At 46.4% G+C, this 288,358-nt stretch overlaps 4 protein-coding genes and 1 non-coding gene across 10 annotated transcripts; 4 read left to right on the plus strand and 1 right to left on the minus strand.

The window, feature by feature from the left end:
* The first annotated feature begins 5,407 nt into the window (after positions 1–5,407).
* LOC119953810 lies at positions 5,408–5,743 on the plus strand. The gene has a single exon (XR_005458122.1).
* An 11,084-nt stretch (positions 5,744–16,827) lies between these two features.
* Positions 16,828–77,496, minus strand: tmem260 (transmembrane protein 260). Of its 3 annotated transcripts, XM_038777378.1 has the most exons (16): positions 77,334–77,496; positions 75,656–75,687; positions 74,331–74,482; positions 66,815–66,992; positions 64,725–64,838; positions 63,542–63,721; positions 62,677–62,717; positions 62,054–62,140; positions 60,031–60,145; positions 38,222–38,394; positions 35,072–35,243; positions 33,986–34,134; positions 27,541–27,717; positions 19,432–19,485; positions 18,282–18,372; positions 16,828–18,130 (listed from the first exon to the last, which is right to left on the minus strand). In XM_038777378.1, exons 1-16 carry the CDS (start codon positions 77,458–77,460, stop codon positions 17,885–17,887), a joined length of 2,088 nt encoding a protein of 695 aa, XP_038633306.1. In that variant the 5' UTR covers positions 77,461–77,496; the 3' UTR covers positions 16,828–17,884. The 3 variants fall into 3 exon arrangements, with proteins under 3 accessions (XP_038633306.1, XP_038633308.1, XP_038633309.1); XM_038777380.1 differs by lacking the exon at positions 27,541–27,717; XM_038777381.1 differs by lacking the exons at positions 75,656–75,687; positions 77,334–77,496 and adding an exon at positions 75,561–75,643.
* Positions 77,497–81,559: 4,063 nt separating this feature from the next.
* llgl2 (LLGL scribble cell polarity complex component 2) lies at positions 81,560–201,723 on the plus strand. Of its 4 annotated transcripts, XM_038776947.1 has the most exons (27): positions 81,560–81,709; positions 91,623–91,681; positions 130,875–130,993; positions 139,198–139,295; positions 159,067–159,148; positions 169,767–169,885; positions 170,899–171,057; positions 173,278–173,440; positions 173,524–173,656; positions 174,078–174,132; positions 175,534–175,688; positions 177,757–177,974; positions 179,005–179,072; positions 180,565–180,718; positions 184,559–184,663; positions 185,278–185,570; positions 187,577–187,730; positions 190,745–190,895; positions 192,031–192,147; positions 192,665–192,831; positions 194,915–195,179; positions 197,629–197,788; positions 198,696–198,745; positions 199,925–199,972; positions 200,126–200,183; positions 200,528–200,604; positions 201,102–201,723. In XM_038776947.1, the coding sequence occupies exons 3-27, from the start codon at positions 130,919–130,921 to the stop codon at positions 201,104–201,106; spliced, it is 3,129 nt and encodes a 1,042-aa protein (XP_038632875.1). In that variant the 5' UTR covers positions 81,560–81,709; positions 91,623–91,681; positions 130,875–130,918; the 3' UTR covers positions 201,107–201,723. The 4 variants fall into 4 exon arrangements, with proteins under 4 accessions (XP_038632875.1, XP_038632878.1, XP_038632876.1 ...); XM_038776948.1 differs by lacking the exon at positions 91,623–91,681 and having other exon boundaries at positions 81,577–81,709; XM_038776949.1 differs by lacking the exons at positions 81,560–81,709; positions 91,623–91,681; positions 130,875–130,993 and adding an exon at positions 131,991–132,105.
* A 5,094-nt stretch (positions 201,724–206,817) lies between these two features.
* Positions 206,818–210,362, plus strand: LOC119953630 (avidin-related protein 1-like). The gene is made up of 4 exons (XM_038778091.1): positions 206,818–207,193; positions 207,614–207,827; positions 209,679–209,799; positions 210,207–210,362. The coding sequence occupies exons 1-4, from the start codon at positions 207,131–207,133 to the stop codon at positions 210,265–210,267; spliced, it is 459 nt and encodes a 152-aa protein (XP_038634019.1). The 5' UTR covers positions 206,818–207,130; the 3' UTR covers positions 210,268–210,362.
* Positions 210,363–231,712: 21,350 nt separating this feature from the next.
* On the plus strand, positions 231,713–263,661 carry LOC119952910 (tripartite motif-containing protein 16-like). Its single transcript, XM_038776539.1, has 6 exons — positions 231,713–232,297; positions 238,561–238,656; positions 238,747–238,980; positions 241,094–241,262; positions 245,199–245,282; positions 263,099–263,661. Exons 1-6 carry the CDS (start codon positions 231,713–231,715, stop codon positions 263,659–263,661), a joined length of 1,731 nt encoding a protein of 576 aa, XP_038632467.1.
* The last annotated feature ends 24,697 nt before the right edge of the window (positions 263,662–288,358 follow it).

Genomic DNA, 288,358 nt, shown 5'->3' on the forward strand with positions numbered 1-288,358 from the left:
TCCGCGCAGATGTGGCAGTCCCTAGTGACTGTCCTGACCTCCTCGATGGGGTAGGGCAGTTGTGAGTCTTGACAAAGTGAAAAAAGCGGGTGACCCCCGGGTGGCAGAGGTCCGTGTGGAGGGTTCGAAGGCGCTCCACTTGTACGTTGGCACAGGTGCCGCGGGACAGGGCTTCGGGAGGCTCGTTCAGCTTCCCAGGACGATACAAGATGTTGTAGTTGTAGGTGGACAACTCGATCCTCCACCGCAAGATCTTGTCGTTCTTTATCTTGCTCCTCTGTGCGTTGTCAAACATGAAAGCCACTGACCGTTGGTCTGTGAGGAGGGTGAACCTCCTGCCGGCCAGATAGTGCCTCCAGTGTTGCACAGCTTCTACTAAGGCCTGTGCTTCCTTCTCGACCGAGGAGTGGCAGATTTCGGAAGCATGGAGGGTGCGGGAGAAGAAGGCCACGGGTCTGCCCGCTTGGTTGAGTGTGGCTGCCAGAGCTACGTCAGACGCGTCGCTCTCGACCTGGAATGGGAGGGACTCGTCGATAGCTCACATTGTGGCCTTTGCGATATCCGCTTTGATGCGGCTGAATGCCTGGCGGGCTTCCATCGACAGAGGGAACGTGGCGGATTGGATGAGGGGACGGGCTTTGTCGGCGTAATTGGGGACACACTGGGCGTAATATGAGAAAAAACCAAGACAGTGCTTGAGGGCTTTGGGGCAGTGGGGTAGGGGAAGCTCCATCAGGGAGCTCATGCGTTCCGGGTCGGGGCCTATTACTCCAATACGCACTACGTAGCCGAGGATGGCTAGACAGTCAGTGCAAAAAACGCATTTGTCCTTGTTGTAGGTCAGGTTCAAGAGCATCGCGGTTTGGAGGACTTTGCGGAGATTGGTGTCGTGGTCCTGCTGATCGTGGCCGCAGATGGTGACATTATCGAGATACGGGAAGGTTGCCCGTAAACCGTATTGGTCGACCATTCGGTCCATCTCCCTTTGGAAGACCGAGACCCCGTTTGTGACACCGAAGGGAACCCTTAAAAAGTGGTAGAGCCGCCCGTCCGCTTCGAACGCAGTGTACTTGTGATCACTTGTGCGGATGGGGAGCTGGTGGTAGGCGGACTTGAGGTCCACCGTGGAGAAGACCTTGTACTGCGCGATCCTGTTGACCAGGTCGGATATACGGGGGAGAGGGTACGCGTCCAGCTGCGTAAACCTGTTGATGGTCTTGACTGTAGTCTATGACCATCCTATTCTTCTCTCCAATCTTTACCACCAGAACTTGTGCTCGCCAGGGGCTGTTGCTAGCCTCGATGACCACTTCCTTCAAAAGCCGTTGGACTTCGGACCTGATGAATGTCTGGTCCTGGGCACTGTACCATCTGCTCCTGGTGGCGACAGGCTTGCAATCTGGGGTGAGGTTTGCAAACAAGGACGGGGGATCGACCTTGAGGGTCGCGAGGCTGCAGACAGTGAGGGGGGGCATGGGGCCGCCGAATTTAAATGTTAGGCTCTGGAGGTTACACTGGACGTCAAACCCCAGGAGTGCTGCCACGCAGAGATGAGGGAGGACGTATAGCCTATCATTTTTAAACTCCCTCCCCTGGACCGTGAGGTCCGCTATGCAACACCCCATAATCTGTACTGAATGAGAGCCGGAGGCCAGGGCGATATTTTGCTTAACCGGGTAGACAGGGAGAGCGCAGTGTCTTACCGTGGTGGGGTGGATGAAACGCTCCGTGCTCCCAGAGTCCAGCAGGCAGTTTGTCTCGTGGCCGTTAAGCAAAATCTTTGCTGTTGCTGCAGAGAGGGTGCGGGGTCGAGACTGGTCCAGAGTGACTGAAGCATGTTGTGGCAGATAGTCGGAGTCTTCATCAGGCAGGCAGTAGTCACCCGCGGGGTCCTCGGTGCCGATCCAAGATGGCGGCGCTCGTCGGCCGTACATGGTGGGGGGTGGACTAAATGGCGGCACCTGTTCCCCGCACGTGGAGTCGGGGGTCCAAAATGACGGCGCCCGGGGGTCGCACGTGGCATCGGGGGTGTAAAATGGTGACGCCCGGAGATCGTACGTGGCATTGGGGGATGGGGGCAGCAAGGGCCACGGGTCGCACGGGGCCCCTGAAGAGAGAGAAGGGGGAGTCCCGCGGTCACTGCCCGGGACTGCAGCGACCGCCTTTGCCTGGCAGACGGCCACAAAGTGGCCTTTCTTCCCGCAGCCCTTGCAGGTTGCGGAACGGGCTGGGCAACGTTGTCGGGGGTGCTTCGCCTGGCCGCAAAAATAGCAGCCGGGCCCCGCAGGTTTTTCGGGGCGCCCTGCGGCGCAGGTCTGGAGGGAGCCTGAGTCCGTGGGGGAGAGAGACCCTGAGTTCCACGCTGCCCAGGGGGCCACCCCACGGTCGGGGGCATACAAGCGTGCATTTCGGTTTGCGACATCTAGGGAGGTAGCGAGGGCCCGTGCCTCCATGAGGCTTAAGGTTTCTCTTTCTAACAGTCTCTGGCGGATCTGCGAGGACTGCATGCCTGCAACGACGGCGTCTCGGATTAGGAGTTCAATGTGCTCAGCAGCTAGTTAGTGCCGAGCGTAGACTTGATTAACCGGCCGTATGAAGTGTCCTTTGAGTAGGTCCATAGCCGCGTCGTGGTCTGTCGTGTCCTCGATGAGCGTGTATGTGGCGGTGTCGACGCACGAGTGGAGGATGTGCAGTTTCTGCTCCTTTGTCGGGACGTTTTCCGCCGTGCTAAGGTAACTGTTGAAGCAAGCTAGCCAGTGCTTAAATGTGGCTGTTGCATTCGCTGCGTGGGGGCTGAGTCGCAGACACTCCAGCTGGATGTGGAGCTCCAGCCTTTAAAAATCTGGCTGATTAAATTGATGCACAATCAATGGACACGAAACGAAGGAATAGTCTGAAACGAATGCTTTAATCAGCAAGAAGTGAGCCCAGCAGCAGGAGTACAGAAATGACTTGGCTGCTGGGGAACACGGGTTCTTATACCCCGCCTCATAGGCGGACCAACTTCCTCTCGACCAATGAGAATACAGAGGACACGATATTTGGGCCAATGGGCAGCGAGCCCTCTGCACCAATGGCAGCTCACACTCCCAGGTACTGTAATACCCCTAGTTATACTACCACACCCCCACAGATTGAACACACCATGTCTGTTTGCCAACCATATTAAAAATCTAGATAAAATATAGTCAACACTCAAAGATCATTTACAAGTGAAGCTCAACTTCTGAGTGCACCATCTGGAGTTCATGCCCTTTAGGCAACAAATGACAGAGACCATTGACCAATTCACAAGTAGTTGCAGGGGCAAGAGGTGCGATTGCAACTTCATGGTGGCAGAGCTCACTTACAGAATAATAAAGCTCATCATAACATCTACCACAACAAAAGTATTCTGAAAAGACTTCTTGCACGAACCTAAAGGTTACACTGTCATAGCGCTACTTCAAAGCAGATGCAAGTACAAAGCAATACCACTAGGATCTTCCGGTCCCACCAAAAGTCATCACATCTCCCGTGCCGAGAAATCCCAGCCAAGGTAGATAGATACTACAGGCTCTGCGTAATTCATCCACCATTGGAATGGTGTACAACCAAGTCTAATAAGCAATACAGGCAGGGTGGTCTCATATATGTACCAAGACATTGCCCAGCTTTTAACACCGTGTGCAAGGGCAACAGAGGACATTGGAATTGCCAATGCAAAATGCAAAGGCCAAAACAAGAGGATCAACATAATGAGAAGCCACAGGTACAGCATCCAACCAACCAAAAGTGTGTACAAAGACAAGATCCATGAAATCTCTAGCCAAGATGCACGGATTATGAGGATGATCAGATTATTGATACACAAAGTGAGGGAACAATCAGCACGGTGAACATCAAAGATTTTATTGGTACAGTGTAAAGGCACAACAAGCCTTTGCCACCATCCAGATTTTATGCCTACAGGGTCAGTATAATCCAGTGTTCTTCAAAGTCGGGAGCGCGACCTGCGTGTCGTTCGCGTGCAGGTGTCAGGAGGGTCGCGGAGCCATTGTCCGTGGCGCTCCTGTTTGCGCAAATCCCCACGCAGCAGCCGGCTTTTCGTTACGCCGGCTGCAAGCGGCCGATAATCGGGCACGCATGCGCAGTGCGGCTGCTATTTTTTAAAATGGTTGCAGCTTTTTGTTTAATAAGTTTTGTAGTGGTTTTTATTCATTTATTTTATTCATTTAATTTTATAATTTTCATTTATTTTATTCAATTTATTTTTCTTACAAGTTCGGGGGGTGGGGTTTATTCATTTTGTTCATTTATTTTACTCAATTTTATTTTTATTTTTTTACAAGTTCGGGGGGGGGGGGGGTTTATTTGATAAAATTTTACAGGAAAAAAATTCAGAACTTTGGACAGATGGAGACTCCATACTTTCCGACATCAGAAGGCTTCACCTTCATCCAACAGGTTCCGTTGGAGGAGCGTGTACGAGGGCCAAAGGGACCCAAAACCATTTCCTCCATTTTTGTCAGCAACAAACAAGGCAAGAGAAATGGTGTGTCGCGCAGGCAGTCGGCGTGGGTCGCGAAGGTCGGCCAGCGTGGGTCGCGAAGGTCGGCCGGCGTGGGTCGCGAAGGTCGGCCAGGGTGGGTCACAAAGGTCGGCCGGCGTGGGTCGCAAAGGTCAGGTGGGTTGGGTCCCAAAGGTTGGCCGGTTGGTAAAAATGGGTCCCCGGAAAAAAAGTTTGGAATACTGGTAATCTATATACAAAATTGGATACTCGTGCAGGTGCAAACATCCTTCCATTTTGTACCCAAAATGTGGCAAGTAATGGTTCAACCATCCACTGCCAAACTCACCACACACAATGGTCTGGTGATCCCTATTCCTGCATTTTCAGTCAGTTGAAGTAAGGTTACTGACACCTTCATGAGCTATAATTTATATGTTCTCTTGTGTGAGTTGTAGGTACTGGACTTTCCACAATAACTAAAGTTTAATATTAATCAGTTCCCTGATTCATTTAGATTACAAAGGAGATACAGAAAAAGGCCATTCAGCCCAACCAGCTATGCTGGTGATGCTCCACTCCAGCCTCCTCCCAGATTCAAACATCTAAATCTACCCTTGCCACCATCTAGTCCCTTCCCGCGTATCCAGCTTCCCCTTAAATCCCTGCCGAGTATTTCTAGCAATTTTGTTTTAAAAAAAACTTTTATTTCAATTTCCCGCTTCCGCATATTGAGTTTTTTTGCAATCAAAATGTTAAGGGCTGGGTCCTCCGAGACTCACTCCGCAGGAGGGGCACATAGTGGGAGGTCTGGTCGAGCAGATCAAAGGGGCATCTCTTTCCGCTCCTGGCGGCTCGTTGTTCGTAGGAGCCTATAAAAGGGGGCTGGAGGGAGCGGCGCGGTCATTGGGAGCGGCGGCAGGAGAGAAAGAGCGCGAATGAGCGAGAGCATGTGTGTGTGAGAGAGAAAGGAAGGAAGAATGCGTGTGTGAGAGAAAGAGTTTGTATGACTGAGGCTGCGAGTGAAGCGGGTGTGCGCCAGGCCGCTCCCTCCTACACACTGATCTTATTTGATCGGCCGGGAGGCCCGGGCCCCGGCTCGAGGTGATGAGAAACCCGCTCGCGAGCTGCTGGCGATGTGCGGAGGCGGCGGGAAAGTCCCCGGGCGGACGGAGCGGAAATGATGAACTGATCAGATAGACGAGGCGACGGCTTAAAGCCCCGCCACTGAGTATCGAGGCGATTCTGATCCGCATCCAAGACCCGGGGATGGGATTGGGGGAGGGGGGGGTTTCCGCTGTTTCGCGCGGTAATCTGCATCCCGCCTCCAGAGGCTGGTCAGTTCACTGCAAGTGGCAAGAACGCCATTTCCCACCGCGCTCGAGTCATTTGTACTCGAAACGTTAACTCTTGTGTGTTTTCTATCTCCACAGATGCTGCCAGACCATAGAATTCCTGCAGTGCAGGAGGAGGCAATTTGACCCATCGCGTCTGCAGAGACCTGAGTTTTCCCAAAATTTTTCTGTTTTTTTCCCCACTGTCTATTTTGCATAATGCGACATTTCTGTGCCATGTTAGTATCTAGTCATAGAATCCCTCCAGTGCCAAAGGAGGCCGTTCGGCCTGTCACGTCTGCACCAACCCACTGTTAGAGCACCCTACCTAGGCCAACTCCACTTCCCTATCCCTGTAACCCCACCTAACCTTTCGGCACTAAGGTTCATTTTAAACGGTCAATCCACGTGCAACTTGGACTGAGGAAACAGGAGGACCTGAATGAAATCCATGTAGACACAGTGAGAAGGTGCAAGTTCCACACAATCGCCAGGGTCTGAATCAAACCCAAGTCCCCAGCATTGAGGCAGCAGTGCTAACCATTGTGCCACCCCCTGTAGCATATTTGCTCATTTTGGACAGTTTGGTGTGATTGCTAAATATCTTTTTTGCTGCTAGCTATTTGTGTAACAGTTAAGAGACTGGTGAAAGTGCAGTCAATTTGGACTTGGGATATCTATTCACTACTATCCCATTTCTCTGGGAGCCAAACTGGTCACTGACTTTATTTGAAATTTGTAGCAAAGTATCATTATTTTTAAAGAAGTAGTGATACTTTGATTGAAGTGAGGAACACTGGAAATAAGGGAACGTCGGGGCCAGTACAATACATACAATCTTCCATGAAATAAAATTGACACTTTTTTTCAATTTAATGTACCCAATTCTATTTTTATCCAATTAAGGGGCAATTTAGTGTGGCCAATCTACCCACCCTGCACATCTTTGGGTTGTGGGGGTGAGACCCACGCAGACATGGGGAGTATGTGCAAGCTCCATACGGACAGTGACCTGGGGCTGGGAATGATCCAGGGTCCTTGATGTTGAGGCAATAGTTTTAGCCACTGTGCTGCCTTAAAATGAGAAGTTAAGATATGATAGGGCAGCTCGGTTGAGTGCAATGTATGCTCTCTAATATGTGAGCACAGTAAGAAGTCTTACAACACCAGGTTAAAGTCCCAACAGGTTTGTTTCAAACAGCTCCTTCCTCAGGTGAATGGCGAGGTATGTTCCAGAAACATTTATATAGACAAAGTCAGAGATGCTGGACAATGCTTGGAATGCGAGCATTTGCAGGTAATCAAATCATTACAGATCCAGGGAGAGGGATAATCACAGGTTAAAGAGGTGTGAATTGTCTCAAGCCAGAACAGTTGGGATTTTGCAAGTCCAGGCCAGATGGCGGGGGGTGGATGTAATGCGACATGAATCCAAGATCCATGTTGAGGCCGCACTCATGCGTGCGGAACTTAGCTACAAGTTTTAGAGCAAAAACTTGTAGCTAAGTTCCGCATGCATGAGTGCGGCCTCAACAGGGATCTTGGATTCATGTCGCATTACATCCACCCCCCACCATCTGGACTTGCAAAATCCCACCAACTGTTCTGGCTGACAATTCACACCTCTTTAACCTGAGATTATCCCTCTCCCTGGATCTGTAATGATTTGATTACCTGCAAATGCTCGCATTCCAAGCATTGTCCAGCATCTCTGACTTTGTCTATATAAATGTTTCTGGAACATACCTCGCCATTCACCTGAGGAAGGAGCTGCGCTCCGAAAGCTCGTGTTTGAAACAAACCTGTTGGACTTTAACTTTAACACAGTAAGACTTCTTACTGTGCTTACCCCAGTACAACGCCGGCATCTCCACATCATGGCTCTAATATGTGGGCAGTCATGGACACTACTGGTGTCCTAGATCAGTGCTTCTCAAAGTGTGGCATGCGTACCGGTGCCGGTACGCGAGCCATCGTCTGTCGGTACTTGGAGTGTTTCCAGAAAAGAAAGAGACAGTAATCCTGGATTGGCTTGTTTCGCTCACCGGTCCCTGGCACATTGAAAGAAAAAACTGCCGGTACGCCACATCAGATAGTTTGAGATGCACTGTCCTAGATGACCATATGTGCAGGAGTGCTGTCAGCAACAGAAGCTTGAACTCTGAATTTCATAGCTCAAGCGGCAGCTGAGGTCACTGCATCTGAAGCTGAAGAGTTCCATAATAATAATCGCTTGTCACAAATAGGCTTCAATAAAGTTACTGTGAAAAGCCCCTGGTTGCCACATTCCAGTGCCTGTTCGGGGTGGCCAGTATGGTAATTGATCCCGTGCTGCTGCCATTGTTCTGCATTACAAGCCAGCTGTTTAGCCCGCTGTGCTAAAGCAGCACCTAGATTGTATGTTCAAAGAGAAGGTCACCCCACAGCTTAGACTCAGGGAATGGCAAGGTAGTCCAAGAGAACTACGCAAGGAGTGCAGGAGTCCCCTGGACTACGTTTTGGTGAAGGCGTTGGCTCCTCCCAGGAGTGCAGTCCGTCACATTTTGTCACACAAATGGTTTGACAGTACAGGAGGGAATGAAGAAAGGAAGAGCAATACAGTAGAAGTACAGATTGTCATGTGAAAACGTGCCAACGAGAGACCTGGCTCGATGAAGGATAGGACTGGATATTAAATATTGCAGGATATAGCTGTTCAGAAAATGTGGGAAAGGATGACGGCTGGCGATATTGGTTAAGGCGAACATTGCAGTGCTGGAGAAAGGGTGTTCCAGAGCACTCGAGGACATAATCAGAGTACCCAATTAATTTTTTTCAATTAAGGGACAATTTAGCATGGCCAATCCACCTACCCTGCACATCTTTGGGTTGTGGGGGCTAAATCCATGCAAACATGGGGAGAATGTGCAAACTACACACTGACAGTGAACCAGAGCTGGAATTGAACCTGGGATCTCAGCGACATGAGGCAGCAGTGCTAACCATTGGGTCACTGCTGCCCTAAAGGACCTCGTTCTCAAGATGGGTCCAGTAGATGGTATCGGCGGGCGAACACTTAGGAGAGTGTGACCACTATTGTAAGGTTTAGGATGATGGAAAAGGTAATGGGCAATCCAGAGTAAGATTAACAGTAGCACTAACAAAAGACATAAACAAGCTGGTGGAGTGGGCAGATAAAGTTTAATATGGAGAAGTGAGGTGATTAGTTTTGGTAGGAAGAACGGAGAGAATTTGAAATACGTACAATTCTTCAGGGGGTGCAGGAGCAGAGGGACCTGTGCATAAATTGTTGAAGGTGACAGGACACGCGGGGAACCGTTATAGTATCCTGGGCTTTATTAAAAAGGGCATAGAGTACAAGAGCAAACAGGTTATGTTGAACTTATATACAAAACACTAGTTAGACCTCAGCGGGAGTGTTGTGTAGTTACTGTGCCATACTGGGAAGGATGTGAACACATTGAGTGTGTGCATAAGAATAGTTCCAGGGATGAGCAGTTACGAGAGGTTGGGAGGCGATTTGAGCTGCTCAAAGTCATGAGGCTAGATAATGGAGGAGGGAGAAACTTGTAAAATGACTTGAGATTGCGAGCACAGATTGCGATTTTCAAAATAAGGAAATGTGATGAGGAAAAATGTTTTTCTGCCTGTAATGTACAAGTGAGGAACCAGTCCGTTATGTAAACAAATTAATAAATATTCTCAGTTTAATAAAATGACAATATACAGTATGACACTAAAGTATATGAATAACTAAACAGTTTTATCTTGTTCCCAAAATATACCCAGGTTCCCCAAACTCAGTTGAGAGATACTTTTCCCAAGCAACATTCAATTCCAGTTAACGCGGGATTGTGTTGCACAACAGCAATGGTCTTCCAATATATTTAATTCTGTTCGGTTATAGTGCATGCAGTGGTTTACGTTGGTTATGGTGATTGAGGTGTCGAGAATGTTTGAATTTATTTTTCCATGGCATGCAAGCATTACTGGCAAGGTCAGCATTTGTTACCTAGTGCAATCTTGATCCAAACATGAACAAAAATGGAAAGCTGCAAGATTGGGTAAATCAACTCAGCTGCAGGATGTCACAGGATAGTGTCATGGCCCAAGCTGCTTCGTCAATGACTTATCTCCTCTTCCTCCCCCAACTACATGTAGCATCAGCTGAGTATTTATGAATAGGACAACACCAAATGCCTGCAATCCACTCAGCATCTCTGGCAGTTTTTGATAAAAGTATTCATAGAATTCCTACACTGCAGGAGGTAATTTTGGCCATTTAGTCTGCACCAGCCCTCCAAGCATCCCACGGAGACCCACACCCCACCCTGTTCTATCCCCACAACTCCATCTAACCAGGGCAGCACGGTGGCCTAGTGGTTAGCACAACCGCCTCACGGCGCTGAGGTCCCAGGTTCGATCCCGGCTCTGGGTCACTGTCCGTGTGGAGTTTGCACATTCTCCCCGTGTCTGCGTGGGTTTCGCCCCCACAACCCAAAAATGTGCAGAGTAGGTGGATTGGCCATGCTAAATTGCCCCTTAATTGGAAAAAATAATTGGCTAATCTAAATTTAAAAAAAAAACTCCATCTAACCTGCATGGCTTTGGATTGTCGCCAAAATTTAGAGTACCCAATTATTTGTTTTCCAATTTTGCATAGCCAATCCACCTAACCGGTACACACACACAATTTACAGTGCACAAGGAGGCAGTTCGGCCCATCGAGTCTGCACCGGCTCTTGGAAAGAGCACCCTACCCAAGGTCAACACCTCTACCTTATCCCCATAACCCAGTAACCCCACCCAACACTAAGGGCAATTTATCATGGCCAATCCACCTAACCTGCACATCTTTGGACTGTGGGAGGAAACCGGAGCACCCGGAGGAAACCCACGCACACACGGGGAGGATGTGCAGACTCTGCACAGACAGTGACCCAAGCTGGAATCGAACCTGGGACCCTGGAGCTGTGAAGCATTTGTGCTATCCACAATGCTATCGTGCTGCCCCTTTGGTACATCTTTGGGTTGTGGGGTGAAAGCCACTGTGTGGAGTCTGCACGTCCTCCCCGTGTGTGCGTGGGTTTCCTCCGGGTGCTCCGGTTTCCTCCCACAGTCCAAAGATGTGCGGGTTAGGTGGATTGGCCATGCTAAATTGCCCGTAGTGTAAGGTTAATGGGGGGATTGTTGGGTTACGTGGGTTTAAGTAGGGTGATCATTGCTCGGCACAACATCAAGGGCCTGTTCTGTGCTGTACTGTTCTATGTTCTATGACACGGGGAGGTGTAAACTCCACAGGGACAGTGACCCGGAGCCAGGATTCGAACCTGGGTCCTCAGCGCGTAGGCAGCAGTGCTAACCACTGTGCCACATGCCACCCTGGGTATGGAAAATTATGACCAGAATGTCTGAATAATCATCCACCTTGCATTCGGGTATTGGTACAAACCAGATCATTATCTACTTGTTAAAAACCTTGCAAGTGTCCAAAAAACAGGAAGGACTTCTCATTGTGCTTACCTCAGTCCAACGCCGGTATCTCCACATCATAGCTACCATCAACTACATATGTGGCAACTCTTTCCCCCCCCCCCCCCCCCCCCGACACATTGACAGCTTAATTTTTTTTTGAGTGAGAAACCCTGCCATGTCTCCAACCCACACACCTGACTTCAGGGGCTCATCTACCACGATAAAATCTATTCGGGAGTACACCTTGTGTACGTGGGAGTAAAACAAAAATTAATTTGTCCTCCCAAATCTACATAGGTCTACCCCCCCCCCCCCCCCTCCCCTCCACGTGCTCCATGAACCCCCAGAGCTCCTTGGCTGCAGCCAACGCCCACTTCGAGCTTGACTGGTCCAGTCTCAGATCCAGAAATGTACTAAAAGTCCCCACCTCCCATAATCAGCTGATGAGAGTCGGTCCAGATTCTGCCCCAGCACCTACCTCATAAATTCCATGTCGTCCCAGTTTGAGGCATAGATGATGACCAACACCACTGGCATCCCCTCCAGTTTCCCACTTGCCGTAACACCTCCCGGAGTCCGCTACTATACTTCCCACCTCGAGCGCCACCCCTCGTTTTAGAACCAACCCTGAATGAAACACATGTCCCATCCATCTGTTCCTCAGCCTAATCTGGTCCTCACCTTCAGGTGCGTCTCTTGCAGCATGACCACATCCGCCTTTAATCGCTTTAAGTGTGCAAACACACGGGCCCTCTTGACCAGCCCTTTCAATTCTTGCACGTTCCATGTGACCAGTCTGGTCGAGGTGCACCCTGCCCCCTCAGCCGCCGATCAACCATAGCCCCTCTTGGGCCGGCCTCCAGCCCATGCCCTGTACCTCCCCAGGCCTGCCCTCAGGTGCCCACTGCCATCAATCCTCCCCTTACATTTTACAAGCCTGATCCCTGTGAGCAGCACCGAGCTCACCCCACCGAGCCCCAGCAACAACTTCTGCCCCATCCTCCCACTAACCTTTCCCTCACTCTCCCCATTGCGCTTCCATGAACTAGCTAGCCTGGCAGCTTCCGCCGATGGCTCCTAACATCTTACCCCCGCTCGGAACATTAGTGCAAACTAACTAAATACATCCCCTCCACAAACTCAAAAAGACCAACTCCCAGTCCCCCAACAAAGAACAAAAAAAGAAAGAAATGGCCTCAAACATAAGTTTTTAAAAAAAAAATTTTTTATTGAAACATTTTGTATTTATACAACATCGAACCGTAATAAAATGCCAACAATAATAATAGCAATGATAAACATTCACCCCTCCTCAATGAATAACACACTATATTAACAACTTAAATTAACACAATGTTAAGTTACATAATCATAGGGGAAAAAAATAGAAACTACAATAAGGAACACCCCCCTTCCCCCTCCTGTCCCCTCCCTCCTCTGTCTCTCTCCCCCCCCCCCCTCCTGTCCCCTCCCTCCTCTGTCTCTCTCCCCCCCCCCCCCCCCCCCCCGGGTTGCTGCTGCTCTTGACCAAGATACCTATCTTTGAGCCAGGAAGTCCAGAAAAGGCTGCCACAGTTTATAGAACCCTTGTATTGATCCTCTCAGGGCAAATTTGACCCCCTCCAATTTTATAAATCCCGCCATGTCACTGATCCAGGTCTCCACACTTGGGGGGGCCTCGCATCCTTCCACTGCAGCAAGATCCTCCGCCGGATACTAGGGACGCAAAGGCCAGGACACCGGCCTCTTTCGCCTCCTGCACTCGCGGCTCCACCGCAACTCCAAAAAATCACGAGTCCCCACCCTGGTTTGACCCTGGATCCAACCACCCTCGACACCGTCCCCGCCACCCCCTTCCAGAATCCTTCCAGTGCCGGGCATGCCCAGAACATATGGGCATGATTCGCTGGACTCCCCGAACATCTGGTGCACCTGTCCTCACCCCCAAAGAACCTACTCATCCTAGTCCCGGACATGTGGGCCCGCTGCAGCACCTTGAATTGGATGAGACTAAGCCTCACACATGAGGAAGAGTTGACTCTCTCCAAGGCATCTGCCCAAGTCCCGTCCTCTATCTGCTCCCCAAGTTCCCCCTCCCATTTAGCCTTCAGCTCCTCCACTGACGACTCCTCCACCTCCTGTATTACCTTATAAATGTCAGACACCTTCCCCTCTCCGACCCATACCCCCGAAAGCACTCTGTCCATCGCCCCCCGCGAGGGCAGAAAAGGGAACTCCTCTACCTGTCGCCTAGAAAATGCCTTTACCTGCAAGTACCTGAACATGTTCCCTTGGGGGAGCCCAAATTTATCTTCCAGTTCCCCCAGGCCCGCAAACCTCCCGCCAATAAACAGGTCCCTCAATTTACTGATGCCCACCCTTTGCCACCCCCTAAATCCCCCATCAGTGTTCCCCGGGTTGAACCGATGATTTCCACCTAATGGAGCCTGCATCGAGCCCCCTGTTTCCTCCCTATGCCGTCTCCACTGTCCCCAGATTCTTAGGGTCGCCGCCACCACCGGGCTCGTGGTATACCTCTTAGGAGAGAGCGGCGCTGTTGCCAAGGCACCCAGGCTCGTACCTCTACATGACGCCATCTCCATGCTTTTCCACGCCCCCCCCCCCCCCCCCCCCCCCTCCCAATATCACCCATTTACGCACCATTGACACATTGGCCGGCCAATAGTACCCTAAAAGGTTGGGCAGCGCCAGCCTGCCTCAATCCCTCCCTCGCTCCAGGAAAATCCTCTTCACTCTCGGAGTCCCATGTGCCCACACAAAGCTCAAAATACTGCTAGTCACCCCCCTAAAGAAGGCCCTGGGGATGAAGATGGGGAGGCACTGAAAGAGGAACAAAAACCTCAGAAGCACCGTCATTTTTACGGACTGCACCCTACCCTCCAACGACAGCATGTCCCACCTCTTGAACTCCTCCTCCATCTGATCCACAAGCCTGGTGAAATTATGCTTGTGAAGAGTCCCCCAGTCCCTGGCCACCTGCACCCCCAGGTACCTAAAACTCACCCCTGCCCTCCTAAGCGGGAGCCTACCAATTACTTCCTCCTGGTCTACAGGGTGCACCACAAACACCTCACTCCCAAACTCAGCTAGCAGCTCCATCACCTCCGGCATCCCTCCCACCGGGTCCGCCACATACAGTACCAGGTCATCGGCATACAACGACACCCTATGTTCCCCCCCACCTCGCACCAAACCTCTCCACCTCCCTGAATCACTCATCGCCAACAGCTCGATTGCCAATGCAAACAATAAGGGGGACAAGGGGCAACCCTGCCTGGTCCCTCAGTAAAGCCGGAAGTACTCCAACCTCCTCCCATTCGTGGCCACACACGCCATCGGGGCCTCATATAGCAGCCTCACCCATCTAATAAACCCTTCACCAAATCCAAACCTCCCCAACACTTCCCATAAGTACCCCCACTCCACTCTATCAAAGGCCTTCTCCGCATCCAGTGCCACCACTATCTCAGCCCCCCCCTCAATCGCCGGCATCATGATGACATTCAACCATCTCCGCACATTCATATTCAGCTGCCTTCCCTTCACAAAACCTGTCTGGTGTTCGTGTACAACCCCTGGCACACAGTCCTCTATCCTGGTGGCCAGGATTTTTGCCAGCACCTTGGCATCCACATTGAGGAGAGATATGGGCCTATATGAACCAAACTGCTGGAGGTCCTTGTCCTTCTTTAAGATTAACAAAATCAGCACCCGCGACATTGTCGGGGGCAAAGTCCCCCCTTCCCACGCTTCATTAAGTGTCCGCACCAGCAAGGGGCCCACTAGGTCCATAAACTTTTTATAAAATTCCACCGGGCACCCATCCGGCCCCAGCGCCTTCCCTGACTGCATCTGCCCGATCCCCTGAATTAGCTCCTCCAGCTCAATCGGCGCACCCAACCCCTCCACCTGCTCCTCCTGCACCTTCAAGAAAGATAGCCCGTCGAGAAACCTCTCTATTCCCCTCCTCTTCACCGTTGGCTCCGACCGGTACAGTTCCCCATAAAATTCCTTAAAGACCTCATTCACCTCTACCCCCTTCCGCACCACATTCCCACTCTTGTCTCACTCCAGCAATTTCCTTAGTCGCTTGCGGAGCTCGCCTCGAACATAAGTTAACAGCAACATCATAATATGTCAACAAAAAGTTCAAGGTCCACCTTCACCTGCCAGTCCATTGTCTCTGACAAATTCTACCTCTGCCGATTCAAAGTACAATTCCTGGCCTTCGCAGGTCACCAACAGAATTGCTGGGTACAACAGTCCAAAATTCACCCCCTTCTTGTGGAGGACTGCCTTGACCTTGTTGAAACTCTCCCTCCTTTTGGCCAACTCTGCACCCAGGTCCTGGTGTATTCGAATTTTACTGCTTTACCCCCCCCCCCCCCCCGGTGCAGCGCCTCAGCTGCCTGGCCCACCTCATAATCTGCTCCTTGTCCAGGAACTGGTGTAGCTGCACTACCATAACCCTCAGCAGCTCTCTCCCATGGCGATTCCTCATTAGCGCCCTGATGCGACCATCAATTCACTCGAGACATGAGTAGAAGTAAACCGTGGCCTTAATCAACTTAGAACAGTGCCTGCTTGCGACTGAACCAATACTAAGAACAGCCTACAGGTCGACTGCTCTTTATATCTCCCTTCAAGGGGAGGAGCCATGGGCAGAGCCCATACATGCCCCAACATGTTCCCCTATGGATAATGCCATACAATGGCCCATAGGAGAAATCCACAAGAGCAACAGCATCACACAGATACAAATAAACTGGTGGATTATTGGTATAATACATTCCCCACATGCCCTGTGTGCTCGATCCACCTCCAACAGCCGTGCAAATGCACCCTCTTTAAGCAGCTTCTCCAGCATCCTCCCCAAATACGCATCAGCTCCTTCACTCCCTTCCAGCAGGCCAACGATGCTTATATTCTGCCTGTGTGACCGGTTCTCTAGGTCCTTCTCCTGAAGCTGATTGTGCATCAGCCCCATCTCCGCTGCCATCGAGGCAAACTGCTCCTCATGTTCCCCTGCCACCTCCTCCATCTTCTGGATTGCCTGACACCGGGCCACCAGCCTCATCTCAACGCGATCGACCACCGCAATCGAATGCACCGCTCGGGCCAGGTCCTCCAGACGGTCCTTCTGTTGCTGGGTGAACCTCTCCAGCTGCTCCGTCGCCCACTGAGCCGGCAGGGTCCCTCCGCCATCTCCATGTGCGTTACATGCACCGCACCAGCTCCAAATGACTGAGTCCCTCTTTTTCAACTGATTCTGGCCCTCAGTTCCATACACCAGCGGGTAAATCTTTTCCTCTCTCCTGCACCTTTATTCTGCCTCACATCCACTTGTTAGCCAGGGAAAAGGTCCAAGATAACCGCCACGACCGGGAGCCACCAAATGTGTGACCACTCACTCCAAGGTCGCCACCGGAAGCTGAAACACTGGTTCTTTATGGTGTATATTTGTTTGGAATAATGTACAACCCAGTGAGGAACCAGTCCAGTCGTTATGTAAACAAATTAATAAATATGCTTTAAGTTTTAAAAAAATGACAATATTCATGTTAACACTGAAGTACATGAATAACTAAACAGTTTCATGTTTTATCTTGTTCCCAAAATATACCCATGTTCCCTGAACTCACTTGAGATGCACCTTTTCCCAAGCAACATTCAATTTTGTCAAATCCAATTAATAGTTACCACACAATACCATTCAGGTGACCACGTCTGAGGAAAACATTTCTTCCTGGTTCAGCGAAGGCACAAAACTGAGTTAGTGAAGAATCTCTGCAACATGCTGTGGCTTTAAATGTTGGATGGAACGGGCCTCCGTGGCTCAGATCACTGATGGAACAGGCCTGTCCAGCTGTTGGATGGAAAGCTACCCTGCCTCTTCAATGAAGATTCCAACAGTTATACTGTTCAATCCCTTTGATATTTGCCACTGAATCCTGCTGTCCACTTCATTCAAATGCATTGCATTTATAAGTTGTCATTTGTATAGCTCCACTGATCTCTGGTAAACAATATTTCCTGATATGACTGTTGGCACCTCATGTCTAGATTCCTAATCTTGACTTGTTATTTTATTATCTCAAGCTCATATCTGAAGCTATTAATCTCATTAATTTACCACATTCCTGACATAGTTCTAATCATTGACCCTAAACAATCATTTACCTCCCATCAGAAAAATGTCAGATTTTCATTCTCCAGAATTAAACTCTATCCAAGAGACCCATGATATATGGGCTCGAAATGATTTCTACATTTACAGAAATAATCAACAAAAAACATTACACTGCCTTCAGACTTTATAAGACTGATCAGTACTGCATGGGAGATCCTTCCTTGCTTCCAAGGATCTAAAACCATTAAATGACAACTAAATCAGATCAGTCATCCACTCCATATGCCACAAGTCCAGATGCTGCAGCACTAGAACCTTTAACCAGGCTGGACTGATTAACCAAGTGACCCCTGTCGAACTAGTTGATTCTTTGGTTAGATCTTAGTCACTTATGACCATGGTTCCATTAGTCCAATATCTGAATCCTTTGCTTGTCTACTGAGCTCTTGCTCGCTCCTCTTTCAGATGTCTGATGAACTGGATAATGGCACTTTTCTGAGGGTCGTCTGGTGCTTTGGCCACATAGAGCGAGAAATGTTTAATGGCTTCTGACAGGAGAGACTCTGGGCTCACATCAACCGCAGTGTGTGCAGCGAACCACAGCATCCTCTCGCACACTATGGCATAGTTTTTGTGCCAATTAACTGGATGCTTCTCTGCAGTGACCAGCTCCCGATATAACTAAAAAAGCAAAGCATGAAGAATAGGATTAGTCTAAACACAGCAAATGGATTTGTATGCGTAAGTTGGAAGGATTGATTTCTTCCGGCAACACATGACAGGCTAATCACATGGGCTGTTGGAAGTGTTTAATGGGTAAAATGGAACTCACTTGGTAGGCGAATGTATAGAGCTGCACTTTTACTGGCTCCGCTTGGCCTGGATTTTCCGCTAATTCAAATAAGAAGAAAGGAGTCTTCATCCTGCAAAACCCCAAAGTAAATCAGACAAACCCCAACTAAAAGAAGCTTGCAGTTTCATCACCATCTTGATTTTCAACAGAATGTGATAAATTATATAAATTAGCTATTAACTGAGCTATCATTTAGAGCTTTTTGTGGGAGTTTCAAAATTCTAAATGCTGCTCAATAACCTGACTCTGATTTTAAGATTTTGTCCTCTTGTCCAAGCAGGAATTCTTCTAAATCTATTCATCGGCTTCTTTCAAAACCACGGTAGCACAGTAGTTAGCACTGTTGCTTCACAGCGCCAGAGTCCCAGGTTCGATTCCCTGCTGGGTCACTGTCTGTGCGGAGTCTGCACATTCTCCGTGTCTGCGTGGGTTTCCTCCGGGTGCTCCAGTTTCTTCCCACAGCTCCCAAAATGTGCTGTTAGGTAATTTGGACATTGCGAATTCCCCCTCTGTGTATCTGAACAGGCGCCAGATTAGGTAGGAGATTACCTCTCCTAGAGAAAATATCGGCCCATTACTCTCCACCTCTTACTTAAAAAAATACCTGTTCCCAAGAATCAATCTGGTAAAATGTTGTCACACGCCCTCTGAGGCAAATATATCCTTAGATAAGTATACCAAATGGTATGCAAAGTCTCCTTGGGTGGCCTCACCAAAGCTCATAATTGCTGCAAGATTTTCTTACTCATACTCCAATTAGGCTGTACCATTTGTCTTCCTAATGAAAGGGAAAGAGGGGATCAAGCGGGGTGCAAATGAAAAGGAAGGCACAGAGCTACGAGGGACATGGAAAGGATGGAAACAGTGAGGTGAAGCGGGGGGAGGGGGGCGACTGAGGTAAGGAGGTCACAGAGCCAGCTAGAGGGAAAGCCAGAGTGTGCAAGCAGATAACACAGGAAGGTGGGAGGGATGCAAGTAGTACATGGAGAGGCAAGGGGATGAAAGAGGGAAGGAGATGAGAGGCAGAGAGAAAGTGAGGACAACATGATAAGAATAATCTATTGACATTCTTTGTGGAACTGAAGACCATGCTGACAATAGTTCTGGTGTCTGGGAGGTGCTGGGTTACCTTGCTTGCCACATTTCTTCATTTGCTATCGCTTCCCAAGAAGCTGGATCAAACCTGTAAGAAAGAATGATCTGTTCAAACTCCAACCTCTCACCTCAATACCAGCAGTGCCTGATGGAGAAACATTTTTTTTAATAAACTTTTTATTGAGGTATTTTTGGTACTGTAACAACAATATAAACAATGTACATGAAACTATAAACATAGTGCAAAAGCAGTCTCCCTTCCTTACAGGTCCCACCTTTATTAACCCCCTACTCTAAGCTAAACTAACCTCCCCGCCTTCTGCTGACGATTATTTTTCCGCAAAGAAGTCGACGAACGGTTGCCACCTCCGGGCGAACCCTAACAGTGACCCTCTCAAAGCGTACTTGATTTTCTCCAAACACAGAAAGCTAGCCATGTCCGATAGCCAGGTCTCTGATTTTGGGGGCTTCGAGTCCCTCCAAGCTAATAGTATCCGTCTCCGGGCTACCAGGGAAGCAAAGGCCAGAACGTCTGCCTCTTCCTCCTCCTGGATTCCCAGGTCTTCCGACACCCCGAAAATCGCCACCTCTGGACTCAGTGCCACCCTTGTTTTTAACACCGTGGACATGACATCTGCAAACCCCTGCCAAAATTCCCTAAGCTTTGGACATGTCCAGAACATGTGGACATGGTTCGCTGGTCTTCCTGCACATTGTGCACACCTGTCTTCCACCCCAAAGAATCTGCTCATCCTGGCCACTGTCATGTGAGCCCAATGTACGATCTTGTATCAGGCTGAGCCTGGCACATGTTGCGGACGCGTTGACTCTACTCAACGCATCCGGCCATAGACCATCCTCTATCTCTCCTCCCACTTGCGCTTCAGCGCCTCGGTCTGCGTCTCCTCCAACCCCATAAGTTCCTGGTAAATGTCAGAGACACTCCCTTCTCCTACCCATCCTCTGGAAACTACCCAGTCCTGAATCCCACTTTGTGGTAGGAGCAGGAAGGTTGCCACCTGTTTATGTAGGAAGTCCCGCACATACAGATACCTGCATTTGTTTCCCCATGCCAACCCAAAACCTCTCCTCCAGCGCCCTCATACTCGGGAAGCTCCCCTCTATAAACATATCCCCCATCCTCTCAATCCCTGCTCTCCACCATATCCGGAACCCCCCATCCATACACCCCGGGGCAAACCGGTGATTATCACAGATTGGGTCCCAGACCGATGCTCCCACTGCTCCCACATGCCGCCTCCACTGGCTCCAAACTCTCAGGGCCGCCACCACCACGGGGCTGGTGGAGTACCGTGCCGGCGGGAACGGCAGAGGCGCAGTTACCAACGCCCCCAAACTGGTGCCTTTACATGAAGCCGCCTCCATACGCACCCATGCCGACCCCTCCCCCACCACCCACTTCCTGATCATGGCTATATTAGCCGCCCAGTAATAGTTACTAAAATTTGGCAGCGCCAGTCCGCCCTCTCCCCGACTCCGCTCAAGCATTGCCTTCCTTACCCGCGGGGTCTTGCCCGCTCAAACAAAGCCCGTGATCACTCTGTTGACCTGCTTGAAAAAGGACCGCGGAATAAAGATGAGGAGACACTGAAATACAAATAGGAATCTCGGGACGACCGTCATCTTCACCATTTGCACCCTCTCAGCCAGAGACAACGGAAGCGCATCCCATCTCCGAAAATCGTCCTTCATTTGGTCCACCAGCCGGGCCAGATTGAATTTATGCAGCCTGTCCCATTCCCGGGCCACTTAGATGCTTAGGTACCTAAAGCTTCCCTTTACTAATCTAAATGGCAGCTCTCCCAGTCGCCTCTCCTGTCCCCTCGCCTGGACCACAAACATCTGACTCTTTCCCACAATAAGCTTATACCCCGAAAACCGGCCAAATTCCCTGGAGTCCTCATGATTTTTTCCATCCCCTCTATTGCGTCCGAAGCGTACAGAAGAAGGTCATCCGCATAGAGCAAAACCCTGTGCTCCACCCCCCCGGACCAGTCCTCTCAAGCCCCTTGAGGCTCTCAGAGCAATTGCCAATGGCTCTATAGCCAGTGCAAAGAACAGTGGGGAGAGGGGGCATCCCTGTCTCATCCCCAGAGCAGTCTAAAATAGTCCAATGTTGGAGAAACATCATTTTTGTGAGGATCTTTCACTGTTGTTATGGGCCAGGGTTTTGGAACTCCAAAGTGTATCATGGAGTTCACCCGACCCACAACTTTTAATAGATTCTGGTATGAGGAGCACGCGGCCCACTCTACAGGTATGGTACAGCAGACATGGGAAAGTATTTTTTATGAACTCAAGTTAACCTTTTTAAAACATACAGTGACCATCTTAGCAACCATCAATTCAAATACAACCCCCAAAGAATACAACACTAAGTAATCCTTAATAACTTCCCAAACAACATCCAGAAGACAAAAGAAACACCTTTTAACAGAAACACATTAGGTTTACATTCACTACGGAGAACATTTATAATTCTGAATTCATCAAATTATCAAGAAATAGTCTTTTCATGGCAGAGATCAACAGTACACCTGCTTTGACTGGCTTCAGCTCCAACACTGAAAACAAAACTAAAACACACCCTGCAGCAAACAGCCTAAAATGAAAATAAAAAGCTGACAGACAGCCCAGCTCCACCCACACTCTGACATCACTGCAGTAATATGAGCAGCTAAACATTTCTTAAAGCGACATTCTCATGACACTGTCCGTGTGGAGTTTGCATACAATAATAATAATCTTTATTGTCACAAGTAGGCTCACATTAACACTGAAACGAAGTTACCTTGGAAAGCCCCTAGTCGCCACAATCCGGCACCTGTTTAGGTATACGGAAGGAGCATTCAGAATGTCCAAATTACCTAACAGCACGTCTTTTGGAACTTGTGGGAGGAAACCGGAGAAAACCCACACAGACACGGGGTGAACGTGCAGACTCCGTACAGTGACCCAAGCCGGGAATCGAACCTGGGTCCTTGACGCTGTGAAGTAACAGTGCCAAACACTGCTGCCACGCCCACATTCTCCCCATGTGTGTGGGTCTCACCCCCACAATCCAAAGATATGCAGGGTAGGTGGACTGGCCATGCTAAATCGTCCCTTAATTGGGGAAAAAAATTGGCTACCTTAAAAATGTATCAAAAAAATATTCTTGTGAGGATCTCCAGAGTCAGCTCAGACGTATAGCTCAAATGGGAGACTTCAATGTGAAAGTTATCTCATTGGAACATGCAGGATGGAGTGACAGGAACATTTATAGTTGGTGTGGATAATGGTTATATTCTTCTCGCTTAAGCAATAATCTGATGGCGATGAAGATGTTCTTCTACCAAAGAAAGCGAAAAAGTGAACTTGTCGTCTGATGGGAAGACAAGAAAAATGATCACATTCTGGATATTATGTGTGATTTTTAAAATGATAGTGTGAGCGTTGCTGGCCAGGCTAGCATTTATTGTCCATCCCTAATTTCCCTTGTTTAACTGGATAAATATTTGAAGGAGAAAAGAATTGCAGGGAATGGGACTAATTGGTTTGCTTTTGAAAGAGTTGACAGGCTTGGTCAGCTGAGTGGCCTTTCTTCTGAGCGGTATATAAAAGATGCAGATATGGTGTTCAGATATGGAGCAGCCAGTGTTGGCTTTGACCATAAGCTCACTGACCCCAGTGAAGTCGGAAATGAGCACTACTGGAAAAACATTTCAAAACAAAAATCTGTTTTTGTTTTCGACATAGTGAAAGAATCTGGGTGACCTTTTCTTCAGAATTAATGTCTGACAAAAGGTCATTGATCTGTAATTTAACTTTCCTATTCTCTCCAGCAATACTTACAAACCGGTTGAGTATTTCTGGCATTCTGTATTTATTTCAGATTTTCAGAAACTTCAGTATTATGCTTTCGTACAAAGATATTTATTAGTTTTTGAAGGTGACAGTATCTCCTAGTATGAATAATATCACTGCCGAATGTTGAGGGATGTTCTTTGGTGCAAAGGTTGTTTAACAACATTCATGAAGAGCACACTTCTAAAGATTGGGGAAACATGATAAAGCAAAGAATGGATGCAGTAACTTGAATCATAGAATCCCGACAGTGCAGAAAGACGCCATTCAGCCTGCACCGACCATCTGAAAGGGCACTCTACCTATGCCCACTCCTCCGCCCTATCCTGGTAACCCCACCTAACCTTTGGGGCAATTTATCATGGCCAATCCACCTAACCTGCACATCTTTGCACCGGGGGAGGAAATCGGAGCACCCGGAGGAAACCCACGCAGACATGTAGAGAATGTATCTTCACACAGTCACCCAAGGTCAGAATCAAACCCACGTCGCTGATGCTGTGTGGCAGCGATGTTAATCACCGTGCGCCCTTCTATAGAGAATACAGTTCACTTGAGCGCACACAAAATAATTTGATCAAACACAGGAAAATGGAAAAATGTGGTCCAAGTGCTATTGCATCAAGAACAAGCTGGTTTTAGAACAGGGTGGAAATCTATAGAACATAACATTAATTGTTGCAGCAACTTCCTGGGTTTAATTCAGGCCTTTGACAGTCTATAGTGAGACAGGATATGGGATACTCCTGAGAAGCTTGCAGTGCTGATAGAAAACTACAATAAATCCATGAGTTGTTCAATATAAATGTGATGGTTCTCCAGGCCCTGGGTCACTGTCTACACCAGGGGTGGGCAAACTACGGCCCGCGGGCCGCATGCGGCCCGCCAAAGGTATTTCTGCGGCCCACCAAGTCATTAAAAAAAAAAAAAAAAAAAATTTTTTTTAAAAAAATTTTTTTTTTTTTTTTTAAATTTTTTTTTTAAAGGTTAATGGGTGGGGGGGCTGTTGGGTTACTTACTGGTATAGGGTGGATACGTTGACTTGAGTAGGGTGATCATTGCTTGGCACAACGTCGAGGGCCGAAAGGCCTGTTCTGTGCTGTACTGTTCTATGTTCTATATGAGGCGCCCAGAATCATAACCGGGTGAAGTAATTATTTTACTTAATATACTATGCGGCCCTTTGTGAATTGTGAATTTCTGAATGCGGCCCTTGCACGCAAAAGTTTGCCCACCCCTGGTCTACACACTCTCCCCCTGTCAGCGGAGGTTTCACCCCCACAAGCCAAAGATGTGGAGTTTAGATAGATTTTGGAAAAAAAATAATTGGATACTCTAAATTTATATTAAAAAATAATAAATGTGATAGTCGAAATCAACAGTTCGGGTGTGACAATGAGGTACACTGTCACCTGATTAAGTTGATTAATTTAATAATGGAAACACTGATCAGTTTTGCAACAAGAGATGATATATAATTTCAGTTTCACTGGTGCTATATTTTACTTCAAAATATCCTCCAAAATAAAGTTCTTTGTTATATATCTCTAATCGCCAGTTGTTTTACTAGAAGATACAAGCTTCAATTTTCATAGTCCCATTCATTGACTCCATCTACACCTCCCGCTGCCTGGGGAAAGCAGGCAGCATAATCAAAGACCCCCTCCCAGCTGGCTTACTCACTCTTCCAACTTCTTCCATCGGGCAGGAGATACAGAAGTCTGAAAACACGCACAAATAGACTCAAAAATAGCTTCTTCCCCGCTGTTACCAGACTCCTAAATGACCCTCTTATGGATTGACCTCATGAACACTACACCCCTCTATGCTTCATCCGATGCTGGTGCTTGTGTAGTTACATTGTATACCTTGTGTTGCCCTATTATGTATTTTCTTTTATTCCCTTTTCTTTCCATGTACTTAATGATCTGTTGAGCTGCTCGCAGAAAAATACTTTTCACTGTACCTCGGTACATGTGACAATAAACAAATCCAATCCAATCATAGAAACAAAGCTAGTGGAATGATTATTCTAGGATAATAATTGGTACCTAGGCTGAGAAGGGCCCATGGATAGACAAGGCCTAGGGTGAGAGCAACTGTTCGATACTCAAAACAATGAACCATAATATAAAGCTGTTTCAGGCTTTTAATTTAACCTTGTGCAAATAATATTCTTGTTGAAGTAGTGAACAACCCCATGGTTCAATAGCCTGGTATGGGCTAACAGCTTAACTGAACTGCCATTCTGAACAGCTTTTTTAACATGACTTAAGCATAGTTTTGGGCATAAATAACTGGACTCAATACAAGTAATGAAACATTTGGAAGTCAGTTTGAGATGGAATGTTACTGGGAGAATTAAAGTGGTCAAGGGGAACAGCTTGAGATGCGATTAAAAAAAAGATGAGGTAAGAGTAATTGGTCAAAATCAGAAGGTACTGGGCGACATTGTGGTGCAGTGGTTAACACTGCTGCCCCACGGCACCAAGGATCTGGGTTCAATCCCGACCTTGGATCACTGTCTGTGTGGAGTTTACACATTCTGCCCGTGTCTTACCCACAACCCAAAAGATGTGCAGGGTAGGTGGATTTGCCAGGATAAATTACTCTTTAATTGGAAAAAAAAATTGGTACTCTAACATTAAAACAAAAACCAGAAGGTACATTCAAAATGCAGGTGAATGGCATTGCAGGATTTTTAATCCAAGGCTTAGACAAAGAACTTTGTTTAATTGGATATGTTTAAATAAAGTAAAACATTGTCGTGTGAAAAGACCTGGTGAATAATCCATCCAGGTTTCCAACTCTGAAAAAGTGTTAAGAGATTTTGGGAGAGCTCCGTGCAGGGGGAAAAAAAGTCTCAAGACAGATCCTGGTTAAGCACACCCAAGTGGTTTAAGAAGTCAAGACAACTTGGGGTTTAGAGAAGTGGAAGAAGAAAGAAGGAGCTGTTAGCTACTTGTCACAGTCATATACTGGAGTGTACCAGTGTTATATTCCATGTTTAACCCTGATTAATCAAATGGTGATAACGCAACTATCTTTCAAAAATTTAAATTAGTCCAATGGAGAGTACAGTATTAGAATTACACACTAACAAGGTAAACAAAGGTCATGTCATTTGTGAAGCATGAGGAAGGTGTCCAGAATAGTTGGAAGGAATGCAGTTGAATAGGTGGAAACATTTTGGGTTAGTGTCAGAGGAAGGGAGTTGTGAAGAGGGCTACTTAAGGATTGGAATTGAGTTTGCTGCTTTTGGAGAATTAAGCAAGATATGCAAAGAGCACCAAAAAGTATTTATATAGCACCTTTTAAAGTCGTGAAACATCCCAAGCACTCTGTAGTATCAAATAATGTTGAAAGCTAAAGATATTTTTATATAAACAAAGGCAAGAGTTTATGAAGCAATGATTATCCCCACATTGTACAAACCCGAGTTATGGGACATGAGAAAGGTTCCAAAAGGCACGGACCGCAGAGATGTGTTAGAATGAAAAATCAAAAAGAACAAGGCTTGGACAAGAAATAAATGTTATGCAAAAAAATCTGAGGCACCTGACTAAGAGTTTGGGCACATTTCAAGAAATGAAGAGAACTGGATTGCCTTTCATGGCTTTGCACACAGAACGGCATGTAACAAAACAACCAAGGAAGCAATGGATACAAGAACAAAGAACAAGACAGTACAGGAACAGGCCCTTCAGCCCTCCATGCCTGCACCGACCACAGTCCCCGCCTAAACTAAAACCGTATGAACTTACGGAGTCCGTATCCTTCCATTCCCACTCTATTCATATATTTGTCTGGATATGCCTTAAATGCCGCTGTCGTACCTGCTCCCACCACATGCCCAGGCAACGCGTTCCATATATTAACCACCCTCTGTGTAAAAAAAACTTGCTTTGCATATCTGTTCTAAACTTTTCCCCATGCACTTTAAAACTATGTCCCCTAGTACTCGACTCTCCTACCCTAGGAAAGAGCATCTGACTATCCACTCTGTCAATGCCACTCATAATCTTCAATGTGTAATGTCAAACGTGATTTGTCATAGAAATAGGTACAGATAACAGAGCAGGCAGATTAGTTCAGGATAAAAAAAAGAGTCCCAGTCATGTGAAGTCCATCTATCCACCCACCGAAGATGTCCTGGTCCCATGCACCATGACACCCAACTCTCTTCCCAGTCTCCTGACACCATGATGCCCAACTTCTGTCCCAGTCCCCAGCATCATCACTACCATCCTCCCAGCCCCCGCAATTTGACACCCACCTGCCATACTCCTCTGTCCAGTTGTACATGTCCTTGGTGTGTTGGATCCAGCTTTCTGGGCTGAATTGACTGGTGGAATGGACCAGCTTCTCACACGCACCCCATGGCCTGAGGGAGTAACTGTACATCCAGCTTGGGTCTCCTTCGTGCAATCCTATACACACAAAGATCTCCCTTCTGTAAAACACACGTGTATACTTCAGTGAGTTGCGGAACTCAGACAATTCCAGTCCTTCAAAAGAGTCACATCTTCACTTCAGCACACAAATTCAGTTCTAACTATTTCAATCTGGAGTAAAGGCAATTATATGGGGCTCTGTTTCTGCATGTTCCTCCAATCATTGGTGTCACTACTTCTGGGATCAGAGCACACTCACCCATGAAATTTCAGAGGAAGCATCCATTAAAAAAAAATTCAGAGTACCCAATTATTTTTTTTCCAATTAAGGAGCAGTTTAGCGTGGCCAATCCACCTAACCTGTACATCTTTGCGTTGTGGGGGTGAAACCCACGCAGACACGGGATGAATGTGCAGACTTGACATGGACAATGACCCAGGGCCGGGATGCTAACCACTGCGCCACGTGCTGCCCTAGAGGAAACATCCATGACCATGATAGTGCAGAGAGCTATAACACAGAAAAATCAATAATCTTGTTGACATTGGATTCTAGTTGGTGAGCATGTCTGAAAGATACAAATTTGCAGGCAACAGGGTTGTTAAAAGAATGTAAACAGAAAATGGCAGTCACTGCATACAGTTGTCAAAGAGCAGGAGGTTGCTAAGTGTCAGTTGCGATCCAGGTGATCCAGACCACAAAGATGCACATTGGAAATTCACAGGGCATCGCAGTCCAAGTAGCATTGCATGGAACATGGCGGCCAACACGGATGAGTTAGCATGATTCCTGATTCGAGACTGTACAATAAATGAAAACCAATGCCAATAAAAAGATTTTTTTAAAAAATCATTCCTGAATCGCCCTACTGTGAAAAGTTGAGTCAACATCAGCTGGAGAAATCATGAATAGAATTCTGAAGTTATGTAGGAGAGAAAACTCCCAAATTGGAAGTGCATCAATTCTGGTCACACTCGAGAAGTAATCTATAAAATGTTCCATCATTGGGTTCCATCCTCGGCAGCATGGTAGCACAGTGGCTAGCTCAATTGCTTCACAGCTCCAGGGTCCCAGGTTCGATTCCTGGCTTGGGTCACTATCTGTGCGGAGTCTGCACATTCTCCCCGTGTGTGGGTGGCTTTCCTTCGGGTGTTCCGGTTTCCTCCCACAGTCCAAAGATGTGCAGGTTAGGTGGATGGCCACGCTAAATAGCCCTTAGTGTCCAAAAGTGCCCTTAGTATTGGTTGGGGTTACTGGGTTATGGGGATAGGGTGGAGGTGTGGGCTTGGGTAGGGTGCTCTTTCCAAGAGCCGGTGCAGACTCGATAGGCCAAATGGCCTCCTTCTGGACTGTAAATTCTATGATTGTGGTGAAGGATGAAAAAACAGCGTTTTTAGAAACTGGTCAGCAGCACTTAAATCAAAATGAGCTTTCTCGTGTCTAAGCAAAATTCACAATGCAAAATAACGTGATTGCCAAGTACCCTCAATAAATATATTTATTAGAATTTTACATTTTAGAAATTAATACAAGGTTCCAAAGTAACACCACACATAAAAAAGCGAGAAACAGAACGGGCAATTAATATCCAACCCACACCCCCAACTTTTCAGGCTGCCTCCCGAGACACACTCAACTAGAACGAGAGCCAGCCACCAGTCAATAGGGGGGAAAATCATATAAAACTATAAAGGCTATAAATCATATAAAGGCTATAAAACAGAATATCTACTCAATACAATGCTCAGCCCATCCCCAAATCTCCCGGAGGACCAAACCCAGCCTCACCGGGCCCTCTCCCACAAGCGAGCTCAAAAGTGGGTATCTCCAATCCTCGGGGGCAACAGGATACCAGCCATGGTGCCAAGCCTGGCCTAGCCCAGTACCATCCAAAACAGAAATGCAGGAAATTATGTCCCCAGGGCCTCCCACAGAATGGCAAAAGCCACACCCCACCAGGCCTGCACCAACCCAACCCCATCCAGGGCAATGCACCACTCCCACAAGGAGCAGAAGGATGGTCACTAACACTAGCCAGGTGAGGTCCCAGTCCAGGAGAATAACAGTCAAGGCACCAGTTAATACGGCATCCTGGGAGAAAGGTCTGGCCCTCTTCCACCACCCACCCACTGCACCAGACCAGAACAATGCTCAGCCAAATTAAAAAAGCAAACAAGAAACCCCCAGGAAGAGGACACCCAACCGACTCACGGTAACAACCGTCATATAAATGATCCCAGGGCCACTCTGATTCCTCAGCCGCGAACACTAATCCCATCTCGACCTATTCTAATAACAGACGAGCTTAAATTCAAATCTAAAAGAAAAACCCAAATTGGATTAGTGGTATTGTCAATAGACTAGTAAACCAGAGACCCAGAGTAATACTCTCGGAATCCAGGTTCAAATCTCACCCCTGCCTTTGGTGAAATTTGAATTCAATAAAAATCTAGAATTAAAAGTCTAATGATGACCATGAAACCATTATCGACCGTCGAAAAAAACCATCTGGTTCACTAATGTCCTTTAGGGAAGGAAATCTGCCGTTCCTACCCGGTCTGGCCTATATGTGACTCCAGATCCACAAGAGTGTGGTTGACTCTTAACTGCCCCTCAAGGGCAATTAGGGATGGGCAATAAATGCCGGCCCAGCCTGCAACGCCAACATCCCATGAACAAATTTTTTTAAATGCAGAGTTACAATTAAGAGTGAACCTTTGCACAAATCCCACTTTGCATTTGTTAAATCAGGATAACCAACGGTACAGGTCATCACGCCCATATCTCACACTCCCTTGTAGGAAAAAAAGATAGCGTCATGAAAACAACAGGAAGTAATGTTCAGGATAACAGACGAGCTGCAGGGCAGTCCTCAGCATAAAGACATCTTCCTGATCGCATGAAGGAAGGAAAAGCCAAGGACCAAGCAAGACCAACGAACACTCTTTAGGTTCTCTCAAGAAGTCAGACAATCAAAGCACAAAACATTACTTCCGCCATGCGTCTCATCAACACCAGGCGGTCTGCAGCCTAGGCCCCAGCCAAGGAGGGTTGACTCGGTTCGGCCGCCTCAACTCCTCACGACGAGCATCAGGAACAGGACAATTCAGAACCGGTGATTGGTGGGTCAGACCGACCCTTGGCCTCGAAGACAGGGTACGTTGCGCTCCATTGAATCTGGTACTCCCAGCCTCCCAGTCAAGATTACCGAAACATACAGCCAATTTTCAAACTCACTCGGGAACTCCCAACACCTCACTCCAGGGGTATACCTTGCTCGGTCTCCTTCTCTTGAACCTTTCAGGATGAATGACAAGCCATGTAAGCGATCTCGATAACATGGGGTGAAGCCTCCACTAGGGGAATATGCTCTCTTAAATACAAGAACCTCCTCATGCACCTTCTTAAAAGTACCTCGCAACTCTTGGAAGTGAGCCCTGATGACCTGCACTGGAGAGCCAAGAGTTTCAGTAAAAAAAACATCTCCGTTGGCAGCTATCATCCAATGCACACAGCACTACCAAGGGAAAAGCCCACTCAACAGCAACTACGCCACTGCAAGCAGGGCCCCACCCCAGCCGCCACAAAACAAACAAGGATTTTTGCATTTTATCTTGGCTCTTCCACACAAAGACACCTACCAAATACTTTCTGGGACATAGCAAAAGCCAGGTAACCCAAGAAAATACAATTACGAAATGTAGACTCTGATGCAAAGATGGATTAAGATGAGCTGAGCCAGAGCTCGCAAAAAGACAGCCGCTCCCCTACTCATATCATGTGACCTCACCCTCCGGTGTTTGGTGAAGCAGCAGAGTGCACAGTACAAATTTTCAAGTGTGCTCTTGTGAAACAAATGCTAGATACAAACTGGGAGAAAGATCAGCAGTCATTGGCTCAAAAACTGGCAAATTGTTTATTTGTTACACATCTCACACTACCACTGGCAAAACATGAGCTGAATTCTTTCTTAGAAGGCTTAGAACAAGGTTTTCATTGCTGAAGTCACATTTAGCACAGAAGAGCAACAATCAAGACAGCAAATCACTGGTGGAATGAGCAGACAGGTGCAGATGAAATTCAGTGTGGAGAAATGTGAATTGATTCATTCTGGTAGGAAGAACATGGAGAGACAATAGAAAATAAAGCGTACAATATAATGGGGTTGGAGGTGCAGAAGGACCTGGGTGTATATGTACACAAGTAATCTAAGGTGTCAGGACAGGTTGAGATCAGGTTAAAAAACATACAGTATGGGAGACTTGTTTATAGATGGGACTTTCCCTAGCTTGAAGGCGCTGGAGGAGAAGTTCAGCCTGTCCCCGGGAAATGCCTTCAGAAACCTCCAAGTCCGTGACTTTCTCAAAAAACAGGTCGGGATATTTCCGTTGCTCCCCCCTCGAAGGATGCAGGACAGGGTATTGTCTGGCATCTGGGTAGGAGAGGGGAAGGTGTTGGACATCTACCAAGAGCTGCAGGAGGTGGAGAAAGCCTCAGTGGAAGAACTAAAGGGCAAGTGGGAGGAGGAGCTAGGTGAGGAGCTAGATGAGGGCCTGTGGGCTGATGCCCTGGGCAGGGTGAATTCTTCCTCATGATGTGCCAGACTCAGCTTAATTCAGTTTAAGGTAGTACACCGGGCTCACATGACGACAACGAGAATGAGCAAGTTCTTTGGGGTGGAGGACAGCTGTGCGAGGTGTTCAGGGAGTCCGACGAACCATGTCCATATGTTCTGGGCATGCCCGGTGCTTAAAGAATTCTGGCAGGGCTTTGCGAGGGCTATGTCCAAGAGTTTGGACACGCAGGTGAAGCCGTGTACAACAATAGCGATCTTTGGGGTGTCAGAGGATCCGGGAGTACAGGAAGCGAAAGAGTCTGAGGTGTTGGCCTTTGCCTCCCTGGTAGCCCGGAGACAGATCTTGTTGATGTGGAGAGACTCGAAACCCCCGAGTGTGGAGACCTGGGTTAGTGACATGGCTGGGTTCCTCAGCATGGAGCGAATAAAGTTTGCCTTGAGAGGGTCCTTGCTGGGGTTCTCCCGGCGGTGGCAACCTTTCCTTGACTTTCTCGGGGAGCGGTAAAATGTCAGCAGCAGCAGCAATGGGAGGAGGGGGGCTTAGGTGGGGGAACTGTCTATTTAATGTATATTTTCTTTTTTTATAATGACAACAGCCACCTAGTTTTGTTAAATATTTTCTGTTTATTTTTATGTTATTAGTTATGTAAAAATTCTGTTTGAAAAAGCTTTAATAAAAACACTAAAAAAAACATACAGGAGCCTGGGTGTTATTAATATGGGTATGGAGTATAAAAACAAAGAAGTTATGTTACAGAGATGAGGAGGAATTTCTTCAGCCAGAGGGTGGTGAATCTGTGGAACTCTCTGCTGCAGAAGGCTGTGGAGGCCAAATCACTGAGTGTCTTTAAGACTGAGATAGACAGGTTCTTGATTAATAAGGAGATCAGGGGTTATGGAGAGAAGGCAGGAGAATGGGGATGAGAAAACATCAGCCATGATTGTATGTCGGAGCAGACTCGATGGCCGAGTGGCCTAATTCTGCTCCTATGTCTTATGGTCTTATGTTATGTTGAGTTTGTATCAGACACAGGTTTGATCTCAGCTGGAGTATCATGTCCAGTTGTAGACACCATGCTTTAGGAAGGATGTGAAGACATTGGAGAATACAGGAAAAATTCACAAGAATAACTCAAGGAATGAAGAACTTTAGGTATGAAGATAGATTAGAGAAGTAATAGTATGTTCTTGGAGAAGTGATGGCCGAGGGGAGATCTCATAGAGGTATTCAAAATCACGAGGGGCCTGGACAGAGTTGACAGGGAGAAACTGTTCCCACTTGTGAAAGATTCAATAATGAGTGGGAATAGATTTAAAGTATTTGCAAAAGAAGCAAAAACATGATATGAAAATAACCACTCGTTGGGTAAAAAAGTTAAGGTCTAGAATGCACTGGCTGAGAATGTGGTGGAGGCAGATTCAATTTAGGAATTCGAAAGGGAATTAGGCTGTTATCCGAAAAAAAGAAGTTGGAAAGAATCAAATGAGTCTCATGGATTGGATAGTTGGGTTAGGAGTGGAATATCAACAGTTATTCCAGCACAAGTCGTGCCTGAAACCAATTCAGGGCCAAGGCAGAGTCAGACAGACACATCTGAGGAAGTGGAAAATTCAATTAAAAGTCAAGGTTGACCTCTTGACCTCTTCTGGAGCAGTCCTCAGTCTGTTTACATAGAGTAACTGGAATTATTATATAAAAGCTCACATTCTGTTCCAACTCAGTAACTGGGGTTATCAAATAGAAACTCACTCTTTGTTTGCATTGAGTAAATGATGCAGGTTGAATGTCACAGTCCCAGCAGGATCCACTTGGTTGACGAGATTCCAGCGATGTCCTGGGAAGTGGACATGTGGTAGGTGCTTGGCCAGTTTCAGCAAATACCAATCATATGTCATCATCTGCAGAGGAATGGCAGTGGGTTACATCCTTTACAGCAGGTCCCTCCAGTTGTGAAGCAGCTTTTAATTACACAAAACCAGAAAAGACAATTCATTGCCTCCGGTCTCCTTGTTCCAATGAAGACACACACTGCTGCCCCCCCCCCCACATATATCTGATATGATGCTCCACCCAACAAAAGCAAAATCAATTTCAGGGTACTGCATTCAGAGACATGTCTGCTCATCCACCCCTCTCCCATGGCTACAGCTGTCTCCATCCAATGTCCCCCATGGCTGACTCGAGTTCCAAATCATTCCACCCAAATATTCAGAGGAGAAGGGCAGAGGGATTCAAGAGATCGAGGGGACAGGCAGAGGGATATGCAGACAATTTTGCTGAAACATCTCTTTCCCCCGATATCCGGTTGTTAAATCCAGGCATTTGAATAATTTAAACTTCTTGTTACGATGAGTTGTAATTGTAAGAGTTTGTGTCAAAAATTGAAACACAATTTTTAACTCAGAATAATTCTTCCCTCACTGATCCCAGATGAATAACCAACTTGTACGTTACAGTACAACTGGTGTGTCACTGCTGACTCACGAGTAATTCAGATGTTAAAAATTGAATCTGGGGGCAGCACGGTGGCCCAGTGGTTAGCATTGCCGCCCAGTTCCCCCACTGGTTTGGGAGGATTGATCTAGATCATGTTACTCACCCCCTCAGTCCCTCCAATCCCTCTGCTCAGCCGCTTTGATCCTGTTCCACAATAGGCTGTGGCTCTATTACAGCACATGGTATAGATTGGATGAATTAAGGGGAAGCTAGAAAACATCCTTTGATGATAGATTTAGATTGGAAAAGGTGGGCAGAGACTTGAGCGGAGGAGCATCAACACTACTATGGACTGGTTAGTCTGAATGGTTTGTTTCTGTGCCATATCTCCTACGTTACCTCCTGATCCACGAGACTGAGGTCAGGTCTTTGTCCCTCACAGTAATGGAGGTATCGCAAGGAGTTTCCTGGGAGGTCTCCTCGAACCAGGATTGTTGCGTTAGGTGGCATGCTGCCCAAGAGATTTCTAGCAAACTTGTCCACAACGTAATTATTACTTTGGTCACAGATCCTGAACAAATAGTTAGAAATAATTAGTTAATGTTGAAGAACAAAGCACCAGTGCCTATTTTCTATACATTGCATCTTAAGTCTCGCATTCAACTTGCAATGTCCAACATTGAAGTATAAAGCAACAAAGAACTTTCCAAAAGACACAAAACATGAGAAACAGATGCATACAGTTGATAAACTGAACTTGTTAACTCAGCTCGTGTTTACTTACCAGCAATAGGATTAAACACAATCTACTTTAGTCACAAGGTAATATATTTTAATTTGTATCAAGTTCATCTCGTTATAAAACAGCACAAAGAATATCTACAGTTTCTGGAGTCAAACCCAGCCTTGTTTCATATCAATCTTCAGTGAGCACATGTGGACGGTAAAGGGATGCTCATGATGCAGCAGAAAGCAAAGAGAGTGTAACAATGCATAACCCGTTATAAATTTAGGTTCAACAGATCTTGCATTTAGTGCGCTGAAAACGACTTTTATTGTGTGGTAGATAATCAAATGTTAATTTTATCAGAGATTCATGACAACACATTACTGGGCTCTCACACACACAGCTATGCATGATCTCTGATATTCAGAAAGTTAAATAAATTAATTGAGTAAGGCAAAGATCACCAACTTAATTATATCAAATATACAAATGAACAGAATATTGCTTTTTACAATCAGATTTACCCATTTCTTATTCATTGTATGAAGATTTCCCCCCTTGTTATAGATTAAATCCACTTTACATGTCAAGGAGTAAAGGGGGAGCAAGAGTCACCAGTCACTAAAGCAGCCAAGGTGGGGCAGCACGGTGGCGCAGTGGGTTAACCCTGCTACCTCACGGCGCGAGGTCTCAGGTTTGATCCCGGCTCTGGGTCACTGTCCGTGTGGAGTTTGCACATTCTCCCCTTGTTTGCGTGGGTTTCGCCCCCACAACCCAAAGATATGCAGGGTAGGTGGATTGGCCACTCTAAATTGTCCCTTAATTGGAAAAAATGAATTGGGTACACTAAATTTATTTTTTTAAAGTAAAGTAGCCAGGATGACTGAATGTTCAGCACTAACTCCGGTTCCCAAATTGAGGATTAAGCCCCATCAGTGTTATATACCTAAGTTCTAATAGATTTCCCAAGTCACCATGACTATGCCTCTGGCAGAACATGATCAAGCCAGCTCTTTAGATGGGTGTGTTTTTAAAATGCAATCTGTCTCTGACAAAAAAAAACCTGTTTATTTTGTATGAAATAAAAGCATTGCTAAAGGTCCAGGGGTTGGATGAAATTTCCAGTCACTCCTTGAACTTCACACAAATTCTTCCCATGGTGCAAGTGCTTGCCCATTTCAAGTAGTAAGGTGCAACCTGGGGCAGCGCAGTGGTTAGCACTGCTGCCTTGCAGCACCAAGGGCCCAGAGTTGCTTCACAGCTCCAGGGTCCTAGGATTGATTCCCGGCTTGGGTCACTGTCTGTGCGGAGTCTGCACGCTCTCCCAGTGTCTGTGTGGATTTCCTCCGGGTGCTCCGGTTTCCTCCCACAGTCTAAAGATGTGAGGGTTAGGTGGATTGGCTATGCTAAAGTGCCCAAAAAAGGGTAGGTGGGGTTACGGGGATAGGGTGGAGGTACGGGGATAGGGTGGAGGTGTGGGATAGGGTGGAGGTGTGGGGATTGGGTGGAGGTACGGGGATTGGGTGGAGGTACGGGGATTGGGTGGAGGTACGGGGATTGGGTGGAGGTACGGGGATTGGGTGGAGGTATGGGGATTGGGTGGAGGTATGGGGATTGGGTGGAGGTATGGGGATTGGGTGGAGGTATGTGCTTGGGTATGGTGCTCTTTCTAAGGGCCGGCGCAGACTTGATGGGCCGAATGGCCTCCTTCTGCACTGTAGATTCTATGATAATTCTATGATGACCCGGGTTTGATCCCAGCCCTGGGTCACTGACCATGTGGAGTTTACATATTCTCCCCGTGTCTGCGTTGGTCTCACCCCCACAACCCAAAGATGTGCAGGGTAGGTGAATTGGCCATGCTAAATTGGAAACAAATCTATATTTTTTTAAAAAGTAAGACATAACCTACTATCCTTCCATCTCTGTAACTCTCTCCAGGCTTTTCACAACATCTCCTAACTAATTCTTTCTTTGGGTGGACCTCCCCATCACATTCAGCCTGTCCCTTCTCCAACAATCTACAGGCTGAAAGTAAACCAGCACCTCATAACTGCACCTTGATTTGTCCATCTTCTCTTTCACCTATCTCCATTCAGTGTTTTACTATGAGCTTTGGCTCTTCTAGTTCTTCAATAAATCATTAATGAAGCAAGAACTTGCATTCATATTGCACTTTTTGAGTCTTTCAGATGCTCCAATGGTTCAAACCCAATTAAGATGTGTAGTCACTTGTTTCATAGCCTGATACGAAAAACAATAATAAGATAATGGCCACATAATCAACTCTGATGGCTTTAGTTTTTTAAAATAAATTTTTAATAAACCCAATTCATTTTTTCCAATTAAGGGGCAATTTAGCGTGGCCAATCCACCTACCCTGAACATCTTAGGGCTGTGGGGGTGAAACCCATGCAAACACGGGGAGAATGTGCAAACTCCACACGGACAGGGACCCAGAGCTGGGATCAAAACTGGGACCTCAGCGCCTTGAGGCAGTAGTGTTAACCACTGCGCCAACTTGCTGCCCCTTCTGTTGGCTTAGGTTGAGGGATAAATGTTGGACCAGCAACCAGAAGAATTTCTTCAGATGGTGGCTCTGGCATTTTGTTCTGAGAGAGTGTGAAAGGGCAGATGGAGCCTCAGTTTAATATCTCGACTGAAAGATGGCACCCCCAACAGTGCAGCACTTAACAGCATTTTGTACTCTGGTTCCTGGAGTTGACATGTACCCACAACCTCTGACCTAGAGGTGAGAATGCTACAATAGAGCCAAGCTGATACTGGTATGATATTAAGATGATCTGAAAATTATTCCTTACCTGTAGTTGCGATGGATTTGGAAGGCAATGAGGATGATGGCAAAGAGCCACTCTGCCCAATCCCACAGTGCATTATTACCCATTGTCCTCTGTAATATAGAGCAGACCGAAGCTAGACCGCAGCCTGCCAGAACACAAACTACCAAGTTACTCTGCAGCCAGAACCTTTCAACCTGCAGAAATAAAATTAATATAAACAAAAGTTAATTATGTCTCAATCTTTGTTACCAATCGACACTTTGTGCAATGCTGAAATCAGGTTTAATTTGGTGCAGGAGCCAGATGAAAGCAAGAGATTATTTGTAAATATTCAGAGAAGTTGAGCTCAGGGACACCGTTGTGATGAATCTAGGGGTGGAGGGGAATGTTGCCAAGACACAGAAGTTTCTAAGAGAGTGAGGAGTGATAGGTTCTGTTAAATTACAACCCTAACTTCAACTTCCCTTTACTCTCCAAATTCTTTTAACAGTCCAAAGATGTGCGGGTTAGGTGGATTGGCCATGCTAAATTGCCCATAGTGTCCTAATAAATGTAAGGTTAAGGGGGGGGGTTGTTGGGTTACGGGTATAGGGTGGATACGTGGGTTTGAGTAGGGTGATCATGGCTCGGCACAACATTGAGGGCCGAAGGGCCTGTTCTGTGCTGTACTGTTCTATGTTCTTCTATGTTCTATTGTCGGCTCTCAAATTCATGCTCTACTTTCATGCAAACCAACATATGAATTGTTCCAATCGGGTTTCTACCCCAATCATGGCACTGAACCAGTCCTCAAACAGGCTTCCCAAGTGACTATGATAATGGTTCCTACCTCTTCCTCTCATCTTCTCCAGACCCATCCTGACCTCTCTCTGTCTAATTCTGACCTTGGGCGGGATTCTCCGACCCCCCACCGGGTTGGTGAATCGCCCGGGGCTAGTGTCAATCCCGCCCCCGCCGTGTACCGAATTCTCCGCCATCCGAGAATCGGCGGGCCCCCCGTGGCGATTCTCTGGCCCGCGATGGGCTGAAGTCCCGCCGCTGACATTCCTCTCCCGCCGGCGTGGATTGAACCACCTCTGGTACTGGCGGGATTGGCGGCGCAGGCGAGCATGGGGTCCTGGGAGGCGCGGGGCGATCTGACCCCGGGGGGGGGTGCCTCCACGGTGGCCTGGCCCGCGATCGGGGCCCACCAATTGGCAGGCGGGCCTGTGCCGTGGGGGCACTCTTTTTCTTCCGCCTTCGCCATGGTCTTCACCGGGATGACATCAGCAGCCGCTGACGCTCCGGCGCATGCGCGGACTTGCGCCGGCTGGCGAAGTCCTTTCGGCCCTGGCTGGCGTGGCGCCAAAGGCCGTTCACGCCAGCCGGCAGAGCAGAAACCACTCCGGCGTGGGCCTAGCCCCTCAATGTGAGGGCTTGGCCCCTAAAGGTGCGGAGAATTCTGCACCTTTGGGGAGGCCCGACGCCGGAGTGATTGACGCCACTCCAATACGCCGGGACCCCCCCGCCCCGCCGGGTAGGGGAGAATCCTGCCCCTTATATCCAGCCCTGCCCTCCCTCTAACCCACCCACTGGTGGACATGTTTTATCTAGGCCCCATGCTCCAGAACTGCTTCTCTATGATAAGCTCTTAATCATCCCACCAAACATCATCTTTGGCTGAGCACCAACCTTTTCTCCGGACATTTTTCTTCATTGAAGGGTACTATATAAATGCAAGTTGCGGGCAGCACAGTGGTTGCTGCATCATGGCGCCGAGGACCCGGGTATTGTAGCCATGCTGGCCACGCAAAATGGACACTGAGCCAAACTAAAATGGAAGACAGCAGGGAAAGCCTGTTTAGTGAGAACAGACAGCCTGCTCTCAACTAATTAGCATTTTGCAAGCAGCAAACCAGTTTTCTGGCCAGGTGCAGATCTCCAAGCCAAAGGTGTTAATGGCAAAGCGCTTAACATTCTGATGAGGCGGCCCAGATCCAGGCACACACACAATGGCAACATTTCCATCTCAATGTAGCACTTAATTGGTGGAGCAGACAGGATGGCACCAGAGTAACGAATATCGAAACCACCCCCCCCAACATCGAGGGAAGCCCCGCATTGGAGGATTTCGAAGGTAGCCGTTTGGAAACGTTCCAATCGGTACCGAAAGGTAGAGCCCGCCTAGAAGGGGGCAAGGACATTAGAGAGGGGTATAAAAGCAAATTCCCCACAGAGCCCGGTCTGTTAAACTCGTGCTCCGGCTCTGACTGACATCTTGCATCCTGACTCCAGCCGTTGAGCACCAGCCGCCGAAACCGTAGTTCAACGCTCGCTACGCGATCCAAGCCCACTAGACTCCCAAGTACCAGAACGCTTGCTGAAGGCTGCAGTACAAGACCAGGACGAAGGCCTCGTTCTCTGACCTTGCCTGTTCCTGTTAGATAAGTATTCTGTTCACTTAAGTTTAGTTATAGCTTAGTCTCTTAGTGTGTGCATGAGTATTTATTATAACTGTATATAATATTGATCGTTTGAACTTTACTAATCGGGTATCGTCTTTATTACTTTGAACTTGACCTTGGAATACTTGTGACGTTGTCTATACGGCAACTGGCGACTCCAGAGCTAAATAATTACATAGAACAGAGCCTAGTAGTGTTAAGCACACGTCGAACTCGGAGGCGTGTTAATACACTCCAATAAACGCGTTTTACAACCACAGTATAACGTGCAACATTTAGTGGCGACATCCGCCGGGACCCTGTTGTAAGTGGAAACACCACAGTGTCCAGGACCCTGAAATTTGAATTAGAACTCCAAATTGCAGAGAAAGAAAGAGATCACAAGTATTCAAGGTGTTCAAAATAATAAGCGAAATTCGGAAGTGTGTTTAGTGCATGCGTACTAACAGGGCTGTAAGGTAAAACTGAAAGCTTTTTGTTGCGACAAACTTTCGGTAGTTTTGTGATCGGAAAATAGCGTAAGCCGTACCCTTTTCTCGAAACACCACCCCAGCAACCCCCTGTTCCAAATTATACAAAGAGAGTCAGAGGAAATGGCCATGCAGGCAATGGAACGTCTGATGGATCCAGCAAAGTTTGTGGTCGCAGCGACCAGCAGCAGTAGCAGAGTAGGCCAGTGTCCCACGTGGGAGCTGGAACTCCGCAAATATTTGCAGGGAAAGGGATGGCCCCTTTGGAAAGAGTTTTGTGCAAATGAGGAGACAGGTCCCGGGAGTATAGGTCATACTTGGTGGGAGAACCTCTCTCAAATACACAAAAGGAATCTAGGCAAAGCACGCAAGCCGATGGCGATTGTGTCCTGTTTGGCACAGTTGCGAGGCGCAGAGGAGGTCATCAGGACGCTCCGGACAGATTAGAAGAGAGGATAGGATGAGTAAGGTCGATGTCAGGGACGTCGAGAAAGAAACCTGGAATTAAAAGGGAAGTTGGCAGAGAAGGATAGAGAGGTGGATGATGCCAAGAGGGCTCACCAGTCTTGTCTAGCTCATCTGAACAGTTCCCAGACCCAGTATGAGAAAGCCTATCAGGACGTGCAACGTGCCGTTCTGATAAGACAGGAATCGGAAAAGCAGGTGGAGGCATTGCAGAGGCAATGTTCTGATCTCAAAGCAGCTTTGAGAGCACTCCATGCTGCAACGACCGAACAAAGACAAAGCACAGTTGACCACGCGAAATGCAGGAAACAGATTGCGGAATTGCAATCTCTGCTTTCGGTGCAGAATGGCTTCCAAAGCACCTTTGGAGCACAGTTAGATGGGGAAAATGCCCCAGATTGGCAGGAATTAAGCGAGACAGCGCAGCGTTATGTTCAGGGAACATGTGCGCCCGCAGCTCAGCAGAAATGACAGGCACCCCAACCCCCCACAGCTCAGACCATAACCGCACCCATGAATCCCGTAACCACGCAGAGAAAAGCCGAATCCGAAGGCGCCCCAGACATAACTTACACCACCCCTTTAACAGTAACCCAGCTAAGGGACGCTTGTGAAAAGTTCACTCCGTTCCTCCCCACCGCAGACCCCCACCAGTTTTTCGCTAAAGTAAAACAGCAGGCTACCATGTACGGCCTGGATGAGAGAGAGCAGGTTAAGCTCACCGTGCTGAGCTTAGACCAGAGCGTAGTAGCAGCCCTCCCCGACCCACAGAACGTGGCAGGAGGCAGCCTAGTGGAGATGCACACCGCCATTTTAGATGCCATCGGGTACAATAGAGGTGACCCCGTAGAAGGATTGAATAAGTGCAGGCAGAAGAGATCCGAACACCCCACAGCATTCGCAGGAAGGCTGTGGATTCATTTCAGCGCAGTTTTCGGACAGCTAGATAGAGCGCATTTAACCCGCGAAAACATGGTTAAGTGGACGCGCACAATTATCTCACACGCAACAGAAGCAGGACAGAGCGCTTGCAATAGCTATGACCCCTCAGAAGAGGCCCATAACGAAAAATGGGTCCTGAAAAGATTGTCCCGCGCTTGGGAGCAATCGCTTCAGGGAAAAGGAAAAGTGAGATCCCAGAAGAGCTCAGGCTGCTGCAGATATCCAAGCAGTCAGAGAGCACCAGAAGCCCGCATGGGTAAATGAAGGCAAGAGCAGCCCTCAACAGAAAGGACAGGAATGCTATAACTGTGGACAGTTAGGGCATTGGGCAAAAGAGTGTAATGCACCCCAGCGATCTCAGAGAGGCCAGCAGACAGGCACTCTGAACCGCAGTAAGGCAAAACCCATCCACAATGTAGCAGTACAGTCAGGACCCACCAATGTGGACGAGACGAACTGACGGTGTTCGGGCTCCCCCACTTGGGTCTGTGACACACTATGGGACTCATCAGGGAGGCCCGTAGTCACAGCAAAAGTCAAAGGGAAGCCCATAGAGTTACTGTGGGACACAGGAGGATCCCGCACCACCATTAACTCCACGACCACGGCACACTCAGACACGTGGCCGACCACCTCCACCATCACACTTAGCGGGTTCACCGGACACTCGCAGCAGGGACATATCACAGCACCCGTAGCGATCCAGCTAGGGAACATTTCCACAAGACACCCCGTAGTTCTAGTAAATCTTCCCCGGACAGCAGAGCACATCCTGGGGATAGATTTTATGAACGCTCACAGCTTGTCGTTCGACCCAGTGAACCAGTGTGTCTGGCGAATGGCGAGATCAGACAGAGCACCAGCCACCCTCACAGTAGGAGACTACGCTAATCGGATTAGCGCAGTGGGAGAGTACTCATTCGACCTGACTACACTCCACACCGACCGACAAATTAAGGCCCTACTAAACAAACACAGGACAGCATTTGCAAGTCACCGTCATGACTGTGGCAGAATGACTGGACAAGTTCATGTTACCGGACAGGACCCCCGACGGCAAAAGCAATATAGATTTCCCCTTGAAGCAGAGGTGGAAATAGAAAAGGTTATAGGTAGCTTGTTGGACCAAGGTGTACTGAGAACGGTAGCCTCCACCAACAATGCCCCTATTTGGCCAGTGAGGAAGCCCGATGGATCATGGCGTCTGACCATCGATTATCGGGAACTCAACAAAGTAACCCCCGCAGTAGCCCCAACGGTAGCTACTAGTCCCGAGACCATGCTCAAGCAGGGTCTCAACGCCAAGTACTTCACGGTATTGGATATCAGTAACGGATTCTGGTCCATACCATTGGCAAAAGCGTGCCAATACAAATTCGCATTCACTTTTAAAGCTCAGCAGTACACGTGGACATGCCTCCCACAAGGATTCCACAATTCACCCTCCATTTCCACCGACAGCTGGCAAGTGGATTAGAGAAATTTTCCCGACCCGAATGTCTGGTACAGTATGTAGACGACCTACTACTGCAGACAGACACAAAGGCAGAGCACATTTCGCTTCTGGCCGAACTCCTGGAACTCTTGACTGAAATTGGCTGTAAAGTTAACCCGAAAAAGGCCCAAATATTGGAAAGTAAAGTGATGTATTTGGGAACAGTCATCACGCACGGCAAACGCGAGATCGAATTCAAAAGAATTGATTCGATTGTCAAATTGCCCCTTCCCCAGAATGTTTCAGCCCTCCGGTCGTTTTTAGGACTGGTTGGCTATTGTCGGAACCACATAGACGGATTCGCGACAAAAGCCGCCCCACTTTCAGACCTCCTTAAGAAAGGAGCCCCCTGGGAATGGCTTCCGCAGCATACCGGCGCTGTGGAAGAGTTGAAACGAGCCCTTAGTGCAGCACCCGCGCTGCTAGTCCCCGACCAACTTTCCCCGTACGCAATCGAGGTAGCTAGCACAGATCTAACCCTCTCGGCCGTGTTGCTTCAGGAACGGCACGAGCAGCTAAGACCAGTGGCTTATGCCTCCCGACTGCTAGACCCAGTAGAACAAGGATTTTCAGCCTGTGAGAGGCACCTCCTTGCTGTCTTCTGGGCAGTACAGTATTTTTCATACATAACCGGACTAAACCCCATCACCATTCTAACCGAACACACACCCACACAGCTACTACTAGACGGTCGACTGAAGGACGGTTCAGTTAGCCAGATTAGGGCAGCTAGGTGGACCCTACTTTTACAAGGACGGGACATTACAGTAAAACGGACACGCACACACACATGCTTAGCAGACAACCTCCAATACCCCGGACAGCCCCATGACTGTGAAATTGTAGCTCCCCTGCATAACACAGGACCCTTTTTAGCAAAAACACCCCCAGGAAGATAGGGAACCCGAAACAAAGCCCCCAGCCCACAGACACGTGTGGACCCTTGAGGATTTATGTAGACGGTTCCTTCACAGTTTTAAATGGTGAGCGTATCACAGGATGCGGCATCTATGTAGAGGACGCGCAGGGGCGCGCTCTCGAAGAGATAGCTCTGAAGTTACCTGGTCACTTAGGCGCGCAGGCAGCAGAGCTAGCAGCCATAGCGTACATAGTGGACCACCCCGATTCTTTCCCCAGCCCAGCAGACATATATTCAGACAGCTTATATGTATGCAATAGCCTAACAGATTTTCTGCCCCTGTGGAGGACACGAGGTTTTGTCTCCGCAGACGGAAAACCCCTTCCATCAGCCCCCTTACTCCAGCATATCCTAGAGAAAGCGAAGGACAGGACCTTCGGCATAATAAAAGTTCGCAGCCACCATAGGTCATCACCCCCTGGGAATGTAAAAGCCGACGCATTGGCTAAGGCAGGTTCCAGGAGAGGACACTTATGGACCCCCCCAGCTAGCGCACCAGCTAGCGCCCCTGTGAGCGCAGTACAAGTCTCACAAACAGAGGTTAAAGATCTCGTGGCAGCACAGAAACAGGACGGAGACCTCAGGGAGGTTTTCAAGGGAAACTTTGTACGAGCACTTTAAACACACACTGACCACACATGAGGGTGTGATCATTAAGGACCAACTTTATGTGGTCCCGAAGCAGGACAGGAATCAGATGATTGCCTTGTTCCATGACGGACACGGGCATCAGGGAATTGATGCAACAACGAGGCACCTCAGGCAACTCTGTTGGTGGCCTAATCTCAGGACTGATGTCACACATTACATTGAGAATTGCCTGATTTGTGCTCAGAATAACCCGGAGCGGTATTCTAGGAAAGCACAACTTCGGCATACCCGCCCAGTTAACGGCCCTTGGACAAACCTCCAGATCGATTTTATAGGTCCATTGCCCCCTTGTCGGAATGGCTATAAATACGTTCTGGTGGTGATAGATACCTTTACCAAATGGGTAGAGGCATTTCCCTCACGAACAAACACAGCTAAGACAGCTGCAAAGATCCTGACCCACCACATCTTCACGAGATGGGGTTTACCCCGAAGTATCGATTCGGACCAGGGATCTCACTTTACAGGACGGGTCATGAGGAACGTCCTGACAATATTCGGAATCAAACAGAACTTCCATATTGCGTATCATCCACAGTCCAGCGGGATTGTGGAGCGCATGAATCGGACCCTAAAAACTACCCTTAGGAAAATGGTTCAAGAGAATAATTCCACATGGGATTCAGTGCTCCCCTTTGCACTTATGTTCATAAGGAACACTGTCTCCACATCGACAGGATACACACCACATACACTCATGACCGGACGCCCTATGAAAGGTACACAATTCCTTTTAGGACTGGACATGACAAGCCCCGAAGTGACGGCCCTCACACATGAAAAGGCAGTTAAAGATCTAGTTGAGACTGTGAGGTCTGCACAGATCGCAGCCGCAGTCCAGCTAGGGAAACGCCGACAGCAACGTACTGCCTGTTTCAATAAGACCGTCCACACCACAGAATTCCAGGTTGGGCAACAGGTAATGTTATCTGTTTATAACCCCAGCAGTTTTTTGGCTCCAAAATATTCCGGTCCCTACTCAATTTCGGACAAAATTAGCCCCTCCGTTTACAGGATAAAGTATCCTAATGGGAAGACCGCGTGGTTCCATATAAACCAGTTAAAGGCATATGGAACACAGGCCAACCATGCTCACCATGTCCTGCTGGATGCAGCAGAACACTTCACCCCGCCCACCAGAGACACTTTTCCACCATCCCCCTCACAGACCAGTTCATCCACGGACTCGCCCACGACTCCGCCCACAGACCACTACAGACCACGCCCCCGACACGCCCACAAGCTGCCACAGCAGAGACAGCAGGACTGACACTGACTCTGAAGACAGCGACAGCACACAGCCATACAGCCCACACTGCACCAACTACGACCCCGACTCCAGTGACCCCATGGAAGTCACCTACCTCAAATATCCAGAACCACCACCCGACCCCGACTACCCCAACAACACACTCGACACTACGCAATGGCACAGGGACAATTCCTACAGACTTGTCCGCAATGACGAGAGTGACCCCCGGTCACACAATTCCAAAGTTTCATGCCTGATCCACACAAGGGTGTGGGATCCGGGAGAGCAGGACGACGCAATGTCTGACTCCCGACACGGCAACCCCTTTGTGACCCTGTTCACAGAGGCAGAATCAAAGTGAGGTGTCCAGATGATGTAAAATAGGAATCGTTTGAGGGAAACGATGTCCTTTCTGATGGAACCTGCACGTATGTTTGTCTTCGTTTTATGTTTGTTTGTCTCAGGATTGTACATTGTTCAGCTGGAGGATGGACATCGTCTTTTCAGCTGAAAAGTTTGTGACCACCTCACATACACGTTAGTTTGTCTGCCGAAACTTTTGAGAACTTCGGTTTGATTGGAGATCCTTTCCAAAGTTGTAAGGCCACACGCCAAATAGCTTGTCCGCAGATATCTCTGAGAACTTCAGTGATGTCCTCAGTTGGAGCATCTTGGCTCCCTTGGTTTTTTAGGTGCCCCTCTATTCGGCGAAATAGAGGCTGCAAGTCATGGTCAACACATTCGTACCCGTTTCTTTCCAGGTTACTCAGGCAGTGGACAAACGGCACTGAGGACCCGCCCTGTCTGAGAACCAACCCTTGGTCAGCCAAGCTCGGGTATGGCACAGCACGCCCTACCCGGGGATTCCATCCAACTCGTACCCGTAGCGGCCCATACGCAACTCATTCGGATGTTTGTTTCAAAGTTTGTTTTCATTTTACGTTAGGTAGCCCTTCGGCCGCCATCCCACATGCTATTTACATCCGGGAACATTCGGATGGTAAATCAGCAAAGCCTGCGAGACGGCTCGCAGAAGGAAGGATTGTTAGGTGTATGCTGGTCTTTAAATTCGCTTTTTGAAAAAAAAAATGAGGGGAGTCACAGGTGTGACTTAGCCAGTCATTTTAAAAGGGTCAATTGGGTTTGAAAGACAGATGCACTAACAAGTAAAGGTCTTAAACTGTGTATTGACAGATACTGTGCTTGATCCCAAAGGTTTCAAAGGACGAGACAGAGGTCGAAGCCAGGATTGTCAATACCGGAGGAAGAAGGAAGAGAAAGAAGAACAAAAGATGATGGAAGCCCACTTATTACTGTTTAATGTCATATGTATATGTGTGGAAACAAGACACGTTTCCCCCACAACCCCCACCGTAAATGTTTCAATTACAGCAAACCCCCAGTGCTCAGCTCTGATCAGCGAGGTTCAGACCTGGTGTACTAAATTCATGACGTGGTACTCCATGTCCTATATAATCGAATCACTGTTGGTGATCGCGATCCTCATCATACTAGTGCAGACCCTCAGGTTGAGGAAATGGAAGAGGAGAGCCTCTCGTTCCAACACCTCACCCATCTATAGAGTTCAATCCCCCATCTTCGGATTCCACCAAACCCCTCAACCCCTCCCTGATTACAACACTCTGTAAATAAAAATTCAGCCATGTATTATATTGTTCCATACTCGACTGCCGAGTTGGGAAGTGTGATGTTGTGGTGTGAATGGTTAAGATTTTAGAGTGATGAAATGTTAAGTTAAGGTTAAGGTTAATAGTGATAGGTAGAGGTTCCCAGTTGTAGTAATGCATGTCCCTTTGACATAGGGCCAAGTAGAAATGTTAGTTAAAATTTTTTTCTCTTCTTCCCATAGTTTAAGAACAGAGTAGAACAGGAACTGGCAAGAGGTCAGAACACAAGGAAGGCAAAGTACATAGGTGATCCTTCACAATAGTATGATTGTGAGGATCACAAGGAGGGAATGTAGCCATGCTGGCCACGCAAAATGGACACTGAGCCAAACTAAAATGGAAGACAGCAGGGAAAGCCTGTTTAGTGAGAACAGACAGCCTGCTCTCAACTAATTAGCATTTTGCAAGCAGCAAACCAGTTTTCTGGCCAGGTGCAGATCTCCAAGCCAAAGGTGTTAATGGCAAAGCGCTTAACATTCTGATGAGGCGGCCCAGATCCAGGCACACACACAATGGCAACATTTCCATCTCAATGTAGCACTTAATTGGTGGAGCAGACAGGATGGCACCAGAGTAACGAATATCGAAACCACCCCCCCAACATCGAGGGAAGCCCCGCATTGGAGGATTTCGAAGGTAGCCGTTTGGAAACGTTCCAATCGGTACCGAAAGGTAGAGCCCGCCTAGAAGGGGGCAAGGACATTAGAGAGGGGTATAAAAGCAAATTCCCCACAGAGCCCGGTCTGTTAAACTCGTGCTCCGGCTCTGACTGACATCTTGCATCCTGACTCCAGCCGTTGAGCACCAGCCGCCGAAACCGTAAGTTCAACGCTCGCTACGCGATCCAAGCCCACTAGACTCCCAAGTACCAGAACGCTTGCTGAAGGCTGCAGTACAAGACCAGGATGAAGGCCTCGTTCTCTGACCTTGCCTGTTCCTGTTAGATAAGTATTCTGTTCACTTAAGTTTAGTTATAGCTTAGTCTCTTAGTGTGTGCATGAGTATTTATTATAACTGTATAATAAATATTGATCGTTTGAACTTTTACTAATCGGTGTATCGTCTTTATTACTTTGAACTTGACCTTGGAATACTTGTGACGTTGTCTATACGGCAACTGGCGACTCCAGAGCTAAATAATTACATAGAACAGAGCCTAGTAGTGTTAAGCACACGTCGAACTCGGAGGCGTGTTAATACACTCCAATAAACGCGTTTTACAACCACAGTATAACGTGCAACAGTATGATCCCGGCCCCAGGTTATTGTCCGTGTGGAGTTTGCACATTCTCCCAGTGTCTGTGCGAATCTCATCCCCACAACCCAAAGATGTGCAGGGTAGGTGGATTGGCCACGCTAAATTGCCCCTTAATTTGAAAAAAATAATTAAATAAATGCAAGTTGCCATTGTTGTTAATGAAACAAATTGCACATATCTGAGTCTGGAGGTTGTGTTGGCGTTAAAGAGCTATGTCCAGCAGCACAAAAAGGATCAGAATGGTTACAGCACAGAATAAAGGTGCAGCAGATAATAAAGAAAGCGAATGGAATGCTGCAATTTATAGCTAAAGGAATAGAGTATAAAGGTAAGGAAGTGTTGTTGCAACTATACAAGGCATTGGTGAGACCACACCTGGAGTATTGTGCACAGTTTTTGTCCCCGTATTTGAGGAAAGATATAATGGCATTGGAGGCAGTTCAGAGGAGGCTCACTAGGTTGATTCCAGAAATATAGGGTTTGTCGTATAAACAGAGATTTAAAAGTTTTGGCCCATACTCTCTAGAGTTTAGAAGAATGAGGGGAGATCGAATTGAGAAAGGTATGGATAAAGTAGACGTGGAGCTGATGCTTTCTCTTGTGGGGCATTCTAGAACAAGTGGTCGTACTCTTGGGATAAGAGGTAACAAATTTAAAATGGAGTTTAAAAAATTTTTTATTCACCACATTTTCATCATACAAATAAAAGAAAAACAAAGAAACAACAGCAAAAACAACCCCACCAATATAGGCCCGAAACATCGACTCGCAAATTTAAAATTAAGTTAAAAACAGAAAACAACAAACCAACCCCCCCCCCCCCCCCCCCCCCCCCCCCCACCGCCTTAGTGTTCAATAGCAACAAGTTCCTGAAAGTGCATGATAAACAAACCCCATGAATTGTAGAACCCCTCCTTCGCCCCCCCCCCCCCCCCCCCTAGTTCAAATTTCACTTTCTCCAGGGTCAAGAATTCCAGCAGGTCCCCCCCCACCATGCCAAGAGCAGAGAAGCTGACATCCACCCCAGGAGGACCCACCTACGAGCAATCAGCGAGGCGAGGGGGGGTGCTATTGGGAAGGTCAAGGTCAGAAACTCCTTGCCCACAAAGTCTCGGACTTGCAGATACCTGAACCCTTTCTCCTGCACCAACCTGCACTTCTCCCTCAACTCCTCCAGCCTTGCAAATTGTTCCCCCAGGAACAGATCTTTACTCCCATCTCTCCTCCCATCTCCGAAACTTCGCATCCAGCCTCCCCAGCTCGAACCGATGATTCCCCTACGAAATGGCAGCGACCCCCACTCCCGGCTGGGACACCAAAAAATGCTCACCGCTCTCTTGGTTTAATTTATACGCCGAGAATGACCCAAATCTTTAGAGTAGCCACATTATATTCCCCATTGACAGCAGTGATATCATGGTTGTGTTGTAAGTCACCGACTGACCAGTAGGAGTCTTATTAGTATATTAGTGAATGTTAGAGTCAGGTGACCTCAGATTGATGAGGGAGCTGGCAGGGAGTTTATTTGTGCATATTCATATTATTATTTATCTGTTGTTTGAATATATTTGACCCACAGTTAATGTTAACAAATTGTTTATAGCTTTAGCTACAAGTGTTCTTGTAATATAAATAAGGCCATCCGACAAGAGCATTACACTAACATACTCGGCTCTGATATACAGCCGTAAATCGTCCGCATACAAGGATACTCTATGTTCCATCCATCCCTCTCACTATCCCCTTCCACAACCCCGAACACCTTAGAGTGATGGCCAATGCAAACAGCAGAGGGGGGGGGGGAAAGAAGAGAGAGACATAGGACACCCCTGCCTAGTACCCGGTGCAGAGCAAAGTACCTCAAACTCACGTTGTTAGTGCGTGCCATATGTTCCCTGTAGAGCAACCGTACCCGTGGCGTGAACCTCGGCCCAATCCCAAATATCTCCACGACCACTATCAAGTACCCCCAGTCTATCCGGTCAAATTTCTTCTCTGAATATAGCGCCACCACCACTTCCATCTCCTTCCCATCAGTCGATGTATCGATCACATTTAGCAATCTTCTAACATTCGAGAACAGCTGCCTTCCCTTCACGATCCTCTCCTATCACCTTCGGGAGGCACCCCCCAACCTTGCTGCCAGCACCTTCGCCAATATCTCGACATCCACGTTTAAGAAGGATATGGGCCTGTACAACCCACACCGTCGGGTCCTTGTCCTTTTTTAACAGCAGGGAAATCAAAGCCTGTCCCAATGTTTGTGGTAATACCCCCTACCTATCGCCTCCTGAAACATTCCCACCATCAGCGGCACCAACGTCCTTAAACATCTTATAATACTCCACTGGGACACCATACGACCCTGCCACCCTCTATGACTGCATCCTTCCGACTGCCTCCTTTACCTCCTGTTCCCCCACCGGCCCCCTCCAGCCCAGCCTTCCTCCTAACCCATCCAGAAACTCCCTCATCTCCCGCTCCAACTGTTACAACTTCTCCAAGACGACATCCACCCAATGTGGCGCATGATCCAAGGTCGCTATCACAGAGTACTCCGATCCCTTGACTCCAGCCAATAGCGCCTTCCCTACTACAAAAAGTTTATTCTCGCATACACTTTATGTAGCGGGAAGAAAAACAAATCCAGCTCCCTCAGATCCAGAAACCTACACAGGTCCACTCCTCTCATCTCTCTCATGAGCCCAGTCAGTGCTTTTGCACCCCCCGACTGGGCCAGTGAGTGCGGCTGTGACCTATCCATCCTCGGCTCTTACACCATATTCCAGTCCCCCCTTACTATTAACTCATGCGTGTCCAAGTCCGGGATGCCACCCAGCACCCTCTTCGCAAACCCTGCATCATCCCAGTTGGGGCCATATACATTCGCCAGTGCCACCAACCTCCCCTCTAATGCCCCCATCACAATCACATAGCTACCTCCCTGGTCTGCTACCACCTTCTCCATCTGAAACCTCACCCTCTTGCTCCACAATACTGCTATCCCCCGAGCCCTACCTCTGAACCCAGAGTGGAACACCTGGCTCACCCAGCCCTTCCTGAGCCTCACCTGATCCTTCACCCTCAGGTGAGTCTTCTGCAGCATCGCCACATCAGCCTTTAAGCTCTTTTAAGTTCCCCCAAATCCCCTCACGTTACCATTCTGACTGGGGGGGTCTTCCACCCCCCTCCCCCTCCTCATATCCGCCATCGCTATAGCTCCAGGTCCTGCGCATAGGGCATGACCCGCCCGTCCCTTTGTTGCCATTGAAACCCCCCATCGACTTCCTCTTGAAAACACCTCTCCCAGTATTGATCCCCTCCCCATCTTTTACACCTGTTCAGCCAACCAATGACCGCAGGCCCTCCACCCACCACACTCCCGTTGACTAGCCAACCTATGCCTGCTAGTTTGGTGGCCCCTGCCCAGGCCCCCCTCCTCCCAATCCCCTCTTCCATGCCCAGTCCCTAAAAAACAAAAAACAAACAAACCCAGTGCAAACAAACACACCCCAGCAAACCACCATCGCCCAAAATTTGCTACCCACTTACCCCTGTGCCCCCATACTACAGGGCACATAACTCTTCCCCACCAAATCCCTTCCCCTTTCTCATTTTAACCCCAGTCCTTCAGCCTTCATAAATGACTCTGTCACCTCCACCGTCTCAAAGTAGAAGTCCTTCAAGCTTGTGTGTAGGTCATCCTCAGCTTCGCCGGGTAAACCACGCCGAGCCACACCATTGCTGTAGAGTGCTGCCTTCACCTGACCAACGGCCAGCCTTCTCGCTAGCTCCACCGTTAAGTCCTGGTACATAGGTATACTAACTCCTTCCCACTGCACCTCATGCCTATTTTCCGCCGAACTCAGAACCTTCCCCTTAACGTGATTCTTGTGAAAGCAGATTATCACCGCCCTTGACCTCATTTGTCTTCAGCTTAGGCCTGAGTGACCGACGTGCCTGATCCAGTTCATACCGGGAGGGTTCTTCCCCCTCCCCCACCAACATCTTTGCAAAGTACTCAGTCGGCCTCGGGCCCTCCACCCCCTTGGGGAAGCCTACAATTCTTCAATTCTGCTGCCTCGACCTGTTTTCCAGGTCCTCCACCTTAGCTCAGTCCTTTGTTGGCCTCCACCACCCTCTGCAGCTCCTCATCCATCGAGGTGAACTGGTCACTATGCTGCGACAGAGCCTCCTCCACCCACTTCAACTTCTCTCCTAGCTCCCATACCTCAGCCGATGTCTTCAACACCGCTGCATTCACGGGGGCAATAGCCTCCTCCACCAGCTCCTTCATCGCTGCCATAATTTATTTCCGCATCACCTCCATGTGCTTGGCAAACTGCTTTTCAAGCTCTCCAGCCCTCACCTCGGTCATCTTCTCTACTGTGAAGGGCGCAGCACCACCCATTGATCTGGCCTCCGCCATATTTCCTGCAACCGGGCTGGCCTGTTCGCTCAACAGCAAACCTTCGCTCGCCCCCATCTTCCCGATGGCTTTTTTTTTGGTTCTTCGACATCCCCCTCCTTCTTTATGTCTTCCTGCACCAGTTCACCCAAAAACTGCCCCTGGGACTGGGCATTAACTTCCAAAAAACCAAGCCTCGAGCAGGAGCAACCCAACATGTGACTTCCACCGACATGCCGCCATCGGAAGTCCAACATAAAACAGAGTTGAGGAGATACTACTTCTCTCAAAGGGTTTGGAATCTGTGGAATTTGCTACCCCAGAGTCTGGTGGATGCTGGGACAGTGAGTAAATTTAAGGAGTTAGACAGATTTTTAAATTGGCAATGGGTTGAGGGGTCATGGAGAATGGGCAGGATGGTGAAGTTGTTCGGTGAATTGGACATTCTGAATTCTCCCTCAGTGTACCCGAACAGGTGCCGGAGTGTGGCGACTAGGGGATTTTCACAGTGCAGTGTTAATGTGAGCCTACTTGTGACACTAAGAATGTTATTTTTTTTAGAAAATATTTTATTGAGGCATTTATAATTTTAACATTCTAAACAACAGAGCAGACCAGCACATGCAAAAACCCCACAATAACATACCCAACTTTCCCCGCCCTAACTCCTAACTACCCACATATTAGATTCCCTGCCCTTATTCTTCACACCCATGCCTCCCCTCCACCCCCCCACCCCCTCAAATCTCCTGCTGACGGTCAGTTTCCCATAAAGAAGTTGATGAACGGCTGCCATCTCAGAGTGTACCCCCTTAAGGTGAACTTAATCTTCTCTACCCTAAGAAACCCTGGCATGTCACTGACTCTCACCCCGACTTTGGAGGCTCAGAGCCCTTCCACCCCAGCAAAATCCGTCAGGGCCACCAGGGAGGCAATGGCCAAAACATCGGCCTCTCTTCTTCCCTGAGCTCCCGGATCTTCCGACACTCCAAATATTGCCACCTGTGAACTCGGAGTCACCCTCCCTTCCAGGACTTCTGACATGACTTCTGAGAATCCCTGCCAAAATTCCCTCAGCTTCGGATAAGCCCAAAACATATGTACATGATTCGCCGGACTTCCCCCGCACCGCCCACACCTGTTCTCCACCTCCTCAAAAAACTTACTCATCCAGGCCACAGTCATAAGAGCCTTGTGGACCACCTTGAACTGGATGAGGCTAAGCCTGGCACACGATGAGGATGCATAAGAATTTTATAATTAACATCACGACGAGATCAGCGACGATCAAATAGCGGAGCAGACTCGACAGGCCAAATGGTCTAATTCTGCTCCTATATCTTATGAGTTTATAACTTTTCTTTTGAAAAAAAAAGGTACCCAATTCTTTTATCTTTCCAATTAAGGGGCAATTTAGCATGGCCAATCCACCTATCCTGCACATCTTTGGGTTGTGGGGGTGAGAACCATGCACATATGGGGAGAATGTGCAAACTCCACATGGACAGTGACCTGGGGCCGGGATCGAACCCGGGTCCTCAGTGCCGTGAGGTGAGCTTATAATTTATGAATAGAATGGTTACAGCACAGTAGGTGACCAGTGTTGACATTTCTTCCACAAAGTTAAACGCAGAGAGTGATAATAATCCAGAGCACTATTAGAGGTTATTGACACAATGGCAGGGAGCCACAGAACATTCCAGATTTTATTGGATATTCCAAATATCCTCCTCCCTTTCCTCCAGTGCATGGAGCCATAATGCTGCTTTTTATAACCCAGTCCTTCAAGATAATTCCACAGGGCAGAGAACATAACTTAGCACTGTTCTCAGCTCAGACCTTTGAACTGCATTCTCAACTCAGAGCTGCAGTGGTTAGATGCCATGCCCTCAACTCAGTCCCAAAAACTGTGGCTTAGATTTACTCATCAGTACAGTGCCTACTGTGTTCGGAGTACAGCATTTTGCAACACTTTAAGGGATCACTGAATGCTGTGCTGTATGTCTACCTGTAGGAGTCCCTATATTTCCTGAGACAGGCACCACTGAATAATATATTCATATCTGGCTGCCACTAAAGTAAACATCAGAGTCCTGGGACTGATAGCGAAGCATCAAGAGACTGATTCTTAGTGTTAGTGCTGTTAATTTTTTATTAACTGCATTTAATTATATGCAGGTGGAGGGCATTACTTGGGGTTTCACTTGAGGACATATAAAGAGACACTTATTGAAATGGCAATGTTATGAAGTTTGAACTTGTAGGCTTGCAATATTTCACTTGAAATAAATGTAAGACTAAGTAAAGATTGAAGAATAATCTGATGAACGCGAAATGTTAGTTCACAGATGCTGCGTCTTTCCAGCATTTTCTGTTTTTAAAAAAAATTTAAGATTAAAATTTAGAGTACCCAATTCATTTTTTCCAATTAAGGGGCAATTTAGCATGGCCAATCCATCTACCCTGCACATCTTTGGGTTGTGGGGGCAAAATCCACGCAAACACGGGGAGAAAGTGCAAACTCCACACAGATAGTGACCCAGAGCAGGGATCGAACCTGGGACCTCGGCGCTGTGAGGCAGCAGTGTACAATTTAAGTAAAGATTGACTCTAGTTCAATCCTTCACTAATTAGCTTTCTAGACTATATCAAGAGGGACTGAGTTATGGTGGGGGGGGGGGGGGGGAAGAGAGAGAGAGAGAGAGAGAGAGAGAGAGAGAGAGAGAGAGAGAGAGAGAGAGAGAGAGAGAACATACATCCAGCGTGGTGCGGTTAATCCTGAGTTACTACAGTACTTCAACTGTGAGTTCAAGGCAGGGGAACCCAGTCCAAACCAGCAATGTCAGGAAATTCTTCTTCACACAAGAAAAATACTTCCAACCCGAGTAGGGGAATGCAAACAAGACTCTGCTCATTTGGGAAGCAGTTGGACGTAGTAACGGGAACGGACCATTGGGTTCTGTGGAGAGATGATGGCCTCCCTCATCTGTGCAAATATTTCCAATCACCTAAAGGCAATTTCAGCATCTATCACTGCCGCACAGAGAAACCCACATGGCAGTCACAGAGACTCACATCCCTCAGTCTGGGCTGGAACCCACATCTCTTGGATTGGCAGACCTCTTCCCACAAGCATGTCTGTCACACTCTCCAGTTCACTGGATTGTTTATCGGTTCCATGTTGCATCTGTTCAGAGGGCTAAGCTAATGGGCAACAATACAACCTTGTAACCCAGCAATTTACTGGAGATATCTGCTCATTGGATTGGAAAGTATATATATATCCATTTCAGTAGAATCAAACTGAAAGTTAAGTCTGTGACTTAAAACGTGTCAATCAAAAGGATTTGATAAGCGTATGGAGGCGGCCTCATGTAAGGGCACCAGTTTGGGGGCGTTGCTAACGGCACCTCTGCTGTTCCCGCTGGCACAGTACTCCACCAGGTGCGGGAATTCCTACGTAGACAGGTCTCAATCTTCCCGCTTGTACCACCAAGGGAGATTCAGGATATGGTAGTTTCCAGAGTGTGGGTGGGAGAAGGGAAGGTCTCCGACATCTATAAGGAGCTCATGGGGTCAGAGGAGACGCAGACTGAGGAGCTGAAGCGCAAGTGGGAAGGGGAGTTAGGAGGAGAGATCGAAGATGGTCTCTGGGCGGAGGCGTTGAGTAGTCAACGCGTCCATAACATGTGCCAGGCTCAGCCTGATACAGTTCAAGGTCGTTTACCGGGCTCACATGACAGTGGCCTGGATAAGCAGGTTCTTTGGTATAGAAGGTAGGTGTGCAAGGTGTGCGGGGGGGCCAGCGAACCATGTCCACATGTTTTGGACATGCCCAAATCTCAGGGGTCACTATTAGGGTTCGCCCGGAGGTGGCAGCGGTTTGTCGACTTCTTTGCAGAAAAATTTTTTTTGAAACAATTTTTATTCAAGTTTTCAACAACAAATTTGATCACAACAGAGAAAAACAGTAACCCCTCCCCTCCAATACAAAAACAATAAATTAACAAGAAAAAGAAATAAGCATAAAGCCATGAGAACAAACCCGCATAACGAACCCGTAGTCCTTCCCCCCCCCCCCCCCCCCCCCCCCCCAGCTACCTTCCCCCGATTCCCGTCCATTTTCCCCTGATTCTTGGCCACCTGGCTATTCTTCCTCTTGTTCGTTGGCCACAAACAGGTCCCGGAACAATTGCATGAATGGCTCCCACGTTCTGTGGAAGCCGTCGTCTGACTCTCGGATGGCGAATATGATTTTCTCCATTTGGAGAGATACCGAGAGGTCGGACAGCCACCCTGCAGCTCTGGGTGGTGCTGCTGACCGCCAGCCAAACAGGATTCTACGGCGGGCGATCAGGGAGGCAAAGGCAAGGGCGTCCGCCCTCCTCCCCAGGAATAGATCTGGCTGGTCTGAAACCCCGAAGACCGCCACTATCGGGCATGGCCTTTGGACATAGCCTCGAAGAAGGCTGTCCAGTACTCCACAAGTCTGGGGCAAGTCCAGAACATGTGGGCGTGGTTGGCCGGGCCTCTTTGGCACCGTTCACATCTGTCCTCCACCTCCGGGAAGAACCTACTCATACGGTTTCTTGTTAAGTGGGCTCTATGTACCACTTTTAGTTGCGTCAGGCTGAGCCTTGCGCACGTGGCGGTGGAGTTGACCCTATGCAGTGCTTCGCTCCAGAGTCCCCACCCTATCTCAATCCCCAGGTCATCCTCCCATTTCTTTCTTGTTGCGTCCAGTAAGGTGTCGGCCCTTTCTACCAGTCGGTCATACATGTCGCTACAGTTCCCTTTATCTAGGATACTTGCGTCCAGTAGGTCTTCTAGTAGTGTCTGTCGTGGCGGTTGTGAGTACGTCCTTGTCTCCTTTCGTAAGAAGTTTTTGAGCTGCAGATACCGTAGCTCGTTCCCCCTGGCTAGCCGAAATTTCTCTGTCAGTTCGTCCAGTGTTGCGATCCTGCGTCCGTGTATAGGTCCCTGACTGTCGGTGTCCCTCCGTCCTGCCTCCACCGTTTGAAGGTGGCGTCAGTCAGTGCTGGTGTGAACCTATGGTTGTTGCAGATGGGAGCCTTGTCCGACATTTTGGTCAGGCCAAATTGCTGCCGCAGTTGGTTCCAGGATTAGAGGGTGGCTGTCACCACTGGGCTGCTGGAGTGTTTTTTGGGTGGGGATGGAAGTGCTGCCGTGGCGAGGGCCCGGAGGGAGGTCCCCATGCAGGAGGCCTCCTCCACACGCACCCACTCGGCCTCTGGCTCCTGGATCCATCCTCTTACTCGCTCGGCTGTTGCCGCCCAGTGGTAGAATTGTAGGTTTGGGAGGGCTAGCTCCCCCCTGGATTTTGTTTTTTGTAGGACCTTCTTTGGGATCCTAGCATTTTTACCCCCCCATACGAATGCCATGATTAGTTTGTCATTCTTTGCAGAAAATTAATCGTCAGCAGGAGGAGGAGGGGGGGGGGGGTTAGTTTAGTTTAGAGTAGGCCGTTAATAAAGGTGGGACCTGTAAGGGAGGAAGCAGGCTTTTTGCGCTATGTTTATTGACTTCCGTATATTGTTTATTTTGTGGTTGTTGTAAAACCAAAAAAACCTCAATAAAATATTTATTAAAAAAAAGGATTTGATGAACTCATCACACATTAAACCTGCACACTATACACACACCAGACAAACTACAGAAGTTCAAGAAGGCAGCTCACCATCACCTTGTCAAGGGACATTAGGGATGGGCAATAAATGCTGGCCTAGCCAGTGATGTCTACATCCTGTGAAAGAATTAAAACAAAAACACTCATAATCACATTGTCAAATCAGCACAATTAATTTGTGGGACACTCACCACTCCAACATAGAGGGGTTTGCTGAGATCTAGGTTTGCTCTCCAGGAGAAGAAAATGGAGTAGGAGCAGAGCATCACAGTGAAGAGCCACAAGACCGAACGCTGGGAGGAGTTGCTGCAAATGTACATTAAGCAGAACCATCAACAAATCATTAGGCCAAGTCAAAATTTCTCAGACTCGGGAGGAAAAAGTGGCAAGGGCACTGCGGATTGCAGAGACCTTATGGGGCAAGGGAATCAAAACCAGTCTTGCCATTTCCCACGTCTACAATACCGCTGTTCTTCAGTTGCCACCACCAAACACATCTTCCCCATCCCTTTCAGCATAGAGGCCATTCCCTCGGACAGTTTGTTCACTTTCCAGGCCTCCTCATCTTCCCATGAACACAGTAAGAAGTCTTACAACACCGGGTTAAAGTCCAACAGGTTTGTTTTGAATCACTAGCTTTCAGTGCACAGCTCCTTCCTCAGGTGAATAATGCAGTGCTCCGAAAGCTAGTGTTTGAAACAAACCTGTTGGACTTTAACCTGGCGTTGTAAGACTTCTTACTGTGCTCACCCCAGTCCAACGCCGGCATCTCCACATCATGTCTTCCCATGAAAGCACAGGAGATGCAACACCTGCCCTTTGACCTACTATATTCCCACTGTCCGAGACCCAAAATACTCCTTCCAGGTAAAACAATTTATTTGTGTTTCATTCAATTTGAAATGGGATTTCCTATACATTGGAAAGACCAAATATGGATTGGAACACCATTGTTCAGTTTGCAAAGAAGACCCTAAGCTTACAGTCGCCGGTCATTTTAATTCTCTGCTCCACTCCTGCTTTCACCTTGACCTCCTTCAGTTCTTTAACAAAACTTAATGGAAGCTTGAGAAACAGTACCCAATCTTTCAACTCAGCACTTTGCAGCTTTCTGGACAACAGTGAGGTCTTTCATAACCTTGGCCATCATTTGTTCAGATCGCAACATTTGTCCCAAAGGGTGGTGACAGTCTGGACTGCATTGCCTGGGAAGGTGGCAGAGTCGGGTTGCCTCACATCCTTTAAGAAGTACCTGGATAAGTACTTGGCAGCAATAACATTCAAGGCTATGGGCCAAGTGCTGGCAAATGGAATTAGGCAGGGTGAGGTGCTTTTCATGCGTTGGTGCACTTGAGGCTGAAGGGCCTCTTCTGCACTGTATTATTCTGCTTTACTATTTACACTTCCCCAGTCCCATCTTCTCTTTTTTATTCATCACATTACTATCTCTTTTTCCCTACACCACCATTACTTTTGTAAATTAACCACTCCAGCATTCCACATATTAGACTTCCCCTCCCCTCCTTTATTTGTTTAAAACCAATTATAATCGCTAATATTTCCCAACTCTGACAAAAGATTATCAACCCGAAAGCATGAACCTGTTTCTGGTTGTGTGACTTGGGGAGTATTTCCAGCATTTTGTTTGTATTTCAGATTTCCAGCATCCTGCAGTATTTTGCTTTTGACCTTTAGCTTATTGCTAGTTGTTCAGTGTGGCTCCGTAGACGACATGCACAGTTACAGGAGCTTATGGCTAGGCCAAGTATGAAGGGCTCTGGGATCTAGAGGCACCTTTGTGGTTGCCCCTTACAGCAAAGTAAACTTGCACCATGTTGCATTCATCACTGGTGTTCTGTGAAAATTCAAGGCCTGCGGTACAGTTGTTTGTAGAGGGTGGACAACTGACAATACTCAGCTCCTCATCAGCCATGTCCCTGGAATCTGCATCAAAAGGTCAGTAAACCAGGTGGAGATTGGGAATGAGTGGGAGGGTCAGAAAATACAAAAAGCGGAAATATCAATTGATCACCCACACCAACAGATTTCCATCCTATCCCACCCCTAAATGGTGGAGATAGGAAATTAAACTGCAATTACATCTGTTGGGAGTGTAGCACAGTTGTTGCAAGGGAACTTGGAGGGAGAGAGAATGCATGGGGCTTGTGAAGACAGACTGCATTAACTGTATGTGCTGAGCGCTCTAATTTATACCTTTTAAAGACCTGCAGTGGGATGGCTGCGAGTGCCAGGGTTGCCCCGATTGTTGACAGTTCAGTCTTTATTTGTGCTAGCTGAAAACTGTGGAGAACAGAAAGATCCAGAAGTTAGCTCTGCAAACGATTAACTCACTGAGATTCCTTCCCCTTCTTCCCGGTTAATATGTTCAACAAATCAATTCACAGACAACCTGCTCTCAATCAGTTGCCTGAATTCATACAGCTCCTTTAATGTAAATATATTCCCTGCACACCATATGGCTTCATTCATAACACAAGCCACTCGCTATCAGTATGGAACATAATCTAAAGGTCAACACACCATGGGTGGTGTTACGCTATCTAATCCCTCTCCCAGTGTTTAAACAGGGGGAGGGAAGGGTTTGACTTTGTAGTGTTTGGAATTATTTTAAATGCATTTAGACCTATTAGAGTCCAGCATAATTTTGGTTACTCTTGCTGCAGTTATTTTTCTTCCGTTATTATTACAAAGAAAGTAAATAAGTTAAACTATTTTTAACCTGAACAACTAGGCCTCTGCATGGAGACTGGGAACACAAACTGAGCAAATCACAAAACAGCTCGTTAGGGTACTAGGCAGTCTCAGCTGTCACTCACCTCCATACCTGCAGCAGTCCTGAACCAGACTCGGATTTGGCCTAGAGGCAAACAAAGTCCCATCAGGAAACATTTTCAACTTGTCTGAACATAAGTGTTAAACATTATACTGTGTCCAGAGGTTTCCCGAGAATAGAGTCCACTGATGAGTTACTTGAGGCACCAAGTTACCCTGCCCAATCCCCTACTCCCAATGGGTGGCATTACCCTGGCAATGGGCAATGGCACAAGATATCAGCAAGGTGAAAATAAAAAAAAGGTTCTGGAAAAACACAGATCTGACAGCATCAATGGAGAGAAAGAGAGTAAATGTTTCGCATCCAATGTGACTTATCCTCAAGAACTTTTCCAGCAAAATGTTTATTTCAGATCTCCAGCATCCACGGTATTTTGCATTTATAACAGCAAGGCTGAGATGGGGTGGAGAAAACGTAAATGCGGTAGTCGCGCGCGTGCTTGTGTGTGTGGGGGTGTGTGGGGGGAGGGGGGGGAGAGAGAGAGAGGGGAAGAGTGAGTGAGTGAACAAGCGAGGGAGCAGAGGGCGGTTATCAGGAGAACACTGTTGTTATTTTGAGGAAAAATGAATCACAGCTGAGTGTAGGTGTGGGAAGTCTGTCGGATGCAGGGATGAGGAAGAATGTGTGGAATTGGATCTCGGAAGATTAGGAGAATGAAGAAGAAAATCAATAGCAGTTCTGAACACTTTCAAATACTGAGGAGGAAGGTTTATCCATACAGGGGTTTAACCTTTTTTTAACCTCTTAAAAATATCTGACACTTAACAAACCTCTGCGACACTAAGTTTCAATACTCAACACCTCAATCCCTATATCAGTGTGAAAAGTGACAAGGTGTCAGGCTTTACCAGATCAAATGTGCCATATTCCTCCCGTAGCAGGTGGGTGATGAAGCCTCTCAAGGTGGTCTGGTCTCCCCAGCTCCACCGTGCTCGATTGAGGTAGGACGAGATAGGCAGATAGAGGTAAGGCAACAAACCAGCTCCGAAACACAGGCCTAACCTCAGCACCACCCTCACAGACAATTCCTGGTCATTTAGGGTACAACAAAGCAGAATGGTAAACAAGTCAATCTGTAGCAGTTAGCACAGAGATACAAACACAGGTCATACATGGTTGAGAGATACCTACACAGTCTAGAGAGGGAGACAGAAATAAAAGCATAAGGGAAAGAGGAGAAAGTGATAGAGAAAGTGGGAGAAAGGTTAGAGAGGAAGAAATACAGTGAAGTAGTGTGGGAGAGATAGCTGGGGAGAGATTAGAAAGAGGAGTGTGGAGGCAGCACAGTGGTTAGCACTGCTGCCTCACGGCGCTGAGGACCGGGGTTTGATCCTGACGCCAGGTCGCTGTCTTTGTGGAATTGCACATTCTCCCAGTGTCTGTGTGGGTCTCACCCCCACAACCCAAAGATGTGCCGGGTAGGTGGATTGGCCACGCTAAATTGCCCCTTAATTGGAAAAATTAAAAAAAAGAAACAGGAGTGTATAGGAGAAGGTTAGACAGCAAGAGAGGGAAGAGAGGATAGGAGAAAGAGAAGTAGAAAAAGAGAGATATGTAAGTTAAGGGAGAGAGGGGAAGAGCATGGATCAGAGTGCTGCTTCACAGCGCCAGGGACCTGGGTTTGATTCTGACCGTGGGTGACTGTCACACATTCTCCCCGTGTCGGTGTGGGTTTCCTCCCACAGTCCAAAGATGTGCAGGTTAGGTGGACTGGCTACGCTAAATTGCACCTTTGTGTCCAAAGGTTAGTTGAGGTTATGGAGAAAAGGGGTGGGCTTGGGCCTAGGTAGGGCGTTCTTTTGAGGGTTGGTGCAAACTCTATGGCCGAATGGCCTCCTCCTGCACTGTAGGGATTCTATGAAAGAAATAGAAGAGAAATTGTGTGTAGGGAACAAAAGAGGAAAAAGTGAGATGAAAACAAGGGAGGAAGAGGCAGAAGAGAAATAAGACACCAAGTAGCAGTCAGATAGACAGTCAGTCAGAATGAGCGATAGATGGTGATCAGAAATTAAAACATGGGTGATATTTTACCTTCTCTCTGTGTAGTCTAAACAACACCCAGGGCACGATATACATCATGTAGAGAACAATGGTGTGCTGATTACACAGACTCAGGCCACAACAGAATGCACCCAGTAGAGAAAGCTACAAATAGAAACAGTGCTTTATCAGAGAGAGCTCAGAGGTTTTAACATGAGCTGGAGCAGATCTATCCAAAGTGCAGCCCATGAAACCCCTCTATATGAGGTGTAGGTACATCTTCAGTGCTGTTAGGGAAGGAGTTCCATGATTTTGACCCAGCGACAGTGAAAGAACAGTGATATAGTTCCAAGTCAGGATGGCGAGTGGCTTGGAGGGAAACCTTCAGGTGGTGGTGTTCTCAGGTATTTGAGTATAGGGAACTGCTGCCTGGTGAGTTCCTGGGATGCATCTTGTCGACGGCTACACACTGCTGCCATAGTGTACCAGTGGCGGAGGGAACAAATGTTTGTGGATGGGGTGCCAATCAAGCAGACTTTGTCCTGGCTGGTGTCAAGCTTCTTGAGCTTTGTTGAACTCATCCAGGTAAGGGGGAAATATTCCCTCACACTTTGGACTTGTGCCTTGTAGATGATGGGATTCTGAGCCGCTGGCCTGCTCTCATAGCCACAGTATTTATATGGCTAGTCAGTTCAGTTTCTGGTCAATGGTAACCAATAGGATGTTGATAGTGGGGGATTCAGCAATGGTGATGCCACTGACTGTCATGAAATGGAGTGATTAGTATTCACCAGATGGTAGTTTCTTTGACGGTAAAGAATCACACAGTACCTGCATGGGCAGAGGTCTCAAGTTTCCTCAAGTTTCTCTTATCCGTTCTTTTAATCCTTACCTCCAAACTGAGGAACATATTTCAGGCTCAGCTTATGCCGGAGGGCAATTGCTGATGCCTGACAGATCAATCCAGAGTACAGGATTCTGGAGTTTTGCACCCAACAGGACAGAGATGAGCAGCTTGCAGTCAGCCAGTCAATGAAGAGGTTCACTGCTGTGGACCAACAAACAGCCTTTGGAAACTGTGAATCAATGCAAGACTGGTGTTCAATAGGTATGCAGTCTGACTTCTATTGATCAATGGGTCTCCAATCCATCTCCCTCTAGTCAAAGAACAAAGAAAAGTCCAGCACAGGAACAGGCCCTTCGGCCCTCCAAGCCTAAGCCGTCCATGCTGCCCGTCTAAACTAAAATCTTCCACACTTCCAGGGTTCATATCCCTCTGTTCCCATCCTATTCATGTATTTGTCAAGATGCCCCTTAAACGTCACTATCGTCCCTGCTTCCGCCACTTCCTCTGGCAGCGAGTTCGAGGCACCCACTACCCTCGGTGTAAAAAAACTTGCCTCATACATCTCCTCGCACCGTAAACCTATGCGCCCTAGTAATTGATCCCTCTACCCTGGGAAAAAGTTTCTGACTATCCACCCTGTCTATGCCCCTCATAATTTTGTAGACTTAAATCATCAATCACACAGTCATCAATAGGTTTTCAATCTATCACTTGTTTATAATGTTGAGATTTGTCTTGTTTGATTAATATCATTAAGATTATCAATTATTGAACAATGATATATGGAATGAGGACCAGAGGATTTATTTGACAAAAATTAAATAAATGAATACAAGTATTGCCTCATTCAGCCCATTGCTGGACTGCAGCCAATCCCTCACAAACTGAGGGGCTTCACAGTAAATTATATTTTAGTGTCTGAGATGTGAAGCCAGGCCTAGAATAATTAGTGTAGTAAGAGGTTATTCAGCACATTGTGTCTGCACCCTCTCTTCAAATGAACAATTCACTATGTGCCATTGCTCTGCCTTCTCCCCATAACCCTGCACATTCGGCCTCTTCAAATAACAGTCTAAATATCCTTTTGAATGCCTTGATTGAACCTGCCTCCACTAGTCTCAGGTAGTGAATTCAAGACCTCAACCACTCGTGTTAAAAAGCTTTCCTGCAATTTGCATTAGCTTCTTTTGATTGTCTTTTCCCTTGCTTGTTTTAGAAGTGGGAATAGTTTGTCTCTGCCCATCCCTATTCGATTGTCTACTGCTGCTAGAGGAAGGATTCACTCGGATTTTACCTTGGACCTTTCCTGGGCTGTTGGTGCTGTGCTGAATCGAACAGTCAGAACCATGAGAAGACTCACAAAGAAGTTGTTCAAGGTGAAAACCTCTGCTGCAACTGACCACTGCCATGCCAGCCGGGAGAAGGCAAAGAGCCCAGCAGCGAGAATCCCTCCAGAGTACGAGTCCGACAACCTGAAACATAGGAATGGGACCTCAGACATAGAAACATGAGTAGGCCATTCAGCCCAGGTAGACTGTCCCACCACTAATATATAATGGCCGATTGGTCGCCTAACTCTACTTATCCTTCTGTTGCTACATTTTCTACAACGCCCTTAACAAAACTCAATCACAGCAAAAGATAATTGGCTGGGTATTGCTAGCACGCATCGATCACCCAGTGGTGAGAGTTGAAGTGACCCAATTTCACAAATCCAACACAACCACCCTGCCCCCTCCCGCACACTATGAATAATGGTCCAGTTTTACCAACACCAACCATCCATCCACCCATGCCCCCAACACAATGAATAATGGTCCGATTGATTAATTGCATTTGATCACTAAAAAGTGATCCTTGCTGGTTGGCTGGTGTATGGGGTAGGAGAAGGGTGTTAAACGAGTGGGGTTGGTGAATCACGTGGCCTTAGCAAGGGAGTGGTTGCATTTTCACAAGCTCTGGCTCTGCTCATATTTAAATCTGTTTTTCTTGTGCACATTTTATTTTGTCTTTTCTTGGTTTACATAGCATAAACTATGCCCTGAGAATTGTTGGTAGGTGTTTCTGCATGATAGAGCAGAGTTAGAATGTTTTAATCCTCGTTTGTTTGTGGCGGCTGGAAGGAGTGGGGACAACACGGGACTTGCCCTTCATGGCGCAGTTGCTTTTGAGCAGGCTCCCACTCTGATAGCGCGGTGTACATCGACAAATGATGGCTGCCAAAAAGTATGCTGTTCTGGCTCGGAGGTCCCTGCTGGGAGCCCACCTCCATACGGTTGAGGTCCTGCTGCATGGTGGAAACAGGAGAGGATTGCTGCTGAGCCCAGTCCCCGAGGCAGTGGAGAGGTAACCAGCTCAGTTCGAGAATTGGCTGCCATGTTTCAGGAACCTTGATCTGGTAGCTGGGCAAATTAAATTTGATGGAGAACATGTAATTATGCCTTCAAAGTCTGGGGTTAGTGTGGCCGTCTGACCACTGAGTCCCGTGTTGTCCAAATCCAGATGTCAGTCTCGAGGGGCTGGGGATGAGTGAACTGATTGATTCCCCCACCCCTCCACTTCCCGGCCAGAGCCGAGGTTAGTGACCGTCTGTGGTCTGGTGAGATGGCATGGTGCAAGTGTCTCATGCCTAGATTATTGGAATCCTTGAGAGATCTTGAAGAGTGCCATTGATCCTGCCTCATCTTGATTTTAGCTTTCATTTTGCGCCAGTGAAGGCCCAGACAGACTCCATGTTATATGATGGTTATTTGTTCTATCCTGGGCCTGGGATTTGGATTGCATAGTGGGTATCCGTATAATTTCAGTTCCCCCTCCCCTTTAGCTCTTGGGTTCTGAGATTTTCTTTGTTACGTTTCTTTGAAGTATGATGCGTAACTGTGTAGTGGACTGTATCCTGCTTTTGTGCACATTAATGATGTGAATAACACATTATTCATTGTGTTGGGGGGAATGGGTGGATGGAGGATGGGTGGTTGGTGTTGGAAAAGCTGAGGACTGCCTTGCATTCTGCAGCTCTGTTATTATCCAAGACTTTTCTCCCCCTTGATCATGCTGTTATCTGCTTGATGTTGTCAATTTTTTCTGTTCACAGGGAAGTGAATAATGTGGGTGCGGTGGCCTGTACCATTGATTATGCTGATTTAACAAGTTCATATCATGTTATGTCAATATTGAATGAATAACTTGTGCACAGTCTCTGCGTTAATGTATTTGGGCCTTTTTTGTCCGACTATCTGAGAGATGCTTTCTGTCGTCTCTCCCCGGTCTCACTTGGAAAGATGAGCAGAGCAGGGTGAGGGATGTGTAGACATCTGGGATGGCCACTTCCAGAACACAAAATGGACGCTCACAGAGAATGTAGGGAAATGTGGACAATGCTAGACAGCAAGCAGGCACAGTGCCTGAATGTATATTTGGGAAGCAGTTACCAGACGGAATCGAAACTCTGGGTTGATTAACATATTGATGGCCCATCTCCAGGGAACAAAGGACTAATACTCAGGTCGTTGATACTGTCGCAGACATCCGGGCGCAAGAAAGACACAAACAAAGCAAGGCCAACGGCCACGTAAGACACGCCTAGCCATCAGGACACCCACCCCTTTATTGGTTAAAATCGATAACAATGATCGAGAAGTGGCCCAATTAATTGAGACCAAGTTTAAGGCCCGCCTAAAAGCGTGCAAAGCCCCTCCAAGTATAAGAAGGAACCCCCATGAGAGATCCGCACTCTTGGATTTGGCTCTCAGGCGGAGAGACCCATCCACCAGCATCACCAGAAGCAAGTAAGTTCAAGGTCAACGCTCGCTACCAGATGGACGACCTTAGCTGTTCTCCTGTATCTCTTCGAACCCAACAGCCTCAGATCCGAACAACGGCCATTGTTCCTCTGACCAAGTGGGCACCCAAAGTTAAGTATAGGCTTTTGTGTTAGAGATAGTTTAGTTTGTAGTACTGTTGTGCATGAGTAGATCTTACTGTGTGTGTAAATAAATAGTATTGACTTTGAACTAACTGGTGTATTGGCTCTTTGATCGGTATTCGGTTTGAACCTTGTGGCGGTATCGAGAGATACCTGGCGACTCTGAAAGTAAACATAATTAGGATTAAGGAAGGCGACCATATTGACTGCTATATTTATAGCAAGTAAATAGAGCAACAGATGGAGCTGTTAGGATTAGTTTGCCTTCACTGTGATAGTGTTAGAGCTAACCAGTTTTTTTCCCCCCCTTACTTTTTCTTTTAATGTGAATTGAGAGCTTCTGTGCTTTTCATTTTAGGCCCAGACTGGATGTCATATGATGGTTATTTGTTCTACCCGGGACCTGGAAGGGAGTTGAATTGCATAATGGGTATCCGTATAATCCGCCCCCCCACCTCGTCCTTTAGCTCTTGGGTTCTGAGGTTTTCTACGTTACGTTTCTTTGAAGTATGATGGGTACCTGTGCAGTGGACTGTATCCAGCTTTTGTGCAGACAGATCTTGTATCAATGGAGGGAACAGGTTGGGGGCATTGTCCCACACTTATCTGGTCCTATTTGTTCCTGTGTTTGCCTTCTATTATGTACTTCTACCTGTTTAACACAGACACCTATGGCTTTTTAAAATCTTTCATTTGTTTTGATACGATAATTGAAAGAACTTGAAAATTTAAGTGGGGCCTGAAAAGCTTGGTGACTGACACTTGTTAGAGCTTCATGCATATTTCTTGGAAAGACATAGAAAATTGTGTCCTGTCCAATTCAGACACTTCAAATACCTCCTCTTGTGTAACTCACGAGACGCGGAGCCTGATTTTCCACCTTCCCTTGAAGGGATACCTTTGCAGCATATAATCCCAAATTGATGGGCGACATGGTAGCACACAGTTGCTGGACAGTGCCAGGGACCAAGGTTCAATTGTCAGCTTGGGTCACTGTCTGTGCGGAGTCTGCACATTCTCTCCGTGTCTGCGCGGGTTTCCTCCAGGTGCTCCGGTTTCCTCCCACAAGTCCCGAAATCTGCGCCGGTTAGGTGAATTGGACATTCTGAATTTTCCCTCAGTGTACCCAAACAGGTGCCGGAGTGTGGCGACTAGGAGATTTTCACAGTAACTTCATTGCAGTGTTAATGTAAGCCTACTTATGACATTAATAAAGATTATTATTATTATTGAGACACCCTCTGAGCTCCCGTCCAAATAGTCACTGGATAATAAATCCAGAACAGAAACTTTGGCTGAATGTCTAACTAAATTCAGAAGGGGAACAAAGGCTGATGTTTACTCAGTCCACACAAGAGTATAGGCCATTGTAGACTAGTGATGAGTAGTGATTCCGAATGAGTGAATAATCTAATAGAAAGGGGGTAATAAGTAGCATAATACAATAGAATGCAATGTTCAGTTTGAAGTGGTAATGACTTAAAAAATCAAAATTTTAAATTTATCTATGAGGGTGAGGGATGAGGAAAAACAGACCACAATAGACCAGAATGAACTAGATAGAACCATCAAGTAGTTGCAGCAGAGGAGGCCACCATTCCCGTACCAGCCTCCCCGGACAGGCGCCGGAATGTGGCGACTGGGGGCTTTTCACAGTAACTTCATTGAAGCCTACTCGTGACAATAAGCGATTTTCATTTTCATTTCATTTGGATTTTCAAGCCCATATTAGCTATCTGCAAGAGCAATTTAGTAAGTCCTACTCCCTGTCACCCTACACAAAATTCTTCCCTTCCCGATTGCCTAATCCACACTCAAGACAGTCTATTTCAGATTGTGAACACTCGCCACTGTATTCAAAACATTTCCCTCAAGTCGCCATTGGTTCTTCTGCCAATTACTACATTTTCACTGATGCTTGATCCTTCCCCAATGGGACCACTCCCCCCACCCCCCACACAGTCTAATATGGACCCCTCATGATTTTGAGCATCTCTATCAAAACTCCCCTCAATCTGCTGAATAACTCCCTGAATCTGCTGAATAACCCCAGTATTTTATATTAAATCTTTTAAGTGAAGTTCTTCATCCCTGGTCCAATCTGGTAAATCTTTTCTGAACCCTCTCTAATGCCTAGTGCAGTGCTCAAAATTGGACACAATATTCAGTGTTTTATAAAAGGTGGATGGAAAATAGGAAGGTTTAAATCAAAAGAGTTGATGGTGCAAGGCCAAAGGGAATGGAACAAGTGAAGCAACAAAGTGCCTTCTTGAACGTGGTGTTAATTGCACAGTCATGAAACTTAAACCTCATTTAATTTCGAACTTTTCCCAGTTCTGTTGAAAGTTCACACACCTGAGACATGAACAGTTTCTCCCCTGCTGAGTATTTTCAGCATTTTCCGTTTTTAATTCAGATTTCCAGCAATGACAAAACTTTGCTTTCAGGCTAGTAAATAGTGTGGATGGGAGCAGAATAATAATAATAATTGCTTATTGTCACAAGTAGGCTTCAATGAAGTTACTATGAAAAGCCCCTAGTCGCCACATTCCGGCACCTGTTCGGGGAGGCCGGTATGGGAATTGAACCCACGCTGCTGGCATTGTTCTGCATTGCAAGCCAGTTATTTAGCCCACTGTGCTAAACCAGCCCCGAGGTTGCAAAGAAACAACAATGGATTTAATAAGTGGGTAACTGGCTGATGCAGTTCAATGAGGGAAAGTGTGAGGTCATCTACTCCGGAACCAAGAAAAAGAACAGAACATTTACTAATGACAAGAGACTAGGGTCTGTGGAAAAACAGATCTAGGGATCCAAGCAGACAAATCACTGAAAGCTATGAACAGGAACAAAAAATAATGCAAAGACATATGGAATGTTGGCTTTTATCTCAAGAGGTCTGGAAGTAATGTTACAGCTGTACAGAGTTCCGGCTAGCCCCCTCTGGATGCAGGGTGACCAACTATCGGGAGATTAAGAGACACTTTGACGTGAGTGGAGTGGGGGTCGGGGAACCCGAAAGATCAGAACGCCTGCAGGTACATGCTATTCACGTGCAAAAAAGAAATCGAAACAAAAGATTTCAAGACAGAATTCCTGCAGGAGACAGTGCAAGTAATCTTCAAATTAGAGCTGGGCCACTAAGGGGTGTTCTTGAAAATACAGAAAAATGTGTCATTTGAAACATGGAAGTCTGGCAATATCTGGTTTGAGAGGGTACAGGGAAAGATCCCACAAAAGTTTCATAGCAGCTGCAAAGAGCAGGGTTATAAAATGCAGATTCTTGCTCACAAGCAGGCTAATCAAACACATAGGTCTCATGTGGTAAGCTAAAACAATGGCTCACACCTTCATGGAATGTAACCATCTCAGGAAGCATCTGAAAAAGCATGGATGAGAGTTTCAATTGCATTAAGTGATGAATGTTTAAAACAGGCAAGTCTTTCAAGTCATAACCAAGTTAAATTTTAGCATACAGCTAAAAGCAAAGTTTCACACCTTAATTGAAATAAACTCTCTTAGTAAACAGCTGGAAAGGATGGATGATACTCAGTCAAATTTGGTGTCAAATTCAAAGTGTAAAATTCTATGAACATCAAACAATTAAAAGAAAATTGGAGACGACCTGGCTACGAGAAACATCATTTAAGTCAAAATCAAAGGCAAAGTTATGAGCTGGGGACAATTGGAAAATTAAACGATTTGAAATCACAGAATTAAAAGTAACACCTATTGAAACCAAAGCATTGTTTCATCAGATCTGAGAGGAGACGATATGCCCAAAATGAATAATTAGTTGTAGTAAGATGTTTACATCAAAGATACTTTTAAACTATCAAAGTGAAACAAGTCCATTTACAAAAGTCGTTAAAACTTAATAACTCTCAGAAAGAGAATATAAACCCAGGGAGCAGCAGCAACAAGCACAGAGGAGAGGACAGAGGAAACCAGCAACAGGAGAGAAGGGGAGGAGAACTCAGAGAGAGAGAGAGAGAGAGAGAGCTCGGTCATGGGAAAGACAAGGCAAGCAGCCGAGTTTAAACAGTTATACATCTAAGGAAGACTAGAATTTAAACAGAAGTCAGAGTCAGCTTAGAGATAGCTAGCAGAGCCAGCTCTCACAGCTCGGTGCATGGGAAGAACAGGACACAGCAACCGAGTTCACCAGCGAATACAACTCAAGAAGACCAGATTTTAAGAAGATCGATTGCCAAGGTGGGCCTGAAGCAGCCAGAAGCAAGATCTTTTTTCCTTTCTGTAAAGAAAGTGTTTGCAGCTTTTAAAAGAAAAAATATAATAATAAAAATAACTTAACCTGAAAAAGTGGTTATTAGCTTACTTCACTTCCTTAATAACGCAGGACCCAGGACATCGATGCTATTAAGGGGTAAGTAGGTAAAATTCTTCGGTGAAGGTATGGGTTATACCGGGGGATAACTTGAAAAGATAGTTTGACCTGAATAGCACCCACAGAAGCCTGCACTGGAGTCAGGGAGTGAGAATCCCTGTTCACCATTTAGAATATCAACCTTTTTTTTTATAGGGGGAATTCTAAGAATAGTGGTGAGTTTTAACTTCAGGGGTGATATCAGTAAACACTCCTTCATACAAATGAACTCTTTCCCCAAATTGCTGCTCAAGCTGGAGTCAAATAAAAGTTTAAAATTAAGATTGGCAGATTTTTGGTAGATAAGGACATTAAAAGGTATTATTGGAACCAGGGCAGGAACGAGTAATTAAGATACAAATCAGCTACAATTTAACAAATCAGCTACAATTTAATGGAATAATGGAACAGGTTAGAGGGGCTGAATGATCTACAGTTGTCAGTTATTGTGCCTCTGCTAGAACTGGCTGGAGTGTGGTGCCCTGCTCTTGGACTCACCTGCCAACTGCCTCAAAGAGCAGTGAGGCTGTGGCTATCCCAAGTATCGCATTCAATACATTTACTCTGAAAACTGGAGAGCCCAATGGAAGAATGGTCATTGCCAGCCTCGCCAGGAGAGTGAACAATGGGTACCCCGGAGGATGTGCCACCTGGAAAATAGGGAAACAATGGGTCAGGGAACTGCCCACATCACCTATAATGTAATTAACTACATTGCCCCAACTACCCATCATTCACAGATGCAAGCATCCCAGACAGTACTTACTCTTTTTTTTAAAAAGGACTTATCTAGTGAATTACTGGATGTACTGGCAGGGGAGTTGTACCTGCTGCACCCTCCCTCCTGGGCTCAGTCCCCTCACCCCCACCCCCTTGGTCTCTCCCAAGTCTCCCATCTACCAACTCCTGTCACTGCAGTTTCTTTCCTTGAACCACATCTTTTCCATGAGCTTTACCCAATGTTCCCTTGACTTGCCACACCGAACTCATCCACTTCACACAACAGCTACCTCTCTATATGGCTCCTTTGGTCAGGCACCAACTCTGTCCTTGGCTCACTCCACCCATTCTCTACAATATCCTTCAATCTCAAGACACCTTCCCCAAACATCACCTCAACTCCTCCCAACTCTGTACCCACCTCTTCCAAAACCATCAGTTGAAAACTCGTGAGAAAATGCTGGAACATCTCAGCAGGTCTGGCAGCATCTGTAGGGAGAGAAAAGAGCCAATGCTTCAAGTCCAGATGACCCTTTGTCACAGCTTTGACAAAGGGTCAGCTGGACTCAAAATGTTAGCTCTTTTCTCTCCCTACAGATGCTGCCAGACCTGCTGAGATGTTCCAGCATTTCCTCTTTGGTTTCAGATTCCAGCATCCGCAGTAATTTGCTTTTATCCTGTTGAAAACTCTTCTTAGTCTTTTGGTGTTCCTTTTATTCCTCAACCCCTTAATAGATTACCCAACCCCAGGCACCCCCCACACCTGGGCTGCAGCTTAATCCATTCCATTCCTGGTCATCACATCCTTTTTCCAGTACCACCAGGCTGCCGCAGTGGCTTTTTTTTTTCTTATTCAAAGACAGAAAGTACAGATGCTCTTGGATTCTAGGAATCTGCCAAATTCCACATCTGTACTCTTTCCATTGATTCAATTACTCTCCCTGGCCATAACATACTGGTCTACTAAAACAGTGATCCTATCCCTCTCCAATGCCAATGAGTCAGTACCCAGAGTCCCACTGGGGCATGTCAGGAAAAGTCCCCAGCTCTTCACCCTGTAGCAGAACCCGTCATCAACATAGAAGCTGCAGCCTCTCACTCACCCCCAGCTCGCAGGCAGCAGTCACAAGCTCTCCTGTGGAAACAATAACATTGCAGTGACTGGCAGAACAAGAGATCAGAAAAACAGCATTGCACACCTCATTCTGTCTCTTCCCTCCCCCCCCCCCCCCCCTCCCCAACCACACACACTTCCCATCTCCACCTCACTCACTCACTACCTCACTCACTCACTCTCCTCTCCATACTGGGGCCCGCAAAGCTGTGTTACTAGCCCCCTACTCTACCCCCTACACACACACATGGCTGCGTGGCAAAATTTGGTTCCAACTCCATCTACAAGTTGGCTGACGATACGACCATAGTGAGCCAGATCTCAAATAACGATGAGTCAGAAAACAGGAGGGAGATAGAGAACCTAGTGGAGTGGTGCAGTGACAACAATCTCTCTCTCAATGCCAGCAAAACTAAAGAGCTGTTCATTGATTTCAGGAAGCAAAGTACTGTACACACCCCTGTCAGCATCAACGGGGCCGAGGTGGAGATGGTTAGCAGTTTCAAATTCCTAGGGGTGCACATCTCCAAACATTTGTCCTGGTCCACCCACGTTGACGCTACCACCAAGAAAGCACAACAGTGCCTATACTTCCTCAGGAAACTAAGGAAATTCGGCATGTCCACATTAACCATTACCAACTTTTACAGATGCACCATAGAAAGCATCCTATCTGGCTGCATCACAGCCTCGCATGGCAACTGCAGCCCAGGACCGCAAGAAACTTTAGCGAGTCATATACATAGCCCAGTCCATCACACGAACCAGCCTCCCATCCATCGACTCCATCTACGCCTCCCACTGCCTGGGGAAAGCGGGCAGCATAATCAAAGACCCCCTCCCACCCGGCTTACTCACTCTTCCAACTTCTTTCATCAGGCAGGAGATACAGAAGTCTGAGAACACGTACAAAGACTCAAAAACAGCTTCTTTCCCCACTGATACCAGACTCCTAAACGACCCTCTTATGGACTGACCTCATTAACACTGTATACTTCATCCGATGCCGGTGCTTATGTAGTTACATTGTGTACATTATGTTGCCCTATTATGTATTTTCTTTTATTCCCTTTTCTTCCCATGTACTTAATGATCTGTTGAGCTGCTCGCAGAAAAATACTTTTCACTGTACCTCAGTACACGTGACAATAAACAAATCCAATCCAATCCACCTCCTCCTCCCTCACTCTCCACCTCCCTCACTCCCTCTCTACCTCCCTCTCTCCACCTCCCTCACTCCCTCTCTCCACCTCCCTCACTCCCTCTCTCCACCTCCCTCACTCCACCTCCCTCACTCCACCTCTCCACCTCCCTCCTTCCCTCACTCTCCACCTCCCTCCTTCCCTCACTCTCCACCTCCCTCCTTCCCTCACTCTCCACCTCCCTCCTTCCCTCACTCTCCACCTCCCTCCTTCCCTCACTCTCCACCTCCCTCCTTCCCTCACTCTCCACCTCCCTCCTTCCCTCACTCTCCACCTCCCTCCTTCCCTCCCTCTCCACCTCCCTCACTCACTCTCCACCTCCCTCGCTCACTCACTCTCCACCTCCCTCACTCATTCACTCTCCACCTCCCACACTCACTCCACCTCCCTCCCTCACTCACTCCCTCCCTCACTTTCCACCTCCCTCACTCACTCACATTTCCACACCATACGACCGACACTAACCCGAATCCCCCCCGGGCACCGAGCGATACAGAGTCCGCAGGTAGATGGCAGACAGGCCGCTGAGGAACAGGAACGACCCCAGCCCCGGGGCCAGGCCGCCGCCGCCGCCGTTTCCAGGGTAACCCATCGGAAACCTAGAACCCGTTGAACTTCCTGAAACACAGCATTGTGGGGACTGCTAGGCCGACACATTAAAGTTAAAGGGGAGGGAAGGGACAACGTTTTGGGACAAGGGGAGGATTTTAAAGGGGCCTCGTCAGACCATCCGCCCCGCCTGTTGACAACGCAAAATGGCGGGGTTCCATGGAAGGCAGAAGCCAAAGTGGCAGTGGCAGTGGCCGAAGCTAAAGAACAGCGTAAAAAGAAAAGCAACCCCAACAAATTTGCAAACACCGAACCCATCTTCTCAGACTCTTCTCAGGAAAGAGCTGATCCCCTGTCCCGATGCTGGGAGCAGACCTCATGAGGAGTATGTCTGTGAGATTCAGGATTATAACATGTACAGACAGACTGCTTGGTTTTCTTACACAAACCACAGGGCTTGCAGACTGAAATAAAAACACAAAAATGCTGGAAAAGCTTGGCAGCATCTGTGGGGGGCTGCTGAGTTCCACCATCATTTTCTGTTTTTATTTCCCAGCATCTACAGTGTTTTGCTCCTGTTTTAGCATAAGTAAGTAAAGTCGCCATCGTCCCAGATGACCATAGGCTGCTTTCACCATAGATGGGTGAGATCTGACTGCTGGTGATTTTTTTTTTAATAATAAATTTAGAGTACCCAATTAATTTTTTCCAATTAAGGGGCAATTTAATGTGGCCAATCCACCTACCCTGCACATCTTTGGGTTGTGGGGGTGAAACCCACACTAACACGGGGAGAATGTGCAAACTCCACACGGACAGTGACCCAGAGCCAGGATCGAACCTGGGACCTCGGCGCCATGAGGCTGCAGGGCTAACCCACTGCGCCACCGTGCCGTCCTGACTGCTGGTGATTTAACCTGAGGATCACCACGAGGCAGTGTTCTTCAATCTTTTTTTCGGGGACCCATTTTTACCAACCAGCCAACCTTCGGGACCCAACCCGGCTGACCTTCGCAGCCCACGCCGGCTGATCTGTGCGACCCACGCCAGCCGACCTTCGTGACCCACCATTTTCTCTTACCTTGTTTACTGCTGACAAAAATGGAGGAAATTGTTTTGGATCCCTTTGGCCCTCGTACACGCTCCTCCAATGGAACCTGTTGGATGAAGGTGAAGCCTTCTGGTGTCAGAAAGTATGGAGTCTCCATCTGTCCAAAGTTCTGAATTTTGTTCCTGTAAAATTTTATCAAATAAACCCCCCCCCCCCCCCCCCCCGAACTTGTAAAAAAAAAATGAGTAAAATAAATGAAAAAATGAATAAAACCCCCCGAACTTGTAAAAAAGTAAAAAAATGAATAACCCCCCCCACCCGATCTTGTAAAAAAATTAAAATAAATGAAAAAAATTAAAATTAAATGAATAAAAACCACTACAGAACTTGTAAAACAAAAAGCTGCAACCGTTAAAAAAAATAGCGACCGCACTGCGCATGCGTGCCCGATTATTGGCGCTTCATCATGCGCGCATGCACAATGCGGCCACATTTTGTTAAAAAACATGTTCACGGCTGCTTGCAGCCAGCGTTATGAAAAGCCGGCTGCTACGCGGGGATTTGCGCAATCGGGAGCGCCGCGGACAATGGCTCCGCAACCCTCCCGACACCCACCCGCAGGTCGCACCCTCAACTTTTTTTTTAAATTTAGCGTACCCAATTATTTTTTTCCAATTAAGGGGCAATTTAGCGTAGCCAATCCACCTATCCTGCACATCTTTGGGTTGTGGGAGTGAAACCCACGCAGACACGGGGATAATATGCAAACTCCTCACGGACAGTGACCCAGGGCCGGGATTCGAACCCAGGTCCTCAGCGCCGTAGGCAGCAATGCTAACCACTGTGCCACCGTGCCGCCCGCACCCTCAACTTTGAAGAACACTGCCACAAGGGGTAAGGTTGAGAAGGCAGGGCCTTCATGAATACCCTCAGCCAGTACAGGAATTGAACCTGCTGGCCTTGCTGTGCATCACAAACCAGCTATCCAGCCAACTGAGCTAACCACAGTCTGGATGTCTTCTCCAACGTACGTAGGGTAAAATTGGCAGCAGAAGGAGGCATCCTATTCGTTTTGTTGGAGGCCACTACCATAAATATTCTATCTCAGCCATCAGAGTCATAGAATCATAGAATTTACAGTGCAGAAAGAGGCCATTTGGCCCATTGAGCCTGCACAGGCCCTTGGAAAGAGCATTCCACTTAAGCCCACACCTCCACCCTATCCCTGTAACCCAGTGACCCCACCTAACCTTTTTGGACACGAAGAGCAATTGAGCATGGCCTATCCACCTAACCTGCAGATCTTTGGACTGTGGGAGGCCATGTCCAGTAAGAATCTAACTACTCCCAGTGACATTCAACACAATTACCATCACTGAATCCCCCTTCGACAACATCCTGCGGATTACCATTGACCAGAAACGACTGGACCAGCCATATAAATACTGTGCTACAAGAGCAGGTCTGAGGCTGGGAATTCTGCAATGAGTAACTCACCTCCTGACTCCCCAAAACCTATCCATCAATGCAAGGCACAAATCAGGAGTGTGCTGGAATATTTTCCACTTGCCTGGATGAGTGCAGCTCCAACAACATTCAAACAACTCAACACCAGCAAGACAAAGAAGCCTACATGATTGGCATCCCATTCACCTCCTTAAACATTAATTCCTTCTACCACCAATATAGTGGCAGCAGTGTGTACCATCTACGAGATTCAGCAACTCACCAAGCTTCCTTTGATGGCACTTTCCTAACCTGGGACCTTTATTATCTAAAAAGACTTAAGGGAACCAGACACACAGGAGCACAATTCACATGTTCCCCTCACAGACACACACCATCCTAATTTAGAAATATATTGCTGTTTCCTAACCATTGCTGAATCAAAACCCTGGAACTATCTCTCTAACAACACTATGAGAGTTTCTGCACCTAATTGACTACATCAGTTCAAGAAGGCAATTAGGGATGACTTACGCAGCATCTTTTCCATTGGTAAATATAGATGCAAAGTATTCAGTTAATACTTCAGCTGTGCCCCCTACCTTTATACATAAATCCTCTTTCTCGTCCTGAATTGGCTCTAATCCTCCATTACCATCCTTTTACTATTTATATTACTACAAAAGACTTTTGGATTCTCGTTTATGTTAGCTGCCAGTCTCTTTTCATACTTTCTCTATTCTTTTCATTTGATTTTTCAATTCCCCTCTGAACCATCAATATTCAGCCTGGCTATCAGTTGCATTATCCACCGAAGCACACTTTTTCTTCTTTCTCTCTCTTGTCATCCAGGGAGCTCTAGGTTTATTTGCCCTACTTCTTCTTCAAGGGATCTGAACTGTCTTTTCTTTAAACACACCCCATCTTTGCAGCATAGTAGCACAGCGGCTAACACTGTGACTTCACAGCACCAGGGTCCCAGGTTTGATTTCCCCACTGGGTCACTGTTTGTGTGGAGTCAGCACGTTCTATCCGTGTCTGCGTGGGTTTCCTCCAGGTGCTCTGGTTTCCTCCCACAGTCCAAAGACGTGCAGGTTAGGTGGATTGTACATGCTAAATTGCCCTTAGTGTCCAAAAAGTTATGAGGGGTTATTTATTGGGCTACGGGGATAGGGTGGAAGGGAGGGCTTAAGTGGGTTGGTGCATACTCGATGGGCCAAATGGCCTCCTCTTGCACTGTATGTTCTATTTTAATAATAATAGCTTAGTGTCACAAGTAGGCTTCAATGAAGTTACTGTGAAAAGCCACATTCCGGCACCTGTTTAGGGACGCTGGTACGGGAATTGAACCCACTGCTGGTCTTGTTCTGCATAATAAGCCAGCTGTTTAGCCCACTGTGCTTAACCAGCCCCTGCAGTGAGAAACTTTGTCGCTAATTGATCTGGGCCAGTTCCTATTGAAGTTGATCTCCCCCAGTTAATTATTCATACTCTGGATTGTGTATTTTCTGTTTCCAATCGCCAGCTCAAACTCTATTTTTTATGTGAACCTTGGCAGAGCCCAGTCTTGATGCTTGCCCCAGTGAATAATACTGACACTATCCCTTTAAGAGCTGGATTAAAGGGGAGGTACGCTGGGGGCGCTGTTTGCTGAAGCCCGCGGCTGCGCGCTGCAAAGGTGTCCCGGCTCCTTTAAGAGGTTTACCTGGCGGCCACACCTGGCGCTGGGATCGGGCGGGGATTCACGTAGAGGTGACACTGGAGGCAGACAGGCAGGACCGCGCCTGGAGCTCAGGTAAGACTGGCAGAGCTCGGGGAGTCAGGACAACCAGACCCTCCCAGGGCCGGGACATCCTGAGGCTGGCGGCCCAGCCCAGGAGTGGGGAGCCCGGCCCGGGAGTAGGGCCCTGGCCCGGGAAGAGAGGCCTGGCCTGGGGCTCAGTTATACAGCAAGGAGCGGAGAAGGAGTCAAACTTACTGCAGCCACCCGGAGATGGCCGCCAGCTTGCTCACCAGACGGGTTACTGTTAACCAGGCCGGTAACCAGGCTACTTGTTGCTCATCAATCTGTTAACCAGGCCGGTAACCAGGTTACTTGTTGCTCATCAATCTGTTTACAGATAATCCTACTGGGTAATGGTGCTGACCAGATTAGCAGTTGCTGACAGTGAGCTTGATAAAAGATAACTTCTTGGGCAATTGAGCACAAACCAGGTTAGGAACCAGCTGGAATGCATGATAACCATCTTGGTAGTGTACTAGTTACCAAATAGTTGGCGTTTGCAATTTGACTAATCCCAAATCTGTGCCCATCTTTCCCAGAACGTCATGCTTAAATAGCTCCAAATAAGTTTCAGGCCCTGCCACCATTCTGGAATGGGAAATGAGTGTCACAACCTGTGTGATAAATTGCCCTGTTTTGACCTGTCTGATCCTGTTTGATAAAGTTGACCAGTTAATTCTGCTCCAGTGCTGCTCTGCTGTCACCCATATTGGTGATTCAATTCTCATCTATCCATTCTCAACCAGTGATGCGTTGGCTTCTCTACCCACACCTGCATTGTTACCTCAGTGTCCCCAAGGATCTATCCTTGGGCCACCCTCCTATTTCTCATCTTCATGTTGCTCTTTGCTGGCATCGTCCAAAATCACAGCATCAGTTTCCTTGTGTGCGATGGTGATGCTTGGCTCTACCTCACCACCACCCCTTGATCACTCCACTGTCTCTTTAAATTATTAGAATGCCCAGTGAGCAAAAGTTTTATCCAATTAATTATTGGGAAGGCAAACCAGGGAGGTTATTGGGAAGGAAAACCAGGGAGGGTAATGTATCAAATTTTGCTTACAGGTGGGAATGTAAATCTGAGGAGGACACCAGAGAGGCTGCAAAAAGATATAGACAGGCTAAGTGAGTGGGTAACAAGGAGACAGATGGACTATAATATGGGGAAGTGTGAGGTTATCCACATTGGTTGTAAGAATAGAGAACCGTGTCAATTGTTAACGTTCAAAGGGACTTGGGTGTGCTCATGCAGGCAACACTGAGAATTAGCATGCAACTACAACAAACATTAGGAAAACAAATGGTATGTTAGTTTTATTGCAAGGGAAGTGCAGTACAAGAATGGAAAAGTCTTGCTACAATTGTACTGTAGCATGGGTGGCACAGTGGTTAGCATTGCTACCTCACTGTGTCGAGGACCCGGATTTGATCCCAGCCCCAGGTCGCAGTTCATGTGGAGTTTGCATCTTCTCCCTGTGTCTGTGTGGATCTCACCCCCACAACCCAAATAGATGCAGGGTAGGTGGATTGGCCATGCTAAATTGCCCCTTAATTGGGTACTCTCACTTAGAAAAAAACAATAAAAATAATCTTTATTGTCACCAGTAGGCTTACATTAACACTGCAATGAAGTTTACTGTGAAAAGCCCCTAGTCGCCACATTCCGGTGCCTGTTTGGGTACACTGCGGGAGAATTCAGAATGTCCAGTTCACCTAACGGCATGCCTTTCGGGACTGGGAGGAAACCAGAGAACCTGGAGGAAACCCACGCAGACACAGGGAGAATGTGCAGATTCCGCACAAACAGTGACCCAAGCCGAGAATCGAACCTGGGTCCCTGGTGCTATAACACAGTGCTAACCACTGTGCTACCGTGCCGCAATTGACAGTTGCTTTGGTGAGACCACATCTGGAAGACTGTGTCCAATATTGGTCTCCATATTTAAGGAAGGATGTATTTTTATTGGAGGTTATACGGTAAATGTTCAATAAATTAGCCCCTGGGCTGAGAAGGATGTGCAAAATGAAAGCTGAATGAATTGGATTTATATTATCTGGTGTTTAGAAGAATGAGAGATAATCTCATTGAAACGTACTAGATTCTGAAGAGGTTTGGCAGGATAAACACAGATCGTGGAATGTAGTGTGATGCGGTGATGTGCTTGATCGATTTATTTAATGGTTTGTAGCTGCGTAAGTTTGAAAGCGGTGAAATCCGTTACCTCTGCCAGATGGATGTAAGGCTGTGTGAAATGTCGGTGAAATGGTTTTTGCCTGAAGGAGATGTGTGACCCAAGAATAAGAGTTGCCCATGGTAGTAGTGCTTACATTTGTTGCCACTGTAACTAGTTTGGGTTTGTCTTGTCACCACCAGTGCCCCAGCCCCCCGGAGGGAGTCAATTGATCCTTTCCTCCATAATTCTGATGCTAAAGTTGGGTTTGATGTGCGCACTGTATCGTCTACAGATTTGTAAAACTATTCATTACCAAATGACAACACCCAGCCACGTGTGATTGAGATATATATTTATATATGCGCATGTCCAGGCTTGTACAAAGAGTGAAGAGTCTGAGTGAGAAAGTATGGGTAAGCATCCTGAGCTCATGGCAGCAAAGCAGCAATAACATTAAAAAAAAACAACATATTTCAAATACCCAATTCTTTTTTACAAATTTAAGGGGCAATTTAGTGTGGCCAATTGACCTACCCTGCACATCTTTGGGTTGTGGGGGTGAGACCCACGCAGACATGGACAGTGACCCATGACCGGGATCAAACCCAGTTCCTTGGTGCTAACCACCGTGCTGCCTTACAGGAAATGTTGGGAATACTTAGCAGGTCAGGCAACATCTGTGGAGCGCGAGAGAGAGAAAAAAACAGTTGATGTTTCAGTTTATGACTTTTTTCATCAGATTTGCATTTATACCTACGTATGGTGTCTGACGAGGGTTTCCAAAATGGCAGCTTTCTCAACATTTACATAATTTCTTAGAAATTGAGGACCCTATATCAATTCCGATCAATCAGATTGGGTTATTTGAGGGAAAGAATGGTTTTATTAATCAAGATCTGCAGAGAAAGAATAGTAGACACTCATTGTTCTTGTAAAGTGTTCCATGTTTCTTGCAGCCAAAATGTAAAACCAAAGAGTATCCGCAAAGGGTTCAGGACAATATTTGGAAGTTTTGGTGGAGTGAGATAGAATCATAGGACTTGGGAGTAGGCCATTCGGTCCTTTGTGCCTCTTCTACCACTCACTAAGATCATGGCTGATTTGGTTGTGGCCTCAACTTTCACTTTCCTTTCGAATCCCGGCCCTGGGTCACTGTCCATGTGGAGTTTGCACATTCTCCTCATGTCTGCATGGGTTTCATCCCCACAACCCAAAGATGTGCAGGTTAGGTGGATTGGCCACGCTAAATTGCCCCTTTAATTAGAAAACAAAAAAATAATTGGGTACTCTAAATTTTTTATTTTTAAAAAACTCTCACTTTCCTGTCTGCCCCCCATAACGTTTTGAGTTCCTTGTCTCTCAAAAATTTATCTGACTCAACCTTCAATAAATTCAATGGCCCAGCCTCCACTGCTTTCTCAGGAAGAGAATTCCACATCCTCATGACCCTCTTGAGAGGAAAATAGATTCTCCTAATCTCTGTCTTAAAAGGGAGACCTCTTATTTTAAAACTGTGTTCCCTAGTACTAGTCTCCCCCCCCCCCCCCCCCTGGAAAAATCCCTCCAGGATCCATCCTGTCAAGTCCCCTCATGATCTTGTATGGTTTAATAAGATCACCTCTCAATCTTCTAATTAAGCCCCTCATCCCAAGAATGAGATCTTGGCTTTCTCTGAGCCGCTAACGCAATGAAATTTTTTCCCAAATTTCGAGATCAGCTGTGGACAAAGTACTCCAGATTCAGAAGGGCATTTGGAGGTTTTGGTGAAATGGGGAACAGGAGGATATTTGGCAGTTTCAGTGAGGGATGCAGTAGGGTATTTGAGGTTTCAGCGAAAGGTGGAGGTGGGGCAGGTTTTGTTTTTGATGCAATGCATGAGAAGAAAATATTGCAGCCGATTGCTGACTTGTCTGGTATTTTTCGAGCGAGTGTGGATCTGATCTCACTGGCTAGACGTTGACAATAACTTCACTGTTAAAACTGCGCTACAGTGCATCTAGACTGGGTCCGGCAGGCTCAGGATGAGGCCCAGATGTCACTGGATGATGATCCGGAGCTAGCAGCTTGGTTATTTATTTATTTATTTATTTATTTATTTTTTCTCAACACCCCATAACCTAGGGCTAACTGTAATGATTGCACTGCTATCCTGATGCAAGATCAGCTCCCGGCCCAGATTGAGGATCATACTTGATCCATATTCTGTCACAGCTTCAGAAGATTAAGATTGGGCACCTGGGTAACAGGAGATGATATTGTCGAACTAACCTAGGCAACAGATTGAATGAATGGTAGCGCTGTCACCTACCGAGTCAGGAGGTTGTAGGTTCATGTCCCATGCCAGGATCTGAGCACAGAATCTAGCTTGACACTTGAGTGGGGTGCACTACTGAGGTAAGTCATTCAGGTGCTGCAGAGAGATGTGTAAGATCTCCCACCACCCCCCATAGCACCATTCAAAGAAAGTATGATATCACTGTGCCCTTCTAATATTCACCCATCTAGTAATGCCATCAGCTGCACAGATTAACTGGCAATTCTTCTCGATTGCTGTTTCTGGGATCTTGCTGTGCAAAACTGAGTATCGCATTTGTCTGCGCAAGTGACTGCACTTAAGTAATTTGTTGGGTGTGAATGGTTTTGGGCTTTGTTGTCAGCATGATCAGATATTAAGTTCTTCAATCTTCAAGTTGCACCAAATGCTTAAAACTGCATTATCAATTTGCTGTTAATAAATTGCTGGCTATAAATTTGGAGCGATGTCAATGATCCCAGTATCCTTCGTATTGTCAGTTAGCAGTTCATGCAGCAACCTGCATTTATTTAACATCTTCCTGAGGAGTTGCAGCTCAACAAAGTTGCAAAGGAAACTAAGTGCGTGGGTTTGAGAAAGATGAAGGGGCTTCAGCAAGTCCTCAAAAGTGAGGCCTGGCAGCTGAAGGCACAATTGCCAATGGTGATGTGAAGATTGCACAAGAAGCTGTGATGTGAAGATTGCACAAGAAGCTGAAGTCGAGGAATGGATAGATGGGAGGGGATGGAAAAGGTCATAGGGCTATAAACACTGGCATCCACCTGGCAATGTGGAAAAACTGCCTTGATATGCCCTGTGCAAATAAAAAGCTGGATAAATCCAACCTGGCAAACTCTGCCCTGTCGGCCCCACAAACTCCTCCTTACTAACATTTGGGGTCTTGTCAAGGAGTAGCCTGTCACTGTCATAATCACAGAGATCTCCCTTATAGATAATGTCCTAGACACTAACATCCCCATTCCTGTATGTGTCCTGTCCCACCAGTGGAACCAACCCAGCAAAGGCAGTGGTGGCACAGTGGTATACAGATGGTCTGAAGTTTCCCTGGGGGTCTTAAACATCAACTCTAGCCCCTATGAATTCTCATGGCATCAGGTCAGACATGGGCAAGAAAACCTCATGTTGATTACCATGTACCGACCCCAATAGCTGATGAATTGGTACTTTTTTATGTTGGAAACCACATGGAGGAAGCACCAAGTATTGCAAAGGTGCAGAATGGACTCTGGATGAGATCTTTGTGTCCATCACCAAGAGTGGCTCGGTGACACCAACTACAGACTGAGCTGGCTGAGTCCTCCAGGACATTTCTGCTGGACTGGGCCTGCAGCAGGTGGTGAGGAAACTAACACTTAACCTCGTCCTCACCAATCTATCTGTCACGGATGCATCTGCCCATGATGGTATCGGTAGGAGTGACCAACGCACAGTCGTTGTGGAGACAAGGATCCGTCTTCACATTTGAGAATACCCTCCAACGGGGGAAGTATGATGGCGTAGTGTTAGCACTGCTACCTCATGGCACTGAGGACCTGGGTTTGATCCCCACATCCGGTCACTGTCTGTGGAATTTGCACATTCTCCCTGTGTCTGCATGGGTCTCACCCCCACAACCCAAAAAGATGTACAGGGTAGGTGAATTGGCCACGCTAAATTGCCCCTTAATTGGAAAAAAGAATTGGGTACTCTAAATTTGTTTTTGTTTTTTACAAAGAGGGTACCCTCTATTGTGTTCTGTGGCATTGCCACTATGCAAAATGGAATAGATTTCAAACGGATCTAGCAACAGAGAATGGACATCCATGAGGCACTGTGGGCCATCGACAGCAGCAGAATTGTATTTTGCCACAATCTGTGGCTGAGGATATCCCTCACTCTACCATTACCACCAAGCCAGGGGGTCAACCTTCATTCAATGAAGAAATCAGGAGAGCATGCCAGGAGCAATACCAGGCATACCTAAAAATGAGGTGTCAACTTAGTGAAGCCACAGCACAGAACTACCTGCATGCCAAACTATATAATCATCAAGTAATAGACAGAGTTCAGTGATCCCACAACCAACTGATCAAATCTAAGCTCTGCAGTCCTGCCACATCCAGTTGTGAATGGTGCTGGATGATGGTTAAGTAACTCACTCGAGGCTGCCCACATATCCCCATCCTCAATGATGGAAAATAATCTCTCTATAGTGATTGGAGTCATACCTAGCACAAAGGAAGACAATGAAGGTCAACCAATTCCAGGACATTAGGGAAGCACGGTAGCATTGTGGATAGCACAAACGCTTCACAGCTCCAGGGTCCCAGGTTCGATTCTAGCTTGGGTCACTGTCTGTGCCGAGTCTGCACATCCTCCCCGTGTGTGCGTGGGTTTCCTCCGGGTGCTCCAGTTTCCTCCCACAGTCCAAAGATGTGCAGATTAGGTGGATTGGCCATGATAAATTGCCCTTAGTGTTCAAAATTGCCCTTTGTGTTGGGTGGGGTTACTGGGTTATGGGGATAGGGTGGAGGTGTTGACCTTGGGTAGGGTGCTCTTTCCAAGAGCCCATGCAGACTCGATGGGCTGAATGGCCTCCTTCTGCACTGTAAATTCTATGATAATCACTACAGGAGTTCCTCAGGTAGTGTCCTAGGCCCAATCATCTTCAGCTGTTTCATTATTGACCTTCCATCATAAAGTCAGAAGTGGGATGTTTGTTCAGCATCATATACAACTCTTGCGACACCGAAGCAGTCAGTGTCCAAATGCAAAAAGGCCTGGACAATATCCAGGCTTAGGCTGACAAGTGTCAAGTAATAAGGGACAGCACGGTGGCGCAGTGGTTCGCACTGCTGCCTCACGGCACTAAAGTCCCAGGTTCGAGCCGGGCCCTGGGACACTGTGTCTGTGTGAAGTTTGCACATTCTCCCCATGTTTGCGTGGGTTTCGCCCCCACAGTCCAAAGATGTGCAGGTAGGTGGATTGGCCACGCTAAATTGCCCCTTCATCGAAAAAATGAATTGGGTGCTCTCAATTTTATTTTAAACATAATTTTAAAAAAGTGTCAAGTAATATTCGTGCCACACAAGTGCCAGCGAATGACCATTTCCAACTGGAGAAAATCTAACCATCGCACCATGACATTCAATAGCATTACTATCGCTAAATTCCCTACTATCAACACCCTGGGTATTGCCATTGACCAGAAACTGAACTGGACTGGCCATAAAAATACTGTGGCTGCAAGACCAGGTCAGAGACTAGGGAGGCTGTGGCAAGAACGCACCACCTGACTGCCCAAAGCATGTCCACCAGCTATAAGGCACACCTCTCTGACAATAAATGTGGCCTAGCCAGTGAAACCCACAGCCATGAAAACAGATGTGGCGAGGGGCTGAATTAAGCAGTGGAGATTTAGATGAGCTGCAATGTGTTAGGTGCAAGGTGGAGAAGTTAGCCTGAAGATTATTGGAGAAGTCTGGAATTGTGATCATGAGGACACTGGGACAGAAGCTCATTTAAAAAATAATATTTGTATTTGTAGACTGCCTTTCACAGCTTCAGGATGGCACGGAGTACTTTTGGATTGTATGTAATGTAGCAGCCAATTTGTTCCCAGAAACCTCACTCCAACACTAATGTGATATGACCAGGTAATCTGTTTTATGGGAAATTAATTGATTGAAAGATGACACTGGCGATAATTCCGTTTTTTTCCCGAAGTAGTGCCATGGGATCTTTGTCAACCTGAGTCTCTGAACATCTCCTCTAAAAGACAGCACCTCCCACAGTGCAGCACCCCCTCGGTATTGGTCTGGAGTGGCAACCTTTTATTTATCCAGCCTTTTGACACGGGCAAATGTCCTGCCAACTGACACATCTGCTGCATTTGTGTTCAGATATGCACACCCCCCCCCCCCCCCCCCCCCCCCCCACCCCCACACACACACGCACACCGTCATGCAGCTCAAAGAGCTCCTGTCAGGCAAATCACTTGATGGGTTGCGGTTTTTAAGCATTCAAACAGGGGCAATATAGACATTTCACCTGCCCACCACACACATTCCTTGAGGTTCAGTTGATATGGGTGTAAATTTCATGTGATGAGAACATCTCTGTACAGGGTTTTGATATGTGCCGGTCAATGAGCCGCTCGCTGTTACTATCTGTAAGCACTGCTTAACTATCTGTAAGCACTGCTTAACTATCTGTAAGCACTGCTTAACAATCCATGTGAAATGCTGGTAACTTGTCATTTTAAGGCATGTTTGGACCTGTGCAATATGGTTGGTGAGATATTTGTGACTGACGTACTGGTATCGGGTGCTTTGGAAAGTACCTGCTTTAACTCTGGGAATTGATCAACAAGTTATTCTTGAACTGTGCAGCTTGGAGTTTTCAAACAAAAACTTATATTTTCCCGTAGTTTCACTCAAAAGCCCTATGGAATTGTTTTAAATATATGGTGAGTCCATTACAAGCTGGAAGGGGATTATTTTTTTTTGAATGAAGGTACCCCAGAGACCCTGTGTGAGCACCTGTGTGAGCAATGTGCAGTTGTTGCAGAGTTCAGTTTCTGAGAAGTATACCTGCAGTTAACTGCTATATCCTTCCATTTGGGATATGAAAAAGTCACCACCTAGACAAACGAGACGTCCCAAAGGTATTTTATTTGAAGTTCCCAGGAAGAGTTGTGACGAATTGTCGTGAGGATGTTCGTTCATTCGGAGGATAGTCTGTGTGAAGGTTGGTTGGATGAGTTTGGTATAAGATTGTTTCTGGTGGTTAGCAGCTACAATTGGCCTCTGCACCCTTGGACTTGAGGCATAAATTGGCACAGGCTTCTGGACTCTGCTGTGTTTGTCAATGTTTGATGAGGAGAGAATTGCTTGTAGTCCTGTAATGGATACTGGTTCATGGTGTGGGCTGGCGTCCTGTAAAGGGCATTGGCTCACGGTGTGGGATGCTGTCCTCTCATGTTGCCAGATGCTGTTTGACTTGATGTAGTTTCAGTTTTTGTTCTTTTTGTGCTGCCATGATCTGGAATTCATTGCTCTGTTCGGGAGACAGTCCCATAATGTCAACAATATGCGTGTGATTTAATTGTTATTGTACCAATCAATAATGTTGCTGTGTGCTCCATAGTTCATGACCAGCCTAGGCGGTATTGCCATTTTCTGCACAGGAAATGCATTTCCTGAAGTCTGAATGCCTATCCGAGCTCGTGAACGACTCATTAAGAAATCAGATGAATCATTAATTTTTTTTTTCATCCATGGTGCAGACTGACTTGATTTAACTCTGCAAACGGTTGGCTCTAGCATGACCACCCTAGGCATTATTGCCATTTTCTACACAGGAAATTCATTTCTTAAAGTCTGGACGCCCCTCTAAGCTTGTGAACGGCTCATTGAGAAATCAGGTGAATCATTAACCTTTGTTTTTCCGTCCACAGTGACCATGGTGCAGACTGACTTGATTTAACTCTACAAACTGATCAATGGTTGGCTCGAAGTGAGTATTTCCCTGTAACTCAATTCTAATCCCAGCTGGTTATTCATTTCATTGCACTGCATTCTTCCACCTGAGTACCTTATGTTACTATGTTAGGAATTTTCCACTATGCAATCCACAGCTGTTTTCCTGTGCCCAGTTATATTCACTTGGCAGGATTCTAACAGCAGTGGTGCTCTTCGGTGTGAGAGGGCGGGAAATTGATGGTTGAGGTAGTAATGTATAAGGGGTGAATTTGATGGACCATTTGTCCATTCCTTATTCCAAACTTTTTTTCTAGCAGAGGAGTTTAGATTGTGATGGCTGAGAGGGAGATAATGCTGGTGTGCTCCCTATTTACTTTGAAGTCAATAACTGTTGTGAGAGAAGGGTAAACTGGTTTTAGTGCCCACCCAATTTTTGGATGAGACATTCAAGAAAGATCCAAACTTCATGCTGAGCAGACGATACAGGATGCTATGGCACGGTTGGAAGAAAAGCAAGTAGCTTCCCTGGTTTGATCTCCACCAGTACCCCCAAAGATGGATTAGAACAAGAGAAGGCCATTCAATTTGCCATCATTCATTGAGTAAGGTATTCTACAGGCACTAAAAGGAAAATTGTGATGGATCACAGCCCTGAAAGAATGGTCAGGAGTACTGTACCTTTTGCCCATTTTTTTTTTTTTATCCCACCGATTGTCTTGGAAATGCAACAGTTATTGTAATAAAGGTCTTGTATGACTGAAATGGCCCAAAAAAATCCGGGACAAGAAGGCTGGGAGCAGAAACTTGTCGACGGAGTCTGAGCTTTCTCCGAACTCATCGGCAAGTAAACTGGTGGATCAGTTTTTGGTGCTCTGTCCACTCCACTAACAAGGTGCTTACTCGTACCTTGGCGAAATAATTCAAAAAATACCAACTAATAGTGTCGGAAGGCTTCAGGAAATGAACTCAAGAGGCCTTGCCGCCCATTCGAGTGGCTCTGAGGAAATCTAATCAGACTGTTGAAGCCCAGGAAACCATGGGCAAAGATATAGAGGTGGCCTTGTCGGACAGCGATCGGATTTCCTCGCTGGAGTTTAAATTTGCTTCTGTGATCAAAACAAATTGGATCGTTGAGAGCCAAGATTAATGACCTAGAAAATAGGTCCAACAGGCAAAATATTCAGCTTTTTAAAGATATCTTTATTGTCACAAGTAGGCTTTCATTATCACTGCAATGAAGTTACTGTGAAAAGCCCCTAGTCGCCACATTCCGGCGCCTGTTCAGGTACACGGGGAGAAATTAGAATGTCCAAATTACCTAACAGCACGTCTTTAGGGATTTGTGGGAGGAAACGGCGCACCCGGAGGAAACCCACGGAGAACATGCAGACTCCACGCAGACAGTGAACCAAGCTGAGAATTGAACCTGGGACCCTGGAGCTGTGAAGCAACAATGCTAACCACTGTGCTACCATGCCGCCTGATTTATGGGGTTGCTAGAGGGGATGGAGGGCTCAACCCTCACTGCGTATTTCTCTGGCACGTTCGATGAGATGGTGAGTAAGGGTGGATTCATATCCCCACCTGAATTGGATCAAGCCCATTTGTACTCTTTGGCAGAAGCCTCATTCTGAAGATCCACCACCGTGAGGTGATGGTGAGGTTCCACCGATTCAAGGAAAAGGAGAGAAGTTACTGTGAAAATCCCATAGTCGCCACACTCCGGCACCTTTTTGGGTACACAGAGGGAGAATTTGAATGTCCAATTGCCCTAACCACACGTCTTTCGTGAGTTGTCGGAGGAAACCAGAGCGCCTGGAGGGAACCCATGCAGACACTGGGAGAACGTTGTTATATTGTTGGTGTTTCATATTTGTTCTTGTTTTTTCTTAGTTTTTGTTTAGATTTGGGGTTTTACACTGTGGAATTCTGTTTGTTATGATAGTTTCCTTTTGGTGCGCAAGGTATATGGGGTTTTGGAATTTTGTTGATTTATTAATTTTTTTTCTTTGCCAGTCGGGCGCCCCCCTGCTAACTGAAGAGCTAGTCGGGGGCAGTTTTGAAGGGATCCCTGCAGCTCAATATAGTAGTTTTTTAGATAATGAGCTTCAAGTTCTTGTCTTGCTTGGCTTGTTAGATGTAAGCTTTAGTAGTTTGTTTGCCTCACTTGTATTTGTACTTGGGGTGTGGTTGTATTCAAGGGAGGGGGAGGGTGGACCACCAGTACTTGCTAGTCATATCCTGGAGTTGCTAGCAGGTAGGGAAAAAAGTGCGAACACCGTTCGAACTATTGTCGACTGGCAGGGCGGTAAGCCAGTTGCGATGCTCAAGTGGCGCATTTTATAAATACGGAGAGATAGGCATATGTTCTAGTCCTGTCCCAAGTTGTTGGGCTTCTGGGCTTCTTTCTTTAACACTATGTTGGAGATACTCTGTGATTTGGATCCGTGTCCACTAGTGGCCATTTTCAGGGTGTCAGATTCACCAGTGATACAATCTGGGGTGAAGGCGAATGGCCTCGTTTGTAGCTCAGAGGTGAATTTTGCTTAGTTGGAGGTCTCCCACTCCGCTATGTGCCTCGGCTTGGGTGGGTGACCTAATGTCATTTCTGCATTTGGAGAAGGTCAAGTTCGCCATCAGGAAGTCTATGCAGAGTTCTACCTAAGATGGCAACCATTTATTTCCTTTTTTTTAAAAAGAGTTGGTCACCATCAGCTGTTGGGGGGGGTTTAAGTTAATTGGGTGGTTTTGTTTTCACTGTAGTGTTAATGCAAGTCTACTTGTGACACTAATAAAGATGATTATTGTATATTTTTGCCTTTTTTGCTCTTCTATTGTATTTTTCTGTTTTGTTTCATGTTCTGATTTCTTAAACATACTTTTAAAAAAAGGAATCATGTTTGATGAGCCCCCTGGATATTTTTTTTTTTATTGGAGGAGGCATCTAGCAGAATAGATAAGGTAACATCAGTGAGTGTGGTGTATTTGGATTTTCAGAAATCTTTTGATAAAGTTCGAGGTTAGTGTCCAAAATTATTCGACATGGATTGAAAATTGGTTAACATACAGGAAACAAGAAAGTAGGAATAAATGGGTGTTTTTTGGAATGGTAGACGGTAACTCATGGGGTAAGGCAGGGATCTGTGCTTGGGCCCCAGCTATTCACAACATACATTACTGTTTTGGATGAGGGGACCAAATGTAACATTTCCAAATTTTCTGGAGACACAAACTTGGTGGAATGTGAATGGTGAGGAGAATATTAGAGCTTTGAGATAATTAGGGCCAGTTGAGTGAGTGGGCAAATTCATGGCACGTGCAGTATAACGTGGTAGTGTGCTGTTATCCACTTGGGTAGGAAATGCAGAATGGCAGAGTATTATGGAAATGTTGATGTCGAAAGGGACCTGGGTATCTTTGTACATCAGTCACTGAAAGCAAGCATGGTGGTGCAGCCAGCCATTCGAAAGGCAAATTGTATGTTGGGCTTCATTGCAAAGAGGGCTTGTACAGAGCAAAGATATCTTAGTACAGCTCTACAGGGCTCAGGTGAGATCATATCTGGAGTATTGTGTGCATTTTGGATCTCCTTGCCTCTGAAAGCATATACGTGCCATAGAGGGAGTACAGCAAAGGTTCACCAGACTGATTTCTGGGATGGCAGGATTGTCGCATGAGGACATATTAGGCCTGTATTCACTGGAGTAGAATAATGAGAGGGGATATAACATATAACATATAACATTCTGACCGGGCTGCTCAGATTGGATGCAGGGATGATATTCCTCTGGCTGGGGGTCCAGAACCAGGAATCACAGCATCAGACCATGGGGTTGGCCATTTAGGTCTGAGATGAGGAGAGATGTCTTCACCTGAGAGGGTGGTGAACCTGTGGAATTCTCTCCCAATTCTCTTGGCTGTGGAGACCAAGTCACTGAATATATTTAAGAAGGAAATATAGAGTTCTCAATACTAAAGGTGTCAGCGGGTTTGTGGAGAGAGCACGAGTATGGCATTTGGAAGATCAGCCATGATTGTATTGAATGGCGGAGCAGGCTCGAAGGGCTGAACGGCCTACTCTTATTTTCTATATCTCTGTGAATCTGACAATGACTGGGTGTGTGCTAGATCTGACAATCTAGTCTGAGAAGAGCAGTAAAATGAAGTAAGACTCTGTAAGCTGATGCAAGTCCCTCGTGTCCCAGAGTGTAGGAAAGTTTGTGGTTGGATAGCATCTGCTACAGATGCACTTTCCTCTCCTGGGGAACTGACTGGTTGCTGGGACCCTGATCCACAGGTAACAGTCATAGATTCACAACTTTCTCCAATGTTGAGTATCCTTGCGATTCGTGACTGTTCCCATGACCCTGGATATAATGAGGTGACTGTTAATCAATGCAGCTGTATCAATTCAATATGCTCTGGCAAATTTCTAAAAGCCCTGGACAGGGGAATTTGCAACCTGGGTGGCAAAGTTTAGAGTCCTATATTTTTTTTAAAATTATAAATTTAGTGTACCCAATTAATTTTTTTCCAATTGAGGGGCAATTTAGCGTGGCCAATCCACCTACCCTGCACATCTTTGGGTTGTGGGGGTGAAACCCACGCAAACACGGGGAGAATGTGCAAACTCCACACGGACAGTGACCCAGAACCGGGATCGAACCTGGGACCTCGGCGCCGTGAGGCTACAGGGCTAACCCACTGTGCCACTGTGCTGCCCTAGAGTCCTATATTAGTGTGGCCTGTTGTATTTCTGTTTTATGATTAATGTGATCTATGTGTGTAAATTTGACAGGCTTGCCCAGGCATGATGAGATTTGGTTCTATTTCACAATTCTCGGTCAGCACATCATCTAATTACCTTTCTGCACTATCCCAGTGATGTCTTTCTATGGTGTCACAGCATAACTATGTCTTGATGATCCACATAGTGCAGTACTACAGACGTTCTGTGATTGCTGTTAGTGCATGTTTATGTACGAGAATGGGAACGGACTCTCGGGCTGTTTGCAGTGAGCTGGGTTCCATTTTTACTGTGATTGGATAGTAAGATTTGAACAATAAAATGTATGCAGCAAAAATCACGGCGGCACAGTGGTTCGCACTGATTCCTCACAGCACCAGGGACCTGGGTTCAATTCCGGCCTTGGGTCACTGTATGTGTGGAGTTTGTTTGTATGTTCTCCCTGTGTCTGCATGGGTTTCCTTCGGCTGCTCAAGTTTCCTCCCACAAGATTACGTGCTTTGGTCGTGCTAAATTATCCCTTGGTGTCTAGGATGTGCAGTTAGATTGTGGTGCTACGGAGATTTGGAGGGGGTGGGGGAGAGAAAGAGGAGGAGACTGGGTATGGGTAGAGTGCTCATTCCATGGGTCGGTGCAGATTCCATGGGCCGAATGGCCTCCTGCACTCTAAGGATTCTACGATTTCTCTAGTTGCAGGAAAGATTCTTGCATTAACCCTGAAAGTCTCCACTGGAATTGCTGGTTTTGGGGCTAGCTGTGGGACAGCTGATTGTTGTGTTTGCAAAATGAAAACCAGACCAACAGGGCAACATGGGGACCTATATCTGTTGTTCATGCACAAAACTACAGCTTTTGACCGTGAAAGTTGATCTGATCCAAGGCACTTGAATGATCAAATGATGGAGTAGACTTGATAGGCCAAATGGCCTAATTCTGCTCCTATATCTTGTGAACTTGCTCTCCAAGCTAGGATGTCTGAAAATGTTCAGCTCTTCAGTCTCCTCTTGGCTGCATTGCTTCAGGACGCCACCAGAAACATGCCTGCAGGCATCAACATTGGATTCCATTCAGCAAAGCTCTTCAATCTTTCCTGAATGTGTGCCTCCATCATAGTAATATAGGCACTAATCAGAGTTTCAGTATGCAGATGACTGTATTCCCTGGCTATGCACAACAAGGAAGACATCCAGATCATAGCAAACAGTGCTGCCAAAAACATTTTGCCTCCAATAATTGCTGGCCTAACCAGCGACGCCCACATCCCATGGAGAATAACTTTTTTTTTAAAACCCTTATGAAACGTTCAAATTTCTGCCTTGCAGACTGCCTCTCTTGGGAAAACACTGAAGCCAACTGGTCTGTGTGAAGGCAAGTGCTGAAATTAGGTTTGACCTGTTTCAAGGGCCATCTCTGCCAAACTCCCAAAATTTGATGTGCCTTGAGGAGCCAGAGGTGGTATAGCTGCAGGGGTTCCCAAGCACCAACATGAATTACCAATTGCGTGGACATCCATACCGATCCTGCAATGTACTCTTCGAGAGAACCTGCCGAAGACGATTGTTTGCAGCTTGGATGTAACTCCCAACACTACTTGTCATAGAATCACATAAGAGGCCATTTGGCCCATTATGCCTGTGTTGACTCGTATATGGAATTATCCAATTCTACTCCCCTGCTCTTTTGACATATCGCTCAGTTTTTATTTATTCATGTTACTAGTGAACCTGCTTCCATTACCTTTTTTCCGATAGTGCATTCCAGATCACAACAAACTTGCTGTGCTTTTTGTTTTAAAAAAGGTGTCACCTGATTCTTTTGCTAATCGCCTTTAAATCTGTGTCCTCTGATTACTAAATTTCTCCTGTTAACCTTCGCTGCTCTAAGGAAAACAAACTCTCTTTCTTCAGTCAATCTTTGAAACTGGGTTCCAGAATGTGACCACCCTTTCCAACATGGTTATTTCATCCTATTCTGTCTCTATTAATAAAGCCAAAGATCCCATTTGATTTTGTGACCTGCTTCTCCACTTTTGCAATCTTCAAAGATTTGTGTGCATACACCCACAGGTCCCTCCTGTTCCTTCAGTTCCTTGAAAATTGCACCATTAGGTTATTTTGTCCCTCCTCCTTTCTACCAAAACACATCACTTCAGAACTTTCTGTTAAAATTAATCTGCCATGTGTCTGCCCATTTTGCCAGTCTGTCATTATCTTCATTATTTACTGCAATTCCGAGATTTTATCATTTGCAACTTTGAGATTAGCCCTCTATACCAAATTTAAAAAAAAATTCATTAATGGGATGTGGGCCTCATTGGTGACGCCAAGATTTATTACCAATCCCAAATTGCGCTGGAAGGGTGAGCTGCCGGCTTGATTTGCTGCAGTCCAGGTTGTGTAGGTACAGAATTTTGACCCAGCGAATAAACGGTGATGTAGTTCCAACCCAGGATGATGAGTGACTTGAGGGGAAATTCCAGGTGATGGTGTTCCCATGTGTATGCTGCCCTTGTCTTTCTCTGGCTGTGGGTTCAGCAGGTGCTGTCTAAACGGGCCTCGTTGAGTTCCTCCATTGATGCACCATGGCAGTAGTGTGTGTAGTGATATGCATGGACACTTTGTTTTATCAGTGCACATAGTTATAGGTATGACCTCCAACTAGCTGGTGGCGCCAGACATTCTTCATGTGACCTGAGATACCTGCCAGTTGGTAACAGGATGTACTAGAGGATAGTTGCAGTTTAGAGTAGTTTCAGTAGAATTCAGAGTTCATATAATAGTTATTGTAGTTATCTCGGTTATCTTTCCGCGTGTGTGTAAATAAATCATCTTTATAGTTAAGCGACTGGATATTCTGTGTATCTCATTGCAATGGCCATCTTGCAGAACACACCAGTGTGTACCATCTAAAAGCTGCACTGTAGCAACTTGCCAAGTGTCCTACAACAGTACCTTCCAAACTCATGACCTCTGGGCAAGGGCGTAGGAACACCACGACCTGCAAGTCTGACCCGCAGCCATCAGACAACATCCTGACTTGGAAATATATCGCTGGAAGTTCCAGGTTTTGCCTCAAAACCAGAACGCTGGGTGTACCAAGCCACATGGGCTGCAGTGGGTCAAGGTGGCTCACCACCATTTGAGGATGGGCAGTAAATGCTGCGCTCGCTAACGATGCCCACATTCCATGAAGTAAATTTTGAAAAAATCCCCCAAAACACATGCTCATCTAGAAAGTTCTTTTTTTTAAAAAAAATATATAATTCTTCCCTCTTTTTCCCTGTACACGGTCAATCCAATTCTGCATTAGAATGATTGAAATCCCCCACTAACTCTATCTCATTCTTTCATTTTTCTATAATTTACATACAGACTTTCTATCTCTTCCCAGACTTTTTGCTGGCCCATATATACTTGGTAATCTAATTGCTCCAGTTTCATACATTGATTCTAACCATAGACTGTTTTTGGCTCCTCAACTGCATCACCTTCCTCCAGTACTATAATTGTTTATTTAAAAAAAAAAAAAAAATTTAGAGTACCCAATTATTTTTTTCAATTAAGGGGCAATTTAGCATGGCCAATCCACCTAGCCTGCACATCTTTAGGTTGTGGGGGTGAAACCCACGCAGACACTGGGAGAATGTGCAAACTCCACATGGACAGTGACCCAGAGCCGGGATTCGCACCTGGGACCTCGGCGTCGTGAGGCAGCAGGGCTAACCCACTGTGCCACCATGCTGCCACCTATAATTGTTTCTTTGATTGATATTGCTAGCCCTGATTTTGTTTTACTTCCACATGTTTCTTGAATGTCTTTGTAAACAAAGGGATGTTAGTTCCTGATCCTACCAGTCTTTGAGCCGGGCTTCTGTTATTGTCATTATATCATCGTCCCATGTGGCATCTTGTGCCTGCAGCTCCCCTCCCTTTTATTTCCCACAAGTTCATCGCGGACTGTTTCACATTTGCTGCCTGACTGATGCCTCCTCTATCTGAATTCTTTTTGTTTTGAGGTTATGTATTGGCTTTATTCTGGGTGCAGTTTTGTTCTAAATTTTAAGCAAAGAAATTGAAGGAATCCTCTTCAATAATCTCTAAAACTGCCACCTTTTCTTCATTTCACTGAATTGCCTCATCTCAATCCTCCCATTCATCATCATCAGCTCCTTCTACTTGAGTGTTAGTTTTGGCATCTTGCTTCTTTTTTTTAGACTTTACAGCAAATACATTGTCAGTCCAAGAAGCTCCCGTCTTTTCATCTCCTGCAAAGTTGGCAGCCCTGTACCCACCAGTACTGATCTCTGTATTGTATAGCGATTGACCTGTCCCCAGCAGTATTCCATCCTAGTGTTGTACAGGGCTGGTCTATTTGGGTTAACCTTTTGCTGCTGAATATTTGTCAGTTGAGGATGGTGGGCGGGGAAGTGAAGCATTCACTTTTTCTGTAACATGACCCTTTGTGTACTTTGGCAACAGTTTACTTCTCAGAACTGGTTTAGTGAGCTGTACTTGGCCTGTACTGCTGGGGTGGTAGAGTTTCACTTCTTGAAGGCTTGCCAGATTATTTTGCAGAAGTTTAGTGATTCACCCAGGATTTTGACGGCGATATCCTGCCCCATATCTTTTCCTCCTTTGCCCCACCCCATCCACAGCTGATCACAGCCACTAACTATCCTTGCTGCCCTCTATTATTTTCATTCGTCATTCTTGATCCACTTGGGCGCATCTGACGTCTCTGGCATTGCTGTCCCACCTGCTTATTCCATTCTCCCTTGAGGCTTTCTGTCTCCTGCCTGAGCCGCTGAGGACCTGGATTCAATCCCGGTCCCAGGTCACTGTCTGTGTGGAGTTTTCACATTCTCCCAGCGTCTGCGTGGGTCTCACCCCCACAACCCAAAGATGTGCAGGTTAGGTGGACTAGCTGCACCAAATTGCCTCTCAGTTTGGAGAGATAAAAAAAATAGGGTACTCTAAATGTAAAATAGAAATAAAGCTGTTCCACAAATGCACAATTATTTATGCATGCATCAGGATCAATGCTCTTCAGGGTTGGAAAAATGCTCCAGTGTTATATCTACTGAATAAAATAAAGATTGATGTGCTGTCAGTTTATAGTAGGAATGAACACCTACAGACAGAGAGGCAGGCTGTTTGGAGGTGAGGGGAGGGGAGGGGAGGGGGGGGGGGGGGGATGTCTGACCATAGAACGCAACAAGGAGGGTAGTTTATCTTTGTCACATAGCATTTGATGGGAGCTGGTTTAGCACCGAGGCAATAAGACATAACTGTAAGAGGTGTCTGTCTTTGTAACACTTATTGAACAACACAGCTGCTGCTGATGTAGCCAGACCAACAGTGCTAATAGATACTCTATTGCCCAGTCAGTGTGTTCGCTTCTGTGCTTGAAATTGTAACATCTCCATATTTTGGAATCTGTTCAGCCCTGCTGTTAGGTTTGTGACTTTTGTGGGGCCTGATGTGGTGGCGTATTGACCTGATTTTGTAGCTCGGGGCACAGTCACGCCACTATCTGCAGACGGCAACAGAGTTCCCAATTCAATTCCGCATTAAACAGATTGCAATACTTTAAGGTTTTAGTGCAATTGTTCTTTTTGGGGGAAAAAAAAGAACAGTTGAAAATTAATGGATCACATCTTCTTCAGTTTGAGCCAGTTTTATTAATCCTGTGATAGCACTTATTGGGCATGTTATTTTATGCTTTTTTGGGGGGGGCGACTGACCCTGACCCAACTGCCCTATGGAAATATGTTGGTTCAGGTGTAAAAGAAGCAGAATGACCTTCCTCTGTTACAAAATGCTCAAAACTCAGCAAGTTGGCAGCATCGAAGTAGAAAGAAACAGTTAACATTTTGAGTCTGCGTGACTCTTCAGAACTAAGCGGGAGGGGGGGGGAAATGATGGATTTTATATTGTTTTGAGGGGGTGGAGCAGAGTAGAAGATCAGGGATAGGCAGGAACTAAGAGATTTGACAAATATGTTATGGGCACAAAGCAAAAGGAGTGTTCATGGTGTTAAAAGACTAAAGAAGGTGCTAATAGTTGCATAAAGGTAAACTAGCCAAACGAAGGTTAGCAGTCCATAAAAACAAAATTTATGACCAAGTGACAGATGGCCTTGGCGGTAGGGCACAAAGAAAAGGCAGTTGAGATGGAGGAGAGAGTTCATAGTCCATCGTCTGTTGATTGATTTTTTTTTAAAGCACAGTGGATGATAAATACGGATACAGAAATTGTTAATGTAAACTTTTTACCATCCTGGTTAGTCATGTGTTGAAACAATGATGGAGTTGCTGCCTATTTCTCCTCGAGCTAGCATACATGATGGGCTGAGTGACCTCCTATGCTTTCTAATTTGTCTATTGTAGACCAAAACATGAGAAAAGGAATACCCCAATGGTGGAGAGTTTGGGATAAAAATCACTTCCTCCCAAGCCTTTTTAAATTCATTTACAGGATGTGGGCATCACTGGCTAGGCCATCATTTATTGCCTCTACCTGGTTGTCTTTGAGAAGGTGATTGTAGTGAGCTGCTTGAACCACTGCAAACCCTGAGATATAGGAACGCCCACGGTGCTGTTCGGGGGAGGGGGGGGGGTTCCAGGATTTTGACCCAGCAACAGCGAAAGAATGATGATATATTTCCAAGTCGGGTGCTGAGTGTCTCTGAGGGGAACCTCCAGGTGGTGGTGTTCCCAGATATCTGCTGCTCTTGGCCTTCTAGATGGTTGTGATTGTGGGTTCGGAAGGTGCTGTCTAAAGAATCGCGGCGAGTTCCTGCAGTGCATCTTATAGATGGTACAAACGGCTGCCACTGTTTGGTGGTGGAGAGATTGAATGGTTGCGGAATGGGTAGCAATCTCACTGGCTGCTTTGTCCTGGATGGTGTTGAGCTTCTTGAGTATTGTTGGAGCTACACGCATCTAGACAAGTGAAGAGTATTCCATCACATTCCTGACATGTGCCTTGTCGATGGTGAACAGGCTTTTTTTTGGGGGGGGGGCGAGGTGGTCACGAGGTTTCTTAGCTTTAGAATGTCATGTGGCAATGGTTAGATCCTCTCATTGGGAATGGCCATTGCCTGGCACTTCTGCGACATGAATGTTACTTGCCATCCAGCCTGCTTCACTTAGCACATGTCCTGTTTCATGTGGACCAAATGGCTTTTGCTGCAACTCTGTCTGGCTGTTGGGGTTCCTTTAAACTCAAGCCATGTATGTTTTGCATTGTGAACAGTGCAGTGATTTTGACACTAACAAGAGGTGTAAGCTTGTTGAAGAGACAGTTTAGCAATCCATAGAGATAGCGGATCTCAGTCTGGTTTCTAATTCTACAGTTGTAATTGTAGCACAATTAGAGCCAGTGCCGGGGCTTGGAAAGGGGACCATCAATTTTGGTTTCCACCCCTGATTCTTATTAAATTGCTTTTTTTTCTCCCCCTACCCCACACTTAACTAGCAAGTGTGTGCAATATATACAACACCAGATGAGGTTTGTTCAGGGCTCAATTGATATCCACTGCTGCCTAACACATGGTGCCTTTGTTCCAGGGAACTGTATGCCAACAAAAATGAACACTTTCAGGAGGGAAGAACAAAGGCAGAAATATATTGATTATGAATACTGAATATGCTGTTGATTCAGACCTGCCTGATTAGAGTTGCTTGTTCTATTTGCACAATTCAATTGTTTTCATTGCTGGCAAATTAAACTCAAAAGCTGGGAATGAAGCTTGAACATTTGATTGTCTAACTCAGGTAAGCGAGCAGCTGCCACTGAACCAAAACTCGGACTAAAGATGATTCAACCAGTCTTTTGAACAGCAGTGGCAGCAAATGGTGGGGAGTGAAGTGTGTAAAAGGCTAAAGTGGATATTGGGATGGGACAGGTCAATAGCTGGGTGTTTTGCTGCATTGTTAGGCTACTGCCCTTTTGAGCCCTACTTTTAACTCTGACCAGTGACACTATGGTTTCAGTGAGCATCATTTGTGGTGCTGGAGTCTGGAGCATTGGAGGCTGCTTGAGCTTGAGTCACAGGGTAGGCTGAGCATTTGTCAGCTCGTGGGGCCTGTTCACACTGAACAGGGAGATCAGACCTGATATCCCAGCAATGTGTGTGATTTTCGGAGAACAAATTGTCCTGTTGATGGCCTGGGATTTGTTTGATTTTTTTAAAAAGTAGTTCAGAAGAGGTTAACCTGTGCTCTGAAAACCCTGATCTGATCCCTGACCTCTCCAGCCAGGTGACTCATTCTAGTTGCAAAGCAAATACTGCAAATCAGCTCGGGATTACAGCTGAAATGTGACCCATGCACAGTCCAGGTCATGCAAACTGGGTCCAGCACTGATTTATCTGTATTTCCTCTCTTGTGAGGACTCATTGGTGTCTTGCCAGAAAAAGTTCCAGCTCTGAACGTATGTGTCTGATAATTATTGGTTTCAGCATTATTGTGCCAGTGTTCAATCATTTTCCACAAGCACTTCCGACCAGCATTTCACAACTTCCTTTTAAAATGGTTTCTTGGAAATCATCTTAAATCTGAGATTTCCAAAAGGTTTAAAATACAGGAGGCAGCAGCCTCCCACCCCCCTCTGAGGCCACCTCTCTCTCTCATTTCCTGCTGACAGACTCCTTTTAATGATTTAGTATCCAAGAAAATATTTTCACTCCTGTCTAGAAGGGAAACCAGTGAAGGAAGCTCTGTATCTTAACTAGCTTTTGCCAAGTGGTTCAATATAGTATTGCAGTCAAACTATTAGGCCAGCAGCAGGGGCAGCAGGGTAGCATGGTGGTTAGCATAAATGCTTCACAGCTCCAGGGTCCCAGGTTCGATTCCCGCCTGGGTCACTGTCTGTGTGGAGTCTGCACGTCCTCCCCCTGTGTGCGTGGGTTTCCTCCGGGTGCTCCGGTTTCCTCCCACAGTCCAAAGATGTGCGGGTTAGGTGGATTGGCCATGCTAAAATTGCCCGTAGTGTCCTAATAAAAGTAAGGTTAAGGGGGGGGGGTTGTTGGGTTGCGGGTATGGGGTGGATGCGTGGGTTTGAGTAGGGTGATCATGGCTCGGCGCAACATTGAGGGCCGAAGGGCCTGTTCTGTGCTGTACTGTTCTATTCTATAGATATATAAACTATGAGATGCTCTGAAGGAGGAATCCTAGACTCTCAGTGCAGAAAGGAGACTATTTAGCACCTCATTTCTGCATTAGCTCTCTGAAAGAGCTACCTAGTTACTCGCCCTTCTTTGCTCTTTCCCCATTGCCCTGCAAGTTCCTTTTTTCAAATATAAATTCAATTCCCTTTTGAAAGTAATTGAATCTGATCATTTCAAATGGCGCATTCCAGATCATCATAACTGGCAGGCAAAAAAAAACCTTCTCATCTCCACCGCTCTGCTCCAGTTCTCTGAAATCGGTGTCCCCTAGTTAGTGATTTTCCTGTCTTTTGGAAAGTTTAAGCCTGTTCGTTCATATCAACACCCCTTAAGTTTATACACCAAAGGAAATTGCTTTTCATATTCTCTGACTGATTTGGACATTTCTCAACCTGGATGTTTTTTTGAGCTGAGGTTAATCTGACTATTCAGATATGTTTCCGTTTGATTGCCGCATGAATCTGCCAGAGCAGCAACCTCCCTTCTGGGCGTAACTCTCTGAACTATTGACCCCTGTTTTTAGTGTTTCTGGTAGTCCAGTCACTTTTCAGGTTTAGCACCAGAATCAAGTGGAAACCACTTTACATGGGTGACACACTTGGAATGAATTGTGTGTACAGACCAGAGTGCAATTAAAAGTGGATTGAGACCCTCCTCTTGGTTTGATCCAGTGTCCAGTCCAACTCTGATGCCATTTGAGGCTTTTATCTGCTAATGCTCCTGTGAAGTGCCTTGGGATGTTTTTAAATATAAATGCAAGTTATTGCATGTTAAGAAAGAGCTCCATTTTCTATATGGTCCTTTTACGGTAACACAGTGGTTATCACTGTTGCTTCACAGCGGCAGGGACCTGGGTTTGATTCCTGGCTTGGGTCACTGTCTGTGTGGAGTCTGCACGTTCTCCCCATGGCTTTCCTCCGGGTGCTCCGGTTTCCTCCCAAAAAGGACGTGCTTGTTAGTTGAATTGGACATTCTGAATTCTCCCTCAGTGTACCCAAACAGGCGCCGGAGTGTGGCGGCTAGGGGATTTCCACAGTAACTCCCTTGCAGTGTTAATGTAAGCCTACTTGTGGCAATAAAGATTATATTTTATTTTTAAAAAATGCAGCAGCCAATATCAACACAGCAGCAAATGACCAGTTACCCTAAGTAAGGATGTGATATGGAGTGGGTTCCTCAGCTCCTCCTTTGAATTATGTGGGATTTTTAACAGCAAACTGAGTGAGCAGACTTTTTTTTTAAATTTAGAGTACCCAGTTAAATTTTTTCCAATGAAGGGGAAATTTAGCGTGTTCAATCCACCTACCTTGCACATCTTTGGGTTGTGGGGATGAAACCCGTGCAAACGTATGAAGAATGTACAAACTCCACACGGACAGTGACCCAGAGCCGCAATCGAACCTGGGACCTCAGCGCCGTGAGGCAGCAGGGCTAACCCACTGCGCCACCGTGCTGCCCACTGAGTGGGAAGACTTGGTTTCAATGCCTTATCTGAATGACCGCATCTCTGATAGTGGAGCAGACCCTCGGTACTGCACTGCAGGTGTCCGTCTAGATTATGTACTGAGGTCTCTGAAGCGAGCCTTGAACCTACAACTTTCTGAGACTGGCAGGGGTGCTATCCACTAAGCCCAGAGTTCTGTGTACACCTGTGAAAGACGAGAGTATTTCATGTCACATGGCATTTGCAGAGTAAGTGGAGTGCAAGTTCTTAAATGGTGACTCTATTTAAGAGATCCTGCTGGAATGGGCATCCTGTGATGAATGGCTAAATGAATGATCTGTCATAAATATTCAAGTCTGCCTCCTTGGACTGGAGAGAGTGGAGAAAAGGGCTATATTGGTGAAAGTCTTCTTGTCTGATGATCTGGAATGCACTGTTTGAAATGGTCAGATTTAATAACTTTCAAAAAGGGAATTGGCTTTATATATTTTTGAAAAGGAAAAACTGATAAAGTAATGGTCTTCATGGGGACTGAAGCATTAAAGGCGAAGGCATGATTGAGCAGGTTGATAGCTGCAGAAATATTGTGGTGAATGGAAGGGGGGAGTATAGACAGTGAGGATTTTGAAAGTCCAGCTGTAACTTTTTCCAGGGGCAGACGAGGCTGTGATTTGATAGTCTAGGACTTGGGATATGAGATGGCAAGGTGAAGGGGGTGACTGTGGATATGGTGTGGTGAGTTTATTTGGAAGGAGACTTTTGAGAGGACAACGAATTATGATGAAGCATAATGAGATTGAGATGGAGGTTGAAATCTCACCTCCTGGCAGAGATCTGGAGAGGAAAGCAGTGAAGAATGAGAAATTGTCACTACTTTGGGTGGTAGGAAATGAGAATGAAAATTTTTTGTTGATAGGAGTTCGGCTAAGTAAGGCAAGTTGGAGGGTAGAACCCAGCTGCTTCTGATCCAAACCCTATCATTGCAATCAAATTCAACCAAGAACATGCTGCCCCTCAGGCAAAATAATGATACCTGATCCAAATGGAATCAAAGACTTAAAAGAATGAGTGTCAATTCTACTCTGTTGGAGGCTACTTTCCCTTGCTACATAAATAATGCATCACCTTAAGGGGACACAAAACCCTTTTCTTCAGCTCCTCATTAGTAGCCAGGTTTCCACAAGTCACTACTTATTCATCTTAACTGTCCACAATACTAACAACTGTACCATGATACGGTAAACAGAGAAGCAATCATTCACATCTGACACATTTTTAAGTCCAAGTCAGAAAATGCTGTTAAAACCACAAGTACAGCTGATTCGTTATGCAGAGTGATGCTGACAGTTTGGGTTTAATCCCTGTGCTGGCTGAAGTGATTCATGAAGGCCCCGCCTTCTCGAGCTTGCCCCTCGCCTGAGGTGTGGTGACCCTTGGGTTAAATCCCCTACAGTCATCTCTCTTTCTTCTCTCTCTCTCTCTCTTCTCTCTCTCTTCTCTCTCTTCTCTCTCTCTTCTCTCCTCTCTCTTTCTCTCTCTCTTTCTCTCTCTCTCTTTCTCTCTCTCTCTTTCTCTCTCTCTCTTTCTCTCTCTCTTTCTCTCTCTCTTCTTTCTTTCTCTCTCTCTCTCTCTCTCTCTCTCTCCCCAAAAAGGGGGAATAGCATATGCTTCTCTGGGACTTTGATGACTTTCACATCCACATCATTAATTACAAGCAATACTTTCGGAAAAGGAAAGACCAGCGACAAACAACGCAGCTGACTGCAGCTCGGGTCCAAATCCTGCGCACAGGCTTCCATAAAATCAAGGTCAAGTACATTTGCCTGCGTAAAATCAGACAGTACTGAGCTTGTGTATGTAATATAAAGTTATTGTGACTCTGAAAAGAGACCTGTATTAATCCGTCCAAACTATAGATTGAAACCATCCATTCAACTGGCTGTGTTGGTTGGCTCTACCCCCTACCTCACCGTGCCAAATTTTCTCCCATAAGTCCTGTCCTTTACTATTCTTAAACTCTTTCTCTTGTCTGTCTCCTATCTCACCTCTTGCTCTCTCTAAGCACATCTTGTCCATAAGACGCATTTCCGCCACCCTATTCCTACAAAACAAAATTGGCTGAGTAAGAGGAAATGGAGGTCAAGGATATTTTTCTGGCTGAAAGAAGGTTTTTCTTTGTGTAGTTCCTCGGGGGTCTGTATTGGGACCCTTGGTTTTCCTGATCTAAACTAATGATCTAGATCTTGGTGTGCAGGGGGCATTTTCAAAATTTGCAGATGATATGAAACTTGAAACCATTGTAAAGTGTGAGGAGGACAGTGTAGAACTTTGAAAGGGCATAGGCTAGTTGGTGCATTGGGCAGATAGGTGGCAGATGAAATTCAGTGCAGAGAAGTGTGATGCATCTTGGTAGAAAGAACCTAGAGTGGTAGAAAGAACCTGGAATATAAAGTAAGGGATCCAGTCCTTCAGGGGTGCAGGAGCAGAGGAATCTAGGTATGTGTGCATAGATCATTGAGTGTGGCAGGGCAGGTGGGGGGAGAGCATTCTGGCCTTTTAGGGGCATAGAGTACAAGAACAAGGAGGTTATGCTGAACTTATACAAGACTCTAGTTAGACCGTGGCTGGATTATTGTGTACAGTTCAGGGCCCAACCCAAAGGAAGGATTTGAAATATTCGAGAGTGTGCAGAAGAGGTAAATGAAGTGGTTCAGTTATGGGGATAGATTAGAGAGGTTTGGAACTATTTTCCTTTGAAAGAAGATGGTAGAGATTTTAAGAGGTGTTCAAAATCATGAAGGGACAGAACAGAGTAGATAGGGAGAAACTGTTCCCACTTGTAAAAAGATAGAGAACGACAGGAAACAGTGAGTGATTTGCAAAAGGAACAAGTGTGATGTGAGAAAAAACTTTTTCATACTGAGTGGTTTGGGTCTGGAGTGCATTTCCAGTATGTGTGGTGCAATCGAAGCATTCAAGAGGGCACGCATTCAAGAGAGCACATGAAGAAACAGTGTGCAAGGGTACGGGGAAAAGGGCACTAAGTTAGAGAGCTACTGCAGAGACAGTGGGCTGAAGGCTCCTTCTGCACCATACCAATTTTGTGATTTTTGTAAACTGCCGATCACCCAACTTCTCTTCCCGGCTCCCATTTTAGTTGAGGTCTAACTGGTGTCTTGCTGTAAGTTCAGCATTACCTCCTTACTCTATGCCTTTTTATGAATAAAGCTCAGGGTACTGTATGCTTTATGATTTTTCATTCCTTAACTTGGCCATCCTTCCAAACTACTGCCTCATCTCCAACCTCCCTTTCCTCTCAAGTCCTTGAATATGCCATTGCCTCCCAAATCTGTGCCATTCTTCTTTCCAGAATGCTGTTGCAAAACCCCCAATCAGGATTCCGCCCCTGCCATTGTACCAAAATAGTCCTTATCCAAGTCACCAAAAGAAGTGCTTTGTGACTGACCATGGTAAACTATCTCTCCTCTTACTTAACCTGTCTACAACCTTTGGCACGGTTGACCACATCACCCTCCTTCAACACTCCCTCTCCATTGTTCAGTTCAGTTGGGAGTGCATTCACCTGGTTCCATTCTTATCTATCCAGTTGTAGCGAGAATATCATCTAATTCTCTTGCCCTTTTCCGCACTGTTATCTGGCCCCTCTATTTCTCACGGTTGGCAGAACTTGCCTCTGAATCAGTGTTCTGGGTTCAATTCCATTCATGGCTTGAGCACAAAAATCAAAGTTGACGCTCTGGTACAGTATTGAGGGAGCGCTGCACTGTATTGAGGTATGGTCTTTCAGGTGAGACATTAAACCCCTTCTGCCTGCTCAGATGGATGTATAAGTGCTCATGGAAGGAGAGCAGGAAAGTTGTCCTTGGCGTCCTGATCAATATTTATCCTTCAATCAGCATCACAACATATAGTGGTTACCACCGCTGCCTCACTGCACCAAGGACCCAGGTTTGATCGCAGCCCTGGGTCACTGCCCCCCCCCCCCCCCCCCCCCCCCCCCCCCCCCCCCCCCCCCCCCCAAACCCACAGATGTGCAGGGTTGGTGGATTGGCCCTTAAGTGGAAAAATAATGAATTGGGTACTTTAAATTTTTTTAAAATCTCAATAGATTACCTGGTTATAATCACATTGCTGTTTGTGGTAATTGCTGGGCGCATATTTGCTGCCACATGTCCTACAACAGTGACTTCGCTCTTTTCTAAAACAAGTACTTATTGGTCGTAAAGTGCTTTGCGCTGGCCTATAGTTATGAAATGCACGATATAAATGCTGCCTTTTGGCATCGTTATCCAAAAACAGTGCTTGTTTTCATGTCCCAACTGATCCTCTGTTTCATTTCACCATCACCTCTCTTAACCCCTTTAGAAATGATCAGACTGCTTTTCAAATCAAATGCTGCTCTAGCAGGGATTTTCTGCAGCTAAATATTTGGGAAAACCAAAGTCATTTTCTCCAACCCCTGCCACAAACACAGTTCCTAAGTTACTGACTCTGCACCTCTCCCTGAAATCTTAATGCCTGAATCAGATTGATGGCAGCCTTGGTTTCATATTTGATCCCAAGATGAACTTCTGACCACACCATTGCTAAGACTGCCTATTTCCACCTCTTGTATTGCCCTAGCTGCATCCCGACCTCCACTCTTCTACTGAAACCTGCATCCCGTGCCTTTTGTTACCTCCCTAGGCCTAACTATTTGAATGCACTCCTGACTGATCCTGCCCCTCAATTTTCCACCCTCTATAAATGTAGCCATCCAAAATCTTGCTGCCCATGCCCTAAGTCACATCAAGTCCCATTTCGTCCATCAACCCTGTGCTCACTGACTGACAATAGTTCCAGTCAAGAAACACCTTGATTTTAAAATACTAGTTTTCACATTTCCCCCTCCCCCTCCCACCGCCATTGCATTGCCTCTTCCTATCTCTATAACATCTACAAGCCTCCAACCTGTCAAGCTATCTGTGCTCCTTCAAATTCCGATTCCTTACATTTTTTTTATTCATTTATGGGATGTGGGTGTCGCTGGTTAGGCCAGCATTTAGTGCCACCATAGTTGCCCTTCAGAAGGTGGTACTGTAGTGAGTTGTGGCCTTGAACCACTAGTCCTTCAGGCATGTTTACCCCCACTGTGCTGTTGGGGAGGGGTTTCATGATTTTGTCCCAGCGACAGCGAAGGAATGGCGCTATATTTCCAAGTCAGGTTGGTGAGTGACTTTGAGGGGAACTTCCAGGTGGTCGGGGTCCCAGGTATCTGTCATTGTACTTCTGATGGTAGTGGTTGTGGGTTTGGAAGGTGCTGTCAAAGGATCCTTGATGAGTTACTGCAGTGCATCTTGTAGATGGTACACATGGCTGCTACAGTTTGACAGTGGTGAGGGTTTGAATGTTTGTGGAAGAAGGAGCAATCAAGTGGGCTACTTTGTCCTGGATGGTTTAAAGAGTGCCCAATTCATTTTTTCCCAATTTAAGGGGCAATTTAGCGTGACCAATCTGGTAGCCGCAGTATTAATGTGGCTAGTCCAGTTCAGTTTCTGATCAATGGTAGCTCCCATAATGTTAATTGTGGGGGTTTCAGCAATGGTAATGCCATTGACTGTCAAGGCGCAGTGGTTAGATTATTTCTTGTAGGAGATGGTCATTGCCTGAAACTTGTGTGGTGCAAATATAACTTGCCACTTGTCAGCCCAAGCCTGGATATTGTTTTGGTCTTGCTGCATTTGGACACAGACTGGTTCATTATCTGAAGGAGTCACAAATGGTGCTGAACATTATGCAGTCATCTGCAAACATCCCCACTTCTAACCTTATGATCGAAGGCAGGTCATTGATGAAACAGCTGAAGATGATTGGGTCTTGGACACTAACCTGAGGAACTCCTGCAGTGATGTCCTGGAGCTGTGATGGTTGACCTCCAACCAGCACAAGCATCTTCCTTTGTGCCAGGTATGACTCCAACCAGTGGAGAGTTTTCGTCCTGATTCACATTGACTCCAGTTTAGCGAGCCACCAATTTAGCTAAGATCTCCAGTTTACATAGCCACGTTGTGACTGCAGCTGCCTGGGCCCAGTGCCCTGGGAATCCCTCCCTAAATATCTCTTTATCTTTATCTTTAGTTACCTTTCCTGACAGGAATGCCAAATATTTGGCTGTATTGTTAAAGCAATTGGGATGGTTTGGAGCTACCAGTCCCTGCCTCGAAATAGCATTCCATGCATTTGTTGTATAGGGTACATCTTTCAAACTGGGTCACTCAAATCTCATGGTTTTGAGGACTTCTAATTCCAATTTTGTACGTATGGAAACATTTTGTTTGATGGGAGCACTGTTTCACCCATAGGTTACTTCGCAGGACTGTCCATATTTGCAGTGGTAAACCATACAACATTTTGAAAAACTGGAATGAAATACAAAAATATGTGGAACATTGGTTTGTGCCTCTTGTTTTGTGGGAAATGTGCTTCTGACGAACAGTAAATTTACCAAAAATCGAGAGTTGGTGAAGCTCAGTTTCCGACAAGGACAGTAGTCTCTGGGAGCAAGGCGTGAGTCACTGTGGAACTGTATGATTTTTGTTAGGTGGATGGCTGGAGGGGCTGCTGGTTTCAATAATCATTTATCTCCACTGTTGAGGGCATTAATGTCGGTCAGATTTCTGGGATATAGTACTATTGTCAAAAACTCAGGATCCCAACAGTTAGTGCCACAAGAAAGTTGAAGATCACCTTCAAAAAGCTGACTCTAGCAAAGCTCCTTTTGCTCAAAATGGGCAATAGTCCTGCCCAATTTATTAACTTACACTTGGTTCATCTGCTATCAGATTGTGTCCAGTCTGACTTGAAAGCAACAAATGTACTGCTCACCTAGGGGACCAGCTATCGTTTAGAGTCACAGTTTACAGCACAGAAGGAGGCCATTTTGGCCCATCGGGTCCATGCTGGCCCCCTGAGGAGCAATCCAGTCAGTTGCCCTTCCCTGCTGTATCTCCATAGTCCTGTTGGTATTTCCTTAATGCCCACCCAATTCTCTTTGAAATTGTTTATTATTCAGTGCAAATGTGCCTTCCACAGCCAACCAGGTCAAACCTTACGGTACTATACTGAACCTGGGGTACGTATTGGCTACAGTGAGGCACTGAATTCCTAGGATGAGTCTGCATGGATATTAGGAATTTATTTTTTTTCACCAAGAGAGCAGTTAGAATGTCAAACTGAATTAGTTAAGGTGATCAACACGAATGTGTATCTAAGGAAAAACTAGATATGTACAGAATAGGCTGGAGAGGAGGAGTAAAAGGATTTGCTGATCGGGTGGGCAGAGGCTTTGTGTCTGTAACCACTAAAATAAAGTGGTTAGGCTGTGTGACTGGTTTCTGCGCTGTATGTTCTGTGTTATTAAAGAATATTAATTTTAATTCAGTCTTTTGGTGTATAATTGCGTCACTAGTTTTAGTCTGAATCACCTGCAAGACTAGGATAGAGGCAAATTTGGCTGTGGACTGAAGGTGGCCATGAAGAAAATTCTCTGCAGAAATGAAAATGAAAATCGCTTATTGTCACGAGTAGGCTTCAATGAAGTTACTGTGAAAAGCCCCTAGTCGCCACATTCCGGCGCCTGTCCGGGGAGGCTGGTACGGGAATCGAACCGTGCTGCTGGCCTGCTTGGTCTGAAGACTGAGTTCATTACAAATTTATTTGAAAAATATTGACTAATACTGCTGGCTGGGTGAAAATGGCCATTCAACTTGAAGTCCGAGAGAAGTGAAATTGCTGCATTTGCCTCCTGCAGTCAACCCAAAGGCTGTTGCTAATCACTTAAAGTTTGTTTTACATTACATAGAATTTACAGTGCAGAAGGAGGCCATTCGGCCCATCGAGTCTGCACCGGCTCTTGGAAAGAGCACCCTACCCCCTACCCAAGGTCAACACCTCCACCCTATCCCCATAACTCAGTAACCCCACCCAACACTAAGGGCAATTTTTGGACACTAAGGGCAATTTATCATGGCCAATCCACCTAACCCGCGCATCTTTGGACTGGGAAGGAAACCGGAGGAAACCCACGCGCACACGGGGAGGATGTGCAGACTCCGCACAGACAGTGACCCAAGCTGGAATCGAACCTGGGACCCTGGAGCTGTGAAGCGATTGTGCTATCCACAATGCTACCGTGCTGCTGGATGGAGAACTGGGTGAACCAAATATTCCTCCGATATTGGGAAAACCGAAGCTGCATCATGGATTCCTTCTCTATACTTGCTCTGTTGATAAATTTGCTTTCTTCCATCTCTGCAGTATTTTCAGTCTCTGCTGATTTTTTTCCCCTTCTGCTGTTTAAAGTTTAGTTGGTGCTTTCATGTCATGTTCATGTTGCTTTCACACACGGCGGGCGGGGGGGGGGGGGGGGGGATATGCAAACTCCACACGGACAGTGACCTGGGGCTGGGATTGAACCTGGGCCCTCGACTCTGAGGCAGCAGTGCTAGCCACTGCACCCCATGCTTGTAGCCACTCTTACCAGGAGATCTGCTGTCATGTTGTGTCACCCTAGCTGTGTGCTTACTTCAAAAGTCCCTTTTTAAAAAAAAATAATAATGTGTCCATGGTCTTCTCCCACCCATCCCTGGTGACCATTTCCTTCCTCCCACTCTTCTCTGTTCCTCAGTGCTGTCTTTCACAACTTCTTCCACTCCACCCTGTTCTCTGGAATTCTCAGCGCTGTGGCTCAGATGGTTAAAGCGCCGCTCTTGTAAACAGCAGATGCTGAGTTCGAATCTCAGCACCGACCACCTTTCACTCAAAGCAACTCGCTGGAGAAGTTTATTCTTTGCGGGCAGCACGGTAGCATAGTGGTTAGCACTGTTGCTTCACAACGCCAAGGTTCGATTCCCGGCTTGAGTCACTCTGTGCGGAGTCTACACATTCTCCCCCATGTCTGCGTGGGTTTCCTTGGGCGCTCCAGTTTCCTCCCACAAGTCCTGAAAGACGTGCTATTAGGTAATTTGGACAATCTGAATTCTCCCTGTGTACCCGAATGTGGCGACTAGGGGATTTTTGCAATAACTTCATTGCAGTGTTAATGTGAGCCTACTTGTGACAATAATAAAGATTATTATTATATGTGGAAAGCACTGTATGAATGTTATGCTATTATCACATCTCAATTACGTTTAATGTGTGAAGTGCTGGGGATCTGAAACGCTGCCTGAAAGGAGGATAAAGGCAGAAACATTTAAAAAAGTACTTGTATATGCACTTGAAATGTGTAACCTCCAAGGCAGAGGACCAAAAGCCAGAAAGTGGAATGAGGCAGGATAGCTCATTTTTGGCTGTCAAAGTCCATGCCATCTATTTCAGTGATTCAGTTTCCAACTCGGCCACAGGTAATGTTTTTGCAAACACTTAAACAGCTAATTGCCTGTCATGTACCCTGCAGACTGCTGCCACGTACCTAGTTGCAACTGCTCCTGTGTAATACTTAGAGATGGGAAAGGGATTTGCCTATCAAGTCATAATCCATGCTAATATATTTTTGACAATCCTGTAAACCTTTAATCTTGTATAACAACCTTTTTCGTCAAATCCCTTCTGAAAATCCCTATTAGTGATGATCACGTTTGAATGTTGGAACAGATTTTTGATCGACAAGGGTTGTGGGGCGCAAGCAGGAGTTGAGGTAACAATCAGATCAGCCATAACAGTGGAGTAGGCTCAAGTGGCCGAATGGCCTCCTCCTATTATCTTATGGTCTTTGACATAAAGGACTGTATGGCCTCCTCCTTTCTGTTCTGTGGAATTGCAAAATAAAAATTCTGAACATTAGTATAACATGCTGTACTGTGGGGAAGGACCTAGTTAGGAGTGGCAGGCTAATGCAAAAATTACCCTCTCTCCTTCTTGCCATCCCAGAATTGCTGAGTAAGGAAACCAGGCCAGCCACTGCTTCTATCTGAATACATGACTGTTTACCATAGGGCATATTCAAAAGGAGGAGGCGGAACTTGGCATAATATCTGAACAACCAATTGACAGTCTCAAAGACCTGAAATGTTCGATATAAATGTATTAATGCGCATACTGTTCCTTGTGCTTTACAATTGTGTTTTGGTTCCTATTTTGTAAGAACCACTCTAGCTGGCTGATTTTAACTAACTGGTTAGTAATTAGTAACTCTATAAATACTGTCTTGCTTTTTAAAAAAAAAAGTAAAACCTCAAAGCCTGAAACAGAGAAAACTCGAAGCACACTGTGTCAGTGAGTGTGTGGAGTTCCACTGAACATTGTTGTCAGTCTGTCCCCAAGAGCTGACTGACCAGTGTATCCAGTCATTTCTACTGTGCCATTGGACTTTACTTAACATCAGCTTTGATCTCCAATAATTGTATCTCTCCACAAAGGGAATGAGGGATCAGCTCTCCAGGTAACCCAAGCTGTGCAGAAACCTTTTAATATCTGGTTCTTACTGTTACGCTGTGATTACATTGTTAGTTGACAAATATATTGTCATAAGGTTGAAGCTTCCTCAACTGGCATATTCTCCTGGTGTGAGTCGCTGTGCGAAAAGCAGTAGCACGGCTCCTGGGTGACCTTCTTTCTTTGCACAGCCTCACTACTTTATTTGATGGTCAATGGAGCTCTTGATTCCAGAACCATTGTCTTGAGACCCACATATGGTGATGATTTTTTTAATTCATTATTTTTGTATACGTCTTTCTATTTGAAAAACACTGAAGAATTGTGGGGAATAAAGGTCATTGTCTCGGGTGCAAGAACTCAGGACGTCTCTGGAGACCACAGCTACTATTTTCTACAAGCGAACATTATTTAGATAATGTGAAATGGACTAAGCCCATACATTTGAATCTTCTCAACTCTTGTTTGTGAGCATCTGCAAAAAAATCCTATAAAGCAATGCCATGAGGTATTTCTTTTTTGTCTTATTAGAGTACCCAATTTATTTTTGCAATTTTAGTGTGACCAATCCACCTAAGTTGCACATCTTTTGGGTTGTGGGGGCGAAACCCACACAAACACTGGGAGCATGTGCAACCTCCACACTGACAGTGACCCAGAGCCGGGATTGAACCTGGGACCTCGGCACCATGAAGCTGCAGTGCTACCACTGAGCCACCGTGCTGCCCTCTCATGAGGTATTTCTACAAATTCTAATAATGAACAATTTGGGGAACAGAAGATCTAACGTGATTCTGCTTTTTTTTTTAAAAAAAAAGTATATTTATTGATATTTTACATTTGGGAGAATAATGCAACAAAAGTCCCAAGATTATACATTGTCATAACCAAGAAGAAGAAAATGACTTAACATAACAGGAGAACAACAACAACAAACTCATTGGACAAAACTAGATACTCGTATGGCCCCACCAGAGTCCGAGGGAGGTGCCGGATGAAGATATGGCAAAATGGTGCACGTGCCACAAAAGCCCACAGTCATCATTAAAAAATCATGATAAATTTCTCATGTCTTGATCAGGAATGCACCAATGTACAACTCCCTCACCCCAGCACTGCCAAAGACATCACAGCCTCCTCTCCTCTGGTATCAAACCCATGTAGGAGCCAAGGATGGATTCATCATGCCCATCATAGAATCTCGACAGTGCAGAAGGGGCCCATCGAATCTGCACCCACCCTCTGAAAGAGCACCCAACCTGCACATCTTTAGACACCTGGGGTGAAATTTTAGCATAGCCAATCCACCTAACCGGCACATCTTTGGACTGTGGGAGGAAACTGGAAGACCCAAAGGAAACCCACGCAAGCACTGGGTGAACGTGCAAACTCTCCTCCAAGGCCAGAATTGAACCCGGGTCCTTGGTGCTGAGGCAGCAGTGCTAACCACTGTTTTTCATAAGGATGGGCGGTACAGTGGCACAAAGAAAATATAGAGAAACCCCAGTTCTAAGGGGAGTTACATACATGACGCACAGTGCAACTTAACTCCGATCCTGGCTTGGAGCTGAGCCTAAGCTACTCCATACATCTATGGAGAGACGACCAGAAAAACATATTCTCATTGCAATCAAACCTTCAGGGCCTTTTCATGGAGGAAAAATACTAGAAGGCCCTAAATCAAGCCCTGAGCCATCCTGGCACCTGTGAAGCACCCACCAACAAGAGGGGAATAAGCTGATCAATCAACAAGAGGGCATCCCGCCCTTTAGGGAATCCATAGGAAAATGATCAAGGCACAGAACTAGGATAAACATTTCAGCCCCACCTGAGAGTGAACCCTGTCCTGAGAAGAAGGATCGTCAAGGTACCTAGCAGCTGGGTGCCCTGGGAGGGAGGGCTGACTTCCTCCTTGCTGGGACCACCAGGACTCTTTTCCAGCTGTGCTCATCAAATCTGATCCACTCCGCCTGCAAATCAAGATTCCCGCAACATGGCAGCCAATTTTCAAACTCCAGTCGGCAACTTGCTTTCCACCTCTCACCAGGGACCAGGCTTGGGGATCCATCCCACCTGGCCCCCATCTCCTAAATCTGTCAGAATAGACGACATACCATGCAGCAGGATCTCGACGACATGGATGATGGCCTTCATCAAAGAAAGTTCTCTCTCCAGTACAAGAACCACTTGTGCACCTCCGCCACTCTTAAAATACCCCATAATTCCTGAAAGTGAACTCTAATGACCTGCACCGCAGAATGAGCCCTTCAGCCAAGCTAGCATTTCCAACAATGTTTTGATGGGGGCCACCATCAATGTACATGGCACAACCAAGCCCACTGAGCAGCAACTGCGCCACTGCAAGCTGGGTGCCAACCCGACCCGCTCTGACCACCACGAACAACCGAGGAATATTAACGTTTTATCTCTGCTCTTCCACACAAAAACACCAGTCGGGAACTTCCAGGATCGTAGCACAAGCCATGTAGCCCAAGAAAAGACTAATATGAAATATGCGCCAGGATGAAACAATGGTTCAAAAGATGAGCAGAGCTTGAGAAAATGTGACCGTTCATGGACCCCCCACCCCCACTGCATGTTTCTGTTTTCATTTACTCCATAGTCCTAACTGGTTTGTTTGCATCTACTTTTTATCTGTTTGTTTGTAAATGATGAGTTCTACTTCACCAGATGCACTGAAAGTATCTCTCTGCAATTGACAGCACCTCATGAGAAGGAAGTGCTCCCCTAGTGTTGCGGCATAAATAAGTGCAGCCTTTAATTTTCCAAATGTTTTCAGAATTAATTTTTTTTTCTCTGGCTTGGCATTCATGGGCTATCCTTGAAGGCAGTATGATTCTGAGAATTTTTGATACAGGCTGAGATGATGGGGAAATAATGTCTTCCTATAAACCAGCCTGGACTGGGTGCCGAGGGTGAAGATCTCCTTGAAATATCACCTGAGAAGTTGTAACAGAAGAAGAGAACCTTTTAGACCCTTGCACCCTTCCTGATGGTTAGCGCTCTTATTTCCTTAGCCTTTCCTCATGTCCTTTTATAAACACTTATTGTGTAATGTCTCTGCCTCAGTAGCCATTTGTGATAAAGCATTTAATCTTCTAATAACCCTCTGCATATGAACATTCCTACCCCCAATATTAATAATAACCCACCCCGCTTCTAACAAATAACGCCGACTAATTATTTAAGGTATGAGATGAATGGTAGCCGCCTCGGGTAGAACCCCTACACCAATTCCCTAACAATAAACTTGGCCTTTTCCAAATATAGAAATTCCATGAGGTCGCCCATCCAGGCCGAGGCACTGGGCGGAATGGACTCTTTCCATCCCAGCCGAACTCTCCTCTGGGTTATCAGCCAGACAAAGGCAAGAACATCCACCTTCAGTCTCTGGCCCCGGTGAGTCCCGCCACCCTGAAAATCGCCACCAATGGACAAAGTCCAGATAAATGTTAAGAATCACTGACGTGCTGCTAAAGATGAAGACGCATAAGCTTAGCATCCTGAGACACGACCAGAACATATGGGAGTGATTAACGGGCCCATAAGAGCACGGCTCACCCCTCTCCTCCACTTCATCAAAGTGCCCACTCATCCTAGCCTCAGTTAAGTGAGCCTTGAATACAACCTTAAGCTGAATCAGGCTGAGCCGTGCACCAGAGGTGGAATTCACCTGGCAAAGGGCTTCATTCCACACATCCTCATCCAGAAAGGGTCCCAGCTCCTTCTCCCACTTCACCCTCACCAGCTCCAGCTCCAGTGCAGCAGCTTCCTTTGAAATTATCTGTCCATAAATATTTAAAGTGCCCCCCCCCCCCAACCACACACACACACCCTGGGCCATACCAACAATAGGATTCTCCCCCAACAGGGAAGATTGTGGCGCTACGGGAAATGTAGGACTAGCGTTACAGAGAAAAACACGTAACTTGATAATATTGTTACAATTGTGCCCCTGACAGTTGAAATTTTGCTGAGACTCCTCCTACCTGGCAAACCATCCCTCCATGAACAGATTCCTAAAGTTTTCCAGGCCTTTTGCTTCCCATGACCTAAACGTTGTATCCGACCCCGACAGCATAAACAAATGGTTACCGCATATGGGGCCAGCAATGACACGGCACTCAGCTGGTAACTCTGAAACTGCCTCCATTTCCTAAAAGTCGAGATCACCGCCAGGTTCAAGGAATACCTCGCTGGGGAGAATGAGAACGAAGCCGTCGCCAAAGCCTGTAATTCCAAACCCTTGTGCGAACCCACCTCCATTTCCCCCTCGTATGGAGTTTGACTCCCCCAGCCAACCAGCACCGTCTCAACATCGGCTGCCCAATAAAAAGGAGAAAATCGGGTAACGTCAGACTGCCGGTCCCTTTGAAGGCACACCCTACGAATTCTTGGTGACTTACTCGCCCAAATTTAAAACCAATTCCAATCAAGGGGCAATTTGGCATGGCCAATCCACCTACCCTACACATCTTTGGGTTGTGGGGGTTAGACCCACGCAGACACGGTGAGAACGTGCAAACTCCACACGGAGAGTGACCTAGAGCCGGGATCGAACCTGGGTCCTTGATGCCGTGAGGCAGCAGTGTTAACCATTGCACCACCGTGCTGCCTTTACCTGCCCAAATAAAAAGTCCACATCCATAGATATAATAACTTCAGGTTGGGGAGAAGTTGTTTTGAATTAGTTTGCTTTAACAAATAGTAGCATATTTTTTCCCTAAGTGTTCCAATTTTGCTAATCCACAATGAAAACTCCAAGTTAATTTATTTCTTACATTCAGAAATGTCCACAATATTCACATTCGCATTGTAAAAGGGGATCAGAGAAAAGGAGATTTACAGTACATTGACCACAGAAAGCTGAATATTGGTTCACATGAGTCCCAAAGTCAAGTGTCTGATGAGGAATTCCTTCATGTAGGCATTTTGAGATTGGTTGGCTCGAGACTGCGGTTATAAGATTCGATTTTCGGGTAGTATTAAAAAAAATAAAAATTAAAAAAAATTTAGAGTACCCAATTCAGTTTTTCCAATTAAGGGGCAATTTAACGTGGCCAAGGGCAGCACGGTGGCCTAGTGGTTAGCACAACCGCCTCACGGCGCTGAGGTCCCAGGTTCGATCCCGGCTCTGGGTCACTGTCCGTGTGGAGTTTGCACATTCTCCCCGTGTCTGCGTGGGTTTCGCCCCCACAACCCAAAAATGTGCAGAGTAGGTGTATTGGCCACGCTAAATTGCCCCTTAATTGGAAAAAATAATTGGGTAATCTAAATTTAAAAAAAAAAAAAAAAAAAAATTTAACGTGGCCAATCCACCTACCCTGCACATCTTTGGGTTGTGGGTGTGAAACCCACGCAGACAGTGGGAGAATGCGCAAACTCCTCACAGACCCAGGGCTGGGATTCGAACCCAGGTCCTCGGCGCCGTAGGCAGCAATGCTAACCACTGTGCCACCGTGCTGCCCCCTTCGGGTAGTTTTTTAATATTACGTTTATTGAAATTTTATAAAATAACGTAACAAAGTTTAAAAAAAAAAAAATAATAATAATTCATCGCCATTAGGACGGTGGTTTTGGGGGGGGAAGAAACAAACTGCTTAACTAACATGAGAACAGAATGGAATAGGAGAACGACATCACAACCAGCATAATACAAAAATTAGACTGAACTAGATAACTGCCCACCAGTGACCGAGGAAGAAATGGGATAGGATCATGAAAATATGGCAAAATGGCGCACACCCTCCCATGCAACACAACCCCGCAATCATCACCCGAAATCAGGATAAACTTGGTGTGCCATGATCGGGTGCGCACCAACGTACGTCCCCCTCAACTCCAGCACCAATGACCTATCACAGCCTTCTCTTTCCGATATCAAACCATCTGCATCCATGTAAGAGGCAAGATTAGATTCATCATGCCTATCTTCGCAAAAACAAAAGAAAGTACCGTAAATGGAAACGCCAAATCTAAGGGGAGTTACACACACACACTGAAACCCCAAAAGTACGCCCAGGGCAGAACCAAAATAATTCCACACTATTATAAAGAGAGAAAGTGTGGGTCGGCAACAATCCTAACGTGTTCAGACTATGGCCAAGCCTTCAGGGCCACCCAGCCTAGCTCAAAGGGACCAGTGTTGCAGAAAGGATATCCAGGGCAACCTCTCTTCTCAACAACCTAACCACCACAGTAGACCAGGGGAGGAACACTAAGAGAGACCCAAACAGAGGAAAGAGAAAAAAACCAACCTCGAAGAGGAGATTGAAGGAATACAGTCCTCCTCGGGTTGCATACTCTGCCTAGGCCGAAGAAAGATAAAGACATTGATTCTTTAGAACTTGGAGGGAAAAAAATATATAAATCCAAAAGTAAAGCCTGAAACTTTATGATGGTGACCAAACATGGTCGTGCTCTCTCTGGGTTACAGGGATAGGGTAGACACGTGGACTTCAGTAGGGTGCTCTTTGTGAGGGCCGGTGCAGACTCGACGGGCCGAATGGCCACCTTCTGCACTGTAAATTCGATGAAATAAGGCAGGATCAACGTGCACTCTTCAGGATCTCTTGAGGATTTGGGTGGCACAGTGGTTAGCACTGCTACCTCAGTGCCAAGGACCCGGGTTCAATTCCAAACCTTGGGTGACTGTGGAGTTTGCAAGTTCTCCCCATGTCTGCATGGGTTTCCATCAGGTGCTCTGATTTCCTCCCACAGTCCAAAGATGTGCAGATTAGGTGGATTGGCTGTACTACAGTGCCCCTTAATGCCCAAAAGGTTAAGTGGGGCAAAGGGGTAGGGTGGGGGAAGGGGGGACATGGCAGGGTGCTCTTTCAGAGGGTCGGTGTAGACTTTTTAAATTTAGAGTAGCCAATTATTTTTCTTTTCCAATTAAGGGGCAATTTAGCGTGGCCAGTCCACCTAATCAACACATTTTGGGTTGTGGGGGTGAAACCCAAGCAGACACTGAGAGAATGTGCAAACTCTACACGGGTTAGTGTAGACTTGATGGGTCAAATTAATTCCTTCTGCACCTATAAGGATTCTGTGAATCCAGCGATCGAAGCACAAACTGCCTCTCCGCGTAGGTGATCCACAGCCTATACATCGGCCCGGGGGAAAGTGTCACCCATCCAGCCACCTCCAATCCTTTATGGTGAGCGTCAAGAATATGGCGACACAGGACCAATGGGCCCTGCCAATCCTTGGTCTCGTAGACAGGATACGTTGTGCTCCATCAAATCTCATGCACCCAATTCTCAAACTTTTTTTTTTTAATTTAGAGTACCCAATTAATTTTTTTCCAATTAAGGGGCAATTTAGCGTGTTCAATCCACCTACCTTGCACATCTTTGGGTTGTGGGGGCGAAACCCACGCAAACACGGGGAGAATGTGCAAACTCCACACGGACAGTGACCCAGAGCCAGGATCGAACCTGGGACCTCAGCGCCGTGAGACTGCAGTGCTAACCCAATGAGCCACCGTGCTGCCCCAATTCTCAAACTTAATCAGGAATTCCTCTCCCAACTCTCACCAGAGATCAGGCTCAAGTGTACACCCTGCCCGGCCCTCATCCCAAACCCGTTGGGATAAACTTGCTATATTTATTTGGTTATAAATATGGCGGTCAGTATGGTCGCCTTCCTTAATCCTAATTATGTTTGCTTTAGAGTCGCCAGGTATCTCTCGATGCCGCCACAAGGTTCAAACCCGAATACTGATCAAAGAGCCAATACACCAGTTAGTTAGTTCAAAGTCAATACTATTTATTTACACACACAGTAGGATCTACACATGCACAAAGTACTGCAAACTAAACTATCTCTAACGCTAACGCCATGACTTAACTTTGGGTTCCCACTCAGTCAGAGGAACAATGGCCGTTGTTCGGATCTGAGGTTGTTGGGTTCGAAGAGGTACAGGAGAACAACTAAGGTCGTCCATCTGGTAGCGAGCGTTGACCTTGAACTTACTTGCTTCTGATGATGCTGGTGGACGGATCTCTCCGCTTCTAGAGCTAAGTCCAAGAGAGCGACTCTCTCGTGGGGGTTCCTTCTTATACCTGGAGGAGCTTCACACGCTTTTAGGCGGGCCTTAAACTTGATCCCAATTAATTGGGCCGCCTCTCGATCACTGGTATTGATCTTGACCAATAAAGGGGTGGGTGCCCTGATGGCTGGGCATGTCTTAGGTGGCCGTTGGCCTGGCTTTGTTTGTGCTTTCGGTTTGGGGAGCTGGCGCCAGGATGTCTGAAACAGTATCTGTTGCTTGAGTGTCTTTCCTTTGTTCCCGGAGATGGGCCATCAATATGCTAATCAACCCATAGTTTCAATTCCGTCTGGGAGCTGTCTCTCCAATATGCATGCAGGTTCTGTGCCTGCTTGTTTTCCTGACATTGTCCACAGTTCCCTACATTCTTTGCGAGCGTCCATTTTGTATTCTGGAAGTGGCCATCCCAGATGGCTACAAAACAACACACCATGTAGCAGGATTTTGAAAACGGAAGTCCATCCCTAGCCAGTGTCAGTGCTGTTTTGAGTGAAAGAACCCACCACGCGCCTCCACCACGCGCCTCCACCACCCTTCTGAAGGTGCCCCACTGTCCTTCGGATAGTGCTGACATTACAAGATGAAGTAGATTTGAGTTGGTTCTATAGGCAATGGTACTTCAAGAAGGGATGTTTATTCAACATTTGGAAATAGCTTTGTTTTCAGGACTGATAATTCTCGGTCATATGGGCAGCACGGTAGCATGGTGGTTAGCATAAATGCTTCACAGCTCCAGGGTCCCAGGTTCGATTCCCGGCTGGGTCACTCTCTGTGCGGAGTCTGCACTTCCTCCCCGTGTGTGCGTGGGTTTCCTCCGGGTGCTCCGGTTTCCTCCCACAGTCCAAAGATGTGCGGGTTAGGTGGATTGGCCATGCTAAATTGCCCGTAGTGTCCTAAAAAGTAAGGTTAAGGGGGGGGTTGTAGGGTTACGGGTATAGGGTGGATATGTGGGTTTGAGTAGGGTGATCATGGCTCGGCACAACATCGAGGGCCGAAGGGCCTGTTCTGTGCTGTACTGTTCTATGTTCTATGAAAGGGTGCCAATTTATGTTGAGGCTCTGACAATTGGGAAGCCATTGTCTCAGTGAACCCACTGACTCTGCGATCAAAATTGGCCAATGAAATGCTAATGGCCATCCTGTAGTTGCCCTCTTTGAAATTGGTCTGATCAGTCCCATGTTGCCTGTTGGTTGCTCCTTGGGCATGTGTGTGACATTCCCGAAACTGAGAGGATAATTTTTGTTCTGGAGTCTGCTGGGGCTAACTCCTGGACAGAGGGTTACCATCTTGGTTGTCTTTGTTCAGCAGAACAGTCCACTTTAAAAACAAGAAATAACAATGAGGATAAAGTTTTGAAATGTATGCAGTGTAGGGTTTCTGTTCCGTGTTGGCGGAACCCAACACTTGGCTAATGCCTCACTGTTAAAGATTTATAACCAGTAGAAATAGACTCCCTTTGAATATCTAACTTCTTTTGCCAGCACCAGTACTCTTGAAGATCATCAGTTCAGATCTCGTATCTATCTTTTTTTTATTCGTTCATGGGATGTGGGTGTCGCTGGCTGGGCCAGCATTTATTGCCCATCCTTAAGGCATTTAAGAGTCAACCACATATATTGCTGTGGATCTGGAACCACATGTCGGCCAGACCAGGTAACGATGACCGTTTTCCTTCCCTAAAGGATATTAGTGAACCAGATCGGTTTTTACGACAATCGACATGGCCTTCTTTACACTTTTTAAAATTCCAGATTTTTTTTATTGAATTCAAATTTCGTCATCTGCCACGGTGGTATTAAAATCCGGGTCCCCAGAGAATCCAGAGTCTCTGGATCACTAGTCTGGCGACAATACCACTAAGCCACTGCCTCCCCTAAACATAGTAGGTTCAGATAATGCGATACTGAGCAGTGCTGTGGCAGATGTAAAAGATCTCATAGAAGGAGTTTTTATTGTCCTAACATCCTTTTCTCCAACCATCCACAGCAGAACCGCTCAACAGGCCATTATTCATTAATTTATTCTTTGCAGGACTTTGTTTGGTGCAAAGTTCAGCCAAGGCTAGGTTTTTCCTTTCATTCCCCATACCACCTTCTCCTTTACCACCCGTTATCTCCTTTTGCTTTTCTTTAAGTCCCCCTATTTCTATTTTCTTTGTTATAAAATGCTTTTTATAAATCTAATTTCTGCCCTAACCTTTACCATGGATACCTTCCTCCCAGCACGTTGAACCCAACCAAAATGTAAAACCTGCATCAGAATGATCATGTCCTTGTGCATTTTTTTCATCCAATAATTCTGGTCTACTTTTTATCCCACTGATTTTGGTTGCTAATCCAGCCCAACGCCTTCACTGGTTTCCTCTCTATCATCAATGTAACGACTACTGTTGGGTTCTGGTTCACCAGGTTTCAGACTGCTTGTCCTGTGCCATTGTCCAGACTAGATCTACCACCGAAGTCTCTCTTGTTCAGCTTGCAATTAATGTACTTATTAAAGAAACAGGCTCTTTTTTAAAAATGTTGTGTAAAATGTTAGTAAGATCACAATTTGAGTACGCAGTATTGATCTCCATGCTGGCTAAAGATGTTGAGACTGTACAGAGAGTACTGCACTGATTTAATGGGATGCTGCCTAGTTTGAGGGAATACAGAAACAAAGGACACATTACAAATTAATCTGATAATTGTGTTCAACTATAAAGAATGGGACAGTTGATAGAAACAGTCTGTTTTCGTGGTTGAATGTGGAACACGGAAACAAAGATATAAAATTAATTGCTAGTGATTTAGACCAGAGGGCTAGAGAAATATATTTGCACAGAGGTATGCGCGATGGAATGCACTACCCGAGTTGGTGGTTTCAGCAGACACTGGCAATATTTACAAACAGATTAGGTAGCTGGTTGAAGAAAAATGACGAAAGGAATATTGAAGCAGGCTGGGCTCCTGAGGTGGAATGTTATTTCTGTGGGAAGGCTGAACAGCCTGTTTTCTATGTTGTAATTCCTCCTATTTCTAACACCGTACCATATGCTTGTCCTATCAAATATATCTATTCCCATAATTAGAGCTCTTTTACCACTGCACATTGATCCCTGTTTTGTGTGTGTGTGGGGGGGCGGGGGGGCTGGTTTACTGAGGCCCTTTTTGGAGTGCTTGGTGCAAAGATCAGCTCACTACTGGAGAGCCACATTCATGTCTTGGCTTCTAAAAGTCTGTCACATGTCCATGGGAAACCTTGGTGCCTTTGGTCTAAAGCAGAAAGAGTTGTGCTAGTGCTATAGCACATTTAGCCATTGACGTATGAGGCCACCTGCTGTCCAGTTTTGAAAACTCGTGATCCGAGGCATACGTAGATGTGCTGATCTAGTCCGAGCCCTGATCTGCAAGTATCTGTCTCCTCTTCCTCCGAGAATTTGATTGGTCCCTGTTCTTGTACTTGAATGGGAGCCTCTGCTTTTCACCGGCTTCCAAACAGTTGGTCAGGTTGTTGCATTTATGTTGAGTGTGTCAGAAGGTGAGGCAGTTGCTCCCGGCTTATTAACAAGATAAAACCATTCTGGGTCAAAAGTGCAGTGCTCTGAAAGCTAGTGATTTGAAACAAAACCTGTTGGACTTTAACCAACTTTAACCTGGTAGAACATAGAAGAACATAGGTGTCGTAAGACTTCTTACTGTACCTTTATCATTGCAGAGCTTTAATAATCCATCAATTGCCAATCACAGCACCAACACCCGTTCAAAGATTTATTTTTTAAAATAAATTTAGAGTACTCCATTCATTTTTTCCAATTAAGGAGCAATTTAGTTTGTTCAATCCACCTATTCTGCACATCTTTGGGTTGTGGGGGCGAAACCCACGCAAACACAGGGAAATGTGCAAACTCCACATGGACAGTGACCCAGAGCCGGGATGGAACCTGGGACCTTAGCGCCGTGAGACTGCAGTGCTCTCACTGCGCCACCGTGCTGCCCAACTCCCGTTCAAAGATGATGTAAATGGGCAGCTTTACAAAATCAGATTTCGCATGGTATTCAGATATAGAAAAATTTGACCCTCCCACCAGCATCATGAACAGTTGCGCATGCACTGATGGGGACAGTGTCGGTCGAGTGCACATTTGTTACTGTTTCTGCAGCATTTTTGGTTAGCAGCAAGAGTTGGTGATTTTTTTTACCCATCAGCACTTTGTAGACTTTTCCTATGGTGCATTTTGGGTAGCGAGACCTCATCCCTGGCTGACTGCTCACATCCACAGCAACACTGCATGAGTTGAGGATGACTCCAGCTCGTCTTCTGTTCCCTGTGTGCATCTCTAAATTCTGCTGTACTCTGCTCCCTTGCTAAATGCTCTATTTTGGATTGCATTGTGACAATCAAATGTGCTAGGTGTTTGGGGTTTGAAAGGTCTGAGGTGAGTCGACTACGATTTGAATAACACGGGACAGCAGAATGTCCAAGTTTACCTCCTGGATTGAGTGAGCTGTTGTCAGTTGGGATAGGGAATGAATCCTACAAAGCCTTGCTGCTGGAGGATGTAGGGAGGAAATCTGGATTTGTATTCCTCATCCTGTTACTGACACTGCTGGAAAGTGAGCATGTGGAGTTATTGAGTGCAAGTGGATGGTGCTGAACTTCGTTGCCGCAGATTGCCAGGGTCCTGCTCCTGCTCTCCTTTAGGCTACATCTATGTGAAGAAAGATTTGTCTGGATGATCTGCTGGAAGGTAACTGTTATATACGGTGCTAAACCCCAGCAAGGAGAGCGGCAATTTGGTAGAGTTACGGGAATTCACCTAACTTTGTACATACATACAATCCTGAGTATTGCTGAAATTCTGCTGATTATGGCTAAACCACATAGGCTAGGGCCCATTCCTCACTGTGGCTGAGGTTAACATTTAAAAAATGGTCTTTGGGTCAACGTCAGTGCCTGTGTACCAAAATCCCCATCCAGACTCAGCACGTTCAGTGGAGGAGGGGTCAGAAGAGCGGGAAACAGCACATCCGGAAAAACAATTTAGTAAATAAGGAGATGTTGGTAATTATCTATATTACAAATCAGATGTTACAGCACTCCTACTACTCTCAGCTCATGTGTATCAGGAGTGCTATGTTTGAAATGTGCTTCTATAAACATTGAGCTGGGTTAATTATTGCTGACTCTGAGTGCCAGCCAGCTGGGAATGATGTCACCTCAATAGCCTGAGCTTTACAAAGAGCGTTTTGTTGAATGATCTGCGTCTGGGCAGAGCTTGGTGCAGATGAGAGTACCTGTCACTAGGGGCACTGGGAAATAGAAGGAGAGGTATCCCTGACTGTGAACTCATCATCCATATCATTTTTAAAAAATAGGAACTGAACAATTGACGGTGCTGAAGCTTCACTAAACTGGAACAATGAAGAGATTCCGAAGACACGGACATGAACAACACCGAGAACGCATCAAGCAGGATCTGTTCCAGTTTAACAAGGTCAGTCAACTTCCCCACCTCCCCTGAATTAATTGATCTTGCTGGGCCCAGTTTTGTTGATTCTGGTATTTTACTAGTATCCTGCCTAACTAACTGTTCTTCATTTCAGCCTAGTCTGTTAGCAGGCTGTAATTCTCTGAAATATCAGAGCTACACCCAGTTCTGTTGTCCTGTATACACATTTTAGTGGGTGTCAATAGGTAGGGAAATGAAACAGCCTGTGGCGAGCAAAGTCCCACAAACAGTGAGATGAGTGGCCCGATTATCTGTTTTGATGCTGGTTGAGAGGCACGTGTTGATCAAGATACCAGACGCACTTACTGTTCTTCAAGTAATGCCATGAATCCTTTCGGGTCCACCTAAATGGGTTCAACATTGCATTCAAAAAATGTATCTCTCTATGATGCACTCCCTCGCTCAGTATAGCACTGAAGAGACATCTGAGATAGTGTTCAAACCCTGGGCTGGAACATGAATCTATGGCAAGAGTCCAAGTAATTGCCACAAACAAAACCCAGAGAGGATTAAAAATGGGAAGTTAGGTCAGAGCTTTTTGATCTGCTATGTTGTACTCCGTTAGAATCCTGTGCACAAATTGACTGCTAGCACAAACTGAAGTGATCGTTGTCTTTTTTCCCCAACCCAAGGAACAGTTTCCTACTACAAACTGTAGCCATGATTTCTCTTGTTGACCGTGTGGCATAGATTCCTATCCCCTTTTTACATCTGGGTGAAGGGTTGGATGCAAACTGACCTTTTAGTTGAGTGGGTTAGTGCATCATATTGGCTCAAATCCACAATCGCTGAATGATCCATGGATCCTTTCTGTCAGACTTGATATGCTATTCACTCCCGTCATTCTTTACTGTGACAGACGATGTTAAAACTATTTCACTTCAATCATTTTCCCACTTTTAATTATTGGTAATGCCTGACACCAAGTCAGAGGTTAAGACTTTTTTTTTCTTTTATTCTTTCATGGGATGTGAACGTCACTGTCAAAGCCTACAATTGTTGCCTTCCCTAATTGTCCTTGAGCTGAACATTTCAGAGGATGATTAAAAATCAACTAGATATGCTGAGGGCCTGGAGTCGCACGTAGGCCAGATTGGGTAAGGATGGTAGATTTCCTTCCCTAAGGGATATTAGTGAACCAGATGGATTTTTACGGCAATCAATGAACATTTTGTGGTCACTGTTACTGGAATTAACTTTATATTCCAGAATTATTAATTAAAATTAAATCTGATCAGCTGCCATGGTGAGATTTCGACCCATGTCCCTACACTAACCTACCCCTCTGTATTACTAGTTCAGTGACATTACCCCTAAGCCACCAGCTCTCTGACAAAGATGCTTGATTTCAAATACAGACACCTTTTATGGAATGCATTCAATCATAGTTATCTGGAATTTGAGTGGTTAGTGCTGCTGCCTCACTGAGGTCCCAGGTTCGATCCCGGCTCTGGGTCACTGTCCGTGTGGAGTTTGCACATTCTCCCCGTGTTTGCGTGGGTTTCGCCCCCACAACCCAAAGATGTGCAGGGTAGGTGGATTGGTCATGCTAAATTGCCCCTTAATTGGGGAAAAACAAAAAAATTGGGTACTCTAAATTTTAAAAAAAATCTGTTTGGTCTCAAGTCACTTTTATTGAGGTAAAGTATTTGCAAACTGACTAGTTTATTTCACTGAATGTCTGCCATCGTTTGAAGAAAGGTGATCAGGAAGATAATTTTTTAAAAAAAATAATTTTTATTCACATTTTCACAAAAAAGAAAACAATAACAGAAAATTCTAAGAACAAAAAAAACAGACCCCCCCCCCCCCCCCCCCCCCCCCCCCCCCCCCCCCCCCCCCGCCGTAAATACAAAAGAGAAACAATAAATTAACCCCCGTCATTGGCAAAAAACAGATATTCAACCCAAATCGGAGACAAAGAGACCCCCCCCCCCCCCGGCCGGGTTGCTGCTGCTGCTGACCTTTTGTTTTTACCTTTCTGCCAGGAGATCTAGGAATGGTTGCCATCTCCTGAAAAACCACTGCACTGACCCCCTTAGGGCAAATTTCACCCTCTCCAATTTAATAAACCCCGCCATATCGTTGACCCAGGCCTCCACGCTTGGGGGCCTCGCATCCTTCCACTGAGGAAAAATCCTCCGCCGGGCTACTAGGGACGCAAAGGCCAGAACACCGGCCTCTTTCGCCTCCTACACTCCCGGCTCCACTGCAACCCCAAATATTGCGAGTCCCCAGCCTGGATTGACCCTGGATCCTACCACCCTCGATACCATCCCTGCTACACCCTTCCAAAATTCCCCCAGCGCTGGGCATGCCCAGAACATGTGGACATGGTTTGCTGGGCTCCCTGAGCACCTAATACACCTGTCCTCGGTCCCAAAAAACCGGTTCATCCTTGTCCCGGTCATATGAGCCCTATGCAGCACCTTAAACTGTATGAGGCTAAGCCTCTCACACGAAGAGGAGGAGTTCACCCTTTCTAGGGCATCCGCCCACGTCCCCTCCTCAATCTCCTCACCCAGCTCCTCCTCCCATTTATCTTTCAGCTCCTCCACCGAGGCCTCCTCTACCTCCTGCATCACCTGGTACACTTCCAAGATCCTCCCCTCTCCAACCCATACCCCCGAGTCAGGTGTCCTGGTGTCCACGCAGGTGTCCACGCAGCGGCAGCAGGGGGAACCCTGCCGCTTGACAAACACCCTTGCATGTACCTAAAGGTGTTCCCCGGGGGGAGCCTGAACTTCCCTTCCTGCTCACCCAGGCTCGCAAACTTCCCGTCTATGAACAGGTCCCCCAGCCTCCTGATACCTGCCCTGTGCCAACTCAGGAATTCTCCGCGGAACAAACCGGTGGTACCCCGTATCGGGGACCCCATCGAGGCCCCCACCTCCCCCCTGTGCCGCCTCCATTGCCCCCAAATCTTGAGGGTAGCTGCCACCACCGGGCTCGTGGTATACCTCGTCGGAGGGAGCGGCATCGGCGCCGTTGCAAGCGCTTCCAGGCTCGTACCCACACAGGATGCCATCTCCAGCCACTTGCATGCCACCCCCTCCCCGTCCATTACCCACTTACGCACCATCGCTGCGTTGGCAGCCTAATAATACCCACAGAGGTTAGGCAATGCCAGCCCCCCCCATCCCTGCCCCGCTCCAAGAACACCCGTCTCACCCTTGGAGTCCCGTGTGCCCACACAAACCCCGTAATGCTCCTGTTAACCCGCCTGAAAAAGGCCTTCGGGATAAGGATGGGAAGGCACTGGAACAGGAACAGGAACCTCGGGAGCACCGTCATCTTGACTGACTGCACCCTACCCGCCAAAGACAGCGGCAGCATGTCCCACCTCTTAAACTCCTGCTCCACCAGCCTTGTGAGGTTTAGCTTATGCAAGGCCCCGCCAGCTCCTGGCCACCTGAACCCCCAAGTACCTGAAGCTCCTCTCCGCCCTTTTCAGTGGGAGCCTCCCAATCTCCCCCTCCTGGTCCCCCGGGTGTACCACAAACAGCTCGCTTTTCCCAAAGTTAAGCTTGTACCCTGAGAAATCCCCAAATTCCCGGAGAATCCCCATCACCAAGGAAGATAATTTATAGCACATGAGAAAAGACAAATGGGTATGTTTAAGAGGTTGCTTGTATACTACAGCAGTGTTTTTCAAACTTTTTTGCCCAGGTCCCATTTTTACCAATTGGCCATCCTTTGCAACCCATGCCATCCCACCTTCGCGAACTAACATTTTCACTTACCTTTAATGTGACAATTGAGCCTGCTCGATCCTCACTATCTCACTTGCTTTGTCATTCAATGTTACATTTCTGCTAAGTACTTGAGCTGATGATACAAGTGGGTGGCACGGTAGCATAGTGGTTAGCACTGTTGCTTTGCAGCTCCAGGGTCCCAGGTTCGATTCCCAGCTTGGGTCACTGTGCAGAGTCTGCACGTTCACCCTGGGTTTCCTCCGGGTGCTCCGGTTTCTTCCACAGTCCAAAGATGTGCAGGTTAGGTCGATTGACCATGCTAAATTGCCCTTTGTGTCCAAAAAGGTTAGGTGGAGTTACTGGGTTACAGGGATAGGGTGGAGGTGTGGGCTTAAGTGGGGTGCACTTTCCAAGGGCTGGTACAGGCTCGATGGGCCAAGGCCTCCTTCGGCATTGTAGATTCTATGATTCTCACCGCATCCGTTGAAAAAAAAATCAAGATAATTGTACTCTAACCCGCCATGCTTGGTCTTCAAATGTTTTGGAGTTTTGAGGGTTTTAATCTTTCATTGTCAGTACGTACCTGCATATAACACTCATGGGCTTTGCATCGCAATATGCATTGGCATAATTAATAAACCCGTACCTCAAGACAACTTCTTTATACTGCTTTGCTCCTGATTTCAGCTTCTTAACAGGTTGTTCACCAGAGACCCTGGTGCTCACACCAGCACTGCTGGCATCTACAAAATGGGGGAATGTCTCTTGCTCCCAGAGCACGTGACGTCAGTGTACGCAGTGCGTGACCTGCTCCCTGCCGCTGCTTCTGGAGAGAAGACTCCCATCGATTTTCAAAAATAATCTGCTCCTGGGTCAGCAAGCTGATGTCAGGAGGAGGCGGTCTGCCTCGCTGGGTTCTCGGCCTGCGTACTGCTGAGGGGACACGCATGCACAGGCTGGCCGGCGTTCTGAAAGCCGATTGCGGCTGGCATTTTAAAAAGCTGGCCGCGCCCATTGGACACTTCTTCCAGTGATTGAGAATGCGACGACCGATGGCCCCGTGATCCAGCTGACACCCGCCCATGACCCACACATGGGTCATTACCTTGAGTTTGAAAATTACTGTACTACAGCATGAGCTAGATCATAAGAAATAGGAGCAAGACGAGGCCGTTTACCCATCAAACCTGCTCTGTTATTTGATGGTAATAATATGGTCGATCTGATTGTGGCCATAACTCCACTTTGACTCCCATGTCAATCAAAAATCTATCTAATTAGCATATTTAAAGACCCAACCTCCATTGCTGTCTGTGGAAGAGAGCAATCTTGTATGTTTCACTAAAGTCACCTCTCCTTCTTCTTCTACTAAGCTCCAATGGATCTAGGCTCAATTGTTCCTCAAAAGACAAGCTCCTTCAACCCAGGAATTAGCCCAATGAATCTTCTCTGAACAGCATCTAATGCAAGTATATACTTTTTAAGTAAGAAGTACAAGCTTGCACACAAATACTTGAGGTGAAGTCTCACAAATGCCCACTGCAGCTGTAGAAAGAATTTCCTAATTTTAGGCCGCATCCTTCTTACAGTGAAGACCAACGTTCCATTTACTTACATGCTCACATTTTGTGATTTCATGTGCAAGATTATCATGATCCCTCTACTGCAACATTCTGCAGTCTCTAACTCTATTTAAATAATACTGTATTCTACTTTTCTGTTCTTCCTACCAATGTGTACAGCCCCACATTATCCTACAGTATACTCTCTGTCTGCCAACATTTAGTTCACTCACTTAACTGATCTATACCCGTTTGCAGATTCTTTGTATCCTCACAATTTTGTTTCCTATCTGTATTTTATTTAATCAGCATATTTAGCTACAATACACTCGGTCCCATATAGATTGTAAATAGTTGAGGCCCTAGCATTGATTCCTGCAGTACTCCACAAGATGCAGTTTGCCAAAATAACCCATTTATTCTGTCTCCTATTGGTGAGTTAATCCATGCTAAACTATCACCCACAACACCATGAGCTCTTGCCTTAGTACAGTGACTTCTTTGCTGGCATTCTCCATCAGCTGGTTCCCCTTTAGCCAACAATCTTGCTACATCCTCAAAAAACTCTGTCAAACACCAATTCCCTTTTACAAAGCCATGATTTATGAATGGCCTGCTACTACCTCCTTGTTAATGGATACTAATTCCCAATGACTGCTGCAACGTTTCCAGGATCTTGGGGCAATTTTGGAAAGTTGCAGCTAATGTCTCCACGATCTCTGCAGCCATTTTTTTTGTTTTGTTTTGTTTTTATAAATTTAGAGTACCCAAATAATTTGTTCCAATTAAGGGTCAATTTAGTGTGGCCAATCCACCTAATCTGCACATCTTTGGGTTGTGGGGGTGAAACCCACGTAGACACAGGGAGAATGTGCAAACTCCACACAGACAGTGACCCAGGGCCGGGACTAAACCCGGGTCCTCGGTGCCATAGGCAGCAGTGCTAACTACTGCACCACTGTGCCATTTATTTTAAGAAGGATAAACACAACTGGATCCAAAGGGCTTGTCAGCCTTTAGTCCCATTAGTTTTCTTAAGACTTTTCCTCTTGTGATTGTTCCAAGGTTTGATTCTCCCCTTTTTGTCTTGATTTTCTCGTATTTTTGAGATGCTTTGCGTCATTGACTGTGAAGATAGACGCAGAATACTTGTTCAAAATCTTTGCCGTTTCCTTGTTTCCCGTTATTAATTCTCTAGTCTCGCTCTTAAAGGGATCAACACTTACTTTAGCTGCTCTTCCATTTTTTGGGAAGCTTTTCTGGACTTTTATGTTTCTTGCTAATTTTAACTCTCAATCTTTTGGCCTACTGCTAATCTTTGCAGATTGGCACATATTTTCTCTCAAATACCATCCTTAATTTCCTTACTTTATAGATGGGCTTTTTCGTTGTATTTTTCACAATGTGATATCTCTTCATTGAGAGTTATGAAATATCTGCTTAAATGCTTCACTGCTTTTCCAGTGTCATTTCGCCTTCTATTTTAGCCAACTCTGTCTTCATGCCCATGTAATTACCTTATTTAAGTTTAAGACACTAGTTTCAGGCTCAAATTTCTCACCCTCAAACAGAATGTGATATTCTTACTTGTTATGATCACTCTTGTCTAAATAATACTTTACTATGAGAACACTAATTAATCCTTTGTCATTACCAGGCTATTCCCTGGTTGGTTCCAGAAAATATTGTTCTAAGAACCCATCTCCAATGCACTCTAGAAACTCCTTTTTACGACTGCTTTTGCCAATTCTTTAAAAAAAATATATATTTAGAGTACCCAATTCCTTTTTTTCCAATTAAGGGGCAATTTAGCGTGTTCAATCCACCTACCCTGCACATCTTTGGGTTGTGGGGGTGAAACCCACGTAAACACGGGGAGAATGTGCAAACTCCACACAAACAGTGACCCAGAGCCGGGATCGAACCTGGGACCTCGATGCCGTGAGACTGCAGTGCTACCACTGCGCCACCATGCTGCCCATTGCTTTTGCCAATCTAATCTATATGAAGATTAAAATTGCCCCCAATTATTACAACATCTTTCTTTTTAAGCTCGGTCCTAGTGAATTAATTGCAAACAATTAGTTTACAGGTACAGCAAGTAATTAGGAAATCTAATAGAATGTTTTTGTTTCTCGTGAGGGAAATGGAATACAAAAGTAGGGAGGTTATTCTTCAGTTATATAGGCCATTGGTGAGGCCACGTTTGGAGTACTGTGTACAGTATTGATCTCCTTATTTAAGGAAAAAAATGTATGCATTGGAAGCAGTTCAAAGAAGGTTTACGAGACTAATACCTGGGATAGGTAGGTTGCCCTCTGAAAAAAGAGTGGACAAGTTAGGCTCGTATCCGCTGGGGTTTACAAGAGTAAGACACAACAATTGAAACTTGTAAGATTCTGAGGGATCTTGATATGGTTAATGTGGAAAAGATATTTCCCCTTGTGAGAGAATCTAGAACTAGGGGTCACTTTAAAAATAAGGTGTTGCCCATTTAAGACTGAGATTAGGAGAATTTTTTTCTGTTGGTTGAAAGCCTTCCGAACTCTCTTCCTCAAAGGTCACTGGAAGCAGAGTTTTTCAATATTTGTAAGGCAAAGATAGATAGGTTATTGATAAACGAGTGGGTGACATGACCCAAGGAGCAGTGTTCAAGGAATATCAGCACGCGAGTTGGAAGTTGCTTGTTTTCGCAACTCCATAAAAGGGAAAGTATGGAAATTCCTTAAATTGGACAATATTTTTGCGTGGTACCATGCCGACTTTGTGAATGGTGACTTTTTGAATTGCATGCTGATCCTTGGCTTGTGCAGGGGCTGACATTTGCTCTGTTTGTCACTCGCCGAAGTTGTATACTCGAGATTCTCAAACATTCTGCCTATGTGTGGGCTGTGTAAGTTATCACTAAGTGGTTTTCCTTTCCCTCCAACAGACGGTGGAACATGGATTTCCTCATCAGCCCAGTGCGCTGGCTTACTCTTCGAGTCTTCAGCTCATGGCCATTGGAAGCCGATCAGGAGCCTTCAAGATGTATCTTTTCATATGCAATTTTTAAAATGTTTACTTTTGGATTTTATTGACCTACAGCTGCAGGGAACAGTTGCTTGCTGGGTGGTGATGGAGTTAGAGATTATTTCCCCACCATTCTAACATGGGACGAACTACTGAACCAACAGCTCCAAGTGCTTCAGTTAATTTCTCCAGTGATCAGGGGCTGTTACCAGACTGAGTGCTCCCTTCTGTCAATGATGCAATGTATGTAAAGGAGGTGAATCTCGTTACTGCAGGTCCTGGACTCCATAGGGTTACTTCTGATTGACCCAATAGGTTCTATTAAAAGTAACCAGGAACAACGGGGCTCAGAGACCACAGTTTCCACACTTGAGCATGGTTTTCTTGAACCCCTAACAATGTTAAAGTTCCTGATGGCCACTTTCGGTCTCCATGCTACTGTAGGAGCTGAACTATGTACAGTGAAGAACAACAGCAAAATATTTGCACAATTTCTTTTTTGTTTTAAACTGTACGTTACTCCAAATGCAGGGACATTCAAAATTTCAAGCGGGTAGATATATAAAAAATTTTTTTTATCCCTTTACTGAAATCAGCAAGAAGATGCACATGGTCTTCAAATGTGTGTTGGTGCTGTGAGAACAATGCCGCAGTGAAGCCTCACTGTTCTCTGCTTATCCCTATCTGATATGTTAAAAGTGTAAACAATTTGCGCTCTTTAGCTGTCTGCTCACATTCTAGAAGAGTTGAGCCCTGGAAAACATGAATTGGAGGGAGAGTTTCAAAGAATTTGTTCAGTGTATTGAATTCCTGAAACCGAAGCAGAAGCAAAAATCAAATTAGTTATGAAAAATAACAATTTTGATGAGTAGAATGGGGTTATGTGATGGCTCTTTCAGAGACCAACATAGAACATACAGTGCAGAAGGAGGCCATTCGGCCCATCGAGTCTGCACCAACCCACTTAAACCCTCACTTCCACCCTATCCCCGTAACCCAATAACCCCTCCTAACCTTTTTTGGTCACTAAGGGCAATTTATCATGGCCAATCCACCTAACCTGCACGTCTTTGGACTGTGGTAGGAAACCAGAGCACCCAGAGGAAACGCACACAGAGAATGTGCAGACTCTGCACAGACAGTGACCCAGCAGGGAATCGAACCTGGGACCCTGGCACTGTGAAGCCACAGTGCTAATCACTTGTGCTACCGTCTATAAGGGTAGAACTGAAAAATAAGAAGGGGAGAGATCACTTTTATAGCATTGTACTACAGGCCCCCAAATAGTCAGCGGGAAATTGAGGAGTAAATATGTAAGGAGATTACAGATAGCTGCAAGAAGAATAGGGTGGTTATAGTTGGGGACTTTAACTTTCTCAACATTGACTTGGACAGCCATAACATTAGGAGCTTGAATGGGGAGAAATTTGTTGAGTGTATTCAGGAGGAATTTCTCATTCAGTATGTGAATGGCCCGACTAGAGAAGGGGCAGAACTTGACCTCCTCTTGGGAAATAAGGAAAGGCAGATGTCAGAAGTGTTAGTGAGAGATCACTTTGTGACCAGTGACCATAATTCCATTAGTTTTAAGATAGCTATGGAGAATGATAGGTCTGGCCCAAAGGTTAAAATCCTAAATTGGGGCAAGGCCAATTTTGATGGTATTAGACAAGAACTTCCAAATGTTGACTGGGGCAGTCTGTTGGCAGGAAAAGGGACGGCTGGTAAGTGGGAGGCTTTCAAAAGTGTGTTAACCAGGGTTTAGAGTAAGCACGTTCCTTTTGGAGTGAAGGGCAAGGCATTCAGCATGCTTGGTTTCATTGGTCAGAACATTGAGTACAGAAGTTGGGATGTCTTGCTGAAGTTGTACAAGTTAGTAAGGCTACACTTGGAAGACTGTGTACAGTTCTGGTCACCCTATTATAGAAAGGATATTATTAAACTAGAAAGAGTGCAGAAAAGATTTACTAGGATGCTACCTGGACTTAGTGAGTTATAAGGAGAGACTGGATAGAAGGGGCTTTTTTTCCTGGAGCATAGAAGGCTTGGGCGTTATCTTATAGATGTGCATTAAAAAAAAGAATGGCATAGATAAGGTAGATAGTCAACATTTTTCTCAAAGGTAAGGGAGTCTAAAACTAGAGGGCATAGGTTTACGGTTAGGGGAGAGATACAAAAGAGTCTAGAGGGATAATAGTTTCACAGAGGGTGGTGAGTGTGAGGAACGAGCTGTCAGAGGCAGTAGTAGAGGTGCATACAATTTTGGCTTTTAAAAAGCATTTCGACAGTTATATGGGAAAGATGGGTATAGAGGGATATGGCCAAATGGGGGCAATTGGGATTAACTTAGTGGTAAAAACTGGGTGGCATGGACCACTTGGGTCGATAGGCCTGTAAACCTCTGACTCTAACTCTTTATTTTGAACAGGTTGGAGGAGTCCTAACCACGCACATGTTCTGGCCTTGTGCAAAATTGTCGGAATTTTTGGAGTCCTTTTTGGGGACAGTGTCGGAGATTTTGAGGGTAAAGGTGGCCCCCGAGCCCTTGGGTAGTGACATTTGGGGTATCGGATGATCCGGGAGTGCCGGAGAGGAGAGAGGCTGATGTTTTGGCCTTTGCCTCCCTGATAGCCAGGAGGAAGATTTTTGCGAGGGAGCTGCCAAGGAGGACGGCGTGGGTGGGTGACCTGTCGGAATTTCTGCATTTGGAGAAGATTAGGTTTGCCATCGGGGGTTGGCGGTGGGGTTCTATGCGAAGAGGAGGTCGTTCATCTTTTTCGAGAGTTTGTAATTGTCAAAGCGGGCGATGGGGGATTTTGTATTATAGATATAAAATGGGGCATATAGGGCGGCATGGTGGGTGGGTTGTTTATAATGAGAATTGTATAATGGGTGTTGTGTTTTGTTAATAAAATGGAAAATGTCCTGAATAAAAATATATTTTTAAAAAAGATCACCCATAATTGTATTGAATAGCGGAGCAGCTAGTGGGACCAAGTGGTTTCCTCCTCCTATTACTCATTTTGTGTTCTTGGATTTCCTGTGGGGTGAATGTGACCTGGGAATAAGGCATAAGAAATAGAAGCTGGTGTAAGCCATTCAGCTCCTCGAGCCTGCTCCACCATTCACTACGATCATGGCTAATCATTCACCACATCTACAACTTCCAACACTATTCCAGTGGCCCTTAATTCTCTTATCAATCAGTCTCTGACTTTACTATTCACAATTAGCACCTTTTGGGGTAAAGAATTCCAAAGATTCACAACTCAGTCAAGAAATTTCCCCTGATCTCGCCTTAATGGCTGACCTTTATTCTGAGACTGAGAACCCAAATGCTAGAGAGGAAAACATCCTCCCATCATCTCGTCTGTCTAAAACCATAATTCTGTTTCAATTAGATTCACTCCTAATTCTTCTAACATCCAGGGAATATCTACCTAATCTCTCCTTGGAACAATCCCCTCATCCCAGGAATCAGCCTAATGAACCTTCCTTGCACACCCTCTGTTGCAAGAATGTCCTTGTGTAAGGAAATCAAAATAATACTCCAGGTATGGCCTGACTAAGGCCCTTCAAAATTGTATTAATACTGCTTTATTCTCCTTGATTCCTTTTCTCTACGTATTCCATCTGAAATGTTCTTGCCACTCGCCTTGACCTGTCTAAATCTTTTTGTCGGCCTTTGCGTCTTTCTCGGATCTTGCTTTCCCACCTAAGCTTGTGTCTGCTGTCATGGAAGTGTCCCTTTAAGAAATGTTTTTGTCTTATCTCATGGCTTCAGTGATGTCATTGTGTGGGTGGAGCTGGGCTGTGGCTCTGGGAGTTGGTTTTACTTTTGCTTGGTTTGGGGCTTGTGTGTGGCTCTGAGTTTTTGCTTTCACTTTCCCATTTGGCTGCTGTGCTCAGAAAAATAAGTATCTTGGCCTGTCTCTCTATCTTCAGTTTAAAAGCTGTTTCCTGATTACTTGATAACTTAAAAGAAATAATTGCTTTCTGGAAGGAATTCAAACCTGCTGTTCTGGAAAGGAAATGGGAGCATCCATACCAGGTCTAGAGTGTTGTGTGCTGGGCTACACCTTTGAAAAGGGGGTACTGTTTTATGGGTTCTTGTTATTAAATTGGAACAGTTAAAGGGAGGAATTTTTTATGGGTTATATATAGATTACTGCAGCTGTGTGGGGTATTTATGTTTGTAGTTGATAATGTGTGTTTATAAAAATGTTAACTACATTCATAGACTAAAACTTGTTTTTGATTAAAAGTACTTAAGGCCTCTGTTGAATAGCACCTGAAAGGCAGGCCCTCGTACTCATCATAACAAAAATTGATAAAACCGTAGTAGGTCAGGTGAACTCCATGATATACTTTGGAGTTTTCTAAACACATGCCCATAACACTGCTGACTCTGTCCCTCAGTTAAATTATTGATACAGATTGTACGTAGCTGTGGCCAAGTTCTGATTTTTGCTAAACCCCACTTGTTGCTGCCTACAAATTTGTACAGTAAGAAGTCTTACAACACCAGGTTAAAGTCCAACAGGTCTGTTTCAAACATGAGCTTTCAGAGCACTGCTCTTTCCTCAGGTCAATTTTATGCCATAACCTCTTGAATAGCACCTTGTTTAATACTTACTGAAATTTCAAATATGCTACATCCTCTCTCATCAGTCACAGTCTATTCCTTCACACTTTGGGAAAGAGATGCAGGATTAGAATAGAATTGCTAAAGACTAATTATCGGCGAAGTAAGGAGAAACCGTGTAAGGAGAATCAACAGAAACTGAACCTTTCCAACCAGTGCAATATACTGAGGATAACAATGGGATGACTAAAGGAAGACAGTCAGAATGTTGACTGATGATGCACTTGGAGGAGGCAACTTTTAGAGGAGGGAACGCATAATTGTTGCATATAAAAAGTATTTTTTTTTAAATGTTTGCCAATGGCTGTCTACTGTCATATCTCTTGCTTCCCAATCTATTGTAACCAAATTGCCTCTTGGCTTTCTAAGGCTCCTAGTTTTGGACTTAACAAAATTATTTTTGGACTCAGTGATCACTCTTTCCCAGTGACTCGTTCATAACAAGTTTAGATATGATCTTGTCTCCATGCACAAAACTAGATCTAAAATAGTCTCGTTGATTCCTTTAGATCTAATCTAAAAGAAAAACTACTTTGAATGCTTTCATCTCCACTCTGGCTGCAAATTTTGTAGCCCCTTTTTTGTGTTCCCCCCCCCCCCCCCCCCCACCACACACACACACACACACTCCACCCTGCACATCATAGGGCTTGTTTAGTAGTTTTCATTTAACTTGATTGGAATTTTCTGTAAGTTGTATAAATCTTGAAAGAACATAACAGCAGAAGAGTTGGAGCACATGCTGCACACTACCTTAACACAGGGCAGTCCAATGTAGCGCTGAGCTCCACAGACCAACGAGGTTCCCCCAACTTCAATTCCTGGTCTGTACCATCTTGGGTTATGTGAAACTTGGAGGCAGTAATTGCTTCCTCATGTTTGAGGTAGCAGAGTGGGTGGAGAGAGAGGGGGGCTATGTGGATATCTGGTGAGCGTGACACAAGGATTTCCTCTCATTTCTTACCAGCTCTCACTTCCCCTCCTGTCTAGCCACCGGCCTACTTGGCAGCTCCTCACTCAACCTTTGCCCCAAACATCTGTCACTCCTCATCTTCTCCCTACCCTGTTTCTGTCCAACGTCAGCTCTACCATCAGAACATTCTTCTGCTTCTTTGAGCCTCTTCCCAGTGCTCCAGTACAACACTCTATAACAATGTTTATTTAACCACTGCTCCCTCTGCCACTATTTCATAACCCATCCTCTCCAGCTCTTCTTCCAGTCTCTCCATCTCTTCCTCCAGTCTCTCCATCAATCCTTCCCAGCCCCATTCCTCATCTGTGTTGACCTCCCTTTGATTTCACCTTAATAATAATAATAATAATAATAATAATAATTGCTTATTGTCACAAGTAGGCTTCAATGAAGTTACTGTGAAAAGCCCCTAGTCGCCACATTCCGGCGCCTGTTCGGGGAGGCCAGTACGGGAATTTGGCCGAAAGTTAGCCAATCTGCACTATCCATCCTAGCCCACCCTGAGCCATATGCTGGGCTCTGTACAGTACATCATGTCATCCTGCTCTGGAAATGTACGTGTGTGATGTCTGCCTGTCCCAGTGTATCCAGTGTGCCTCTGAAGTGATTTCACTCCTTCCTGCTAGGCACCATCCTTGGATTGCATGTATTTTTCATTTTGCTGCTGTTCAGTGACATCATTTCTTAAAATAGATTAAACGTCTGCATGTGCAATATCAGCTGGCATTCTTCTCCCCATCTTCCATAGTACCTCTGCTTTGAAGTCTAATCAGTTGTGGATGAGCTGGAATTTCCTTCCATTAAATTAATGCCATTGTTCTGGTTTCCAACGAAACCATGCGCTTGGCTCATTGACTCCCTGTCCTTCACTGAAACGTTGTACTTAAAACCCAATAACTTTTCCGTCGGAGTGAACAATTACTTCTAATTGCATAACCATTGTCATCTCTATCCATACCGCAAAACCCTAATCCAAACCTGCACCATCTCCTGAACCCATCACTTATCCTTCCCACACCAATCCATTCCCATTCTTGCAGACCTACAATGGCTCCCACCCCTAGTGGATCACGTTTAAAATTCCGCTCTCTCCCCTCCAACCCACCTTGGTCTCTGCAACTTTCTTGCAACTTTCTTCAACATTGTATCTCATTATGTTACTGACCCAAAGGACATTGCTTCCTCCCCCACCCAACCCTTGCTGGTGGCAGTGCCCACAGCTTGCTCAGCGCCATCCTTCAGAACTCTCTTTCACAAATCTCATGTCTCTTGAACCTATTTTGGAATCCAAATTTTCAGTCCCCTTTTGTTAATGTTCTTTCATTCCCTGGAGAGCTTGGAGATATATTCTACATTAAAGACTCTATAAATGTTTATGTCACTGTGACTGTTTACAGCCCGGTGTATTGGAGCCAAAACAGGATTCCTCTTAGCTTGTTCTCTTGTCAACAGGTGAACATTTGACTTGGGATAAACTTGAGTGAGACCTTGTGGGAGGCAGTTTGTACCCCAAGTATCAACGCCTTGAGGGAAGGGGGGGGGGGGGGATAAATTTTTTAAATCCAGGTCCAGGTGAATTGACCCCCAACAATAATGCTGTATCTAATCAGCAGTGCAAGCATTAATGTGTATTGCTGCATGAACTCCATGAAAGGAAAAGTGGGTGGATGATTCTCAGACCGGTTAATAACTGAACAGTTCTCCAAGGTTTACTGAATGCCCCGTTGACCTAAAAATGTTGTATTTAATTTGATTTGCATCTCCATACATGTACAGCACTCAACAGAAGCAAGTGGGTGGGTGACTCCATCCCGTAGTACTCAAACAGGGTAACCAAGGAGTCATCAAAATCATCTAAAAATCTAAAATGTAGCTGAGGTCAGCAGTTGTGAAGAGTATCTTACTATTTGTACTTTGTCTTGTCCCATCTGTAATAGCTTTGTGGATAAAATGTGTGAACCATTTATAGGATGTTGACCTGTGGTTGGCACCTTTCACATCAGTACTGCTGATTGTCCTCATCTGCACATAACCCTTGAAACAGAGAGTTGGGTGGCGCAGGTGACAGCGGGGAACCCAGAAGAGACAACAGAGTGGGACTGGGGTGATACAGGGAAAAATTAACTGAACAAAAGGCTACCTTTAATGATAGCGTCTGGGCACAGATCATGTAAATTCCAACAAAAGAGAAGTAGGACAAATCAGTCTGGAACTCCCTGGATGGCAAAACAGATCGAGATTAACATTTCTATGAAGCAGAAAAAGTGCTTGCGAGAAATGTCAGGTGGATAATACAACCGAAAACCAGTCCAAATATATAAGAGTCAGAGGGTAATTAAAAAAGCAAAGAGGGAGTATGAAAAGACTGACATCTCCTGATTCTCAGCTGTACCCTCTTTTTGGCAATATTATTAGGCACATGATGGATAATTATTTTTCCATGGAATTTTTACTTATCAAATATATTAATAGTGAATTATGAAACATTTCTTTAAAATTCGCCACTGTTCATACAGTAATACCTTTTAATTTAATTTTCCAGTCTATCTTGGCCAATTTGTTTATCAAACCTATTTATTGAGCTTTATTTAAGTTGTGAGATTTAAGACTTGTGCCTGTCACTGTCAAACTCTATGCGAGATTCATCATATTATGGGTCACTGTTCCGCAGAGGATCCTTTACTATGAAATTAAAATTATTAATTAACCCTGTCTCATTACAGAGGATTGTTAAATAGTCTCATCTTTAGCTGGTTCCATGTCAAATTCATTGTTCAATGTAACTGTCTCAAATGCATTCTCTGAATTTGTCCTCCAAATGATCTCTTGCCAATTTGATTTCTCCAGTCTAGATGAACATTAAATGTTGTAAAAATTTGGGCCAGAACAAAATTCAGAGATTGCCAGTATCTTTGGTCAATTTAACTTTGTATCCCAAATCCGCGATTTATATGGTATTGCTGAGCTGACCTTTTTATTTGTTATTTTACTGGGTGTGGGAGCCTTTGGCTAGGCCAACATTTACTACTCACCCCTAAAAGCCCTTGAGAAGGTGGTGGTGAGGCGTCACCTTGAACCACTGCAACCCATCTATTGCTAATCCACTCAAAGTGCTGTTAGGAAGGGAGGAAGTTCCAGGTTTGTGACAGTGAAGGAACAATGGCATAGTTCCAAATCAGGATGATGCGCGGTTTGGAGGTGAACTTGCAAGTGGTGGTATTTCCGTATATCTGCTTTCCTTGTCCTTCTGACTTGTAGTGGTACTGGGTTTGGAAGGTGCTGTCCAAGGAACCTTGGTGAGTTGTTGCAGTGCACCCTGTAGATGGTACACATTACTGCCACTGTGTGTTGATGATGGATGGAGTGAATGTTTGTGGATGAGATAACAATCAAGTAGGCTTCTTTGTCCTGGTATCGCATTTTTTGAATGTTGTTGGAGCTGCCCTCATTCAGGCAAGTGGAGACTATTCAATCACACTCTTGACTTATGCTTGTAGATGGTGGACAGGCTTTGGAGAGTCAGGCGGTGAGTTATGCACCACAGAACCCGAGCCCCTGACCTTTGCTGACCATGTGGGCACTGACTGCTTCAGTATCTCAGTTGGCTGGACGACTGATTTGTGATGCAGAGCGACGCCGACAGGGCGGGTTCAATTCCTGTACTGGTTGAGGTTATTCATGAAGGCTCCACCTTTTCAAACTTGACGCTCACCTGAGGTGTAGTGACCCTCTGGTTAAATCAGCACCAGCTCTCAAAGGATAGAGCATCCTATGGGGCTGTGGTGATATTTAGATTGCCAGACAGCACGAGGGTATCCTCAATGTGAAGACAGGACTTTGTCTCCATAGTACTATGCGATGCTCGCTCCTACCGCTACTGTCACGGGCAGATGTATTGGTGGTGGGTAGATTGGTGAAGATTAGGTCAAGTAAGTTTTTCCCTCTTGGTTGCATCACCAACTGCCAGAGAACTTGTCTAGCAGCCATGCCCTTTAGGACTCAGCTAGCTCGATCTGTAGTGATGTGGCCAAGCCACTCTTGGTGATGGACATTCAAGTCTCCCTCTCCCACCCAGAGTGCATTCTTTTCTCATGCCACTGAGTGGTCTTCAACATGGAGGAATATTGATTCATCAGCTGAGAGGGGACAGTATGCAGTAATCAGCAGGCCCCCCCCCCCTTCCCGACCTGATACCATCCGACTTCATGGGAGTCTAGAGTCATGTTGAGGTCTCCCAAGGGAACTCTCCCGACTGTAGACCACTGTGCCATCACCTCTGGTGGGCCTGTCCTGATGGTGGGACGAGACAGAGACCAGGATGGTGATAGTGGTGTCTGGGATGTTGTCTGCAAAGATTGATTCGATGAGTTATGATTGTGAGGCTGACTGTGAGACCGTTCTCTCAATTTTGGCACTTTACAGGGCCATTGTCAGTTCCCATGCCTCGGCCAATTGCTTTATCCAGTTTCATTCCTTTTAGACTAGCAGTTTGCTGGGCCATTTCAGAGGGCAGTTAAGAGTTAACCACATGGCTGTGGGTCTGGAGTCACATAGTACAGACCAGGTAAGATCAGCAGATTTTCTCCCATGAAGGATATGAGTGAGTTTTATGTCAGGTGATAATGGTTTCACCATTACTGAGACTAGATTTTAATTCCAGAATTATTGATTGAATTCAAATTCCGCCAGTCGCTATGATGGGGTTTGAACCCATATCTCCAGAGAAGGGTGGACTCCCAGTCCAATGGATTATTAGCCAAATGACATTATCACTGCCGTTGTAAGGTACAATCAAATGATGGCGACAACCAGGTGCAGTGAATCAGGAGAATTCATTAAGCAAGAATAGTAAATGGTTAACCCTCAAAGGCCATGGGCCCTCTTCTTGCTAATACCACAGTCAAAGTCTTTCTCTTCATTCTGGTTGCGGCTATGTCTTCAGGAAAGTTGTCACCATAGCAGAGATGGTGGTGATTGTGTCAACAATGTCTAGGAAATTAGTGATATTTCCCTAATTCTGAACGTCCTTGTGCCATTTTTGGACAGTTATATTAACCTTTCCACTTGGTTGAAAGTTAGATCAGTTGCTTTCTCTTCCCATCTTCATGACCGACCAGTAACTGAAAACGAATGTTAATTTCTTGTATTCATTGCTATCTCTTGATGTTACAGTTGGCCTTCATATGCGTCAAAGATAAATTAGGAGAAATAAGCAAAGAAGTTTTTTTAAATAGCTCACTCTATTGATTTGTACTTAAATGATCAATATGTTAGAAAACTCTTGTAATTTAAAAATGTATGTGTTGCTCCTTACCTTTATCACCTAAAAGGAGTGGAGTTGGGGGTGGTCATGCTGTGATTTCTTCGGAGGCCTTGAGTGTGCCTTTAAAACAAAGAGGTGCTGTCTGTGAACACTCCAGACAAGCTAACTTTTATCAGCAAGGCTGTTCTCTCAACGTACTGACAGCCTTGAGCCTCACAGCTGCAATTGCTAGCAGCCTGATCAACTTAATCATTTAATTATCCCTCTCTCAGCAAGCAAGAACTTAAGCTAACCTAGCTAATCTTAGTAAAGTGTGGTTAGTATGAGATCCCCAAATGTTAGTTCTAATTAATATAAAATCCTAAAATTGAAGTATTATCAATATCTTGTAGTACCACCCAAAATTGTTGTTTTATGTTTCTTACAAATTTCTCTAATTTATTGATTAATTATACTCTTAGATAAAATATTATTGGTAGGGGGCTCATAAAATGAACCCACCAGTGTTTTCTTTTAATTATATTTTTATTAAGAGTTCTTCCATTTTGCAAACAATATAACACACCCTCGAAACTGATACAGTACAGCAGGATCAATGTTGGGAGGAAACCAACACAGTTGGTTCAGTAAACCCGACGCTGCCACATATACAAAAAGTAGAGAAGACAAGTAATAGGGTGGTGTGATAAGAGGATAAAGCCATGAAAACATGGCAAAGTGGTACACACTCCCGCGTCTAGTATATTTGAGGCGGTACTACATAACCTGTGCAAAGTCTTATAGAAGTCAGAAGCTACAGAGCCTGTGCATTGAGATTGGGGCCCCATACTTTTTGGCATGCATTGATTTGGGTCGGAGTATACAGGTTACACATTCCATTGGGATGCAATCCATAATAATTTTGTGCCAATTCTGAGCAGAAGGAGGCTTATCACTAATCCAGGAACAAAGGATACTCTTCTGTGCTGCAAATGTTAGGATATTGTATAGCTATTTCCCATTGGCGTCAATTATCTTTGTCTGGGAGCCCCAGAACTAAGAACAAAGGAGCAAACTCTTGAGACCGTATCAAATATCTTCTCAAGCTCTTGAGTACGCCCAACCAGTAGGATTTAACTTTGACACAGGACCAGATACAATCTGTACAGTTTCCTCTCACGCTAGTTTGCTTTTTTGGCACATTGAGGGTATGACGGGGTCTATCCTGTGTCTTAAGCTTGGTGTAACATGCAGACGGTACAATATTTTCCATTGCAGTTTTCCCAAATAGTGCCCCAGGTTTCTTCATCAATATTGACTGCGAGATCTTTGCCTCAAGATCGCAGAGTCTCTAGCACGTTCGTACAGGATCGAGAACATGTGGCATGAAACTTGCTAATTAATTGCTTCGGTTCTGTAGATAACAGATTTCTTTCCACTGGGGAGACACTAGCATCATGTTGCAAAGATATCTTTGTGGATATCTGAAAAAGGAGTATCTTGGGACATCATCATATTGCCACAGTTGTTCAAAAGATACCAAGGAAGCGCACCTAAGCATTTCCCCCAGCCTAATACATCCCTTTTGCTTCCAAATATCAAAACCATGGGGCGGGATTCTCCCATTCGGCGGCAGAGGGTCCACACCGTCGGAAACGCCGTCGCATTCACGACGGCGCGAACGGGCCACTGGGAGTACCCTGGCCCCCACAGGGGACCAGTACGGCACTGGAGCAGTTCGCGCCACTCCAGCCTCCCATTCCGGCACGAACTGTGTGCTGCCGGATCCGTGCATGCGCAGTGGCGCCGGTGTCATTGAGGACATGCGCAGTGGCGCCGGCGGCAACCCCCGCATGTGCGGTGGCCTCCCTCAATGCGCCGGCCCCGACGCAATATGGTGCGGGAATTCAGGCGCGCAAGAAAATAGGCCCGGGGAGCGAGAGGCTGACCCACCGATCGGTGGGCCCCGATCGAGGGCCAGGCTCCATCGGAGGCCCCCCACGGTGTCGGAGCCCCCCAACCGTGCGCGCAGAGCTCCCGTCGACTGCGACCAGGTGTGGATGGCGCCGGTGGGACTCTGCCTTTTTAGAGCAGCCGCTCGGCCCATCCAGGCCAGAGAATCGGCAGAGCAACCGGCTCCAATGCTCCGCGGAGAATCACGTGCCAGCGCGTGGCCCGGTTGTGGGGATTCTCCGGCCTGGCGCAGAGCTGGTAGAATCTCACCCATGATCTATAAGACCTGGTGGTAAATCTGGGTTACACTGAATGGGAGGGAGAGCGCAAGTCAAGTTCAATCTACCTGCCAACTCGCATGCTCTTGAGGGTTGATTATTGAATTCCCACACTTGTTCAGCACAGTCCAAAAATCCCAATGAAACAACCAAGCTTATAAGGAGTATTCAGACTGGCCAACTTTAAATGGAGGTGTAGTTCCCTCTTACCCATTCTCGGACAAATCTAAGGCTAATTGATACATCTTAATACTCGGGGGTGGGTGCCTGATAGAGTTGCCAGAACGAAGGGGTGATAGAAATGCCCAAATTAGTAAACCCTGAAAGGGACCATCTAAAGGGGAACAAGGGAGGAAGACACCCGATCAGAACGTTGCCAAGCTGCGTACATGTTCACGGGGCTGGCTAACATCCCCTGGGTGTTCGGAGGTTGGTTGCTGGGTCTGTGGTGTTTCCTCTCGCAGTGTTCAAGCACAGTGTCCATGCATGTGATTGGGATGCTACCAATGAGCCCCACATGTGGGCACACCCACCTGCGCTGATCCAGATTCCTTATTTAGGCCTCCTACTTATTGCCTAAACAATCTGTATCCCTCCACTTGTGAGGTGTGAAATGGTCACTTAACCACGATTACCCATTCCCTATTAGCAATAGCCTTCAGCTGCACATCCAAAGTAATAACAATAATAATCGCTTATTGTCACAAGTAGGCTTCAATGAAGTTACTGTGAAAAGCCCCTAGTCGCCACATTCCGGCGCCTGTTCGGGGAGGCTGGTACGGGAATTGAGCCTGCGCTGCTGCCTTGTTCTGCATTACAAACCAGCTGTTTAGCGTAGTGTACTAAACCAAGCCCTCTGCGGCCGGTGGGGGCAGACAGGCAGGGACTAGGGCTGCCCCTGTAACGGGAACACACAATCCACAGGTTGGTGTGGGGAACGTGTGCGTGGTTGTCTGCCCGCCCCACCCCCCCCTTGAGCACAGAGGGAGTGCTAGTAAGCCCAGTGCCCCAGGGCTCATTGCCTGTGAGCAAAGATGGCTGCTCTCCTCCTAGGATCCCTGCTGCAGCACTTCCGCCAGATTCATGCTTTTCAAAAGGAGTACTAATCGGCGCCAGATTGACCACTTGCTGCGGAGGTCGCTGGATCACAGGAAGCCTTTGGATATGGGGTGGCACCCATTAATTTGATGGAAATAGGGCTTAAGTTGTGATTATTGGTTTCTCACCACGCTATGGCGGGATCCTGATTTCGCCCACGGGAGGAGCAGGCCAGTTGCATCGGCAACTGTTTGGCGCCCGGCACAGTTCTCGTTTTTGACCTCTCCTGCTATTCAATGGCCTCCTCTCGCTCAAGCGAAACGAGGCAACTGAATTGCACCCCATATATGCTGACGATCTGTTTATATAAATTGACATAGAAGTTTTAAATACCCTATCAATATCCTCCGTCTTAACATCCTATTACCCTTGGAATCTAGCATAGAGGCAGTAGCCCTGGTGTCCACCACCTTAGTAAGGAAAACCAAATACCTACTCAATTTATTTCCAAACTTGGATAGTTTTTGTTTGGCAAACTTTAAGCTCCTCTCGGTATGTTGAGTCAGCAAGGAGTCCAGTGCCATTCGGATTGCTTTAATTTCTCTCAGCACTGAATGGCTAAGATTCCTGCCATACTCCCCCGCTGTTTCGGCTAATTTTACTTCAAGCTGGCACTGATGCTTCAGCATTTTACGCTTTTGGCAACCATATTCAAACTGACCAAGCCCCTTGAAAAGGCCTTGCAGGTTTTCCATAGGATTGAACGGTTTGGGGGCGGCACACTGGTGCAGTGGTTAGCACTGCTGCCAAATGGCGCTGAGGACCTGGGTTCGTTCTGGCCACGGGTCGCATGCGATGTTTGCACATTCTCCCCATGTCTGAGTGGATCTCACCCACAAAACCCAGGATAGATGTATTGGCCACGCTAAATTGCTCCTTAATAAAACAAAAAGATTGAAGGGTTTAGTTCAGAGTGAGAATTGACTGAATAGAAGAGATCAAATTTGGTCATAGTATGAGATAAAGTTATGATCCTTAAGCAGAGTTGCGAAAATCTCCAATACATAGACATAGGATAAATCCCCCCCCCCCCCCCCCCGAGTAAAAATTCCAAGAACGGATCATGATTGGAGACCACAATACGACCAATAGAGCATGAGACCACTGAATATAATATTGTTTTGGATATGAAAAAATGATCAATTCTAGTATTACCTTGGTGGAGAGTGGAGAAAAAGGTGAACTCTATCTTTGGGATGCAATGTTCTCCAAACATTCTAGTATCCCATATCCTTTCCCCTTAGTGTACAAAGGTGTACAGGTTAAGTGGGGTTATGTTGCTAGGACGGGCCTAGGTCAGGTGCTATTTCAGATGGTTGGTGCAGACTTGATGGGCCGAATGGCCTCCCCTGCACTTTAGGATTCCTATGGTTCGTATTGGTGTTAATACAGTTCTCCAGTCTCAAAAGCACATTTTTATGAACTAAAATCGGAAACCCCCAGCTACTAGTTGAGAATGAGGCAAAAAGCACCTGCTCTCCCCAATCCAGCTTCGATCTCTGTCCTCCTTCTCATCAAAATTAGTTTCTTGCACAAAGCTATGTCAAGTTTCTCCTTTTTTAAGGAAAGACAGAATCTTTTTTTAAATTTTAATAAGATGATGCATCCCCCATACATTCCAGGAGGAGAGCTTCAATGTAGCTACTGCCATTGCTTATCAGCCAAAGAGAGTATTGGATATTGACACATGTCTTATCAGCCAAGGATTTTCCCATCCTGCTTAGGCGTGCACTGCAGTAACTCACCAAGGTTCCTTAGACAGCACCTTCCAAACCCACAACCACTACCATCTAGAAGGACAAAAGCAGCAGATACCTGGGAACCCCACCACCTGGAGGTCCCCCTCCAAGTCACTCACCACCCTGACTTGGAAATATATCACAGTTCCTTCACTGTCACTGGGATAAAATCCTGGAACTCCCTCCCTAACAGCACTGTACTTGCACCTCAAGGACTGCAACGGTTCAAGAAGGCAACTCACCACCACCTTCTGAAGGGAACTAGGGATGGGCAATAAACAGTGATGCCCACATCCCGCAAATGAATTACAAAAAAAACACACTTTTCCCCCATCTCCAGCCATATTGGAAGCACTAGTGGCACATTATGAAATCTTTGTCTAAGATATGAGACTTGTCTGGAGCCCTAAAGGAACCAATTAATTATTCCTTGACCCCAAAATATATTTTTTTAAACACCTGAAACCAATAGCTCTAAGGGAGTTATCCTTTCCAAATATGAAGCCTATGGAAGGTTATAACTAACCTTCCATAATTACACCAAGGAGTCTTTCTCCTCAAAAGAGGAGACAAAATATGCCACAGAAAGGATGAGCAGAGAACGTCCTTTCTGCAATCTAATGCTTCCTATTGAGACTTAATCCACACACCCACCTCCCAACAGGAGAAGGAGCACGCTGAAGAATAATTTTTATCAAAGACAGATGGAAGTCTCTGCCATTCTTAAGGACAGGGTAGTGGTCAACTGCTAAATCATCCTTGTCAGAATGAAAAATGCCGATACAGAATCTGGAAAGAATTATAATGAATGGATAGAGTCTTGATTATACAGTGAACTACAGTGTGTAACTCCAAATTATTGCCTTCCATGGAGTTCACAAAAGCCAAGGCTTTAGCCGCATTGTTTTTTTTTTTTATGAATGTTTTTATTCAGTTTTCGTATTTTATATTGAACAAATTACAAATTGTTAGGAGAGAGAAACAAAAAAAAAACAAACAAAAACAAACACGCAAAAATTAACATACATATTTACAGGTAAGCATCTTTGTAGTAGTAACTGCGCCCCCCCCCCCCCCCTCAACATGTTTATTTAGCTTGGTTTTGGGCCTTAGCTAGCCATCGAACCCCCGTAACGAACCTGTAGCCCCCCCCCCCCCTCCCGCTACCTTCCCCCGACTATTCTTCCTCTTGTACATTGGCCACAAATAGGTCCCGGAACAGTTGCATGAATGGCTCCCACGTTCTGTGGAAGCCGTCGTCCGACCCTCGGATGGCAAATTTGATTTTCTCCATTTGGAGAGATTCCGAGAGGTCGGACAGCCAGTCCGCAGCTCTGGGCGGTGCTGCTGACCGCCAGCCAAACAGGATTCTACGGCGGGCGATCAGGGAGGCAAAGGCAAGGGCATCCGCCCTCCTCCCCAGGAATAGATCTGGCTGTTCTGAAACCCCGAAGACCGCCACTATCGGGCATGGCTCCACCCTCACTCCCACCACTTTGGACATTACCTCGAAGAAGGCTGTCCAGTACTCCACGAGACTGGGGCAAGACCAGAACATGTGGGCGTGGTTGGCCGGGCCTCTTTGGCACCGTTCACATCTGTCTTCCACCTCCGGGAAGAACCTACTCATACGGGTTCTTGTTAAGTGGGCTCTATGTACCACTTTTAGTTGCGTCAGGCTGAGCCTTGCGCACGTGGAGGTGGAGTTGACCCTATGCAGTGCTTCGCTCCAGAGTCCCCACCCTATCTCCATCCCCAGGTCGTCCTCCCATTTCCTCCTTGTTGCGTCCAGTACGGTGTCGTCCCTATCTACCAGTCGGTCATACATGTCACTACAGTTCCCTTTCTCTAGGATACTTGCGTCCAGTAGGTCTTCCAGTAGTGTCTGTCGTGGCGGTTGTGGGTACGTCCTTGTCTCCTTTCGTAGGAAGGTTTAGCCGCATTGTTGAATGTCTTTATAGAGTTGTCGGATGTCACCCTCTGTGTAGCAGGATACAGTATGGCATATTGCCCTCCAATGGCCTTCAAGCGTCTTCTAACTTCATCAAACCCCATGAGTCTCAGATGCATCGCCATCGAGAAATCTTGGAAAAAGAGACCTTTGCTCCCTCACAGAGCAAGGTCCTATTAAGTGCCTCTGTTGTTGGAGCCTCCAATACACTGCTGATCCTTGAAGTTATGAATACAGATAATTATGTGCCGGGGATGTTGGTTGGCCCTAGACCTCCGAGACAGGATACCATGTGCGCTTTCTAATTTAATGTGCTCAGTTTTCATTTCAAAATCAGGAAGTTCTCAAGGAATTTAACTGGCAGCTTGACCTCCACTCCTTCTGACAAACCAACAATCCGGACATTCTGCCTTCCAACCTCTGTTTTTCAGGTTATCAAGGAATTCTGACATGCCACGCAACTGCTTTTCCACGGATTATAAGCGGACCTCTACCGAGGAAGTTGTGTTTTTGACAGTACCTGTTCTCTTCTTCGCTTTGTCAAGTCTTTTACCAGTACTATAGTATGAGCACTGATATTTTGTGCTAACAGACAAAGTTTCTCATCAATGACCTCAATATTCGCAGTCACCAGTTGTAATGCCAGATCTGGAGCCTGTTAGCTCACTAAGTAGCCAGGTTGAGGAGCTGGCTCTACCGCAGTCACTTCTGACTGCTCCATATGTTAACTTCGTTATCAAGGCTACACCCAACCTTTTCCATTTTGTCTGTCCTCTCGATACATGAGTACCCTAGAATATTTAGCTCCTAATCTTGGTCATCAATAATTCCCATTTATCTTATTGTGCCATTAATTTGTCTATCTTATTGTAAAAGCGTCACAAAGTCTGATGAAATGTCTTTTAATTTTGATTTTTCACTCTTGTCATTAGCCCTGCTGTTTTGTAACTTGCCCTAATTGCAGCCTTCAAAGTCTCTCAAACCTAATTTAGTTGTTCCAGTAATTCTGAAAAATTGATAGGTTGGTCCATTAGCCCCATTCTATTGAGCTAGGATTAACAGTGAATCCATGTGAATTCCTTGTATTCTAATTTGGCAGTTTTCCTGAGGAAATATTTAACTACTGTCAAATGTTTCCAAGATTGGAGAAAATATTTGGGTACTAATGTGAGATCCGATTGCACTTGGAGACCGCACTTGTGTTGCGGTCTCACTGCCCCTTTGTGGGAGTAGAAAAGCTCTCCTAGTGAGCACTGTATCTGCTGTGGTCACGACTGCTTGTTTGCCTGGGAAACTTCACAACAAAAACCCTGTGTAATGATTTGAATTGATCTTTCTTATGTTGGCCTAACATTCAGTTCACAGCACAGAAGCAGGCTATTTGTAGGTATTTATGCGCCACAAGAGCTCCGTTCTGTGCTGTACATTTTACACCGGAGCTCACGGAAATTAGAAACCTTTCGGTTTGGAATTCACTGTATAATTGTAACTTGGTGAAGGGCTCGAGGGAGTGGCAAGTTCTGTAAGCTCTTTTTTAATACTGTCAGCATAACCTAATGATGTTCATTTTGTAAAGCCTGCTTTTAAGCTAAAATTCTATTTGATCACATTCTGGAAGCATAATCTCTTTGGCTTCAGAGCAATTTATAGGCACATTTTGCCCCTGAGCCCAATCATCTCCAAAGTCCAGTGGGGCTGAGCCCAGATTCTAGAGGCTTGGCATCACCCACGAATAAACAATGAGCTGTATTTAACAGCAGTGTGCTGGGAATGTCCTTTTCCAATTGAGTCCATGATTTCAGAAATGTAGAGTCCCATCTCTTCAGATCTGGCTTATGTTATGGAATACTTAAGAACTTATGTTTAATTATTATAAAATGGGTGTTGAGATCCTTGACGTGTGGCTCTAGCTATGGAGCACCGGAGGTGGAGATCATGGGTTTGCATGAGGAGAATGCAGCTGTTACGCAGATTCACTTCCTACCAGAACAGGTAATGTGTTCTTCTCTCTTTCTCCTTGGTGTTTTGTCACTTCATGTTCACATGTTCTTATTTCTCATCTCGCTGTTCTCTGATTGCATTGATTCCAAGGTTTTGTAGAATTGAGATCATGTCCATTTCACCTCTGATCCAAGAGGAATAGCATTACTGGACATTACTGGCGAGTATAAACTGGCATACCACTCCATTCTGTGCTGACCATTTTAAACCAGAGCTCACTGGAAGTTAGAAACCTTTTGGTTTGCAGTTCACTGTATAATTGTAACTTGGTGAAGGGCTTGAGGGAGTGGCAAATGCAGTAAGCCTTTTTCTGCAAACCAGTCATGGGAACATTAATTAGCCATTCATCCCCTCTAGTGTTCTGCCATTCAATGAGAGCGTGGTTGAGCATAAGTTCATATACATCCGTTGCTCCTTATCTTTTCATAGATTTTTGTTATCCAAAAACTATCAATCTCCATTTTAAAATTAACAATTGATCTAGCATCAATTGCCATTTATGGAAGAGTTTCAAATGTCTACCAAACTTTATATGTGGAAGCATTTTTAAAAATAAATTAGAGTACCCAATTCATTTTTTCCAATTAAGGAGAAATTTTACTGTGGCCAATCCACCGACCCTGCACATCTTTGGGCTATGGGGGCGAAACCCATGCAAACACGGGGTGAATGTGCAAACTCCACACAGACAGTGACCCAGAGCCGGGATCGAACCTGGGAACTCGGCGCCGTGAGGCAGCAGTGCTAACCACTGCACCACTGTGCTGCCCCTAGAAGTGTTTACTAACTGCATTTAGCTTTAATTTGTTAGTTTTTAAAACTTTCCCAATCCTCTGGCTTACCACTAACCTTTGCCACATTATCTGCTTTTTTTTCAGTTTAATGTTTCACTTCCTTAATAATTCACTTCCTTGGTTAACCATGGTTGATTTAATCACCTTCCTAGAATCCTTCTTCCTCACTGTTATAGGTCATGAGCTAGTTTCAGAAACGCCTAGCATTGCTAATCAACTGTCTTTCTTGCTAAACACCTTTTTCCTAGTCCATTGCAGTCAACTCTGCCCTCATTCTTTCTTTCTTTTATAATTACTCCTCTTTTATAATTACTCCTCTTTAAGTTTAGCACAGTTGTTTCTGACCCAGGTTTCGCACTTTCAAATTGAATGCTAAATTCTACCTTGCTATGTTCACTGTTTCCATGGGGATCTTTTACTCAAATAGTTTCTTAAACCTGCCTCATTACACATTACCTAATCCAAAATAGCCTGATCCCTGGTTGAATCGATAACATTTTTCTAGAGAACTGTCCCAGTTACACTCTTATGAATTCTTTCTCATAGCTACCTCTGCCAATTTGATTTTCTCAATCTACGTGGAGATGAGAGTCACCCGTGATTAAAGTCCTGCCTTTTTTACCTGCTTTTATTACCTTCTGATTTCTTCTCCGTACTACAGCGTAGCTATTGTTTGGCGGGCCGATAGACTACTCCCACCAATGCCTTCTCCTCTTCCCCTTTTTATTTCTTGCCCCAGCCATATTGATTCTACACTGTCTAATCCCAGATAATTTCTTGCTATTGTATTTATTCCATCTCGTACTAAAAAAGCTACCCTAAAACCCTTTCCTTCCTGCCTGTCCTTACAAAAAGTCACATCAATCCCCTGGCTTGACGGTAATGGAGGTATAGTGAGTATGAGGTTACAGATTTGGAAATTACCCCATTCTATTCTTTTTTGGCCCCAAGTCTCTCAATTGCCTACAATGACATTTATTTGTCACAGTTGTGCTAATTCACTTAAAATTAAACAGATATTAATAGATTGCTTTTATCTACACCACTTATAATGCAGCTTATCTTTGTCATCAGAAAGTTTGGTAAAGTTGACTCGATACTTAATCACCTAAGTGGTAAATAAATGCGTTGAATCATTGAAGCCCCAACACACATGCTCACTGGACTCATCCCGCCAATTAGAGGACCTATCCGTTATTCTTACTATCTGTCTCCTATTGTTCAGCCAATTTCCTAAATAGTAATTAAGAATTTATTTTTGAATCCATGAGTTTTATCAACTGCTCTTTGCAGATCCATATAAATAACATCCAGAGGCATTCCCACGTGAACTGCTTTAGTCACCTCGAACCAAAAAATCAATCCTGTTTGTCAGGCTTGACTGTACCTTTACAAACCTATGCTGACTTTCTCGGGGCAGCACGGTGGCGCATGGTTAGCACTGCTGCCTCGTGGCGCCGAGGTCCTGGCTCTAGGTCACTGTCCATGTGGGGTTTACACATTCTCCCTGTGTTTGCGTAGGTTTCACCCCCTCAACCCAAAGATCTGCAGGCTAGGTGGATTGGCCACTCTAAATTGCCGTTAATTGGAAAAAAAATGAATTGGGTATTCTAATGCTGAATCTTGCTGATCAATTGGAATTTTTCAATGTGTTCATTCACCTTATCATAAATTGCAAATTTTCCTGACACTTGAACAAATGTGTTTTAGGCAATAGTTCTCCCAATGAGAGATATTGGGCTCATTGGTCAAATAGTTCCATGCTGTTCCTCTCTCCCTCTTAATAGCATAATTTTCCAACCCAAAGGGGCCATTCCCAAATCATAAATTTGGGAACATTATAGTTAGGACAGCTGCAATGTTTGAACCTACTTTTTTAACCCTGAGGTGGAAACCATCTGGCCCTGCCGATTTATCAATCTTTAATGCAATTACTTCCTTTATTACTCTTGTTTTCCTCACATTAGTTTTGGTGGCTCCCTGTTCCTCATTCAGTGTTGGTTTCCTTTGAATATCGGGCATGCTGACCTCTTCCTCTACTATAAATACTGACCCAAAGTTATTATTCAACATGTTCACCATTTCATTGACATTATCATCATTATCGAGTTTTCAGGGACCCAAATTGCTCCTTACCAGCTTCTTTCCTAATGATTATTAATGTTGATTTTGATGTATCTTGCAAACACTTTTCATATGACCATTTTGTAAATTTTACAATTTGCTTAGACCCCCGTTGCATCTCTTTTGCTAGTCACCAGGGTCTATGCTTTTTTTTTTTGGTAAACATTTTTTCTTGTAGTTCGATGTTATCTCTTGTCTATTCAGCTCCTAATTCTTTGATTTAGCTCCTAATTTCTGACATTCTTTAAACAGGAACTCTTACCTACTTTTCACTCTGCTATTGCTTCCAACATTGACCTCAACAATTGGATCCTGCCAACACTTTTAGGTTAACACTGGTTAGACGGACAACTTTTTGTATCCATGCTGAGATCTGTCTGCCAATTAAAGGCGCTAATTAAATTGGGAGAGCAACAAGAAGACTTTTTTTTTAATAAAGTTTAGTATCACATCAGAATAATCATTATTCATGTCACAAGTAGGCTTGCATTAACACTGCAATGAAGTTACTGTGAAAATCCATCATACAAACAAATTAGGAGCAAGACTAGGCTATTCAGCCCCTCCAACCTGTTCTGTCATTCAATAAGATCATGGCTGCTCTTATTGCAATCTCAATTCCACATTCCCGCCTACCCTCTGACCTTTCACCACCTTACTTATCAAAACTTTATCCAGCTATACCTTAAAAGTATTCAAAGATTTCCACTAGCTTTAAGTAAGAGGTCCAAAGACTCACTGCCCTCTGAGAGAAACAAATTCTGCTCACCAGTTGCAGTTGTTGCCAAATTTGATGCACTGCTCTGAAAATGTATTTTATTGATGTTTTCCAGTTTTGATAATTATCGCATCAAATCAAAAGCGTGAAAGCCGTAGTAACCCCCCCCCCCCCCCCCCCCCCCAAAAGCACCAGGAAACCCACTCTGACACCCAGTGTCACTCAGGAAAAAGGAGTAGGGCTACCTCAAAGGAAAAACACGGATGCTCTGATCCAAACTTTAAACAAAAAAGTTGACGGAAAGGGCCACAACATCCTGTACCACAAGAGCCAAGATCTTCAGCCAGAACAGCATCTTTGTTGAAAACTATAATCCGTCGATGCACACCGCGCCATCAGGGCAGGAGACTGCTCGAAAACAACTATGCCACTAAAAGCAAGGCTCTACCCCAACTGTCCAGCCAGCTCGCACAAGCGAGGAATCAAACATTTTGGCTTGGCTCCATCATGCAGAAAGACCGAGTAACAATTTTCAGGACCAAAAACGAAGAAAAGGCAAAAAATGTGCACAAGGATAAAAAGACATATTAAAAGATGAGCAAAGCAGGAGCTCATGGAAACACAATCTCCCCTCTCCTGAGTTAATAGTGAAGGTGTTGCTTTAGTTGTTTTCTTAATCTTGGTGTTGTGTTGCAAACCAGAATTGAAGGTTCAATGGATCCAAGGTGGTTGTTATGAGGGAGAGAAAGGAGAAATAAACTGAGACTGGGAAAGAGGCCAAGGGAAGTGGGGTGAAACGGAGGCCAAGGGAAGTGGGGTGAAACGGAGGTGTGGATGAGAAATTGAACCAGTGGCATCACTTCTGCTGATATCTCCTGGAAAATATTCAACCCTAATTGGCAATGCTAATCATCATAACTTTTATTTAAAAATAAATTTAAAGTACCCAATTTATTTTCCAATTTAGTGTGGCCAATCCACCTAACCACATCTTTGGGTTGTGGGGGCAAAACCCAGGCAGACAAGGGGAGAATGTGCAAACTCCACACGGGCAGTGACCCGGGGCCGGGATCGAACCCAGGTCCTCAGCGTAGGCAGCAGTGCTAACCACTATGCCCTTAATCATCACAACTTGACCAGCAAACTGACTCTCCACACTCTTGGGTTGAAGTATAGCGGAGAATGGGGCTGACCACTATTATAATTATAAGTGCTGCATTATAGGTGGCCATACCTTCAATTGCCTTGGCCCCAAGCTCTGGAGTTCCCTTCCTGCACCTCTCCGTGTTTCTGCCTCGCTTTCCTCCTTTAAGACGCTCCCTAAAACCTACCTCTTTGGCAAAACTTCTGGCCATCTGATCAAATCTCCTTCTGTGGCTCGGTATCATTTTGTTTTATAATGCTCTTGTGAAGTGCCTTGGGATGTTTCATTACATTAAAGGAGCTATATAAATATAAGTTGCTGTCGTAACCCCTGCATGTTTTCTGGGATTTTTAAAAACTTCATCCTTCCCACCAGCAGACTGATTTGTGTGCGACAATAACAGTAAATTTCGTGACAGGAGCCAAAGGTCTTTGTTCATTTCCGATTCCACAATTCGCAATGCTTATATTTCACCACCTTTTGCAACTCTTGAACTCGGAGTGTGGCCTGCGGACACTTGAAAATGAAATGAAAATCGCTTATTGTCACGAGTAGGCTTCAATGAAGTTACTGTGAAAAGCCCCTAGTCGCCACATTCCGGCACCTGTCTGGGGAGGCTGGTACGGGAATCGAACCGTGCTGCTGGCCTGCTTGGTCTGCTTTAAAAGCCAGCGATTTAGCTGAGTGAGCTAAACCAGCCCCTTGGCATCTAATGAATGAAATAATAAACAGCCATCAGTGATGCCGGAGTATGGCTGCTTTCATGAACACATCAAATCGGCATTTCTCACATGCATCGTTAGGTTTTGTCAACTTTTATTTTTAATTGTACTTTTACTGATATAAATTGCCCTAAAATTGTTCTAATTTTAGAATGGAACAATTCTGATCTAATGGAGATATAATGGTTTACTGTCAACTTTATGGATTCAAGTATTTGAATTGAAAGTACATTTTTGGCAGGAGTAAATGCAGTGGATATAATCTTGGATTTTCATGAGATCACAATGAAGGTCAGTGCATGTGGATTCATGCAACGAGTAGTAGTAGAAGTGAGAAAGTGGCAATAAAACTGAGTAGTAGATAAAGAAAGTTACTCGGGCTGCCAGATGATGGGAAGTGATGTTCCATAAGACCATGTAAAAGGGCCTTGGTTGGTCCATACTTGCAGTACCCAGAGAGTGCTTAGAATGTGAAACTCGCTACTACAAGGAGTAGATGAGGGTGTAGGAATAGGATTAGATGAAATCAAGTGGGAACACACACCTAATAAAGTCAAATAGTCAAAGTAAGTGTAGAACCCATTAGGGAGAAAAAGGAGACAATATGGAAGTAGAGGACATGGCTGAGGTGCTAACTGAGTCATCAGAAGAGAAGAGGATGCGGTCGCTGTAGCTGTAAAAAAGGAAGCAGAAAGGATAAAAATAGATTAAACAGAAATACGTAAGATGTTGACAATCGCTAAAGCAGAGAATGCATCCATTTTCTATGGAATGCATCCTTGTTTACTGAGGGAAGGGTGGAAATTTCAACGGTCCGTCTACAATTTCCAAACTTCTTTTTAGATATGAGAGTGATATTAGAGGACTGGAAATAAACAAGGCAAAACCCTGTGGATGTTGGAATCTGAAATAAAACGCACAATGCTGGAAATGCTTAACAGGTTGGGCAGCATCTGTGGAGAGAGAAACAGAGTTAATGTTTCAGATTGTGACATTTCATCAGAATTGGGAAATTGGGGAAGGGAGCCGAGGTAGTGGCCTTTGCCTTTCTGAATGACAGGTGAAGGATCCTGTTGAATTGGAGCTTGGATACGCTGCCGGGGTGGCTGGGAACTTGTACGACTTTCTCAAGCTGGAGAAGATTACGTTTGAGTTGAGGAGGTCAGAAGACGGTTTTGAGGTGTGGCGGAGGGCATTCATGACTTTATTTGAGGAGCTGTTAGTCATGGGGTGTGGGGGAAGATGCAAAGGGGGAAAACTGTAAACTATCAATGATTAATTATGCATTGATGAGCTCTGCGTTTTGTTGATGTTGTGTACATTTGGAATAAAATATCTATTTAAGTGCCTAATTGAAAGATATGGGGCACGATTCTCCGTCCTTCTGCACCCGTTTTCTGGCGGCCGGCAGCCGGTCAATGGGGTTTCCCATTGTGGGCACCCGGGGGCGTAAATGCACTGCCGATGAAGCTGAGGATCCCGCCAGGGGAGAATCCAGCCCGAGGTGTTGTTCCTCGAGCTTGTGTTGAGCTTTGTTGGAACCTTGCAGGAGATTGAAGACAGAGGGGTCAGTGTGAAAGCAAGTTGGGTAACGAAGAATTATCGGTTCACCAATTTCAGACTATATCCTTCGCACTTATTTTGTTTCCTTTCCTTTTACAGGTCTTTGTTTTATGCTAACTTTTCTCTTCTTTTTGCCTTTGGGCGGCAGCTGATCTTCATTCTGCCATTTTCACCTCCCCTGGACACATCTTTTATTTTACTCTCATTGATCTTGCACCAACAACCCTTTTGTCGTCCAGCCACTCCTGTCCTCTGCTCTATCAGAGGCCTGCCCACTTTTACTTGCTCAAAATTTATAACAGTTCTAACCTTTTCTAATTCTAATAGAGCGTCACAGACCTGAAATGTTAACTCTGTTTATCTCTCCGCATATGCTGCCAGATCTGCTGGGTATTTCCAGCATTTTCTTGGCAGTAATTGCTTTTTATAATGGAAGCGATTAAACTCAGTTATACAGGCTAACATCAGTGGTGGGGAATTTTTTTTGAGACAATAAGCTGGGATTAAAGTAATTGGCATTTGGAAAAGTATGGAAATCGGTACAGATTTGTTAACGCCAAAAGGTGTTTGACGAAGTGCCAAATAACAGACTTGTTAGCAGAATAAAAGCCCACAATTAAAGGAAGCATCAGTCTGGATACAAAATTGGGTAAGTGGGAGAGAGCAGAGAGAAGTAACAAACAATTGTTTTTTCTGACTAGACGGAAGTATACAGTGATGTTCCCCCTGTGGGACAAAAGAGACACGCGGTGCAAGACTAAATGCTTTGACAGCATGTTTCTGTTTCAGCAACACGTACGTTAGTAACCTGGACTTGAGTATTCACAGCATAATGTAAAAATTTACAAATGATATGAAACTCAAACGTAGTGAACAATGAGGGGGATAGTAACAAACCATCAGGAGGGCTGGTGAAATGGAGACGCATGGCCAATAGAAATTAACACCAAAAAGAATGAAGTGATGCATTTGGTAGGAAGAATGAGAGATAATATGAACAAAATGGTACAAATTTAAAGGTGTGCAGGATCAGAGAGACATGGGGTAAATGTACACAAGTCTTTGATGGTGGCAAGTGAGTTGAGAAGGCTCTTGAAGTTTATGGGATCATTGACCTCATTAATAGGAGTTGAGTACAAAAGCAAGGAAGTTCTGATGACTTTCAATAAATCACTGGTTAGGCCTCCGCTGGAGTATTTTATTCAGTTCTGGACACCACACAAGGAAGAATATCAAGGCCTTGGAAAAGGTGCAGAGGAGATTTACTGGAATGGTAGCAGGGATGAGGGACTTCAGTTACGTGGAGAGGGTGCTCGAGCTGGGATTGTTCCCGTTTAGAGCAGAGAAGGTTAAGAGGAGATTTAGCAGAGTTCAAAATCAAAAAGGGTTTGGACAGGGTGAATGAGTAAATCAGTGTTTCCAATGGTAGGAATGTGGGTAACCAGAGAATGCAGATTTAAGGTGATTGAGAAGGAAGCAGATATGGTGCAAGAAGGAATTTATTTACATGCAACTTATGATTTGGAATGGGGTGTTGGAAGCAGATTTAATAACACCGAGAAGTGAATTGGATCAAAGATTGGAGGACAAAATTTCACAGGGCTATGGGGAAAGAACAATGAGATGAATTGGATAACTTTACCAAATAACCAGCAGAGGAATTGGTTGACTTTTGAACTGATGGTGACTTGAGACGGAAGAGCAGATGAGAGAAATGTAAATACATAAAAAGCCTGCGTAAATTCCAGGAACTGTGTGAATTGTTGAAGCAGGTTAGCTCAGTTGGAGAGGGGAAGTGTGAAAATCTGGCAAAAAGGAACAGGCCTTGGAGACTCGGGAATAAAAACAATGCTAGAAATATTCTGATCAGGCAGAATTGTTGGAGAGAGAAACAAAGTTAATGGTGCTGGATTCTCCGCCCCGCCGTGCCACCTTTTTGCCCCGACCCACCGACGGGATTCTCCATTACGCCGGCCGGTCAATGGGGTTTCCCATTGTGGGGCAGCCCCACGCCGTCGGGAAACCCCGAGCGCTGGCAAAACGGAGAATCCCACCAGCGGCGAATCCCACCCACAATTTCTGGTCGAGGACTTTCCATCAAACTCAGAAGACTTAGCAATGTAGTGTAATGACTGGAAGACTTTAGGAATATTGGTTCTAAGTATTGGGCAATTTAAGGGTTAAAAACCTGAGGTGATTGCAGTGGTCATGTTTTTTTTTAAAGAATTCTGTTCTGCAGGGCCTGGATGGTTTTAGATTATCATAGAATTTACAGTGCAGAAGGAGGCCATTCGGCCCATCGAGTCTGCACCGGCTCCTGGAAAGAGCACCCTACCCAAGGTCAACACCTCCACTCTATCCCCATTACCCAGTAACCCCACCCAACACTAAGGGCAATTTTGGACACTACGGGCAATTTGTCATGACCAATCCACCTAACCTGCACATCTTTGGACTGTGGGAGGAAACCGGAGGAAACCCGCACACACAGGGAGGATGTGCAGACTCCGCACAGACAATGACCCAAGCCGGAATCGAACCTGGGACCCTGGAGCTGTGAAGCAATTGTGCTATCCACAATGCTACCATGCTGCCCCCAAAGTTTTAGCAGTCCAGGAGGTGAAATTGACAAAGCAATGTGTTTTTCAGCCTGGGCTAATGGACTGTGGTTTGACTGGGAAAGTCCCTGGGGAGTTAATGTGCTTGCAACGTGCAGAGAGAATTTGTTTTTCTGGTGCGATTGCCAAGGAATGCAGAGACATTGTGAAAAGCTTTAGAGAGGCAGGTTTTGGAGAAAGCTCTGGAGAGAGGAGTTGAATTCTGATCTGCCTGCGCTGAGTGCACAATTTTCCCACAGTGAGATAGATTGAGCGCAGAATGTTTTGTTTTCTTGTTGTTTCATGGGGAAAAGCTGTTCTTTCGGGTGTGAAGTTAAACAGTTTAATATTGTATTCATAATAATGTTTTGTTTTTAAAATACCCAACCCCTATTTCTTCATGCAATCACTCCTGGAGCGAATCATTCTTTCCGCGCAGTCTTACAAATAAACTAAAATATTGGGGTTTTGGTCCAGTATTCTAGCCGCTGTTGGGGTCTGGTCTGGGATTGTACTAGTAGCAAAGTTTTAAGCAGGTATAGAGGCAGTGCAGGCGTGAGGGATAGAAGGAACAAATTGGAAGGTATTTGATGATGTAGAAGGCAGGAGAGATTAAATGGCAAAAGGCATGATGGTGTAAGGCAATAGTAGAAGATAGTAACAGGGCAAGGGAAGATGTAAATAGCAAAAGCAGAATTATAGAGCCACTGCTAATCCCTTGGTTTACAAAAATAAGAGCTGAGGTTATTATCTGAATTTATTGAACTTGAGGTTGTAAGCTGTTTACCTGAAAGATGTGCTATTTCCTCATGCTTCTGCTGAGCTTCAGTGGCTCGGGAGACTGGTGGAAGGAACGTGGCAAATTTCACCAGATGCCCTGCTTGATTTCTGTTTGTGCTGTCTGAACATGTTCTACAGAACTAGAATGTGGGTTATCTCTGTTGCAGGGTCAGCTGGTGACGCTTTTGGACGACAACAGTCTGCATTTATGGAAGCTGAAGCAAAGCCCAGATGGACTGAGTATCCTCAAGGAGGAGTCTCACTTCGAACTACGTGGGCAGCCCGGGTAAGAGTTTAAACCGACTCCACCTGAGTGAGGGTGTGCACTGTGAACAGTTCGGGGATGCATGCCAGTGATTTTAGATTTATTGAGTGAGTGAGCCTTTTTATGTTTATTTCTGGAAGAAATTCCTTTTAGTGTGCCACACTTTGGTGTTTGTTTTTCTTTTGGTTTGCAGGCTGCCACATGGTCAGGGTTTATTCTTCGTCCGACTAGGACAGATTACAACTATAATTAAATAGAATAGTGGAAGATTGGACACTGTTATTCACTGTGAAAATGAAATGAAAATGAAAATCGCTTATTGTCACGAGTAGGCTTCAATGAAGTTACTGTGAAAAGCCCCTAGTCGCCACATTCCGGCGCCTGTCCGGGGAGGCTGGTACGGGAATCGAACCGTGCTGCTGGCCTGCTTTAAAAGCCAGCGATTTAGCCGCGTGAGCTAAACCAGCTACTGTATATGGTGCAGTGTAATCACAAGGGCTAACACAGAGCACCAAACACTCTAATGTTGAAATTGTTGGAGATTACTGTGACTCTAATTGGCCCTGGGAGTTTAATAGGTTTCAGAATGTTGCAATCCAGCAAAGTAAGTCATATGAATTCACATTGAGAATGAATGGATTAATATTCCACTGTTGTCTGATCTAATAAAGTTGTACAGTACAAAGTCGGATCAGTTAGAGACTTTGCTATCATGAGTGTGAAGTGATGCTACTGGTCTTGCTCTACGACACAGTACCCCTGGTTGTCAGGGTCAGGGGTCTGTGTTGATTCTGCATACCATCAGAGGATGATGAATGTGCGAGCAGGATTTCTTCCATGTCCACTCCAGTAGTACAACATTGTATGCTGCTCAAGAGGCCATGTAGAGCTACCTAAGCAGGGTGGATGTGCATTGTACAATTGTGATTTATTTAACTCTGCACCATGCAGTGAACTTACTGAGTTCTGGTTTTTCAATCTTGCTATTCTCAATCAGCTGATACCCTCTGTGACCTGCTTGTTCCTGTTTACAGTGCTCCTCCAAGTGTCACTACTATAACTGTGGTCCTCCCTCAGTCGCCTGGTGATGTATTGTTTCTGGGAACAGAAGGTGGCTGTGTGTTTGTGGTGGAACAGCCATCCTTCAGAGAACAGGAAGAGAAAGCCATCAGCCAGGAAGCTGTTCTACAGAAGTAAGGGTTCTGATCATTAGCATGCTTCACCCTGAGTGTGTCATTCCCACCTGCTTTACTATTACAATACTGTAGTATGGGACAGGAGAAGCTGTTATTCATTTCTGCACTTCCTTTTTTATTACTTCTGCTTTTTTTGAATAATTGAAGGATGCTGAGGGTAAAGTTTGATCCCAGTGTCTGAACAAAGAACAAAGAAAAATTACAGCACAGGAACAGGCCCTTCGGCCCTCCAAGCCTCTATCTAAAACTGTCGCCTATTTTCTAAGGATCTGTATCCCTCTGCTCCATTCATATATCTGTCTAGATACATCTTGCCATATCTGCCACATAATATTTTGCCACGATGTAATTCATTTTCCAATCTTTCTCTTTCCCGCTCTTCAAGTATTTATCCAATTATTTTTTGAATCTGTATCAACCTCCCTACCAGGCGGTGCTTTCCAAATCCAAACCATACTTTCCTCATATGACTTCTGGTTCTTTTGCCAATCATCTTAAATCTGTTATTGATCCTTTCAGTCACAGGAAACAGAGATTCTCTTTAGTTACTCCATATAAACCTATATAAGATTTACAATCTTAAACACCTCAATGAAATCTCTACTTGCCCCCCTTACTCTGGTAAACAAAGAAGTTGAAGCCAGTCCGTCTTTAGCATATGTTGTACTGGTTTTTGTGAATAAACCTAAATGCAGATACTTTTCCCCCATACAGATGGAAACTGGTTCTTCTATATGTGCCCTAACCTTTCCCCAATTAATATCAGTTCCTCTTGGTTACAACTAGAGCACGCACTCAATTGTAACAGCATTTTCAACACTGTTCTAAGGAGAAGAACCCCAGCTGCTCTGGTCTATCTCAACTCTCATCATTCTCTTGTTTTTCTCCTTTTCCCCCAGAAGCCCTCTGAGCTCATCTAGCTCTTGAGAGCCACCACTTGCTTTTTCCACTTTATTCCCACAAAACTCTTGACCCTGTTCCTCCTCCTTCAAATCTGCCATCATCGCCGACCTCTTTATTTATTTTTTTAAAAAGCCCTCATCCTTAACACCTCTGTCCTTGAAAACTACACCCTATCTCCAACGTCCCTTTCTTCTCGAGCTCTCAAACATGCTGTCACCTTCAAATCTCTGGTGACCATTACCCCCCTCAACTCGTGTTTGAATCCCTCCGACCATGTTTCTAACCCTGCCACAATACCAAACCAGCTCTTATCAAAGTCACAAATAATTTTATGTGACCTGTGACAAGTGGGATAAGTTTACTTTTAAATGGGTTTCTATTGGAATCAGTTGCGAAATTGTATTGACCTACCATCAATGCCCTGGCTTTGAAGGTTGTTGAAGTTTTTTTTTCTCTTTTTTTATTTTATTTTTCCAATTAAGGGGCAATTTAACATCCTGAACATCTTTGGCTTGTGGGGATAAGAGCCACAGGGAGAATGTGTAAACTGAACACTCCAGATTGCCCACCCTGGGGCAGGATCAAACCCGGGTCCTCAACATCGTGAGGCAGCAGTGCTAACCACTGCGCCACCATGCTGCCATAGAAATTGCAGCAGCAATTTTTTTCGATGGTGCTGTACTTGTGTGTCAGCCTGCTGCTCAACTTTTGTTTTGAAAGGAAGTGGGATTTGAACCCACAAATTTCTTTTTTAATATAAATTTAGAGTACAGAATTATTATTTTTTTTCCAATTAAGGGGCAATTTAGCGTGGCCAATCCACCTACCCTGCACATCTTTGGGTTTGGGGAGGACGAAACCCATGTAGACATGGGGAGAATGTGCAAACTCCACTGTGGACTGAGCCCACAACGCACTGATTCAGAGAAAGGTGTGCTATCCCCCGAGCCACAGCTGGTAGCCGTCTAAGGTTGTTTAAGTTACTGAGTAGTTGCATCTGGGCTAATCCTTAACATATTTTAGCATCAAAACGCAGAAGTTTGATGGAAGAGCTATTAATTGCCATTTTGTTACATGTAGAGTCTTGGCCTAATAATCAGTGGTGTCCCACCCAGAATCCTTTCTGAGCTGTTTGGATGTCTGACATGTACCCCACCATTATTTATAGGTCCTCCTGCAGTTTGCTCTTCAGTCCCCTCTTGCCCCCCACCTCCCTCCTCATTGACAAACTGTGATTGCAGTCCAGGGATAAGTTAAACGGGATCTGGTAAGAAGAGAGCAAATTTGAAGTGAGTGTTTCTGTTCTTCCCTCAGAGTGCCTGATGATTATAGAAACCGACGCTCACTGGGATCTGTGGAGGCCCTGCAGGAAAACCCAAGAAACCCTCATCAGATTGTGATTGGATACAGCAGAGGTCTTATCGTGTTGTGGGATTTGCAGGCTAACCAAGCAACACACCATTTTCTGGGAGATCTGGTACAGTCTTTTTAACCCATTTGTGGATGGAACTGGGGAGTCCTGTAAACGTTTTGTAACGCCATGTCTGTTTTTGTTTACAGCAGTTGGAGAGTGTGACCTGGCAGAGGGATGGGCGGCAGATCATCAGCTCCCACAGTGGCGGCAGTTACTGCCAATGGCCTGTATCAAACGATGACCGATTGCCACAGCCTCTAGAAAACAAAGTGCCTTATGGTCAGTATGATCCTGCGAAACAATGTCACTTATACTGAAAGGCCAACAGGGAGACTTAATTTGAAAGCTTAATGTTCAGGATCCCTGAAGGTGAACAAATTTGCTGCATGTTCTGTGCACTTTGAGCCCTCCCTTTAAAGGAATAACTTGTCCAATTCACTACCACCTGGTTGCAATCTGCTGACAGCAGCAGAGGCTAGAGGATAAGAGACGGAGGAAACACAAACGACTGGAAGAATTGCTTTATCGCTGCTGGAAATGAATATGAATAAGACATTAGAACTAATTTCATAAACAGTATCTGGCTTTCGGTGCATGTCGGATGTGGGATGTGCAGGAGCAGAAAATTATATTGAGCTCCATGTGATCTCTGGACTTCAGATCTTTGTTACTAAGCTTCTTTCTACCTCCTTATCCACAGGTCCCTTCCCTTGCAAAGCAATTCCAAAGATTCTTTGGCTCACAACCAAGCAAAGGTAGGTCACTGTGCTGCTGTTGGTCAAGCTTCGTGCAGTGAATGATATGAGTGAGGGGCAGGAAGGAATACAAGGCAGTCTAGGATGGTTTGGTTTAATGTGGTAATGTGTGGCAAGAGTGTGGTTAAATAAGTAATCTGCAGACATAAATTGCCACATGGGGTTGTGCGATTGTGGCAGCGAGGTCTGGATCAAAGAAAGAGAGGATTGAATATTTATATTCCTGACTGCAGGATATTCTGGAAGTCGCAAAAATGGGAGTTGACGATATAAAGTTCAAACTATTATAAGATTTGACTGGGTGACGTATGTGAATGATCAAAGACAGATTGTTTATCGGCGCCGAGGTCCCAGGTTCGATCCCGGCTCTGGGTCACTGTCCGTGTGGAGTATGCACATTCTCCCCGTGTTTGTGTGGCTTTTGCCCCCACAACCCAAAGATGTGCAGGCTAGGTGAATTGGCCACGCTAAATTGCCCCTTAATTGGAAAAAATGAATTGGGTACTCTAAATTTAAAAAAAAAAGACATTGTTTTTGGCTATAATTAAGGAATAATAGAGGACTACTGGCTGGATATTTACAACGGGTCACCAAATAGTGGGAAAGAGATGAAGGGGCAAATTATAGAAAATTGCAAGAGCTGAAGTGATGATAATGAGATCTCCAGTTATCCTAAAGAGAATGGGATACTAACGGCAACAGATGAAGAGAAGAGGAATTCCTGAATGTATGCAAGAGAACTTTCTTAATTAAAATGTTTCCGGCCTCACTGGCAGAAAGGGTGTTGGATCTAGTTCTCTAGATTGAAGTGGGGAAAGAAGTGATTCACCTTTCAGTGGCGAGCATTTTGGGAACAATTATCACTATCATTTGATTCAAAATAATTATGGAAAAAGCCAAGGGACAGTTTGGCATGAAAGCACTTCATTGGAGGAGTGCTAACCTCATTGAGCTGAAAAGGTATCTGGTCCAGATGGATTGAAATCAAGCGTTGGTCGACAAAACAGTAATTGAACAATGGGAGCCCTTAAAAGAGGAGATAGTTCTGGTACAGAGTATACACATTCCTGTATATCTCCCTACAGATGCGGCCAGACCTGCTGAGATTTTCCAGCATTTTCTTTTTGGTTTCAAAAGATGTTTGGAAAAGTAGCACCTGTTAGCAGAATTGAAGCCCATAGGATTAAAGGGACATTAGTAGCCTGGGTACAAAATTGGCAAAGGGACAAAAAGCAGAGAGTAGGGATGGGGAAGATAGAGGGCTGACACGGTTGTTCTGTATGCTGGATTTGACTCTGAAACTTGTGATGCAGTAGTCTTTGGGACTGCCTTGGTGTCTTCAAACTAAGTGGCTGTGAAGTCGGACTAAATTCACACCATGGAAATGCTCTCTTTCTGCAGGACTCCTTTCATTATCTTCAAAGGAGGGATGCCTCGGGCCAGCTATGGCGACCGGCATTGTATCTCTGTCCTACACGGCTCCAAGCAGACGGCATTTGACTTCACTTCCCGAGTGATTGATTTCTTTGTTGTTGATGAAGCCGAATCTGAATCAGGTAAATGGTTTGGCCCTCTGTCCCTTTTTATATGTGAACTTGCTTGTCCACTAAATTATTCCAAAATGTGATTAATCTGTCGCTGGTCTGCTGCTTGTTCCTGCTTATTAAACAGTTTCTCAACAGCAGCCTATGAATGGACAATATGTGTAGAAACCCTACTCTTCAATGAGTAACTGATCCATAAGGATCAGGCTCCCTGCACAATTTCGCACAGGAGCTTAAATCTTCATAACTGTATCTGGGAGTGTTTGATAGGGACAGTCTAGAGAGAGCTTTACTCTGTATCTAACCCATATTGTCTGTACCTGCCCTGGGAGTGTTTGATGTTGACACTTGATGACATTCACATAATTGGCTTTGAGATTAAACTAAGTACATGTTCAACTAATTATAAGCCTTACAACCAAACGTTGGCAGTTTGTGTTGTCATAAAGGTTCCTTCTTTTATTATAGTGCAAAAGCCTAAAATTAGTTTCACATTTGATGAGGCAACTGTAGCTATTAGCACTTCCTCACAGGAAATTGTTTACTGTTATCACCCTGCAGTTCACCCTCGTACTTCCTGCGATTAAAATTCACGGTACATGTTCAGTTAATTATTGCTTTATCGAGTATAACATTTTGGGTTGAGTCTCAGACTCAAAGGGGCTGTAGTAATCCTTTGCAAGGATATTCATGATGCCAAGAGCAATGATTTCCTCATAACACTGGGATGAATGATTTCATTAACAGAACTGAGCAGGAAAAAGAAGATAATGTGTAGATCGAATGGGATGCTGCAGTTCAAACCAGGAAATCTGAAGGGCCACCAAGAACACCCGTGGGCCGGGCTTGTACCGAGACAGCTATTATTTAAAGTTACTGCCCTTGCATGACGGTCACTGACTTTGGAATTGAAGAGGGTGTCTTGATGGATCTGTGCCGGATAATTCATCTGTGAAATAAACCCCCATCCAGGTGTCATGGGGGAAATTAGTTCCTGGGGACCAATTACTCCCACAACTCTAGTCTCTGCTTTAGCCACAGATGAGATTATTGATCAAACTGGAACGTTTATATTTAATATATATACTAGTAATGATTTTTATTTTTAATTAAAGGGCAATTTAGTGTGGCCAATCCACCTACCCTGCACATCTTTGGGTTGTGGGGATGAGACCAACGCAAACATGGGGAGAATGTGCAAACTTCACACGGACAGTGGGCCGGGACCAAACCCATTCCTTGGTGTCGTGAGGCGGCAGTGCTACCCATTGCACCACCATGCCTCCCTTCTAGTAATGATTTTAACTCAACAATGTAGAATAAGATCATTTTTAAAATTTCTCTTTCACGGGATGTGGGTGTCGCTGACTGGGCCAGCATTTAATGTCCATCCCTAATTACCCTGGAGATGATGATGATGAGTCCACATGGTGTAGGTACAGTTAGGAAGAGAGTTCCAAGATTTTGACCCAGCCACAGTGAAGGAACATTGTAGTTCCATGTCCGGATGATGTGTGGTCTGGAGGAGAACTTGTTGGTCCCATTAGGTGGTAGAGATCACGGTTTTGGAGGGTACTGTTTTTTGAGTCTTGGTGAGTGTTGCAGTGCATGTTTTGCATGGCACGCATTGCGTCAGTGGTGGAGGGAGCGAATGTTTAAGAAGGCAGATGGAGTGCCAATTAAGTAGGCTGCTTTGTCCTGGATGATGCTAAGCCTCTTTGAGTGTTGTTGGAGCTGCACTCATCCAGGCAAGTGAAGAGTATTCCATCACACTCCTGATTTATGCCCTGTAGATGGTGGACAGGCTTTGGGGAATCGGAAGGTGAGTTATTCTTCACAGAATTCCCAGCCTCTGAGCTGCTCTTGCAGGCACAGTATTCATATGGCTGGTCCGTTTCAGTTTCTGATCTATAGTAACCCTAGGATGTTGATAGTGGGAGAAGTCAACGATGGTAATGCCATTGAACATCAAGGCATTCAATAACATGAAGGAAGTGATGCTAATTTAGTCACAATGCTATATTTTGAGTAATTTCTGCACTCTCACTCTCCCTGAATGACTCCCTTTTGTGTTTCCTAGATTGCAATGAGCCACGTGCTCTGCTGGTTCTAGCGGAGGAAGAGTTGGTAGCCATAGATTTGAAGACCCCTTCGTGGCCAGTGATTCAGTCTCCATATCTGATACCTCTCCATTGCTCAGCAATCACCTGTTCCCATCATGTCTCCAACATCCCCATTAAACTATGGGAGAGAATCATCGCTGTTGGTAACAAGCAGACCACTCACTACTCCACCAAGGTACAGTCTCTGGGGAGTGGGAGATTGCATTTGAATAAAGAAAAACACAGTCATTTAAGTGAAGAGCCTAGCTGAAATTACAAGCTGCTTTCAGTGGGTGTTTTGGGCAGTCTCTAACTCTTGGTCATGTGTCACAATCAGGAGCACCAGTTCATTCATAGAAAGGCACTTCACAGTTGTACGGTCAGACATTTGACATCTACCCACATAAGGAGGTATTGGATATTACAGATGTCAAGAAGGTTACTCAAAGATATAGCTTCTTAAATGAGAGGGAAGAGGCAGAGCAGTTTAGGGAGGGAATTTCAGAAAATTTGGGAATGAACAAGAGGCCAGAATTTGGGTGAGAATGAGGGCAAAGGCTGATGTAAAATAACAGGTGCTGGATGTTCCTATGTAATGCCTCCTCCCCCTTTACACATTTCAGTGTGTGTAACCTGCCTGATCACTCCTCATTTTTTACAGTTCTGTGGGAAGTGTGTTGAAACCTCTAGCAACAGTATTGACCTGAAAGTCATGATGGCCCAACGTGCTATGTTCCTTGGACACGTGCAGATCCAGGCGGGGGTTAGCTTTTGCGGGGGGGGGGGGGGGGGGGGGGGGGGGTTGTTGTTGCTGCTGCTTAGACAGAATTGGTAATATTGCTGATGCTGAACCCTCTGCAGAGGATCCTGGTGGAGAGGAAGGTGTGAGGGGTGAAATCAAGCCCAAGTATGTAGTTTGTGCCGGATTGTGTTCAACTGTCAACGTTCCATTACTGAGTTAATCTGTTAGGCACTGAAGGGTTAGGGTCCTACCCGCATATAGGTGCAGAAGAGAAGATTTACTCACCAGTAATCCAGGCAAAGAGGCCTCTGCTGGTAAGGGAGGGCACTGCATGTATGTGAAGGCACAGTTCATTCTCTGTGCAAACATACTGCAGTATGCTGGCAGCTGTGTGTCAGACACTTGCATAATTATTCATAGTTTGTGTTTTGACGTGACTGGTAGTTTGTGTTTTGACGTGACTGGTAGTATGTTGTCTCCACAGCCATGGCCTATCGATGGAGGTTACAGCACTGCTCCTGAGCCCCCACAAAGAGATCTGCTCCTCACTGGGTAAGGGCAGTCAATCTTTACAATTCACAGCTTCAGTCTGGTGATAGGTGCTCAATTTGTAACTAAGACTGTGAAAGAACTTTGGGAAAATTAGACACGTGTACAGAGTGAATTACTCTGAAGCTTTGTGATTACATAGAAACATACGTAAAAAATAGCAGGAGGAGGCCATTCGACCCTTCGAGCATGCTCCGTCAATCATTATGTCATGGCTCATCATCAAGTTCAATACCCTGATCCCGCATTTCCCCCCCACATGTCCCTTGATCCCTTTAGCCACAAGAGCTATATCTAATTCCTTCTTGAAATTACACAACGTTTGGCCTCCGTACTTTCTGTGATAGTGAATTCCACAGATTCACCACTCTCTCTAGGTGAAGAAATGTCTCCTCACTTTAGTCCTAGAAGGTTTAGCCCTTATCCTCAAACTATGACCCCTAGTTCTGGACTCCCCCACCATCAGGAACATTCTTTCTAAATCTACCCTGTCTAATCCTGTTAGAATTTTGTAAGTTCCTATGAGATCTCCTGTCACTCTTCTAGACTCCAATGAATTTCATCCTAACCGACTTAGTCTCTCCTCATATGATAATCTCGCTATCACAGGCATCAGCCTGGTAAACCTTTGATGCACTCCCTCTATAGCATTGTTGTGTAAACAAACACAGCAGCCAGTTTGTGCACAGCCAAGATCCCAAAGAGCAAGTGAGAAGAGTGACTGGATGAGGGAGGAATGAGAAACTGGACCATACATTTGAAACTTCAATTTTCCTTTTGTTCATGGCACATTATTTTGGTGAACTGGAGAGGATAAGAATGATAGAGCCTGTCAGAAAACATGTCACCCTGTTGGGGGGGGGGGGCACACAGATAGGGCATTCTCACACAACACAAGGACTCAAATCCCACCTTAAGAGGAGCGGGTGCGAATGCAAAAGTGAGACGGAGGCAATGCTGAGACTGAGAGAGCAGGGTGTAATACTGGGAGGAAGAGGGTTGACTGGTAGGAGAGAGAGGAGTTGGGTGCAGAGGGAGTGAGTGGGAGTTGGGGTGGGGTGAGATTTTTAGAGTTTAGCAATGCTTCTGCCAGTCATTGCTGAGTAGTGATTTGGTGCGCTTGCACTCACAATATACAACACCATGACCTCTGAGCAGTTACAGGGTGGAGAGGTAGCACTTGTATTTGTGAGGGGGAGCAAATTCCCAAGTTCTACAGGGTTGTCAATAGCTTCTCGGTGGCTCTATAAATGCTGAAATAGTCTTGGTTCTACCAGCAAGAGGAGAGAAGAGAGACCTGGAGCTCTTCTCTGGAGACGACCCTGAGATGGTTAGCACAGAATTTGCTGATGGTGACAGCTGATGAGTTTGTGTCTGAGCTGTAACATTTCAATGCATTCCACGTCATCACTGTTCCACAGCAAAGAACAGTGTGGGTTTCACTCCGTGATTTCAGCCCACTGCCTCTGATCTCCTTTCTGTATTTTCTGGACAGGCATGAAGATGGGACGGTCCGTTTCTGGGATGCATCTGGAGTGTGTCTGAAGCCTCTTTACAAACTCAGCACAGTCAGTGTGTTTGTCACCGATGCAGATCACAATGACAATCTGAATCAGTCTGGGGAGGATGAGTGGCCGCCCCTGCGGAAGGTAAGTAGCTATATTGCAACAGCACTAACACAGAGTTTGCATAAGTAGCAGCACTGCAGCAGTATCTCGCCGTGCTTGTGCAGGGGCTGGGGATATAGGGAAGAGGAGAGGGGAACCTGATGTGCTTTAGGCAGAACATCACCTGGCAAACGGCAATTCACTCCTGGGACTGGAGTGTATTTTACAGTCCCGTTTGTTTTGGATGTCCCTGTAGCAAACATCAGCTATTTTGTGGACCACGGGAGGCAGGAATCAGAAGCTTGATGAAAGGCCCAAACTGAGAGTAAGCAGGGAGACGAAGTGAACAGGGAAATAGTGACGATGAGTCAATTCTGTTGATAAATTGTTATGCCTGTTAAGAAGTTGTGCATTCAAGCCTCACTCTTAAACATGTAATCCAGGCTAGTGCCACCAGTGCAGTATTGAAGAAGTGCTATCTTAATCTTAATTTTCCCCAATACTTAACAAAATAAAACAGTGAGTTGATTAGTCAGAGGCCTGGAGAAATGATGAGGTGTGAATCTGCCTATCAATAGAAAACAAGTATTTTACATTTGTGATTAGAGAAAATGATGGGGCTATAGAGGTGGTAACTTCAAAGTGAAGAGATAAGGAAATGGACACACGTGCCATAAGGCAATTCCACAGGGTGAATAACATCAAAGGAAAATAAACAGTATAACTATAAAACCCTAACCAAGGAGAGAGACCGACATCTGACCTCAGAACTGCATCAAGTTGCAAATGTAGTCTCCTGAAAGAAACAGCCATTTTCCGCCGTCACTGAACCGGAAGACTATTCCCAGACATGGCCACCTTAACACGGTTGAGATAACTATTTGCTGGTTTTAGCTCATAAAGTTACTTAAAATTGGTTGTTGTTTGGGAAAAGGGGTGTCTCAGAGTTCAGACAAACATGGGTAGTTGGGGACCAAGGAATAGTTTCATATAAAATTGTGTGTGTAGTCATAAGTATACTCAAGTGTTGTAGTGTATTATAGCCCTTCTTGTCATGTGTGTGTTTGTCTTTCTCTTAAGTTCATAAATATTCTTTTTTTTTATGTTTTTATTCTCCATTTTCACATTTTCCTTCAAAATTTACACCCCACCAACAGACAGTAAATGGTAACAAATACAAAATCAATCCCCTTAACAATAACAACGATCCCATCCTCTCACCACCCCAAACGACGGCCCACCTGTCAATATATGTATCCAATAAAACAAACCCCCGACACTCAATGCCATCTAACCTCTGAAAGAGTACCGTACATGATACCCAAGAGTTGTAAACACCTGCCCCCCCCCCCTCTCCAACTCCTCCCCTCCACTGCCTCTTGTAAAACTCCTCCCCCCAACCTCTGTTCATTCCCCCCAACTTTCCACCCCGGCTAGACCACTCGGACCCTGTTTTGCCAGGCTCCAATGGCCGCAGCCCCTCCCCCCACCTCACTCCCATTCACTGGCCGGCTTAAACCGGCCAGCGTGGAGGCCCCCGCCCGGGTCCCTTTCCCCCTTGCCCGGCTCCAGGAAAGCCCAGAAATCCCCTTTTAGCACACAAACCCCACATATCCACCTACACCCCAAAGAGCCCTCTTTTCGAGTGAAAGTCCCATCACTTCCCTTGTCCAAATATATACAACATTGGCCCCTTTAACCCATACACCCGCACGCAGTGAAACAAAAAAGAAGAAAATACAGTCATCAGGTTACATCGGCACATGGCCATTACTCAATTTCTCAGCTCTGCCACAGTCCTTCTGCCTTCGCAAACTCTTCCGCTGTTCCAAAATAAAAGTCCTTGAGCTTGTAAGTCACCCTCAGCTTCGTTGGATATACAGTGCCGCACTGCACCTTGCTAATGTACAGTGTCCTCTTCACCCGGTTGAAGGCAGCCTGCCTCCTCGCCAGCTCCACTGTAAAGTCCTGGTATACACGTATACCAGCTCCAGCCCACTGCCCCACCCGCTTCTGCTTGGCCCAGCACAGGACCTTCTCCTTCACACTGTACCTACGGGAGCACAGAGTCACTACCCTTGGCGGCTCACTCACCTTAGGTACAGCCCTCCACGACCGATGAGCCCGATCCAGTTCAAATCGGGAGGGAACCCCCCCTCCCCCCAATAGTTTCGCCAACATTGTGGCAAAATACTCAAGTCGGCCTCGGTCCTTCAACTCAAATGTTTTCCAGGTCTTCCATTTTTCCTCGCAAATCCTTGTTAATCACTATCACCTTCCACATCTCCTTCCCCATCGAGGTAAGTTGATCACCGTACTGCAATAATGTCTCCTCCACTTCCTTCAGCGCCTCCCCTTGCTCCCACACCTCCACCACTGCGCTCGCCACCGCCGTCGTCACCGGGGAAATCACCTCCTCCACCAGCACACTCAAAACCTCCCTCATCTCCTTCCTCATTGTCTCCATGTATTTTGTAAACTGTCTTTCGAATTCCGCAGCCATCACTTTAGTCATTTCTTCAGCCATAAGCAATGCGGCCTCCCCGGTGCTCCAGCCTCCATTTTCCTTGGTGACCCCGCGTGACCTTTCCACTCCCCGACGGACCTTCAGCTGTTTTTTGTACGGCCGTTCGTTTGCTCACCCTCGACATTTTCCTTTACTGTGCCTTCTCCCTGCTTTTTGCCCCCTCCGTGGACCCTGGGACCGGGCTTAAAGCCCCGAAAATGCTGTTCCTGAACGGGAGCCCTCCATTGTGCGGCTGCCTCCCACCCGCCGTCACCGGAAGTCACCAAGTTCATAAATATTCTTTATTAATTGTTCAAATAACAATAAGACTGTTCCTCACTGGATGTTACACCGTTCCTCACATTATAGCAGAAAAAACACGTACACCACTAAAGAACCGGCGTTCCAAGTTGCCTTTCTCGGTTTTGAGATATCCTCGCATTTAATATCAGTGTGATTCATAACTGTCAGAGCTGCTGTATTTTAATGGGGTGTTCCATCGAATTCCTACAGTGCAGTGGGAGGCCATTTGGCCCACCGTGTCTGCACTGACTCTCCAGAAGAGCAATCTACTGAGGCACACCTCTCCGCCCTCTCCCCATAAACCTGCACATTGATCATGGTTGATACACCTGACCTGCACATCTTTGGACTGAGAAGAAACCGGATCATCCCGAGGAAATCAATGCAGAGACTGGGAGACCATGCAAACTCCACACAGTCACCCAAGGCTGGAATCGAACCCAGGTCCCTGGCGCTGTGAGGTATCAGTGCTACTACCATGCCACTGTTTATTGAGGAATTGTGCATTCCTGTCAGTATTCCTGCGCATTCCTGTCAGTATTGTTAAAAACAGAGCATTTTCCAATGTTTTCACCAACACATTTTCTCCAAGTTGAGACTGCATGATCTTATAATTTTATTCTTAACAGGATATTTACCCGTTTGTTTTTGGAGTTGATGATATTGTTTCCAGAACTGGATGGCAGGCTGTCCCACATCTTTGCAATCTAATGGGTTTGGGTGTCAACTTCAGTTTCCAATTATTGCGTATTCGTTTTATGGTCAGAATTTCAATGAAATCTACTATCCATGAATTCCACTGAAATCTTTTAAACATTCTGCCAATCTGTACTTTTAATTTTAATATTAGACCTAGAGTTCTTGTCATCAGTTTCACGTCCTTATGATGGTGAGAATGCCAAATGGAATCTCTTTCCCCCCATTATGTAGCAGTATTTCAGACTAATGGGGAGCTCCCACTGGGAGTCTAAATCAGGATTGATCCACAGCAGTTCAATGGAGGGTCTGTGTTGGCCCCACTCTGCAATAGGGCTTTTATAAAAGGTTTTTCTTTTCACATTGTGTTCCTACAGGTGGGCTCTTTTGATCCGTACAGTGATGATCCCAGGCTAGGAATTCAGAAGATTCACTTGTGCAAGTATAGCAGTCATTTGACAGTGGCTGGCACTGCAGGACAGGTGAGTTCTGGAACATTGTGCTTTGAAACCTTTCAGCGAGGAGTCCTGAACATAAAAAAAACCTGCTATTGGCTTCCCCTGTGAATTACTGGCGCCCTCCCCAGAGGCAGCCATATTCTTTTTTTTAATATAAATTTAAAGTACCCAATTTGTTTTTGCTCAAATAAGGGGCAATTTAATGTGGCCAATCTACCTACCCTGCACATCTTTGGGTTGTGGGGGTGAGACCCACGCAGACACAGGCAGAACGCGCAAACTCCACACGGACGGTGACCCGGGGCCGGGATCGAGCCCGGGTCCTTAGCATTGTGACAGCCATATTCGGATAGTACTGTGTTAGTTAGTCAAAGGGAAACGATGTTCTAAGAGCAGAAAATTTTAATTATATAGTGTAACAAACATTGCTAAGAGATGAGTATAAAATTATTTGATTCTAATGATTTCCTACAACACTGAGACCTGTTCCATGTGGACAGTAAACCTCTGCAGCAGGAATGTATAAGGAGTCAGCACCCTGTTTGTGGCTTTCGATCAGGTTTTGGGAAAGTAATTCCCTTGTTCATCCACTGGGCTCCCTGTGTCAATGCTATTGATCCCTTGTTTCTCCATGGCAGGTTTTGGTTTTGGAGCTGAATGATGAGGCTGCTGACCAGGAAGTGGCCTGCACACTTGTTGACATCTTGCAGGATCAGGATACATTTAAGTGGAAAGGCCATGAGCGTCTGAATCCGCGTGAGGAGCCCGTCCATTTCTCTGCAGGCTTCCAGCCCTTTGTCCTGGTGCAGTGTCAGCCCCCTGCTGTCGTCACATCACTTGCCTTGCATTCGGAGTGGAAACTGGTGACTTTCGGCACAAGTCACGGCTTCGGGCTCTATGACTACCAACAAAAACGCACTGTCGTGGTGAGGTCAGTTAAGGGATTGTCCAATTGGTTGTGGTCAAGTTGAGTCTGGTCAGATCAGGAATTGATTATCCATTCAATCTAGCTTCTGATGTATGCAAGTCCAGATTGTTGGTCAGGGTTTTTCAAACCAGCTCTAGGCATCTGCAGCAGTTTCCCCACATGAGGTTCTCTGTGTTGCACTCTCTTTGCGGTATATCTAAGATTGCAGTTTCATAGTCTACAGCTGAGAAAGAGGTAATTCCACTAAACAGATCCATAATTGTTGGTTATGCTCTACACTAACCTTGTCTCACCCCATCAACGTATGTTTCTATTCCTTGCTCCTTCATTCTTATTCAATTTAACTCTCTATGATATTCACCTCAGTCATGCGCTATGATAGTGAGTTCCACATTCTGACTGCTCTTGGGTAAAGAGGTTTCTCCTGAACTCCCAGTTAGATTTATTAGTGATTGTCTTTTATTTATGACCCCAAGTTCTGTTCTCACCATAAATGGAAACATCTCCACGTCTAGCTTGCGCCTTAACTGCCAATTAAACTTGCCATAGAAAGTTGAGCATGGTATTTGGGCAAATATTCAGGCGGCAGCCATTCGGTGAGGTCATGGCTGATCTATGTCATAACTCAATCCACCATATAAATATCATTTTATATTCTTGTCGAGCAATCCAAGATTTAAAATGATTGATTGAGCCCTAATATCTCATTTTTGTTTTGCTGTGGGAGAGAGTTCTTCTTCTACCGCCCTTTATGTGCAGTAACCTCTTTCCTGAATGGCCTGGCTCGGATTTTTAAATATTGTTTCCGTGTCCCAGATTCCCTGCCAGTGGGGACAAAAATTCCCTCTATTTACTCTGTACATTCCTTTCAAAATCCTAAAAACTTCCATCAAGTAACCCCTTAACCATCTTTACTCTAGGGAAAACATACCTCCGTAATCTCTCCTCATAATCTAATCCTTGAAACTCGTCTAACAATTTCTGTGGGCAGAACTGGGTGAGTTTTTATGATAAACTCTCCTGTCCCACTTTATCTCTCCGATTTTGTCGCAAGTGGGTCATGGAATCCAAGAGAAACCCGAAAGTGGGACAGAGTGTCTCTGGGACTCTGTGCCCCACATCTCCGAGTTCCATAATACAGGGCTCGCACAAACAGACACCACTGGCAGGGAAATTAGAACAATACAACTCCCATATAATAAAAGGAATAAAGTACTGTAAAGATTTCTTCTAGCTTTTTTCAATTTTCCCAATTAAGGGGCAATTTAGCTTGGCCAATCCACCTACCCTGCACATCTTTGGGTTGTGGGGGTGAGACCCATGCAGACACTGGGAGAATGTGCAAACATCACACGGACAGTGATCCTGGTCCTTGGAGCCGTGCGGCAGCAGTGCTAACCAATGCCCCACCGTGCCGGCCTGTATCTTCAAGCACTTGCACTGAGCAGGCTGACATCCTGAGACCATCTCCTCCTATATGACACATTTAGCTACAAGACCTTTTCAGGAACTGATTACTCACTGTTATTGATTTGGCTTTGAATGCAGGTCTGAGGCTTAAATGAGGGAGACTAATATTTCTGATCACCAGGGATTGTCACCCTACTTTCAAATACATCCTGTATCCAGAGGAAATTTCAAATGTTGTTCAGTGCTCTCAGGAGGGATTGTTACAGACAGATGTTTTGATGCATACACATAACGAATAGATTACTGCAGGGAAGCAGAACCCAGTATTTGCAATAAACATTCTTGGGGTAGATACATCACTGGGTTAGATGCCGAGTAAAGCTCTCTCGACACTGTTTCATCGAACACTCCCAGGGCAGCTACAGCACTGGGATAGTATACAGAGTAAAGTTCCCTCGACACTGTCCAGTTAAACACTCAGGGCAGGCGCAGTACTTTGGAGATGTTTGTTTGGTCTTCCCTCTGTGTAACTGATGTGCATTTGGCTGCAATATGTTTCTTTGAGAATTTTGTGAGCTTGTTTTACTCTATCTCAATAGGTGTACATTGCATCCCAGTGACCAGCTGGCCCTTGAGGGGCCCCTCTCGAGAGTAAAGTCAATTAAAAAGTCATTGCGACATTCATTCCGTCGGATCCGGGGGAGCAGAGTTTCTGGGAGGAAGCGAGCAGTACCTGGAAACAATGCTGCTAAGGTAAAGAGGCTCTTGCATCTGAAACATAAAGGGTGGCGCAGTACATTTCTGAAGGGGAAGATGAAATTGAGTGCTTGCATGGTGTGTGGGTGGAGAGATTGGGCTGTGGAGAAATACTTGAGTGATATGGTTGGGGGAATGATCATGGTCCTGTTTGATTCACTTGCTAGTGGGCAATTTTGCATTCTGATAAGATGGGAAAATGGTGCTTTTGATAAGTTAATACTCTGTACTTGTTCCCATGCTCTACCTTCTCTGAGTGTTTGATGGGGACATGCAGAGGCAGCTTTACTCAGAAACCGAAATGTTACACTGCACAAGGAGGCTATCCGAGCCATTGTCTCTGCACCAGCTTTTCAAACCCCTTGGTAGTACAGAACTTGAGTTTTGCCAGATAAAAAATACATTTTTTTGCCGACAGAAAGGACATGTACACACTTTGTGCCTGTTTCAACTAAGCAAAATAGATGACAGTTGTTTACTGGTTCATTCCTCAGGGTAATGCCGTGACCAATCAGCGTCATGTTGCCTCATTTAAATTTCAAACAATGCTTGGCAGTTAACTGTCAGTCACCATCAACTGGTGCATTCTCCCCTCTGCCAATCAGGGACCACTTGCCAACAAACCAGCACCCTCTTCTCATGCTGTATCAATTTGTTGATTTTCCCTCGTATTGTATTCCTGAAAATGTCCTTCAGTACAAGATGGAAAACCCCAACAAAAAAATTCCAGCATTATCCAGCTGTGGCTTAGACTTGCTGTTCCCACAATCAAGGCGTACAGAGGGGTAGGATAAAGCAAAAGATGCGCATATCGGATGCCACAAGATCCTACTTCAGAAAGTTTAGAAGAGTGTAGGGGTGAAATTCAAATAGAAATTAGTAAAACAAAGTGAAGACATAAATGAATATTGGCAAGTTAAAATCAAGGAGAACCCATAGATGTTTTATAAATGCATAAAGAGCAAGAGGTTTAATCAAGGATAATCAACCTTGTGTGCAGAAGGTCCTATCTGGCTAACGTGATTGAAATATTTTGGGGCGTTAACAAGTAGAGTCATGTGGAAAGTGTGCTTGATGTAGATGATATGAATTTTAGCAAGGCTTTTAACATGGTCCCATATGGCAGACTGATCAGAAAAGCAAGATCCCATAGGATCCAAGGAAAGGTGGTCAATTAGATCCATATGTGGCCAGAGGCAGGAAACAAAGGGTGACGGTGGATGTGTGTTTTTTGTGCTGTGAATTTCTGATTCTTTTTGAGCAGAATGTGAACCATTAGAGAATGCAAGTTCTTTTTAAAAAGCTTGGAAATGTCGTCGTTCTCACAAGCTACCAACATTCATTGTGTTGTTTATAAAATATCACTTCCAAGCCACATAGTTCAACCTTGTATAAAGCTCCAGCAGATGGTGCCCAACACTTGCTGGATGTGAGTTTGAAGCTTGCATCTTTCTTTTGAACAGAGATATATGGAATAGTCAAAATGCTGGTGGTAAATAAAGGTAAATAAATTCTAGGTTAATTGGTATGTTGCGCTCCCACGTAGTCTCAATACCTTTCCCATTATTACCAGAAGTCACTTGTGATGAATGTAAAAAATTGTCATATTTTATATTTTTTGCAGTAATATTAAAACCTGGGATAATATGACTACAGAGAGTATGATTGCTTGTGTGGTGTTTAGGGTGTCATAAAAGTACGGTAATCATTGATTTGCCGTGACGTGTTCTGCAAGTAGACCTTGAGAGCCATTTAGGGAATATCTTGTGAGGAAAGATTGAGCTTATATTCATTGGAGTTTGGAAAAATGAGAGGTGATTTTATTGAAACATCAGATTCCAGCAAGGGCTTGACAGGGTAGATGTTGGGAGGGTGTTTCCTTTCATGAGTGAAACTACAATTGGGGGACACTGTTTAAAGATAAGGGGCGCGATTCTCCGCTGCCCATGACGGGTCGGAGAATAGCGGGAGGGCCTTCCCGACATTTTTCCCGACCTCCCGCTATTCCCCCCCCCCCCCCCCCCCCCCCCCCCCACGGCCGCCCCATGACACGAATCGCTGCTCGCCGTTTTTTACAGCGAACAGCAATTCTCCCCAGGCCGATGGGCCGAGTTCCCAGGCCTTTACGGCCGTTTTCACGAACGCAAACACACCTGCTCTCACCGTTCGTGAAAACGGCCGCAAAGTGCCGTTCCGGACAACCATGGCACCGATTGGCACGGCCGTGCCAAGGGTGGCATGGGCCTGCGATCGGTGGGCACCGATCGCGGGCAGCGGGTCCGATACCCGCGCACTATTTGTTCCTCCGCCACCCCGCAGGATCAGTCTGCGGCGCGGCTGAGGGGCATGGCGGCCCGCGCATGCGCGGGTTTGACGCATATGCGTGATGATGTCATCCGCGCATGCGCGGGTTGGAGCCGTCCAACCCGCGCATGCGCGGCTGACGTCATCGTGCGCGTCAGCCGCCGTGACGCTTGGCGCGCGGGCTTAGCGACGGTTGCTAAGCCCGCGATGCCGTGCTTCACGGGGCCGCGCTGCTAGCCCCGCCCGGGGGGGGTGAATCGGGTCCTGGGAGGGGGCGCGGAGGCTGCCGTGAAACACGGCCAGTTTCACGGCAGCCTTTACGACTCTCCGCATTTGCGGAGAATCGCGCCCATTGTCTTCCGTTTAAGACCAAGATGGGGAACAATGTCTTCCCTGAAGGTTATTAGTATTTGGAATTCTCTTCCATGGAGAGTAATGGAGGCTGGGTCATTAAATATATTCAAATCCAATATAGGCAGGTTTTTGATTGACAAGGGAGTCAAAGGTTATGGGGAACAGGCAGGGAAATTGGGCTACGGCCACAATCTGTTCGGTCATGATCTTGTTGAATGCCAGAGCAGGCTCAAAGAGCTGAATGGCTTCCTCCTATTTCTTATGCTCTTGAGGCTTTATAGGCGGTGTGATGAGTTTGCTATCTATTGAGTGTGTGTTATCACCAGTCTCTCTCTCTCTCTCTCTCTCTCTAGGTGCAGGAAGCCAATGCCAGAATGGACCGGGAAGCGTTGAATGAGATGGAGCTGGCGCCAGTGCAACGCAGGATTGAGGCCCGTTCTGCCGATGACTCCTTTACTGGATTTGTCCGATCACTTTATTTTGCAGATTCTTTTATAAGAGATGGTGAGTGATTACATCAATTGAGCTGTTGATCCTGGGGATTGGTGACCAAGCAGAGCTGGTTTAATCTACATCTGACTCTGTGTGTCAATGAAATGCAATATCCCATGAGTCGTCTTTTTAGTGGGATCCCTTTAAACCGCTTCCATGCAATGCTGGATTGCACCATGCTGTAAGGAATTTTCAGTGCACCGAAAACAGCAACAAAACGCCCAATGCTGATCCAGACACAACCAGATTCTGTTGAAGGTTCCGCACAAAGGGTATCGGGTGAACCTTAAGCACATACAGTTCTGCTGGAGGGTTGCCAACTGTGATCAGATGTATTTGAGTGTTTCATCTCCTGACTTACCCCACACTCCAGGTGTTTTTTGGGCTACATCTATCTTTGTGCCATTTGGAAAGCAAAATAACATCCCAATTGGATGATGCTCGACTGTCAGCTGAACAGCCGCCTTCGCCATTTTCGGTATTTTTATACCTGATAAAGGAAAGTTCAAACAAAATGACCCAAAAAAAAACCCCAACAGTCTCTTGGTCCTGATTATTTTTCTCCAAGGTCGCACAAAACAATAAACTGGAGATTGATCTTCAATTCCTGGAGACTTCAGGCCTGGAGGATTGACAGCCCTAGCCACATGAAATCCAGAATCTACTGTAGTTTTGGCCACTCGCCAAATCCCAGAACAAATTCCTGGGAAATACCAGTTGTCACATCCTGCCAATCAGAGAATATTCCCAACTCCAAAATAAGAACCGAAAAATGCTGGAATTACCCAGCAGTTCTGATAGTTTCTGTGGAGAGAGAGTTCTGGGGAAAACCGAATTAACGTTTGGCATTAATGACCTGCTGAGGATTTCCAACATTTTTTTTATTTCAGATTTTCAGCATCTTCAGTATATTGGTTTTGTCCCACTCTGCCTCTTGGACTGGAGTTTCCAGTCCATGTCACAAGGTTACCTCTAACTCTGTGTACTTTTACTTTTGTTGATCTCTTGTGCTGAACCTTATTAGATGCCCTTTGGAGGTCGGTTGAGATAATGTGTGAAGGTGATTAGATTCAATCTGCACCAGACTGAACTTTTAAGCTGTACGTTGTATCTTGAAGCTGCTTTACGGAATTTTATTTTGTTGCAGGATCCTATCATGGGCCATCACTGTGGGCTGGCACCAATGGTGGGACCATATTTGCATACACTATTCACATTCCGCCTGTGGAGAGGAGGATGGAAGATCCTGTCACTGCAGATCAGGGTGAGTGATTCCCCACCTCATGGGAAAACCATTACGCGGTGATATCTCCCGTTGTCGTTGGGGGCTCTGGGTGAGTGACTTTTCCCTTCCTTGCAGGGAGCAGGTGGAGTGCATTTTAAGCCATGCAGTGGTTCCTCTTGTGCTCTGTCCATTGCTGTGTTGTCCATTTGTGCAGCTCTTCCACCGCACAGCTCGAGCAGTAAACCTGTCTTATGCTTTGGCCCAGAGTCACAAGCGCAGCTCGCTCCATGCTGAACTAGCTGTTCTCGCAATGGACTGCTAGCAGTCAGTGAAGAAAAATCACCTTAGACTCCTGTTTCTGATTCCCATCGGTGATGTCCACTCAGTGCTGTATGTGGGTGTTGTGTTGCACTGAATACTGAAATTACCCAACACACAGTCTGAATTTACCCAAGGGGAACAGCCAGTTCAAAGTTCTATTGGGTTAATGCTTCAAATTCCCCATTCTATTAATTTCACTAACCGATCATGTTAACTTATTTCATTATCCTTACAGCAAAGGAAATCCAGTTAATGCACAGAGCCCCTGTGGTTGGTATCTTTATACTGGACGGTCGAGGGATTCTCCTGCCTGAGCCACTAGAGGCTGCACATGACCTTTCCAAGAGCCCAGATATGCATGGGAACCACATGCTGCTGGTTATATCTGAGGAACAGTTCAAGGTAATTGGTTCAATTCCACAAACTAAGCCAAAAGAGACTGCCTGTCCGATGTTTGTCCTTTGATCTTGCGCTGTTACTAAATACACACCAATATAGCTTTCAGTCTTGAAGCTTGTTGTTTAAAAAATACTGTTGGAGATAACAATAAATCTTTAATTAAATAAAAGCATTCCAAATCAGACACCATTTCCAGTTGGATTTTTGCTTCACCTTGTTGACAAACACAGCCACTCAGAAAATTTAGAAGTTGAGTTATTTCAAACAGATGCGGGCAGCACGATAGAACAAGTGATTAGCACTGTGGCTTCACAGCGCCAGGGTCCCAGGTTCGATTCCCCGCTGGGTCACTGTCTGTGCGGAGTCTGCACGTTCTCCCCGTGTCTGCGTGGGTTTCCTCCGGGTGCTCCATTTACTCCCACAGTCCAAAGACGTGCAGGTTAGGTGGATTGGCCATGCTAAATTGCCCTTTGTGTCCAAAAATGTTAGGAGGGGTTATTGAGTTACGGGGATAGGGTGGAAGTGAGGGCTTGAGTAGGGCGGTGCAGACTCTTTGGGCCGAATGGCCTCCTTCTGCACTGTATAGAACAGTACAGCACAGAACAGGCCCTTCGGCCCTCGATGTTGTGCCGAGCAATGATCAGCCTACTCAAACCCACTTATCCCCCCTATACCCGTAACCCAACAAACCCCCCCACCTTAACCTTACTTTTTAGGACACTACGGGCAATTTAGCATGGCCAATCCACCTAACCCGCACATCTTTGGACTGTGGGAGGAAACCGGAGCACCCGGAGGAAACCCACGCACACACGGGGAGGACGTGCAGACTCCGCACAGACAGTGACCCAGCCGGGAATCGAACCTGGGACCCTGGAGCTGTGAAGCATTTATGCTAACCATCATGCTACCATGTATGTTCTATGGTCTATATTCTATGCAGATTAAGGAACCTGGCTGGCACTTACAAGCAGGAGTAGGCTATTCAAGCTTGCTCTGCCATTCAATAAGATCATAGTTGATCTGATTGTGGTCTCCAACTCTGCTTCCCTGTCTGCATCCCGTGAAATAATTTTTTTAAACCCTCACTGTACCCTGTCCAGTGTAATCACATCTGACTTGTAATGTGTTGATCGGAACTTCATGTAATACTCTATACAGTTGTAGCGCAACTCTCTGTTTGTATCCTATGCCTTGACCAACAAAGGAATGTGTACCCTATGTCTGCTTGACCACCTTATCTACCTCCCCTGCTACCTTCAGGGATCTGTGAGCATGCATCCTCTGTTCCTCTGCAATTCTCAATATCTTAACAATTATTGTGTATTCCTTGCCTTGTTTGTCCTCCCTCAAATGCATTACCTCACATTCTCTGGATTCCATTTGCCACTTCTCTGCCCACTTGACCAGTCCATTGATATCTTCCTGCAAATGATAGCTTGATCAAACGCACAGCAATTTTCATATAATCTGCAAACCTCTTAATCATAACCCTTGCATTTACGTCTAAATCCTAAGGGCAGCACGGTGGCGCAGAGGGTTAGCCCTGTTGCCTTACGGCGCCAAGGTCCCAGGTTTGATCCCGGCTCCGGGCAACTGTCCGTGTGGAGTTTGCACATTCTCCCCGTGTTTGCGTGGGTTTCGCCACCACAACCCAAAAGATGTGCAGGGTAGGTGGATTGGCCACGCTATGTTGCCCCTTAATTGGAAAAACTGAATTGGGTACTCTTAAATTTATTTTTTTTAAAGTCTAAATCCTGATATGTATCACAAGAAAAAGCCTTGCACTCTGACGGACACGTGTTTAGTTTTAGCCGAGTAGACGATAATGAACGTGCTGGTCTTTGAGAAGGTGCAGTTATTGTGGCACAGGACTGGCTCTGTCCTACTGCTCAGTTTTCCAGTTTTGGCACTGTCTTCATTAAATGCTTTATTATCCTCTTGACAGCTGAACTGAGTTCTAGACACTAATCATAAACTCTGTACTCTGCCGCTGTCCAACTACCCCATATACCTGCCCTGAATATTGGTCAGTTGAGGTTGGTGCAACTTCAAGATGCTCTGATTATGTCCACTCTATTGACAGATATTTACGCTACCAAAAGTCAGCACGAAAACCAAACTGAAGATTACGGCACTGGAAGGGTCCCGGGTGCGGAAAGTATCAGCAGCCAGTTTCAGTAGCAGTCGAGTGGAGGATTATAGTGAGAATGGGCTTCTGGTGCTGACAAACCTCGGTGATATCCAGGTCATTTCTCTCCCTGTGCTTCGAACTCAAGTTCGGTACGAGTGCATCAGGAAAGAGGATGTCAGTGGAATTGCATCCTGCGTCTTCACAAAGTCTGGGCAAGGTAAGCATTTTGCGGTGCTGGTTTTTGCCGCCCTATGCCACATAAGAGAGGAAGGAATCCACCCATTGGCAAATCCTGCAGTAATTGGAAAACGTATTTCTTTTTTTAAATAAATTTAGAGTACCCAATTTTTTTTTTCCAATTAAGGGGCAATTTGGCATGGCCAATTCACCTACCCTTTTGGGTTGTGGGGGTGAGAACCACGCAGACACGGGGAAAATGTGCAATCTCCACACGGACAGTGACCTGGATCCGGGATCGAACCTGGGTCCTCGGAGCCATGAGGAAAATGTATTGCTAAGCAAGTAACTTGTATCAGCTTTCTAATACGATCAGAATGCTATACTTAGCTGCAGGGTTTGTTTTTCCAGAAGGCAGGTGTGAATCACCATGACCCAGTGTAGGGACAAATCTGCCCAGCAATAATCACCTTATTTTAAAAAAAAATTCCTGTCATGTATTATCGTTACCTATAAAATTATGATAATACAGCCTCGGTGGGTGCTCTTTCAGAGGATCGGTGTGGGCACGATGGGCCGAATGGCCTCCTGCACTGTAGGGATTCTATGGTTCCTTCACTGTCACTGGTTCAAATCCTAACAGCACTGTGGGTGTACCTACCCCACATAGACTGCAGTGGTTCAAGGCAGCTGCTCACCCCACCTTTTTTTTAAAAATATTTTTATTCTCCTTTTTCACAATTTTTCTCCCGAATTTACACCCAACAACACTCAATAACCAACAACAAATATCTCAAACACCATAACAGTAACAACGATCCCATCCTCCCACCATGCCCAGAAATCAGCCCGCATGTTAACATAAATAAATGACAAAGAAAAAAAGGAATCCGGGATTACCCATAGCCATCTTCAACATACACAACCCACCCTCCCCCCAACTAATGTTCGATATTATCTAGTTCTTGAAAGTGCATAATAAATAGTGCCCATGACTGGGAGAACCCCTTTGAGTTTCCCCTCAGTTCGAACTTAACCTTCTCAAGGGTCAAATATTCCAAAAGGTCCCTCACCACGCTAGGGCACAGGATGGAGAGGCCGCTCTCCATCCCAGCAGGATCCGCCTTCGGGCGATCAACGAGGCGAAGTCTATGATATCTGCTTCCGCACCCGTTTCCAACCCTGGCTGGTCCGACACCCCAAATATGGCCTCCCGGGGACCTGGATCCAGCTTCACATGCACCACCTTGGAAATTACCCCAAACACCTCCTTCCAGTACTTCCCAAACTTTGGACAGGACCAAAACATATGAACGTGATTAGCGGGGGCCCCCCCACAATACTCACGCACATCTTCTACCCCTTCAAATAATCGGCTCATCCTCACCCTTGTGAGGTGTGCCCTGTACACCACCTTCAGTTGTATCAGCCCCAACCTCGCACACGAGGTAGAGGCATTCACTCTCCGGTGCACCTCACACCAGACCCCCTCCTCTATAACCTCTCCCAACTCTTCCTCCCACTTTGCTTTGATCCCCTCCAGTGGTGCCTTATCCTTTTCCAACATAGCTCCATATACCGCTGACACTGTCCCCTTCTCCAGTCCCCTTGCAGCCAGCACCTCCTCCCAACAACGTGGAGGCCGGTTCCTCCGGGAAGCTCTGTATCTCCTTCCTGGCAAAGTCCCGAACCTGCATATACCTAAACACTTCTCCCTGCTCCAGCCCATACTTCGCTTCCAGCTCCCTCAATCCTGCAAATCGTCCCCGAAGAAACAAATCTTTTAGAGTCTTAATCCCCTTCTCTTCCCATTTCCAAAAGCTTCCATCCCACCTCCCTGGCTCAAATCTGTGGTTCTCCCGGATCGGCATTTCCCTCGACCCTGCCCCCAACCCGAAGTGTTGGCGAAACTGCCTCCAGATTTTCAATGAAGCTATTGCTACCGGACTCCCTGAGTATTTCCCCGGAGCTATCGGGAGCGGGGCCGTTGCGAATGTCTTCAGCCCCGAGCCCCTGCACGAACTCTCCTCCATTCTGACCCACTGGGAATCAACCCCTCTGACCCAGCTCTGCACCTTCTCCACATTCGCCGCACCCTCACCTTCTTGAGGGCAATTAGGGATGGGCCATAAAAATAAATGCCCACATCTCGTGAAAGGATAAAACAAAACTGCACTGAATGCTGAATTCACTTTGCAATGTTACGCAAATGTATTGGTCCACAGTCTTGATGCTAGCAGAAAGTAAACAAGGGAAAAACTAATAGTTCTACCCCCTTGAAGTCTAATTCCACCCGTTGGAAGTGGCCAAGAAGCATTTGTATTTCTTATCACAAAACATTTCTGTACCTTTTGTCTTTGGGCATTCGCCCAGGTTCCACCCTGACTGCTTGAAGTATCTGATGGACTGTTCTGCGACCAATACTTGGACCTTAATGTCAACCGGAACATCACTGACTAATCCTGTAATATCTGTTTCTCCAATTTCAGGTTTTTATCTCATTTCTCCCTCTGAGTTTGAGAGATTTTCAGTTTCATCTAAGTGGGTGGTGGAACCCAGATGCATCGTTGACATCGAAGAGGGAGTCGGAACTAGAACTTTGCAACAGAGAGTAGTGCAAGATGGAGCAGTCACGAAAGCCAACACCAGGTATGTTTTACATACACAGCCCAGCCACTCACTGCACTGGAGTAGTTCAGCAGCTAAACGTCATGATGATTTTCTGAATGTCCAGTAGGATCAAAAAGATGCTCCCGTCTCCAAGGGGATGACTTAAACAGCAATTGAAACTAGATCAGTTATTAATTTCAAATCTGATATGAATCAATTTGTGTTAACCAAAAGGTTCCAAGGGACATAAAGGCAGCTGTATGTTATTTTGCAGATCAGCCATGATCTTATTGAATGGCAGAACAAGCACAAGACTAGGCAAAATAGCTTCCACCTGTTCCTGTGCTCCTTGGACATCAGGCTTACCCTCCAGAAGTGTGTGTCTGTTGGGTGATGTGTAGAGACCGTTTGCCCAATGGACGGTACATTAGTTTCTCATCTTGAGGTTGCAGTGGTGCTATTTGCTGTCTGGTGACTTGAGGAGTCTTGTCTGGTGATTCACAGCAGCCACTGTTATCAATGTTTGAGGCAATGTGAATGATTGCATCATCTGGATCCGTTTTCCCTTTACTACTCCCTGGGACTTGGTATTGCTAAATACCTATAAAGCACGAAAGTCTGACCTGGGCAGAAGGTGATGTCCCTAATAAGCTACTGTGTTGATCTTGATAACGTTTCAAAATAATTGGCTCTGACATTCTGTGGGATGTGCTGAAGACTCAAAAGTCTTTAAATCATGTATAAATGTTAAGTTCTCCTGGTTTCAGTCTGTGTGTTTGTGTTTGAATTGTCCCAAGGACATGTATTACCTGCAGCCAAGTAGCTGCTTTCCAAATACTGATGTGTTCAGTGAGTTCTGAGCCACTCCTGTTGAATCTGTCAATAATACTTTATTTGGAGACACAATTGCCCTTTTAAGAGAATGTTGATTGCTGTTGATTCACAGGGACACAGTGCATTCACATGCGCCTGGATTGAGCAGGAGTGAGGGTGATGGTAAGTCGGTCTGACTAAAGTCAACCTATTCTAAGAATATTGTTATCAATGGAATCTGGACAGGGAACAAAGAGCCTGAAATGCATGAGAGACAATATGCCTGTAAACACACTCCAGATGCCAGGAGAGAATTTCTCCTGATATCCCCATTGGCATTGGGCCGATCAACACAAATTGCAATGCTGACTTCACTGGTTCTCGCTCTCTGTCTGTCTTACTTGCCTTTTCTGGCATTTTCATACAAGCTCACTATTGAGCATGCTCAGTCTCTGGATAATGATCCAACCTGATCTTTTTCCCTAACCTCGGCGAACTGTAGAATTCATTTCAACATCCATAAATGCTCAGCACAGATCACAAAATTGGGGCTTCGCAGGGGTCTTGTGGTTGGGACGGTCATTGAAGTCCATGCTTTACCCATTGCAAAGATTGGGCTGGCTCTGAACTATAAACTCTTGTTTCAGACCCTGGGTGTCTATTACAGGTATCAAGTGTCACTTGAAGCCACATGCTGTATAGTATTTTGACTTCTGTAAAGTTTGTAAACTTAGGTCGTTCACTCGGGCTCGCTTTCGTTGCAGGGACAGGCCTCAAAGTAACTCCTGCTAACTGTAGCTGACTTTGGCAATTCCCTCGAATACTGTGCAATGTTGGAGCAGGAATTATTTGGTTTGATTTCTAAGAAATCTCCTCCTTAAACAAATAGTCAGGAGGATTGGAACAACTTGATATTTGAATATCATTTTAGTTGTTTTTTGATGCACATACACACTCGGTAGTATCCAATTTACCATCAAGTCCTCTTCAGCCTGGTACCATGGCGACCACGGACTTCCAATAGGGATTGTCTATGATCATGCTTGGCCAAGTACTGCAGTGGTTTGCCATTGCCTTCTGCAACATGCCTGGCCAGGATATTCTCCCACTTTCTTACCACCTTCCATCAAGCGTATTGGAAGGATTTACAGACTGATAAACCACCTATTTGGCCACATTATATATATACCATGGCCATCAAGTACTGAACTGGGACATGAACCTGGAGCTTCTGGCCCAGTGGTAGGGACACCACCACTGTGCCACAAGACCTTCATACCATTAAATCTATGACATAAAATATTAGGTGATAGAAAAAATTGCCAGTAAGGTCTTAAACTGATCTACAATTTCTTCCACCAGGGAGGAAAGCAGTGGAGGTCATGGAACATGCACTGCTTAATGATGAGAGTAAGTACAGTCACCAAGATCTTTTCCAAAATGTATTTGTGCTGGTGTTTCTAGCCAATGTCTGCCTTTTGTGTGGGTGTACATGCCTCAAATGGAGTGGAATGTGGTCAGTGTGTGAGTTTGTGTTTTAATTGCTCAATGTCTGTTTTTCAGGAGTTTTACTGGAGATTCAAAGCACACTTGAGTCTGAATCTACTGTAACTGACAGATTGTAAGTATTGCTGCTTGGAGAGAAGTGGGGAGGATGAGGCAGGGTTTTGGGGGAGGAGAGTGGGGGTGCTGGGATCAGGGGCAGGGAGTAAGGAGGGTGGGTGTGAGAGGTGAGTGCTACAGGGAGGAAGAGAGGCGAGGGAGAATAGGGTGGAGCATAACTGAAGCAAGAGAAAGGTGGAGGTGCAGCAGAGGAGGGAGAGAGGGGCTGGAGGAGTCTGGGGCAGGAGGTGGTATGATTTAAGGCCGTTTCCCAGTGCAGTCATACAGGGATAGAGTTATGATGATTTTTCATTCTGTTAGGTAACCCGATAGAGTTTGATACTCTGTTACTTTCTGTTGCAGGAGTTTTGGGCACCTGGATAGGAACTCGAAGAATGTGGCTGGGGTACAGCCTCAAATGCAAAGGATGATTAATGGAGGTGAGTACAGTTAGAAAGTCATGTTTTGGGCAGAAAGTTTGATGATTATAAAGAAATAAAATGTTAGCTCAGGGTTAAACAGTTCTCCAAGACCTTTAGAGGAACTTGCAGCAACTCACCTTCTGGGAAACGTGTAACTAATGCAATAGCTATCTCATTTCACTGCATTTCACTGAATGGGTTTTATTGTTCAGTCAGGTCCTCAGACAATTGTAAATTGTAATCCGAGGTTTCCATTTCCACCCATCCCTCCACTCATCCACCCACACACAGGATATTTCCTCTTCTTCCAGAGCCATCTGTCTCTGCTCAGGATTTCGGGGGAGGAGGCATTCCTGCCTGAAGGGGGTCAAAAGATCAGGAATATACCAACCTATTTCCCATTCAGTTAGTTTGGGTGAATGCAGTTGCAGTATTTCATTAGCTTTTACCATTAACTGAATGTTTATTGTGAATGTGTTTTGTCTTTGAATGTGTTTGCTCCTTCATCTACACAGATTGACAGTGACAGATGCTAATGGGAGCACTCCAGTGTGCTTTGTGCCATAACACTACATGTCCTACTGTTGGAGGAGGGGTGCCGATTGGGAGAAGGCAACTCCATGAGACAGACGGCGATTTGGGAAGATGCCAGCTTGTTTAGTGCCTAACTCACTATTGTCCTGCTTCAGCCCTTCCATGGAATATATTCCTCATTTATTTTTTTCTGTCTCTTTGCACAGTCACTGAATGTGATGGATTTTAATTAAATAACTGCCTGGGTGCAAATAGTTTTAATAGGGGAACTTTATACCACTGTCTGGTTTTTATATGGTTTTAGATATTTCTAAGGGAGTTCGCAAACTTTGAATGGAAGTGAAAATGTAGAAATAATTTTTAAATTACAGAACATTTAGTGATATTTAATATATATGTATAATTTAGTTCCTGGTGGCTGCTGTAATTGTTTTACCTAGTATAGTATACATTGAGGAAATATTTTCATACTTTCAAATGGTTTTAGTCAGTAAAGGTGCTCCTCCTGGAGTCTATTTTTGTAGCCAATCATGTCAGTAGGAACCTAATGAAACGCCACTGTAAACACTACTCTACTGACCAATAAATTAAACCATTTTCACATTTGGTTGACTGCATTTATTTCTGCCATATTTGGTTTGGACCAGATTATCAATTCTCCCCTGGAAAATGGAATCCACACTCAATGTTTTTTCTGAAATGTGTAACTTGACCCTGCCTGCTGAGTATTTCAGCTCACTGCAATGTGCAATTTGATTATCACCGTCAGGCAGGTTCTAAAGTGCTCAGTGCTAACACTACTCCTTTCAGAGAACAGACACTCCAAGGTTAGGATCATTCACAGCACTTTCACTGCTGAGTTCAGGGTCCACGCGACAATCTCACTGCTGAGTTCAAAGAGGGAGGGGTGAGGCTGTGAAAGGCTTGGAACACGAGCGTGCAAATTCCAAAATCTACCAGCAAGCACAAGAGTGATGGCTGAACAGGACTTGCTGCAAGTTAGAATAGTGTGTGGTATTTCTGCCAAGGATTTTGAGCTGACACCAATTGGTTGTGATAAATTATAAATCAACAGCACCTCCTCCACAATAGTCCTCAACACCAGGGCCCTGCAAGGATGTGTGCTCAGACCTTTACTGTACTTATATCGACATGACTGTGTGGCAAGATTTAACTCCAACTCAATCTACAAGTTTGCAGATGATACGACTGTGGTGGGCCTATCTCAAACAATGATGAATCAGACTACAGAAGGGAGATAAATTACTTAGTTGCATGGTGTACCGAAAACAACCTCTCTCTAAATGTCGAAAAGACCAAGGAACTGATCATCGACGTCGGAAAGCGTAGCACGACACACACTCCTGTCTGCATCAATGGCTCAGAAACGGAGATGGTCGATAGCTTTAAGTTCCTGGGGGTCACCATCAGTCTGTCCTGGTCCACTCGCGTTGATGCAACAGTCAAGAAAGCCCAACAACTACAGAAGCTAAAGAAATTCAGCATGTCTATATCGACTCTCACAAACTTCCATAGATGTGCGATAGAGAGCAATCCTATCCAGCTGCATCACAGCTTGGTATGACAACTGCTCAGCCCAAGATCGCAGGAATCTGCATAGTGTGGTGAACTCAGCCCAACGCATCACACAAGCTTGCCACCCTCACATTGATTCTGTATATACATCCCCCCCCCCCCCCCCCCCCCCCCCCTGCCTCAGGAAGGCAGACAGTATTATCAGAGACCCCTCCACCCAGGCATTGCCTTCTTCAAGACCATTCCATCAGGAGATGGTACAAAAGTCTGAAGACCCCACATCTAGACCTAAGTACAGCTTCTTCCCCACAGTTACAAGACCCCTCAACGACTCCCCCTCAGACTGATCTGTTCTCTGCAAGAACACAATTCACGACGCCTACGCTGCTCTTGCTCATGTATTTGCTTTGTTTGAACCCTTGTTCTGCACTATAACCAATCACTGTTTGTCGATGTATCATTTGTCAATGTACTCTGTTGATTATTATTTTTGTCTACTATTTACGTGCTGTGTATGTTCCCTTGGCTGCAGAAAAATACTTTTCACTGTACTTCGGTACATGTGACAATAAATCAAATTAAATCAAGCATCAGGTATCAACACATTATTGTCTAGGCAATAAATATACAGTTCCATACAGATCATGGCCGAAATTTTACGACCATTCTCCCAAGTGGGATCTTCCAGCTCTGCCAACCACGAACCCCCGCCGTGGGATTCCCGTAGGCGGGGAGTACATAGAACAGGAAATCCTGTTGACAATTGTGACCTGCTTCTGAAGGGGTCATGGAAAGTTCCACCCTGCAAATTACCTGTAGTCTTTGGATAGACATGATGTGGAGATGCCGGCGTTGGACTGGGGTGAGGACAGTAAGAAGTCTTACAACACCAGGTTAAAGTCCAACAGGTTTGTTTCAAACACGAGCTTTCGGAGCGCAGCTCCTTCCTCAGGTGAATGACCATCTATAACATTTAGTATGGTGGTGGTGCCACACAAGCTAATAGACAGTGTCCTTAATGTGATTATAGAGATTGCTGGTTAGACCATATAGAATCATACAACACAGGACATGGAGAGGCCATTCAGCCCATTGTGCCAACTCTTTGGAAGGTATACTCCCATACTCGTTCCCCAGAACAAATGTTTCCTCAAGCATTTATCTCATTTCCTTTTCAAAATGATTATCGAATTTGCTTCCTCCGCTTCAGCTGCCCCAGCTCTCCAGACCAAGACCCTACAAGCCCCCCCCCCCCCCCCCCCCTCTGCTCTCCAGCCTCTCTCAACTCGTGCCCGAGACTGTTGCATACATTGGATTGGATTTGTTTATTGTCACGCGTACCGAGGTACAGTGAAAAGTATTTTTCTGCAGCTCAAACGGATCATTTAGTACATGAAAAGAAAATACGTAATCGGGCAACGCAAGGTACACAATGTAAATACATAGACACAGGCATCGGGTGAAGCATACAGGAGTGTAGAATTAATCATACCAGTCCATAAGAAAATCATTCATGATTTTCATTAATGACTTGGATGAGGGAGTTGAAGGGTGGGTCAGTAAATTTGCAGATGATACGAAGATTGGTGGGGTTGTGGATAGTGAGGAGGGCTGTTGTCGGCTGCAAAGAGACATGGATAGGATGCAGAGCTGGGCTGAGAAGTGGCAGATGGAGTTTAACTCTGACAAGTGTGAGGTTGTCCATTTTGGAAGGACAAATATGAATGCGGAACACAGGGTTAACGGTAGGGTTTTTGGCAATGTAGAGGAGCAGAGAGATCTTGGGGTCTATGTTCATAGATCTTTGAAAGTTGCTCAAGTGGATAGAGCTGTGAAGAAGGCCTATGGTGTGCTAGCGTTCATTAGCAGAGGGATTGAATTTAAGAGCCGTGAGGTGATGATGCAGCTGTACAAAACCTTGATAAGGCCACATTTGGAGTACTGTGTGCAGTTCTGGTCACCTCGTTTTAGGAAAGATGTGGAAGCTTTGGAAAAGGTGTAAAGGAGATTTACCAGGATGTTGCCTGGAATGGAGAGTAGGTCTTATGAGGAAAAGTTGAGGGTGCTAGGCCTTTTCTCATTAGAACGGAGAAGGGTGAGGGGCGACTTGATAAAGGTTTATAAGATGATCAGGGGAATAGTCAGAGACTTTTTTCCCTGGGTGGAACAAACCATTACAAGGGGACATAAATTTAAGGTAAATGGTGGAAGATATAGGGGGGATGTCAGAGGTAGGTTCTTTACCCAGAGAGTAGTGGGGGCATGGAATGCACTGCCTGTGGAAGTAGTTGAGTCAGAAACGTTAGGGACCTTCAAGCGGCTATTGGATAGCTACGTGGATTATGGTAGAGTAATGGAGTGTAGATTAATTTGTTCTTAAGGGCAGCACGGTAGCATTGTGGATAGCACAATTGCTTCACAGCTCCAGGGTCCCAGGTTCGATTTTGGCTTGGGTCACTGTCTGTGTGGAGTCTGCACATCCACCCCGTGTGTGCGTGGGTTTCCTCCGGGTGCCCCGGTTTCCTCCCACAGTCCAAAGATGTGCAGGTTGGGTGGATTGGCCATGATAAATGCCCTTAGTGTCCAAAATTCTATGATCTATGATTAACCTAGGACAAAAGTTCGGCACAACATCGTGGCCGAAGGACCTGTTCTGTGCTGTATTTCTCTATCTATCTAAGAGTCCTTTAGAAGTCTGGTAACAGCGGGGAAGAAGCTGTTTTTGAATCTGTTTGTGCGTGTTTTTTTGTATCTCCTGCCCGATGGAAGAAGTTAGAGGAGTGAGTAAGCCCGGTGGGAGGGGTCTTTGATTATGCTGCACGCTTTTCCAAGGCAGCAGGTGGTGTAGATGGAGTCAATGGATGGGAGGCGGGTTCGTGTGATGGACTGGGCAGTGTTCACGACTCTCTTAAGTTTCTTGGGCCGAGCAGTTGTCAGACCATGATGCAACCAGATGGGATGCTTTCTATGGTGCACCTGTAAAAGTTGGTAAGAGTCAATGTGGACATGCCGAATTTCCTTAGTTTTCTGAAGAAGTATAGGTGCTGTCGTGCTTTCTTGGTCATTGTGTCGACAAGGGTGGACCAGGACATATTTTTGGTGATGTGCACATCTAAGAATTTGAAGCGGTCAACCATCTCCACCATTTGATGCAGACAGGGCTGTGTACAATACTTTGCTTCCTGAAGTCAATGCCCAGCTCTTTAGTATTGCTGCATTGAGGAGAAATTGTTGTTGTTACACCACTCTACTAGGTTCTGTATCACCCTTGTCGTTGTTCGCGATCCGACCCACTGAGGTTGTGTCATCAGCAAATCTGTCGATGGAGTTGGAGCCAAATTTTGCCATGCAGTCGTGTGCGCGTGTGTGTGTAAGTGTATAGGGAGCATGGTAGGAGTAACTGCAGATTAGTTTTATCTGTTGGTTTATCACATAACTTGGGTGATTTTTTTTTTCTGCAAACAGAATTTTTCAATGCTGTACTGTTAAATTTGTGTGGCTGGAATCTGGAGGTGAAAGATCAGGAGGGGGTCTGTGTGTGAGGTGAACAAATGGCTTTATATTCTCCCTGGTAATCTATTTAGACCAAATTGAGATTAATGGTTATGGGGAGTGAAGCAGGAGTGTGGAAACAGATACCACCCCTTCCTTCCTCCCCCTTCTGTTGGTACAGAGACAAGGGTTTCTGGTCTCTCCAGTGCAAGGTTTAGTGCTTGTACCATTTGTTTTCATACAACTGTGTTAACCGTTTTAATAATATGAATATCCTTACACCTGCCCCCCCCCCCCCCCCGTACATTGGTACAGAAGGGAGGGTACCCAGTTTCTCCAACGCAAAATTAGTGTTTGTACCGTTTGGCCTTGTACAACTGTAATGGTTACTGTTTTTTAAAAAAATATTTGGAAACTGATAGCAAAGGCACTATGTGGACATGAGTTGTTGTGTTAAAGGCATCTCAACCAGTGACAATGGCACAGATTTGATGTGTTTCTGTGCCGGGAGATGGAGACAGCTAAAAGATAAAGCAAATGTAAATGTGGTTTGAGATCGAGCAGCTGTAACACTAACAGCAGCCCTGGGGGAACTAATGATTGGAGATGAGTGGAGGCGTGACTGAGGTCAGAGGGAAAGAGATCTGAGTCTGGAGGGTTCAGGGTCGAGGTGGTGGGGGGGGATTGAGAGTGGGTTCCTTAGATTTTGCCCCATCCGTGTCTCTGTGGCTAATTCCACGAATGGTGGGCTGCAAATACTTTCAACTAAAGGTACCAACGGGAGGTTGAAGCTCTATTCAAGGTCTCTCACTCAGACAAAATATTCATCGTTTAAACTCGGTTTAGGGAATGTTAAAATGAGATAAGCAGCGAGGACTGCAAGTCAGCAGATATAATTTGAATTGGTTTACTGCCAGCACGGATTGTGGAATCTCTATAAGGAGCTGAACTTTAGAGCTGTGTTTAACACGAAGCATCCATTATGGAGAGACCGATCTCTGCATTCTCTCTCTTCCTGTTGGCTTTTCTTGCTCCTGGAATCTTGGTAAGTCCCCAGTTTAGTCTCGTTCGGGGGTTATGCAAGGGTCAGGGTCTGGAGAAAGGTTCGAAATTAAATTGTTTCAATGAGTGCCTGGTGTGAAAGGAAGCTGACTCAGTGATAGAATTTTGCCCCAGTGAATGTGGATTGTGTCCTCTGCTGTTTTCCCCTGAAAGTGTCGGTGTTTATGCCCTGTGGGTATTTGCCCCATCTCGATGTTTACCCCTGTGGGTGGTGGTTCCTTAGATTTTGCCCCATCCGTGTCTACCCCCTGTGGCTAATTCCCTCTGTTAGTGTTTAACGCCTGTTTGTTTACTCATTGTGGGTATTTGTTCCCTATCGGTGTTTACCCCTCACGGATATCTGCCCCATGGGGCCTTTGCTGTCTTGTGGCCGCTCCTCTCCTCGCCTTGTTTTCTTCCGCAGGCGGGCGGCTGTAATATGACTGGTTTTTGGAGAAACGACCTGGGCTCAGTCTTCTACCTGAGCGAGGCCCAGAACTTCAGGCTGAACGGCCAGTATTTGACCGCGGTGGAGGCGGCGAGGGAAGAGGCTGGACCCGAGAAACAAGCCCAAGTGATTGGAATCAGGAGCAACGGCAAAGAGCCAACATTCAGCATGTCCACAGCGTGGGCCGGAGGTAACATCAGGGGACAGACTCAGGCAACTGAGAAACACCGAGAGCAACTGAAATAACCCAGCAAAATGACAAACCCAATATTAATTCATCTCAAATTAATTAATTCGAAAGTAACTCCATTTCAATTCACTTCAATGTTAAATAATTTAAATGTTAAATAACTCCATATTAGTTACCAATGACCATGACCTCCCCCAGATTAAACACCAATAATTATTATCCCCACTATTAAATAATCCAATACGAATTAACCCCGTACTAAGGAACAACCAATATTAATTAACCTCCAATAATTAGATCTAATAACATCAATATTATTTAACCCACAATAATAATTTTTTAAAATAAATTTAAAGTACCCAATTCTTTTTTTTCCAATTAAGGGACCATTTAGTGTGGCCAATCTGCCTATCCTGCACATCTTTGAGTTGTGGGGGGTGAAACCAACTCAGACACTGGGATAATGTGCAAGCTCCACACGGACAGTGACCCGGGTCCGGGATCAAGCCCGGGTTCAGTGCTAACCACTGTGCCATCATGCTGCCCCTATTTACTATAATAACTAACTCCAATATTAAACAATCCTCAATATTAAATATCCTGGGCAGCACGGTGGCACAGTGGTTAGCATTGCTGCCTACGGCGCTGAGGACCCGGGTTTGAATCCCGGCTCTGGGTCACTGTCCGTGGGGAATTTGCACATTCTCCCCGTGTCTGCGTGAGTTTCACCCCCACAACCCAAAAGATGTGCAGGATAGGTGGATTGGCCACGCTAAAATTGCCCCTTAATTGGAAAAAATAATTGGGCACTCTAAATTTAAAAAAAATATATTAAATATCCTGAATATTAAATCACTGCAACATTAATTAATCCCAATTTTAATTAACCACAATATTAACCCCATATTTAGAGAAATCAAAGTTAACAACAGAGGTCTCTAGAAATATATATTCAAATAGCCCCCATTGAAATTAGTTTCCACAACTGATGTATTGAAACCAAACACTGAATAGAAGCCTTGCCCAGAGTCCTAATACATTAGATATTACCACCTACTATACAGGATAATTACACAATTGTCATCTCCCGCTTTATGGGTGTGAACCACAACCATAGACCCCGAGGGTAACCATCTCTGATATCTGATCTCCGGGGTACCTCCTTGCCCACCCCACTCCCTTCTATTATTTTCAATTAGTATTTAGTTCACAGATTGCCTAAATTGAAATATGGGAGCCCCACACAAACATTGTCCCAGTCCCTGGGCAGCCAGAGCCCCTCTGTTACTCATTGTGGACCTCCCTCTTTGACTTGTTCTATTTCTATCTTTGTCCTTTGGTACCTCATTTCTACCTGTTCCTCTCCCTATCTCTACCTGTTTCTGTCTCTAGGTCCCTACCTCTCGGTGTCTCTGAATCTCTGTTTCTTTTCTCAAATCGCTCTCTGTCTCCCTCTTTCTTTTCCTCCCTGTTTCTCTCTATCTCTGTCTCCGTCTATCTCTCCCTCTGTTTCCCTCTATTTCTCTGCCTGTTTCCATGTGCCTCACTCTATCTCCCTCTTTCTCCCTCTCACTCTCCTGCTGTTTCCCTCATTCCCACACTTCCTCCCTCTATGTCTCTCTCTCCATCCCTCTGTCTGTCTTTCTTCTAATGAAACTGATTGACGAAAGCAAACCCATTTTGCATTAAATAATTCAAGTAAGCTGTGTTTGAATGAGTCCTTTAAAACAAGTCAAGATGTTGAGTATCTTGGGAGTGTGGCCTTGTGGACCTGCTCCCTGAGTCTCATTGAAGGAATGAACAGAGCAATTGAAGCCTCATGACTGTGAATATGTTTCTTGGTAATTTCAGGCTCCATTACATCCTGGGTTGGCCAGTGCCTGATACTGGAGGGTGGACAGCAGGTTCTGAAGACCACATGGCTGCTGAGATCTCCAGCTACCAGTATACAGGAGGATTGGAAAGCGACACGGTGAGCCATCATAGAAACATACCGATGTATTTATGTTACAGAAGGAGGCCATTTGGTCCATCATAACTGTGCTGGCCAAGAAAGTTATTCAGTCTAATCCCAACTCTCATTCTTGGTCAACAGCCCCGTATGTTACCACACTACACTTTAATGAGGATTTCCGCCCCTACCATCCTTCCAGACAGTGAGTTTCAGACCCTTACTGAATGGCAGAACAGGCTCAAGGGACTGAATGTCCACCTCTATGTTCCTGTGTAACAGGCTTGAGGGGCTAAATTACCTCCTGTCCTTTTGTCAATGGCCTCCTCCTGTTCCTGTGTAGCAGACTCAAAGTGCTGAATGGCCTTATTCTGTTCCTGTGCTGTATGTCTGTTGATGCCGACTAACGTCTGTTTTGGTTCTCTTAGAATTGGACAAGATACATTCCATCAGACAAATGAGGCCATCCTGAAAGTAAACCACCATTAATTCTATCAATTTTTAGTGCAACACACTGCACCAACACTCAGTGTCATTATCACTTCTTCATGGTATTCAAAATAAAATGAAATTTTAAAACCTCATTGTTGTTATTGTGTGTGTTGACGGCAGTATAACCGGTTTCTCTGTTTCATTGTGCTGTATTTTCATCCTCGAGGTGGGTAGATGAAGTTGGGGAAATTCTTGGCTTGGCCCACCCGCCTCAGGAGAAAGTGCTGCAAGGACATGAATTTCATTGTGGGCGGACGGGTACAGATTGCAGTCAGGCCAGCCGACTTGGGGAAAATATTCAGAGGCAGCCACAGAAGCTGTGAGATGCTGAGGCGGGCTGTTTAAAAGGCCCACTTTGGTGCTGTGTTATAATGAAAACAGAAGAGCCCTCATCCCTCAAACACTCCCCATGACTCATTCTTGTCCCCATGCCATGCTGTACCCCTCAAACAGCCCCTATTGCTCCTCATGTCCCCGTGCCAAGCTATGATATTTTATGCCCATTCATCCACAATGCGCTGTATCAGAGCAATACTCAGTCGGCTGTAAAAAAAAAGTTTTTTACAAGGTCATTCACTGATAACATCCCACTTTCTGAAAAAAACTCTTCTTTACTGTATTACCCAATAAAGGTGTCAATCACCCAGTCTCTTTAAAGTATCAATAGCAGAAACTGAAAGCACCTGAAACCTCTTTATCTTATGTAAATAAACATTATGAAATTGACAGCATAGGTCAGAGTGCCAAAGCTGTCAATCAAACAATGTTTTCCCTGGGGCTCGTGTGTTTCAACAGGCAAATGTATTTCTGGGCTCTCAGTCAAAGAATATTTAACACCTTGGCAATGGGGGCATGAAGGGCCATAGGGCTTTTGGGTGGAATCATCTCTTGGCATGGTGGGCATGAGAAGGACCGTTTGAACTTGCCTTTCATGGAGTCTGTGGCTTGTGACACTCTGGAGGTGTCATGAGCCACAATACTTTGAAAAGCTGACCCAACTCCCAGGAAAATTTCTGGGGCTAGGACATGTCTATTCCTTCATTGGAGCTGGTCAGGTCAGGAGTGCAGAGTGCCGGTTTGTAACCCAAACCACCCGCATTCTTGAAAGGCACTCCTGGAAATTGGAAGCCCAGGAATGGGATCAGGAATCCGGGAATTCAGACCTTCCCACTATTTCAAAAGGGCTCCAGCCTGTTATCAGAGGAGTTTTTTAAAAATATAGAGTACACACATTTTTTTTTCCCAATTAAGGGGCAATTTAGCATGGCCAATCCACCTACCCTTCACATCTTTGGGGGGTGAGACCCACGCAGACACGGGGAGAATGTGCAAACTCCACACAGTGTCCCGGGGCCAGGATCGAACCCACTCCTCAGCACCATGAGGCTGCAGTGCTAACCACTGCGCCACCGTGCTGCCCCGTTATCAGAGGAGTTGGGAATGGTACTGATCATTGTGCGATCTTCAGCGAACATCCCCATTTCTGACTTGATGGAGGGAAGGTTTAAGTAAGCAGCTGGAGATGGATGGGCCTATCTAATTGGCCTCCAACAACCACAACAATTTTCCTTTGTGCCATGTAGGATTCCAAATAGTGGGGACGTTTCCTTAGATTCATTGAGTACCTTTGACAACCTCTGAATGGCATAAGGCACTTCGCTGCCAAATAAATACTTTATCCATGAATCCTTTAATAATGTTTAATTCCTAAGATTGAAACTTATTCCTGCATGAGAAAATTAAGAAATAGGAATGAATTCAGTATTTATCACTCCAGTGACGTTGCCAATGCTGAGGAATGGGAATGTGTGTATATTGCAGCAGCAAATGGGAAGTGGTTTGGAGAGCATTGTACTAGTTTAGTTTGGAGATAAGAAATGTGTGGATGAGGCATTCAGCAGCAGACAGGCTGAGGTAGTGATGAAGATGGGCTTTTTTACACTGATGGAAATTATCTTTGTGATGGAGACAATGTGAGAAAAAAAGCTTAGCTTGATTTCAGATGGAATGCAGAGATTGCAATAACTCTGTTTTAAAGTGAGACCATGGCCTGGGAGAGAGTATCATTGGCTAAACGGTGGAGTTTGGGGTGGGATTTGAAAACAATGGCTTCGGGCTTCCTAAAATTTATATGGAGAAAATTCAGGTTCATCCAATATTTGAAGCTGGACAAAAAGCATATCAAATCAGGTGTACTGGAGGGATCCCAGAGGTGGAGGTCTTTGCCATTCGGGTGGCAACAACCCACTTCAGGTATTTGGGTGTGCAGGTGGCCCAGGATTGTGCCCAGCTTCGTAAGACGAGCTTTACAGGTCTGGTAGGTAAGGTTAAGGTGGATCTACTGACAGGTCGGGTGCAGGCGGCGAAAATGAATATTTGGCTGCGGTTTCTTATTTTTATTTCAGTGCTTGCCAATCGATCTTTTCGCCTAAATCGCTTTTTAAGGGTGTGGATAGGTTTGCTTCATCGTTTGTCTGGCCAGGTAAGGTGGCTCGGATTAGGATGACAGTACTTCAGAGAGGGTGGCAGTCGGGGGTGTTGGGCCTTCTGAACTTCTTGTACTATTACTGGATGGCAAATGTGGAAAAGGTGCAGGGTTGGAAGAGGGAGACGGAGGCTTTGTGGGTGAGGATGGAGGTGGGTTCCTGTAGGTCGGGGTTGCGGGAGCTGGCAAAGGCGCCACTCTCATTTGCCCGAAGGAGATATTCAGGGAGTCCTGTGGTGGTTGCCACGCTGAAAATATGGAGGCAATTTCGGCAGCAATTTAGGTTAGGGGTGGGGTCAAGGTTGATACTGATCCAAGAGTATCATGGCTTTGAGCTGGGGAGGATGGATGCGAGGTTTCGGGGATGAGAGGGAAGACGGGTGAAGGAGATGACGGACTTGTCTTTGGAAGGGCGGTTCGCAGGTTTGGAGGAGTTGGGGGCGAAGTTTGGGTTCCTGTGTGGGGAGGGTTTTAGGTACATGCAGGTCCGGGACTTTGCGAAAAGGTCTTTCCAACCTTTCCAGTAGCACCTTCCTGCTCGTTGCTGGAGAAGGTGTTATCGGCGATGAGGTCGGAGGGTGAAGTCATCTCGGTGATTAATGGGAGGATTTCGGAAAAATATAAGGTGACTCGAGATGATCAAGATCAAGTGGGAGGAGCTTGGAATGGCACTGGAGATGGGATTGTGGTGTAAGGTGCTACAGAGGGTGAATGCCTCTGCCTCGTGTGTGAGGCTTGAGTTGATACAGCTAAAGGTGGTACACAGGGTGAACCTGATGAGATCAAGGATGAGCCGGCTGTTTGAGGGGGTAGGGGATACTTGTGAATGGTGTGGAAAGGACCCAGTTGATCATGTACATATGTTCTGGTCCTGCCCGAAGTTGGAGACATTTTGGAAGTCGTTCTTAAGCACCATGTCGGCGATCTTGCATGTGGACTTGGAGCCTGGTCTCCTGGAGGTTATATTCGGGGTGTCAGACCATCTGGAGTTGCGAGTGGGGGCAGGTGTTTTAGCCTTCACCTCGCTGATCGTTTGCAGGTATGTTCTGTTGGGGTGGAGGTCAGCTTCTATACTCTGTGCCTCGGCGTGGCTGGGGATTTAACGGAGTTCCTGACTTAGAGAAGGTGAAGTTTTCCCTAAGAGGGGCAAATGAGGGGTTCCACAAGACATGGGGTTTATTTATTCTGCATTTCTGGGAGCTAGTTACTATCAACTGTTAGAGGTGGGAGTTGATTGGATGGGAGCAGGGGTGCGGTTTTGTGCTGAGTTTATTTTATTTTCTGTTGTAATGTTTTGCAAGTGTTCAAATGTTAAAAACTTGAATAAAAATTCTGAAATCTCCCTCCGTGTACCCGAACAGGCGCCGGAATGTGGCAACTAGGGGCTTTTCACAGTAACTTCATTGCAGTGTTAATGTAAGCCTACTTGTGACAATAAAGATTATTTATTTTTATTATTTATTTAAAAAGGTGTACTGGAGGAACCAATAGGCGATGGAGAGGCAGAGCTGGGTGTTGTCAGCGTACATGCAAAAACTGACATCATATCTTCAGATGTTGTTGCCTAGGAGCAACATATCGAGGAGAAAGACAAAGGGCCAATGATTGGGGGAGTTCCAACTCCAATGGTAACAGTGCAGATTCGGGAACAGAATCAACTTTTGGAAATTCTCTGGCGATGATTTATAAGAGTGGTGCTAGATTAAGGCAATCCCACCAAGCCAGAAAATGGAGGAGGGGGTTTGGAGACGATTTGTGTAGTTGACAAAGGTCGAAAACCGATCAACATTCCCCTTTCCCTCACCTTGCATCAAACATTAGCACTTCTAGAAGGGATCCAGTGCAGAGTCCCTGACTACACTCCCTCTCTCTGACTGGGGATACTCCAGACTACTGGAGGCTCTTATTGTTGCCCAGCTGCCATTAGCTGACACAGCACCAAACAGTGATCAAAGTCTGTGTATTCAGGTAGGTATGATATAGATAGGGAGCTTACCCTCTCGATCTTTATCTCTTGTTATTGGGTGCACACGTTGATCTTTGTCACAAAGCTGTTATCATGATTAATCAGTAAGATCTGAATCAACAGTTGTTCGTTGGGCAGATGAATAGGAATAAATTCAGTATTTATCACTTGGGTATATTCATTACCTGCACCAGCTTCACATGATCATTAATCTTTGACAGGGTTTTCAGTTGCTAGTTAATCATGTACATATGTTCTGGTCCTGCCCGAAGTTGGAGACATTCTCTCAACTCACCACATTTCTTTTCCAGTTGGTACCGGATACTGTCATCCTGGCTCAATGCTGCCTGCACCGCGCTCTCTACCAATTCAATCACTTCTTCCCCAGCTTGTTCAATGGCTTCAGTCATTACAGAGAATGTGCCTCTGATTTCACATGAGTGAAAAGCGCAAACAGAGAATAAGACACGGGGCCAATGACAGTCTGACCACATAAGAAATAGCAGCAGGAGTAGGCCATTTGGTTAATGGAGACTGTTCCACCATTAGACAATCTCAACCCTGATCTTCTACTCTCCCCACATCCCTTAACTCCTTTAATACTCTCAAATCCATTGACTTCTGTCTTGAATATACTCAGTGGCTAAGCACCCACAGCTCTCTGGGCTGGAGAATTTCAAAGACTCAGACCCCTTTTATAAATAATTTTTCTTTGGGTGACAATTAATGGAGGCAACAGGGTCTCACTCATCAATTGTTAAGCTTGGGAGACTCAGAACCTCTTTGGGGAGGGCACTGGGATGACGATATTTTCAAAAGCCAAAACTGGAACACATTGAAAAGTCTTGGGAAGATGGGGCTCCGTGTTCTGATGTCCAATTGCAGGAGTCTGGGGGAGGGGCAATTGAAAGTTTTGTGATGACATCTCCTGAAATATGTCCAGCCAGAGTTGCCAACACTATTAAGACACCCAATTATTGAAGATAGCAGTTACAAACCACTGACTTTTGTTTCAATTACATTTCTACCTCATTCTCTTGAAAAAACTGAACCAAGGCTCTGTTATGTTGCTCGTTATGCTTTTACTTAATTGCTCTGTTTTAATAACCTTTGCTCTAGAGTCGCCAGGTATCTTTCTGATATCACCACGAGGTTCAAAGCCAAGTGCTGATCAATAACTCAATACACCAGTTAGTAAGTTTCAAACCAAAACACATTTATTATACACACAGTCAATCACTACTCATGCATAAACTCTACTTATTAAACTATCACTGCTACTGAAGGCCTATACTTAGCTTTTGAATGGCCCACCAGGTCAGAGGAACAATGGCCTTTGTCCGGTTCTGAATCTGCTGGCTTCAAGCTGGTATGGAATAGTAACTAGGAGTGTCTATCTCGTAGCGTGCGTTGACTGGAGACTTACTTGGTTGATGCAGCTGCTAGGCAGGTCTCTCCTTGCTGAGAATCACGGTCAAGAGTTCTTTGAGAACTGCCAAGAGAGCGAACTGAACTTGGGGACTCTACTTTATAGTCCCCAGGGGTTTCGCGCCCTTTTGAGTGGACCCCGGACTTGGTCCCAATTAATTGGACCATGTCCCAATCGTTTTTATCGATTTCTCCAATACTGGAGTTGTTCCCTGATCGTTGGGCGGGCCCTATGTGTCCGTTGGCCTGCCTTTGTCCGAGCTCCCGCTGGCACCGGGGAGTCTGGTTTGGTGCCGATTGATTCAATGTTTCTAATTGTTCCTGGGGATCGCTCATTAGTATGTAGATGGCTATTGGTTTTGGTTCTGTCTGGGTTCTGCAAATCTTAATACACAGGAAACTTTGCACCTGCTTGTTTTCCTTGTGGCTGGCCAATTTTCCCTGTACTCTTTGCGGGCATCCATTTTGGAATCTGGACGTGGCCACCCCAGGTGGCTACAGTCACAAGATCCCAGGCAATTCTGCTTGAACTCTACTGTGCATTGCACAATGGTGAGATCAACCTCAATTTAAAAGCCTTGTTTATTTTCATTTGCATACTGGGCTCCAACTATGGATGTTTTTAGCCAGAAGGCTGGATTTTAAATTAGCCAATGTACATAAGTGTGGGAGATTTTGTTTGCACCTAGAACCATAAATGGGAAAGGATGTGATCTTTCAATGAGATGGTCATGCCATGGCTCAACAGAATGTGCCAGCTCCCTTCCTCAGCACTGATTGGCAGTTTTCCAATGTACAATGTCTGATTACCTCTTCAAATGCAGTTTCTGGTTTTTGGAAACTGCTGTCAATCCTTGTCATCATCCACAGGCTGATTCCCGCCCTATTCCCAGGTGGTCGGGGGGTTCATTTATAGGATGTCCTCAGGGTAAAAGATCTTCGGTCCTCCTATAAATTACATCAGTAACTCACAGAAGTTACCCCCCGTATCTGCTCTAAATGAACCCCAATAACTCCTATAAATTAAGCCTTGTGCCTCCTATCAATCAGTCTCCTCCACCACAGGCCACCAGCTCACACCTTGCCCCACATAGACCCCCCCCCCCCCCCATATTACCACCACCCCCATCCTCTAGCACTCCCCCTCCTACCTCCAGCTCTCTCCCAAAGGCCTCTGGCTCTCTTCCCTTATGGCTCCCCTGCTCCCTCCACCGGTTTCTGGCTCTTTCCATCCCCCAACCTCCAGCTCACCCATGGCCTCCAGCTCTCCGTCAGCCCCTAGCTCTCTTCTATGGCCTCTGGCTCTCCCCCCACCCCACCCCACCCCACAGCCTTTGGCTCTCCCTGCCTCACCAGCCTCTAGCTCTCCTGCACCCACCCCCGCCTCCAGCTCTCCACTGCTTGCCTCCTCCTTGGAAGCCCTGATTTGGTAATCGGAGAATTCTGATGGAATCGCCAATCAGGGCTGCGAATGCTGTCACATTGAGAACCAGTCCATTTCGGGGAAATCATTTTCACCAGCTCTGGATGCCAGTGAGAAGGAATTCTGTACATGCAGGAGTGTCCCAGGGCAGTTGTTTAAGGATTGATGAGTGAGTGGCATTCCGATTCGGATGGTGCAGCCGATTAGGTTTTTTCTGTGTTTCCCAAATGTAAATGGTGCAAGGGGGTGGGGTGGGGTGGGGTGGGGGGGGTTGAAGGACCATGACATTAATTGCCAGTCAGGCACTTAACTGGACAACAGCATGCCGTCTCGATGACCCCAAGGACAGAAGTGCCACCCCGTTGAGAGCTGCTACCCAATCTATGGCTGGCAACTCTATTAAACAGCAGTGCCACTGTGAAGATGGCGGATGCTGCCTCTAACGCACCCACGCAAGGCTCAGGATCATCACTCAGGCACACAAAAATTACAATAGATAACTGTCGTACTGGTGAGCCACTGAGTATCGGAGACATGCTGACTTGAGTGTGCTCACCGAGTGATGACAGGACTGATGTGGCTGTGGTGTGTCTCTGTTGGCCCTCACTACAGTGGCTCAGGAAGGAAGGACACACATTGGGCTGATGTACTGAGGGGTGACAAAGCTGTGGTGGCACCTCAGCATGGAGAGGCGAGTGAGGATAGAATATTGAGAGGAATAAACGATTCAAGTAATGGGTTTGAGGCACAGAAGTAAACCTGGACCCACTCGCTATGCTCAAATCAATAGTGGTGCAGTTGAATGATCTCAGCCAGAGTTCTATCTCATTTAATTTCATTTAATTTCAGACTTCTCCTTGACATTTTTTTTTTAATTAGATAAACACAAATAGTTAACAAATAATTAATAATCACTGTCCTTGAGTACTAAACCTCCAACATTGCAGCACTCCCTTAGTACTGACCCTCCAACAGTGCAGCACTCCCTCAGTACTGACCCTCCAACAGTGCAGGACTCCCTCAGTACTGACCCACCAACAGTACAGCATTCCCTTAGTACTGACTCACTAACAGTGTAGCACTCCCTCAGTACTGACCCTTCAACAGTGCAGCACTCTATTTGTACTGCCCCCCCAACCCCCCCACCAACAATGCAACATTCCTGTAGTACTAAACCTCCAACAGTGCAGCATTCCTTTAATAATAATAATCGCTTATTGCCACAAGTAGTTACTGTGAAAAGCCTCAAGTCGCCACATTCCAACGTCTGTTCAGGGAGGCCGGTAGGGGAATTGAACCCGCGTTGCTGGCCTTATTCTGCATTACAAGCCAGATGTTTCACCCACTGTGCTAAACCAGCCTGTAACCCTCCCAACAGTGCAGCACTCCCTTGGTACTAACCCTCCAATAGTTCAGCACTTGCTTAGTATTAATCCTCCAACAGTGCAGCACTTCCTTAGTACCCTCCAACAGTGCAGCGCTTTCTCATATTGAATCTGCCTCTGACAGTGCTATGATCCCTTGTTCTGCATTGGCACATTAGTCTAGTTTCTGGATTCAAGTCTAGAGTGGGGTTCTGACTCAGAGGCAAAAGTATCATTGACTGATAGACAAAAAAGAAATCAAACATGCGATTGAATTCAATTTTTCAATTGTTAAGACAGCTTCATATTGCTAACAGCACATTATATTTAAATATGGCTTTATGATGGTCATGATACAATTGTGCTGAAGACTGCAACAAATTCCCTACGGTGATAAAAGAGTGAATCCTGCATCACAAGACCCAGCTATTGTCATTTAACTTAATCATTAATGTCAGCTTGGCCTAGTTAGTAGTACTGTGGTCTCTGAGTCAGATGATCATAGACTCAAGGCCCCACTCCAATGAGGAAGTCTTACTTTGTTAGGAGCTCAGGTGAGAAGTTAAAGCAAGGTCCCATCTACTTAGAACATAGAACATAGAACAGTACAGCACAGAACAGGCCCTTCGGCCCTCGATGTTGTGCCGAACAATGATCACCCCACTTAAACCCACGTAACCCGTATACCCGTAACCCAACAATCCCCCCATTAACCTTACACTACGGGCAATTTAGCATGGCCAATCCACCTAACCCGCACATCTTTGGACTGTGGGAGGAAACCGGAGCACCCGGAGGAAACCCACGCGCACACGGGGAGGACGTGCAGACTCCACACAGACAGTGACCCAGCCGGGAATCAAACCTGGGACCCTGGAGCTGTGAAGCATTGATGCTAACCACCATGCTACCGTGAGGCTACCGTGGTGGAAGTCAGCAATCAAATGGCACAGGAACAGGGGAGTTCTCCCAATGGCTCAAACAATCTAGCCTTCCTTTATTTTTTGCGCAGGCCCTTTAAATGTTTGCACGATCACACACCCTTGATGGGCCAATTTGTGCGCACTGTTTACAGTCACTTTCGAGTTTCTGTATGGCAGCTTAGATGAATCATTGGTCTCAATTAATGTTCTCTTTTACCCCAAAACAGTGCAACTGCTCATTCATCTCATCTACTGTTTCTGGGACCTTGCTTTGAACAAACTGATTGATCCGTTTACCTATATTAACTGTTAAATGAAGAACACTATTCACCACACCCTATGCTGCTCTTGCTCATGTATTTGCTTTGTTTGGTCCTACGTTCCACACGGTAACCAATCACTGTTTATCGATGTACCATTTGTCAATGTACTCTATCGATTATTCTTTTTTTGTCTACTATGTACATACTGTGTACGTTCCCTTGGCAGCAGAAAAATACTTTTCACTGTACTTCAGTACGTGTGACAATAAATCAAAATCAAATCAAAACCAAATGGTCATACAGCGTTTTGAAACATGCTGAGCATTTGATCAGGTTCAGTGTAAATGTTAGTTTTCTTGGCGTCTAACTCCAAATACCTTGTTTAGACGGCAGGTTTGGAGTTTGATGAAGACTATGTACAATGAGATAGGCCAGGAGAGGCAGAGATACTTTAGAAAGGCTTAAATCGGGCAGCACGTGGCACAGTGGGTAGCACTGCTGCCTACAGCGCTGAGGACCCGGGTTCAAATCCCGGCCCTGGGTCACTATCCATGTGAAGTTTGCACATTCTCCTCGTGTCTGCCTGGGTTTCACCCCCACAACCCAACGATGTGCAGGTTAGGTGGATTGACCATGCTAAATTGCCCCTTAATTGGAAAAAAATAATAATAATAATTGGGTATTTATTTTAAAAAAGAAAGGCTTAAATCAGATGGTAAATTGGAGAATGTTGATGATGGCCAAGGAATTCCTTAAAGGTTCCATCAATCTATGCTCGGGTTCTGCGGATGCACGTACAGAGTTTCTCTGGTGTCTGTGAACACTTTAGGATAAAAACAGGATGGATCTAAAACTTCTTTCTAGATATTCTGGGCAGTATTTAATGAGGAAACAGGGTTATCTTTGAACAAGTTGAAAGAGCATTTCCATAAACAAAGAACCCTCTCACATTGAGCCCCTTCACTGGCTGAGTCAGGCTGTGGTGCTGGAATGCCACTTTCTCTTACTGAGGCTTCAGGTGGTGATGTACCATCAATTGAACGCGAGACGAGTTGCTGGACAAAAGTATGGCTTTAATCAGCTAGATGTTAGCCCTGCGGTCGATTACAGTATAAGGACGACCGCCGGGAGTACTGGGTATTTATACCCCGCCCTGGAGGCTGGGTTAACTCAGCCTCTCGACCAATCGGGAAGCCGTCACATGACTGGTCTCAACCAACCAGTCGAGAGGCACATGACTGACCAATGGTAAGCCGGTGTTCTGCACCAATGGCAGGCAGCTATGCTAATCATACCACCACAGGTGGAATCTGGAGGCCAGGCATTGCAGGCAGGAATATAACTTGGTGTAGGTGCAGAAATCACAGGCCATTTAGTTTGGACCAACAAGAGGGTCTTCAGCAGAGCTTCTCTTGGATGAGGCAAAGTTCCCAAACATTTTACATGAATCGAGGTTCCTGAGGAACTGAGGTCTGGGAGTAAACCCCTGTTTTAAAAAAAATATTTTTATTCTCCTCCTTTTTCACAATATTTCTCCCGAATTTACACTCAACAACAATCAATAACCAACACCAAATATTTCAAACCCCATAACAGTAACAACGATCCCATCCTCCCACCATGCCCAGACATCAGCCCGCATGTTAACATAAACAAATGACAAAGAAAAAAAAATGAATCAGGGATTACCCATAGCCATCTTCAACATACACAGCCCCTCTCCCCCCCGCACCCCACCCACCGTTCCCCCCCCCCCCCAACTAATGTTCGATGTTATCCAGTTCTTGAAAGTGCAGAATAAATAGTGCCCATGACTTGTAGAACCCCTCCGAGCTTCCCCTCAGTTCGAACTTAACCTTCTCAAGGGTTAAGTATTCCAACAGGTCCCCTCGCCACGCCAGGGCACAGGGTGGAGAGGCTGCTCTCCATCCCAGCAGGATCCGCCTTCGGGCGATCAACGAGGTGAAGGCTATGATATCTGCCTCCGCACCCATTTCCAACCCTGGCTGATCCGACACCCCGAATATGGCCTCCCGGGGACCCAGGTCCATCTTCACATGCACCACCTTGGAAATTACCCTAAACATCTCCTTCCAGTACTCCCCAAGCTTTGGACAGGACCTAAACATATGAACGTGATTAGCCCCCCCCCCCCCCCCCCCCCCACAACGTTCACACACATCTTCTACCCTTCCACCCCTTCAAAGAATCAGATCATCCTCACCCTTGTGAGGTGTGCCCTGTACACCACCTTCAGCTGTATCAGCCCCAACCTTGCACACGAGGTGGAGGCATTCACTCTCCGGTGTACCTCACACCAGACCCCCTCCTCTATAACCTCTCCCAATTCTTCCTCCCACTTTGCTTTGATCCCCTCCAGTGGTGCCTTATCCTTTTCCAACATAGCTCCGTATACCGCTGACACTGTCCCCTTCTCCAGTCCCCTTGCCGCCAGCACCTCCTCCAACAACGTGGAGGCCGGTTCCTCCGGGAAACTCTGTATCTCCTTCCTGGCAAAGTCCCGAACCTGCATATACCTAAACACTTCTCCCTGCTCCGGCCCATACTTTGCTTCCAGCTCCCTCAATCCTGCAAGTCGACCCCGAGGAAACAAATCTTTTAGAGTCTTAATCCCCTTCTCTTCCCATTTCCAAAAGCTTCCGTCCCACCTCCCTGGCTCAAATCTGTGGTTCTCCCGGATCGGCATTTCCCTCGACCCTGCCCCCAACCCGAAGTGTTGGTGAAACTGCCTCCAGATTTTCAATGAAACTATTACTACCGGACTCCCTGAGTATTTCCCCGGAGCTATCGGGAGCGGGGGTGTTGCGAATGTCTTCAGCCCCGACCCCCTGCACGAACTCTCCTCCATTCTGACCTACTGGGAATCAACCCCTCTGACTCAACTCCGCACCTTCTCCACATTTGCCGCCCAGTAGTAGTACATCAGGTTCGGGAGACCCAAACCCCCTGCCTGCCTTCCCCTCTGTAGCAGCACCTTCCTCACTCTGGCCACCTTCCTTCCCCATATAAACGAGGTAATCCTTCCCTCAATCTCCCTGAAAAAAGACTTTGGCAGGAAAATCGGTAGGCATTGAAAAATAAACAGAAATCGCGGCAACACATTCATATTAACCGCCTGCACCCGACTGCCAGTGACAGAGGGAGACCATCCCACCTCGCCAGGTCGGCTTTCACTCTTCCCACCAAACTAGTGATATTGTATCTGCGAAGCCTTCCCCACTCCCGGGCAACCTGCAACCCCAAATACCTAAAGTGAGTTCCTGCCCTATGGAATGGCAGCCCCACCACCCCTGCCCCCACCCCCGGTTGAGACACCACGAAATACTCACTCTTGTCCAAGTTCAGCTTGTACCCAGAGAAAGACCCAAATACCTGCAGCAACTCCAATATTCCTCCTATCGATGCACTCGGCTCCGACACATATAGCAGCAAGTCGTCGGCATACAAGGACACCCTATGCTCTCCCCCCCCCCCCCCTCACTATTCCTTTCCATGCTCCCGAACTTCTTAATGCGATGGCCAACGGCTCAATCGCAAGCGCAAACAGCAGGGGGGACATAGGACATCCCTGCCTCGTCCCACGGTGGAGAGAGATGTATCTCGAACTGATATTGTTCGTGCGGACACTCGCCTTCGGCTCCTTATATAATAACTTTACCCAGTTCACAAATCTTGGTCCAATCCCAAACCGTTCCAGCACTGCCATCAGGTACCCCCATTCCACCGGATCAAACACCTTCTCAGCGTCCAGTGCCACCACCACCTCTGTTTCCTTCCCTTCCGCCAGTGCCATAACGACGTTCAAGACCCTCCTAATATTAGAAAACAGCTGCCTCCCTTTCTCGAACCCTGTCTGATCCTCACCTATCATCTTCAGGAGGCACCCCTCCAGCCTACCCGCCAGTACCTTTGCCAATACCTTTGCGTCCACATTAAGAAGTGAAATGGGCCTATACGACCCACACTCCGTCGGATCCTTATCCTTTTTAAGCAACAGTGAAATCGATGCCTGCCACAAGGTTTGCGGCAGCACTCCCTTCCCTATCGCCTCTTCAAACATCCCTACCATCAGGGGTGCCAACTTATCCTTAAATTTTTTATAATATTCCACCGGAAACCCATCCGGCCCTGCCACCTTCCCCGACTGCATCTTCCCAATCGCGTCTTTTATCTCCTGCTCCAGTATTTCTCCTTCTAATGTAGCCTTGTCTCCCTCCCCTAGCCTCAGGTACTCCAACCCATCCAGAAATTCCAGCATCTCACGGTCTCCCCCGGGTGGCTCTGACCTGTACAACCTCTCGTAGAATTCCTCAAAAACCTTGTTAATCTGCTCCGGAGCCACCACCAACTTCCCGGCCCTATCCCTTACCTGAAGAATTTCCCTTGCGGCTGCCTCCCTCCGGAGCTGACCTGCTAACATACTTGTCTTATCTCCATGTTCATAAACTGTACCCCTCGCTCGCCTCAGTTGGCGCATCGCCTTCCTGGTGGATAGTCGGTCGAAGCTCGCCTGTAGTTCCTTCCTCTTTCCCAGCATTGCTGGGTCCCCATCTTCTGTATAACTCCTATCTGCCTCCAACATCTCATCTATTAGCCTCTGCCGCTCCAACCTCTCCTCTTTGTCCATCCTGGCCTTAAACAAAATTACCTCACCTCTCACTACCGTCTTTAGAGCCTCCCAGATGACTGCCATTGACACCTCACGCGTACAGTTGAATCTTACATATTCCTTAATTACCTTTTCAATTTTTTCACAGAATACTTGGTTCCCCAAAAGCCCCACATCCAGTTTCCACCCCGGCCTCTGCACTACCCCCTTCTCCAGCACCATATCCACCCAATGCGGAGCGTGATCTGACACAGCAATTGCAGAATATTCCGACCCCTTGACTCCAGCCAGCAAAGCCTTTCCCACCACAAAAAAGTCAATCCGCGAGTATACCCTATGGACTGCTGAGAAAAACGAATACTCCCGTTCCCCTGGGTGCAGGAACCACCAATGGTCCACCCCTCCCATTTCCACCATTAGCCCAGCTAGCGCCTTTGCCCCCCCCCCCCTGATGGGACCAGCGAGCGCGGCCGTGATCTGTCCAACCTTGGCTCCTGCACCAAGTTCCAGTCCCCCCCCCCACAATCAGCTCGTGTGTGTCCAAGTCAGGAATGGCTCCAAACACCTTCCTCGCAAATCCCGCATCGTCCCAGTTGGGACCGTATACACTTACCAGCGCCACTAATCTCCCGTCCAGTGCCCCGGCCACAATCACATATCTACCCTCCTGATCTGCCACTACCTTCCCCATATGGAAGCGTACCCTTTTGCTGACCAACACTGCTACCCCTTGAGCCCTTCCATCAAATCCAGAGTCAAACACTTGGCTAACCCAACTCTTTTTAAGTCTCACCTGGTCCTTCACCCTCAAGTGAGTCTCCTGCAGCATTGGCACATCGGTTTTCAGACTTTTAAAATGCGCAAGCACCCTTGACCTCTTGACCGGACCTCCTAGCCCTCTCACGTTCCACGTAACTATCCTTACTGGGGGTCTCTCAGCACCCCCCCCCCCCCCCCCCCATACCTTTCTTATCCACCAGCAACATAGCGCCTGGCCCTGCCCCATAAGCCTGACCCGCCCCTGTCCATTGTTAACATCGAACCCTTTCCCCCCCTCCTGAAACCCCTCCCTACCTTTCCCCCAGAAACAACATCCCCCAGCATCCAACCCTTCCTCCCCCCCTCTCGCTCGCCTCGTAGGCCCATTGACGCCTGCTATCCAGGCTCCAATGTCCGCAGCCCTCCTCTCCTCTCACCTCCGTTCACTAGCTGACTGACTTTAGCTAGCTAGTGTGGGTGGCTCCCCCCCGCCAAGACATATCATCCCCTTCCACCCAGTCCCAGAGAAAAAAAACCCAAACCCAACAATCCAATCCATACAATTCACTAACATAACATGTAACCGTCGCAACACAGAGCGCCCATCAACCCACCATTAACTTAAACTCTATAACAATACAAAGAGAAGTAGATTACAATACAAATCCGTAAAAGGAAAGTTATAACATTTATACATTTTCCGGCTGTTCAAACACAGTCCACAGTCTCTCTTCCAGCTCCGCTCTTCATGTCTGTCCCAAGCCTTCTGCCTTCACGAAAGCCTCAGCCGCATCCGCTGTCTCAAAATTAAAGTCTTTGCCGTTATATGTTACCCTCAACCTCGCTGAGTACACCATACCAAACCGTACCCCCTTCTTATACAACGTCGCCTTCACTCGCCCAAACGCCGCTCGTCTTTTTGCAAACTCCACCGCCAAATCCTGGTAGATCCGGACCGTAGTACCATCCCATAGTATCTCCCGCTTCTGCTTCACCCAGTTTAACACCTTCTCCTTCACGCAAAACTTATGGAAGCAGATAATTACTGCCCTTGGCGGCTCGTTCACTTTGGGCTTCGGCCTTAATGACTGATGGGCTCGGTCTAGCTTGTACTGGGAGTGGTTCTCACCCTCCCCCATCAGCTCCGCCAACTTCTTAGCGAAGTATTGTGTTGGCCTTGGGCCCTCTGTCCCTTCGGGCAAGCCACAATTCTCAAATTATGCCGCCTTGAGCGGTTTTCCAAGTCTTCCAGCTTTGCTCGGAGACCTCTATTAATCGCCACAGCCCTCCGCAACTCACCTCCCATCGAGGTGACCTGGTCGCTGTATCGTGACATGGCTTCCTCCACTTCTTTCATCTTCTCGCCCTGCTCTCTCACCTCGGCCAATGCCTTTGCCACCGCAACCTTCAACGGGGCAATAATCGGGGCGATTGCCTCCTCCACCAGTAACTTCAATGCGGCCGCTGTCTCCTTTTTCCAGGACTCCATGTGCCTCGCAAACTGTTTTTCCAGCTCCCCCGCCATCACCTCGGTCATCTTCCCCACTGTAAATAGTGCGGCTCCGCTTTGCAGTTCGGCTTCCACTATCCTATCACCACTTTTATTCGTCTTTTCCTTTAGCGACGCCCCCACGTTTCCTCCTTTCTTCAACTCTGCTTTTCGCATCCTTTAGCAGCTTATTGTTTTTCACTTTCTTTCTCTTCTCCTCTCTCTCCCTCCACCCTTCTGTCCTTCATCAATCTGAATTATTCTTTTTTTTAAAGAGAAAGGGGAGGAGAAAAACTTCTTTAAATTTCTTTAAATCTTCCAGCTCTCTTCTTTTCCCCTCTTTACTCATCCAGAACTCCCCTGGGACCAGGTTCCAGCCTTCTTTCTTCCTCCTAGGTGGGAGCCATCCGTTGTGGAACACCGCTCTGACATGGTGTCCTGGACTCGGGCCTGCCTCCTCGGCCTCCTCGTAGCTCCGCCCCCTCTGCTCTGACCCCGACGCCGCGCTGGGCCCAGGACCTCAGCCCCCGCCGCCCCAACACCCGCGCGGGGTTCTTCACCGGTTTTTATACTGGCCCCGCTGGCTGCTCGCGATGGCCCCAAAGGCCGACGGTAGTCGGGGGGGTGCTTCGAAACTCGGGGATTTCCCTGAAATCGCCACGACTCGCGGCCACCGGCGGGAGCTCTTCGTGCTGCGGCCGCCCTGCGTGCCCACGCCACTGGACGTCGGAGTGAACCCCTGTTGATACTGCTGACAGTTTAGGGCTCAGTTATTCAAAATCCCGATCCCAGGAGTTCTGCATGCATCCCACATAGAAACTGCGTCCACAATGGATTGTGCCGGATTCTTGAACGCTTCCAAGCATATCCCACACAGCACGCTGTCCTTTGAGAGAACATGTGCCCAAAAAGCAGGACTAGGCTATTTGGCCCCTCATGTCTGTTCTACCGTTCAATAAGATCATGGCTGATCTGATTGTGGCCTCAAATCTACTTACCAGTGTGTTACCCATGACTATTGACTCCCTTGTAGATAATAAAACATCTAATATATTCCACTGTTCTCCGAGGTAGAGAATTTCAAAGGTTAACGCCATCTGAGAGAAGGAATTCCTCCTCATCTCCATCTTAAATCGCCTCTTATTTTGAAAATGCTCCTTAGTTCTAGATTGTCCCAAATGGAAAACATCCTCTCAGCATCTACCCTGTCAAGCCCGCTCAGGATCTTACATGTTTCAATAGATCACCTCTCATTCTTCTGAACTCCACTGGGTGTAGGCTCAACCTGTTCTGAGATTGATCATTCTGTCTTGAACTCTAAGCATGGAACTTGGTTCTCAGACAGACTGTAGACATAATCTGGTATCTACTTAACACTTGTTTATCAGTTCTACTTCCAAGTAGGTTACAGAGTAGGTCCGTAGCTCTTAGCCATTGATGAGCCATCAATTGCACGTGAGACGAGTTGCTGTACAAAAGTTAGGCTTTAATAAGCTAGAACTTAGCCCTGAGGTCAACTACAATAAATGGACGACCGCCGGGCGTTCTGACTATTTATATCTCGGTATGGAGGCGTGGTTAACTCAGCCTCTCGACCAATCGGAGAGCCGTCACGTGACTGGTCTCAACCAATCGGTCGAGAGGCACATGACCGACCAGGGCCAATGGTAAGCCGGTGTTCTGCACCAATGGCAGACAGCTATGCAAATCATACCACCACAGCCATGAGAGAGAGAAACAGTGGGCGCCATTCTCCCCTGCCCACGATGGGTTGGAGAATAGCGGGAGGGCGTCCCTGACATTTTTCACGCCCTCCTGCTATTCTCCATCCCCCCCCCCACGGCCGCCCCACGACACGAATCGCTGCTCGCCGTTTTTTACGGCGAACAGCGATTCTCCCCAGGCCGATGGGCCGAGTTTCCAGGCCTTTACGGCCGTTTTTACGGCAGCAAACACACCTGCTTGCTGACGTCGTAAAAACGGCCGCAACATGCCCGTTCTGGGCATCCAGGGCCCCGATTGGCACGGCAGTACCACGGCCATGCCAAGGGGGGCATGGGCCCACTATCGGTGCCCACCGATCGCGGGCAGTGCGTCCGTAACGGACGCGCTCTTTCTCCCTCCGCTGCCCCGCAGGATCAGTCCACGGGGCGGCCGAGGGAGATGACGGCCCCGCGCATGCGCGGCTGACGTCATCGTGCGCGTCAGCCGGTGTGACGCTTGGTGCGCGGACATAGCGATGGTCGTTAAGCCCGCGATGCCGTGCTTCACGGGGCCCCGCTGCTAGCCCCGCCCGGGGGGGGGAGAATCGGATCCCGGGAGGGGGCGCGGAGGCTGCCGTGAAACACGGCCAGTTTCACGGCAGCCTTTACGACTTGCCGCATTTGCGGAGAATTGCGCCCACAGTGTCCAATACATGACTGCCTAGTGTCAGTGGTACATCATTATCCATGGCATACATTAGCATAGCCCATCGGTTAACCCTTTATATGACCCCTTTCCCCATGTATGCTATCATACTTTTTAACAGCAACATGAAAATATGGGCGGGATTCTCTGGTCCCCCAGACACGTGTTTCTCGGCCGCAAGCCATTCGCTGGCGGTGGGATTCTATCCTCCCGCCGCTTGTAAATGGGATTTCCCATTGAAGTCACTCCACGCTGCCGGGAAACCCGCGGGCGGGGGTGCGTTGCCAATGGGAAAAGAGAATCCTGGAAATTGGAGAATTCCAATCTGTGACTTCAACTATTTACATTACATTTCTGTAACTCCCTTTTTACAATTATAGACTCAACTCCAAAACCTACTCAGCCTATGCCCCCCCCCCCCCCCCCCCCCCCCAAGTCACACTTCTGGGGGATTCAAACTCCCACAGTATTCTCGGCCCTTAGGGAAGACAGCTTGGAGATATAAGGGTTTTCTTCTGCACTTGGTAGATCATCTGCAGAATAGGTCAACTCTTTATCAGCATTGCAGCATAGCTGGAAAGCTGAGTGTAGGCTGAAGAATTACAAGGACAACAGAGAGAAGACTCAAGAATATTGACCTTTGGACCCTCTGGGACTAGAATCGAACACAGGACACTCTGAATAACTTGTTGCTCCCTTGAAGGACTCTGGGAAGAAGATTCTGAAGAGGAATGAACTTCAACGCCAGGGAAAGTTGCCACAGCGGCATTCTCTACCACTGTATCAAAGACTGAAGAAGCATTGAAGATCCTGAGAAATCAAAAATGATCATAGAAGGAGAAGGAAAAAAAAGCCTTTCAGAAAAAGAAGAGATGAATTACCAATGATATTTAATAAGAAGTATCTACTTTCTAAAGGCAGTGGTAAGAGAGCCACATTCAGGAAAATGGGAAGAAATGCTGGGGATATGTAGACAAGACAGCACCATCTTCTGCACTGGAATGAATTTCATTGACAAAATGAAGGTGAATTTCTGTAGACGAATAACCTAGAGATAGGTTTGCTGTGGGTGGCACAGTGGTTAGCACTGCTGCTTCACAGCCCCAGAGACCCGGGTTCAACTCTAGCCTCGGGTGACTGTGTGGAATTTGCACTTTTCCCCTGTGCCTGTGTGGGTTTCCTCCGGGTGCTCCGGTTCCTTCCCACAGTGCAAAGATGTGCAGGTTAGGTGGATTGGCCATGGTAAATTGCCCCTTAGTGTCCAAAAAAGATTAGGTGGGGTTACTGGGTTACGGGGATAGGGTGGAGGCCTGGGTTTTAGTAGGGTGCTCTTGCCAAGGGCTAATGTTGACTCGATGGGCCGAAGGCCTCCTTCTGCACTGTAAATTCTATACACAGAGTACTATTAATGATGTCTTCATTCCCAGCACCAGGATCACAACTGGCTGCAAAGGCTCGCACTCTGCAGTGAGATCCCGACGCTCGTTTCCCATTGGTCAATTGGGTCACATGACCCTTCTGATCCACACACACCCTTAAAAGGGCTAGCTACTATAACCTGGTTCTTCCTTTCCATTGAGCGTCACCAGTGGTTCAGTGGGTATCTACTTGTCCATGACTCAGAAGCTCGTGGGTTCAAGCCAACACCAAAGACCTGAGCTCATAATCTAGGTTGACACTCCAGTGGGGGACTGTCAGGTGCTGTCGTTCAGATGCAACGTTAAACCAAGGCTCTGTCTACCCAGTGGACATAAAACATCCCATGATTCTAATGAGAAGAAGAGCAGGAGCATTTTACTGGCCAATACTTATCTCTCAACCAACACTAAAAGCAGATTATCTGGTCATATACCTCACTGCTATTTGTTGGATCTTGCTTTGTGCAAACTGAATGTTATGTTTAGTAAATTGTAGTTGTGACTGCTTCAAAAGTACTTTATTGGCTGTAAAACTGTTTGCAACATCCCTTCCTTCAACCCCTAATTTCAGCGATGTCCAGGGAGGCAGAGTGTCAGGAATGGCACAAAACTAACAGGAGGCAATGGATTATTTCAACAGCAGCTATGTTGCCTCACGGTGATCAAATCCCAGGAACAAGCAGGATCCCTGGCTCTTCATCCAAAAGACAAATGATGCCTCCAGCAGGAGAGTTGAAGCTGTACATTTCTGTTGGAATGTTGGAATTTAATTTATTGGTGGCTGACAGTTAAACCCCGCCCCCAACACCATCCGCACTCCTTGATGGGTGTGTCTAACGAGCTGGCAATCGGTTTAAATCCCAGTGCTGGTTCTGTTTCTGCAAAATGGCTGCTGTGAATGTGTTTCTCTCAGAGGACAGCCTGCTTTGCGGGATCTGCTTGGAAATGTTCAGGGATCCTGTCACAATCCCGTGTGGACACAGTTTCTGTCTGGGATGCATTCAGAGTTGCTGGGATCGCCACATGGATGGTGGAGGTCAAAAATGTCCACAATGTCAACATGGGTTCAATCCCAGACCTCAGCTTCTCAGAAGCCTCGTCCTGTGTAGAGTGGTTGAAGAGTTTGCCTCATCCAGGGAGAGCTCTGCTGAAGACCCTGCTGCTGGCCCAGGCGATGTGGCCTGTGATTTCTGCACCCATACCAAGTTACAGGCAACACAATCCTGCCTGGCATGTCTGGCTTCTTACTGCAGAATCCACTTGAAGCCGCACCGGGAGAATGCAGCGTTCCAGCACCACGGCCTGACCCAGCCCGTCAAGGAGCTCAGCCAGAGACGGTGCCCGGCTCATGGAAAATCTCTTGACTTATTCTGCAAAACAAATCAGACCTTTATCTGCTCAGTGTGTACAACAAAGGAACACAGGAACCATGAGACAGTCACGGTGGAGGAGGAAGGGGCTGATAGAAAGGTGAGATCACTGCCTTCATTTATTGGCTGTAACTTTACGGAATGGAAATGGTCCAACGTCATATAAGGCGTCACGGTAGCACAGTGGTTAGCACGGTTGCATCACAGCGCCAGGGTCCCAGGTTCGATTCCCGGCTTGGGTCACTGTCTGTGCAGAGTCTGCACGTTCTCCCTGTGTCTGTGTGGGTTTCCTCCGGGTGCTCCGGTTTCCTCCCACAAGTCCTGAAAGACGCGCTGTTAGGCAATTTGGACATTCTGAATTCTCCCTCTGTGTACCTGAACAGGCGCCGGAATGTAGCGACTAGGGGCTTTTCACAGTAACTTCATTGCAGTGTTAATGTAAGCCTACTTGTGACAATAAAGATTATTAAAATTATTCATTAAGGCTGCTCTTAAATAGGAACAGGAGGAGGCCATTCAGCCCTTCAAGCCTGTTCCAGCATTCAATTATATCATGATTGCTGTGTGCCTCAACTTTCTCTTCCCTACTTTGTTTTCCGCATACTTAATTCCCCTGCCTAATAAAAATCTTTTTATTTTTTTATTTTTTATAAATTTAGAGTACCCAATTCATTTTTTTTCCAATTAAAGGGCAATTTAACGTGGCCAATCCACCTAGCCTGCACATCTTTTGGGTTGTGGGGGAGAAACCCACGCAGACACGGGGAGAATGTGCAAACTCCACACGGGCAGTGACCCAGAGCCGGGATCGAACCTGAGACCTCGGCGCCATGAGGCAGCAATGCTAACCACTGAGCCACCGTGCTGCCCTTAATAAAAATCTATTAATCCCTTTCTTGAAAGTTTCAAATAACACTTCTCCATCCACCCCACAGTCTCAACTGGTTAAAAAAAATAAAAACCAATGGGATCCAGGGTAATGTAGCAAGCTCGATTCAAAATTGGCTCAGTGACAGGAAACAATATTCATGGGTATTTTTGCAACAGGAAGACTGTTTCCAGTGGAGCTCCACCTTCATTTCATGGGCATAGCCCCCCTCACCCTCTAGCCCTTAGCAGTGCCACCCTGGCACTTGGGCACCGTTGCACTGCCACTGTGGCACCCAGGCAATGCTCCTGACAGCTGGGCAGTGCCAAGGTGCTTGCATTCCAGAGGGAGGGCAGGGGGGCCACCCAGCACTTACTCTGACCATCCTGGGTCTCCGGTGGCCCGGGAGACCCCCCGGATGCTGTTCCGCCTGGTTCACCTTTGAGTGGATTAGCACATATCGGCGCCCGGCTGCAGCCTCTCTGAAGAGGCCGAAGAATCGAGGGACGGCATTGGATCCCACGTAGGTAGGTTGTAAGTAGGTTTACGACCTACTTCCGCGAGTGTCATTCAGTCCCGCCCATTTGGGACGGGGCTACAACTCCGCCGTCTTGCGGGACTCCAGAGAATCCCAGGAGGCATGGAGGCTGTCAGGAGGCTCGTTGTAAGCATTTCTCGGCATTCTCTACCCGCGTTGCGCTCAAGCGAGAGCCGGAGAATCGCGTTCTACTTTTGTCCAAAGTGAATTCCATCTGCCACAGTTTTGCCCACTCACTGAATTCATCAATGTTATTTTGGAACATTCAGCTCCTATCTACAATGGTTACTACGAAGCCTAACTTAGTGTTGTAACAATATGTATATTGTAAGGAACACAAAGGGGTAACAATTTGATGTTAATACTTCTCACCACCAGATGGAGATAAGGAACAGTCATATAAATATCATGTGACTCCTGAGATTCTGGGAGAAGGCGTTTAGGCTTGAGAGAGATTGGTTGCACAGTGTAGAGTTCTGTAGTTAGAGGTATCATATATTAATAACTTATACCTTGTGACTTGTTTGAATCTTATTTAAGGAGGGAAAATAAATCGGGCGCGATTCTCCGCTCCCCACGCGGCGTGGGAGAATCGCGGGAGGGCCCCCCGACAAAATTCACGCCCCCCCTCACGCCCCCTGCGATTCTCTCCCACCCCTCCCCCCCCCCCCCCCCCCCCCCCCCCCAGCTCGGAAGAATCGCCGCTCGCCATTTTTCACGGCGAACGGCGATTCTCCGACCCGGATGGGTCGAGCGGCCTGCCGTTCGCGGCCGTTTCACGACGGCGGCAAACACACCTGGTCACTGCCGTCATGAACAGGGAGTGAGAAGCCCGTTTGGGGCTTGTAGGTGGCCTAGAAAGGAAAGAGCACCATGACTGTGCTCAGGAGGGGACAGGCCCGCGATCGGTGCCCACCGATCGTCAGGCCGGTGTCCAAATCGGACGCACTATTTCCCCTCCGCCGCCCCGCAAGATCAAGCCGCCACGTCTTGCGGGGCGGCTGAGGGGAAAGACGGCCACTGCGCATGCGCGGGTTCGTGCCGTTAGCGTCATGATGTCAGCCGCGCATGCGCAAGTTGGAACCGGCCAACCTGCGCATGCGCGGCTAACGTCATTAGGCGCGCCGGCTGCGTCATTCTCGGCGCGACGCTCCCGCGGCCGAGATTTACAGAGCGCCGCTCCTAGCCCCGTCGGGAGGGGAGAATAGGGGGCGAGGAGCAGCCTCCGAGGCCGTCGTGAAACTCGGCCGAGTTCACGACGGCCCTCCCAATTTTTCCCGGGAGTGGAGAATTCCGCCCATCAGCTTTGTTCATTTACTTAGCTTAATGTTCTTTGTTCAACACTACGTGCTCAAGACATCCTGATTTACAAAACAGAGAACATCACAAGTGTCGTCAGTAAACTTGGGTACAACACCTCTCTATTCCTTTAACCAAAAGAGAAAATGCTGGAAAATCTCAGAAGGTCTGGCAGCATCTGTAAGGAGAGAAAAGAACGAACGTTTCAAGTCCAGATGACCCTTTGTCAAAGCAAAGATAGCTCTTTTCTCTCCTTACAGATGCTGCCAGACCTGCTGAGATTTTCCAGCATCTTTCTTCTCTTTTGGTTTCAGATTCCAGCATCCGCAGTAATTCGCTTTTATCTCTCTATTCCTCTATTGAAGTAATTTATAAATATAATGAGAAGCTCAGGCCCAGTACAGATACTTGTGGGACACCACTAGTCACATGCTGATAATTTGAGTGCATACCCAATATCCCCAACTCTATCTCCTACCTCCTAACACATCTGTATCCATGCCAATTCCACATGCTTTCATTTTACTTTCGCAGTCTCTTGTGCGAAACTTCATCAAATGCCTCCTGTAAGTTCATATAATAATATGCATTGATATTCCCTTATCTACCATGTCAGTGATCTCCACAAAATCAATTAGACATGACCTACCTCTCATAAACCCATTCTGGTGCTCTCTGATCAGCTCAGATTCTGTGCAAGTGCTCTTTCACTCTATTCCTAATGATAAATTCTAGTCACTTTCCCACAACAGACAGACCAAGTTTCCAAGCTTTTCCTCCTGGGGGTTTAATGTGTGGACATTGAGTGATGGCAGGATCACCATGCACTGTGATGCTGGCTACAGTAGCCACCCATCATGGCCTGTCAGGAAATTCCTTACACATGGTGATTGGCCTCTTGGGAGAGGATGCACGAGACCTGTGCACCTATCCCCGACTATCAACCAGTCCCATCAGCAGAGAGGGTATGAGAAGGAACTATGAAGGCCAAGCATCTTATAGAATATAACATGGAATGCTTACAACACCGAAGGAACCATTTGGCCCATCATGCTCATGCCAACTCTCTGTAAGAGCAATCAGCCAGTCTCACTCTTCTGCATTTTCCCCATTGCCCTGCAAATTTCTCATTTTCAGATTACTATCAAATTCACTTTTCAAATCCACAACTGAAACTGCTTCCACCACACTCTCGGGCAGTATATTCTAGAACCTGGATCCTAATCATTCACTGCATAAAAACATTTTTCCTCATGTCAGCCCTGGTTCTTTTGCCAATCTTCTTAAATTGGTGTCATCTGTTTCTAAATCCCTCAGCCAATGGAAACAGCTTCTCCCTGATTATCCTCATGATTTTGGATGCACAATTAAATCTCCTCTCAATCTTTTCTCAATCTTTTTTCTAAAGAGAACAATCACAGCTTTGCCAACCTATCTCAAAACTGAAGCCTCTCACAGCGCAGAGTGGAGCAGCAGAAGCGTGCTGGGCCCATAAGCCAGAGAATCATGGATCAAAACCACCCTCTGCTCCATTGTTACACCTAGTTGTAGTAGAAGTTTATCAGCTTCCTGTTTCCAATTATGATGTGGAGATGCTGGCGTTGGACTGGGGTGAGCACAATAAGAAGTCTTACAACACCAGGTTAAAGTCCAACAGGTTTGTTTCAAATCACTAGCTTTCGGAGCACTGCTCCTTCACCTGAGGAGGGAGCAGTGCTCCGAAAGCTAGTGATTTGAAACAAATCTGTTGGAGTTTAACCTGGTATTGTAAGACTTCTTACCGTGCTTCCAATTAAATCTGCAAACAATCACTCAAATCGTTTAAGGGTGGCATGTGGCTAGCAGTGGGACTGCGACGTTGAGGACCCGGGTTTGAATCCTGGCCCTGGGTCACTGTCCATGTGGAGTTTGCACAATCTCCCCCTGTCTGCGTGGGTTTCACCCCCATAATCCAAAGATGCGCTGGTTAGGTGGATTGGCCACGCTAAATTGCCCCTTAATTGGAAAAGAAAAATAATTGGCCACTCTAAATTTACTTTAAAAAACTAAAGTCTCTCATCTGCCAAAACTATTCTTGTATATGTTTTCTGCACCATCTCCAATGGCTTCTCATCCTTCTTGAAGTGTGGGGCCCAGAACTGGATACAATTCTTCAAGTTGAGGCTGTACCGGTTTTATAAAGGTTCATCATAACTTCCTTGTTTTTGTACTGCATGACCTTATTTACAAAGCTCAGGATTCCACATGTTTTATAAGACATTTAGAGCGCTTCAGAGTGATTTCATTTTAACTCTCATTCAGCAACCTTGTGCAGGGCAGTTTTTCACTTTACTCTGCTTGCAGTTGAAATATTATTTATATATATTGGGAATGGTTGGACCTGAGGATGTGTGAACATTACCCGTGGGGCCTCACGGTAGCATGGTGGTTAGCATCAATGCTTCACAGCTCCAGGGTCCCAGGTTCGATTCCCGGCTGGGTCACTGTCTGTGTGGAGTCTGCACGTCCTCCCCGTGTGTGCGTGGGTTTCCTCCGGGTGCTCCGGTTTCCTCACACAGTCCAAAGATGTGCGGGTTAGGTGGATTGGCCATGCTAAATTGCCCGTAGTGTAAGGTTAATGGGGGGATTGTTGGGTTACGGGTATACGGGTTACGTGGGTTTAAGTAGGGTGATCATTGCTCGGCACAACATCGAGGGCCGAAGGGCCTGTTCTGTGCTGTACTGTTCTATGTCTATGTTAAATTAGTGAGACCATCCATGGAATCATCACTGGGGCCACCAACAGGAGCATCTGTAGTACGGATGATATAACAGGAAACCAGTTGGATGCTATGATGGGGAAACCACGGAATATCTCTAGATGCGAGGGAAACAATGGGCTCATAGCTTTTGTGCAATTCACTCTTTCTATATTATCCTGGGCAGCTCTCCACACAATGGTGTATCAGCCATTACTCGGTTGGTAGAAGTCTTGCCCCTGAGTCACAAAGCTCCGGGTTTAAGGCCCACTCCAGGGCTTGAGCACAAGAATCAAAGCTGACACTCCAGAGCAGTACCGAGGGAGCACTGTGCTTTTGGAGGAGCTGTCTTTCGGACGAGACGATAAAATTGAGGCTCCAACTGCCTCGGGTGCATGCAAACCATCCCATGCCACCATTGAGAAGAAGAACAGGGGAGTTATCCTCAGTATTCTCACCAATATATATCCCACTATCAACATTATAAAAACAGATTATCTGGTCATTCTTACACTATGGGGGTTTGCTATACGCAAATTGGCTGCAGTATATCCTAGATTTAAAAAGTGACTCCACCTCAGAAGTACTTTATTGGCTGTAAAGCATTTTGATAGATCCTGTAGTCATGGAAAAAACTATATACAAATCTTTTTCAATAACAGTCTCTATTTAAGCAGTGACGCACGAGGAGGTCCACAAATGTTGAAATACGTGGCAGGTCAGTAAGTATGTGATTGAGATAAAATCTGTTAGCAATGCTATTCACACAAAATATTGACCAGCATTCTCTTTCCAGATGTGAACTGACTTGCATTTCTAGGTAGTCCTGGGGACTGGGATCTCGGGGTGAGGACAGGATGCATTTGTTTGGGTCGCGTCAATGATTCACCATTAACTTAATATACCTTCCTACTTTCAAGAAAAAGCTTCTCCAAAAAGGGTGTGAAGCAGAAGCAGAGACACAGAAAACCCTCACTGAGATCAGACTTCTGGAACAAACCGTTGACTCAATCATGGTGAGTGGGTCCTTGGGGATTGAGGTACATTGGTTGCCTGTAGTGCATGTGGTCAGACTGTCATTGGCCTCGTGTCTTATTCTCTGTTAGAGTTCTTCACTCAAAGTGGGATGTGAAATCAGAGGCACATTTTCTGCCATGAATGAAGCCATTGAGGAAGTTGGGGAAGAGGTGATTGGATTGGTAGAGAGCGCGGTGCGGGCAGCGTTGAGCCAGGCTGACAATATCCGGCGCCAACTGGAAAAGAAATGCAGTGAGCTGAGAGAGAAAGAGGAGCAACTGAAAACCCTGTCAAAGAGCAACGATCATATGATGCTGGTGCAGGTAATGAATATACCCAAGTGATAAATACCAAATCTATTCCTACTTATGCACCTGAAAAACTGTGTTGATTCAGATCTTATGGAATAAAGATGATAACAGCTTTGTGACAAAGATCAATGTGTGTGCACCCAATAACAGGAGATTAAAAAAAGACAGAGGGTAAACTCTCTGTTGGCTCAGTAAGTTGATTCTGAATTACCTGAGCCATACCTAGCTGGACTCACAGATTTTAATCACTGCTTGGTGTTGTGTCAGTTAACAGCAGTGCAGCAGCATTATGAGGCTTCAATAATCTGGTGTCTCAGGTCCGAGAGAGGGAACATAGTCAGGGTTGCTGCACTAGATCCCTTCTCTAAGAGTTTGCGTTTGATGCAAGGCAAGGGACAGAGACAGGTCAACCTGTCTGAGCGCACTGACTTAACTGGATCATGCCATCCTCCTCCAAACCCCTTCTTCCAAACCCCCTCCTCCATTGTACAGCTTGATGGGATTGTCCTCATCTAGTTCCACGTTTACCTATCCAGTCGCAACTACAGGATTTTCAGCAATGGATTCTCTTTTTCACTCACACTGTTATCTTTGGTGTTCCCCAAGGATCTATCCTTGGCTGCCTATTAGTTTGCCTCTACATGTTGCCCCTTGGCAATTTCATCCACAGACAATGGCTCAGCTTCTACCTGTGTGCTGACAATATTCAGCTCCATCTACCTCACCATCACTTTTTGACCCTTCCATTGTTTGTCCAACATCCATTTGAGTCACAATTCCCTCCAGTTACGTATTGGGAAGACTGAAGACATCATCTTTACCCCCACTACAGATTCCCTCATTATGGATTCAGTCCCCCTCCAAAGAAACTGCCTCAAGCTGAGCCAGCTTGTCCCAATCCAGGCATCCTATCTGACCCTTGGCTGACTAACTGGCCTGACACCCTCTCCATCACCAGGATGACTTCCTCCTCTGTAATAATTCCCAACTCCTATCTATCTATTGCCTGTATCCTAACCTGCATGAATTCTCATTCACCTATTGCCCCTATACTTGATGACCTAAATTGGTTCCAGGTCACAGACACCAGGAGTGGGCAGTGTCCCTTGGACACGCGCAGCAGGTAATGTGTTTCTGGAATAAAAACAGAAAATGATGGAAAAACTCAGCAGGTTTGTCGGCATCCGTGAAAAGAGAAACAGAATTAAAGTTTCAAATCTGTATTACTCTTCTTCAGAGCTAAAGAGAGGTAGAAATGTGATGCATTTTATACTGTTGAAGAGGAGCTGGAGTCGGTGGAGCAAAATAGAAGGTCGGGGATAGGCGGAAGCTGAGGAGAGATTTGACAAAGATGTTGTGGACACAAGGCAAAGGGAGTGTTAATGGTGGTATTATCAGAGAAGTTGCGAAAAGTTGCACAAAGGTAAGATAGCAGAATGTGTTACTAGCAGTACAAGGGTCTGCATTCTGTGAAAGCAAAACATAAGAACAAGTTAGAGACGGCCCTGTGGGGAGGGGGGCGGTGGAGAAATGAGATTGAAAAAAAATGAAATGGAGGAGAAAGTTCATGGTCTGAAGTTTTTGAACTCAATGTTAAGTTCAGAAGGCTGTAATGTACCTAATCAGAAATTAGGTCCTGTTCCTTCACTTTGCATTGGGTTTCACTGGCCCAAGGACCGAAATGTCGGCATGAGAGCAAGGTGATGAGTTGAAGTGGTAAGTGACAGGAAGGTTGGAGTCTTGCTTGCGGACTGAGCGAAGGTGTTCCGCAAAGCTGTCACCCAGTCTGTGTTTAGTTTCCCCAATGTAGAGACTGCATTGGGAGCAGTGAATACAGTAGACTAAGTTGAAGGAGGTGCTTCACTTATAAGGACCATTTGGGGCTTTGGGCAGTGAGAAGAGAGGAGGTAAAGGAGCAGGTGTTATACTTTCTGCAGTTGCATGGGAAGGTGCCATGGGAAGTTGATGAGAGGTTTGGCGTGATGGAGAAATGTCCAGGATATCATGAAGGGAATGGTCCCAGTGGAATAATGTTTTAAAATATTTCCAGCACCTGCAGGATTTGCTTTTATTACAGTGTGTCTTTAATATTTTCAACATTCTTCTTGGTTTTATTTCCTATTAGAAATCTTTATCTTTGAACGCACCATTGCAAAGTCGCGATATCCCAGCATTTTGCTCCAATGTTGAAGTCCGTCTCAGGTATGCCAGTAAAGCAGTCACCGATCTCTCAGCACTGGTTACAGGATACCTTAGAACAGCTGCCAGGCAACTGAAAAACAACAAAATAAAGGGTCAGTCAGTTACTTTATCTGTTAATTATGTGGCAGAAAATCAGCTATTCATTTTATAAACTTTGTACAAAATATTGTTAATGCACCTTGATGTCACAGCTTTACATGCCTGGAAATTATATTTAGCAATATTACTTTTTTGAATACTTTAAAGATTTGTTCTCACCATCTTTTTAAAAATAAATTTAGACTACCCAATTCATTTTTTTCCAATTGAGGGGCAATTTAGCGTGGTCAATCCACCTACCCTGCCCATCTTTGGATTGTGGGGGTGCCTACGTGTATTCTCTGGAGCACAAACCAGGAAACCAGATAGCGAATGCCGACGCACTGAACCGATTGCCTTTATACTCCGGCCCCATGTCGACCCCCACAACCGCTGAGGTGGTTGCAACCCTAAATTTTATGGACACCTTGCCTGTCACGGCATCACAGATCCGTGAGTGGACCCAGATGGAGCCAGTCCTGTCAAAGGTTCGGCACATAGTCCTGTATGGTGGGCAGCATAGATTCCCAGGCGAGTTGCAGGTATTTTCCTCCAAGCTGTCAGGATTTAGCGTGGAAGATGGTATCCTCTTGTGGGGGACGTGTGTGATTGTCCCGGAAAAAGGACAGGAGCTGATACTAAGAGACTTGCACAATGGGCATCCAGGTGTGACCAAAATGCAAATGTTGGCCCGGAGTTATGTCTGGTGGCCAGGCCTCGACACCGACATTGAGAAGGTGGCCCAAAACTGCTCCATTTTCCAGGAGTATCAGAAGCTTCTGCCGGCCGCGCCCCTACATCACTGGGAATGGCCAGGGCGGCCTTGGGCGTGCTTGCATGCGGATTTCGCCGGCCCTTTTCAAGGATCCATGTTCCTTCGATTAATCGATGCCCAGTCTAAATGGCTAGAGGTGCATAAGATGGTAGGCACAACGTCCTATGCAATAATCGAGGATGCGTTTGTCTTTCAGTACGCAGAGGGGGAACCCTCGGGTCCACGAGCCGTAGATGTACAACGGTTACGCCGTTCATCATGGAAGCGCAGTTCTCAGTCTGGTTACACGCCGCCCGATCCAGCGCCTCATGCAAATGGTGTCCGGCCTACGGCAAAACGGGTCCAACGCACTCCTTCTCCAGGGTCTTCGGTGGATTCCTTGGACTTTGGGGGGGGGGGGGGGGGTGGAGATGTTATAACCTGCCTGCTTACCACTGGCTGGGGACTAATGGCAGTCCCACAATCCTTTGGGAGTATGAGCTTCCCCAATGAGGGGGGGGGGGCGGAAAAATCATTAGCCGATTCCCTGCATAAATAAACCTGGCCAGTTTGGAACCGGCTAGAGGAGAGTGAGCAGCAAGGGAAGTTGCTGCTGCTATTGTGTATATATATGTTATTGTAAATAAATGTTATTTCTTTCTATCCTTCAACTCGTGCTGGATTCTTTGTGGCCCTCACAAAACAAACCCATAACCTCCACAATCCAGAAGGACAAGGACACCAGATACATGGGAACACCACCACCTTGAAGTTCCCCTCGCCACTCGCCATCCTGACTTGGAAATCATAGAATTTACAGTGCAGAAGGAGGCCATCTAATCTGTGCCGGCCCTTGGAAAGAGTACCCTATACCCTATCCCTGGAGCCCACACATCTATCCTATCCCCATAACCCAGTAACCACACCTATCCTTTTTGGACACTAAGGGGCAATTTGGCAAGGCCAATCCACCTAACCTGCACGTTTTTGGACTGTGGGAGGAAACTGGAGCAGCCGGAGGAAACGCACGCAAACACGGGAGAACGTACAAACTCCACACAGACAGTCACCAGAGGCTGGAATTGAACCCGGGTCCTTGGAGCTGTGAGGCAGCAGTGCTAGCCACCGTGCTACTGTTCCTGTCACTGGGTCAAAGTCCTGGAACACCCTCCCTAAAAGAACTGTGGGTGTATCTACACCACATGGACTGCAGTGATTAAAGGAGACAGCTTCCCACCACCTTTTCAAGGGCAATTAAGGATGGGGAATGAATGATGACCCAACCAGTGACACCCACATCGCATGAATGAATAAAAGTCCCATTCACCTATTGCCCCCTGCTGGATCTTGGTTCAGATATACCTTGCTTTCAAAATTCTCAACCAGGTTTTCAAATCCCTCAAGTTTTGGCCTCCCTACCTCTATAACCTCCTACAACCCTCTGAGATTTTGACAATTCTCTTGAGCATTCTCAAATTTAATTGACTGCAATGCTTCAGTAGCCTGGGCCCAGAAATCACCACCTTTCTGCTTTCTTCTTTAATGTACTCATTAAATCCTACCTATTTGACCAAGCTTTCAGTACCTGCCCAAATATTTCATTATGTGTCTCGGTGTCCGATTGTGTTTGATAGCACTTCTGTGAAGCACTTGAGGTATTTTACCATGTTAAAGCTTCTATATAAATGCTAATTGTTTGTGAGTTCCACTAAGGGTCCCTTCCTCTTCTTCATCCCTATCCAATCCTTGGACACTCTGTCCTCATTGTGCATGCTAGACTGAGAGCCTAGGCAATCAAGGCCTTAACACAGCAGGGACTCAATGTTTAGAGAAATTAAGTAAATTGTCGACTTTCCTTGATTGACATCTTAAGTCATTATAATAAGTTATTTCTGTGTTCTCTTTTGTCAATGTTTATTTGGACAAAAATAAGAGGAATGAAGTTTAATGCTCGATCTGGTTGACTCTTTTATAACGTTGTAGGAAAGAGTAGGTTTTTTTTCAAACAATGTTTCTGATTTTTTTTTTCTCAGCAGTTCCATTCTTGCCAATGCTACTTATTATATGATTCATTGGTTATGTACATAATGCACACTGGTGAATGGACAAAGAAGGGGCATGAGTTGGCATAGAGTATAAAGGGCCATTGGGAGTGGCTGGGTACATGAGTTGGCATGGTCTTTCAAACTTACCATTCAAAAGGTTACCAAATCCATACTATGAGTTCCAAACTCCTGGAGGGTCCGTGAATCAGGAGTCACACAGAAGCTGGCCTGACTTCACAAAAATTGCTAGAAGGGTTAGGAGATGCCTATCCCTTCAATGGAACTGGCCAGGTTACGAGTGCAAGGTGTAGGTTCGCTACCTGTTTTGACGAGTGAGAGTGGGCCTCCTGGAAACATATTAAAATTGATCCAGAATTGTCCAAACTCCACAAAAATCTGTCCCGCAAGTCTTGGATGATCTTCAATTTCCTCCAATTATTCATTGGGAACACCAAAGCTATCACCTTTGGCCCCCAATAAATTCCATACCATCGCCACTGATTCCTTTCCCTTTTCTAGGCTCTACTTCAAGCTGAACCAGACTATTCACAATCTCAGTTAAGTTTCCAACCCTACAGCTGCACCATCACAAAGACCCCTCTTTCCACTTTGCAACATCACTCCCATCTGAACCTCGGTCCATCTGACAATAAATCTCTAATCATTGCCTCTGTTTTCTCCAGAATTGACCATTCCCACCCTCCATAAATTTCAATTCATCCAAAACTCGGCAGTCTGTATTTTAACTCACACCAAACTTGTTCACCCATTGCACCTCTGCTCACTCAAATACCATTGGCTCACATTCCCCTAACACTTCAATAGTAAGTCACATTTTTGTCTCTGATCTAGCTTCCATTCACTTCTCACCAGTATTGGCAGCCTTGACTTCAATGCCTCATGCTTGGCATCATGCAATTGGCATTATGCAGATGTGACAATTCCCCTTCTCTCGTAGCTCACACCTGAGGATGTTCGGGGAGGAGCAGCCAATGGCCCTGAACAACATTCTGGTGAATTACTGCATTCAGGACAGTCAGAAATAGGGATAATTAGGATTGGAACAAAACAAAGAAGGGAATAAGACTCAAATAACAGAAATTAAAGTTATTAAATCTTCCCTGTGTTCTTCCGACATTAATTTTGATCAGAACCAAACCGGGATCTCCCCACAGTGACTCGCTCACCAGAGGTTTCCCTGCTTCATCTGGAGACCAGAGAGGATTTCCTACCTTGTAAGTGTTCTCTGCTAATTTGTCAGGGTTATTTACTGCCACAATCATGGAAATGAGCAGGCAAGTAACTGTGCAGCATGATCCTCATGCCTAATTTCAAGGGCTATCTAATCTAGTCCTTTTTATATAGTGTTTTATGTATGCTATATGCACTGTTCTGTAATGAAAAAACAATGAAGGATGTATTGTTTCCACTGTCACAAACACAGTGAACAACAGGTGAATTCATACAATTATCTCACTCTGCACAAACTGAAAGCATCAGCAGTCATGCAGAATGTGGCAGGTCCAAGCATCATTCAGGCAGTGCCAAATCCATGCTGATATCTGACATTAACAGCCTCCACAATGTTTTAGTGATGTTCTCATCCATTGCAGGTTATGTTACTTGTTTGTATATCAATAAACCATGCTGGAAATTCACTATTCCTGGGATATAGGAACAGAGGGCGACCATTCAGCCCCTCCAACCTTTCAACGTTTAATGAGGGCTAACTCCATTTACCCGTCTTGGCATCATACCCTTTTATACGCTTGGTTGATAAAAATCTATTGATCTCATATTTAAAATGATTAACTGAGCTAACAATTACTGCTTTTTTGTGGGAACGAATTACACACTTCAACTACCTTTTGCAAGAAGAAGTGTTCCAGTTATGTATCAGAGAATACATTACTGCTGGTTTGTGACTCATGTGTAGTGACATCAGCAGAGTGTTCGCTTGGCCTTTGAGGAGATCACCATCTCTTTTTTTCTCAATTTAGAGTACCCAATTCATTTTTTAAATCCAATTAAGGGGCAATTTAACGTGGCTAATCCACCTACCCTGCACATCTTTGGGTTGTGGGGGTGAAACCCACGCGGACACGGGGAGAATGTGCAAACTCCACACGGACAGTGACCCAGAGCCGGGAGCAAACCTGGAAACCTCGGCGCCGTGAGGCAGCAGTGCTAACCACTGTGCCACCATGCTGCCCTGAGATCATCACCTTTGATTGTGTGAGCAACACCCTTAGTAAACTTCTCATCGTGTTTGACAAGAATCCAGAGCGTGGGCAACTCCATACCTTTTCTCTTTGAGATAACGAAGAAGTATAACAGAAGAGTAAACTGGAGACGAAGATTGAGGCAGGAAAAATCGCAGGGAAAAAAATTGTCGACTAATCAATGGAAGATTCTCGGGACCGGACTCAAACACACACAGACGTCAGGTGAAGCACTGCCGCCGATGTGAAGGTTTAAAAAAAAAAAATTTCAACTGCAACTGTGAGTAAGAAGACCGACAGTCGAGGAAGACTTGCTTGCGTTGAAGTGAGTGGGGGCTGGGTTGCAGGGATCGCCAACGTGGCGAAGCTAAATGAGCTGTGGGGTACAGGGGTTTCGAAGTTTGCCAACTCTGCATGGCCATACTCAGAGAAAAAGTCAAACTACAGTCAGGCAAAATGGGAAAGAATTCCCCGTTGCTTGTGAAGGGGATCGTTTGTGCCTTACTTCCATTAGAAATCAAAGGGAGGAAGTGCAGACCCGAGGAGCTAGGATCCAGAAATGGTGGGAAAAATGGGTGCCATGGATACATTTGATGAGGATTATCATGGAATTCATATGAGGAAAGACTACAATTACTTCTCAGATCAAATCAGGCGCCGGAGAACCTAAAGGTCGCAACATTTCCCAGCTCAGTCGGGCTTTATGTTGCAACAGAATTTAGTTTATCCAGCAAAACCAGGAGATAAGTCTTACACTGAATTAAAGACAAGCTTAGTCAGACATTTCTCTCCTGGACCGTTATTGATTGCAGAAAGGTATTGGTTCCACTGCCGTAATCAAGAAGAAGGTAGAAGCATTTTACAGTTCGTAGCGTCTTTATGACAGTTAGCTAAATATTGGAAATTTGGTGCAGCATTCATAATCCCTACAGAGTAGAAAGAGGCCACCCGGCCCATCGGGTCTGCACTGACCCTGTGAAATAGCACTCTACACAGACCCAATCCCCCGCCCCATCCCTGCAATCTCACCTAGGGGCAATTTAGCATGGCCAATCCACATAACTGGCACATCTTTGGACTTTGGGAAGAAACCGAAGCACCCGGAGGAAATCCTTGCAGAGGAGGGAAGAATGTGCAAACTCCAGTCACCCGAGGCCAGAATTGAACCCGGGTTTCTGGCGCTGTGAGGTAGCAGTGCTAACCACTGTGTCGCCCTATTAATGATACTCTTTGTGACAGTCTGGTTTGTGGACTCCGCAGTGAAGCTATTTAGAGGAAGCTGCTGACTGTAAGTGATTTAACGCAAAAAGCTGCAGTGGAAGTTGCCACATTTATGAAGCAAGAGAGCTACACAGATAGGGGCTGGAGCGAAGATCCCCTTATGGCACACTTTATCTTTTCCAAGTGCAGGAATTCCAACAAATCCCCAACCATTCCGAAGCTTTAGGCGGTGCCGATTCCCTCCATCTGAGCAAGACTCACCTCTGGGCTATTTGAGAGGCGACGATCAAGACATCAGCCTTCTTCCTCTCCTGCAGCCCCAGCAAGTCTGACACTCCAAAGATGCCACCATTTGGCATAGCTCTACTCTAACTCCCAAAATCTCCGACATTGTTTCAAAGAAGGAAGCCCAAGATTTCGCTAATTTAGAGCAAGACCAAAACATGAGAATGGTTCGCTGGCCCCCTCAAACAACGCTCACATCTATCCTTTACACCCGGAAAAAACCCACTCACACGTGCCTTGGTCAAGTACGCCCTATGTACCTCTTTAAACTGAATCACACTCAGCCTGGCACACGAGGGAGGTAAAATTGACCTTATGCAGAACCTCGATCCACATCCCACCCACTCTAAAACCAAACCCAACTCTTTCTCCCATTTCCCCTTCCTCTAGCGAAGCCTTCTCCATCGCCATCATCTGCCATAAATATCTGATATCCTCCCCTCCCCTATCTCGTCAAGAGACAGCACCTTATCCATAAGTGAAGGCGCTGAAAACTGAGGAAATTAAGAGAGTTCCTTACGCACAAAGTTCCATACCTGCAAATATCTAAGAACATTCCCTCCTGGGAGTTGGAACTTCACCACTAACTCCTCCAGCCCAGCAAACCTATCCACCATGAACAAATCTCTAAACCCCCCCCCCCCCCCACTCCTCCAGCCCAGCAAACCTATCCACCATGAACAAATCCCTAAACACCCCCCCCCCAACTCCTCCAGCCCAGCAAACTTATCCAACATGAACAAATCCCTAAACCACCCCCCCCCCAACTCCTCCAGCCCAGCAAACCTACCCACCGTGAACAAATCCCTAAACCCCCCCCCCCCCCCTCCCCCCCACCCCCCGACTGCCTATCCCTCTGCAAGAAAGCCCTTTGAACCTGGAGGGGGTCTTACCTGCCCAAACAAAAGTCTAAATTAACTTATTGACCCAACTAAAGAAAGATATAGAAAGAAAGACATTGAAACATAAAACAAGAACCTTGGAAGAATGTTCATCTTTACTGTCTGAACCTTTCTCATCAAGGACACCAGGAGGGCATCCCACCTCTTCAAGTCGGCCTTCAGTCCCTCTACCAGACTGACCAGGTTCAATTTATGTCACGAGGCCCAGTCATGAGCCACCCACATTCCCAGGTACCTAAAACTAGTCCTGGCCAGCCGAAACAGTAGCTACTCCAGATCAGCTCCCTTCGCAGGAGGGTTCACCGGAAAAAAACTCACTCTTACCCACATTCAGTCTATATCTTGAGAAGGAACCAAACTTCCTTAACACCTCCATTATCTCCCCACATTAAAGAGAGGGTCAAGGTATAAAGTAATAAATCATCCGCATACAGGGACATCCTATGATCCCACAGCCTCTCTCTATACTCCTCTACCTTGCCGACGACCTAAGCACGATGGCCAACAGCTCAATCGCCAAAGCAAACAGTAACGTGGAAAGTGGACATCCCTGCCTAGTACCCCTATAGAACTGAAAATACCCCAAACTCATGTATTGGTACAGACGCTCGCAGTGGGGGGCCTGTACAAAAGCTTAACCTACTAAATTAATTCAGGCCCAAAGCCAAACCGCCCCAATACCTCAAAAAAATACCCCCACTCCACCCAGTTGAACGTTTTTTCCACGTCCATGGAGATGATCACCTCTGGATCACCCCCTGGGAGGGCGACAGCACCACATTCAAAAGTTTCCTACTGTTTTGTTTTTTTTTTGAAAAACATTTTATTAAGGCATTTATAATTTTATAACAATGACAGTAAACAGTACAAATACAAATATAAACATAGTGCAAAGACCACGTCCCTCCTTCACAAGTCCCACCTCCTCTAAATAATCTAACTCCCCCCACCCCACCTCTGCTGACAGTTAGTTTTCTCCAAAGATGTGGAGATGCCGGTGTTGGACTGGGGTGAGAGGGTCAAGGGTGAGGACAGTAAGGAGTCTTACAACACCAGGTTAAAGTTCAACATGTTTGTTTCAAAACACTAGCTTTCGGAGCGCTGCTCCATTCACCTGAGGAAGGAGTAGTGCTCCGAAAGCTAGTGTTGGACTTTAACCGGCTGTTGTAAGACTTCTGACTGTACTCTTTCTCCAAAGAAGTCGACAAATGGCTGCCATCTCCGGACGAACCCTAGCATTGACCCTCTTGGGGCGAACTTTATTTTCTCAAGTCTGAGAAACCAAGCCATGTCACTAAGCCAGACCTCTGAATTCGGGGGCTTCGAGTCCCTCCACACTCACAAAAGTCTCCTACTGTTGGCCGACAACTGCCAGCCCTTAACAAAACTTGTCTGATCCTCAGAAATGACCCCAGCAAGGGTGGCATCACCTTGGCCAACAGCTCTGCATCATCATTCAACAGAGAGATGGGCTGATATGACCTACACTCCATGGGATCTTTATCCTTTTTCAAGATTAAGGAGATTGATGTCCGCACCCGGGACAGAGAATCATTAAACATGTCCAACAGATGTGGCTCCAACAGTCACAAATTGTTTATAGTATTCCACAGGGAGTTCATCCGGACCTGGTACCTTCCCTGACTGCATTAAACAAATACTGTTCATAATTTCCTCCATCCCGAGCAGTGCCTCCAGCTCCTGCCCCCTTTCCCTTTCCACCACTGTGAAGACCAACCCATCCAGAAACGATACCATAGTCAAGTCTTCCTCAGGAGGCTCAGACTGGGGGTGACATGTGGCGCAGTGGTTACCAATGGGACTGCGGCGCTGAGGACCGGGTTCAAATCCTGGCCCTGGATCACTGTCCGTGTGGAGTTTGCACATTCTCCCCATGTCTGCGTGGGTTTCACCTTCAAGACCCAAAGATGTGCAGGTTACATGGATTGGCCACGCTAAATTGCCCCTTAATTGTGAAAAAAAAAATAATTGGATACTCTAAATTTCTTTTTTAAAAAAGGAGGCTCAGAGTGGTATAACCCCCAGTAAAAGGTCTCAAATACCCCATCGACCTTCTCTGGAGCAGAAACCAACACCAACCCCCCAGTCCTTAACCGGAACTATCTCCCATGAGGCTGCCTGCGCCACAGCTGGGGCCTTCTGCCCATACGTGTAAAACGTCCCTCTTGCACGATGAAGCTGGCTCATCGCCTTCCCCATCGACACCAACTCAAACTCCATCTGAAGCTTTTCTTTACCGCTAACAGCTCTGACGTTGGGGCAGCAGAGTATTGACGGTCCACTTCAAGGATGGAATCCACCAACCTCTGCCTCTCTGCCCTACCAGACTTATCTCTATGAGCTTTATCAACCCCCCCCCCCCCCCCCCCCCGATGACCGCCTTTAGTGTTTCCCAGAAGTTGGAAGGGGAGACCTCCTCATTCTTATCAATATCTACATAATTTCCAATAGCAGAAACTATCCACTCACAAAACCCCATATCTGTGAGCAACGCCGTATCCAACCTCCACGGGAGTCTCTGAGCACAGCTCGTCTCCAACCACACACCAAGCAGTGTGAGCTGTGATCTGATGTTACAATCGCTCAGTACCCCCCCCCCCCAACCCTGGGGGGTAACAACTTCCACACAACAAAGAAATCAATACGGGAGTAGACCCGATGCACATGTGAAAAGAAGGAAAACTCTTTCCCCTAGGGTATCTAAATTGCCACATATCCACCTCCCCCATCTGTTCCATGAACACTAGCAGCTCCTTTGCCACCCCCAATATTGTAAAGGATTTGAGGCTTGACATGTTCAGCCCAGAGTCTAACACACAATTAAAGTCCTCCTCCATATTCATTATAATGATGCGAGTCAAGCTTGGGGATGGTGTCCAGCATCTTCTTAATGAAATCCGTGTTGTCTCAGTTGGGCGCATATACACTCACTAAGACTACCGGAGCGCCCGCCAACACCACACTCACTGTAACATATCTCCCACGAGTCCACTAAAATATTAGCCACCAAAAAGGTCACCCTCCTTTTTATCAGTCCCCTTCACCTTCACATCAAAATTCGAGTGCCAGACTTTCCCCACCCACCCTTTCCACAGTCTGGTCCCGAACTCTCAGATATGTCGCCTGCAAGAAAACCACATCTGCCTTCAAACTCTTTAGATGGGCAAACACCTTGATGTACCATCAATTGAACGCGAGACGAGTTGCTGAACAAAAGTATGGCTTTAATCTACTAGATGTTAGCCCTGTGGTCGATTACAATAGCAGGACGACTGCCGGGAGTATTGGGTATTTATACCCCACCCCACTCAGCCTCTCGACCAATCGGGGAGCCATCACATGACTGGTCCCAACCAACCGGTCAAGAGGCACATGACCAACCAGGGCCAATGGTAAGCCGGTGTTCTGCACCAATGACAGGCAGCTATGCTAATCATACCACCACACACCTGGGACCTTTGAACTGGCCCATTTAACACCCTCACATTCCATGTCACCAACCTAATTGGGCCTCTACTATGATCAGCCATATTCCACCCACAAGGAAGTCCACTCGGGCCCCAACTTATACCAGCTCCAGGCCCACCCAAAATGGCTGCAGTCACCCTCCTAAGACCAGTACATAAACCAAGAAACCTTCATCAGCAGCAACCCTCCCCCCCCAACCCCCCCCCCAACCCCCCCCCAACCTTCCCCCCCAACCCAACCCAGCCCCCCCCCAACCCAACCCAAACCCCCCAACCCAACCCAACCCCCCCCAACCCAACCTCCCCCCCCCCCCGGGGTTGCAACCAAACAACCCACCAAACTCCAACAAGCCACCCCCCCATCACAAAAAGAAAACCCAGCCAACCTAGGCTTGTTACTTTAATGAACAAAAGAAATAACAACATACAGCACATCCAAATGTCTCATAGCTAGAACCGTACTATATGCCATCAGGCCTAAAGTTGAAGAACTAGAAAAATTAGTATGAACAGGAGTCATTGAACCTGTTGCCACAAGTGATTAGGCAACACAAACTGTTCTAGTATAAAAGGGATGAGTCCGTGAGAATTTGTGGAGGTTTATAAACCCACTATTAACCCAGTATTGTCTGTAGATCATTATCCACTGCCGCTGATTGAGGACTTGCTTGCTGGACCTTCTGGTGAAATTCAGCAAAATTGATCTTTCACAGGCATATCTACAGGTGAACATGACCTCCGAATCACAGCCAGTACTCACCATAGTAAAGCACAAAGGTCTGTTTCGTTACACAAGACTTCCTTTTGAAATGACATCTGCGCCTGCTCTTCTTCAGAAATCCATGGATCAAATTCCAAGTGGGTTGAATGGAGTACAATCTCATTTAGATGATTTACTCATCACTGGTTCGCGTGAACAGGAATTGGAAGCTGCACTGAAGTGTTTTCAAGGTCACAACCTGAGAAATAAAAAAGGGAAAGTGTGACTTTTTCAAGTCATCCATAAATTACCTAGATCATATCATCTACAAAGATGGCTTACACAAGGAGCGGGAGAAAACGTCAGGATTCTTAGAAGCACCACATCCTCAAAATGTGACACAATTGAGGTCATTTTTGGGCCTGATCAATTATTATGATAAATTCATACCGAATTTAGCAACACGATTGAAGCCTTTCCGCACCTTGCTATGTGCCAAACAGGCATGGCACTGATCAGAAGAATGTGAACATTCATACAATGAAATGGTAAAAGCTTTACAGAAGAGCTGTTGGTTCATTATAATCCCAAGGTGAAGTTACAACTTGCTTACGGTGACTACAGGGTTGGTGCAGTCATCTCGCACATTATTCCTTCAGCAGAGGAATGACCGATAACATTTGCTTCATGCGCTCTTACTAGTGCAGAAATGAATTATGTTTAGCTGGAAAAAGAAGCCTTGAGCATCATTTTTGGTGTAAGAAAATGCCGCCATTACCTTTTTTTATTACTTTCTCAGAGTTACAAAGCCAGAGCTCAGAGTGGGGACAGGGGCAAACCCCTAATCCAGCTCCAAAAACCAATTCAAATTGAATCCAATTCATCAGGCATTACACCTGACCTCCTGTTCATCTTAGCCAAAAAGGCTGAGAAGCGATTACCTTTATGGATGTCATTTCACTCTTTTGACAGATCAACGACCCTTGACTGCCATATTTGGGCCATATAAAGGCATACCTTCTTTGTCAGCGAGTAGATTGTATGTACCTATATATTGTCGGCACACACTTATGATATCCAATACGGCTTGCAAAAGCTGATGATGCTTGATCATAATTGCTGTTACAAGCCAAGCATGACCCTGAAGAACATTTCCTCAATATTTTGGTATTTCTCGCTCGTGGATAGTGTACCTGTGACTTCATCTCAAGTTCAAAGATACACAAGAACCGATCCAGTGATGAGGAAGATTATGGACTTGGTCCAACAAGGAGCACTGTCAGGCGTTCATAAGAAAAATTCAGACCTCAAACCCACATCACATTAAGACTATACAGAATGGAGTTCTATTGTGGGAAATCATGTGATTATTGCTCTGTGCTTACAAAGTAGAGTCCTTGACCAACTGCATGAAGGACATCCTGGTGTAATGAGGATGAAGGAACTGACATGCAGTTATTTTTGGTGACCAGGATTAGATGCTCAAATTGAATAGAAAATAGGGCAATGTTAATCCTGTGCAAAAGTAAGGAACACTCCATCATTACAACCATTACATTTGTGGGAACGGCCGACACAGCCATGGAGGAAAGTACACACCGATTATGCTGGTCCACTGGAGGGTCACATGTTCTTAGCGATTATGGCCAGAAATCGCAATAATGAAGTTACGGACGACTGAGCAGATCATAAAGAAACTAGACAAATATTCGCAAGATTTGGAACACCAGAGCAGATTGTCAGTGATAATGGTACTCAGTTTACTTCTAAGGAATTTGAGGACTACTTGAAGGGGCACAGTTTACCCCATATCCAGTCAGCTCCATATCATCCTGCAATAAATGGATTGACCAAACATTTTGCGCAATCATTAAAACATTCTATTACAGCATCAAAGGACTGCGGACATTGGCAAGAAGAGTAAACAAATGCCTAATATCTTACTGGAACACTGTACATGCTATCACACAAAGTTCACCGGCAATGCTGTTGTTCAAGAGGAAACTATGAACACAGTTTGATTTGTTAACTCCACTTGATAGTTCAGAGATTGTCAAGCAATAACAACAAACACAAATTACTTGGAAGGAGAAAAACTCTAAAAAGCAAGAATTCAACCAGGGAGAGAGAGTGCCAGCTAGGAGCTGTGCCAGCTAGGAGCTGCACCACCAACAAAAAGTAGGCACCTGCTATGATCCAAGCAAAGACAAGTCCAATATCATATACCATACAGAGGGATGATGAAAGATTTTGCCAACATCATGCCGATCAGCTACTTGCTGCACAAAGTGAGTTCACAGAAACATCTTAAGAAGTTCTTCCCTTGGAAAATCTAGAGAGCAATACTTCGGAATGGAAACCAGAAACAGTGATAAGCTCAGATTCTGTTTCTGAGGACTTTTCAATACCTTTTGTGACAGATACTGAAATAACGACCCAAGAAATACCACCTACAGAAAGGAATGAGGACACTGCTGAGGTGTCAAGTAGCCAAGTTCAAGAACGTCAGATTCTACCAAAAAGGAATAGACGTCCACCAGAGAGAGACTGTCTTATTGAATTGTATACATGTATAGAAATAACGTAAAGTGATCTGTTGTATAAATGTTGATTGTTGTTGTTGCACGAATGGGTGTTATTATCAGAGAATATATTCCTGCTGTCAGGTGATGTTTATTGATGTCAGCAGAGTGTTTGCAAAGGCTTTGGGAGATCACCATCTTTGATTCTCTGAGCAAACTTCTCATCATGTTTTACAAGAATCCAGAGAGTGGGCACCTTCATACCTTTTCACTTTGTGGCAACAAATAAATAAATCAGTTCCCACCTTCTCTCTTGAATGTAATGGCTTGGTTCTGAATTTAAGGTTATGTACCCTTGTCCTAGACATTTTCACCAGTGGAAAAAAAACTCTATCTAATCTATAATTTCCTTTCAAAATCCCAAAAAAAGGCAATCAAATTACCTTCTATATTCCAGAGACTGACTACAAGATTTTGTAATCTTTCCTATTAATTTAATCCTCGGAGCCCTTGAAACATTCTGGTGAATCTATGCTGCATTCCTTCCAAAGCTAACATATCCTTTCTCAAGCACCATACCCAGAACTATATTCAATTCTCTCAATTCTCTCATTAAATTGTTGTGTGAGGCTAGCTTGTACCACTGTGTAGTCCCGTTAAGATTGGTGCATGGTCGCATATGTGTATATCTTAAAGAAAATGTTGATCCTGTCCGGCCTGTTTATTCTCTGGGCAGCACCTTCCCAACTGCTGCTCAGCCGCACCACCCCGCACAGCTTAGAGGAAATATTGTTGATCACTACATTTTCATGATCCTGAACACCCAAATCTCTGTGGCCCTCTATAAGGTTCTACATTTTCAAAACTTAAATAATACTCACATTTATCATTTTTTGCTGCAAAATGGACGACCCCACACTTGCCAACTTTGAAAACCACCTGTCACAGTTTTGGCTTCTCACTTAATGTATCAATGTCTCTTTATAATGTTATGTTCCTGTCTACACTGCTTTAAAAAAAAAACGCATTTTATTCAAACTTGTATCAAAGTAGATTACAGCAAGTAAACTCCCCGGGAAACATCCCCCCCCCCCCCCCCCCCCCCCCCCCCCCCCCGCCCCCGCGATAAACAGCTCCTCAAGCACGGTCACAAACATCCCCCATCTTTTCTCAAACTCCCCTGCTGAGCCTCTTAACTCTTACTTTATCTTCTCTAACCCGCGGGAAGTCGTACAGGTCACCCAAACAAGCTGCTACCCCTGGTGGCAATGCCGACCGCCACTCCAGCAAAATTCATCGTCGTGCAATCAGAGAGGCGAAGGCCAAGACATCGGCCTTCCTCCTCTCCATGAGCTCCGGCTTCTCTGAAACCCCAAGTATCGGCACCAAAGGGTCCGGGTCCCCTCCCTCCTCCATTATCCTGGCTAAGACCACGAACACTCCCGCCCAGAATCTTGCCAAGTTTTCACAAACCCAAAACACGTGCGCATGATTCGCTGGCCCCCGCCCACGCCTCTCATATTCTTCTGCTACCCCTTGAAAGAACCCACTCATTCTCACCCAAGTCATATGCACCCTGTGCACCACCTTAAACTGTATCCGGCTCATCCTTGCGCAAGAGGAGGTCCCATTTACCCTGCGCAGTGCCTCACTTGATACTCCCCAATTGATCTCCATTCCCAACTCCGCTTCCCATTACTCCTTGATCTTCACCACCCGCTCGCCTCCCTGCTCCCCCAGCCACTTATATATATCCCCAATTCTTCCCTCCCCTTCCACATCTGGAAGCAGCAGTTGCTCCAGCAGGGTGTATCCCGGCAATCTAGGGAACCCCTTCCAGACCTTTCGTACAAAGTCCCTAACCTGCAGATACCTGAACTCACTACCCCTCAGCAGCTCTACACTCTCCCCTAGCTCCTCCAGACTGGCAAACCCTTCCTCCAAATACAAATCCCTCACCTTGACCAGCCCCACTTCCTTCCACCTCCTGTATACACTATTCATCCACCCCCTGCCTCAAACCCATGATTCTCACACAGCAGCATTACCACCGACATCCCTTCCACCCTAAAATGCTTCCTCAGTTGATTCCATATCTTCACCGTGGACTGCACCACTGGGCTCCCTGAATACCTACTCGGAGCCATTGGCAATGCTGCCGTCACCATAGCCCTCAAACTAGACCCCTTACAAGATTCCTCCTCTATCCTAACCCGCTCTACCCCTTCTCCTTCCCACCACCGCCACACCTTGTCCACATTCGCTGCCCAATAATAATGAAGCAAGTTTGGCAACACCAACCCCCCGGCTGCCTCTGTAGCAGGGTCCTCCCCACCCTGGGCATCTTCCTCGCCCATACAAAGTCAGAGATGATTGTGTCCACTTTCCAAAAACGGGCTTTGGTATAAAGAAAGATCGGGAGAGCCTGAAAGATAAACAAGAATCTTGGCAGAATATTCATTTTCACCACTTGGACCCTCCCCGCCAATGTTTAGTGCAGTGTATCCCACCTCTTAAGATCCTCCCTAGCCTCCTCCACCAGCTTCGTTAAGTTCCACTTATGGAGCCCCGCCCATTCCCTCGCTACCTGAATCCCCAAGTACCTAAACCTCTCCCTCACTACCGTAAATGGCATCCCCCCTAATTAGCCCACTGTGCCAGCTCATTCACCGGGAATATCAGCTTGTATCCTGAGAACCCTCCAAACCTCCCCAACAGGCCCATAATCCTTCCCATACTCTCCAACAGATTCGAAACATACAGCAGGAGGTCATCGGCATAGAGCGACACCCGATGCTCCCTCGGTCCCCTCATTATTCCCTGCCACTCTGCCTACCCCCTGAGAGTCATCACTAACGGCTCTATGGCCAGCGCAAACAGCAGCGGCGAGAGCGGGCACCCCTGCCTCGTACATCTGTGTAAGTCAAAGCTTCGTGAGCTCATATCATTCGTCGTCACCCTTGCTCTTGGCGCCACATACAGCAACCGCACCCACACCCATGCCACAAATCTCGGCCCAAACCCAAACCTTCCCAAAACTTCGAACAAGTACCCCGCCACTCCATCCGATCAAATGCTTTTTCCGTGTCCATGGACACCACCACCTCCGGTACCAGAGCTCTCGACGGATTCATCACCACATTCAACGGCCATCTTATATTACTCGGGAGCTGCCTATCCTTCACAAAGCCTGTTTGATCTTCTGCAACCACCCCCGGAACACAATCCTCCATCCTCCCCGCCAACAACTTAGCCAATACTTTCACATCCGTGTTCAATAGTGATACGGGTCTATACGACCCACATTCCACCGGATCCTTCCCTTTTTTGGGGATTAGTGTGATTACTGCCTGCTTCATCGTCTCCGGCAACTTCCCCTTCTCCAGTGCTTCATTAAATGCCCCCAAAAGATGTGGTGCCAGGTCCGCTGCAAATTCCTTATAAAATTCTGCCGGGTACTCATCCGGCTCAGGGGCCTCCCCTGACTTCATATCCCGATACTATCCAGCACCTCCCTCAGCCGCAGGGGCTCCTCCAATGCCTGCCTCTTTGTTTCCTGATTACACCGCTTGCTGTATCGCCAATCTTCATGTCATTGGAAAATTGAATATAGGTTTTTTCTCATATAAATTTTGAGTACCCAATTTTTTTTACAATTAAGGTGTAATTTAGCATGGCCAATCCACCTACCCTGCACATCTTTGGATTGTGGGAGCGAAACCCACATAAACACGGGAAGAATGTGCAAACTCCACATGGACAATGACCCAGAACCGGGATCGAACCTGGGACTTTGGCGCCATGAGGCAGCAGTGCTAACCACTGCACCACCGTGCTGCCCTAGATCTTATGATCTTATCTACCACAATAACCTTTCACTTCCTTGCTCATTGAATATTTTTAAGGCAGAGGGAATGAGAGCACTTCCCACAATTTGCAGAGCTACCGTCACTCATCCCAGTCATTGTCAATGTGAGCCCTCTGCACATGTTGCCCTGCTGCATGCACCCATAAAATGTTAGCCTCAGACCCCTGTGACACTAAAACCCAAGTTACAGATCACTAAGGAGGACCATAGACCAGGAGAGGTGAAACTCTGTGCGACACTTCCAAAATATGACCCAGGTCACTGAGAGTAAGCGAGCTACATTCAGCCAGACTGGAGTAAGACATTCACAGTAGCTCTGTGAGGTTCTCTGTACTGACCCACTGCAAGTCGTCAAGGTCCTCCTGAAATGTTGGAATTATGGGCAGTCATTCCCTCCCCATGATATGAGCCTTATCAGTGAGGGTGTGCGCTGTAAGCAGTCAGCATCCACCAATCAAGCGGCCACTCAGGGCCAACCCACTCGCCCTCCAGGACACTCTTTTTTGCCATCCACCTCAACATTTTCCTCATCTGGGGAAACGTGCTGCTCCTCCATCTCATTCCCAGGCAGTTCCTCCTTCATTGAAGCACCAGGTTTTGAAGGGCGCAGCAGACAACCACAATGAGTGGCACCCTCTATAGACATCCACTAAACCAGTCCAGGCACCAGAACCTCATTGGAAGCCAGAAATCTGGGCAAATCCCTCGGCTCTTGCATCCTGGCTGTCTGATCTGGGTTTTTTAATTTAAAAAAAATAAATTTAGTGTACCCAATTAATTCTTTCCAATTAAGGGGCAATTTAGTGTACCAATCCACCTAGCCTGCAGATCTTTGGGTTGTGGGGGCAAAACCCACACAAACACAGGGAGAATGTGCAAACTCCACACGGACAGTGACCCAGAGCCGGGATCGAACCTGGGACCTCGGCGGCGTGAGGCTGCAGGGCTAACCCACTGCGCCACCGTGCTTAACAGAGAGAGTTGACGGTTAGTTTTGCCCCCAGGGTTCACCCTTTGTCTATTCATCCTTGGTTGCTGCGTCTTGCCGGACAGTGACTCATGTGCTGGTCACCACATGTCTTTCATTTACTCCCAGGATGGACAAGACTCCACACCACCACACCACCCTTGCCCCAGGCAGTTTGACTGAGTAGCCACAGCTTCGGCCAAGTACTGCATTCTGAACTCTCATGTAAGATGCAGGCATTGTCCCAAGCTTCACTCCAAGGCCTTATACGCAACCCGGTCAACAGGGGGCACCTATCAAAATGCACCTCTGCACACATTTGATGGGACAGAGCGCTCTCCTCAGCCAGTGTGCGCTTGCTCATGGTCAAAGGGGATGCATGTTCTTGCCCACAGAGCCAATGGTGCAGGGAGACCATAGCAGTCACTGAATGTGGAGGTCAGTGCGCCAAGGGTCACTGCAATCAGTGACACTCAGGTGCATCAGTGGTGATTTAGTGGGCATAATTGGGTGAGCAGTCAGATTACAGTATGTTAACTGAGTTACAGCTGAACAATTTCAGCTGCAATGGAATGTTTATTACTGACATGCCTTATCATCAGACCTGCCTTTATCAGGAGTAAACTCACTGCAGCTCTCCCCAACATATGAGTGGGTCCGTCAGTTTGTGATGACTGGCCACTCACCCAACACACTCACCCAGGCTTCCCTTCCCAGTGTCAGGGCCCTCCAAGAAGGTAGAGGCCCAGTAGCAGAAGAATGCAGCCTCAGGAATGGTAATTTTAAGACTTGCTGTCTTCCCCTTCTGGCACTTAGTCGGGCCCATTTTGCTTTTGGGCCCCTTTCTTCCCACCTTCTTGCCTTTGCTTTGGTTCCATTGCTCCTTCAGCCCCGGTTCCTTTGGCCCTTCTGCCTTCAGCCCCGGAGCCTTCAACCTTCAGCCCGCAGATTTCAGGACCAGTGCATTGGCCCTTTCTGGTGCCAATGTCTCTGCTGCTACCCCCATTGCCCTCGCCGGCATCCTCCCTTGCTTTTGCCGATTCACACCTTGAGATATTTGCCTGTTCTCTCGAGGCCTCTTCTAGCACCCCTCACCCTTGCCGATGCCCTCTCTCCCCTTTGAAGAAACAATGCCATGTGGCAAACTGTGTTCTTACCTCCACACGCCCCGAGTGGATGAGCTCACCAGGTTTCCGTCTTTTAAAAGCTGTTGTGACTCGTATCGTTGTGATGTCACGCTGCCTTTGGCTGACGTTGGAGTATTGAGGCGTTACTGCTGGGTGGAGGTCCGATGATATGATAAGGTATTGAAATGAGGTTCCTGACGTTGCATGGCGGGGAACCTGTTATGTCACTGGCAGGGAGAGGGGACGGCTGCAGCAAAACTTCATGCTGACATAAAACACGATTTGGGACTGTCAGAAGATCTTTCACTCCTGACGCCAAATCCACACAAAAACAAAAAGAACGGAAAATCCCGGCCTCTGTCTTTATAAATTCTAATACCAATATCTAATACTAATATCTGTGAAGATATTATTCAGTCATGAATCAGAACCTTGGGCAGCACGGTGGCCTAGTGGTTAGCACAACCGCCTCACGGCGCTGAGGTCCCAGGTTCGATCCCGGCCCCGGGTCACTGTCCGTGTGGAGTTTGCACATTCTCCCCGTGTCTGCGTGGGTTTCGCCCCCACAACCCAAAAACGTGCAAGCTAGGTGGATTGGCCACACTAAATTGCCCCTTAATTGAAAAAATGATTGGGTACACTAAATTTATATTTTAAAAAAATGAATCAGAACCTTTAAGAGAGGAGGGGAGGAAATTAGCATGAAAAAAACAAACTCCCTAATTAAAATGTCTGCAGGTTTATTAAAGATGAGGCAAAACTTTCCCCTATGGGCTTCAAGCCCCCACCATAGGTTCAAATAGGGGTCAGAAGCCCATACCGTGTGGAGAATAGTCACTTGGTTATGATTTTCCCCTAATTGGTGGTCAGAGCAGGCTTGCCATCCAATGAAGGATGACAGGTGGGCTTTGAAGAGGGCTAATGGAGACACCCCCTGCAGCACTCAAAGCAGAAGCCAGCTTTTTGAGTGAGAGAGAGGGTGCTCAAAGTCAAACTTTTCTAAACTCCAAATCAAATTCAAAACGCCTTCGGCAACCAGGCTATCACAGTGGAGGGGGGGAAATACACCACATGGCTGTCTGCTGCTGCACCTGAATCTTGTTCTGGAGAGTGAAGGTCCCTTAGCCATCCTGGAACGATGGTGCTGCAACAGTCTGCTGCTGCGTGGCCGCCTCCGGTTGGCCTTGACAATTTGCCTCAATTGGTCATTAACAAGGTCAAGTTGATTACTGCTACTTGTGGGTGGGTAGCCCTGCACAGAAAGCATTAATCTTTGGGTTAGAATGGTATAAAGCAAGACCAGTTGGGCAATAAAGTGAATCTAATTGTAATCATATCAGCTGCCTAGGATTGTTGTGGTGACCTTCACCCAGTCACATAGTCAGCCTTTCTCGTAGAATCATACTGCACAGAAAGAAGTCGTTCAGCCCATTGTGCCCAGGACAGCTCTCTGAAAGAGTTACCCAATTAATCCCACTCACCACCCCACCCCTACTCTTTGTCCAGAGTCCATATTTCCCCTTTCAAATATTTGTCCAATTTCCTTTTGCAAGTTGTTGAGCCTGCATCAGCCACCCAAATCTTTAGGCACCACATTCCATTTTTTACAGTTTCTCAACTGGAGGGTTTTTAATTGTAGAAATAATCTAAGATCGACAATAGTATAAGAATATGGGTAATTTAATCATGTAAAATTGATTTCTCAAAAATTATTTCTCAACCAGAGTTTGTGACTCTTTCTCATTGCAGATGCTGTGAATCTGACTTTTGATCCTAACACAGTGAATAATTATCTCCGTTTATCAGATGTGAACCAGACAGTGACGGAATGCTACCCAGAGTCACAGGCATACCCCGACCACCCTGGGCGCTTCGACAGCTTGTGGCAGGTGTTGTGCAGTGAGAGCCTGGCCTGCGGTAAATATTACTGGGAGGTGCAGGGTCAGGCCTACTCGCATAACTTCCTGGCCAAAGTGGGGATTGTGTACGGGAAGATGTGCAGGAAGGGGGCAGAACGGTCCTGTTGTATAGGTGAGAATGCTATGTCCTGGTGCCTGAATGTTTACCCAGATGGAGGAAACTGGCTCCATTTTGCCACACGGCACAGAAATAATGGTGTTAATCTCCCAGTAACCAGGTGTGAGCGGATTGGGGTTTACCTGGATATTGATGCAGGCAACCTCTCATTCTATGCGCTCAGTGACAGAATAATCCTTCTACACAGATTCCAAACTACCTTCACTGATCCTATATATCCAGCCTTTGGTCTTTACTCTAATTCCTCCCTCACCATTCAGCAGTTTGAATGCTAGTTATTGGTTCTTGAACCACAGAACCATAGAAAAAGAATGGAGCAGAGAGCGATCAATCAGCCCATCATGACTGTGCCAGCCAAAGAATATCAGAATCCCTACAATGCGGACGGAGGCCATTAGGCCCATGGAGTCTGCACTGACCCTCCAAAGGAGCACCCTGCCTAGGCCCACACCCCATCCTAACCCCATAGCAAAACCTAACCTGCACATCTTTGGACACTAAGGGGCAATTTAACATGGTCAATCCACTTGCACATCTTTGGGCTGTGGGAGGAAACCGGAGCACCCGGATGAAACCCACTCAAAGGGAGAATGTGAAAATGCCACACAGACATTCACCTGAGACTGGAATTGATCCGGGTCCCTGGCGCGGTGAGGCAGCAGTGCTAACCACTGTGCCACCGTGCCGCCTAAAGAAGAAAAAATAAGAAACCAGTTGCTCATTCTAATCCCACATTCCAGCACCTGGTCCATAGCCTTGCAGGATACAGCACTTCAAGTTTAAATCCAGGTAGATTTTAAATGAGTTGAGGGTTTCTGTCTCAACCACCAAACCAGGCAGTGAATTCCAGGCACCCACCATCCACTGAGTGAAGAGGTTTTTCCTCATGTCCCCTGTAATCCTTCGACCGTTCACCTTAAATTTGTGTTCCGGCAATTAACATCTCCAGTGGGGGAAACAGGTCCTTCCTGTCTACTCTAGACCACTCATAATCTTGTACACCTCAATTAAGTTACCCTTCAGCCTCTTCTGTTCCAAGGAAAACAATCCTAGACTATCCAAACTCTCCTCATAGCTGTAATTTTCAAGCCCCAGCAACATACTTGTAAATCTCCTCTGTACTCTCTCCAGAGCTATTATATCCTTCCAGTGGTACAGTGGTGACCAGAACTGGACACAAAGCTCCAGCTGTGGCCTAACCAATAACCTATAGAGTTCTAGCATTACAATCCTGCTTTTATATGTAATACCTCACTCAATAAAGGAAAGCATTCCATATGCTTTCTTTACCATCTTATCCACCTGTTCTGCCACCTTCAGGGACCTGTGGACATGCACTTTAAGGTCTCTCACTTCCTCTTCCCCTCTCAATTTCTTCGTATTTATTGTGTATTATCTTTCTTTCTTTGTCCTCCCCAAATCCATTACCTCACAACTCTCTGGATTGAATTCCATTTGCCACTTTTTATCCAAGGCATTGATGTCAGTCTGGAGTCAACAGCTCTCCTGTTCCCAACCAATTGTCCGGTCAATTTTTGTGTCATCTGCAAATATTCCAAATATACCTCCAAAATTTGAGTCCAAATCATTAATATATACCACAAACAGCACAGGGCCCAACACTGAGCCCTGTGGAATGCCACTGGAAACCGCTTTCCATTCACAAAAACATCCATCGACCCTTTGTTTCCTGTTGCTGAGCCAATTTTGGATCCAACTCACCACATTCCCCTGGATCCCATGGGCTTTTTTTTCTGACCAGTCTGCCATGTGGGATCTTATCAAATGCCTCACTAAAATCCATGTAAACAACATCGACTGCACTACCCTCATCAAACCTGGTTACTTCCTCAAAAAATGTGATAACATTAATAAGGCACAGCCTTCCCCTAACAAAACCATGTTGACTACACCTGATCAATCACTGCCTTTCTAAGTGACAGGTCATCCTGTCCCTTCAAATTAATTCTCATAATTTTCACACCAGGGAAGTCAGACTGCCTGGCCTATAATTATTTGGCTTTTCCCTTGCACCCTTTTCAAATAATGGTGCAATATTCGCTGACCTCCTCAGGTACCTCACCTCTATCTATTGAGGATTGGAAAATGGTCCTCAGAGCATCCGTTATGTCCTCCCTAGCTTCCTGTAACAGCCTGGGATACAATACATCAAGCCCTGGTGATTTACCACCTTCAAAAATGACAGTCCCTGGAGTACTTCCTTTCTCATATGCTTATTGTATCTAAATCTTCACAATTCTCTTTAGTGAGGAATGTCTGTATCATCCCTCTCCTTAGTGAAGACAAAGATAAAAGTATTCATTGAGAGCCCTGTCCATCTCTTCTGCATCCACGCATAAATTACTTCCCTGATGGGCCCTTCCCTTTCCTTAGTTATCTTCTTGCTCTTATTGTACTGATGAAACATATTTGGGTTTTCCTTGATTTTACCTGCCAGTATTTTTTCGTATCCTCTCTTTGCTTTCCTACTTTCCCTTTTACTTTACTCCTGCAATTTCTACACTCTGCTGGGCTTCCTGCAATATTAAGTTTTTTGTGCCTGTCATTAAGTTTATTTTTCTGTTTTATTTTACCCTGCACGCTTCCGGATAACCAGGGGGGTCTAGATTTGGCTGACCACCCTTTTTCTTTGTGGGGACATGTCTACATTGTGCCCATAAGAATCACATTTTTGAATGCCTTCCATTGATTTGTCACTGATTTTTCTTCAAGTAGCTTTCATCAGATCACTTCTCAGCTTTGTAAAATTTGTCTTCCCCCCCCCCCCCCCCCCCAACCACCCCCCCACCCCCCAATTTAGAACTTTTACTCCTGTTCTTTCTTAGTCCTTTTCCATAATGATGCTAAAGCTAATTGTTTTATGTTCACTGTCTCCAAAGTGGTCATCCACTTCTATTTCATCCACTTTCCCTGCTTTATTTCCAAAGATTAAATTTGGAATTGCTACATGCTCTTCTTGGGCTTGTTATGTGCTTGAATGAAGTTCAAGCCTCTGCACCTCATTATTCCAGCACCAAGCAGCCCCTGTGAGGTGGAGCTGGGGCTGTCAGCAGGATTGGCCCTTCATACATGATGGGTTACAGAAAGAAAGGAGGGAAGAGGTGATGAGGAGAGGGGTGTTGGACAGAAAGATAGAGAAGAGGTACCCAATAAATCAAAAAGAAACTAAACCATTAAACAGAAAATGACACCCATATTACATTAATGAGTAAATGCTCTGGGTGGGATTCTCTGGCCGCTCCTACCCAGCCACCAGAGAATCCCGGCCGAGGTCAATGGATTTCTCCATCGTACGCGGCTCGCCTGTGGCGTTCTTGCGGCAAGCAGGCTGGAAGAATCCAGCCCACTGTCTCTGTGGGACTGAGCTCAAGAGGGTCAACATCCTGAGTTTGCTGATTGAACCCAGGGCAACCTTTTTTTTAAATTAGTTCCTGAGATGCGTGTACTGGCTTTTATTGCCCATCACTAATTGCCCTTGATGAGCTGCCTTATTGAACAACTGTAGTCCATGTGGTGTGAGGACACCCACAGTGCAATGAGGAAGGAAGATCCAGGATTTTGAGTCAGTGATAGTGAAGAAACGATATAGTTCCAAGTGAGGAAGGTATGTGACTTGGAGGGGGCTTTCAGGCACTGGCATTTCCATGCATCTGCTGTGCTTGTTCATCAAGGCAGTAGCGGTCACAGGTTTGGAAGGTACAGTCAAAGGAGACTTGGCAAGTGGCAGCAGTGTATTTTGTACATGGTATGCACTGTTGCCTCTGTGCGTTGGTGGAGGGAATTAGAGGATAGTGTGTTGACCAAGTGGGCTTTGCTCAGAGTGATGTTGAGCTTCTCAGTGTTTCTTTTTTTTTAAATTTAGAGTACCCAATTAATTTTGTCCAATTAAGGGGCAATTTAGCGTGTTCAATCCACCTACCTTGCACATCTTTGGGTTGTGGGGGCGAAACCCACGCAAACACAGGGAGAATGTGCAAACTCCACACGGACAGTGACCCAGAGCTGGGATCGAACCTGGGACCTCAGCGCCGTGAGACTGCAATGCTAACCACTGTGCCACCGTGCTGCCCTTCTCGGGTGTTTCTGAAGCCCCACTCATTCAGGCAAGTAGAGAATATTCCATCACATCCCTGGCTTAATTGTGCCTTGCAGATGGTGGACAGGCTTTGGGGAGTCAGGAACTGAGTTACTCGCTGTAGAGGTCCAAGCCTCTGACGTGGTCTTGTCGCCACAGTATTTGTATGGATGGTACAGTTAAATTTCTGCTCAATTGTAACACCAGCAAGCTGATGATAGGGGTTTGCAGATGGTAATCCTGTTGAATGTCATGAGGAGATGGTTAGTCTCCCTTGTTGGAAATAGTCATTACATTTGGGTTGTGAATGTTATTTGCCACTTGTCAACCCAACCCTGAATGTTCTCCAGGTCTTGCTGTATGTGGTCACGGACTACTTCAGCATCAGAGGAGTTTTGAATGGTACTAAAGAACTAGGAGCAGGAGTAGGCCATCTGGCCCCTCGAGCTTGCTCCGCCATTCAATAAGACCATGGCTGATCTTTTTGTGGACTCAGCTCCACTTACCCTCTCACTCATCATAACCCTTAATTCCACAGATTCACAACCCTTTGGGTGAAGAAGTTCCTCCTCAACTCAGTCCCTAATCTTCTCTCCCTTATTTTGAGGCTATGTCCCCTAGTTCTAGTTTCACCCGCCAGTGGAAACAACCTCCCTGCTACCGTGATGCCAGGGGCAGCACGGTAGCATTGTGGATAGCACAATCGCTTCACAGCTCAAGGGTTCCAGGTTCGATTCCGGCTTGGGTCACTGTCTGTGCGGAGTCTGCATATCCTCCCCGTGTGTGCGTGGGTTTCCTCCGGGTGCTCCGGTTTCCTCCCACAGTCCAAAGATGTGCAGGTTAGGTGGATTGGCCATGATAAATTGCCCTTAGTGTCCAAAATTGCCCTTAGTGTTGGGTGGGGTTACTGGGATATGGGGATAGGTTGACCTTGGGTAGGGTGCTCTTTTTAAGAGCCGGTGCAGACTCGATGGGCTGAATGGCCTCCTTCTGCACTGTAAATTCTATGATCTATGATCTTATCTATTCCCTTCATAATTATATATACTTCTATAAGATTCTCCCTCTCAACTCCAGAATCAACTTAGTGACTCTCCTCTACACCCCCTCCAATGACAGTACATCATTTCTCAAATAAGGATACCAGAAGGGGCAGCAGGGTAGCATGGTGGTTAGCATAAATGCTTCACAGCTCCAGGGTCCCAGGTTCGATTCCCGGCTGGGTCACTGTCTGTGTGGAGTCTGCACGTCCTCCCCCTGTGTGCGTGGGTTTCCTCCGGGTGCTCCAGTTTCCTCCCACAGTCCAAAGATGTGCGGGTTAGGTGGATTGGCTATGCTAAATTGCCCGTAGTGTCCTAATAAAAGTAAGGTTAAGGGGGGGTTGTTGGGTTACGGGTATAGGGTGGGTACGTGGGTTTGAGTAGGGTGATCATGGCTCGGCACAACATTGAGGGCCGAAGGGCCTGTTCTGTGCTGTACTGTTCTATGTAAGTGTTCAGTACTCCAGATGTGGCCTCACCAGCACCCAATACAGCTGCAACATAACCTCATTGTTTTTAAACTCCATCCCTCTAGCAATGAAGGACAAAATTCCATTTGCCTTCTTAATTACCAGCTAACCAACTTTTTGTGATTCATGCTCAAGGACACCCAGGTCTGTCAGCACAGCAGCATGATCGCAATTTTTTACCATTGAAATAACAGTCCATTTTGCTGTTATTCTTACCATTCTCACTTCTGACCTCATAATGTAGGGAAGGTCATTGTTAAAGCATCTGACATTTGGGCCTAGGACACCACCCTGAAGAACTCCTGTAATGATATTCTGGGGATGAGATAATTGGTCTTCTATAACCACAACCATCTTCCTTTGTTCTAGGTGTGACCCAAACCATGGAGAATGTTGCCACTGATTCCCATTGACTTCAATTTTGCTAAGGCTCCTTGATGTCACACTCAGTTAAGTTCTGCCTTGATGTCAAGAGCAATCACTCTCACCTCGCCTTTAGTATTCAGGTCTTTTGTCTGTGTTTGGATCAAAGCTGTGATGAGGTTTGAGTGGCCTTGGTGGAACCCAAAATTAGCATTAATGAACAGGTTTAAGTGCTGCTCAATAGCACAGTTGATGGTATCTTCCAGCATTGTCTGGTTTCTGTTGGACAGAATAAATCTGGACAATTTTCCATATTGTCAGGTGATGCCAGTGCCGTAGCTGTACTGAAACATCTTAGCTTGTGGCACAGCTCATTCTGGAGCATAGGTTTTCAGTACTACAGCCAGGATGTTGCCTGGAGGCACAGCCTTTGCTGAGTTCAGTGCCTTCAGCTGTTTAACATGGAGTGAATCAAACTGACTTACAATTGACATCTGAGATGTCGGGGAAGGCTGAGATAGATCATCCACTTGGCACTTCTGGTTGAAGATAACTGAAGATGCTTTAGGCTTGTCATTTGCATTGGCATGTTGGCTCCTTCATCATTAAGGATGGGGATATTTGTGGAGCCTCTATCTCTGGTTAGTTTTTTAATTGTCCACCATCATTCATGGCTGGATGTGGCAGGACTGCAGAACATTAATATAATCCAGTGGTAGTGTGATCACTTTGCTCTGTCTAGCGCATGCTGCTTCTGTTATTTAGTATGCATGCAAGTGAACTTTGAGTTGAGGAGAAGGATGGAAGGGTTCTACGACGCATGGATTTTATTTATTATGCATTTTCAAGAATTGAATGACATTGAACATTAGGCGGGGAGGGTGTTGGAGGGGGGTTGGAATGTATGTTATTGATGATTATGTATGGGTTGATGGTGGATTTAAAAATAACTAAATTTAGAGTACCCAATAATTTTTTCCAATTAAGGGGCAATTTAGCATGGCCAATCCACCTATCCTGCACATCTTTTGGGTTGTGGGGGTGAAACCCACGCAGACACGGGGAGAATGTGCAAACTCCTAACGGACAGTGACCCAGAGCCGGGATTCGAACCCGGGTCCTCAGCGCCGTAGGCAGCAATGCTAACCACTGTGCCACGATGCTGCCTGCGATGGTGGATTCCTGATTATTTTTCTTTGGAGTTTTGTATTAAAAATATTAGGGGCTATTTGGGGGTGGGTGGGATAAAGGCATTGCTGGCCAGCGGATTGCCATTGCATTTGTTGCTGTTGATTATTGGTGGATGTTAATTTGATGAAAATGTGGAAAAGGAGAATTAAAATATTTTTAAAATTTTTTTTAGCATGCATGTTGTCCTGTATTGTAGCTTTGCCAGATTGGCACATCATTTTCAGCCTGGTGCTTCTCTTGCACTCCTCCTTGAACCAGGGTTGATCGCTTAGCAATGTTAGAGTGAGGGATATATGTGATGGTGGAGTCTGGGAAATTGGCTCTAAGTTATGATTCAATGAGTATGGCTATGTTAGGCTGTTGCTTGACTAGGCTGTGGGATAGGTCTCCCAATTTTGGCACAAGTCCCCAGATAATATGGGAGAGGACTTTACAATGTCAATTGAGCAGTGTGCCTTAGTCATTTTTGCCTTGGTCGATGTTGGGTGGTCCATCTAATTTTATTCTTTTTCGATGGTTAGGGGTTGCTACAAATAGCCCCACACCATTTGGTGAGGAAGAAAACCAGGAAGCCTCATACTGCCGATTATAATGGCTGACCTGCTACACACTCTTCTGCCCTGCTCCAAAAATCCTGTGTTAGTGTTGGGTGAGGACAGAACCAAATTCAGTTGTGAGATACTCCATGATCGAATGCCAGGGCTGATACAGGAAGAGTCAAGGCTCTTATGAAGATTATAAATTAATATTTTATGTGACACATCTTCATAAAAAATATAAGATAGTCACTATTAAATCCAATAGGAAATTTAGAAGAGACTTCCTTACCCAGAGAATGCTTAGAATGTGGAATTCACTACTACAAGGAATGGAGGAGAAAGCGTAGATATTTTTACACATTAAAGTGTTATGGGCCAGGGTTTAGAGAATCCCAAAGTGTATCATGGAGTTCACCTGATCCACAACTTTTAATAGATTGTGGTATGGGGAGCACACGGCTCACTCTACAGGAATGGTACAGCAGAAATGGACCAGTATTTTTAAAAACAAAACAATGTTTATTCTATGAACTCAAGTTAACCTTTTTAAAACAAACAGGGAATATCTTAGCAACCATTAATTCAAAGATAACCACAAAAGAATACAACACTAAGTAATCCTTTAAGCTGTCCTTTTAACATCCACACGACTTAACAAACCTTTAAACAGGATCACATTAGGTTCACATTCACTATTGAGAACATTTCTAATTCTGAATTCACCAAATGATCCAGAGATAGTCTTTGGATGGCAGAGATCAACAGGACAGCTCTTTGTTTAACTTCAGCTGCAGCTCACTGGAAAACCCAGACTCACCCAAGTTTTTTCTCAAAGTGAAACTAAAAAGCAGAACCAGAGCTCAGCTCCACCCACACTCTGACATCACTGCAGTAACACGAGCAGCTAATCATTTCTCAAAGCGACATTCTCATGACACCTCCCTCCAAGAAAAAAAAACCCATCAACTTCAAGATGGTTTCATTTTTCACCTTTTCACCATCCTTTAAGAAGTGCACACAGTAAATATACTTTATCGTTGCAAAAAACAACACACGCAAACAAACCCTAATAATAGTCCTTTTTTTCCGTTCTTCTTCCTCCAACTGAAATCCTTCTGTTCACCACATTCGTGACCAAGCATCGGCTATCACGTTTTCCCATCCTGATGTACTATTTTTAAATGAAATGGCTGTAACAACAAACTCCAGCGAAAGTGCCTTGCATTGTTATTCCGGAATCGCTCCAAAAACGTCAACAGATTATGATCAGTATATATAATGGTGTCAGACGGATTGCTGGTCACATAAATGTGAAAATGTTGCAAAGCCAGCACCAAACTCAAAGTCTCCTTCTCAATCGTTGAATACTTCTACTGGTGAGAATTCAATTTCTTTGAAAAATAACGAATAGGCCGCTCTAGCCCTTCGTCGTCGTCTTGTAGAAGCACCGCACCTACGCCCACATTACTCGCATCAACAGCCACTTTGAATGGTTTGGTATAATTTGGGATGGCGAACACAGGAGCAGCGGTTAACACAGCCTTCAGGCCGCCAAATGCCTGTTCACACTTCTTGAGCATGTCCGTCAGTGGAACGACCACACTGCTAAAATTTGGTAAAAATTTCCAGTAAAATCCACTCACACCAGGAAATCACATTATTTCCTTGTATGGCCAAGGAAAGTGATTTGGGCTTTTCCAAATTCACTTTTGGCTTAGTTTATCACCAAACCCAGCTCCTGAAGTCGATCGAATGTTTTAAATGGTCTTTCCATGCCTGGCTGAAAATTACCAGATCGTCGATGTATACCGCACAATTGGGTAATTCTGAAACGACTGTGTTAGTTAACCGTTGAAATGTGGCTCCCCCCTCCCCCCTCCCCTCCCCTTCCCTCCCCCCTCCCCCTCCCTCCCCCCTACCCCCCTCCCCTCCTCTCCCACCTCCCCTCCCCCCACCCCTCCCCTTCCCTCCCCTCCCCTCCCCCTCCCCTCCCCTCCTCTCCCACCTCCCCTCCCCCACCCCACCCCCCTCCCCTTCCCCTCCTCCCCTCCCCCTTCCGCTCCCCCTCCCTCCCCCTCCCCTCCCCCTCCTCTCCCACCTCCCCTCCCCCTCCCCCCTCCCCTCCCCTCCTCACCCCTCCCCCTCCCCTCTCCTTCACCCAACCACTCCCCTCTGCCCCTCCCCCTCCCCTCTCCTCCCCTCTCCCCCCTCCCCCTCCGCTCCCCCCTCTCCCCTCCTCTCTCCCCTCCCCTCCCTCCCCCTACCCTCCCCCTCCCCTCCCCTCCCCCAACCCCCTTCCCTCCCCTTCCCCAACCCCTCCCCTCTCCCCCCACCCCTCCCCCCCCCCTCCGCTCCCCCCTCCCCTCTCCCCTCGCTCCCCCTCCCCTCCCCTCCCCTCCATCCCCTCCTCTCCCCTCCCCCCTCCCCTCCCCTATCCCCGGTTGCTGCTGCTGTTGACCTCCACCTAACGTTCCGCTAGAAAGTCTAGGAACGGTTGCCACCACCTGAAGAACCCCTGCACAGACCCTCTCAAGGCAAACTTTATCCTCTCCAACTTAATGAACCCAGCCATGTCATTAATCCAAGCATCCATGCCTGGGGGCTTCGCATCCTTCCACAGTAGCTGAATCCTCCGTTGTGCTACCAGGGACGCAAAGGCCAGAATATCGGCCTCTTTCACCTCCTGCACTCCCGGCTCATCCAATACCCCAAATAGTGCTACCCCCCAGCTCGGCTTGACCCGGGTGTTCACCACCTTGGACGTAGTCCTCGCAAAGCCCCTCCATCTAGCGCCGGGCACGTCCAGAACATATGGGCGTGATTAACTGGGCTCCCCGAGCACCTCAAACATCTGTCCTCCACCGCAAAGAACCTACTCAACCTCGCCCCTGTCATATGCGCTCTGTGAACAACTTTAAACTGTATCAGGCTGAGCCTGGCGCATGAGGAGGAAGAATTAACCCTGCTCAGGGCATCAGCCCACAACCCCTCATCGATCTCCTCCCACAGCTCCTCCTCCCACTTGCCCTTCAGCTCCTCCACCGAGGCCTCTTCCTCCTCTTGCAGCTCCTGGTAAATCGCCGAGACCTTACCCTCTCCAACCCATACCCCCGAGATCTCCCTGTCCTGAATCCTGCGTGCTGGAAGCAGCGGGAATTCCCTCACCTGTCGTTTCACAAATGCCCTCACCTGCATATACCTGAAAGCGTTCCCCGGGTGTAGCCCAAATTTCTCCTCCAGCACCCCTAGGATCGCAAACGCCCCATCAATGAACAGTTCCCCCATTCTTTTGATCCCTGCCCGATGCCAGCTCAGACACCCCCCATCCATCCTTCCCGGAACGAACCGATGGTTCTCTCAAATCGGGGACCAAATCGAGGCTCCCATCTCGCCCCTGTGCCACCTCCACTGCCCTCAGATCTTCAGAGTCACCGCCGCCACCGGACTCGTGGTGTACCTTGTCGGCGGGAGCGGCAGCGGTGCCGTCACCAGCGTCCTCAGACTCGTGCTCACACAGGACGCCATCTCTAGCCTCTTCCACGCTGCCCCCTCCCCCTCCACTACCCACTTACGAATCATCGCCACATTGGCTGCCCAATAATAGCCACATAGGTTCGGCAACGCCAGCCCCTCTCTGTCCCTGCTACGCTCCAAAAACACCCTCGGGGTCTTAATCGCCCACACAAATCCCATGATGCTCCTGCTTACCCGTTTGAAAAAGGTCTTGGAGATCAAAATGGGAAGGCACTGGAACACAAAGAGAAATGTGGGAAGGACATCATTTTAATCGACTGCGCCCTACCCGCTAGTGAGAGTGGTAACATATCCCATCTCTTAAAATCCTCCTCCATCTGCTCCACTAGCCGTGTCAAATTGAGCTTATGCAGGGCCCCCAACTCCTCGCTACCTGGATCCCCAGGTACCAAAAGCTCCTTTCCGCCCTCTTCAGCGGAAGCTCGTCTATCCCCCTTTCCTGGTCCCCCGCATGCACCACAAAGAGCTCACTCTTCCCCATGTTGAGTTTATACCCCGAAAAGTCCCCAAACTCCCTAAGGATCCGCATGGCCTCCACCATCCCCTCCACTGGGTCTGCAACATATAACAGCAGGTCATCGGCGTACAACGACACCCGATGTTCCTCTCCCCCCCGAACCAATTCCCTCCAGTTCCTGGACTCCCTCAGTGCCATGGCCAATGGCTCAATTGCCAGTGCAAACAACCAAGGGGGATAAGGGACACCCCTGCCTCGTCCCCCAGTACAACCAAAAGTACTCCGACCTCCGCCGGTTCGTAGCCACACTCGCCACAGGGGCTTTGTATAGTCGCCTGACCCAACTTATGAACCCCTCCCCGAACCCAAACCTCCGCAGCACTTCCCAAAGATACTCCCACTCCACCCGATCGAAGGCCTTCTCCGCCTCCATAGCCGCCACTACCTCCGCTTCCCCCTCCACCGAGGGCATCATGATCACATTGAGGAGCCTCCGCACATTAGTATTCAGTTGCCTACCCTTCACAAATCCCGTCTGATCCTCATGAATCACCCCCGGGACAGAGTTCTGATGTGACCATCAATTCACAAGACACATGGTTGGAAGTAAACAGTGGTTTTAATAATCTCACAACGGAGCCTGCCTGCGACGAGATGAACTGGCAGGCAGGCTCAGACTGCCAAGCTTTATACAACCAGTTGGTGGGAGGAGCCATGGGCGGAGCCAAGGGTGGAGCCCAGTACAAACTCCCGTACACTCCCAGTACATCTCCCCCTAGGGGCAGAGCCACGCAACTGCTCGTGTGCCGAGCTTACACAGACATAGTACATCATATGTAATAACAGTGTGAATTACGCTACTGTGATTCACCACAAGTTCTCAATTCTCGTGGCCAAAACCTTCGCCAGCAACTTAGCATCAACATTGAGGTGCGAGATCGGTCTATACAACCCACATTGCAATGGGTCCTTGTCCCGCTTCAAAATCAAAGAAGTCAGCGCCCTGGACATTGTCAGGGGCAAGGTCCCCTCCTCCCTCACTAGCAATGGGCCCAGCAGGTCCACTTACTTCCTGTAAAATTCAACCGGGAACCCATCCGGCCCCGGGGCCTTCCCCGCCTGCATGCTCCCCAATCCCTTGACCAGCTCCTCCAGCCCAACCGGTGCCCCCAGCCCAAGCACCTCCTCCTCCTCCACCCTCGGGAACCTCAGCTGATCTCGGAATCGTCGCATCCCCTCCTCCCCCACAGGCGGCTCAGACCTATACAGATCCCCATAGAAGTCCCTAAATACCTTGTTTATTTTCACCGTACTCTGCACCGTGTTGCCCCCTTTATCCCTAACTCCACCAATCTCCCTCACCGCCTCCCTCTTATGAAGCTGATGTGCCAGCATCCGACTCGCCTTCTCCCCATACTCATATGCCGCCCCTAGCACTTTTCTCCTCTGGGCCTCTGCCTTCCCCGTAGTCAGTAAGTCGAATTCCGTTTGGAGGCTCCGTCGCTCCCTAAGCAGGGGCCTCTGCATAGCTCCTGTCTACCCTTAATATCTCCCCCACCAGTCTCTCCCTCTCCCTATGGGCCCTAATGGAAATGAGCTCTCACCTAACCACCGCCTTCAACGCCTCCCAGATACCCCCACCCGCACCTCCCCATTGTCATTCGCCTCTAAGTATCCTTCGATACACCCCCGAATCCGCCCGCACACCTCCTCATCCGCCAATAGTCCCACATCGAGGCGCCACAACAGGTGCTGGTCCCTCTCTTCCCCCAGCTCCAGCTCCACCCAATGCGGCGCATGATCCGAGATGGCTATGGCCGAATATTCCGTTCCCTCCACTTTCAGGATTAGCGCCCTACTCATGATGAAAAAATCTATCCGGGAGTAGGCTTTATGAACGTGGGGGAAAAAAGAAAATTCTCTGGTCTCCAGCCTAGCAATCCTACGTGGATCCACTCCCCCCATCTGGTCCATAAACCCCCTAAGCACCTTAACCGCAGCCGGCCTCCTACCCGTCCTGGACCTAGAACGGTCCAGTGCTGGGTCCAGCACCGTATTGAAGTCCCCCCCCCCATTATCAAGCTTCCTACCTCCAGATCCGGAATCCGACCCCCTATGGCGTTAACAATTGCACACAAACACTCGAGACATGTACAATCGAGGCTTTATTGCTGGGTGATGCTATTCCTCCAGCGGCAGCTGTAGACTAGGATCTCAGTGACTCACACGCATATTTATACACAAGCTCCCTGTGGGAGGAGCTAGCCGGCAGGGGCTTACCGGAGGAACCTGTATTACAGGTACAGCCATACATCCCCCTACTGCAAGTACACATATCAACAGTGGTTATATCACCACATTCACCCCCTGTAAAAAATGAGTCCAGCGGGGGTGACGTGTAACTATAATACAAAGGGTGATCTATTTACAAAAGGGTTAAAACAAAGAAAACCAAGAGTCCATCCGGTTAGCGGTTGAGCCGAATCGGCGGTCGAAAGTTCCGCTGTGATCGGCGTTGCTGTGGTGACGACGTCGGCACAGGCGGTGATGGCAACGATGGTGCAGGTGCTGGCGGTGTTGGTGCTGGCTGCTGGCGGGATGACTCCGAGAGCGAGCCGAAATCTTCCGTGTCCTCCAGTGTGGGCAGGGGGACGAGGGATGGACCAGGTGGTGACGAATGCGGGGGCGCCGGGGAAACGAGGATGGCGCGGGGAGGAAAAGGGTCATGGGCATGGGATCGGCACCTGAGGGAGCCAGGTCCTGGAGCGAGACTGTGTCCTGGCGGCCGTCGGGGAACTCCACGTAGGCATACTGAGGGTTGGCGTGGAGTAGGCGTTCTTTGTCCACCAGGCGCCTTGTGGTGCCGGACATGCCTACGGAGAAGGACTGGGCCCGGAGTCGTGAGCCAAGTCGGGAGTGACACCCCGGATGTAGACTTCCTAGGGAAGGCAAAAACACGTTCATGGGGTGCACAGTAGTGACCGAATGGAATGGAGTGCGTCAGGGAGGACCTGCTGCCAGCGAGCGGCTGGGAGGTTCCTGGACCGTAGGGCCAGCTGGATGGCCCTCCATACCGTCCCGTTCTCCCTCTCTACCTGTCCGTTTTCCCGGGGGTTGTAGCTGGTCGTCCTGCTGGAGGCGATACCCCTACTGAGCAGGAACTGACGCAGCTCATTACTCATGAATGAGGATCCCCTGTCACTGTGGATGTAGTCGGGGAAACCGAACAGAGCGAAAATGGAATCCAGGGCCATGATGACTGTGGCAGACGTCATATCGGGGCATGGGATGGCGAAGGGGAACCTAGAAAATTCATCGACCACACTAAGGATGCAGGTGTTGCGGTCGGTGGAGGGGAGGGGCCCTTTGAAATCCACGCTGAGGCGTTCAAAGGGGCGGGACGCTTTCACCAGGCGCGCGCGCAATCTGGCCGGTAGGAGTGCGGCTTGCACTCCGCACAGACCTGGCAGTCTCTGGTGACTGTCCGTACTTCCTCGACGGAGTAGGGCAGATTGCGGGCTTTGATTAGATGGTACAAGCGAGTGACCCCCGGATGGCAAAGGCTCTCGTGCAAGGCACGGAGCTGGTTCACTTGTGCGCTGGCACATGTACCTCGGGAGAGGGCGTCTGGGGGCTTGTTGAGCTTGCTGGGGTGATACAAGATCTCGTAGTTAAAGGTGGAGAGCTCGATTCTCCACTGCAAGAGTTTCTCATTCTTGATCTTGCCCCGCTGCGTGTTGTTGAACATGATGGCTACCGACCGTTGGTCAGTGAGGAGAGTGAATCTCCTGCCGGCCAGGTAATGCCTCCAGTGACGCACCGCTTCAAAGATTGCCTGGGCCTCCTTTTCAACAGAGGAATGTCGAATTTCGGATGCGTGGAGGGTGCGTGAAAAGAATGCCATGGGTCTGCCGGCCTGATTCAGAGTGGCGGCAAGGGCGACATCTGAAGTGTCACTCTCTACTTGGAAAGGGCAGTGTCTCATCTACTGCGTGCATCCCGGCCTTGGCTATGTCAGAGCGAATACGGGCGAAGGCCGTGAGGGGAAAATGTGTGGACTGGATAAGTAGACGGGCCTTGTCCGCGTATTGTTGGACCCACTGGGCGTAATAAGAAAAGAACCCAAGGCAGCGTTTGAGGGCCTTGGGGCAGTGGGGAATTGGGAGCTCCATGAGGGGGCGCATGCGGTCGGGGTCGGGCCCCAGTAGTCCGTTTTGGACTACGTAGCCGAGGATGGCTAAGCGGTCTGTGCGGAACACGCACTACTCCTTGTTGTATGTGAGATTAAGGAGAGATGCGGTGTGGAGGAATTTAGAAAGGTTGGCGTCATGGTCCTGCTGGTCATGGCCGCAGATGGTGACATTGTCGAGGTACGGGAAGGTGGCCTGCAGTCCGTACCGGTCAACCATTCGGTCCATTTCTCGTTGAAATACCGAGACTCCATTCGTGACGCCGAAGGGAACTCTAAGAAATTGGTACAGACGACCGTCTGCCTCGAAGGCAGTGTAGGGACGGTCCGATTTACGGATGGGGAGCTGGTGGTAGGCGGATTTCAGGTCAATAGTAGAGAAGACCCGGTACTGTGCAATCTGATTGACCATATCAGATATGCGGGGGAGAGGGTACGCGCCGAGCTGCGTGCACCGGTTGATGGTCTGGCTGTAGTCCACGACCATCCTGTGCTTCTCCCCGGTCTTAACCACTACCACCTGGGCTCTCCAAGGACTGTTGCTGGCCTCGATGATACCCCCCCAAAGCAGCCGCTGGACTTCGGACCTGATGAAGGCCTTGTCCTGGGTGCTGTACCATCTGCTCCTGGTGGCGACGGACTTGATTGGCAAAGAGGGAGGAAGGCTCGACCTTGAGGGTCACGAGGCCGCAAACGGTGAGGGGAGGTAGGGGTCCGCCGAATTTGAGGGTGAGGCTCTGGAGATTGCATTGGAAATCCAGGCCTAGTAAGAGCGACGCGCAGAGGTTGGGGAGAATGTACAGACTGAAACGGATGAATTCCACACCTTGTACAGTAAGTTTAACCAGGCAGAAATTCAGGATCAGGACAGAGTGGGAACCGGAGGCGAGAGAGATCTGCCGGTTGGCGGGATGGAGCGCAAGGGAATAGCGCCTTACCGTGTCCTGGTGGACGAAGCTTTCAGTGCTCCCAGAGTCAATGAGGCAGGAGGTCACATGGCCGTTGACCAGCACCGTTGTGGAAGAGGGTGCCAGGTTGCGAGGACGCGACTGGTCGAGCGTAACGGATGCGAGTAGCGGGCGATCGGCAGTCGAGTCTGATGAGTCCGACGAGTAGCGGTAGCGACCCGTGTCCCGTAGCCCCGTCCCGGGGGAGGACAAAATGGCGTCGTCTGGAGTACCTGTGTGGGCGATGATAGCGGCGGACAAGATGGCGGCGCCCATGGAGTGCACGTTGTGGGGTCGGGACATGATGGCGGCGCCCATGGAACGCACATGGCGGTGGGGGATGAAGATGGCGGCGCCCATGGAGCGCATGTGGCGGGAACGGCAAAAGATGGCGGCGCCCAGTGATCGCACGTGGGGTCGGGAGAAGTGGATGGCAGGGCGATCGGCTGAGGCGAGAGGGGGACAGGGGTGCGATAGCGGCAACCGTCCGGGACTGACACACCGCTGCAAAGTGGCCTTTCTTGCCACAAGCTTTGCAGGTCGCAGTGCGGGCCGGGCAGCGTTGGCAGGGGTGCTTCTGCTGACCGCGGGGACCCCCAGGGAGCGCGGTGCGGCGAGCAGCGCAGGCATAGTGCACAGGGGCGGCTGCTGGGGGGGCCAGTTGCGGGGTCCACGAGGGGTAGGACGGGTGGGTCTGGGGGGCTGTTTGCGGGGTCCACGAGGGGTAGGACGGGTGGGCCGAGTGGCTAGCGGAGTAAGATCGCACACTACGGGGCTAGCGGAGTAAGATTGCACACTACGGGAGGCGGCAGTCATTGAAAGCACCAGAGTCTTTGTGGCCGCGAGGTCGAGGGCGGCCCCTTCCAGCAGTCGTTGCCGGATGGGGTCCGATGCAATGCCTGTAACAAAGGCATCGCGCATGAGTAAATCAGTGTTCTGTGGCTGTGAGGGCCCGGCAGTCGCAGTCTCGTACCAGAGGTATAAGGGCCCTCCAGAAGTCCTCAATCGACTCACCCGGCTGCTGGACGCGAGTAGAGAGTAGATGTCTCGCAAACAGGGTGTTCGTCGACTGTGCATAGTTCTCCTTGAGCAGTTCCATAGCTCTGGCGTAGTCAGGCGCATCTCGAATTAGCGGAAAGACACTGGAGCTAAGTCTTGAGTACAGGAGTTGTCTTTTTTAGCCTCCGTCAGGGGAGGGTCCGCTGAAGAGATGTAGGCCTCGAAGACTGCAAGCCAGTGAACGAAGTCTTTCCTGGCGTGAGGCAACTGCGGATCCAGCTGCAGACGGTCAGGCTTGATCCTGATGTCCATGGTGTAAGGAAAATCACACAGCAATAAATTGTGGCGCTAACAATTGCACACAAACACTCGAGACATGTACAATCGAGGCTTTATTGCTGTGTGATGCTACTCCTCCGGCGGCAGCTTTAGAATGGGACCTCAGTGACTCACACGCATATTTATACACAAGCTCCCTGTGGGTGGAGCTAGCCGGCAGTGGCTTACCGGAGGAACCTGTATTACAGGTACAGCCATACATCCCCCTACTGCAAGTACACATCACTACAGTGGTTATATCACCACACCCCCTGCAACCTACCACTCACCATCACATACCGACCTCCATAATCCGCCTCGATGTTCAGCGCCTCGAACGACACTCGCTTCCCCACCAGAATCGCCACCCCTCCATTCTTCGCATCCAACCCCGAGTGAAAGACCTGCCCGACCCACCCCTTTCTCAGCTTAACCTGATCTGCCACCTTCAGATGCGTCTACTGGAGCATAGCCACGTCTGCCTTCAGTCCCTTTAAGTGCGCGAATACCCGGGCCCTCTTGACCAGCCTGTTCAGGCCCCTCACATTCCAAGTTATCAGCCGGATCAGGGGGCTTCCCCCCCCCCCCCCCGGCCCTGGCGACTAGCCATCTTTTTTAGGCCAGCCACGTGCCCACGCCTCCCGCACCCTCTAGTCCCCCAGGCGGTGGACCCCTGCCCCGACTCCCTCTCCTACCTCCAGCTCCCCCATGGCCAATGCAACAGCAACCCAGTTTCCCCCCCCTCCACCCACCCCCCAGCTAGATCCTCATCTAGCCATTTTGCTCCCCACATAGCACTCCCGTAAGTCAGCTGACTCCTGCTGACCCCGGCCTCTCCCGCCATTCCAACGACCTCCCCAGTGTGAGAATCCCCCCGCCTCCCCCTGGCAATCAGTGTACGCTCCTCTCCAGCACCGCCCTTCCCCCCCCGGCCCCGCCCCCTTTCTTCCCTAGCGCGGGAAAAAGCCCGCGCTTTCCACCCAAGCCGACCCCGCCCCCTCTGGCACAGCTCCCTTTTTGCGGCCTAACCCCAACTCCCCATCGCGGGCCTCCAACCCCCCTCTTTCTCCACGGGGCCCTATCCCTCCAACTCCGATGCCCACACTCTCACACAGCCCTCACATCAAATCCATTCACCCAACCCCACCCAGCACCAAACAAAAACAGAACATTCCCAAAACACAGTAACCCCCATAAGCACTCCCCCCCACGACAAACCCTCAGTTCGAGTCCAACCTTTCAGACTGAATAAAGGTCCACGCCTCATCTGGTGTCTCAAAGTAGTGGTGTCGATCCAGAAATGTGACCCACAGTCGTGCTGGCTGCAGCATCCCGAACATCACCCCCTTCCGATGGAGAACCACCTTAGCCCGATTGAAACCAGCTCTCTTCTTGGCCACCTCCGCACTCCAGACCTGATGGATTCGGATCTCCGTATTCTCCCACCTGCTGCTCCGTTCTTTTTTGACCCATCTCAAGATGCACTTCCTGTCCATGAAACGGTGGAACCTCACCACTACAGCCCTTGGCGGCTCGTTGGCTTTGGGTCTCCTTGCCAGGACTCGATGAGCCCCGTCCAGCTCCAGGGGCCTCGGGAAAGCTCCCGCGCCCATCAACGAATTGAGCATTGTGACCACATCTGCCCCGGCATCGGACCCCTCCACTCCCTCAGGGAGACCCAGAATCCGAAGATTCTTCCTCCTCGACCGATTCTCCAGGTCCTCAGATTTTTCTTGCCACTTCTGTTGCAGCGCCTCGTGCGCCTCCACCTTCACCGCCAGGCCCAAGATCTCGTCCTTGTTCTCCGAGGCTTTTTGCCGCACCTCCCGGATCGCCACCCCTTGGGCTTTCTGGGTCTCCACAAGCTTCTCGATCGCCGCCTTCATTGGCGCCAGCATTTCTGCCTTCAGGTCCGCAAAGCAGCGTTTGAGGAACTCCTGCTGCTCCTGTGACCATTGCGCCCACGCTGCTTGGTCTCCACCCGCCGCCATCTTGCTTCTCCTCCCTCGCACTTTTCGCTGCACTAAAATCACTTTCTTGACCGCTCCACTCCTGGTCCAACCCATACAGTGCCGGGGAAACCGTACTGTCACCTTCCCACACTGGGAACCGTCAAACAAATGCCGTTGGGGCCCCTCAAAAGAGCCCAAAAGTCCGTTCCTGGCGGGAGCTGCCGAACGTGTGACCTACCTCGGCATAGCCGCAACCGGAAGTCCACAAGTGAATTCTTTAAAGACATTTGGCACCTTCTTATCAATTACCTCTTGAACAGTCTGTACAATCTTTTGCACCTCCTTCACTTCCCTTGGGCTTTCCTTTACCACTCTAACAAACCCCACTGTCTTATCCTGTTTTACCACACCAGCTTTCCCAGTGCTTTTCTTCAATCACCAACACTAGTTTATTACAGTGAAGACACTTCATTTATTTTCCACCCTCCTGGATTTAAAAAAAATCTGAAGTACACTCTCCTTATTAGCTCCTATCAGATCACCTTTACCGTTACCACTTGAGTATTTCTCATATCCCCAGTTTCTATCCCTCACAGGCGGAAACTGATGTCGGAAACCAAACTTTGATTGATGAACTAATTCATAATCATCTGCCATTTCTGCTGCTAGTCTTGCAGTTTTAACCCTCTGCTTGTAGTATCAGGAATTGAATTTTTAAACTCCTCCAAAAGTATAATTTCTTTGAGAACTTCATACGTTTGGTCTATTTTCAAAGCCCTTATCCACCTATCAAAATTACTCTGTTTGAGCCTTTCAAACTCCATGTATGTTTGACCAAATTATTTCCTTAAATGTCTAAACCTTTGTCTGTAAGCTTCAGGCACTAGTTCATATGCACCTAAGATGGATTTTTTCACCTCCTCATATGTCCTAGATACCTTCTCGGGTAGTGATGCAAACACTTCAGTAGCCCTACCTATCAGCTTCGTTTGAATCAATAATACCCATATATCCTGTGGCCATTTCATTTGTTTAGCTACCTTCTCAAATGAAATGAAAAAGGCTTCCACCTCCTTCTCGTCAAACCTTGGCAATACTTGGACATATTTAAATAGATCCCCAACACGCCTTCGACTATGACACTCTTTCTCACTATCCTCATCACTATCATCCAACTGTACGTTTCCCTTTACGTCTGCCAATTTTAACTGACTGTCATGTTTCATGGCCATTTTCTAAAGTTCAAACTCTCTCTCTTTATCTTTTTCCCTAATCTGTATCTCCTTTTCTTTTTCTTTTTGTTCTGTTAGGGCTATTCTTTATTTCCCCCTTTCTTCTCTCTCCTTTTCTTTGTCCTCTCTATCTCTCTCTTTCTTTTTCCTCTCTTTCGTATTCAAGCTGCTTTAATTCTTTCTCATGTTCCATTTGTTTAATTTGTAACTGAATTTCTGCCATTTCCAATTAGTCAAACTGTATCTCAGGCAACTTTAAATGCTTAACCACCGTCATAATTTCCTCATCTTTTCGCATTTTGTCAGTTAACGTTAACTGCAATGTTTTTGCCAAATCTAACAGTCTGCTTTTAGTCCCTGTCCGTAAGGTACTGCGTGTGACCGTCTTCACCCCCAAAAACTTCTGAGCCTCTGAAAGAGCCATTGTCCACAACACACTCCCCACTTAAACTAAAACACCACACCTGAAAAGCAACCACAATATGCTCACCCCTCACTGTCTTTAAGTTCACTAAGCCAATCCAATAGATAGACTTTTATCCCCCTCGAGCCCCCAATTATTATGGGTCAGGGTTTAGAGAATCCCAAAGTGTATCATGGAGTTCACCTGATCCACAACGTTTAATAGATTGTGGTATGGGGAGCACATGGCTCACTCTACAGGTATGGTACAGCAGAAATGGACCAGTATTTTTAAAAACAAAACGATGTTTATTCTATGAACTCAAGTTAACCTTTTTAAAACAAATAGGGAATATCTTAGCAACCATTAATTCAAAGATAACCTCAAAGAATACAACATTAAGTAATCCTTTAAGCTGTCCTTTTAACATCCAAAAGACTTAACAAACCTTTAAACAGGAGCACGTTAGGTTCACATTCACTATTGAGAACATTTCTAATTCTGAATTCACCAAATGATCCAGAGATAGTCTTTGGATGGCAGAGATCAACAGGACAGCTCTTTGTTTAACTTCAGCTGCAGCTCACTGGAAAACTCAGACACACCCAAGCTTTTTCTCAAAGTGAAACTAAAAAGCAGAACCAGAGCTCAGCTCCACCCATACTCTGACATCACTGCAGTAACATGAGCAGCTAACCATTTCTTAAAGTGACATTCTCATGACAAAAGGAACCATGTAAATGTGAGTCATTGTTATCCTGTGCTGACTGATTCATGCTGCTTACCTTCAAACCCTGGCCACCAAGGTTGGAGAGGTTATATTTTGCCTTCCTCACTTCACCTTGTCTGTCGGATCTAGTCTGTTCTTTAAATTCATGCCTCAGTCATTAACCTGCCAGATTGTCACCTGCCTACCTAGTCTATCCTTACCCGTTGGTGTGTCCCCCCTGCTGGCAAGGGCTATAAAATTACATAGTATTTACAGCACAGAGACAGGTCATTTTGGCCAACATGTTCATGTGGTGTTTATACCACACATATGCTCCATATAACCCCATCAACTTCTGTGCCTTTCTCACTCATGTATTTATCTAGCTCCCCTTAAATATTTAGCGAGTGCCAGGTCAAGGCAACTTAACCAATGATGGAGTGAAAAGAACAAGAAATCAGAGAGAAGATAATGGAATCATATAATTTACAGTACAGAAGGAGGCCATTGGGCCCTTCGAGTCTGCACCGGACCTTGGAAAGAGCACCCTACCTAAGTCCACACCTCCACCCTATCCCCGTAACCCCACCTTATCATTTTGGACACTAAGAGCAATTTAGCGTGGCCAATCCACCTAACCTGCACATCTTTGGACTGCGGAAAGAAACCGGAGCACCTGGAGGAACCTGCGCAGACATGGAGAGAACGTACAGATTCCGCATAGACAGCAACCCAAGCCGGGAATCAAACCTGGGACCCTGGAACTGTGAAGCAACAGTGCTGACCACTGTGCTATCATGTTGTCCTAATGTAATGAAACGTTTGAGGGTGCAAGTAGTAAGGCTGTAGGATGTTATAGAAATATGTTGGGACAAGGCCATGGAGTTATTTGAACAGACACAGGAAAAGTTTGAATTTCAGACTTTAAGGCAATCGTGGGGACAGGGGTGATTGGTCAATTGGTGTAGGATATAGACAGTAGAGATTTGGATGGGCTGAGGTTTATGGTGGCAGATTCTCAGGGAGAGTGAACTGGAACCTTTTCCTTTGACAGTTCTGTATTCAGTTGATGCCATTCTGTAGGTATGGATGTTCTCTCCTAGTTTACTAGTTCAGTTCAAATTTTCTCAGTGGTGATGGATTATATTCACAGCCCAGCACAAGAAATAAAAAGTTATTTCCTCCAATCTTGATTGCAATTCGGATTTGCCAGTGCCAGGTCCCATTGAGACACGCGATACACAAACTTTGTCCTCATTTGAATGAATGTACTATACAGCAGAGTGGGACATACATTGTTGGCTATATGAATGCCAAGCAGGGGCCTTGCAGCATGCAAGGCTAGCATGTGTTTCAGCTAGCCTCTACTGTTAAAGTCGGTATGTCCCTCATTAAAGAGGTTGCTGCTGATTGCTAATTCTGCAATAAGAAAAAAAGAAAATGGAGCACCAAAATTGAGCGACAATTCCAAATACAGTGCTGCAAGCCTTAATGATGGCAGTCAACAGAGTGGTACCGTGACATAGAGGTTAGCACTGCTGCCTCAGCCCCAGGGATCCAGGTTCAATTCCAGCCTTGAGTGACTGTGTAGAGTCTGCACATTTTCCTCGTCTGCAGGGTGGGAGTAGGGTGCAGCCCATCCACTGGTGCAAGCAAGCCAGTGTGCATCACTGCCAGATAAATAGGGAACGTTAGCAGCACAGGAAGGACATGCAGCTGTGAAACCACCTGCCAAATCCAAAAGATATGATGGGCGATCAACCTACGTGTGGCAACATTAACAGGAAAAGCTGAAAGAGAAAGGATGAGGGATGGGAGGAGGGGGTTGGCATTTTTCACAAACCTTGGGATAATCAGCAGCAACACCTCCCTTGCGACCTGCTCACATGCCGGTGTGCTCATGTTCATGGACCTTCTGCTCCCGTCATGAGTAAAGAGGACGTCCCCTGGATAGCCTGAAGGTGCTGCCCCAGGGGACCTTGTTGAACCATGGAGTTGAAGTTTTCGTTCTTCTGGGCACCATGGGCAATAAGTTCCCAATACACTTGGACTGCAGTGAATGTTTGTGTTTTGGGTTTAAATATGGCGCCAGACCTTCATCCCATCAAGGAACAGCAGGGCAGATGAATTAGTGCCCTGAATATGAATAGATTTCTCGTCCAACTTGTGTGAGTACTTAAGAGTCCCAATTCTCTTGCAAATGGGTTTCTTTTACTACTCGTTCATTTACTTTCTTCAGTTTATGCAAAAGATAACATTTTGTTTTGCATAGTCTATACAGCTTTACCATGTCCTTGGTTAAAAGACTGCACTGTGATTTTGTATTGTCATGTTGCTTTCTAAAATCTGTATTAGATAATGCACAATCTGGATCATGGGATAGTATTCTTGATGGTTCAAAGGTTTCACACTAAAATAAAAGCAAAATACAATGGATTCTGGAATAAAGATAGAAAGTGCTGGAAGTAATTTTCAACTGGAAATACTAACTCTGTTTCTCTCTCCAGAAATGTTGCCAGACCTGCTGACTATT

This window comes from Scyliorhinus canicula, chromosome 18 (genome assembly GCF_902713615.1).
Source record: "Scyliorhinus canicula chromosome 18, sScyCan1.1, whole genome shotgun sequence".
Taxonomy (NCBI): domain Eukaryota; kingdom Metazoa; phylum Chordata; class Chondrichthyes; order Carcharhiniformes; family Scyliorhinidae; genus Scyliorhinus; species Scyliorhinus canicula.

Coding starts and splice junctions, on each gene's coding strand:
- LOC119953630 (XM_038778091.1), top strand. CDS start 207,131: ATGGAGAGACCGATCTCTGCATTCTCTCTCTTCCTGTTGGCTTTTCTT. Junction 207,194..207,613: donor TTCTTGCTCCTGGAATCTTG/GTAAGTCCCCAG, acceptor TTTCTTCCGCAG/GCGGGCGGCTGTAATATGAC. Junction 207,828..209,678: donor GTCCACAGCGTGGGCCGGAG/GTAACATCAGGG, acceptor TGGTAATTTCAG/GCTCCATTACATCCTGGGTT.
- tmem260 (XM_038777378.1), bottom strand. CDS start 77,460: ATGGGTTACCCTGGAAACGGCGGCGGCGGCGGCCTGGCCCCGGGGCTG. Junction 63,722..64,724: donor TTAGACTACACAGAGAGAAG/GTAAAATATCAC, acceptor CTAAATGACCAG/GAATTGTCTGTGAGGGTGGT. Junction 35,244..38,221: donor CAAATCCATCGCAACTACAG/GTAAGGAATAAT, acceptor CTATTTGTTCAG/GATCTGTGACCAAAGTAATA.
- LOC119952910 (XM_038776539.1), top strand. CDS start 231,713: ATGGCTGCTGTGAATGTGTTTCTCTCAGAGGACAGCCTGCTTTGCGGG. Junction 238,657..238,746: donor AAACCGTTGACTCAATCATG/GTGAGTGGGTCC, acceptor ATTCTCTGTTAG/AGTTCTTCACTCAAAGTGGG. Junction 238,981..241,093: donor ATCATATGATGCTGGTGCAG/GTAATGAATATA, acceptor ATTTCCTATTAG/AAATCTTTATCTTTGAACGC.
- llgl2 (XM_038776947.1), top strand. CDS start 130,919: ATGAAGAGATTCCGAAGACACGGACATGAACAACACCGAGAACGCATC. Junction 175,689..177,756: donor TGAAGCCGAATCTGAATCAG/GTAAATGGTTTG, acceptor TGTGTTTCCTAG/ATTGCAATGAGCCACGTGCT. Junction 192,832..194,914: donor TATCTGAGGAACAGTTCAAG/GTAATTGGTTCA, acceptor CTCTATTGACAG/ATATTTACGCTACCAAAAGT.